Source organism: Rattus norvegicus, chromosome 13, assembly GCF_021556685.1.
Source record: "Rattus norvegicus strain SHRSP/BbbUtx chromosome 13, alternate assembly SHRSP_T2T, whole genome shotgun sequence".
Lineage (NCBI taxonomy): Eukaryota > Metazoa > Chordata > Mammalia > Rodentia > Muridae > Rattus > Rattus norvegicus.
The window spans coordinates 80,729,594-80,989,717 of record NC_141546.1 but is presented as its reverse complement, the minus strand read 5'-3'; the positions used below and the strand labels follow the sequence as shown (position 1 = coordinate 80,989,717).

At 41.9% G+C, this 260,124-nt stretch overlaps 2 protein-coding genes, 1 long non-coding RNA gene and 1 pseudogene across 8 annotated transcripts; 2 read left to right on the top strand and 2 right to left on the bottom strand.

Annotated features, from left to right (window-relative positions):
* Positions 1-1,619: 1,619 nt before the first annotated feature.
* On the top strand, positions 1,620-30,766 carry Styxl2 (serine/threonine/tyrosine interacting like 2). 2 transcript variants are annotated; one of them, NM_001191929.2, is given in 6 exon segments: positions 1,620-1,725; positions 2,315-2,444; positions 17,267-17,361; positions 18,883-19,114; positions 21,275-21,492; positions 27,526-30,766. In NM_001191929.2, coding segments are annotated over 5 exon segments (3,414 nt in total). In that variant the 5' UTR covers positions 1,620-1,725; positions 2,315-2,334; the 3' UTR covers positions 30,285-30,766.
* Positions 30,767-59,457: 28,691 nt separating this feature from the next.
* Positions 59,458-69,616, bottom strand: LOC148001741 (large ribosomal subunit protein eL8-like; annotated as a pseudogene).
* A 46,733-nt stretch (positions 69,617-116,349) lies between these two features.
* On the top strand, positions 116,350-259,057 carry Pou2f1 (POU class 2 homeobox 1). 5 transcript variants are annotated; one of them, XM_087579918.1, is made up of 19 exons: positions 116,350-116,417; positions 185,328-185,393; positions 202,942-203,042; positions 205,354-205,407; positions 207,313-207,432; positions 209,200-209,388; positions 211,376-211,502; positions 215,688-215,782; positions 220,372-220,545; positions 227,581-227,722; positions 228,868-229,013; positions 230,347-230,526; positions 233,510-233,615; positions 244,814-245,159; positions 247,091-247,179; positions 248,251-248,396; positions 248,775-248,917; positions 250,143-250,214; positions 257,569-259,057. In XM_087579918.1, the coding sequence occupies exons 1-17, from the start codon at positions 116,357-116,359 to the stop codon at positions 248,802-248,804; spliced, it is 2,172 nt and encodes a 723-aa protein (XP_087436044.1). In that variant the 5' UTR covers positions 116,350-116,356; the 3' UTR covers positions 248,805-248,917; positions 250,143-250,214; positions 257,569-259,057.
* LOC148001740 (uncharacterized) lies at positions 158,464-166,807 on the bottom strand. Its single transcript, XR_015636135.1, has 3 exons — positions 166,760-166,807; positions 162,784-162,869; positions 158,464-159,215 (listed from the first exon to the last, which is right to left on the bottom strand). It is a non-coding gene; the product is annotated as an uncharacterized LOC148001740 (long non-coding RNA).
* Positions 259,058-260,124: the final 1,067 nt, after the last annotated feature.

The following is a 260,124-nucleotide window of genomic DNA, read 5'->3' as shown; positions in this document are numbered from 1 at the left end:
ACTTATGAAGTTGTTGCTTTCCATTTATCACCCTTTGCTTAGTCACCGCATAGCATTCCCTTACTATGTATGATAATTTTCAGGTTCCAACATTTCTTGATGCCATTGTCAGATTATATTTCTCAAGACAGATCCTCTGATGCGGGGTCTCTAATCTGGCCCTATTGCTGACTCTGTAGACCTTAGGAAATGGAAACATCTATCTACTCCTTACAGATTGTCTGCTAAGGTATGGTAGGATTCATTCTTCCATGTCCCCTCCCTTTTATTCTGGAGTATGTAACCTCTGCTCTGACCGTTCTTGGACATCTCATTACAGCTCATTCTCTCTCCTGCTGCAGAACTGTGTGCTGTGCTCTCTGAGCCCCCCCCCCCCACTATTATACCGGCTCTATTTCATCCAATAACTTTAAAGGCTGGCTCACACATCATTTCCTCCATGAAACCACCCTAGCTTCGCAGCTCAGAACTTGCTCCTTCCCATGATTCAGTGCAGCACTCTGAGCTTCTTCCGGGGCAGGAACTCCACTTCCTCTTATACTTCAGCTATATTTAGTCTCCATCTCATGCCTCCTAATAAACCATGAGCTCATTCATTCATTCAGCCAATCTCTGATGCTACTACTCTGGGCACGGTTCCATCCAGCTAGGAAGACAGGATACTTTGAGCTATGAGTCTGACTAACTTGGTCAGGTACAGTGCCTGGTGCATAGGAGGTAACTAATAAATATTTACAAACGTGGAGACAGATGGAAAGATGTGTGGATTGGGGGGGGGTCACAGTGTGGAGAGGGTGGGAGCCACCGGAAACATGGAGGCAGGTAGATGGAAGGGTACAGGACCTCTCAGGACATCTAGGATGAGAGGGGAAACTGTGGGTAACTGAGGACTGCAGGGACAGTGGCAGAATTGTCATGAGTTCCACCACAGGGCGGCTCATGAGGTCTTCGGAGTTTATCAAGTCTTCCGAATTTTTATGTTACTCCCTAGTTGCCACTGGCCGTTACCCTGAAAGGTAAGGCAGAGATAGGAAGGGGAGGGCAGCTCGCCCACTGTATGGTCCTCAGACATTTCTGTTAAAAATGTCAGGCTTAGGGGTTGGGGATTTAGCTCAGTGGTAGAGCGCTTGCCTAGGAAGCGCAAGGCCCTGAGTTCGGCCCCCAGCTCCGGAAAATAAAAAAGATCCAAAAAAAAAAAAAAAAAAAAAAAAAGTCAGGCTGGTTGAAAGCCATGACTTCTCTTTAATCAAGACATGGTGCTCTCCCCACTCCTGGCTGAGGGCCAGCCTGTTCTGTATAACTGGTATTTTCCTTTCCTAGGCTTCTCCAAGTGACTATGAGGTAAAGTTACGTTTGTTACAAATGTGCTGATTTAAATTATTTTCAGAAAGTGCTTTGAACGGGCAGCTTCCTGCGGGAGGAGATGGCTTCCTCAGGTCCTTCTGTCCACAGCGTGAGCCTATTCTAAACCCACTGCTAGACCTCAGCGGCTGAGAACCAGCCAGAAGGGAAAGGGTTAAGTGAAGCCTGCATTCCTTCCTCCCAAAGAGCGGCCATCCTATGGGGCCAGAGGCTAAATTTAGAGACTGGCTAAGGTTTCTTGTTAACAGCTGTCCCTCAGAGAAGAAGCACACCAGAAAGGAGAAAGCTTGGTCCCTCTCTAACCCGAACTTCTGGTCATTTTCCTGGGGTCCTTGGCCCTTGGTGAGGACACACCAGCCCAAGGTGAGTGTTCATTCCCTCAAGTCTTCTGTGGTGAGCTGGGACTTAGACTCAGGAGGGTGGCAGTCTTCCCTGAATGTCAGGCCACAGCTGGGACTAGCTCTCAGGGACTTCTAGTGCCTTAACAGGCTATGGGTGGCTCCTCAGCCCAAGGCCCTAATTGACACAAAGTCAATAAATATTACCTAAGGGGACCCATTGTCCCTTCCAGTAAGATAAAAGGTGTGTGCATGAGTGTAGTTGGAAGGGTGACTTCAAGTGTCCCTTTCAGTCTGGGGAATCCACCGCCTTTCATAAACCTCCCCACTACAGTTAAAATGGACTTTGCTTTTCCTCTCTGCTTCCCTGTTCATACCCACTAAAGGAGTCAAGATGTCACTTCTTGCAGATTGTGTCACCTCATGGTGTCCTACTAATGACAACTGGGCTCCATCTTAGTGGTTTCCCTATGGGTCCTTTACCCATCTGGATACAAGAATGCTGTACCCTCCCCATTCTCAGTCCACCAAGGTGACACTGGTGACACATCTCCCCTCCCCCCTACAAAACCTATGGAAACCGAGTCCCTAAACAACCTTTTCCTGCCAGGCAGACAGAGGCTGACAGGCTGTCATGGCTACCAGTGGAGACACAGAGGAGGAGCAGGTAGTTCCAAACGAGGAGGATGAAGCCGACGTGAGAGCTGTACAGGCCCACTACCTCCGGAGTCCCTCCCCAAGCCAGTAAGTGGGCCACTTGGGAGTATCATACATGCCAATCATCATGACCCTGGGCGCTCTGTTCTCTGCCATGGTGGACTGAGGTGTGGTGGTGAGGGCTAGTCATTGTCTCCAGAATGTGTGGTGCTGTGAGCTGGTGGGGTGGGGGAGGGGTGACAAGCACCAGGGGAAGACCAAAGGCTTCTGGGAGGTGCTGCCTCTGGCTTGGAAGTGGGAATTTGGCAGGTCCACCTACAGGGTGTGCTCGATTTACCAGGACCAGGGCTGGATGAGAGGTTGAAATGGCAGAAAGTAGAAGAGAGATGAAAAAGGCCCTGGTACTAAAATTATTTTGCATCCAAAATGGAGGTGTTGATTTCCAAGGGGTAGAGACACTCCCTAGAGAAAGTGGCAGGATGCCAATAGGAGAAAAGGAAAAACATTTTCCAGAAGAGTCTTCAGTCCTCTGTGACAAGTCATTTCTGTTCCAATAAGAGAACTGATGATTTAGGATGATGTGGGTTGACAAGTTTGTGTGAAAAAGGCCACTTCCCTTGTGTTCATAGTCAACCAACTGGAGCTCAGCGGGGTCCTACTTCCTTGCAAAGGACGATAGGTCCTGGGTTCCTGGGCCTAGGAGAAGGGGAAGTGAGTTTTTCAATACACAGCAGTCTTGGACACAGTGTGCTCCTCCAAGCAGTTTACCCACACCAACCTTTCTGCCCACACAGAACACTTTCGCTGTCTCAGGCCTGAATGTAGCAGCTCACGGGCTCACCAGGATGATAGGTAGGGAAGTTTCCATCCTCCGAAAGGAAAGGAAGGTGTAGTCGTCCTGTTAAACATGGCTGCTCCAGAACTGAGGAAATCTAGTCTAACCAGGGAACGTCTCTTGAGAGGAGTGCGCTTACCTGCCACTCCCCTTGGCCTCTTGGTCTGCAGAGGCCTTTGTTCATTGTCTCCAACTGCCACACACAGAGTGGAATTTCCCTGAAGGGGTTGTTTCTTGCACATGGAAAATCGGAGCACACACCATCCCAAAGGTTGTAGTTTCTTTGAAAATAGGATCCCTTCAAAAACTCAGTAGACTGGGAACTGTGTATACTGGGCAGCCAGTCCCATGTCAGCCCTTGTCTGTGTCTTTCTTCCTTGTCAACCTAATGATCATTATCTGAATGATGGCCTGAAGCTAGACATTAGGGTAGGAAGTCTAGAACGTCTGTGGTCGGCAGTGAACTCCTGGAAGGTGCTGCAAAAGAACCCAGAACAGTGTACAGCTAACAGGGGAGACCGCAAGTGCCACATGTAATCAGCAAGGCCAGGAGAAGGAAAAAGAAGAAAGAACGGAAAAAATACAGAAAAAGTACAGCAAATAAGCAGGAAAAGTAAAATGTGGCTAAATGGATACATAATTGCATGAAATTTGAATAAATCAAATATTCCAATTAAAAGAGCAAAGTTATCAGGCTCTCTCTTTTAAAAGCCTGCATGCTGTTTGTAACATAAGGATACACAAAAGCTCACAGGAGAAAACTTGCATTTTACTGATCGTTCAGAAATCAGTGACATAAAACGGCAACGAATTATGTTGATAATCAGGCACCTGCAGAGGCACGATGGCGTGAGCTTGCCCTTGCTTAGCAGTGTCTGACGTCTGGGCTGGAAGAGTTAGAAGATTAGGGATGACTTTCACGCTAAAGGAACCCCAACAGCAGGACTGGGTATCAGGAAAAGGTCTCGTGATTGTCAGCTTATATTGTCACTAACTGGGCAGTTGTTCAGAACTTCTAAGATTATCTTTCTGTGCAATTTCTTCATGTGGGCCACGTTAGGGTTTAGCAAAACAGGGCTGCTGAATGCCCGAATTACGTCCCCACCACCACCAAAAAGAATGGAGTGTGCTAGTTTCTTTACACCTAGACTATGTGCTATACTTTGTACACACACACACACACACACACACACACACACACACAGAGAGAGAGAGAGAGAGAGAGAGAGAGAGAGGTTTCAAAGAGAGATAATAAAGACTCAACAATTCAATCAAAAGAGTTTCAAGGTTGCATTAGAAAGAGAAAAATTAGGACAGGAAATATTGCAGGCATCTCTGGGTGGTAAACAGAAGCTGCCAGGAGTGTAGACACAGACAGAGAAGATGCCAGGGGAACCCATTGATATCAGACAAGTCAGAGTTTAGGAAGAGCATGCTAGGGGAAAAAAAGGGGGGGGGGGAGGAAATTTCATAGCTATTGAAGGTTCAATTCACCAGGCAAACATAATCACTTGAAATACCTACGGCCTAACAAGATAGCCTTGAAATACAGAAAGTAAAAACAGAAAATAAAATCCTGGGCTGGAGGGATGGCTCTGCAGTTAAAAGCACTGGATGTTTTCCCAGAGAACCAGGGTTCAATCTCCAACCTCCACAAAACATCTCACGAAGCTCTGTAACCACAGTCCTGGAGGACACACAGCCTCTTCTGGCCTCTGTGAGCACACATAATACACTCATACACACAAAATGAATTCATTAGCTTAAGAAACTGACAAGTGAAAAACTTAAACTTCAAAATCTTATTCAAATGTTTTTAAAACCTGTCTTGTTAGATGATCGAGTGAGATAAATAAATCGCGAAGAATATAGATAATCCAAACAAAATTAACCTAATTAGCATTTATAGAACGTGTGGGCATATAGGATAGTTATTAAATTAAGTCAGTTACTGGGCTACGCATATGTTAACAGATTGTTCTGGCCATAGTTAAACTGTGGTTTTAAAAAAAAGGCAAGAGAATTAAATTAAACCATGATTTACCTCTACATCATGCTCACCAGAATATCTAACATGAAAGTCTCTGGTGACAATGGTAAGGAAGGTGTGAATGAATCAGAGCTCCCCTGCCTTGCTGGTGAGACTGTGAGCTGGCAGGATCAGTCGTCCAGGGCTTTTACACTCTGTCTACTAAAGTTAAATGAATTGGCTCTCCTCCGACACAGCCAGCTTGCGCTTGATACATCCAAACAAAAGTGAGTAAAACGTGCACCAGAAAATATATGCTCAAACAGGACGAGCTGTCCAGCTAACAGTAGGCTGGATGAATGAAGTCAGATGTGTATAAACGATGCCCTGGAGAACATGTGTTTTCTTTACTGCCCCCTGATGTGGTTGGGCTTCTCAGATCACTGGCTGAGGACTGCAAAGAGCAAGTACACACAAAGTAAGGGGAGCCTCTGAGGTGAGGGGGAGGGGCCAGCGCTGCCTCTGTCAGATTAGCCAATCACAGGACAACAGCCCTTGCTAATACTGAAATAATGCCTGTGTGAGACCCTTCGTCCTGAGGCAGCCAGCCCTGCTTCCCACATAAAACTAGAAGGAGCCCAAGATAGAAGATGCATAACCCAAGTAACCGTCAGACATGGTCCACACAGAGACTTCCTCTGGATCTCAGTGATGGCTCCCCAATCCCACTGCTTCTGTTTTGATGCCTCTCTCATGTCTACTACTTACAACTTCCTGCAAGCAGATCCCTTATCAGCAACCTTTCAGAAGTCTTCCAAGAAGGCACACACAGGATGACACCTTGTGGGCTATTTCTTCCTGCCATGCCTCCACAAAGTCTTCAGTGTGAGCTCTTACTGTCTTACACTGTACGCACAGGCAAGCCCACTGCACTGCATGGAATGAAGCTTAAACCAACCCTGAGGAATTCTATCCCTGCGGGGCTATTGTCGTTGTTGTTGTTGTTGTTGTTGTTGTTGTTGGTGGTGGTGGTGGTGGTGGTGGTGGTGGTGATGTGTGTGTGTGTGTGTGTGTGTGTGTGTGTGTGTGTGTGGACTCGAGGCATGATCATGTGTGGGTATAAGTGTGCACCTGTGTGTAAAGGTCAGAGGTCAACCTCAACTGTCATCCCTGAGGCTCCATGGACTTTGATACTGAGACAGGCTCTCTCACTGACTTGAGGTTCACTGACTAGGGCTGGGCTGGCTGCTGTGTGAGATCCAGGGATCCTCCCGGTATGCCTCCAGTACTGGGGTTATGAACACATGCACAATGCCTGGCTTTCTACGTGAGTTCTGGGGATCTAACTTGGCTTCTCACACTTACACAGCAGGCACCTCACTGACTGAAAAGACAACCCCCTGACTAGGAGAAAACATCTGCAGGTTACATATCTGGTAAAGTATTTATGTCTAGAATACAGTGCTTTAAACCCTCAAAACTAATGAATGTATTTTGGCTCTCAAAATTCAACTTAAAAATGGACAAAAGATTTGAAAATGTGCTTCCCCGAACATGATATACATACCATCTGTAAGCACATGAAATTATGCTCAAAACCCCTTAGTCATTGGGTAACCATCGCATGCCTCCAGCAGTATCTGAAATGAAAAACAAAGCAAACAGAAACCCAAAAAACAAAAACAAAGCAAACAGAAACCCAAAAAAACAAAAACAAAGCAAACAGAAACCCAAAAAACAAAAACAAAGCAAACAGAACGTAACTGTCCCAGCTGCCCATGAAGATGCAGCAGCAGAAACTATCTTAGGTGGAAGTGCAGAGTTCATCCCTTTCACACTCTGTCACGTATGCTTGCCTAGCGATACTTCTCTCCCTGTATGGCCCAGACATTCTAGGTATGAACTGAGAAACGATGGCTGAGTCTCACGTAAGGAATTGTACACCGATGGTGGTGGCAGCTTTTCTCTAAGAGCCCAGACGTTAGAAACAGTCCAAGTGTTTACAGTGAAGAGTCACACTGGTGTGCTCATACACAAGAACGCTAGACAGAAATAAGAGGGCGTGAGGCATAAACCCACACAGTCGCCGTTGGGTCTCCAAGCGACCATGCTGAGCGAACGCAGTCAGACAAACTCGAGTGCACGCCCCACGATTCTACTCTTATAAAATTGTAGAAATTTGAACTCACCTCTCTAGTGACAGAGAGCGGGTCAGTGGTTTCCTGAAGAACACAGGGCAGGGAGGGGTAGACGGAGGGCTTGCAAAAGGGAGTGCTAGAGCAATTTGGGAGAGTTGCTAAGACAAACCTTGACGGCGGTCATGGTCTCCCCAATGGAAGTTTATGCCAAACTCATCACACCAAAGTGTGCATTTCAAGTATAAGCAATTTGTACACAAATTCTTTCTCAACAAATTTATTTTAAGTCATGGAGGCAGGGAGGAGCCATTGTAGGAGGCAAGATGGCACCATAGAAAGAACCAAAATGTTGTTGGAAGCAAAACTGAGGCCAACTCTACTCTTAGCTATGAGGATTTGCTATATAAGTCACAATCAGGAATAGCAATGTTTCTTGGTGGCTGAGAATAGACAATGCAGCATATATGAACACACTTGATATTTGAGAAATGGTGGTCTAGTTCATTTTTCTTCCAAAGAAGGATCTCTTTCAGTAATTCACAATGTCAATACATTTTTCTCTAAGGAGACTTGCACACACACACCAGTGAGGGCATCACAAGTCTCTGAGTCTGCTGTAGGCAAATGTTGGGTTCTCAGCAGCAGAGCATTGCTTCTGGCTCTGGGTCCCAATACCGAACATCCTCTCTAAGACCTCAGTTCCTCTGGGTCCCAATACTGAATGAGCCTCCCTGAGACCTCAGTTCCTCTGGGTCTCCATAATGAACGGTCCTCCCTGAGATGAGGTCCCTCTTGCTTTCTTGCTTTAGCTGGTAAGTCTTTTTAAAACCGACGTTAGCAAATAGCTTGCTGACATACTTTTCATTGCTTGTCTGTCAAGATAGAGCCTTGCTATGTACCCCAGAGTGGCCTCCAGCTTGCTGTCCTCCTGCTCCAGACTCACGAATGCTGAGATTACAGGAATGCACCACCACGCCCAACTCAACAAACCCTTAGTTGTTGTATTTGTTTTCTAGGATTCTGAGCAAATCATAGCAACATGTATGGCTAAACACTCATAAATGTGCCGTCTCAGAGCCTGGCAGGCCAGAAGTCTGGCATAAGGGTCACTTTGAGCCTTGTACCCTCTGAGACTTTAGAGCACCCCTCCCTTGTCTCCTCCTAGCTTTGGCTGACTCTGGCCATTCTTGCCTTGTGGTAGCATCATCCAGTCTTCACCTCCTCTTTGTCTCCAAGGACACGTACCATTGGCTTTGAGTATAAACCTAATCTGGACGCTTTTCATCTTAGTCTATTTCATTTACTTAAATCACCATGGTCTTTAATTTTTGTTTCTTTTTTCCGGAGCTGGGGACCGAACCCAGGGCCTTGCGCTCGCTAGGCAAGCGCTCTACCGCTGAGCTAAATCCCCAACCCCGGTCTTTTATTTTTAAGAAATGCATTTTTCAGGCTCAGGAAGATACACCTTTGCAGGAGAAGGCACCATCAATCTACCTTGTACAGCCCTAGATACCACCCTAGCAGACTTTCCTATAAGACAAGGTCAGTGCTTCAGCTCAGGGCCCAAATGACCACTATTAACACAGCAGTTGAAATTGATGTGACGTGTGCTGTCGTCCTGGAAGGAAGTCTTCACTTTTTAAGACTCACCAAATCACTTCCCGCATGATGTAAGAACCTGACAAGGGGAGGTAGACAATAGACAGACACGGAAACCTCCATTTCTTTTTTTTTTTTTTTTTTTTTGGTTCTTTTTTTTCGGAGCTGGGGACCGAACCCAGGGCCTTGCGCTTCCTAGGCAAGCGCTCTGCCACTGAGCTAAATCCCCAGCCCCGAAACCTCCATTTCTAACTGAGGTCAACCTGGGCTTCAAGCACCTTAGATGCAAAGGCCACCACTAAGAACCGTGCTCCCTGGGGAGAAAGCCTGCAGATAAAGTTTATGTCTTCCAGGGAGACAGTTTCCCAGGCTTCACAAGTTAACAGTGAAATGCAAACCCCTGTCCAATGCAGTAGCCCATGAGGGCTCTTCTCCCTCACCTATAATCTCCATTTTACCTTTTAGTGAATGAAGAAAGCGGGGTGCACATGGACCTCTGCCCCCTCTCTCCCCTATCAGTGCTTACCTAGCATTTTCCACAAAGGCCAAATCAAAAAGGGTATCCCCTCCTGAAACCCCACCCCTATGTCATCTGCAAGGGACTAAGGTGATTAGACAAAAGTCAGGGCTCCATTCTGTCACCAGGCTGCCTGGCCATCAGTCTAGTGCACTGGCTTTCAAACTTCGCCGTTAATAATCTACCATAGAACAAACCGTTTATCTCACAACTCAGAGTTTATGCACGATACATATAAATGTTTTAAATTTTCTCAAGCTACCCTTATCCTGGACACTGAATAGTGGTTTCCTCCCTCCCTCCTGCCCTCTTCCCTCTCTCCCTGCCTCCATCCTTCCGTTTTTTTCCATCCTCAGACACAGGGCATAACCCACTGAATTGATTTTACGATGCACAAATGGGCCACAGTCTGCAATTTTGAAAAGCACAGGTTTAAAGAAAGCTGCGCCATCGCCTGGCTCCTGGTTAGGAAGTCCATCAAATCCCCTTTATTGTGCTCTTTCAATTCACCCTCAAGGCTTCTTTAGCTGCTACTTCCCTGATCCTGTGATGAGGTATGTATCGATCCTAGATCCGCTTTTTTCTGCCTGTCCTTCTGGAAGAGCTAGCCTTGCTGCTTTCTAATCAGGGTGTGCGTGTCACCTCGCCCCGTCTCAGGAATCCTGGTGGAGGCACAGATGTGGTCATAAATCAAAACCTCAAGGCTGCCAGCTCACTGACCTTGCAAATATCAACAGGACCACCGTGTTCTCTCTCTCTCTCTCTCTCTCTCTCTCTCTCTCTCTCTCTCTCTCTCTCTCTTTCTCTCTCTCTCTCTTTCTCCCTCCCTCCCTTCCTCCCTCCCTCCCTCCCTCCCGCTCCTTCCTTCTTTTTCTACAGTCCCAATTCTCTGCAGAGTGTAACTTCTTTTCAGTTTTATACACCCCTCATTATTAGACTTCATAAACCGTACCTGTGGCAGAACAATATTAGGTCTGTTAGGTTTATATCTCCTCACGGCAGCAGATTCAGAAAAACATTGGTGTCTACATCCCACACTCCACACTGGATAATACCAAACAGCCTAGAGCAGACATATGGTGGGGCTAGGGAGGAAATCTATGTTTGTTCTCCTTGTTTCCCTATAGTTAAGCTGACAACTCCCCCAAAGTCTAGATCTTCTTGACACCTTCTCATGGTCTCTGACTCAGTAGCCAAGTTCAGTCTTTACTTTCAAGAGCAGGGATAACTGTCAGGCATATCTATTCTTAAATTTTAATTATAAATCTTTCTCCAGAGTCTCAGAGTTTAGGCACACTTAGGACAGAGCCTCAATTTCTGCATTAGTAGTTTGAAACGAACTCTGAAAACTGGCTGTGGTGGCACATGCCTGTAATCCCAGAACTCAGGAGGTGGAAGCAAGACAATTCTGAATTTGAGGCTACCCTAGACTATGCAGAGAGTTCAAGCCAGCCTGAGCTGCACAGTCAGATCATGTGTCAAAATAAAACAACAAAACCAAACAAACAACACAGTTCAGGCTAGACTGAGTTACCTAGTGAGACCAGGTATCACAAAAACAAAACAAAACTAGACAAAAGCACCGATCTTCACGATTTGAAGGAACCATAGTTTAGAGAAAATGATAAAGGCCCCTCAAGAAAGGTGAACCAGACCAAGCTCCCACCAACACCACATGCTGAACTCCTTGTGGGGCTTCTTTTCAAAGCAGACAATTGAGGACACATCTTGTGTTAATTTCAATCGGTGTCAGGTTATAGATGTGAGAAAATCTTTTGGGGTCCACAATGGATGACAACTTATGAAAGATGTTTTCTGGGAGTTCTCTGCACAAAGTGCAGACTGGGTGTCTCAGTTGTTTGGAGAATTTCTTCTTGGGAAGTTTATTGTATATGTAACCCTGAAGGCCTTACACATCCTTTAAGTTTCAGGAACTTCCTGAGACTTGTGAGTTATTTACTTCCTGAGTGGTAAGGAGCCTTCTTCCTTCCTCCAGAAAGGAGTGTTTCAATGTAGAAGAAATTGCTATGCAACATATGACAGCTCAGGACTCCCAAGGAGAATGCCATAAACCAGGGAATGGAAGCTGCCTCAAGACCTAGGCTTATAGTCCAGCAAGGTGGCTAGAGGAACTAGATGAACCACCACCTTGCCTCCAAGAAAGACCAAAACCAAAGAATAAATAGCCGCTATTTTACTGTAATTCTTGGGGGAGGGGAATTCTGGCATTCTTCTACGTAGAATGGAAAAAGACACAGTGACTACAGATAGCTTCATTTTAAAAAATGGACTAAAATGTCTTACAGAAAGTCAGCTGTTGCCCAGTCTAACCCAAATGACCCGAGGATAATCCTTCCCGGTGGGGAAAGAAGAGCTAGCTGTTGATATAAGCCTCAGAGACTGGACAACTTGGCTCCAGGAGGGCAGAGAGCACAGCCGTAACGTAGGTCTTGCATTTGCCTTGCTGTTGGGGCCTCACGTGTAGCAGAGACTGGATCAGAGGCAGATCTTGTTGCTGGTTGTCGTAACTGCCGTGTTCCCTTAAATGCAGTGCCACTGAGGACAAATTCAGTCTGTGAGTCAGCAAGTATCTGCTACACATTTGTTGGGTGCCAAACCAAACATTGCCTGGGTTCTGGAACACAAGACTCAACAGAATACCCATCCACCGTCCCTCCACATGCAGAGCAAGGGCTAGAAGAGGAGACGGATACTTAGGAACACATTTATCTCGTTAGTAAGTCTGAAGTTTCACTCAGTAGAATAGCACAAAGGAAAGGGGTATGATGGAAGTCTAGAAAGGGCTTCCCTGAGAAGAGATGGTTGAACTCACACCCAAAGGAAGAGAAGACTAGGCATCCACACGGCTAATATGGGCTTCTGCCAAGACCCGTGGCAGAAGGAAACTGTGAAGGCTAGAGTTCCAGACAGGAATAGATATGGAGAACCTAGTGCAAGCACCTAGGCTGGAGAGAAGGTCAAGGAGCAGGACGTTAGGGCTGGTGGGGTTCGATCCCTGTGATGGGATACAGATAGGCAGGCAGCCATCCATTGATCAGTTTCTATGTTTGTCAGGCACCACCTACTTACCCATTCACTACTCATCTGTCCCCACGTGCTGGGGACAGGCGTGAGATGGCTGCCCAAGCTGTCACAACGTTGCAGTAAATATTAAAAAATGATGATACACCATCCCACGCTGTCGCCGGCACCATAAAGCCACCTGGCATCTGTGAGCTATTTTCATCTCAATCAGCAAAACGTCCCCACCCTCCTCACTGAGTTCCCAATTTCCATCCCACGTTGCCGCCAGCTACTCTCTGGGCCCTGCAGCGATCTCGCCACCCATCTAGTTCCCAAGGCGGGTTGCTGCCATGCCAGTTCCATACTGAGACTGCCTATCCCACGGCTCTTCAGCCACCTTCTTGGCGACTCCCTGCTGTGAATTCCGTTCACAATCCCAGCATCTGCCTTCCGTGGTTATAGTCACAACTCCCAGTAACCCGTTAAAATCAAAACTCTAGAAGCGTGTAATTTATCAGTCAGATTTATATCAGTAAATTCCACCAAAATGTCCACCTAATAAACCCAGAGCCAATTAATATTGATATAAACTGCCTACTTAGATAAGACAAATTGTCCTGTAATAATCCATCCCTTATAAAATAGCCATATCAACCTGTGGCCATGTAAGGCCACCCGGATCTGGGTCGTCCTTCTCTGCCTCCATCTTGGTTCTTCTTCTTCCCTCCTTCTTTCCCTCCTCCCTTCAAAACTCTGTGCCCGCCTTACTTTTTCACTGCCCAATCACAGGCCTTGCCTTATCTTGTGCCTGCCCTCCCCTGCATATAGACAGCAATCTACACCTACGTCACTAGGTCCTCTATTTTTTCATTGTTTTTACCAAGCAACAAGATTTCTAAAGATGCCTCTAGTTCTCTCATGCAATAGTAATACCCACAACCATTCCCTCCTGCTTCAGATACTTTCCTCTTTGTTGATACAGAATTCTCCATGAAAGAGTTAAGGGGAAAGGTTGGTTTGGGCACACAGTTTCAGAGAGATTACAGTTCACCATGGCAGGGAAGATGGTGACAGGAATGGCTTCATCTTTGGCAGTGACCGCATGTGATAGTGGTCCGTCCCTTGCGGCCAACCAGGAAACAGAGAGAGATAGGTCCAAGCTAGAGGCAGGTATAACCTTCAAGGTCACCTAGTGACTCACCCCTGTCACACATCCCAAAAGTTCCAAAAACAGTACCACCAGCTAAGAGCCAAACATTCAAACACGTGAACCTGTAGGGAACATTTCATATTAAGACTGTAGTATTCTGTCCCTGGTCCTCACAGGACTGTGGCCATTTCATGATGCATTTTGAAATGCACTGGGACAACTTTAAGAGTCCCCACAGTCTTAATAGTTCCAACAGTGTTGACTAGTTCAAAGTCTGTTCAGAAATTCAAAGTCTTAAGTGAAGTCTTAGTTGTAATCTCTATTAAAAACAAACAAACAAACAACAAACACATACCTCTAATATAAAATAGCAAAGGGTAAACATCACTGTTATGAAGGGAAAGAATATACGTAAAGAAAGGAGAACTGTCATCAAAGCAAGTTTGCTCTCACCTCATGTGACACAGTTCCGATGCAGTGGCATCGTTTGTGTTCCAGTGAGTTCAGGCAACCCTGTCGCTATCCTCTGCCCATCTTCAGCATTAGGAGCTCTTTCCTGAGCCGGATCTACTGGGTCCTGCACTTTCCTCGGTAACTGTTAGATGCTCTCGGTATTTCTAACACTCTGGGGTCTCTATTCCAGCTTAGGCATCATCTTCACAGCTTCACGCCAGGCCATGAGGGAGTTTCCTGCAGGAATCTGACCCTGCTGCCCCGGCCGGGCCTCTTGGATTTTCTCTAGAACTTTGGTTATAAGCCTCCGTGACTCTGTAGTTCTGATGTTCAGCATGCTGACCATTTCAACATCATATGGATGAAATCAAGTTCTGGTGTCTGGTCAAGACATAGGTAGCCAGGCTCTCTAGAACCATGGCTACAGTGGACTCTGAATGGCCGAATGCCTGCAATAAGAGGAAATACCTTCCTGTTAAAGGAAGCCTAAAGGGTCACTCTGTTCAGATCTCTCTTGTTACTCTTGCTTAAATGAAATCTAAGTCTCTGAAGTTAGTTTTCTTCACCAAGAATGGTCTCATGGTATCTAGCCTACCATCCATGCTAGTGTGAAGCAAATGCTTTCCCTTCCGTTGTCCCAGCCTCTTAACAGCTACCACCACTTTATTCACAGTATTTGTCTTATCTTTAACTTTTCATTTGCTCACACTTCTCTCTTCATCAAATTGCACGTTTTCAAGTCTTGCTCCCCCAGATATTGGTCTGGATTTTCACTGTAAATCTGGCCAAAGTCAGTTAACAATAACCATGCTGTAGCCTACATGTTCTGCTGTCTCAAAATTACTCTGCCAGATTAATTAGCCCATTGGTTTTGGGCTAATTAACCCATTTTAACTCAAATGTTCAGGACCTGGACAAAAAAAAAATCTAGATTCTTTTCTGGAATGTAGCATGCATGACCTCTAACCCAGTCCCCAACAGTCTCTGTTCCCATGAGCAGAGTTTAGATTGACCTCATTTTGCTCAGCATTCTAGTGTTCTGAGCTCCAACTGCAGTGGCCCATTACAGCACTTCAGAGTTTGTTCTCCTGCAGTGCACATCATAAGCCAGTTGCAAAGGCTTTAATCACAGAAATAATGTCATTTTATTGATATCAATTTTCTTTTTTAAAGACTTTTTATTTATTTTATCTATATTACTGTTCTATCTGCATGTACCCCTGTATGCCAGGGCACCCCATCAGAACTCATTACAGATGGTTGTGAGCCACCATGTGGTTGCTGGGAATTGAACCCAGGACTTCAGAAAGAGCAGCCAGTGCTCTTAACCGCTGAGCCATCTCCCCAGCCCCAACACCAATTTTCTGTATTACTTACTTTTTTCATAAGTGACTGAATAACTGACAGCATGACACAAAAAAGAAAGGTTTTATTTTGGCTTTGGTTTTGAAGAGATAATAATCTATCACATTAGGGAAAGCATTAGCTGCAGGAGTGCCTCTATCCTAGGTCATGGGAACGTACAGAGACAGCATCATAGACTAGAAGACAGAGGGCACTAGACCTAAACCTGAGATACATACAGCCTTCAGGGTACTTTTACCAGGTAGGCTCCATGCTCCAAAAGTTCTGTGACTTTCCAAAACGTCATTATCAACTGGGGGCCAGCTATTCAAACATGGGAGATTTTGGGGAAACACACACACACACACACACACACACACGAAACTGCACTTTCTGTTCATAAGAAGTACTTGAGGCTAAGATAGGAATGCCCCCAATGACCCGTTGGTTGGAAAGCCTCGGGAACTATGGGTTATTAAGTCACAATGTGTTGTCCCTTGGGCATAGGCATAGGTAGGGCTGGCCTTGCTCTGGACAGAGTCACAGGCTATCCTCTTTCTTTTAGGCAGGGATTTTTTCCCTTGCCTAGCTGACCGTGAGCACACGCTCCTTCCAAGAGTATACTCTGGTCCCACGGATACCTACTAGAGAAATTTTCTGGTAAATCATTCCATTCCAGCTTACCTCAAACTTGCTGTATTCAGTGCAGCTAGATTTTCTTCAGCTCAGCTTTACTCGGTTCACATTCATCCCTCTGTGTATGATCTCACAAGTACCTCTGAAGCTGCTTTCCTATGTCCACATCTGTATTAGGCCTGGGAACCCGGCTGGCACTGCCTTCTCGGATGAACTCGTCTCACTGTGGCAACCTAAATGGTCCCGGTGTATTGTGCTGAAGACAAGGCTGGACCTCGAGTGCTACTGCTCTGTTTGCATCTTTATTTGGCCATTTGGAGCATATTCTTCAGCTCCTTGATCACACTTCTTCATTTGTGAAAGAAGAGTAACAGTAACTCTACTCGGTGGGACACTTCTTAGGATTGCATTCCCAGAAGGCACTTGTTCTCCACTAAGTCGTCTGTCCGTGCCACTGTTTCGAGAGGCAAGATGATGGAGGAAACCCAACACTGGAAAATAGAACTCAAGCAGGGTGCAATTCACTGGTGAACTTCACAGGGGTCCTAACGTTTGACCTGTCCTAAGTCTCCACGCTTCTCAGTGCTCCCTTTCATACACCTACTGAATTACTTCTCAGAAATACCTTCCACGTTTACCCACGTTACTTTATTAATCCCTTGGACTCAGCCTCGTTCTTGTTCCTTTGAGCTCAGAATCAGGGCTGGTGACTTGAGCAGTCCTGTGGCATTTCGCTTCACCTCCGTTGTCCACGCATCTCCCTAGGAGCAGGGAGAAAGGTATTGGGGATGAAGGGAACAGTGACAGTCTGTCCAGCCTTCCAATTCCTGAGAACCCTGTAGAGTCATAGTTGGTGACATTCTCAATTGCACTGACTGCAGAAGGGAGAGGAGGGGGGAGTTGAGCATTAGCACGTGGAAGAGAGTGGCACCCTAGGGTCAGCCCTCCAGCCATAGACATCTGCTCTCTCTACAATCCAGACTACCGCAACATTCCATGGCAGCTCAGACTCAGGTGATGTTTCAGACAGGAAAGCCAAGGGGTACCCAAGGGTACCAGTGGGTACCAAACTACAGCGTGCCCACCACCCAGCCTTCCCAGGTTCTCCAAACATAGTGTGGGCTTCCCAGTCCTCTCTCGTTGTTTTGCACACATAGATAAAACCAGAGCGGCTCTCTACCGTCGGAAGGCCTCCATACGCATGCTTCCAGGCTTATCCCCCTTCTTGTATCCTTTTCTCCTAGGTACTCAGTGGTCTCAGACGCAGAAACCGAAAGTATTTTCATGGAGCCCATCCATCTCTCCTCGGCCGTAGCTGCCAAGCAGATCATCAACGAAGGTAACGCAACTAAAATCTCAGTGAGCAGAGGGAGGGCCCGGTGGCCAACAGTGGGCCCGATGGCAGGGGCAGGCTGTCAGTGCTGCCTGTCTGTCACACAGGGGAGAGCAGATATCACAGAGACGGGTGTGCCAAACCCACCTTGATAACATGGGACAAGGTGAAACTCGTCACATATCATATGAATGGTTCTCTAGCCCATGGTCGTGAAGGGAAGCCGCTCACTCTGACCTCAGAGCTGTCCACTTTGATTTTTTGCGAATGGGGTGGGTGTAGAGGGGTTTGTGATAGGAATAAGGAAAACCCAGAGAGTTCTGTTCAAAACGATGTTTACGTTTGGATCTCTATCCATTCTGCTTAAGGATGGTTTTTAATCTGTCTTTAAAAGCTGATAAACTGGGGCCAGGGAAATGTCTCATTTCCCTGTAAGGCTGGTGGCCTGAATTTGATCTTCTGACCTTACTAACTCCCACAAGTTGTCCTTTACCTCCACACGTACACTGTGGTATATGTGCCCACACACACACACACCCAAACTAAATGGTTATATTAAAAATTTAAATCGACAAGGTAGGTCGGAATGAGGAAACTTACGGGAAAGCAGGGTGGATCTTGATAGTATTTTCACTGCAAAGTTTGAGGTAGACCGCATACAAGATTTCATTCATGGCTACTCATGATTGGAAAGTGTACCGGTTTGATTTGGTTTGTTTCCTAGGAAGTTTTGGAGCAGACATCTTTCACAGTTCTACTCTTTCCTGCTCTCCTCTAAGTGATCTGCCTCATCTCTGATGGGGTTAGCCAGAGCAAGGCAACAAGGCTGGTGACAGAGGGCTCAGATAGTTGGAATTTAAGCTCATTTAGAGTTTGACTTTTCTAGCTTTTCTTGTCAGAAAGGCCCTGGGTCCTGGAGTGAGATCACATTTCCCACCCTCCTCAGAGTGAGGCCTCGGGGGCTGCAGAGACAAGAACTGCAGGCAGAGGGGCAAGAACCTGTGTGGGGAAGCAATGAATGAAACACAAGCAAACTTAAGGTCTCTCAGAAGGCAATGCCTCATAAACAACTGATAAAACTTAACGTTTCCCAGAAGTGTGTGCATTCCAGATGTGATGGGGCGGGCTATGCTAGGGAAGAGCACCATTCCTCATTTAGTAGATCCTCATGACCATCTACGTTGTACTGAGACTATAGGATTTGACAGGAATCAGACACACGGGGAATAGTCAAACACCTGGGTCTAAGAAGTTATCGGCCAGCTTTACAGCCAAAGAAGTGAGTGGCAGAAAGCAGTTTGGTCCCCCCTCCCCCACACCCACCTGCAGTGGATCCTGATAACAAGTGTCTAAAGTCAATGCCAAGGTCCTCCTGCGTCCTAATGGAACCCTTCCTGGCAGAGCCTCCCAGCATTCCGTCTGTGCCAGGGTCCTGGTAGCAAGCTGACCAAGAGAGGCTCTCTCAAAGGACAAGAAAAGCTGTTGTATTCCTAACTCTCTGATACAAATGCCACTTGTCCCCTCTAGAACTCAAGCCTCGGGGTCTCAGAACAGACACGGAGTGCCCAGGCATGCTGGAGTCTGCTGAACAGCTGCTGGTGGAAGACCTGTACAACCGTGTCCGGGAGAAGATGGATGACAAAAGCCTGTTCAACACCCCCTGTGTGCTGGACCTGCAGCGGGCACTGATCCAGGACCGGCAAGAGGCCCCTCGGAATGAGGTGGACGAGGTCTGGCCCAACGTCTTCATAGCTGAGAAGTGAGTGTTATCACTGGGGGACATGGCCCTCTGTCCTTCTCCTTGGTTAAATCCCTGAGATGAAACTCCTCTAGCCCATCAAAGGCTCCCCTGCTTCCTGCCATCCAATGGGGCCTGGCCTGACCACTTAGCCAGGCCTGACACTGGAGAGAGTCTTCCTACCCACCTGCACGCAGAGATCCCCAGACAAAGTGAGCACCTTCCTCTTCCCCACAAGTGCCCTCCAGCCCAGCCTTGCCCTTCCGAATGTCTTCCTGACATAAGTGTTGGCCAACCCCATCATTTCTACCACCCCATCACATCTCTAACAACCAGACACGAGAACACCAGGATCTACAGACAGTATCCATGTGCATGTGCATGCAAGTTTAACAATAATGAAAATGAAAATGTACATAATACAGTAAAAGAATAGTGTGTGTATGTGCAGTGTGATGTTGGCTAGGCGCTCTCTCTCTCTCTCTCTCTCTCTCTCTCTCTGTGTGTGTGTGTGTGTGTGTGTGTGTGTGTGTGTGTGTGTGTGTGTGTCACATTAGAAAGAAATGTGATAGAATGTTAATATACTCAAGAGGTGGTTCTGTTCTTTCCTTTGGGTTTCTTTTGGGACATACGGGTCCCCCAGACATTGTTCTTCTAATCACAAAACTTGGTTTTAAGTTAACCAGTGACTGTTGAAGTGAAAACAAAATCCATGCCATTCCATCCCTTCAGGGTCTTCTCGGTGTATAATTGATACCAGTAGGCTATTTTTGAGAAATGAATTTTTGCTGATTCATTGGTTACTTAATGAGACATCTTCCTGATGCAATTACCCTTAGATCCAGAATCGAGAGATGGAGGTTAGGGCCCCGGGGCAGGCAGCTTTGAATATTGGGTCTTATACTCTATCATGAAGTTGATCAGTTGCCCAGAACCTGATTCCCAGATCATCAAGACCTAAGTGACTTCTAACTAGATGTCCAGGTCCAGAAGCATTTATTTCGTGGTCACCAGACATCTCCAGATATCCTTAGCTAAAGGCCTCTGCAGTTCTTAGAGCAAAGCTGTCCTCAGGGGCTTTTCAAATTGAGCTCCACATACAAAAAAAAAAAAAAAAAAGAAAGAGGCCTGAACACTAGACCTTGTTTGGTCTTTTTCTCCTTTCAAGCCTTGGGTAAAAGCTCTTGAATTCATTTTTGTTTTTTTTTGTTTTTTTTTTTTTTTTGGTTCTTTTTTTCGGAGCTGGGGACCGAACCCAGGGCCTTGGGCTTCCTAGGTAAGCGCTCTACCACTGAGCTAAATCCCCAGCCCTTTGAATTCATTTTTATAATCTTCAAACAGATATAAAAGTAGTTGCCCTTTCTACGGCTTCAGTTTATGATAAGGATAAAAGGAAATAATGTGTGTGAGGGGTCTGGAAAAATGTAGCATGTAATGCCAAGCGCAAGACTCATGTATTTATTTATTTATGTAATCATTTATTTGTGTACGCATTTATTTGTTTACTTAGGTACTTATTTATTTGTTTATCTATTATTTGTCTATTTAAATATTTTGTATGCTTGTTTTGTCTACATGTACATCTATATACTGTGTACACGCCTGTGGACAGAGAGGGTGGTCAAAGTGCAAGACTTTATCTGTCTGTCTATCTATCTATCTATCTATCTATCTATCTATCTATCTATCTATCTATCTATTGTTTTAAATATTTTGTCCGTATGTTTTGTCTCCATGTATATCTATACACCATATACACATTTGATGCTAGCAGAGGGTGTTGGATCTCCTGGGACTGGAGTTAGAGAGGGTTATGAGCCACCACATGGCTTGGAATAGAACCTTGGTCCTCTGGAAGAGAAGCCAGTGCTCTTAACCACTGAACTATCTCTCTGGGCCCCTAATTTTACTTTTTATGCCAACTTTATGCTTTGATACATGTACATCTTCAATTGTCTTGTCCTCCTTTTCCCCCTGCCCTTCCCCAACCAATCCCCTATCTTTTTTCTACCTTGCTGTAGCCCAAAGCATTGCTCCCTTGTTTATTACAGGTGTTAACAGTGAGCCCCAGACCACAAGGGGCACAGGACGGAGCACTAGCCCAGCTATGTGCTCCCCTCACACTGGTGATATATCTTTCTAGTTCTGACTCTGGCGACCACGCCCTGCTTCTTGTTCCAGGAGTGTGGCTGTGAACAAGGGGCGACTGAAAAGGCTGGGAATCACCCACATCCTGAACGCTGCCCATGGCACTGGCGTTTACACTGGTCCCGAATTCTACACTGGCCTGGAGATCCAGTACCTGGGGGTGGAAGTGGATGATTTCCCAGAGGTGGACATCTCCCAGCATTTCCGGAAGGCAGCTGAGTTTCTTGATGAAGCCCTGCTGACCTATAGAGGTGAGTGGGTCCTGCAGGTTCCAGGCTGTGAGGAATCTCGCAGTGGGGGAATGTTATAAAAACTTCCTGATTGCCTGGGGGCTGTCTGTCTTCATGTGGTGGCTTTCTGGGAGAAGGGAAAGAGTGGTCATTCATCCTGTGGGCGACTATTAAGGGCCAAACATGTGGCCATGCGGTGAGTCCTGTTCTCCCACTGTCCTGAGGCACAATAGACATTGCACTAGGCAATGAGGGGAGGGGAAATTAAAGAAGGAAGGAGGGAGGTAGGGGAGAGGGAAAGAAGGAAGGAAGAAGGGGAGGAAAGGGAGCCATGGTGCAAGGCAGAAAGTAACTAGAGTGACTCACTGGAGTGGCAGGCTCCCTCCCTGGGGGTACTGGGGAAGACCAGACTATGAACCAGACATGTAAGCTCTGTGGGGAAGAGGAGCTAGACAGGAAAATAGAGACTTACTCTTGGCTAAGGGAATAGCTAGTACAAAACCCCCAAGTTTGATGTGTTCAGGAATCAAAAGACTGGGCTGAATTAGCATAGCACCTGAGGGCCAAGTGTCAGGGACAGTCAGTGGGGGAGCCAGAGTGCCCATGAGGATGACAGGATGCTGAGGTGACTGATGGCCTACAAGTCATTCCTCTGCCTTAGAGAATGGTCAAGTAGGAAGGAGTGAAGCAGGGCCCTGGCTGCTGTGTGAGTCATTGTGGGATTAGACCAGAGTCTGTGGGAGTGCCCAGGGTTCTTTACACTTCTCCATGACAGGTTTGTGCCCCTTCAGGAACCACAGCAGGAAGTGTGCAGGCTTTGCTGTCCAGAGGCCCGTCCTAGAATCCACGAGGAACTAGCTTTGTCCTCAGACTATTCTCCTTGCCCCGGGAAGCGTATCGTCCTTACGTATAACAAATGCTAATGTTGCCTCGAGGGATAAAAACTTAGAAACAAGTTTATGTAACATATTGCCTGCCCCATGACAAATGTTTTAAAAATTACTGCCATCATCATAAGAATAATATTGTTAGTGATTCCAGGAAAGGGCATAGTCTGCCACCACCCATGACCGGGACTGGGAGCTTCTAATGGAAAATAGCCACATGCACAGAATATATGGATGTGTGTAAACTTTATTACACACACATACACAAAGAGGTTGTTTTTCTTTTGATGCTCTTTTAAAAAATCTTTTTGTTTTAGAGCGACGACATCTTACTCTGTAGCCTGGTCTCTATTATAACTCATTGTGTAACTCAGGTTGGCCTTCAACTTGAGGCAATCCTCCTGCCTCAGCCTCTTACATGCCAGGATTACACCCATGAGCTACACACCTGACTTACTTTTTAAAATGCAGGCCTTTTTTTTTTTTTTAATCCATGTGGGATACATGTGTCAATGTCTGTGGCAAGGATTCTTCGCTCCTTTGCAGCCTGCAACCAGGGGCCAGCCTCCTGACAGAAAGGGCTGGAAGCAGGGCGTGGTCTGTGGATGCCATCATAAAGGAGAGCATGAATTCCACAGTAGGCAGGAGGCTTTGGCAGAAGTTAGGTTCGAAGCTAGAGCAGGCCTGTGAAGGAAGGAGATGCTGTGATGGAACAGGAGGTCAACTTATGGAGGACACCCACCCAGGCTCTAGAACTCATGCACCAGTGCAAATTCCCTCAGGTTAGTAGATCTCAGCATTCCTAATGCTACGACCTTTTAGTACAGTTCCCTATGTCATGGTGACCCCCAACCATGAAATCATTTTGTAGCTACTTCATAGCTATAATCTTACTGCTGTTGTGAATCGTAATGTAAACATCTGATATGCAACCCCAAAGGGGTCGAGACACACAGGCTAAACCCCCACCTTGCCGGGGCCTCTCCTCTCCCTGTTCTGGATTGAGCCTTCACCTTCTGCAGTCTCCAGAACGACTGCACTGGCTCCCCCAAAGACCTCCTTCCCTTTACTCTAGGAGGCACTGGTGGAAGGAGCACCAGTTTCCATCACAGTGGTCCCATGATGGGGGGGGGGCACTGTTTCCATTTCACATGGGAAGGGGAGACTTCATGACAGGTCCTGTCCTTCCCCTCTGTGTGATAATAAAATTCTCTTACCTTAAAGAAATGGCAAATGTGTGTAGTTCGAGCACGTGGGAGGATGAAGGGGAGGGGAAGGATTACTGTGACTTCCAAGCCAACCTTAGCTATACGACAAGTATCAGCCCAGGTGCCATTACCTACCAAGATCCTGTCTCAAAAAAATAATAAACACGGTACACACAGTCAGGGGCAGGGGGCATAGATTTTGCGAGCAAGTGTGACACTAGCTCCAAGTCCTCAGGAAACCATACGCTAAAGGGAGCCATGCTACCAAGAAACACAAGAAAGAATTTAAAGACAGGACTCCAGCATGGCCTGAGGAAACACCAGACAATCACGGGGCTCCTGGCTTCTTCCTCCCTCTGTGTCAGATAAGAAGGCTGCTATTCGCTAAGCTGTCATCTGTTTCATCCTGTTTCCAAACCCTGGAGAGTTTATCTGGCAGACTGGTACTCTACCTCGAGTGCTATCAGCAGCAGCCAGTCGAATGGCCTCCGGGTGAGCACTCTTTCCTTGGGGTGTGGAGAGGTATGTCCTGAAGAAAGGGAGACAATTAAGGGTCTAGAGGACACAGTACCAGCACACAACATCAAGGGAAAAAAGCAGCCTGAGGGGTGGTAATGTGTAGGCACAGCCTTGCTCAAGCCCAGCACTGCCTCCAGTAGCACTCTTTAATCTTTGAAACAGGGCCCTTCTCCAGACGGGCCCTCCACCCACCGATCATCCCAGTTGCTAAACAAAGTGATGACTGTGTACGTTGGCCATCTTCCTGGAGCCGTTTTATTGATAGAAAGTTTTCATCCTGTCAGTAGTGGCGGGGACAGAGGCACATTACCCACATCAGCCTGAGGTGCTCCCTTCATCTTTTGGGGACCTCCGCTGAGATCCCACCAGATCCTTGACACAAAAGAATTTCAGGATGAGCCAGTATGAGGCAGGCTTGGTGTTTATTAAAAGACATTTTTAACACATTTCAAAACAGGGATTGATAGAAAGAGAGGAGCTTAAGAAGAAAGCGAGGCACCCCCAGGAGCACGGGCATGGGCTGCTCCGACAGAGTGCCCGTGGGCTCCTTTACAGTAGCCACACACACCGTTCTGGTAGGACTCCAAAGCTATTATCTTTAAAGGGCTGTGAGCTTAAACGAGACCGCAGGGTGGTTCCTGAGGGGCACTGGACATACGATTGCTGTTGATAAGGTAAAGCCCTAGGTCCCTGGGGACGTAGGAAGTTAAGTGTCTCCACTATAAACAAAGCTAACAGGCTCATTTGAGATCCCCAAAAAAATGTCTGGGAGAGGAATGACGCCTGTCCCAGGTCATATACATCCAGGCCTTAATCCTATGTCATTGCTGTTTTAACAAAATGCCCATATATGAAGTGAATGTTATCATTATGTGGGCAATGTTTGCAGCACTGACACATAGTGCTGGAACTCTTTTTTCCCCGCTGGTGAGAGACTTGACACAATCCCATGTCCCCATAAATTTACCCTATCTTCTTGCCTTGCTTTAATAATACAGTTTTTCTTCACTTTGGCGGGTGCCCACTGGAGTTGTACTCAGTGCCTCTTCCCTGGTGCTGCGGATCAAACCCAGGTCCTCCCTAATGCCAGCCAAGCTCTGTCCAGTGAGTGCTCCTTTGCCTGGGCCCTGCACGGAACAGAGAAAAGAGAAAGATCCTGTTCTTGCTTGGATGAAGTGAGTGGAAACCCTCAGGCCCACCCCACTCAGCCTCTCCTTGTCCTTCAGGCTGCTTCCCTGGGGCTCTGCAGAGGAATCCCAGGAGCAAAGAACACAGCGAAGGAAGATTTGCCCCATTCCAGACCTGCATTCTGCTGTACTCTTGTCTAAGCAGCTCTCGGCGCCCTTATGACTGAGAGTAGCAGTACTGTCCTGAAAGTGAGCCAGTCTGTCAAAGGACAAGTGCAGGATCTTGATCCTAACAGCGGGAGGTTGGGAGCTGGCCAGAAGGTTAAGAAAAAGGTCCTTGGTGAGGCCCAGGTGTGGTAGGAGGGGCTGGAATGGGACACAGAGGCCTTTATTATTTTGGCTCCGCTCACTTACCTCCCTCTAGTGGCTGCCCACTCCTGGCAAGAGCAGCCTCACTGGGGCCTGGGTCCTTTCAGGTTTCAGTCTCCGACCTCTGCGACAGAGACGCGCATGGCCTTACCATCGCAAAAATATAATAATACAAGAATCATTCCCCTGCTCATATTATCAGTGGGACTCCTGCCGATTTAGCAAACATCTCCAAAGGCTGTTGGCAAATAGATTGATGGCAGCCAGGAGGAAGGTCTCCAGGGGTCTCGGGCTGCATCTTAAACAGCCATTAGAATGAAGGTACTGACAGAGTGTCTGTCACATTTATGAAAGATGCAAAGCAGAAGGGGAGGCCAGGGGACAACATGCCTGCTGAATGGTACAGCTGAGACTTCCAGAAGCGTCCGTGGGCTGGAAGAACCAACCAACGTAGACCAAAAGTATCTGCAGGGATTTGTGAGGTTATCCTTAAGCTTAAAAACACACCTCAAGAGGAGGGACACGACTTGGCAGCAGGTGGATTTTTTTTTTATTAGAGTTTTATAGATTTCAGTTGGTATAGAAGAATTTAAGATCATCGTTTGATCTGTCGTCCACACTGCAAGCATGCTGTGGTTTAGACGGCTTGAGTGCCCCCTTCCAGGGCTTCCTGACCTGAAAATTATTGGAATTGTTGGTGGAAGAAAGTCATTGTTTTAGATAGTAAGAGGGTGGAAACTTGTCCAACACTAGGGATGCAGCCCTTAGTAGAGGATGAGGTTTGGGTAAGGTCATTAGGGTGGAAGCCTCATGACTTAATCCTGGGAACTTTTTAAGAGGCAGACACACACACACACACACACACACACACACACACACACATGCACGCACACACACACACTTCACATACTTGTTGTCTTTTACCCTCCAACGATATTGTATAGGACTCCACCAGCAGAAAGGCTGTTATTAGATGCAACCTCCAGATGATGCACCTTCAAAATCATAAGCAAAACAAAACAAACAAAAAAACAAAAAACAAAAAAAAACAAAAGACAAAAACAAAAAAACCCTTACTTTCTTCATAAAGTAACCTGCCTCAGGTATTTCATTCTATGAGTAAAAAAACGGTTAGTACAGATGGCACGAGCGAAGGCTAGGTGTCCAGGACAAGTGACGAGGGAACCTACTCTGGGTGAGTTGTCTAAACTGGAAATACCTTGTCCCATCCTGGAAACAATTCCACATTAAAATAAACTAACGAACTAACAGTTCTGTGGTTTGATTTAACGTTTGGAAGAGAGTGACTATAGTCAGGAGGGAAATGCTTAAAAGACTCGGATTAGCTGGAACAAAAAGCAAAACAAAACAAATACAGTCGGCAGTGATGTTTGTAAGGGCCTTTGTACAAAGGGCCTGTTTCATACAAATGTGTTTGTTGTTGATCCCAGAATATCAGCATAGAAGTGCTGGAGGCAGTGGGCTATACTTCACCCTAATATATGTAAGAACTCTCCAAAAAAATTAGATGGGCCCCGGTGGAAGGAGTCTGTGGATCTGTGAGCCAATGAGTTCCCATTGCTGCCAGCATCCTGCAGTGCCTGGATGGCAGATGTGGCTTGCAGGATGCTGTAAAGGGAACGTTTCAGCTTTGTGCTCAGTGGGGTCAGCTCTCTCTCTCTCTCTCTCTCTCTCTCTCTCTCTCTCTCTCTCTCTCTCTCTCTCTTCCTCTTTTTCTCAATCTCCCTCCCTTCCCCTCTCATTCTCTCTCTCTCTCTCTCTGATGTCCCTGGGGCAAGTCCTTGTGTGACTTGAGCATGGATGCATAGAGTCAAAGCAAACGCGGAGGCGCCAAGTTCAACACATCGAGACAGCACGCTAGAAAAAGACCACAAGGAGTCCCAGAAATCATATCATTGTCTCATGTGTTCACTTTGTTTTTAGGGAAAGTCCTGGTCAGCAGTGAGATGGGTATCAGCAGGTCAGCAGTGCTGGTGGTCGCCTACCTGATGATCTTCCACAACATGGCCATCCTGGAAGCCTTGATGACTGTCCGCCGAAAGCGGGCTATCTACCCCAACGACGGCTTCCTCAAACAGCTGCGGGAGCTCAACGAGAAACTGATGGAGGAGAGGGAAGAAGAGGATGATGAAGAGGAGCCTGAGGAGGATGCCGGGAGCACACTGGGTGCTAGAGTAAATTCCTTGATGGTGGAAGAAGAAGATGATGCCACCAGCCACCTGAGTGGCTCCTCCTTGGGGAAGGCCAGCCAGGTCTCCCAGCCAGTCACCCTCATTGATGAAGAGGAGGAAGAGAGGCTGTATGAGGAGTGGAGGAAGGGGCAGGGCTTCCCCAAGGCTGAGGCTTCTCAGGGTAGAAAGGGTAGCTGTTCTGCGTCCTCCGAGCAAGACGGGGACGACTGTGAGGATGGGGCTGTGGAGAGGATAATCCAGGAGTGGCAGAGCCGAAATGAGAGGTACCAAGCCAAAGGGCACAAGCAGTGGAATCGGGAGGAAGACGAGGAGGAAGAGAACTCCTACACCAGCAGAAGGCGCAGACACACCCTAAGCGAGAGCAGCGCCTCTGAGAGCGTGAGCAGCCATGACATCCGGGTCCTGAAGCAGCAACTGAAGAGGACCAGCCAAAGCCGCCACGACAGACACCGCTCTGACTCCGAGTCCACGGAGAGCACCTGGGACATGTGGAACGAGAGGCTGGTGGAGATCGAGAAGGAGGCTGCCCGGAAGTATCGCTCCAAGAGCAAGAGGGAGGAGCTGGATGCCGATTCAGAGGCAGGGAGCAGGGTCCGAGAGGACGATGAGGAGAGTGTATTGTCCGAGGCCAGCTCCTTCTACAACTTCTGCAGTAGGAACAAGGACAAGCTCACTGCCCTGGAAAGGTGGAAGGTTAAGAGAATCCAATTTGGATTTCACAAGAAAGACTCAGAGGTGGTAGACGCGGGCAGTGAGGATGGTACGGAAGAGGCAACAGGAGAGAAGAACCTTTCTGATGTCAACCTGACAGCCTACCAGGCCTGGAAGCTGAAACACCAGAAGAAGGTGGGCAATGAGAACAAGGAGGAGGTGGTTGAGATGAGCAAAGGAGAGGACACAGCCTTAGCTAAGAAGAGACAACGGAGACTAGAGTTACTGGAGAGAAGCAGGCAGACGCTGGAGGAGAGCCGGTCCATGGGAAGCTGGGAGGGAGACAGCTCAACTGCCAGCAGGAGCATCCCCCTGTCTGCATTCTGGTCTGCAGCCCCCTCTGTCAGTGTGGATGGGGACACAGCGTCAGTACTCAGCGCCCAGAGCCAGCATTCTCACCTGTCTCAGCCTGCAAGTAACATGCCCACCACACCCCTGCCTAACCTGCCAGTGGGTCCGGGAGACACCATTTCCATTGCCAGTATCCAGAACTGGATCGCCAGTGTCGTCAATGAAACCCTTGCCCAAAAGCAAAACGAAATGCTCACGTTGTCCCGCGCCCCCTCTGTTGCAAGCATGAGGGCAGCTCCAGCAGCCAGCTGCCTTGGGGATGACCAACTCTCGGTGCTCAGCACCTCCCTGAGTGGCTGCCTACCGCCTCAGAGCCAGGGGAGACCCAGCTCCGACGTGCAATCTGTGCTGTCCTCCACCAGCTCCCTGACCTCCAGGGCTGAAGGCAGTGAGAACAAAGTGAGAGGGACCAGCAAGCCCATCTACAGCCTCTTTGCTGACAACGTGAACCTGAAGGAGCTCGGCCGGAAGGAGAAAGAAATGCAGATGGAGCTGCAGGAGAAGATGTCCGAATATAAAATGGAGAAGCTGGCCTCTGATAACAAGCGTAGCTCTCTCTTCAAGAAGAAGAAGGCCAAGGACGACGAGGACATCAGCGTGGGTGACAGAGACGAGGACACAGACAGTGCCATTGGAAGCTTCCGGTATTCCTCCCGCAGTAATTCCCAGAAGCCTGAGACAGATGCCTCCTCCTCTCTGGCCATCTCCGATCACTTTAGAAATGGCCGCAGCATGGGCAACGAGGTAGGTAGCAATATTAATACATGGCTCAGTGGCCTCAGGATGGAAGAAAAATCTCCTCCTCAAAGTGATTGGTCTGGAAGCTCCAGGGGGAGGTACTCCAGGTCTTCCCTGTTCCGGGAAACAGAGTCTAAATCCTGCAGTTACAAGTTCTCCAAATCTAGGTCACAGGAACAGGACTCCTCCTTCCACGAAACCGATGGCAACACTGTGCGAAACACCTCCCGGTTCTCCTCTTCCACCACCAAGGAGGGCAGAGAGATGCACAAGTTCTCCAGGTCCACATTCAGCGAGACCTCGAGCTCCCGAGAGGAGAGCCCAGAACCCTATTTCTTCCGCCGAACCCCTGAACCGTCCGATGGGGAAGAGTCCCCCGAGCCAAGGCGTCCAAACTGGACCAGGCCCAGGGATTGGGAAGACGTAGAAGAGTCATCTAAATCAGACTTCGCTGAGTTTGGGGCCAAGAGGAAATTCACCCAGAGCTTCATGAGGTCTGAAGAGGAGGGAGAGAAGGAGAGGACAGAAAACCGAGAGGAAGGGAGGTTTGCATCTGGGCGTCAGTCCCAGTATCGGAGAAGCACAAACCGGCAAGAGGAAGAAGAAATGGATGATGAAGCCATCATTGCTGCTTGGAGAAAGCGGCAAGAAGAAACCAGAACCAAACTGCAAAGAAGGAGAGAGGACTGAACTGAGTGAGGCCCACCTTGGAGACATTGGGAAGGGCAAGAAGCCATTCTACTGAACACGGGGCTTGGGGATAGCTTACCGTTACCTGCCAAGGCTTGCGCAGGCGACAGGCTCTTCCAGAAGTGCAAAATGGCAAGTATTCAAGTAGAAAGGGCCTGGACATACAGTAGGGTGGAGAAGAGAGAAGAGCCATCCATGTGAGGCCTAAATTCTGGACCAGCTGACTTAATGTCACCCCAGGCCCTCTAAGCTTTCGTGTTTCCCTTCTGTATTTGGTAGTGTCCGTCACAGAGTGGAGAAGTGAGTCTACAAAGTCACTGAGAAAGACCTTACTTGCAGACTGTGGTTCTCTTTGTTGAGCTTTTGTTATGAGGCCCAGGTGATCTATTCCATAGCAGTTCTGGCCTCTCCCTGCTAATACTCAGCTGTGATGGCTTCTTTCCAATGTTCCAGATCGACATTAAATTGATATGCTGTCAAATGTTTCTTCAGTCTGGTCATTTCTAACTCTGGCTGTTAGAGGAACCTCAGTTGGAATATAGCACATAACACCCATGTGCTATATTCCACGAAAGCCGTGTCTTTAAACAATCATGGCTGTCCCATTACTAAAGAGAATGACAAAAGGTTTAGGATATGATACAGTCGGTCAGGGGCCATTCTAGAAAACCCTTGAGAGAAACAGAAAAAACTAAGGAAGTAGAGGATACATTTGCTCATATGAGGTAGAGAGGGTCCCCTTAGAATGGCACTAAAATAAGCATGGACAAGGGACAGAAAGATGCTCCAGTCACAGTGATAAGGATATGGTTTGTTAATGAGAGCCAGTGGCCATTCTTGCTTTTAATGTACTGAAGAGTCACTTAATCATGCAATGGACAACCTATTTTATCCTTATTTGAACCATGTATGGGTTGGGTTGGTGAGAATTGTTTACCCTCTTTTTCCCAAGGTTCTTGTGTCTCTAAAACACAGCTGAGTTAGTGAAGTTGCAGGACTTGAACTTGTGTCTCCCTGAACTAATGTTGAGCAAAAACATTCAAGGCACATTTCACTCTCTGGTTTTGCTTTGATGAGGAAGCATCTGTAACAGATGCCATCCACGGGCCGTGTCCTTAAAGTTCAGTTTTCTGAAGGGAAACATCATTATATTTGAGCCTTTCCTCGAGGAGCCAAGCAAGGCTCGGAGGAAGCAGCCATCACCAATTCCAACTCCAGAACAAAAGTGGGAAAGAAATGATTAATGAGAGGAAAAAAGAGGAAGCCTCCAATGAGAGCGATGATAAATAATAATCATGTGATCCATTTGTCCAAAGCTGAGCCTCATGGGGCACGGCGCTTACATACCCCTCCTGTGTGTTAGCTTAGCATCATACATCTCAGTAGACACACAAGACAGCTCCAAGGCAGGGAGGAAGGGGAGGGGGGGACCTGAGCAACGAAAGCCCAGAAGGGCACAGAATGCCACCGATGCAGTTGAATAAACTTGCCAGCCTCCACACTCTTGCCCATGGCTTATCTCCCTCCACTGACCACCGGAGAAAGAAGCATGGAGAAAAATGCTCAGTCCCTCACCCATTTGCCTGTCCCCTTTGCCTACCTTCACTCTGTCGGATCCAGGCCCTAATTTCTGAGGTTTAGTGTGTCTATCATACATGAAGACGCTAGTCTAATTTACCCGCTGCAAGAGGGCTGGCACTGTATGTGCTATACATTCTATCCGTGGGAGAGTTCAGTGTTCCTCCTACTTCACTCATACGGAAAGGCATCTGATGTATGCACAATGAGATGGGTATCTACTGTTGAATTCCAAATATCTGAAAGGAGAAATGAGAGCTTCACTGAGTGAGGCCCTTTGCCTTTTCACCAAGAGCCAGATATTTTGCATGCCTCTCTACATCTCGCTCTTTCTTGATCTCTCTCCAAAATATACAAATTGATCTCACATCAAGATAGGCAATGCATTTTGAAATCAAAACTATTCCTGGTCAATCCCAATTCTTATCTTACTAAATGAATGTTAGGCAGACATTTATGGTGTATTGATTTCTAAACTGCCTATCTTTCTCCAGCCCTGAATGTAAGCTGGAGATAAACAGACCAAAGGACAACCCATACACCTTCAGTTGAGCCCTAGATTACAGGGACAGTAATGGCGGACAAGAAGAATAACACAGCTCATTAGAACAGTCCACCAGCAAAAGATCGGTGACCAGCCCCAAGGAAGTGCTTCTGCCTGAAGTGACTCCAGGCATAGCTGCAAGGGTCCTGTACTCAAAATTCTGAGAATTCAGCTTATTCCTGGAGTCCAGAATACATTTTTAGAAATTAAATCAATGAAAATTACTTTTGGTTTATGATGAGCTTGAAGAAATAGCTGTGAAGTAAGGCTCTAACTGAGGCTGATAGGCAGTGACAGTATGTTTTAGTCCCTAAATAAAATTAAGTGGTAGATGTTAGTGGAAGTCGCCACAAGAAGCAGATGGCGAACACGAAGAGATGGCAAACAAGCCAGGAACCAAAAAGTTACTGACTCTTCTGGTGCAGAAACCGTTCTCATAGGCATGGGTGAGGGTTAAGGGAGCTGAAGATAACCAGATACCAGCAACCACAAGAAGCTGACACTACCTCAGGGCTGAGAAACAGAATGAAGAAGCTGGTTCCAATGTCTGGGAGAATTCATAAATATGGATGGGGTACCTGCGGTGACTTGAATAGGAATGGCCCCCATAGACTCACATGTCTGAATGCTTGCTCCATAGGGAGTGGCGCTATTAGGGGGTGTGGCCTTGTTGGAGGAAGTGTGTTGCTGCGGAAGTGGCTCCGAGGTCACATATGTTCAAGTTACACTCAGCGAGACACACAGTCTCTTCTGGCTGCCTGTGGACCAAGATGTAGAACTCTCAGCCCTTTCTCCAGCGCCATGCTGCACACTGCCATGTTTCCTGCCATGATGATAATGGACTGAACCTCTGAAACCATAAGCCAGCCCCAGTTAAATGTTTGCCTATAAGAGTTGCCAGGGTCATGGTGTCTCTTCACTAAGACAGTGCCCTAACAAGATGAATAACTCCTGTTTTAGTTCATGCTAGTAACCTCCAACAGGAAGGTCTAGTTGTCTATGGAGAAGTAAACAGTGAGCCAGGTGTCTTAGGGTTTTACTGCTGTGAACCGACACCATGACCTTATAAGGCAACTCTTATAATCACAACATTTAATTGGGCTGGCTTACAGGTTCAGAGGTTCAGTCCAGTATCATCAAGGTGGGAACATAGTGGCATCCAGGCAGCCCTGGTGCAGGAGGAGCTGAGAGTTCTATATCTTCATCTGAAGGCTGCTAGAAGACTGGCTCCCAGGCAGCTAGGAGTAGGGTCTTAAAGCCCACACCCACTGTGACACACCTACTCCAACAAGGCCACACCTACTCCAACGGGGCCACACTTTCTAATGGTGCCACTCCCTGGGCCAAGCTTATACAATACAAACCATCATGCCAGGACGGACAGGAATGACACACGGAACATGTTAAAGTAGGGGTCCATCTCCATAGAATCTGCGGTTGTAGACTGGCTTCAGTGAAAGCAGCACAGGCACAGAACACATCAGCCCACTGTTAGGAAATAATACTCGGAATAAAATTTTGGCTACACAGACTCAACTTTCAGAGAGAGCAAGGACTTTGTTTTACAGATCGGAGAAGAGATGCTTTGAATCTGTGGCTTTTGTCCGTCCCGAGTAACCCAGACTACATCAAGAGAAAGCTCCTAAGATAAGGGGTAATTGTGCACGGAAAGACTGTTCACAAGAGTAGACCCCTGCACGGGACTTTGAAGTGGCATAGGAGTGGGGGGGTGTGCGGGGGGCGTGGTTTCTTTTTTCTACCCAAGCTGAAGCCCAACAGGTAAAATGAAAACCTGACAGCTGGGACTCTAGAGACAAGGGGTGAGGCCCAGGAACAGCCTGGCAGGAAAAAAAGCCACACCCAAATAGGCAATTCAAAAGGAAAATCTCATAGGGACTATTTACAAAGGTGAAGGCAAGGTGTGGAAGCCACAGGGCACCTGTGCACCCAGGGACAAGGCTGCACCTGTGAGTCAGGAGAGGAAGCTATTTAGAGAGAGAAAGAGCTAGGTGGAGGGACAATTAAAACATCCAGTCTGACAAGACCCTTCCTTACTCTAATCTGCTTTCCGTGTCCTCATGGGTCAGATCCAACCAAAGTCCAGAAGATGGTCCACACAGAGCACCATCGTGGAGCCTGGGCCAGGATGGAGAGAAGAGGGGGTGTGGTTCTGGAAGAACAAACAAGACAGGCAACAGAACAGGGGACCTACATTTGTTAGGGCAAGCTTGACAATGTGTTGTGAAGACCCTGTCTCTAGTATTAAGGAGAGCACCATAATCGAGAATATGAATTGGTCTGGATTCCCTGAAACTTTTAGGTTTGGAAACATTTTTGACCAATGAAAAGTAATATCAAAGTCTTGCCACAGTCAGTCATCAAACATGCTACATAGTATCCTCTGTGAGAAGACTCTTAAACCCGAGTATATGCTTGATCTTAGGATCACCTCTTCTTCCAAGCTGTGACTTCAAGTTTGTTTTAAAGGAATGCCAACTTTGTTTTCCCCGTGGCAAGTTATTCCTCAGCCCCATGTGCTCAGCAGGGTGCCCAGCATCTGCTTCAGAAACCAACTAGAAACACACCACCCTCCACTCTCATGGATTCCCTGTAAAAATCTATGTTTTAAATCATCCCACGGTCCTAAATACCTACCAAATTCAGTATGATGCCATCTAGCCATTTGTTCTTGTGAGGATAACTAACAACACAATTTTATTTTCACAGGTCCCCCACCGGCCAACAGTCACCTTTCAGACATCTCTGACCTTGTGACTTGTGACAACTATGAGCTGGTGTATATAGGGACCAGCTGATGCAGGAGTCAGACCTTCCAACTTTATCACCCATTCAGCCACCCCATAGAATAAGTGGGCACACCCTTTCAGCCAGGAGCAGATCCCCTTGGATTCCTTAATCTATCATTAGATTCCTAAAGGCAAAATCTGAGAGCTAGTAAGATGTCTTAGTTTGTAAAGTCCTCTCCATGCAGGTATGAGGACCCAAGTTCAGGTCTCCAGAGCCCACATGAAAAGGTGGGTGCAGAGACACACACCTCTAAACCCAGTGCTGGGTGTGGATAAGTTGCTTAGGCAACCAGTCTAGTTGAATCAGTGAATTCCAGATTCAGGGGAAGACCCTGCCTCAATCAATCAATCAATCAGTTGATCAATCATCAATCAATCAATAAGGTGAAGAACAATTGAGAAAGACATCTCACATCAACCTATGACCTCCACTGACACAAACATGTACAAGTACAACTGCACCCAAATTGTACACACACATGCATATCACACACAAACACACACACGGGGGAGGGGGGAGGGATTGGGGGAGAAAAAGAGAAAAGAGAAAGAGCCCACACAAGCCTGCCTCAACTATACTGACATCCAAGATAGTAACTGTGCTATGCTGGATGATTTTGTTGGTTTTGTCTACTTGACACAGCCATGATCATCTGAGAAGAGGTAAACAGGCTGATCTGTGGGCAAGACTATGGGGCGTTTTCTTGATTGGTGGTTGGTGTGAGTGGGCCCAGCCCAGTGTGGGCAGCGCCACCTCTGGGTAAGTGGTCTGGGGTTGTACAAGAACGTCAGCTGAACAAGCCCTGGGGTCACGCCAATGGGCAACCATGCCTGTATACGTCCCACTTTGGATCCAACTCAAGCTTTCCTCCCTGCTTGATCTCCCTGGCATTCCTCAGTGATGGGCAGTGATAAGACATGCAGGGCAGTTACCTCCTGTTCTTCCCACGTTGCTTTTGGTCATGGTATTCACCACAGTCATAGAAGGCAAACTAAGAGAGTGGCTTTCTCTAACAATTCTGTTCAGTTTTTCCCAACTTAACATTCTCTGAATGTCACCCTTGCACTGGTGTCTCACCAGGACACTGCGCTATCAAAAGCTACTTGACATAATAGACAACAGAGACAATCTTAAGAAAGAAGTTTTAAGACACTTATGAGAATTTAAAAGAAAATCTGAGTTAAGGAACTATTAGCCATCTGATTCTGAACTTGACATTTTTTAAACACATTAGAAAATGTCAAAATCCTAAAACCTGGAACCTCACAGTCAAGCTTGACACCTCCCTTCACCTCCCTGGGGCCAGATAATACTGCACCACGTACCTGCCCCAACCTCTGCCATCAGCACTCTCTCTGCAAACAAGTCTCTTCTTTCCTAGGGCTTGACACTTATAGCAGCGTGTTAAGCAATTCCAGCCCCATCACCTGTCTTAGGACGAGATAAATCTCCACAAAGCTCACACTTTGGGAACCTTTTATTCCCCTGCTTAAAACCTTCAATGACTCTTTGTTATCTATGGGATAAATGTTAAACCCCTTCCCTTGTCATTTGAGGACCCCCTTGCTGTCCCTCGCCTCCTGGCCACGTGTGAGTAGAGCACTCTGAAGTGCTCACTCTTGGGCTTTTCCTCCGCTTGAGCGCACAGTCCTTCACCGATCACTCTGCCAGCATCCTGCCTCCTCTGGGTTTTATCCAGCAGTGCCTTCCCAGTTCTGTCTTCTGGCCTCCGGGCTACCTGTGTCTCCCCCCCTCGCACAATGCTTGTTTGTACTCATCTCCGATGCTCGTCCCAGTCTATATTTTATTAGAGGAATTCGGTATTTAAAGATGTGCAACCTTCAGGATTACTGTGGTACTATAATTAAATAAGATTCTTTTCATGTGCCCAGACAGCTCATGGCATGCAGTAGACTTCAGTAATTGTACATTGTCTTATATAATTCTATAATAACAATCGGTTATTATTGTATCTGGTATTGTAGGCAGTGTGGCAAAGGAGTTAAGAGCACAGCTTTGTGATCTAACTGAAAAACAGCCAACACTTGTGTTCAGTGTTCACCACATTGCAGGCACTACACTGAGGTTTAGCATGGGTTATCTACATTATCTCCACAATTATCTCCTTGACTCTCCAAATCCTACTCTTTGGGTATTTTGCCTTAGTTTTGAAAAAAATATGCTATGTTAAACATGGTGTAATGGGTGCTGAGAATTCAGTAAAATTAAGACCGGGTGATTTTCACCTCTAGGAGATAGATAACACTTTCATGAAGAGATGTAATAAACACATGGCACTTTAGAACACTCAGGATATTATCGGCTTGTCTATGTGTCCGTCTGACCCACTAGGATGTAAACTCCATCAGGGTAGCTTGGACTCTGGGCTGTCTCTCCTGCAGTTTAACACCGAGCCTGGCCTCAAGAGGGCCAGCACCTGAGAAATGTTTCCAATGGATGAAGATTATAAGTGATTGGAAGGAAATAAACAGGGTTAAATGATGGGTAATGGGAAGGGAAGGTCCCTTTAGATGAGACACTTAGGGATGACACCTAAGAGGGGGTCATTTAAACTGGAACCTGGAAGCTGAGGAGGGGTTAGCTAGACCAAGGGAAGACAGCTCCCCTGAAGAAACCAATGGAAACCTTGAGACTTACAGAGATGAGACGGTGCGTCTTCAGTCTGATGTGCTATGGGAACGCAAAATCCCAACTGAAATCAAGACAACCTGATTGCATGTCGGAGTTCACATGCCTCCAGGATAGGCAGCTTTCAACAAGTGTTTGGGACAAGGCCTGGCACGTGGCAATTGTGCACTGGATGTCATTTGCTGTGTCGCACGCTTTTAAATTAGCCCTGCTTTGAAAACACGGAACGAATCCCTAGCCTTGTAATTCATTATACAACACATTTAGAATCCAAAGAGCCTAACTTTCTCTCTTTAGTTCCAAGATCCCTCCTACCTCAGGAGTAAACATGATGGTTAAGGGGATGGGAGAAATAGCCCCACAGCATGTGAGCATGTCGGGGACATATGAGGACGTCGGGGACACTCAGAGTTGGATGATACTGTCTGTGCTCTCGGATGGAGGTGTCAATAGTTCATTCCACTGCCCGGGAGAAGAGCCTCCTACTTCATCCCTATTGGCTGCCCAATGGAAGACACTGATAGCTTCTCTCTCCAGGCCACAGGGATGGTTTTAACACTCTGCTGGAACCCAGTCTTGACAAGTGGCTGTGCTTTTCAAGGCAGAGCTGGGTTCAGAGTGGGGGAAAATGGAGGGAGGGGGCTAGGAAAGAAGCTTCAGATGCCACCAAAGTAATAATTAGTCCTGGCCCTACCCTGTCCCATGCCAGCTGCAATAAACCTGCTGTGATTTCATTTACAAGGGACTGCTAAGGAGAACCAGACACTCCTCAAGAGAGCACGGAGTACCCTGCAGCTGACAAGAAAGCAGACAGCAGGCGTGACTCACTGCCCTTCGCTGAACACTGAGAAGTCTGCCTTAAGTGGGCTTGGCTTGCACTCCTCAAACGAGAGTCCATTGTCGCCGGGGAGACAGCTTTCTGATCTCAGCCCCTTTGGCCCCAGAGAGGGGCATAGAAAGACATACACACACACACACACACACACACACACACATACACACACACACACACACACACACACACACACACACACACACACACTTCCACAGCTTTTCCTTTGGAAATCCCATTGGGAAGCCGATTGACTAGCATTCAGCTAAGTTCCACTCAGCTTAGAGACTACTAGGAAAATCCACAAAGCACGTTTTTTTTACAGATGGAAGAATCTAGAGGGAGTGTTATGTGTGTCTCCCAAGTTATGTAGTAAAAATTCTCATCTCTAATTTTACAGTAAAAAGAATTCAGAGGGTCTTTATCATATGATTGGGTCGTGGAAATGAGCTTAGTGTCCTTATGAAAGATCTTGCCTGCCTCCTCCACCTTGTGAGGACCTGCTGAGACGATATGTCAGTTCGTAAAACCAGATGCTCCTCACCAAACACTGAATCTGTTCTCCCTTCACCTCAAACATCTCAGCCTCCAGTACCCTGAGCAACATTCTTCTGTCTTTATCAATTACCTAGCCTATGGTATCTTGTCACAGTGGTCTACTTAGACCGACAAAGGGTAAAATAATGTCCTCAGAGCCACACGGTAAGAAAGCAAGGACCAGAGCCTAGGACTTTACAATTAGAGATGTCTAATTTTAAAACCACTTTCTGTACCGTACCATTTTGCCCTTTTAAGGATCTAAGCCTGGGGAGTGGGGGGAGGGGGATTAAAACTGCAATTACAGAGAAATCTAGACTCTAACTGCAGGACTGCTGGCAGCTTGGCCGTTCAAAAGAGACAGTTCCCGAACAAAGCCGGAGCTGGAGTTGGCCTTCGTGCATTTCGCACGTTAGCTGTCTCGCTAATAAATAGTGCACTGCGAAGGATTGTGGGGAAGATGACAAGCCTGTAGTCTCCTGGGACAGTTCTTAAATAGGCGCTTTACTTAAAGGATAGCATGTTCAAAGAGGTTAAGATTTCCACCCGCGTTCTCTTCCTGGCTCCCAGGAGATGCTTTCATTGCAGGGAGTCACAATATTTGTGCGTCTTTCACACAGCTTTCCCCTTTAAAGCTCCGCCGTGCAGGTGTCTCTATAGCTCTCAGTTTATTACACAGACTGCCAGCGGACGGCGGAGGGCTGGAGGAGGGGAGTTTCAGCACGGCTTTCCTGGGCTGAGGCTCCCGGGAAATTGGGTTCTGTTTCCAGATTGATTTCAGGGTGTGCCCATGTGAGTGTGTAAGGACAGACAGAGATATTAGGCAAATCACTCATCCTCACAGGGTCCCTCGGACTGAGAAAATAACTGCCCATTGGATAACAGTGGGGTCAGGACAAATGTGCATTTCGCACAAAGCCAAAATTCAGACAGATAGCTCTAAAATTGGGTCTATTTGATAGATTTGTCTTGATGTTTGTCTATTGCATAGATGAATAGATAGATAGATATGATAGATAGATATGATAGATAGATAGATAGTAGATAGATCAATAGACTGATAGATACATAGAGAGAGATGATTTTGTTCTGAAACAGGGTCTTATGTATCCCAGGCTGGCTTTGAACTCACTTTGACCAAACACAGTGTTACCCACTAGAGAGTTCACGTGCAAAGGAAGGCACTTCACACAGCCTTATGACCTGTCTCTATACACCCACTTTAAAGACGAAGGAGAGTTCACTAAAGTCAAATGACCTGCACAAAGCCACATGCCTAGATTGACGTCACTGACTTTAAAATACATTTCTGCATGAATGTAGAGCAAACACTGTCCCCCCCACCCATTCCCTGTGGTTTCCCAGTTACAAACATGCTACAGGAATGTCATGGGGTCTCGAAGTCCATAGACTTTTTTGTTATACCTAATTTATCGTATCTACTATCTCTAGGCTCTCCAAGTCAAGAACAAGGACTATAAACCAACTTGGGGCATATGCTTTTTAATCGAATGCTCTATGGTATGAATCTATGTCCCCTCACTGGGACATCCCGATCTTGTCTGGGGTATTCTCAGTTCCCTTTTCCTCAAGATGTGTTTGATCTGTGAGCATTTGTTATTTTCTGCTTTTTGTTTTAAGCTTATGTTGTATGGAAAATGATCTATGACGGCCATGTTTTTAGCTTGGAATGAATGAGTTCAGAAAGTATGTAGCAAGCAAAATTAAAGAATCAGTAGCGAAGAGAGGATAGCTAGAAGCAGCAGATAGAGAGCAAAACACCATCAAATCAGGCTCTTTCAACATCCAGAACAAACGCTTGCATAACTGGACTGAGCAAGCAAACACAACATGGATACACAGCAGAAACGACCGGGGAAGCCCTGCCTGCCAAACCTGCCCTACTGGAGTTACTGATGATAGATTATCAGGCAGGTCAGAGGGCTCTCTCCACAGATGAGCTTCCGACTTCTGTTCCTACTGCAGGCATTTTTATGCCATTAGATAGACAATAGTGAACTCTGTTGGAGACGGTTTACTGTATAACTGTTCTCAAAGGCATGTTTTTGTTTTGTTTTGTTTTGTTTTTTTGCAATTTCACATTTTTAATCTACTATTAATTACATTTTGTTACAACCACACCCTAACTAACAGCCACAACTGTTTAGAAATGTAACACTTCTGCAACATAGAATATAGCACATTTAATTTTAGTTTAATGAGGGTTCTAGAAATTATCAGCAAAGTGAAAATGTCTCTTCTTTTAAAATTTCCTTCTATTCCTATCAATAAGAACCAATTAGTAAAAGTAAGTAATTTCTTTATAAACCAGACTCTAAACATATCCTCGATTTACCTTCATGGCTGATTCAAACACACACAATTTAACTAATGTATTCAAAGAAATCAGTTTAAACAAGATTCTAAATTTTTTAAGTGTCAATAGTTTACTTTTTTTAATGTTTTATTATATATTTCTTTACTTACATTTCAAAGGTTATTCCCCTTCCCGGTTTTCTGTCCATAAGCCCCCATTCCCTCCCCTTCCCCATATGGGTATTCCCTCTAGACATCCCCCTTATTGCCCTCCCCCATATTCCCCTGCACTGGGGGGTCCAACCTTGGCAAGACCAAGGGCTTTCCCTTCCACTGGTGCCCCAACAAGGCTATTCTCTGCTACATGTGCAGTTGGAGCCCTGGGTCAGTCCATGTAAGGGCATGTTTTTTAATACCCTTGACTGTTTGCTGTTTTCCTTTCCGTTTGCAGTTACAGAGGACGATCCAAGACAGAGGGTTTTGGAAGACACTTGAAATAAATATGCTTGCGTCTGGGACAAGTGAGCCTTCCTTGCTCCCAGAGATCCCTCGCAAGAAGCACAGGGTAGTTAGCTGGATAGTGTGCATTGTGGTTTGCTGTATCAAATATACTTCCTCGGAATTGTTGGTACATGCCACAAACATTATTAATACTTATTACATGAGAATATTCATGTTAAATGAGAATGACTTTTGTAGGCATTGCGTCTATGAACTTTCTTCATTGCATTGCTGGAACTTGGTGGTTTAGGAAGTTCAGGTGAGATGGAATAAACTCCGAGCCCTGAAGAACATTCTGCAGCTCAGCGAGCTACTCCGCTCAGGGTGCATCGAAGAGAGACCTGCACTTATTTCGGGTGATCACTAAGTCCCTTTTTTAATTCCAGGAGGTTGCATGTGCAGGACATTGGCAGGATCGTGGGCTGCTGCAACCCTTCACTGTCATCTCAGAGTGGAGCTGCTCGCGCAAAACCGGGTCTGAGAGATGCGCTGAGAATAAACGTACCATGGCCGGAGGCGCTCCTGTAAGACATCCATACGGTCTCCAGTCTTTTGAAAAAGACAAAATCAACACTCAAGGAGGAACTGGAATGTCAATTAGAGAGTGTCAAAAGAATAACAAAAATGTGAACGAGGGCAACATGGGCCGTTATACCACTGAAGATAGGTTTATTGATGTAATTATGAACAGACAGAAAAAATACAAAAATGAAGTTGAATTTTAAAACATCTGGAGGGACTCGGTGGATAAACTGCTACCCATTCCTGGAAACTGCATTGAAGTACTGAACTCTGGCATTCCTATGGCAATACCGGAGGTGGAGACAGGAGAATCACCTGGAAGCTCAAAGTCCAGCTAGTCTGAGCAAGCAACAGGGCAGCAGAAATGAAAAGAAGGCCTGGCCCGGCATACACTCCCAAGAGTTGTCATCTAGCCTCCACATATGCACCACATGCCTACACAGTCTCTGTCTCTCTCTCTGTCTCTGTCTCTCTGTCTTTCTGACTCCCTGCCTCTGTCTCTCTCTGTCTCTGTCTCTCTCTGTCTCTCTCTGTCTCTCTCTCTCTCTCTCTCTCTCTCTCTCTCTCTCTCTGATAGAGGAAGGAGCACTCTGTATACAGCTGTGGGAAAACCATCATTCCCTACTGACTACAGACTATCCAGTGTAGTATTTTACGAGGGGACCTCACCCACACTTCTGTAAATAGCCACTCACCTATACTCTTGTAAGTAAACCCAATAAACTTATTGGCGCCATTGAATGGACTTTGATGACATTATACCTAGGTTTATTGTTGAGACTTTAGTGAGGGGAAAAGACCTTGTTTTCCAAGGAAAGAATTCTTTTTTTTTTAAGTTTTTATGAATTTCACACCATGAACCCCAATTCCACTTGCCCCCCACCCTTGCAATCTCTCTCCCTGAACTCCTCTTAGATAACCTCTATTCTAGAGATCCTGTAGTTTTGGATCTTTAGTACCCAGCCTCTTCATGCATACTAACAGTTCATCAATGGGGTAGATGTTGAAGTGGGCCAAGTCAAAGCTCTAAATCTGGGCCTGAGTTAGCTCTTCCAATCTTATGCACTCGGGGCTGGCTCACCAGCAACTCCCGCTACCAGGGCCAGCTCTACCCTGCTACCCAGGAGAGGTACAAGGCCCACTCTCCTGAGTGTTATAGCAGGTAAGATCCTGGGGCCAGATCTCCTGCCTGCCATACATAGATGGCAAGAACAAAGGAGGGGAGAAAGGCATCTCTCCCACACCACTGCCCAGAAGACAAGAGACAGGGCTAGCTCTCCCACACTTATGTCCTTGGGGCCAGCTCACCTGCAACCTCCATATCCAGGACCAGCTCTACTGTTGCCGAGGTGAGATGCAGGGCCTGCTCTCCTGAGTGCTACACAGGTGAGGGTCAGGGCCAGCTCTCCTGAGTGCTACACAGGTGAGGGTCAGGGCCAGCTCTCCTGAGTGCTACACAGATGAGGGTCAGGGCCAGCTCTCCTGAGTGCTACACAGGTGAGGGGCAGGGCCTGCTCTCCTGAGTGCTATACAGGTGAGGGGCAGGGCCTGCTCTCCTGAGTGCTATACAGGTGAGATGCAGGGCCTGCTCTCCTGAGTGCTACACAGGTGAGGGGCAGGGCCAGCTCTCCTGAGTGCTACACAGGTGAGGGGCAGGGCCAGCTCTGATGCCATCTAAGTGAGACGAACCTTCCTGTCCCATGCCACTGTCTGCTGCTCTGGGAGAAATTTAAAACTAAGACCCCAGTGACTTCAATCTCCTCTATCTAATCGTGCCCATGGTAGCTACCCTGGCCACTCAAAATGATGTCCATGCAAAATAATGTAAATGTATTATTTATATTACACTTGAAGTTCATTTGTATTCCTAGCATTTTTACAATGCTTCCTCATGATGTTTTTGTCTGCTTTTGGTATTTAGAATAGTCCTAGCCTTTTAGTGTACAGATGTTCCTTCATTGCCTATTTCCAAAATGTGTTTCTGAAAGATTAGATTGTCTTTTTGGTTTTTTTGGTTGTGTTTTGTTTTGTCGTTGTTGTTTTGTTTGTTTTGGTTTTGATTGATTTCATTTGTTTTTTGAAACAGGGTTTCTCTGTGTAGCCCTGGCTGTCCTGGAATTTACTCTGGAGACCAGACTGACTTGGAACTCAGAGATCTGCCTGCCTCTGCCCCCTGAGTACCGAGAACAAAGACATGCACCACCACACCAGGCTGACAGGTGAGTGTTTATTCTTCTTTAAATATTTAGTCAGATTCAAGAGTGAACAAAAGTGGGATGGTGCACATTTACAGGTTGTTATGACTATTCTTAAGGGATGGATGTGTACAGGATTTTGTGTGTCTAGATGAGCAAACTATATCCTGTCTAGGTGGGCAATTTATATCATTATCAATTGGTTGTAAGTGTATTGTGTGGGTGTATTGTACAATGAATACTTAACATATAAATTTGGTTGTTGGGTTACAGTTTATTGAGCCTTGATATTACCGAGCAGCTGGGACCAGAGTTCCTGGCTGGCCAGGGCTGGCTGGAGTGACTAGCAATGGGATCAGAGAGACCGATGGGACTAGAAGATAGCCAGGCTAACGTGTCACGTGGTGCCTCATGAAGTCAGTCACTGCTGAGATAAACTAAAGTTAGTTCTATATGGTCCCATGGTGCCAGAACTAATGCTTAGGTCCAAGAGTACCAGAGGCTCATCATGGAGTGGTGACTCGTGGGAACTGGTCATGTTCTTTTTTATTATACTGCAACAAATTTCTAGTCATTGTTTCCTCGATCACCCTGACTAAAGATTTGTCATGTTATTGGTGCCAGAGAATCAACCTTTTAATTGATCTTCTTTTTTTGTTTTTTTTTTTTTTATTATTCTGTTGGATATATACATATAACTTTCTTCCTGCCATTTTTGCTTGTTCTTTGCTTGTTACTTTGTTCTTTTTTTCTGATTCTTTTTAAAAGGCTCTTTCGTCTAACAATTTAAAAGTTATTATTAGTTCATGTATGTGTCCGTGTGAGTGCATGCAGCACAGCACATGTGTTGGGGCCAGAGGACAACTCTGTAGACTCTGTGTTCTCCTCCTTCCTCCCTTGGTTCCAGGGCTCAAGATCAGGGCCTCAGGCTTGCTGGGCAAGCGCTTTGCTGAGCCAGCCCAGTGGTCCTTCCTCTGGTGTCTTAAGGTAATAGGCCCTGCTATGTCTCTGAAGTCAGTCTTCCTCCGCAGAAGGCTTTGTACCTACAAATCTCTCAAGCATGACGTGTTCCCCTATACTTTGAGGTGTTAGTTTTCATTCTTTTCTCTCAAGGAAAAATTTCTAATTTTTCTTATCTCCTCGCTAACCCATGGAGTACTTAGGAAACAGAACTTTGCTGTGCTCTGTCCTATTCCCATATCATTCAAATCTCATGGTCAGAGAGCACAGTTGGTAGGGTTTTAATCCTTTTACATTTATTGTGATCATCTTAAAGTCCAGCATGTGGGCTATCAAATGAGATATGCTCTGAGCCATTCGGAAGAAGGGCATCCTGTTTTTCTTGGTGCAGTACTCTGTGGATCGCACTGGGTCACATAAATGTGTATTGTTCAAGTGTTGTACTTACTTAGTGATCTTTTATTCTGTTTAGTATTGAAAGTGAAACATCTGTGATGGTCATCTTGTTAAAATGTCTATCTTAAAGACCTACTGGAGCCAGGCATGGTGGTGCATGCCTTTAGTCCAGCAGGCAGGTCTCTGTGAGTTTGAGGCAAGCCTGGTCTACAGAGTGAATTCCAGGACATTCAGAGCTACACAGAGAGATCCTGACTCAGCCAAAAAGACTTACTTATTTTTCTTTTGTGTGCATGGGTATTTTACCTGTGTGTACTCACTGCATGCAAGCTTGGCACCCTCAGGGGCTGGAAGATGGTGTCCTCTAGGCTTCTGCCAGTTAGATGTAATTTTGACATCGACGTCTTCAGGATGCCAGATGAACTTTTCAGGTGAGCATCCTGAGCTTCACCTGGTTCTGAGGGCAGCCATGATGCCAGCCAGGAGATGCCAGCCACCTCAGAGGCAGCACAGAGAAAAGGGGCAAGGCTCCTCGAGTGTTCATCTTGTTGTTTCTGAAGGTTTGGTGTCAGCAAAGGTGTGAAACATGCTGGCCTCAGACTCGAAATCCTTCTGTCTTGGCTTCCCAAGTGACACATGCAGAGACTACAGGCACATGTTACCACACCCCAACATCTTCCTGTTTTATGAAATTTTTAACTCTTTTTACGTACGTATGCTGTTCAGTGTTATTAAATGCATTTCCGAGTTAATCACTCTTAATTCCCAGGTCACAGTTTTCCTCCTCTAACATTGACTGACCTTCTGTGCCACCTGAACAGCAGCTCACATGGTGGTGAGGGCAGTAGGCCAGGGGTCATGAGCCTGCTTGGCACATGTGAGACCACTTGTTCTGTCCCAGCCCTCGATAAATAAAGAAATCTGACCCCTATAAGTATCTCATATAACTGAAATCATGCAATATTTGCCTTTTCGTGGGTAATTTATCTTGTTGAGAATAATATTCTCTTGGCTCATCCATGTTTTAGCAGACTCGAGCCCCCCTTATTTTTTAAGGCCTGAATGAGTATTCCCCTGTGTGTATATAACACATTTTTACTTCATTTGTGGCTTGAAAAATGGCCTATTCTGGAGAATGTCCCATGCGCAATTGAAACTCCTGTATAAACTACAGTTGGGCAGGGTGAACTGGAAGTGTTGATTTACGGTATTGCCTAGCGCCCCTGTTGACTTATTTATCTTCCCTCTGGTCATTAGTTTTGCATGATATATTTTGGTGGTGAATTCTTATGCGTGAATGCTTATGATTATTATAAAAGTCTGCTGTGTTGGAGCTTCTGTTGGTATAAGGCCTTTGTCTCTGTAAGCTGTTCCATTCTGAAGTCTATTTCGTTTGAATATCAAATGCCTGCTTTATTTATTTATTTAGGACATGGTCTCCCTTTGTAGCCCTGGGTGGCCTAGAACTCACTATGTAGTCAGTTTGGCCTTCTCACAGAGATCATCCGGCCTCTCAAGGTGAAATTTTTCACTTCTTCATTTTGGAAGAAGGACACACACATACTATACCACGCATGTAGAGGTCAGTGGACAACTTATCATGTGGGTCCTGAGAATTAATGCTGGTTTTGACTCCTTGGCGCTGGGACTAAAGGCATGCGCCAGCACCCCTGACCCCACCCCGGCTCTTTATTGGTTACTGGTTGCATGGACTTGTGCATTATTTTCTTTGCTACTTAATTCTTTTACCTTCAATTTACTTTGTTTCTGGAACTAAAATGGCTCTTATAGACAGCAGTATGTAGATAGACCCATTCTACCAAACCCAGTCTTTAAATGAAATATTTCCTGAGTGTTTAAGTAGATTGTTGATGAGGAAGGTCTTCTTCGACTCTGCTATTTGTTTGCCAGCATTTTTGTCTTTTCTTTTGTACTCCGTTGGAGTGTGTGGGTGTGTGTGTGTGTGTGTGTGAGAGAGAGAGAGAGAGAGAGAGAGAGAGAGAGAGAGAGAGAGAGAGAGAGGCAGAGAAAGAGAAAGAGAAAGAGAAAGAGAAAGAGGAAGAGGAAGAGGAAGAGGAAGAGAAAGAGAAAGAGGAAGAGGAAGAGAAAGAGAAAGAGAAAGAGGTGTATGTGAGTGTAAGAGAGAATCGTGTGTGTGGAAGAGAGATATAGAAAGAAAGACAGAGAGGAGAGAGAGGTGTGTGTGTGTGTGTGTGTGTGTGTGTGTGTGTGTGTGTGTGTGTGGTGTGAGCATACCTGCAGGCATGTAGAGGAGGCCACAGGACGATGGATGTCTGGTGTTCTATCATTATCCACCTTATGCCCTCGGGACAGGGTTTCTCCCAGATCCTGGAGCTAGGCTGTTGGCCCTCAAGTGTCACAGAGCTAGTTTTCAAACCACCACCACCCCAACCCTGGTAGCGCTGGGGTAGCAGGCACATATGTGCTCATACTTTTTTTTTTTTCTTTTTTCTTTTTGACATAGGAATGGGGATCTGAACTCTGGTCCTTCTGCTCACACAGCAAGCTTTCTTACCCGTGGTAAAATCTCCCCAGCCCTAATTTTTTTCCTACAGAAGTATAATTCCTCTCTCATTTCCCTCTGTGCCTACTCTATACTTGTTTTCTTTCTAGTTACAAGGATTGCCTTTACCGTCCTCCATCAGTAAGCCTTTGGCCCCGTAATGAAATCCTGACGGGAACCACTTAGACAGAAAAGAGGTGTAGCTAGTTCATAGTTTCAGAGACTCAAAGTCCAGCCACACGATGCCAGGTTAGAAAGTTACCTAGTGCCCCCTTATTTCCACACCATACGTACACATTTCTTGCACAAGAACCCAATAATCCCAAGTTCCCTCAGCTTTGTTTAACTAGGAATGTCTTAATCTCTTCCTCACTATTCAAGAAAAAAATGCTGGATGTTGGGTTGTTTTGTCTCTTCACAACTGGAATATGTTAGCCCGCTGACACTCTCCACTGGAATTTCTAATGAGAACTCTACTGGTAACTGTGGGCTTCACCTCAGCAGATGCCCTTCGGTACGTCTTACAAAAGTTTGCTTCGATTGTGTCTTAACCACAGTGTGGCGTGCTTTGAATTGGTGCTGCTTGTTTGTTGAGCTTAGATGTTTACATTTGCGCTTTTCTTTAAGTTTGGGGGAGTTTACAGTCATGATTTATTTAAATATTCTTCTTTTTCACAGCTTCTGGGGCTCTCACAGTATGTAGGTTTGTCTGCCTAACGTTGTTCATACTTTCTTCTTTCAGTTTCTCTTGAAAGATAAAAGTTTTAAAGTTGCCCCCCTAGACACAAAGTTTAGAGCAGAAAAAGAAAACAGGTTAGGCCCCAGAATTGTATGTTCCAAGAAGCCTCTCCTAGGGCTATAGAATGGATAATTACATTGGCCAGCTCAACAGCTTTCTCCCAGAAACTAGCTGACCATAAATCTTAGAGAACAATCTTGAGAAGCAGGAAACAACTTCTCCTAGGAACTAGCAGACCATGAAGTTAAACAATCTGAGAAGTAAGAGACAGCTTCTCCTAGGAAACAATCTTGGGGGACAGAGTTCTTCCTTGTGATTTTTCACTGTTATTCTATGACGCCATCCCTGCCCCCTCAGGTTGCGGTTTCTCCCTTTAAATACCTCTTCTCCCAGCCTCTCGGGGTCGAACTCCACTGCCCCTGCGTGGGATACGAGTCTCGACCCCAGTGCACTGGTTGCTATCGATAAACCTCATGTGATTACAACAAGGACGGTCTTGTGTGAGTTCTTGGGGGGTTTCGTCATCCCGAGACTTGAGTGAGGGTCTCCCCACTCCGGGGGTCTTTCACTCTAACTTGGTGATGTTCCTCTTCCTATCTTCAAGCATGTTGTTTTTTTGTTTTTTGTTTTTTGTTTTTTTTCATACCTGCTCAAATCTGCCTCTAAATCCCTCTGGTGAAATTTAAATTTTCATTGTTGCATTTTTCATTTACTCCAGAAAACTTTCATTTACTACTCACTTGGAAGGAAGGGAGGACACACTTACCACAGCACATGAGTGGAGGTCAGAGGTCAACTCTCCAGAGTCAATCCTTCCCTTCTACAATGTGGGTTACGTGGAGCAGCAAGTGTCCTTACCCACTAAGCCATCTCCCCTCCCATCCTCTTTTTAAGATGTATCGTGTGTGTGTGTGTGTGTGTGTGTGATGTGTATGCATGCATGCAAGTGTGAGCATGTATATGTCATGGTGCAGGTCAGATGATTACTTCAGTGAGTCAGTTCTCTCCTTCCATCGCAGGATCAAGGGTTTGAACTTAGGTCTCCAGGCTCTTGCTGTCTTGCTGGCTCTGCTTCCATTTTTGTTTGGTTTGTTTCTTTTAAGGTTTTCATCTTTATTGATGTTTCCACTTTTGTTTGTATGCCATTGTGGGAAGCCCTGAGGTCCCTGTCCTCACAGACGAGCACTACAGGAACCAAGAATGCTAAACACACAGGTTGTCTCTTCAAGCGAGAGGCGTATAATGTGATTTCTGCCCAGAAGACTGGGAGCAGACATGGTTAATAGCCTGGTGACCTCTGTGCTATCTGTGTGACTGAGACCACATAGGATCCTCCCCGCAACCCTTATTCTGACCTTGTCAATCTATCAAACCTATCTTTATGAAAGATGTCACAGTCAATCTATCTATAGACCCCATCTGTATGAAAGATGTGACATGCACTTTACGGAGACTTTCAATGTAGTTGTGCCGTAAGTTTTATTGTGCTCATGGGACTGAGTTAATTATTACCAGGAAACTTTTCACCAAATTGTGCTATGCCTAAATATGCCTAAAATAAACCACTTTGGGCCGGGCTCTCAAGTTTGAACCAATAGCAGCAGCTACGGAGTCACACTGAGGCCCGCTGCCTTTTTCCCTCCCTTGGATCCTTCCCCGCTGGTCATGGTGGTTGCAAAGACCCTGCATCTCAATTGCTTGAGTGTCTCCAAGCTCATCGCTTTAAAGTGACCGTCTAACAGGTCGTGTCTGCCATCAGATCTTTTTCAAAAGGGATTGTTTTTTTGTTTACCTTGTGTCAAACTTTCCTTTTTGCATAGTTTCTGGTTTTAGTTGTTGAATATTTGAATCTAATAATGTAACTGTGGAAATCAAATTCTCTCCCTTCCCAGGAATTTTCTATTTTTTTTTTTAAGTATTGTTTGGGAGGTCTGAATATTTAAAGCTCAGTAGGTAAAATGCTTGTCTGCCATGCATGAGGCTCAGTCCTCAGTACCTGCATAAACTGGGTTTGGTGACACAGACCTGTCATTTCAGAACTGAGGAGGTAAAGGTAGGGAAATTAGGATTCGAGGTCCTCCTCAGCTGCATCATGAATTGCCTGCCAATACATCAGATCTCACCACAAAAGAATAAAGTGAAGCACCCTCGTAGGCCATCACTTTAGCAAGGAGCATCCTGCAGTGTAAAACTCAACCTGTGTCTTCTCCGAGCCTGTGTTTTCCCCCTGGTTACCACGCCCACCTCCTACTTTTGCCCAGTCAGTTATTCACGAGTGTCTTAGTCTTTAATCTGACTTTAAAGAGAGTGAGAAGACAAGAAGGAAGGAGTTGGAGCTCTTGGCTTTTCTGAATCTTCTGAAAATCTCCTCCGGCAGGAGTGAGGACTCACAGCGTTGTGGGGGGTTGCGGCAGCCGTGGCTAGAACTTCCTGGGCTCCTGTGAACAGAATCAGCAGTCAGTGATTATGAGCCGAGATCCGTGAGGTGGGAAGGCACCGAGCCTTTTTCCTTACGCAGCCGCCTCGGACCAGGTAGAAACAATTTGCTCCAGGGGCGCATTCAAAGCCGCCTGCCGCCGGGCGGGGACGTGGGGGTTGGTAGCTGCTTCTGTGCTAAGAGCTGAAATTGAGCAAAATTGACTGCAATTTAATGTTCAAGCCTCCCCTTCAATGGACTCCAGACTTTCCAAATAGCTCCGTGGAACAGACTCTTCCAGAATAATTGTTGTCTGGGTGAGGACACAGACTCCTGCTTTGCCAGCTTCCCAGAATTCTCTCCCTACTTCCGGTTATTATGTGTTTTATTGAAAACTATTCCCACTTGACTTATCTATTCACTTCTCTGTTCTGCCTTTACACTACGGCCGTGGGTGATTCTGACACAGGCTGAATGCACAGCCAAAATGCTACCCCTTGGCTCTTTACAGGCTCCTCCTCCTCTTCCTTTGTTTTTATTTTATGTGTATTAGCTCTTGCCTGTGTGTATAAATGTGTAGAATGGGCACCCTGAACTATATACGAATGTGTACCTATGAAATCTAGAAGATGTCAGGCACTGAAGCTATGAGCTGTCGTAAGCCCCTCTGTGAGTGCTGGGAACCAAACCCAGGTCCTCGGCAAGACTAGGAATGCTCCTAACCCCTGAGACATCCCTCCAGCCCCTATTTAGAAAATAACTTTGCCACTAACTGTAGAGAAATGGGGCCTAAATGTTACGATGGTTTATAAGTAGAACACCTGTTTTTCAAAGAAATGTAAGTTAAAGCTATAAAATACAGTGTGTGTGTGTGTGTGTGTGTGTGTGTGCGCATGTGTGTGTACACTTGCCAATACGACAGTATCAAAGAACAAAATGCAAAATGTGTATGCATTTTAAAGATAAATTACCGAATGGTGTTACCTATGACTGCAGTGGGTTGATTTAGCTCTATTTCTTCTATGTTCTTAAATTCTACTCTGGCAAGTTACTGTAGAATTACGGCATATGAAAAAAAAAATCATTTATAGAGTAAACTTTTTTGTGTTTACTATGTAGGTGTATTCATTCATATTCAACTCCTAAGAAGCTGTCTCCAAAAACTTCACCCAAAACATTCTGAGGTTAACTCAGAAGCCGGCAATCGCAGTAACCAAAGGATATTTACTCTGGTGATGGGTTAAAACCATGTGTCGAGGCAGAGGCCCTAATCCTGAAGGGGCATGTTGACGTTCTCCCTACTCGGTCAGGAAAGATGGGGTCCTTATCTTGGGTCATAGTCAAACTGTGGGGACACATATTATGGCCCCCTTGACTGAATAAATAAAGCTTGGAGAAACTTCTCATTTTTCTCTCAGAGGAACACAAGACATGCTCTCCTCCATAGTCCCTGAATTAAAGTATGTAACAAAAAGTAACTAATTAATTAACTAAGAAGGAATGCATTTTACTTTAAATCACAAGGTAAGGTTGGTGAGGTGGCTCAGGCGGTAAAGACACCTGCTACCAAACCCATCAACCTGAGTTCAGTCCCAGGGCAGCACAAACAACACACACACACACACACACACACACACACACACACACACACACACTAAATGATTAAAATATATATATAGTTTTTAAAAAAAGAATCAAAGACAAGTTGTCAGTGGTGGTGCGTACCTGTAATTAGAAAGCTAAGACGTGCTTTTGAGGCCAGTCAGGGCTACATTTTGGAGGGCCTGTCTGAGAAAGGGGGCAGGGAGAAGAAAGGGGAGGAGGACAAGGAGCAAACTGCAGGGACCACAAAGCCCCACTTTAACTTTCACTTTCCTACAGCAAAAACCATGAGGTAAAAGGAAGTTCCACAGCCCTTGATCAGTAACACAACCTTCCCCTCACCAGCCAGCGGGAGGTTTTCCCCAGTGGAAACATTGCAGGGGGAGCTGTGTGAGCTGACATGGCTGCTGTGTGGCGTGATCCCTGTTGATATGTGAGAGGTTGATATTAAGGCTTTATGAGTGTTGATTCAGTCCCACGGGAGAGACTAGACACTCCATTCCAGGAAAGAACACTCCTGGGTGGGACACAGACAGACACCCATCTTTTCTGTAGACCAAATGAAATATCACTTCATAGTCCTGGAGCAGCTAATTTCTGATCCTGTATCTGCTATGAAAATGGCTAGTTATCTACCCAGACTCCAACCATAATAACGGCAGTGATGGGGTTGTTAACTCTCATCCAGAATCCATCCTGTCTCCCTTTTCAGAAACAGGACTCTGATTTGAACAAGAAGGAAATATGCAGCCGGAAATCAAAATTCTCAGCAACTCTTACAGAGGTTGAAAAACACCGCGACTAAATTCTAGCTTGGAATACCTAGGTCTTGGTGGGGAAGCCCTTACCAAATCAGCTCTCCGTCCCCTCCAGCCTTCATGACAGAAGAAGGGATTCAATAAATGAGAAGGCACTGTCTAATTTGTGACCTTATGGTGGCCTTGCGAGTGAGAGCCGAATTATCACTACGATTCTTAGTGAAACAATCTCTTCACAGAACCTGCATTTCTGTGTTTGTCTGTATTCAAATTTCATTTGGGGGGGGGGGACAAAATATGTCCCTAACTTCTAGACATCTGTAGCTAATGCGGAGCGTCATTGGTGTCATTGATAATGCCCCAGGTGACCGGCAATGCACCCCAGAGATGGCGAGTTATACTTACCATGCGTGAAAAATACAACTAGGTTAAAAAAAAAAAAAAGACTGGGAGAAACTTTTAATTGGGCCTACTGTTATGTCAGAGATGGGTAACAACCACAAAGGAAGCTCCAGTCTGACCTGAAGAGACCAAGAAGCTGAAGAGAAAAGAGGCTTGGAAGGTTTTGTGCAATGGCCAATCCCCTACTTCCAGACTCACTGCTACATAACCAGGAAAAGTTCCCGTGCCCCATCTGATCAGCAATAGCTGTAAATGGTTAAGGCCCTCCAGAGTCACTACAGATAAGGTCATCTGGTCCCTAAGGCATGTCATATCAAAATAAAGTCTCCAAGAAGCAGTGCAAGTTGTTCGGAACAGCTGTTGCTGAAACAGGACCTATTCTAGGGTAGAAGTTTTGGGTCAGCAACCATCGTGACCCCAACCACAGTGGTCTTCACAGCTGGGGTGGAGCCTTCTAGGGGACATCGTGAAGTGTTCAAGGCAGCTGCTGCCAGAATGGTGTGCTGGCTGGGAGCCAAAGGAAGAGCTGCTTTAGTGATAAATAACTCCTGCTTAAGAAAGCTGAATGAGAGGGAAAGCTCACACGGCTGTTCGCCAAACAGCCAGGCATACTGCTCCTCAGAGCTTAGACTATTGGGAAGATAACAAGCATTAAGAAATGCGCACAATAAAGTCCCACCATGAAATTAACATTCTTCATAGTATTTAATAGTTCTTAACCCCCAGGGGAAGACTGGGCTGTCTCACTCAGGGAAGCAATAAAGAGAAGAAATCCTGAAAGCCTGATTACCTTTCGGTTAAAAGAAAGTCATAAAGAGAAAGTTCTGTGAAAAGTTTGGTGATGAAAAAAAAATTAATTCGTAAAGGTAGGTAGGCTCCCAGCATGAAGGCATGAAATATTCCAGCATCTTCAACGCTAACCAAACCTGGCACGAGCACTTACCTTCTCCACCTGTACTCACACCCCTGGGAGCTTGAGATTCACTCCTGTCCCTGAGGCTCTGGGTGGTGCAGCCATGGCTGCCTTCTGGGAAGCAGGTTTCCTGAACTCTACTTTTCAAATGCCTGGAGGTCACCCAGGATGGCCCAACCCTGAGTCTTGGCAGCTGCCTTAGTACACATGTCCCATACTGTAAATATTAGTTGTATTTTTATGAAATACAAGGTGAAATCAACACCAAAGTATAAACATAGCTGTAATACCCAAGGCCAAAAGAGATTGAGGAGAACCGTATTGTTTTTAAAATGCAGAAACAATTTGTAGTTATGACCCGTGTTGACAGTTGATGAAAAGCTGGGAGGAATCCCCTTTTAGAATGTTCCGTGGTTCTTATCTATCCTGTCATCATAACAGAAATCAAACAAACACAGAGTTGGGGGAGGAGCTAAAAGGGGAACAAGAGACACCCAGGGCTAATTCATTTGAGTTAGAAGTTTTCCCATGGTAATGTAGTGACCATTTCTCTCTTTAGCCCTCTTCTCTATGCCAGCTGCCCACTGCACCCCTCTCTGTGCCAGCTGCCCACTCTAACCTGCTTTGCTTTTTCCACACATCTCTCTCATTTCTCCTGAACTGAAACTGATCTCTGTGATTTATTTACTCAGGGTAAGATGTCTGTGGCACCAAATACCTGTAGCTTCCTTGAACAGAAGACTCACGGCTAAGCTGCTGTGAATGGTATTCACCTCAGAGGCTCCTGGTCCAATCAACCCCAGAAAAAGCACATTCCTTTAAAGTCCTATTTGATGCTAAGTTAAGGCCCAGAAGTTTGACCCAATCAAATTAATGCCCCAAGCGGGCAGATGGGTAAAGAAAGCAGACTTTGCCTAGGGCACCAGCAACCTGGAAGGAGGAAGTCTGAGTCTCCAGATGCCCTGCTTCTTAAGCTACAGAGAAGTCGGGGATGTTCCCAGAGATCCAGGATCAAGATTGGGAGAGGGACTTCTGCTTTTCCTTGAGGGTAGTTGGAGATCTCCCAAGGACCCGAGGGCCCCTCTTTTTTACTGGTTTTTTACTGTCTTTGTGGTTGCCGTAGCTGGTAAGTGTGACTTGAACCTTGAAGAGAGAGAGGAGGGAGCCTGGGTAAGTCTAGGTCAGGCCAACCTAGTTATAGTTCTGGACAAAACATTTCTCAAATCATTAACATGTCTACATGTGGAGCCAAGCAGAAGCTGCCCGAAAGGTGGAGCCACAATGGAGAGAACATAATGTGAGGCCAGAGAGAATGAGCTTTTCATCTTGTCCCAGCACCTGGGCAACTTCAAACCAAAGTGAAAAGTTATAGTTCCAGGAACAGTGGTCTTTTAAGTCCCCCCAAAATAACCAGGCAACCATTAGCATCAGAATCCCTAGATCCCGGGAATTGTCTACAACAAAGCTAGCGGGAGACTAATAATACATTGCCCAACTGTGTGACCTCCAGAATGAGTGATTTTCAAGCCAACTGAAAGTCAAAGCTAGAGGGTTTAATTGGGTTTTAGTAACACAACCTCTATAATTATTAGCTACTGAGGACCACAGTACTCCATGTTAACTCATCAGCTTGCCAGCCTGACTCTATGGTTCTTCCTGATTTACAATGCAGGCTACAAACTTAAAGCATCTCACCCACAATCGTAGTCTGGAGTTTGCAAGGCTAGGATCCGTGCCCAGGTGATGTACCATTGAGCTGGAATTCAGCCACTATGCTGTGTAACCTTTGCTATGAACTATAAAAGAACTAAAAGAACTATATGAACTAAAAGAAGAGAGCAAAATTTACCTCTGACTATCAGCAGAGCTTAACTGTAATTGTTTTTCAAGTGTTATTTTTAATGATGGTTCTTAAATGCTTTAAACTCCCTTTTAGCCCACCACCCACCAGAGATTGTGGGAAAGAAAGGTTGGGGGTGGGGTGGGGGTAAGTGGACCTGTTTAGAAAGGTTCTTTGGAGCAACTCCCATCTGTGTTGTCTGGAAATTGGCAGTTCAATGCACAGGTCAGCAGTGGCAGCTTGATCCACTCAAAAACATTTCACAAATACACCAGCAGTGCAGTTCAGTAGTCAGCGAGAGAGACCAGGAGGAACGCCAGGAGTTCTCAGCTGTGCCTCTCTCAGAGAAGGGAAGATCAGAGACTCACGAGTGTCACACAGCTAGAAGCAAGCCTAGTTCAGCCCCCATCACTGTCCCTCCAGTCCTTTTTATACTCTCTCCAAACATCGCTCATCCTCCCTGGGTCTTGCCTCAGCCAGGACTCACTCTGCCAATCAGCCTGAGTCCACAGAAGCATCGAGAAACGGCAGCACACCACCAGAAGTTTTTTGGCCCATTTCTCTCTATGGAGTTCCGACAGATGCAGCTCGACTATGCAATGTAAGCCGAACTAATACATGCACGCTGTTAGCAAAGACTTCTTCAGTACATGTCCTTTCACATGCTTGCTTTAGCAGAATGTCCTCTCTCCTGTGTCGGTTTCAGTGAAACGTTCCTTCACATGTTTGCCCAGCCAAATATCGTCCAACAGACTTTCCAAAGAACCCTTAAGTTTCCACTTCAGGTAACTGTTTTTCTTTCTCAGAGCCTTAGTGCAGACTCAGCCTTTCTGTATCAGTAATGTTAGCATTGCAAGAACAGCCCTGTGGGCGTCCACTGGCAGTCTGGAAGATTATGTCTGCACCTCATTGCTTTCCCCAGAGCAGTCGTTGCAGCAGACTTCCTTGACCCCTTATATTAATAAGGCACGTGCAAAAGAGCGCTTTGTCCTTTAAGCACAGTTGCTTGCCAATGTGTGCCTCTCCATTTTTTTTTCTGACTTTGTCTTTTGAACCAGTTTTTAACCTATATTTCAGTTTTATAAATGGGACAAAGTCAGACCAAAAAAAATCCTTTTCCTCAAATGAGGCCTGTACAGAAACTTTGGGGTAGGATCAAATCCCGGAGAAGCAGAAGGCCTCAAAACTGGAGACGGTAACAGCCTAGGCTGAAGGGCAAACTCATCGATTCACCTACAAAGCATTCTACATTAAAAATAGCCCTGACATATCCTTATTGAGAAAACTGGGGTGAGGCAGCTCCTATGAGTCACACCAAAGCAAAGCTGGGGATCGGTCCTCAAAGACCGAGGAAACAATTTCCTACAAGCGACCTGTTACAAGCACCACATGTGCTCACTAGAAAGAAGCAAGGTCTGGGTGAATTGAGGACTTGGCCAGCCGCTCGTGCGACAAACAGTTGTATCTTAGTCAACTGATCAGCTTCGATGCTTCCGGAAGGGTTACTTGCTCTCCTGGGAAGTCGGGAGACAGGGATGCGGACTTTGGGAATGAAAGGACCCTGGGAGCTAAGCACAGCCCATTAGAGGGGTTTCCATTCTCAATTCTGATCTGCACACACACACATCCCCACTGTCAGGACAGATGCCTCGGGCTTGCTCAGCCTGCTGTCAGAGGCAGGTGATCTCATTACCAATTCTTAACTCTGACTCCACACTCACCTGATGCACACGCTTCTGATTATAAATGAACTGGCCTGGTCATTTTCCTTCAGAGAGAGAATTTGGGAGACAAGGGTCATGAGTGCCTGGTCACCTTGGTGGATATAAATCTCGATGTGCATTAATAAGTGGCATTTTGCTTTTACATCGTGTTTTATGCACTTCATATGTGCGGGTCAGTACCACTAAGCCTGATCACATCCAACGACCCCGGGAAGATGAATTTTTCACAGCAGCCGTGAGTAATGGCCAGACATGAGTCTATTCAGAATTCAGCGGTCGTCTTTGCATCTGTACTTCTGTAATCTACACAACTCTAGTTGAGGAAGACTGCACCGATGGATGAACCTCAACTAACAGAGAATAAAATATTTTTTTAATTTCGTAATTATATTTATGTACAGAAAACCTAGTGTACATTTAGCCCAGTTTAGTGGCGAGTTCTTTAGCCTTTGCCTTTTCCAGCTTGGCAATGCGAGCCACAGACTTAGGATCCAGGACGTTGCCTCCCCAGTGGCAGCTGATCTCATCGTATCTGTCATTATAATTGGTCCTAATAGCTTCACCAGCTTAGCCAGAGCACCCTTGTCTTCCGAGTTAACCTGTGTGAAGGCAACAGTGGTGCACGTCTTCCTGTGGACCAGGCGCCCCAGCCTGGCCTTTCCCTTGGTGATGCAGAAGGGCACCCCCATCTTTCGACAAAGGGCAGGCAGGAAAACCGCCAGCTCAATGAGGTCTACATCATGGGCAGTCACCACCAGCTGAGCCTTCTTGTTCTCCACCAAGGTGGTGACTGTATTGACCCCTGCTCAGAGGACAGGCGGTCTCTTAGTTGGGACGTCCCCTTTGCCAGCAGCTTTCTTCTCAGCACGGGCCAGCAGCCTTTGCTTCTTCTCCTGCTTTGTCTCTGGCCTGTACTTGTGGGTGAGCTTAAGCAGCTGAGTCGCTGTTTGTCTGTCCAGGGCCTGGGGGAACTGGTTGATGGCAGGAGGTACTGTGAGCCGCTTATAGAGGATGTCTCTTTGCTGCTGCAGCCTGGTGTAGCGGGGCCATTTGACGAAGCGTGTGAGGTCTCTTTTGGGCTGGATGGCCTGCCCTGGGAAGTAAAGAGGGACACTGCAGCTGAGGCCCTCAGGAAGGTGTCAGTGTCGGTGCATCATCGATCTTAGTGGTTCAAATGTCATCACCAGAGGATAAAATATTTTATTATATATTTATGTAAATGCCCGGATGTGTGTGCTAGTCTGAACATCCAAAGCAACATTGGCATCAGTGTACAGCCAGTCCCAAGGCAGGTCACATAATAGCTATGTGACTGTTAATCTTAACCATCACCTGATTAGGGTGAGAAGAACTTATGAAGTAACTAATCCAGAGAGGATTAGGTAAGAGAAAGGACCTGCCCTGGATATGAACGGTGGCATCCCATCGCCTGGGGGTCTATATATAATAACGGGGAAAGGAAAGAAAACTCTGTTTCTTCCCTATCACGATGCTCCCTCGGCCTCATCCTCCCCGCCAGGATAGACTAGAAATAAACCCCTTCCCTTTTACATTGTTTCCAGTGGGTATTTTGTCAAGGTAACTCAAAAATGACCGACATGAGATGTAAATGCTGTCCCTCTAGGACTAGGCTCTTGCAGGCGCATTTTGTGGGAGCACATTCATTCAACTCATAGCAGCTCCGTGGCTGTCTGCAATCTCCCCCTAATGCCCACAGCCAGGCTGGCACCAACGGTGCTGCCGTTCTCGCCAAAGGCAACTGTCTGCTGCACCTCTCCCCAGTTCTTCAGCTGACCAGAGCTGCAGGGGCTTCTCTAGGCTCTCTGGGTGTTCTGAATTGCCCAGGGCCAGAGCTGCACTTCCCTTGTTATTGCATGCTGCCCAGAGCACAGTAAGGAACAGCTTTCTCTTCTCTCTCCCTCTGTCTCTCCTTCTGCCTCCCCCGGGGCCTCCCCCTCTCCCCCTCCACTCCCTCTTCCCCTCCCTCTCCCAGTCACAGTAATAACTTGGGCCCGCAGTGCTGGCTTCTGTTCCCAAACAATGCTCGCAGCAGTTTGTGGTCCACGACCGCACTACAGCTCTAGGCAAAGGAGTGGCTATGCAGAACCAAATGCAGCTCAAAATCTGAAGCTGAGCACATCCATCCAGAGACGTTGGACGGGCACACCACAGAGGCAATGGCCTTGGTTCCCTCTGCCCTGTCTTGCCTGCTCTGCAAGGAGATAAAGCAATGAAGGATGGTGAGCTTAGTCCACTTTCATGAAAGCAAAAGTTAAGACAGAGCCAAGCCAGCATTATAACAAAGACCGTGCTCACTTAGCTGTCTATAGTCCTATATACAAACCACCCCCAGGTCATGTGTCTTAATAGTGTGGCTTTAGTCACTCTCTGTGAATTGTCCTGCCATTTCCATAAAATCCCAGGAGAACAAAGCCCTTAAGTTGGAAAGGGAAAAGAGAATAGATTCGACTGGAGCAAATTGGCTGCATCCAGCATCCGTTCCCTGCATTGAGGGAAATACCTTCCAGAGACCACTTATCTTTCTGGTACCTTCAGAATAGGTGCTCGATGAGACTTCTGTCTGTGGAGGAATGCCCAAGGAGCCACTTCCAGAAGCAGGGACTTTTTTTTTAAATCATTTTCTTACCACGCCAGGTATCTATGACCAGGCCTCTGTGTGTGTGTGTGTGTGTGTGTGTGTGTGTGTGTGTGTGTGTGTGTGTGTGCTCATTCGAGTGCACACACATGCACACACATTTCTCCCTCTGTGCAGATGATTTCCAAGGCTTCTGGTTAACCCTGTGTTACTCTCTGATAGTTGCTCACTCCAGGCTTGGCCTTATAGCCCCAAAGAATCCCCTGGGTCTTCTCGGTGTTCTCCTGGGAGAGCCTCTTAGCAGCCTGGATCACTCCTTCCCAGCACTCTCTCCAGACAGGACTCACAGAGGACATCGGTGTCCCCCAGGGAGTCTAAATGCTCACGCTGCAGGTTCCTCTAATTTATTTCTGCTTTCTGCCATCCTATTCCTGTGAAGTCTTTCCTTTATTCCACGTGTCTTTCTCTGCCACCCCTCTTGATCTGACCTTCCCTGCAAACCTAGTTAGGAGACGGACTCTTCTATTTATGGTTGACCTTATCCTGTGCCTTCTAAGGTTTGCTAAAGGATTTCCCCCCCACCCTCGACACTGGATTTTGAAATCAATTTTAAAAGAGAACACAATTTCTAAAGCTGTCCTTCCTTGAAGGACACTTTTTATTCCCTCTGAAGAATGTATACTGAGGACTGGTCTCTGGGGGAAAACCATATTTCTGTGCCTCTGTTTTGTTTTATTCTGGGGTTACAAAGGGGATGGGGGGGCTTGATGACACAGCTAATCCAAGGGAGCATCTGCTTTCTTTGACAGAGCCCAACTTATGGTGTAGTGTGGGTTAGGAGGACTGCCCTACAGCAACAGCTTTCTCTACACAAAGCATCACTTTGCTGCAGGCAAAGCCTCTCTATTTTGATGACTACTTTTGTCAGTGTCTAGCATCCTCAGATACGGTAGTACGGTAGTGCTTAATGCTTGATAATTCAAAAGGACACCACACACCACACACACACACACACACACACACACACACACACACACACACACACACGTATTATTGTAAGACAGTTCATTTTATTAGCAATAAAACCTGGGCCTTTTCCTTGAGGAGAGAGAGACAGAGAGAAAAAGAAGCAAGCCTCAGAACAGCTCTCTGTATCTGGGATATGGCGACTTCTTTCCCCCATCCAGTGGAGGACTGAGACCAGACTGGGAGAAGGAAGCCATTAGAGAGGGAACTTCTTCTCTTCTTTTCTGTTCTGTATATGGTTAGATCCCAGCTCTATCAGCAGAGATCCTGAAGTAATGTTGATGTGAACCTAGCCTAGCCTACCCATGGTGCATATAGGCAAGCCTGAGGTAGTGCAATAGCATCCAGGGTCTGACTTCTTAAGTCAGAGGGCCAAATAACTGAATGTGAGCATTGTGGAAAGCTTAGCACCAGTAAGGATTTCTGAATATTTACCGACCAAAAATTCATTCACAGTCACTACATATGACTCTGAGTTATCCCTGGCTATGCTCACCCATGTTGTAGCACACGACTCTGTGCTGTGGTTCTGGACACAAAATATGCAGACATGGCACTGTGTGACTATGAGGCTGCCTGAAGTACATGTGTAAGAATTGCAGTGTTAGGCTGGGCAGTGGTGCACAAGTTTTTAATCTCAGCACTAAGGAGGCAGAGGCAGGTGGATCTCTGTGAGATTGAGGCCAGCCTGGTCTACAAAGTGAGTTGTAGCACAACCCGGGCTACATACAGAGACATAAACCCCGTCTAAAAAAAAAAAATTGCAGCGTTTTTACTGTTTATTTTTCGTTCTCCAGTACCTTCTCCTGGTATGCAAATGTACATGCAGAAAAAAACTTGAATAAATAAATAAACAAACAAACAAACAAATCTTTAAAACAAAAAGCATGAGAGCTACAAAGATGGCCGGGTCAGTGGGAAGGAGCGCTTACTGCTCTTGCCAGGTTCAGTTTGCAGCACTGACAGAGCTGTTCACAACCATCTGTAACTCAAGTTCTAGAGGATTCAAACCCTTATCTAACCACCCCCAGTTCCTGCACGCATCTGGTGGGCTTCCCTACACTCAGACACATACATAGACAAAATAAAAATAAACAACACCCCTCCCCAAGAGTTTAATTACAGTTACTATTTCCCTGTTACAATGTCTCATTATGTGTTAACTGTGTATTATATTTGGATCGGATTGTATTAGAATGTCATATTTTAAAAAAAACTGCTGTTCAAGTTGCTGGCTTGAGTTTCCAAAGAGATCATTGCAAGAATTTGGGCTTAGATTGGAACAGAATCTCCAACAGTTTCTGAGTTGGCCTTAAACACCCGGTTCCTTTTCATAGTATGCATTTATGAGTAGCACCCTCAGCACTGCTAACTTTAAATAAAACAGCAGTCAGCTGAAGCACACTGAAGACGCTCTATGCTACACTGTATCAAACATTCAGCTGCCACTGAATGCTATGCTAATATAAACACATCTAACTCATTGGTATGCAAATTTTCATCTCTAATGATGGTGAAATTCTATAAATCCTTTCAATCAAAATTCTATGATATTTTATCATCATACTAATAAAACTATTATTATCATAGTATTTATGATATATTGTCAATGTCGGATTGTATGTTTATTTTATATACTTGTATCCCTGGGATCACATGGAAATTTCTCAACCAAAGGGAATTGCAAGGGGAAAGACTCTTAAGCAGCCTTGATGTAGCGTATGCTAGAAGGGGGATTGGGAAGGTGACCTTTGCCTCCTGACTGTCCGTTTTGTGGTGGGTCACCACAGTACTAGCAAGGCCTCTAAACAACAGGTGTTCCAAGGTCTCTGGGGTCTCCTAAGCTGTCACACTGGTTTCTTCTCATCTATACCAGAGCTCCGGAATTGAGGCTGTTAGGACACTCAGGTGATTTTCAATCTAGCTACACTGACCATGTTGGAGCATGCCAGATTGGGGGGTGTAAAAGTCTTCCCGTCTCCTCCAAGTACTTTCTGAAAGGCGCAAGGACCTTACATCAGGCCCCACCTCCTAAACTGCGGGATGGGGCAGGGGAGGGCCGGGTGGGGTGGTCCCCAAATCCCTGAGCTTCTGACAGGTGATCTAGAGCATAGGGATGGGGGGTGGGGCGCCACACTGCACATCCTCAGAGAAGAGCCATGTATATTTATCTCACTCTCTGCTTTCCTTTTCTCTCCTCCTCTCCCGAGTTGAGTCAGGACAGAAGTCTACCCTACCCTTCAGAACTCCTAAAACTGCTTGTTTGCAGTAAGGTAAGAGCTGTTTTGGGCCAGCACATAAATCAACACATGGCTTCCTTCATCAAGAACCAAACAAAACCTGCGCCAGCAGAACCCAGCACTGCTCAGTGATAAAGTTGATTTACAACTCCTTATCTCCGCAGTAAACAGGCCTCACGCGGCAGCCCGCTTTGTCCCGACTTCCTATCCATTCCATGGCTTGTGGATAAAGCCTGTGTCCTGCTTCCTTCTGTCTGTGGGCTTTGGGCTTTGGCGTTTGATGTCCAAAGCCAGCTTTTCAAATTTATAAAAGCTTTTTCTCTCTGGCCCTTTGTCTTCCAAGACTATTGTTTCAGCTATGAGCTGGAACAACTCTGTTCAATTCAGTTCCTTTGTTCCAGCCTGGGTCTGTCCTTATCCTAAGAAGAGGTATTATTTTGAAAAAATCATTACTGAGAGACTGGTGGGAAAGATGATAATTCTACCTTTGCCGTGTTTAGCTTTTTAATTGCATTCCCTAGGTCTCTGGTGAGAACCATATTTGTGGTTTAATGTAGAGATTTATTTTACAAATGAGAGTTCATCCCCTCAACAGCATACTCAACCAATAAGTGCCAAATTAGTCCACCGTGTACTAAAAAACCTATAATGGCCAGAACAAATACAATGTTGAGTACACCGTTTACAATAGCAGCAGTGCGGCTGGAGAGGCGGCTCAGTGGTTAAGGAAGATTACTGACAACTCTTCTCGACGACCTGAGCTCAGTTCCTAGCACCCATACTGGGCAGCTCACAACTGCCTGTAACTCCAGTTCTAAGGGATCCAGTGCCCTCTTCTGGCTTTGGCTGGCATCGGTGTCTGTCTGTCTGTCTCTGTCTTTCTCTGTCTCACTGTCTTTCTCTGTTTCTGTTTGTCTCTTTTCTCTCTGTCTCACTGCCTCTTTGTCTCTGTCTCTCTCACACAGTGCACATACATGCATTTTTGCGAAAAAAAAAACACAAAAAACCTGACATAACTTAAAAATAGAAAAAAACAATAGAAATATTCCTTTGTATTTTGTATTTTATAATATTTCTCTCTGTGTGTGTACACGTGCATGTGTGTATACAATTTATGTGTGTATGTATATGTGTCTATATGTATAAGGTTAGGAGACAGTGGGGAGCCCAACTGTATCCATAGAAAAGATCTCTCTCTCTCTCTCTCTCTCTCTCTCTCTCTCTCTGCTTTCCTTTCACTCTCCTCCTGCCATGGGACAAAAGTCTACTAGTCAGAACTCCTACAAGTGCTTGTTTGCAATAAGGTTAGTACTGCTTCCTGGCAGCACACAAATCAACACATGGCTTTCTTCATCAAGAATATCTTGCAACCAAACAAAACTTGCACCAGCAGGTTTTGCGTGTACAGGTTGTGTGGATAGAGGTGGATATGTGTATGTACATACAGTTGTAAGTGTGTGTATGTACAGGTGCATGTGTGTATGCATATATATGCATATGTTTGTGTATGTGTGTGTAGGTTTGTGTGTATACAATGATTATGTGTGTATACGGGTACAAATGTGCGTGTGTGTGCGTGTGTGCGTGTGTGTGTGTGTGTGTGTGTGTGTGTGTGCATGCACGTGTGCGCACATGCATGGATAGGCCAGAAAACAACTTTGGATATGTTTTCTCATCAGACGCTGTGCGCCTGTTTTCTGAGCTTCGATGTTTTTGGGGGACCCAGGACTCCGTCTGTGACTAATAGGCTGACTGGCCAGCAAGCCCCAGGGATCTTCTACCTCCCCTGCCCTGCTCCGCCATTACTAGCACAAGCTACCACTTCTTACATGGACTAGAGATGGGACTTCAGCCCTCAGGCTGGGAAGCAAACCCTTTACAGACTCATCGATCTCTGCAATCACTTGTATAATACTTTTAGAACGGTAATCTTAATTTGGTGTGTGGGAAGGGGTAGCTGCATGTCCCTACCGAGTTATAAATCAAGCACCACACTCATCCTGGTGACATTTGTCTCCACTACTCTTATGGTGCCTCAACTGTTTTCTAAGAATCTTCCCTGCAGTATTTTAATTTTAAAAAGTACAGTGTTTAGGATTGAACCCGGCACCTTATGCATGCTAGTCAAATACTCCTCTACTGAGCTACACCCTCACCTTCTGTCTGCAAAATTTTAACAACCTTAGAAGGCATCAATCCCTTAACTATGGTGCACTTTTATTATCAACAGCACGTGTAAGCCCTCTCCCTTTATCCTGGATCTTCCCTTTATCCTGGCCCCAGGTGGCCCCAGGGCCTCATGTCTAGGAACATGTGTAACCTCCCTCACACCATGTGTGGATAGCTCCAGGTAGAAGGTAACATGCTTCCAGTTTGTACAATGGAACAGTGCTAGTCTGGGGTTCTCTATCTCTTTTTAAAGTTAAATTATTTTTATTACAGTGTGTGTGTGTGTGTGTGTGTGTGTGTGTGTGTGTGTGTGTGTGCACCCATGTATGAGTGAGAGGAAGACTTGCGCACATCAGTTCTCTCCCTCCACCATGGGACCCAAGGACCAATCACACCTAGGTGGCCAGGCTCAGTGCTAAGGGCCTTTAGTCACCGGGATGTCTCACCTGCCTGCTCTATGTCTTAGTTTGCTCATCCAAAGTAATTTTTCAAAAATTATCCCCCTGCTGAAGACTTGTTTCCCATCTTGCAGTATACTGAGGAATCACAGGTCTTTTACGCCAGATGCAAAGAGGGTGAAATTTAAGCAATGGGGTGCCACAGACCCCTGAATCAGATCAGTTACCAGAATTATGGAAGTGTTCTAGCTTTAGTGACATATATTTCATCTACTTAAAATGTACAGTTCAGGACCTGGAGAGGTGACTAAAGAGTTTAGAGCACATACTGTGATGCGCACTCGACTTTAATCCCAGCATTTGGGAGGCAGAGGCAGAGGCAGAGGCAGAGGCAGAGGCAGAGGCAGAGGCAGAGGCAGAGGCAGAGGCAGAGGCAGAGGCAGAGGCAGAGGCAGAGGCAGAGGCAGAGGCAGAGGCAGAGGCAGAGGCAGAGGCAGAGGCAGAGGCAGAGGCAGGTGGATCTCAGTGAGTTCAAGGCCAACCCGGTCAACGGGAAGAATTCCAAGACAGCCAGACCTACGTAATAGACAGATGCTGTCTCAACCAAAACAAGAGAAACAAAGCAACAACAACAACAATAAAAGACAGTGTGTCTTGTTCTTGAGGAAGATATGTGGTTTCCAGAGGCCACATTGAGAGGCTCACACCAGATGCCTCTAACTCCAGCTCCAGGGGATCCAATGTCTTCTGGCCTCCTGGGGACACCTGAACCTGCATGACACACACAGACACAAACGTGTACATATAATAAAAAATAAGTAGATAAATAAATTAAAATGTATCATTCAGTGATTAAAAAAAAATACTCCTAAGGTTGTACAACCATCATCCTCACTGGCTAATTCTAGAACATTTTTATCACCTCAAAAAAAAAAAAAAGTCCTCGTATTCCTTAGTAATCCCCACCCCTAAATCTGGCAACTATTAACCTACTCTCTGTCTCTATGAATTTTCCTATTTTAGACATTCACACAAGTGGACTCACACACTATATTGTAGTTTGTGGCAGCTTCTTTCATTAGCATAATGTGTCCAAGGTTCAGTCCCAGTACAATGTATACCAGTATGTTATTTCTTTTACTGGCCAAATAATATTCCACTTTATGGATATACCATTTTTTGGCATTTACAGCAGCATCACTATACTTAGAAATCGAATTAATTAGGATAAGTTATATCTAAATGAGTTAAGCATTCTACCAAAATGAAGGAAAGAAAGGAGAGAAGACATTTGGGGAAAACAAGAAATTTCTATATCTTTCCATTTTTTCCAGAAAAACAAAACAGAATTCTATGCAAGCCAGAAGTGTTTTGTAAAACCTTTTTCCATTGCACACATATAGAGATACACTTTCTTAAGTCTGGAGAACATGGAACTATGCTACCTTGGTTCAATGTTTCCAGGGGATAAGGGAAACTTAAACAAACTTAAGTAGCCATCTTGAGCCTTAGTCTATCTCTCCCTGCGCCTTGACCTCACCTGCACTCTGCTAGTCAGCCCTTCTGGGTGCTCCTGGTGGTCCATCTGGAGGTCAGTCCAACAGGCAATTATGGGTGAGCTGTGGGAGAGATTAGCAGTTATGCTTAATTACAAGGAAATAAGATTTCTCTGGGGCTGCTGTGAGCGAGGGAAGCAGATACGATCAGTCAAAGTGCTTCAAGAGCCTTGGAAGGCAGCCCCTCTGCAAATATAGGGTTGGCCTTTATTGTCACTGCGGTTAATAAGCCAGATGTTCTCAAAGCATTCCTCCAACCGGTGACAGGGCTTGGAAAATTGCTACCCCTTTATTGGTTGCTGAAACCAAATAAAAATCAAATTAAAGTTTAATTCACCTCATAATTTTCTTCATGGCAGCTCTGGTTGGCAGCCTTGAGGCACAGTCAACCTCCTCCTCCACGGCATCCATCACCCTCAGCTGAAGCCCCCAGAGGCCAGCAGCTCCTTTTACCTCTGCCAGAAGTCCTCTGTGGGTGCAGGCTGCAGCTGCAGAGAGAGTTGTAGCTCTGGCTAAGATGAAAGGACATTGGGAACTGCTTGAAATTGCCAGAAAGTCTTTCCCTCGGCTCCTCTCCTCTGGGGTCTCCATGGTGACCGGGCAGGGGTCCGATAGATATTCTAGTTATGTGACTTGGGCCACTCCTATATCCAGCCTCCCACAGGGTTGACTCCCACATGCAGGGCAGGTTGTAGCTACTTCTGCGATCCAGGCAGTGCCTGTCGTAACAAGGGTTTAATCAGTATTTCTTGCACTTTTGCGAAGATTTTCCTAGTGAGTGAATGAAGAGCAAATCACTTTCTAGGTGTTTCCTTTTAACATAATCTTTTTTCTTTCATTGTCTTCCCTCCTTTTCTCTTCCTTCTTTCCCTTTCCTTGACACAGGGATATCCAAGACGTCTGGGGCACCGCTCCAGCGCTAACATGATTCCACATGTGTTGTGAGTTAGCAGCCTGCTACTGTCTGTGTAAACGCAAGAGCTGGGTTTTGCCGTTCTGAAATGCACCAATGAAAGCCAGCAGCCTCCTCCTTGAAATCAGACGGGGTGCAAAGACAGGAGACCGTGATAGACCCAGGAGGTATCAAACATAGAGGAACCTCTCGGCGGCGGAGCACTGATTCATAAAAAGTCACTGCGGGGACACATGTGACCACCAGGCAGGGGTGCAAACCCTTCTTCACAGCCAGCCCCTGTGCACCCACTCATTTTACAGCCCGTGCCAAGGAAGATGGGACGGAAGGCTGGTGTGAGTGGCTGTAGGCTGGCGGCCGGAGAGGATGATGGGGTGGCTGATTGACACCTTACACTCAGGCAAGAGCTGGGATAGAGACATAAAGTAGAAATGGATCCAGGGAGTGCTCCACAGAGGATGTAACAGAGAGATATGGAAGCAAGGATTAGCTCCCTCTCGGTGTGATAGAGTAAGCACTAGATCCTTGTGAGGGGAGCTGGGGGGGAGGGGGCGACAAGGGGATGAAGGTGATGTAACACAGGAGGCCTTGCCTACCTTCCTTACCAGGCATTTTCCTTACCTTTAAAGACACTGAAGGTTTTAATGCAGGTCGCCATGCTAATCACTGCACTTATGAGTGGGAAACTTTTTTGTTTTTTGCTTGCTTGTTATATTCTTCTGTGGGGATCGTGCCCAAAGGGCTCGGCTCACACCGAGCACTTACTCTACGGTTGGGGCTGCGTCTCAGCCTGCTTTTTCGAATAGGAATTTTTCCTTTAAGGACCTAGTGTCTTCAGCATGGCATATTTCCTGGCATGACATTACAGAAAAAGCACGGAAGCAGTTCTATTGCCCAGAAACACTGTTACCTCACTGTATGAAGTGTAGTGTGCTTCCCGAAGCTGTGTCTAATCTAATCGCCTTCTGTTTCCGCTGTCACGGAAGTGGCGGAGCGAACGAAGCACTCTGGTTTGAATTCGTGAACTAGTTCGTCTTTCTGGCATTCCCGGTGAGTTTTCAGTTTGCTGCTGACAGAGACAGGCGCTTTCTAGAGGCCCTCTGCCTCCCACAGCCCCTGCATCTTTGAGCTGGCAGCAGACACTGACAGGCCCTGATACAGAGAGAGGTTTGCTCCACAGGCGGTCCAGAGCACACGCGTGGGCTCCTGGGATACTGGACACTGCTATTTCGTCCATTCCTTTAACGTCACGGTTTGTTTTGCTTCAGTTTAGCATTTTCTGGACAACCAGGCTTACTCCAAGATTGTGCATAGAAAGACTGGTAGATAAAAATGAAGGGGAGGGGCTCGCTGAGTGAGGGAAAAAGTATGGCTGAGACGGGAGGGGGAGAACATGAAGGAAGTGGAGATGCAGCAGGTTTGGGGACTTTATTTTTCTATCTTGTTTTTAAAATGGGACTCCAGGGCCAGTAAGATGGCTCAGTGGGCAAAGGTGACTGCTACCAAGCCTGAAGACCTGAGTTTGATCCCCGGGGACCCATATAGTGGAAGGAGAGACTTCTGAAAATTGTCCTCTGACCTCCACACATATAAAATACAAACATTGATATAATATTTTTTTAAAGATAAGCTAATAGTAGTACTGCTCTTCTGGAGTTATGAGGATTAGGGTACAGGGCCTTTGCCCACTTCGCCTCCACTAGCAACTGTCTCTCCTTCAGTTCCCCTCCAATGTCATCTCACAACAAGGCTGTCTACCTGTGCAAAAGCCACTGTTTTCCCTTGTTCTCTAATGGTTTAACCTGCTCTGTTTTTTCTTACAGCAATTATTAGAACCCAGCACATCCCACACTTACTGGTTTTGCTGTTTGTTTGTTTGTTTGTTTGTTTGTTGTTTGCCTTCCCTCAAAGGAATATCAACATACCTGGCCCTGGAACTTTCTCTGCTATATCCAAGCATCTTACACAATGCCTGGCACATAGTAAGCTTTTAGTGAATGAATGAATGAATGAATGAATGGATGGATGAATGAATGAATGGGTTCTCCAATGGCACAGGCAGGAATGGGGATAAGAGACATGAGTCTCCCATCCCTTAGGTATCAGACTACTGGACTCCAGAGACTTGAAAAGAGCCCCATGCTGGGAGACGGTAAAGGGTGAAGACCTGTTTAGAGACTTGTCTTCTAGGAAGAGATTTCAGTCCTGGCATCTTCCTGGACCACCTTGCAAGGGAGACTGGAGGAGCTGAGACAATAATGGGCACGCTGGGTAGGGCTACACCTTGACCAGGTGACCAAGCTAACTCATGCCCTATCTCCCTCCTTCATGCCAGGATCTCAGAAGAAGGTCTTGGACTTGGAGCTTCCTGGACTCCTTTATTTGTTGTCTTTCCTGATGTGGCTACATTAAATAAATCTTCTTTTTCTGCCTTCACTATTGCAGACCACTCACTGTCTAAGCCCAGTGGGATGGTTTGCATATGCTTGGCCCAGGGAGTGGCACTATTAGAAGGTGTGGTCTTGCTGGTGTCACTATCTGGGAGTGGGGGTTGGAGTCCTTCCTCCTACCTGCCTGAGGGTGCTCAGGCTGTTCCTGCCTTCCTTCAGGTGAAGATGGAGAACTCAGCTCCTCCTGCACCATGCCTGCCTGGACACTGCCAGGCTCCTGCCTTGATGATGATGGACTGAACCTCTGAACCTGTAAGCCAACCCCAATTAAATGTTGTCCTTTATAAAACTTACATTGGTCATGGTGTCTGTTCACAGCAATAAAACCTTAACTAAGACAGAAATTGGTACCAGGGACTGGGGTATTGCTATGACAGGCCTGACCATGCTTTTGTTTGGAAGAATGTGGATTTTAGGACTTTGGATTTGGAAAACAGTGGAATGTTTTTTTTTTTGTTTTTTTTTTTTTTTTTCCGGAGCTGGGGACTGAACCCAGGGCCTTGCGCTTGCTAGGCAAGTGCTCTACCACTGAGCTAAATCCCCAACCCCTAGTGTAATGTTTTAAATTGGGTTTAATGAGCTATCTTAGTAGGAATGCAGAACTCTTTGTTACTGAGAGTGATTTGAATTTTGCAGTCCTGGCCCAAGAGGTTTCAGAGAATAATTTTGGTATGTGCTGTAAAGACTGCTTTTGTGGTATTTTGGTGAAGAGTGTGGCCACTTTTTGCCCTTGTCTGAAGAGTCAGCCTGAGGCTAAGGTGAAAAAACTCAGATTAATTAACAAAGGAAATCTCAGATACTCCCAGCATAGATTTTGTACACTGGTTAAGTCTCATGAAGAGCATTTTAATGAAAAAAGGGAAGTTGAAAAAGGAAAAATACAAAATATGTGGTTTGAGTATTAAAGGGACACCCAGAAGTATCCTGTGTTCAAGGATATTAAATTGAATTAAGGAAGTAATGACCTTGGGGCAAGATCCCACCCAGCTGAGTTAGCTCCAGGCAATTTAGTACAAACCTTTAAGCCCTGGAGACAAGCATACAGGTCTCTAAATTCAAGGTCAATCTACAAAGCAAGATCCAGGAAAGCCAAGTTTAGGCTGTGAAGGAGTTGAAAAAGAGGAAGCTAGTGATAATGTAATAGAACAAGGAGGCCATGTTCCAGCTCCTGCAAGCAGCAGAACTCAGCAGCTTCGGCCGGCCTTGTGTCTCTGGCTTTATTTTCAAGAGGAGGAGACTCCTGGGACAATTGATGCTGGTTAGCTGGAGCTAAGAAAGAGATTAGCATCACTGAGGTGAAATCTTTGGGAAGTGTTTTTTTTTTTTTTAGAGCTGTGTTCCAGAGATGCCAAGGTTGTACTTTGTGCTGTGGCTGGACTCGGTAATGTGTTAAGAGTCACTTAGGTGGGGGTTGGGGATTTAGCTCAGTGGTAGAGCACTTGCCTAGCAAGCACAAGGCCCTGGGTTCGGTCCCCAGCTCTGAAAAACAGAAAAAAAAAAAAAAAAAAAAAAAGAGTCTCTCAGGTGGTACTGGTTTTGAAGGGATGAAGGGGTCATGAAGGGCAGCTGAGGCTGGGCACTGTGAGAGGCCGTGGGAGGCCATTGGTGAAGGTGCAGCCTCAGTTGCAATTGATGGCCCAGGACTGAAGGGGTCAGGCAAAGGAGTTGAGGGTTGGCACCGTGAAGAGAGCCCAGGAGAGGCTATTGGCGAAGCCTAGATGCAACGGAAGACCCCAGTGTATTGGAAACGCCAGTGCCATGGGATGACCACCCAGAACAACAGCAACAGTGTAGTGGGGATCAAGCTGAAGTTAAACCGCACAGAAGGCAGAGCTGGAGAAGTGAAGCCAGCCCTTTGGAGGATCATGTGTGGACCCCAGACACTGAAACAAGCTGTAACATTGAAGCTGCCTTGGAGAGGAAAGATGTTAAAGATGCCAGAGTCGTGGGCTATCTGCTGAGGAAAGCTGCTCACAGGGAGTGGAACCAGCTCAGGAGAAAGAAGTTTGTTGCAGTCAACAAAGATGAAAAGGAGTTGAAGACCTAAACACTGCTTTGACATCAGACGGGGAGATGGCGGAGTGTGGAGTTTGCCCAGCTGGTTGCCTGTTAAGTGATTGGATGGATCTTGGAAGAGACTTTGAACTTTAGACTTTTAACATTGTTGATACTGCTATAGACTGTGAGGAGTTTGGGAGTTGAACTAAATGTACTCTTCTATTATGCTAAGTTTAGGTATGGCCTCCATAGACTCATGTGTTCAAACAAGCCTGTGGAAGCTTGAGAGTGGAATGTGACGGTTTGCATATGCTTGGCCCAGGGAGTGGCACTATTAGAAGGTGTGGCCTGCCTGAGGGTGCTCAGGCTGTTCCTGCCTTCCTTCAGGTGAAGATGGAGAACTCAGCTCCTCCTGCACCGTGCCTGCCTGGATGCTGCCAGGCCCCTGCCTTGATGATAATGGACTGAACCTCTGAACCTGTAAGCCAGACCCAATTAAATGTTGTCCTTTATAAAACTTACATTGGTCATGGTGTCTGTTCACAGCATAAGACCCTAACTAAGACACCCAGCTTGTTGGTTATCAGGTCTGCCACAAACACTCTCACCCCTAACCGCTGAGCCATTCCACCAGCCCAGGAAATAGATTCTTTTTTTTTTTTTTTCCCAAGAGTACACTGTCACTGTCTTCAGACACACCAGAAGAGGGCATCAGATCCCATTACAGATGGTTGTGAGCCACCATATGGTTGCTGGGAATTGAACTCAGGACCTCTGGAAGAGCAGTCACTGCTCTTAATTGTTGACCCAGCCCAGGAGGAATGCATTCTTTTTTTTTTTTTCCTTTTTTTTTTTTGGAAGCTGGGGACCGAACCCAGGGCCTTGTGCTTGCTAGGCAAGTGCTCTACCACTGAGCTAAATACCCAACCCCGAGGAATACATTCTTAAGAGCTGGCAACACAGAAAGAGTAATGGATGATAAAGAAGCGCTTTTTCCTTTTTCCTTTACAAAATTTTACCTGTCTCCCTGCTTATTTTCAAATAGCAAAGTAACACATGACAAGCAAGTTCTCGTGTCTATCTATAAACGCCGGACAAAACAGTATCAGAAGGAGCGCGTGGACTGGATTGGACTGTGGGTTTCCTTGCAAAAGGAGAGAAATTCCTCACAGGCAGACAGGTCAAACGCCTCGGGTGTAGGAGCCACATACGATGACGATGATGGAGTGAGTGGCCATGGAAAATTTTTCCGAGCCCTGTTCACTGACAAAACTACTCTGGACAAATTTGTAGGGAAACTGGCAAGTGTCCCTGTTAGTTCTAATCACCAGGGCTGCAGTGCATTTTGGCTGTCAGAGTCTCATATCCAGCCCCAGCTTTCCTGAAGCCCGGCGCATTCCATCCTGCTTAGCCCAAGGTCCTGGGCCCCTTTCTCAGCAGGGCCTCCCTCCCTCCCACCAGACTCCTCTTGCCCCTTCTGCTAGAGCAGCAGCAGCAGCAGCGGTGGCGGCGGCCGCGGTGGCGGGGCATCTTGCGGTCTGTCTTTAATTGGCTGCAAGGTAGAAGGTGGGGGGCTGGGGAAGAGAAAGGTTATATAGTGTCCAAGTCTGTGCAGTTTGGGGACCATTAGGAAGGCTGCTCTCTGGGAAGCTTCCAGAAAGTGCAGATTGGGGATTTAGAAGTGGGGCTTTAATAACTGCCCTCCCAACCCCCTGAAAGAAAGAGGGAGGGGGAGCTCACAGGCTTCTCTCTCTCTGAAGGCTGGATTTGGCGACGACTAATACAATTACCCCTTTGGAATTTAGCTTAGGAGATGAAAGAAATAGACCATAGGTAACAGTTAAAACTCCCACCCCTCCTCCCCACCCTCTCCTGCTCAAAAGTCAGAAAGGGAAAGGGGGGAAGGGGAAGGAGGGGAGAAAGGGAAGGAGAAATGGAAAGATTACCTATGCTGCCAGTGGGCAGTCCTCTGATGTGATGTGACCAGAGAGCACGGTGGGTTTGAGTTTTGATCACTTAGATTTATTTGATTGCCTATGAGATGTACGGTGGATGGCAAGCATTTGGTTCTAGAGGAAAACAAAGTCAGAGAGTGGTGGGAAGAGAGGTCCCTGCCCATGGCTTGCCCAGGCCTAACAAGACTACTAAGAGAAGCCACCAAAATCTGCCCAACTAAGTGGCCCGTCCCTGGTGTGTCATGGTCTAGACTGAGCTGTACCTCCCAGGTTGTTATTTATGAAGGACCTAGCTCTTACTGAAGCATACGAGCTATTAGGAGGCTTGGCCTGGTAGAAAGTAGGTCGGTTATGGGGACCCTAAGGGCTTTTGCCAGCTTTATACCCACCACCTCAGGTCAAGATTAGGCCAAGTACCAGCTTCCCACCTCGGGTCAAGGTTAGGCCAAGTTCCATTCTCCAACCACAGTTCTCAGAAGGAGCAGGGACATTCTTGAAGATCAGCAGAATGTACTGACATAGCCACCTGACCCTCTTGTCCCAGATAGAGTTCCAATGCATGTCATATGCTTGCTAGCCAGTAGATTCAAAGGTCAATATGCTTAGCCAGTAAATTCAAACTGTAACCTTGCTGATGCAACCTGTACCCTTATAAAGTATAAAAGCTGCTTGTTATAGCCATTCGGGGGTCGTCTTCTAGTCACCTACCACGAGGGGTTGATCGAAGGTCGACCCTGACACGCTGGAAAATAAACCTCTTGCGTTTGCATCAAACCCCATTCTCATGTTTCACTTGGGAGGTCTCCCAGTAGTTAAGACTCACTTTGAGCCTTATGGTTAGACCATGTTGTACTTCCCGTGTTAGACCATGCTGTACTTCCCGTGTTAGACCATGCTGTACTTCCCGTGTTAGACCATGCTGTACTTCCCATGTTAGACCATGTTGTACTTCCCGTGTTAGACCATGCTGTACTTCCCGTGTTAGACCATGCTGTACTTCCCAGGCTGCATCTTCCCAATGCCATTGGCCATGCTCTTCATTAGAAGGCCAAGAGCACGGAATTTCATTCAGGCCCGTTCATCAATTCATTCTGCTCCCCCCCATCCTTCCCCACCTGATGTTTACTTGTTTCTATGGGTAAAATGTCAGTGACCTCACACCTTCATCCCTAAGAATGGCAGAACCTGGAAGTGTCTGCTCCTCAGACTGTATGGGAGGACTAAATAGATAGTTCAGTGGACACCAAGTCCATGCAATAGTCCTTGTTCCACAGCAAGACTTCATGCCACTAGAAGCTAATTGACCCTGAGCTTGTTACCTTTATCAGCAGTATTGTCCCGCTCCACTCAACCTCACACAGTCAACTTAAGATACAGCACAGTGCAGCCCTGATTAATCAGTAGTAGGGTGTTCCCTCCTCTGTGCCGTCACTACCCTCTGGGTTTAATACCCCTCACGCCCACCCCATAACTGTAGGCTTGTGGGATAGAAATGTGAATTAGCAGAGGGTGTACCTAGTACCTAGCTTGTCCAAGACCCCTGCTCCATTCCCTGGCGCAACAAAACAAAACAAAGGCAACTGCGGGCTGGTGAGTCAGCCATCAAGCCACCAACTGCTTCCTGCCTGTAGGATGCTGCTTTGTTTCCTACCATCTTCTCAGCATAAAACACTGGTCCAAGTACACACAAACAGAATGCCCACGGTTGAATGTTTCAATGAGTGAATTAATGAAAAGTGTCACTGAAACAGCATCTCTATCTTGCTTCTTCTAAATAAAGTACAATTTATAATTTGTCTTAAAACATTATTACATGTACTCTCTCCTCTCTCTCTCTCTCTCTCTCTCTCTCTCTCTGTGTGTGTGTGTGTGTGTGTGTGTGTGTGTGAGAGAGAGAGAGAGAGAGAGAGAGAGAGAGAGAGAGAGAGAAAGGGCTTACATTCTCAGACCATGAGCAAGCTGCATCATGGATATAGAGGTGGGATCTCTCCGTCTCTCCTTCTAGCTTGTGTGGGCCCCGGAGATCAAAGCTTGTCTGGTGAGGTGGCAAACCCTTCTACCCACTGAGCTCTCTAGCTGGCACCTATATCATTTTCTTAATGACAGCATCCTTAATGTGGCCCTCCCAGAAAAAAATCTTTATTTTTAATCTATATTATTAATACTTCACATTTTTAAAGTTTCTTTCAGGATCTTTTAGATTAATAGGTAATAACTGAAAGTACTGTTGAGCTTCCCTATGCCCGCCCAATTTCCCCTGTAATTGACGTTTTACATTTGCCACAATGAATGATCTAGTTCTAATACATTTTTATTAATAGAAGTCCACACTCTCTTTGGGTTTCCTGATTCCCCCACATAGCCTTTTCTGCTGAAAGACCCCCGGAACGGGCAGACCCTCACTCAAGTCTCGGGATGATTCGACCCTCCCAAGAACTCACATGAGACCGTCCTTGTTGTAATAAACATGAGGTTTATTGATAGGAACCAGTGCACTGGGGTTGAGACTCATATCCCACGCAGGGGCAGTGGAGTCCGACCCCGAGAGGCTGGGAGAAAGGGTTTTTAAAGAGAGAAATCACAACCCGAGGGGGCAGGGATGGCATCATTGGAAAGTGTCAAGAATACCAGTGAAATATCACAAGGAGAAGCTCTCTGTTTCTCAAGATTGTTCTCTAAGGGCCTTATCTTAAGTCCTTTTTTTTTAGTTCCAGGGAAAGCAGGCTCAAGAAATGTGACCTTTTACTTACAGGTAGAGGGCAGGGTCTGGAATTTGAGGTATTTAGGGCTTTTTTAAACTTCTGACTTCTTAGCTGCATTTTTTATTCTTTCACTGCCCCAGATCCCTGTCCCAGAATGCTGCGTTCAGTTGTTGCATTCCCTTGGCTCCTCTTGGTTGTGGTGGCGTCTGGGGTTTCTAAGATCTGAAAAAGACCCAATTTTGGGGGTGGGGGGTCAGGCCAGTCTCCTCCGTGACCCTACTCAGCTGTCTTTTCCCTGGAAGGGGCTCTCGGATGCAGAGTCCGTGCCCTGAAATTCTCTGAGTTGTCTGCCCTGAATGCCTCCTGAAGGTTGAGTATGAGCCAGCAGGTAAAGAGTTCATAATAAGTCTTATTTGATAGTCTAGACCTCAGCAAATGTCCTTTTGATGTAAGTTTGAGGTTATTAGAACTTGGTAAAATGAAATAATTGAGGGACCCAGGAAAGACAGCTCTAGTGCACTATACAAATTCTATACTCCTGAGCAGAGTTCAGTATAAACCGTCTATTTGGGTGTCTATAACAAAATACCCTAGGCTGGACACTTTCCTTCCACAGTTCTAAAGAATGTGAGGTCCAAGAAGAGAGTGCTGGTAGATCTGGGGTCTGTCGAGGGCTCTCTTTCTTTCTAGCTTGCAGACAGTTGCCTTCCCCCTGTGTCTTCACATGGTAGAAAGCAGAGAGGAGCCCTCTTAGATCTCTTCCTAGAAGGGCACTCATCCTTTTCCTGAAGGTTCTGCTCTCAGGCTCTAAGAACTTCTCAGAGACCTCATGAAACCATCGCACTGGAAGTTAGGACTTCAACACGTAAACTGATAGAGCCACTAATGTCTGTAACAGTCTACCTTTGCTTCCTTACCCCAAATTCATATTTCTTTATGTAGAAAATACACTTTTATACCATTACAGTGATTTCAATATCACCTCTCTAGCCCTGTGTCTCATCTAAATATCACTTAAATCAGGCATATGGGTAATATTTGTGATGCAATTCATTCTGAGACAAAATTCTTCTCTAACTGTGAACATGTGAAATCAAAGAAGTTGGTGCTTCTCAAGCAGTGGTTGGATGGGCTGGCAATAGACTTCAGCATTCTGAAGGGGACAACCCTGAATATATATATATATATATATATATATATATATATATTTTTTTTTTTTTTTTAAAAGCTGACTAGTCCTAAGCAAGTCAGACTTGCCTGGCAAATCCTATGAAAATTTGTCTTGTTTTGGTTTGATTTTCAAGACAGGGTTTCTCTGTCCAGCCTTGGCTGTCCTGGAACTCACTCTGTAGACCAGGCTGGCCTCGAACTCAGAGATCCACCTGCCTCTGTCTCCTGAGTGCTGGGCGCTGGGATTTGTGTGCCACCAAAGCCCAACAGAGCCTGTGAAATGCAAATCCTATGAAGAGTTAAGGCTCTAGAAGCCTCCTCTTCTGCTGGCTTATCTGCTTTCCCAGCCCAGACGCAGCTCCTGGCTCTCAGACCTGAGCTGTCCCATGATGTTTTGCAGGCTCCTGCTCTGTAGAGACTAGAGTGGGGATAGCCTTCCTTCCCTTGCCTTTAAATAACAGCGCATTCATGGCCTTCCTTTGTTCCATTCCATTTGCTGTTTCCTGTGGTGCCTGCTGGAAGTTCTGTTGCTGTAACCCCACCTCGCTCCTGACTTCTGTTGAGGTGCAAATGTTTCACATTTATGCCAGTCTTTCCAGGAAATGGCTAGTCTGGCTACCCCACTGTTCTCAGTACTTTGCCATTTTTTTTGTGTGTGTGCTATAGACAGGCTGAGAATTGTTCCACATCTCATCTTCTGATTCCTTTTGCTTAACAATTCTGTGCTCAGGTCATTTGTTTGTCCCTGAGTTTTACCATAAATACCGAGAAAGAACCAAGCTCTACTCCAACCCTACACTTAGCCATCTGCTCAGCTAAACACCCACCTGCTTCCTTTGCAATTTCTACCTTCCACCACACACCAGAATGTGAGCAAAATCCAGCCAAGTTCTTGGCCACCTTATGACAGGGATGCCCTGTCTTCCACTGTCCAATAACATGCATCATTCCTTGGAGACGTCTGAATGGGGACAAGACTCTACCACATGGGCTTTTGGAGGCTACGCTTTATAGACAAATCAGAACAGTTATAGAATGGTCTGGATGAGGAGGAACAAGAACCTAAACCTCCCAGGGGCAAAGGGAGAGAAGGGCAGATCAGAGATGGCCTGGGGAGTTCCTGAGGCCTGGTCACTGATAGGGTGCGAGGGCGTCTAAGTGATGTATTAAAGCTTTGTGTGTAAAAATGATCGTCATCCAAATACACTAATGGTTCATAATTCCTCTAGCTGGAGAAACAAGGACAGAGGTGCAGCCATAAACTAGGCATTCCATAAAAGTGGGAGTGGAAGCCATTCTACTATCTACTGAGACCCAGCAGCAGTTGGCCATTGGTCTTGTCTTCCATTGCTCTGTATAGCTGGCTACTTGGGACTTCTCCTCTCACAGCTTGTTCCCCCTCGTGACATATGTGACTTTGCATCTCCATGCCATGATTCCTGTGTATGCCTTAACTTCCACTCCTTCCTTTCTACAAAGTGTCATTCTGAATCTGTACTTTGGCTTCTGAAAGGGGAGTCTCAACCATTTAGCTTATGATCCATTGTCAGGCAACATTATCAGTGGGTCCACTGTTGTCTGGTTCAGTTATAGACAAGGAAGCTGAAGGGCCAGTTATCTGCTCAGAATCCCCAAGACCCAAGTTCTCAACATCAAGGAGATTTATTTGACCCAGGGGGACAGATGTCAGAGAATAAAAGACAAAGACAGAATATAGAAGAAGAGGGAGAAAAGGAAGGGAACGAGAGATAGGGGTATTTATTGTCCTGGAGGATTGTCCAAAGGATTGTCTCTGAAGAGAAAAGAGACAGATGTGACTCCTAGGAAAATGGTAGTTTATAAAGGCATAGGGGAAACCATGTGTTAGGAGGAGGTGTTTAATTTTAACTGGCCATGGTAATTAGATGAGCCAAAGAGGGCTTTTGATTGTTGGACTTCAGTACTTTGATAGCAGGACCTTGGTAGTCAGCCTCAGAAGGAGGACATGGATACATAAGGCACTAAACCTTGGGGGCCAGCTTTAGGAATGTAATCTAATGGTTTTTAGCAGGGCAGAGGGAATGGGGAGAAGGGCAAGGCCTGTCAGAGCCATGCTTGCTATGCTAGGGCTGGCTAGAGTCACTTTGGAGGCAAAGTCATCTGTTCATGCTAGTTAGCAGAAATGCTTTCAGGAAGGGCTGTGGGCCTGATAGGTATTTTTGAAATTAAGCCTAAGTGGAAATTTTCTAAGAACACTACAGTCCTGTGAGGTTAATACTGATTATCAACTTAATAGGATCTAGAATGACATAGGAGACAACCTTGGGGTACACTCTTAAGGGATTATCTAGATTAGGCTAATCCTTAGGCGGGAAGAGTGGACCCTAAAAGTCCTAAAAAGGTACTTTTTAGGCACATACCTTGGTCTTAAAACCAATCCTAAAAGGACAAAGGAACCTTGGGTGCTAAACTGAACATAGAAAAAGCTAACTGGGTGGGAGCAACCATCACTCTGCTTCCATGGCAGACACCACTGCCCAGAGGTCTGGCCACCAGGAGTTCCCCATTATGCTGTGCTGTGAGCCCTCTTTCCTTAAGTGTTTTGTTTTGTTTGTTTTCATAGCCTCAGGAAAAGTAAATAAGATAAAACCTTTCTAGCCTGGGCTACTCTAAGAGAGGTGTCAATGAAAGGAAATGATTAGCCAAGGATGAGAAGCTAAATGGATGAGTTTAAGGCACAGGGAAATGGATGATATAGGAGGACCGACTCAGGGGAAACTGAGATTCATGTCTGGAATTCAAACGGTGTCAGCTATGGGTAGGAAAATGTACAAGAAGAGTTTCAGAATGGCCATGGTACCTCTGGGAATGAGAGGGTATGGATTGAATTGGTCTGATTCCTTGTCTTTTTCCACAGAGGGACAGAAAATTCTTCCTCAAATTGGCCAAGGATTCATCATATCAGCAGGTAATGGCTTGCATTTCTCTATATATACTCTCACAGCAACACTTCCTACCCTCTAAGGCACAGGACCCTGTCTGGTAGTGTTCACTGATCTGTCTGAGACAAACATTGTGGTGATACTCATGGACACAGTTCCCCGTTGAGCCCTCAATGATAAACTGACAACACAGGTAGTATTCTAGGGTATTGTCCTGAGAGATTATGTAAGCAACGAATCCTAAGATTAAAAACAAAACAAAACAAAACAAAGCACTACAAGTTTTCAAATGAGCTTGGATTCTTTTTCTTTTCCCTTCTTCCAGCTGGTCCCTCTACTGAGTATATAATTAGCAGTAAAGTCAATATGATTCCCACCCCACCCCCCAGTTAATCCATAAGCTGTTTGGCAGCATATTGTATGCCTGTTAGCAGTCCTTGAGCGATGCCCACTCATGGTTTGGAAGGCACCTTCATTTCCTTACAGCAGTTCAGGAATAATGACTGTTGGTAGCCAAGTATGTCTCTGTTTTAAGAGCAGACCCAATCAGTACAAACCATCCATTCTCATTACATAACGTAAGAATCCATTCTCAGAGCTCGCTGAATAGTCTTATAAGCTGTGCTGGCTAGTCTTATGTCGACCGACACAAGCTAGAGTCATCTGAAGGGTGGGAACCTCAATTGAGAACACGCCTCCATGAGATCCAACTGTAAGCCATTTTCTTAACTAGTGATTGATGAGTAAGGACACAGTCTATTATGGGTGGTACCATTCCTGGATTGGTGGTCCCAAGTTCTAAAGTAAGAAGGGTGGGTGAGCCACAATGAGTAAGCAGTATCCTTTTGTGGCCTCTGCATCATCTCCCGCCTCCAGGTTCTTACCCTGTTTGAGTTCCTATCCTAAGTTCCTTCAGTGATGCACTAGGATAAGGAAATATAATCCAAATAAACCTTATCTCCTCAACTTGCTTTAGTCATGGTGTGTCGTCACAGCAACAGGGGGATAGGACTGGGTGCTCACCACAGGATCGCACAATCTCTAGGGTTTTTTTTCCCTGTACCTAGATCCTTCACATATATCAGATCTCTCTGCTACCTCTAGCAATCCCCTACCAATGTGTCTTTCAGAAAAAAACAAAGGCAGTCTGAATGTAACTTCGAATATGGGTACTCAGTGATGGTATCCACTGAACACAAACTGGCTCTTGCCACATCCTGTGTAGCTTGGTCCTAGAAACCTGATTAGGATGAACAGGGAATGAGGAAAGGACAGACAGACAGATGGATGGACAGACAGACAGACACACACACACAGAGACAGAGAGACAGAGAGAGCTAGGATTGGGTATACTGTGCTCACTCTGGTGGAACAATATCAATTATGCAATAACAATTCACAAACTTCAGCAATTTTTTTATCTACAGCTCAGAGGGAGGGTTTATACAATATCCAAAAGAGGTCTCTATAGGTGAGAAGTCTCAGAGTGCAGTCATCCAGGAGGAGGAAGCTATGTTTGCTAGTTTTTGCACACACTGCCAACATCCCTATTCAAACCAGAAGGCTTCGCCATTTCCCTGTGTCTAAGGCATTGGTCCCTGACATGGCTGTGCAGGACTTCATCTTCTCTTCATACAATCTCTCAAGGCTTCCTTAGCTCTCCACGTACTCATAACTTCCCCATATGGGTCTACGACTGTGTTAGCTACCCATTGCCAGATGACAGATCAATCCCATATTATCCCCCAGTTCCTGCAGGTTCTGAATTCAGACTGTATCGCTCTGGTTCAAGGTCTCTCATGAGACTGAGTTGAGGCTGCATCATCCAAAGGCTCCCTCTCTGGCTGGAGGGTCACCTCCCAATGTGGCTCAGTCACAGGACTTCTAGTTGGCGTCAGCCATTGTCTGGGCCATTAGCGGCTCTCCATGTATGTCTCTGTGTAAGGTTGATTTAAAGTCCTCACAGTGACTAGATGGCTCTCCCAGATCCCTAGAACATAAAGACAAACCAGAAGCTTTTAATTATATTGTCTAAAATCATACAGTATCGTTTAAGTTAGGTCATGCTGGCAAATCAATATGGAAGAAGACTGCCTAAAAGCATAACCTCCAGAAACTAAGGGTCTGCAGGGGCCACTTGGTTACTTCATTCATACTTCTTGGCCAAGGTAAGACTTGTGGCCAAGCCCATTTGATTAGTAATGTACCAACGTTCTGTGGGGAAAAAAAACCCCTGAAATTATTAGTTGGTGAGTGGCTTATATGCTAAGTCTTCCTAACTTTAACCCACACCTAACTTAGGGAGCCATCTTGTTTCTATTAATTCTCTGGTCTCTGCCTGTAGCATGGCCTAATCTTGCTCAATTTACCCAAGTGGGCTTAGAGACCACTGCCACGACTGCCATAGACATGAGAAACTAGAGTTCTCAATAGACTGAAGAAGGCTAAAGGCCACTGTTGTGGAAACCCTTAGGTCTCCAGTGAGCCACACCTTTCAGGAAGGCTGTAGGACACAGATAGCAGAACCTCGAGCTGCAGTCCAAGAAGCTAGAAATAGACTCAAGTCAGGCTTTATTGCCCTTGGTCAGGATCCTAGAGTCCAGGGCAGGAAAAAGCAGGGAAAAAAAACAAAAACAAAAACAAAAGGTGGACTCAGAAAGATGTAAGATTCCAAAGCCATAGGTCCTGGAACTTCAGTCAGGATGGCCAAGGACCACCCCACAAGGGACCTCAGTTCTGAATGAGATCCCTGTCTCCTAAGTATATTTTCTTTGATTTCACCTATTAGATCTCTCTGATTCACGTCCAGCACAGCCCAAGCATACGGAATAAAGCTAAGATAGTGGCTGCTACCATTGCAGATGGATCCAAGTTCCATCTGCCATGAGTAGCTAGTAAATGCTAATTAATTGTGAGCCATCGCCATTAACTTTAATATGCAGTTGCTCAACTCTGACAAGAATCCAGGACGAGTTTGAGGTTCCATCAACAATTGACCCAGCTAACTTCACCATGAAAGGAATCCGGGAAAGAGAAAGAAGGCTTACCTTTTGTTCTTTTGACACTGTGGAGAGGAAGGGTCGGTTGCCCCTCCTCTTGACTCAGGAAAAGCTTATTTTCTTGAATCAACAGATGCTATACTGGTTCAGAGGTGGCTTCTAGGGCTACTGGCAATTTCTGCTTTGGTCTTCTGGAGCCCTAAACTGTCGCAAGAGAAGGCTGATTACCCTGCTGGAGGGACCACATGGAGAGCCTCTGAGGAGAAAGAGCTCAGCTTAACCCACTTCCCCCATCATCATTTCTAAGCTGCCAGGATAGTGGCTAAACTACTTTGGATTCTCCCAGCAGTGCAGTGAGCATCTGAATTCTACTACTGACCTTCCTCAAGTGTGGCATAAACCCAGGGAGGAGTCTCGGAAGGCCTGGCCTACAGAAAATAAAGGTGAAAGAAAACTCTGACTTAAAAGAAATAGGAGAGAGGAGTAAATTCATCTATCATCGATGTGGTGGTTTTTAAGGCACATAATTTTCTGGCACTTAGCACTTTTTATACTTTGCGTGACCACCAGTTCTAATTCTCAAACTTAAAAAGAAATCAGCCCAAAAGGAAGCACCACACACATCCAATGGCCATTCCTTAACCCCTTCTCCACCAATTTGCTTTATCTGTATAAATTTACCTAACCTGGAGATTTCACACAAATTGACCCTCTTGTGAGTTCTCTTATTTAACATAATTTTTTTGAACTCTGTCCATGTAGTAGCATGTATCAGTCAGTTCAGTGGCTGTGATTTGAGTTTCTAACTTTCCCGGGGGTGGGGTGGGGTGGGGGGGTGGGGGGGGAGGTTGTGTTTTGTTTTGTTTTGTTTCGTTTTGTTTTTAGGTAGCAGTGGCTTCCCCAGAACACTTACTTTGAGCCCTTAAGCTATGGATTTGTTTGCCAAGTTTTTCTGACTGGAAGCCACCGAGCTGGGCTCCTCTGGGAGCCCCTTCCGCATGAGTGCTCCGGTCCTGTATTTTCACATGACTTTCTCCTTTCAAAATTAACACAAAGAATCCAGGAAGCATATGAAGGTGGGAGGTGGTCTTGCCTGTCTATGAAGTACTTGCTTCAAAGAAATAGCCAGCTCTAACCCCTAGTGCCCCCTGCTTAGCTAAGCAACAGCCCACAGATTCCAGGTGTGCACATTCGAAAACACAGTGCTTATTTATGCATTGAAAATCACATTAACGTCTCAAGCCTTTCAGGAGGCACTTGGAATGTTTTAAATGAGAGGCCTGTAATTACAAAGTGTCTGTATTATTAAATAGCCTCTGAGGGTCCACCCACTAATCCGGCCACCTCTGTCACTTCACAAAGAGGCCGCATGGAAACTGGGAAGCAGTTTGTTCATTACTTCGCAACAAAGAAACTCAGAGAAGTCATGTGTAGGCTGAATGAACTTCACCAATTGGTTCTGGGTCTCCTCTACCCAACCCACTCCTGAAATTCAAGAAAAATAAAAGGGGCATGGTGGAAACTTTGGGGTGTAGGGTAATCCAGTTTGGAAGTTGGGGCATACCTGAGATCCCTGTGAAACAGCCAAGCAGCCTACCGTGGCTCAAGTGAAGTCCATCATTGATGGCAGTGTCCCACAGTGCTTTCCGCAAGTTCTCAATGCTAGGCTATCTACACCAGCTTTGGAGAGCTTCTCATATGCTCTTTGGATTCCACTCAGGGAGAGCCTGGTTGTCTGGGTTTAGGACTATCCGGAGTGTATATATTTACTCCAAAGCTTCTACCAGTGGATTCCAGTGAGCAGCCCTGTTGAGTAGTTACTGATTAGATGAATGTGGATTCAATTCAATAAATCAAAACCACATGCTAGCATCATCCAAGGCGACTGACAGACACCACACTCACAATACACAGAGGATGGGATAATAGTTTCCTGAGATCTCAGTGATAGTCTGTCCTTCGAGGAGGAAGACAGTGTGTGTATGTAGCTGAAGTGGAAGCAGAGAGATGGTTCATTGTAAGGACACAAGGTTATCTTGTGGTACCCAAGGTTATACCCAAGGTCCAAAGGCAACAGACAAGAAGGAAAAAAATCACATCAGAACCAAGTGTCTGTGTCACCTGTGTCTGTTTGTCAGCCTCAACTGTACCGCCCAGCTCTCTGTCCTTACCTCCCCACACAGCTCTCTGTCCTTGTTTCCAAAACAGTCGGGCCAGAGCAGGTCTTGCAGGCTTGTGCTTTGCAGTGGATCATGCCTGTGTTGCTTTGGACATTATTTTTCCCTTATCCAATTTCCCCCCTCCTCTCTCTCTGTGTGTGTGTGTGTGTGTGTGTGTGTGTGTGTGTGTGTGTGTGTGTGTGTGTATGTGTGTGTATGTGTGTGTGCGTGTGTGCGCGCATGCACATGTATGACAGAGAATGATCCCAGAGTCTTTTTTTTAATTTTGATATGTAATTTCTTTTATTTATATGAGTACACCGTTGCTGTCTTCAGACACACCAGAAGAAGGCATCAGATCCCATTACAGATGGTTGTGAGCCACCATATGGTTGCTGGCAATTGAACTCAGGACCTCTGGAAGAGCAGTCAGTGCTCTTAACCACTGAGCCATCTCTCCAGCCCGATCCCAGAGTCTTTGTGTGCAATGTAAATGTTTTACCTCTGAGCTATAGATATGCTTAGTTCCCCAAAGAAAATGCTTCAGTGTAAATTGTGAGATTTCGTCTACAAACACCAAGTCTGATCTACAAACATTTGATAATAACTTGGCAAGCTGGACTCACATGTGATGACCACTGGCTGGAGCTGAATAAAGCTGTCACTTTGCAGGGAACATGGCTGCGCTGCTCTCCAGGGTCTGTGTTAGCTGGGGCTTCTCCTCTGGTTTGTTTGAATAGATGCTACAGGATAAGTTCCACAAGAGCAGGGGGCTTTCACTGAATTGACTCTCTCGTCTGCTGGAGGCTCGTGGTTCTCTGCTGGGAGTGGCCCTGGGTCTCCTGGAAAGCCTTGTACATTTTCCCAGCCACATCTTAAACCTTCTGAAGTACACTTTCCAGAAGGAGGGCCAAGGGGCTCTGCACTCTTGGAAAAGCATCTTTGAAGACTTTTAAGTGTAATTGTAACTGTTTTGGTTTTTTAATTTTTTTATTGATATTATTTGTTTACACTTCAAATGTCATCTTCCCCCTTCCCAGTCTCCCCTCCCTGAACCCCTTCACCCTATCCCCCATTATTGTTTTAATCTAAGATCTTTCCTAAACTTCTCTGATATAACTAATGGAGCAGAAAGAAGGAGATGGGTTGAGAGAAAAGGATAAACCAAAAAAAAAAAAAAAAAAAGAAAAAAAAAAGAAAGAAAGAAGAAAGAGAAAAAGAGAGAGAGAGAAAAAGAAACCCGAATTCTGAATGTACAGCTTAGCACTGTTTGTATCTATTATCGTATGGGCTGAGTTCAGGGTGAGATGGATTTAAACCTTATTGGCATTAATTTCTGTTATTTTCTCTTTGAAACATCAGCTACTTTATATATTTGCTTGTGAGCCTAGCCTTTAACGGCTGAGCCATCTCTCCAGCCCATCAGCTACTTTATAACTTGCAAAATATTCGCTTTCACATGAATATTTGATACAATTTCCTAAGAATGTCTAATTATTCAACAAGATTATGTAATTACTTTTCTCTTGAAACATGGTCATATGAACAGAAAATGCTCAGTAAATATGAAAAGTTAGGCTAGTATCCAATTAGCCTGGATGGCTTTGTGCTGGTTTGAACGCGAGCTCCACTCTCCCCGGGGCCGGGCAGTACCGCACACACTGTAGAATCTGCCTCGGTCATAGAATTCTTTACCTTTCTCTTTCTTCTTTGCTGTGCCTTCTCTTCTGTTCTCCGTCTTCACCCTGGTCGTTTACTTCCCTACACTCTTTTCCATCCTCTTTACCCAGGAGCGTTCCCTGGCTGTTTCCGGATCATCTCTGCAGTCCCTCCACCTGCAGTCTGCATGAAGAGGTAGGTTTCTCTTCCACTCTCCCCAGCTGCTCACTATGCACTGCACACTGCATTACACGCATCTGCTCATTCCTGTCTTGCAACTCCAGACTACGCAAGGATTTGTTTACATCACTTAGCAAAACCTAAACAGAGGCACACTGAGTTTACATAACTTTACTGTAGCCACGAAAGCATTGATGAACAAAGAGAGTGATTTAATCTAAATTTAGGTGACTTCAAACAAGCTCCGACTGCTACCACTGGCTAAGACTGGGTAGCTCCACCTGGTGTTAGCCTCTGCCTGAAGCAACACATGAGGTGAAAGGCACCAGAAAACAGAGGTAATGGTTAATATTCAGTCACACTAACTGGGCTTAAAACCAACAGAAACACACCTCGGGTGCGTCTAAAGGTGTTTCTACAAAGATTTCACTGAGTGGGAAGACCCAGCCTAGATGTGAGTGGCACATTCTCACAGGCTGGGGTCTGAGGCTGAGTGAAAAGGAGAAGTAAGCAGAACTAATACTCACCTCTCACTGCTTCCTGACTGCAGATGCAGACAGTGACACCTTTCACCTCACAAGCCTCTGTCAGGTGATGCCTTCTGTCCTTAAACTGCTTCTGTCGGGTGTTTTGTAGTAACGACAAGAAAAGCAACTAATGTGTTGGGTGTTGAGTAACAGGTTGACGATTCTGGAAAGACGAGAACTAAAACTGATGCGCTCTCCCATAATTCTACCTTAACGGGGCCTCCAGGCCATGGTTGGTGAGAGGAACTGAAGCAAGCACGCTGGTCTTCTGGAGTTAAAGTGAGAGAGAAGAGTCTGGCGACATCCCAGCAAATGGCTCTTAGAATGAAGTCTGGGAGAAGAGAGAGGTGTACAGAAAGAGGATCTTAGGGGTCTGTAGAGAGAAAATTGATCTGAATGCTAAACGTAGCAAGTGAACCACATCAGAGGCTCAGAGAGAAATGAGAGAAGAGCCTCTTAGCTGGGTATCCACCCAGACTGTGTAATTGACAGGGCAAATTTCTAGGGTACTTGGGAAGGTCTTGCCTGAGTCCTGACAGATATTTAATCTTGGATTAACACGGAAGCAAGAACCCAAAGAACCAAACTATTTCCAAAATAACTTGAAGACACCAAATTACCTGTCACCCAGTGACATGCTCCATGATTCACGATGTCTGTCACCAAGCCAAGATTACTGGGTAAAGAACGATATAAAGCCTCCAGGTGTGGTGACCCCATGTGGGATCACAGGTGTGAAGTTATCCTAGACTTCTTAGCAAGACCCTGTCCCAACAAGCAAACAAAATAAAACATGACTCAGATCAAGGAGAATTATTAACCCATTGAAGTAAACTGGCTCAAGCCAGACCTGCATAGACGTTAACATGAGCAGGGAGGTTATAGAAGCATGGGATTGGAGCTCAGTAATGTTAAGGTTTTCATTTCATCCTCAAAAATGTCTGTCTCTGACCGATATCGCCGTCCTCACTGACAGAAAGGAAACCTGAGTGTTAGAGTGGTGGTGTGGCTTCGCTAGGTTTCCAGAGGGACGACCTACACACAGGGGCTAGAATCAGTTCCTGGCATTTACCTAGGTTAAAGTTCTCCAAGTGCCTAGGTACTGTAGCAAGCAGGAAGTCAGGGAAAGGCAACCGTTAGCACAAGTTACTCTCGTCAGTCTGGCGAGAAAACAACAGCAACCAAAACCAAGTGCAAAGACAAAGAGAACATCTAGCTTAAAATAACTATTTGGATTACTCAGAGGACAGAATAAGGATCAGTTGTTTTAACCCATTAAGAAACCCATTACTGAATGAATATACCTGAAGGAATCTATACAATGATTAATTTTCAATTATTTGGAATGTGCTTGAGGGGTGTCAGATGACCAAGTAAAAATACAGGACTTCTATCTCGTTCCTGTTGACCCTCTGGGAAATTGCTAGATGGGATACATTTGGATTAATTCTTGTTACCTTATCCTTTCACCAAAATTACCTTTAAAAAACAAAAACAAATTCCCACATCTAGCTAGCATGTGGCTCACTAAAGCCATAGGATTTTTCTTCTGTGTCATGTCTTCTTTCTTTTTATCTATTTACTTATTTTGTGTGGATGGGTGTTATGTGTGTATGAAGGTATGCGTACATTGTGTGCCTGGCCCACGGAGGCCAGAAGGCGGCATTGGATTCCCTGGAACTGGACTTACAGATGGTTGCCATGTGAGCGCTGGGATCTGCCTGTCTGGGTTACAGATGCACGAGTGGTGGGCACTGAACCCAGGTCCCTATACTTGTGCAGTAGAAACTTTACCCAGTGAGCCATCTCCCCAGCCCAATAGATATATTTTTGAATTTTAAAAAATAGAGTACTATTGAGCATATACACTTTATTTTCAGATGCACAACACATTATTTAGTGACTGTAAAATAGAGAGTGAATATCTTTTTTAAATTTTTCAGTGGGGAGAGAGGCAAAATTATCACTGTTGGATAGAAGAGAAAATCATTGCTATGGTGCGGTGGTCAGTTTTTAGCTTAAGCCATTAGACTTAATATAGTCAACTTTTATAGAAAAATAAAGGGGTTGGGGATTTAGCTCAGTGGTAGAGCACTTGCCTAGCAAGCGCAAGGCCCTGGGTTCGGTCCCCAGCTCTGAAAAAAAGAAAAAGAGAAAAAAAAAGAAAGAAAAAGAAAGCACTTACCAACACACAATGCTTGAAATGGGTTGTTAAAGATTCTATCTAAATGGCAGAGTGAAGTTGAGGGGCCTTTAATATTATCACATGAAACCCTTATTATGTAATAAGCGTGTTTAGTCACAGTCCCATGCCTGCTTTCCAGGCACGTCTAGGAACGTCTTGTGTGGGGGTTGGAGAGGCACACGCGTGCATGTAGGCCCCTTGTTCACAAGCCAGATCATCCAAACATCCCCTTCGCTCACAGACTTTTTCACTTTCTTCTTTTGTTTTCCAAAGATGCCTTCTTCCAAGCACTGTGCTGATGTGGTGTTACTGCATACAGTCCATTTAAATTACCAGTGACTTTGGGCTTGTACAGCAGAAAAGTCTTTGCCAAGGGGCTTGTTGCCTACTCCCAGTCTAGGGAAAACTAAATGTTAGCCAAACTTCCAAAAATCTCTGTGGCATCTGAGATTAGAGCCAACCTAGCTAATGGATCTACCTGATTGCTGCCAGCTCCTGATCATGTTAAAACCATGTGCTCTCCTCACACCATCACTGTCAATACCACGGAGAGGTCATTTTTTTCCTTCTTAAAAACACACAGAAGTGAATGTCAAGGTCTCACAATCACGTTTGTATGTCTCTAACGGCCATTTCCCAACAAACCGAGCTTGCGTCCTATTTATCTCGGTCCTGCCAACAGGTAGGTTCATCTTAGTTCCAAGACAACTCGTAGCATTGCTGTATGGTGTGCAAGAGGGGCAAACTTGGCTCAAGCTCCTCTTCTAAAGACATCTTAGCTAAGAGATACGGTGCTGGGGAGAGCAGGGGGTGGGGGGAAGCTGATGTGTCTCTGAGATGAGGGGCTGTAGAAATGGCCAGGGAAGGGGAGGGATGTGGTGAACAATTTGGCTGTTCGCTCTTGAGTTATTTTGTAGCCAGAGGTGCATTAGGAGGCATTTTTAGGAAGCTTTTACAACCAGGGAAAGAAAGATTCATTGCCCTTTTACAGTGTGAACAAGCACTTGCCAGAGCTTGGGTCTGCCTTCTCCTTTCAATCATATTGGGAGAACAGAGTTGAAAGGCTTTCATGGTCTCCAAAACGCTCCCGGAAAGTAAGCCTCTACCCATCCTGCTAAACTGAAAGCCTCCTTCTCAGGTGCAGAGATGTGGCTCATTTCCCTAAGAGCACCCCCACCCCCATAGCCCACTTTCTGGGCTCAGCAAAAGGTCACTTCCAGCTTGGCATGTTTTACAGAGCCCCCAACTTTGACCACAACAGCACACAGCGTATGTTTGGCAGATGAGTAAGGGAAGATCCCACTGTGGTTCAAATGCAGCTGTCTCCTCTACAGCTCATGCTGAAATAGAATTGCTGTTGGGATTGTACTGGAAACTGTGGCCGCTGACAGATGTTGAAATCATAAGAGGGATTAGTGATTTCTCTCAGTGCTGGGTTCAAGAACAGGTTGTTGCTGGGTGGCTGTGCACACGCCTTTAATTCCCTCACTCAGGAGGCAGAAGCAGGCAGATTTCTATCTGTTCAGGGCCAACCTGGGCTACATGATGAGTTCTAGGACAGCCAGGGCTGTGTAGAGAGACCCTGTCTCCAAATATAACAACAACAGCAACAGAAAGAACGACAAAAGAACAGGTTGTTATGAAGCCAGCCCAACCCATGCTTTCTCTCTTCCGCACATTCCTGTTCATCTTTCTCATTTTCACCATGGCTGAAACAGTGCGAGGCTCCAATCAACACCAAACTCCAGCCTCCAGGACAATGGGCAAAAGGAACCTCTCTTCTTCATAAATGTCCCAGTCTAAGGAATGTGATTATAATAGCAGATCAGATTAAGACAAATGCCTCTGGAGATATCTTTGAATGTTTAGAAGTGATCAGTCCGACAAATACTGAGAAAACAGTTACCATTCTTCCCAGATGTCAAGACAATAACATGCAAAAGATGGTTTTTACACAGCTTTAAACAAACAAAGCTCTGTCTGATCAGAATATTTCTTCCTGAGACCTAGAGAAATATTTTAAGCCTGAAGGATAATTCAGAGCCTTCTGGACTACTGGATCTCTAGGCTAATGCTTCTGCCTTAGACATTGGCTCTGCTTCTCTCACAGAACGCTCCTATTTTCTTTAAAAAGTAAGGACACAGAGGGCCGTGCTTCTGCCCAGAGCATGATCTTGATCTTCTGATGTATCTAGTAGACTCCTATTTAACCCTCGAGGCCCAAAGCCAGATGCCACCTCTTCGGGAAGCCCCCATATTCCACATTAAAATCAACAGCTGCTCCCTTTGATTGGAACATATTTTGGTTGTTATAGGTGAACCGGTGAGTAGCACTTTATTTCATAAGATTCGTGAAAGCAAGGGTCATGACATATTTTCAACTAATGTAGGAACAGAGGTAGCTTAAGTACTCGTTGGCTTGAGCTGAAGGATAATAAGGAAACTTCCTCTTCTTTTTTTTACTTATGAATTTAACTACATGGAATCTCGTAATTATACAGAGTAGCTTCATATTTGCTTATACATTTAACAAATAGGTTTTATTAAAATGTTAAGATCACATGAAATCGGGGGATCTTAGAGCGTCCTGAACACATAGCCATATGGCTTCGAAGCTGTGAAATACCAGCAGCTTGCATTTATCTAATTTGACAAAGTGAGGTGCTTATTGGCATCCGAGAGAAATGTCAAACAAAAGCATGGCAGGAGGGGTTGTCTAAATTAATTTCCGTTGCCAAAGGGAAGGGATTTACTTCCAAGTGATTTGTTCTAGTGTAGAGCTGGTCTCGTGTCCCGTAGTAATTGCTTTAATACCTTTGGGTGCGATCAGGCTCCCTTTCACATAGGTGCTGAATGACTGACTCTAGAGATACTGTATGTATAAAAAAAAGTTTACTCAAGGACTTGATAATTAAAAAATTAGAGTTTCCTAAAGTTTATACTAGGATTGTAGAAGAAGGAAAAGGAGAGTTAGAACAGAATGCTTTAGGCTTGACAATGCAGCTCCATTGGCAAAGTGCAAGCAGGGAGCCCTGGGTTTCGATCTCAGCACCGCGGAACGGCAGGTGTGGTGGCACACGTCTATAACCCAGCACTTGGGAGCAGGGAGGTTAGGGATCAAAAATTGAAGGCCACTCTCTGCTACCTAGTGAATCTGTGAGGCCTACCTGGAGTAAATAAGACCGTGTCTCAACAAAACAGAACAGAATCAAAACCAGAATGCATTAAAAGTAGTAAAATGATTGGGGCTGAAGAAATGTGGGGGCCGAAAGGAAACTAAATCTTTTTGAGATGGAGAAATTTCAGAATACTTCATCGGTTTGTTTGTTTACTCAAACTCACAGAAGCTCACTAAAATACTGCATGCTGTATTACGGCACACGGTGGGACGGCCCTTGAATGGCTGTCCCAGCAACTTACAAAATTAACTTTCCTAGGTCTGGAGAGACGGTTCAATAGTTAAAAGCATTGGCTGTAGCACCAGAGGACCCAGGTCTGATTCCCAGCGCTCACATGGCAGCTCTGTAACTCCATGACTGTCTGTAACTCCATTTCCTGTGGCTCTGGGGCTTGTGAAAGAGAGAAGTGTGTGTACAGGAAGGAAATCAGCACCAGGGCTGTGTGCGAGGGGCTGAACGCAGCATAGACTGCAAGATCGGCGTGTACGCTCACATTGGAGAGATGGGAAGGAAGACCTTACAAAGGCTGTGAGTGGGACAGTCTTTGACCTTGGGGAGCAAGGGGAAGAAGGCTAAGCACAGTGTGGAGGGAGCGAGGTGGAGGGGATGGGTACAGTGCTGGAAAGTGATTGCCTGGGGTTGCTACAACACAGAGCAGAGGTCGTCTGCCCCTGTTATAGCACACACATCCCAATTATTGGAGACTTGCATCCACAGAGCTTTATTTCTCCCTTTGTCGCACGCCATCCTCAGTGTGTTGTGGCTGTACTTTAAACACCTTCTTCACTTGAGATCCAGGGGCACCCACAACCTGTTGTATCCCGGTGAGGGGGCGCAGAGCGTGCAGAACAATGGCAAACCCATGAGAGCTGTTCTTCACCTTTAAGCAGTTACGGCATATGTCACTTCTGATAATACATTTGGCCACAGCCTGTCACATGCTAACTCTTGTGTCAATAGCTTGGGAAAACAGAATCCTACCATGGGGATAATTCAGTGACTAATAAAGGACAGATAATACAACTCCAACAGTTTTTGAATATGTTCCTCTTCTGCTTAAAAAATATTTTGGGATGCAGTAGGCGTGAGAACAGGATGCCTTTGAATATTAGCTGCAAAACTCTGTGGCTGATATAAAGTTCCTCGCGTACATAAAACACACCCCCCCCCAAAAAAAGTTTTTAAAAGAAAAACACGACTAGGAAACAGGGCTTCACATATTGTCTCCAAGGAGCATGCAGCCAAGCTGGGCAGAGGCTGACAGCGGAGGAGGAAAGGGTTAGATCCTTCTCTTTGCTCCTGTCTTTATTTACAGCAGAGGACAGAACACTTTGTCACCTAGGAAACAACCAACAAAGGCAGTGTGTAAAGCTGTAAGAATCCCGGTCTGTTCTCTCTGAGGTGACTCGGGCTAAGTAGTGGGGTGGAGTGCCCTGCCACTCAACTGCCCTGAGTGCTGGGTATTGTGCAGTCAGGCAGGTGACTCCAGCTGGAAGAAAAAGATGTTTGGCCTTTGATGGCCACAGCTGACTGAATAATATGTTCCTTCTTGCCTTTTTGTATTCAAAGATAACACTACCAACTGAGAAGAGTGTGGCCACAGGGTCAAACCTCTGACCTACACTGGTGACAGTACAGTCTCTCCACTACCTAGTTATTCTTCACAGTTTATAAAACAGTGAATGATTTTGTAGCCGTTACTCTGAACAAGCTCTAAGAACCAGATAGATTTTGCTGTCATTCTCAAAGGTCGTTTTATGTCACTGCGTCTAACTATTAATTACTAATCTTGTCTTACATTTTAATACCGATTTGCAGATAGACTGTACTAATACAAACTTTCCAAATGCCCTATGTGTGTCACTAAACTGGAGGTGATAATTATTTCTGTGCTATCTTGAAAGCTTGATGTCTCATATCATGATTGATTGAAACAGGCTCTCACATGTAGCCTTGGTTGGCCTGGAACTCACTTCCTAGACCAGGCTGTCCTTGAACTCACAGAGATCCACTAATCTCTGCCTTCTAAGCACTGGGATTAATGCCTGGTTTATGTCACGGTTAATATCATACTGGCATTATCCAAAATGCTCTTGGCCTTTGAAGTAGAGGATTTAAAAATCATTTTTTGTTTTTTTATTATGCATTATGTATATGTGCCTGCATTAGTTTATGTGCAGTGTGTGTATGCAGCTGATGGTAAGGGCCAGAAGGCACTAGATCCCCTGAAACTCGAGTCACAGACAGTTGTGAACTGGCCGACGTGCATTCTGGGAATCAAATTGTCAATCTTTGCATGAGCAGTAACTGCTCTTAATGACTGAACTATCTCTCCGGCCTTTGAAATAGTGTTGAGCTTAGATATTTCCAGAAATTACTAGCAGCCAAGGAACGTAACAACTCAGCCAAGAATAGTTCAGCGTGTCTTTATCTCATCCGTGTAATATATATTCTCCATAGCACTCCCATGTCTGGACCCTTTTTCACATGCCTCTTCATAGCTGCAGTAAATTTTATTTCTATTGTGTCGTATAAAACATCCAGGTTTGCTGTACACTATTGAGCTCGGAACTTTATAACCTAGTGTCTTTGAATGCTAAACCAGAGTATTAATATCTCCGTATATGGTGCAGTTTTACTGCAATGACTAGATTGAAGGAAATCAGAGTTTTGGTCTCAGTTTGCCCATTTATGTGATCATACACAAGGTACTTATTTATTCATAGGCCCGACTCATGGTTGGATCCTGGAATATACCACAGAATTCTTACCAGAACGGCATTCTCAACAGCCACATCCAGTCACAGACTTAATGCTAAAGCTAAACCCTATGTAAGAGTATTTATCTAATCATATAAAACATGTGCACAAGTGAATTGCAAGGTGTTTGCCAGTTTATGCATTTGAAGTGTTATTGTCGCTTCTGGGATTACTCTACTTAGACGGTAACAGAAAATTTGTACAGATGAGGTGGGGTACTGATATATGTATCTTGCCAACACCACCCACAATCATTATTCTAACAGCATTGTGTGTGTTTTAAGAAGCACACACTGCAAACTTTTCCGAGATCCAATGTAAGTACTACCTTGGGCAGTCTAAAGAGTTCTGTAGCGAGGCGTACAGACATGGATGTGAAATTTGGCTTTTAACCTGTGAATCTCGGTTGGTCACAAAACCTTTGTGAGCTTCAGTTTCTTCATCTATGAAGTCAGCCCTTGAGGAATTTAAACATAAAGTCAAGAGCACGGATTCATATGCTGGTCTGCATAGATGTTGGTTGTGGAGGTTAAAAGATAGTTTAAGACAAGCATTTGAGGACTTTTGATTCATTCTCTACTTAATCAAATGACTGGTAAACATTCCTTAAGAGTCAGGAAATAGTTTCAGTGGAGTACTTTTTCAGCCCCAGAGATGAGTGTCTTCACTTACTTAGACCATCATCTTGAAGAGGAGGAGGAGGAAATAATCACTGGAGTCCAAGGCCTCCCTATGCGAGAGTCACTGTCTTTATCATATATGAGATAGAATTTCTTTTCATTTAAAACCATTAGAAAACTTCAAGGGACCAATAACTAACTCAACAGTTGATCCTATATGAATGACATTTAATAAGTAAAAAGGCCACGACTCAAAATAATATACTTCTACTTTGTGCTAACATCTGAAGTTCTGCCATGTACACGCATTATCTAATCATGTAGATGAGATTTCTGTGAACTCCTCTGGGAATGTATATGTAACACAGAATGTATATGTATACAGAATGACCTGTATCAGGGTCCTACACACCTCCAATGAGCGATTTCTTTCTTTTTTTTTAATCTTTATTAACTTGAGTATTTCTTATTTACATTTCGATTGTTATTCCCTTTCCCGGTTTCCAGGCCAACATCCCCCTAACCCCTCCCCTCCCCTTCTATATGGGTGTTCCCCTCCCCATCCTCCCCAATGAGCGATTTCTAATGCCTAATGCCTAATGACTAATGACTAAATGCTTCTATTTCTACCCCCAAAGATGAGATTTTTAAAAATCTGTAACTTTAGCAAATTTCTTCTTCCCTATCACCATTTCTCACTTTATCTTTTTCATGTATTCAAATTTATTTTCTTTACAGACAGTTCTCAGGTTACAGTAATGGCTCAACTTAACATTTTAACTATATTAGTCAACAGCAATATACATTCAGCAGAAGCCATACTTCAAATGTCAAACTTTCCCCTACTAATGATATACGTCTCTCTTGATGTTGGACAGTGGTAGTGAACCACTCCCAGTGAGCCACACAGACTCTCTGTGCCTTAGTCTCGGCCATGGTGTCAGTGCTAGGCCATCTTGATCGTGATCAATGGCGGTATAGCCAACTTAGGAACCCATCCAACATTCTAACAGGCGGCCCAGAAGAACCAAAATGGAGACAATACTTAGCAACAAGCTCTGTCTTAGTTAGGGTTTCCACTGCTGTGAAGAGACACCATGACCAAGGCAACTCTTTAAAGGACAACATTTAATTGGGGCTGGCTTAGTTCATTATCATCATTGTGGGAAACATGGTAGTGTCCAGCCAGGCATGGCACTGGAGGAGCTGAGAGTTCTACATCTTGTTCCAAAGGCAAACAGGAGATTGTCTCCCACATGACTAGGAGGGTCTCAAAGCCCAAGCCCACAGTGACACACCTAGTCCAACAAGGCCACACCTCCTAATAGTGCCACTCCCTGGGCCAAGCATTTTCAAACCACTGCAAGCTCACTGACTCGTTCCTTATGGGGCCCTATCCCACCCATCAAGGTCTTAAAGGAACCTGTCTCAGGACTAGAGCGCATAAACCAACTAGAGCCTCTGGGGAATGTATCTGCCAACTGTAGTCTTCACCATAGCCAACATCACTCACTTGACTTGGATCCAACTCTCTCAATTGTGATCCCAGAGGCAATCCTGTAAGCCCAGAAGTCTAACAAAAATAAACCTTTAACTTTCTGAAAACAGTAATTACAGAGCAAAAGAGGGGCTGTTCCTTCAAATGTGCAGTGCAGGCACCAGTGCAGAGCTACCCGGAGAACGAGGCAACAAACACCAGACACTTAGAGAAAGTTCCAGCACTCTGATTACTGATCCCAAAGAAATGGCAATGCACAAACTGTCTGAAAGAGAATTTAAAATAATGATCTTGGAGATGCTAGACAACTAAATGAAATAGGAAAACAAAGAAAGAACAAAATGGGAAACTTAATAAAGAGTTGTTTAATAAATATAAAAAGAAGCAGACATCCTAACACTGAAGGATCTACTAGAACTAGGAAACCCATCAAGGAATTTCAGTAGCAAACTCAACTGTGCTGGAAAACAATTAGTAAATGAAAGATAAAATATTTGAAACAAGAAACTAGAAGAATAAAAAGGAAATAAATTGAAGGGTGACAAAAACTTAAAGAACTATGTATAGTATATTACTAAATGTATAAATATGAGGAACTATCCAAAGCAGACAGAGGCAAAGGGGTCAGAAGCTCTGGGGGGGGGGGTACACTGTAGTTAACTGTGGAAAGGCTCAGGCAAAGAGAGACTCTTGAAAGCAGGAAGATAGGAACTTATCACATATAGTTTATCTGTGTATATCTCAACAGAAATTTAGCAATCCAGGAAGGGGTAAAATAATAAATTCAACATTTTAAAAGGAGAACAAACAAAACGAAACATGACAAGACAAAAACCAAGAATACTATGCCCACTAAAGCTGTCCTTTAGAAACTGAAAGGTTAAGATATTCTAAAGACAAACACATTCTGAGGGTCTTCATTGTTTTGGTCTTACAAGAGAAGCAAAATGAATTCTTTGAAAAGAAACAGAAGTACAGTAAGCAACAATATGAAAATGTGATAAATTGCATGGTTGAATTCAGAAAACTCTTAATGTCATAAAGGTAACAGTAAATGACTTTTAACACTAGCATAAGAGCTAAAAGGGACAAGTGAACTAAACACAGGTTAGGATATAAGCAATTACTTAACATGTACACAATAAAAACAAATACGAAGTATGAGTTTCTAGCATAAAATTTAAGATCACAAAATAAGACCTGATTCAAGGCACCACCATGGGTGAATTAGAGTCTATACCACTGCGTAGATTTCTCTCTTCTTACTGTTTGCTCAACTTTTCCTTCCTTCCCCTCCCCTCCCTTCCTTCCCCTCTCTTCCCTCCCCTCCCCTCCCCTCCACTCCCTTCCCTTCCTCTCTCTGCCTTTCCCTTTTCTTCCCTTCCCTTCCTTTCTCTTGTTTTACTTTCTTGAATTAGGGTCTCCCCGTGTAGCTCTGGCTGTCCACTCAACAGACCTACCCTCCTTTCTTCCCTCCCTCTCTCCCTCCCTCTCTTTCTTTCTTCCTTCATTTTCAGTTTTTTGAGACAGAATCTTTGTAGATCAAGCTGGCCCCAGAGTCACAAATCAAAGAAGACTGCAATAATGCCAAATGTATTTTCTGATTATAATGGAAAGGAAGCTAGAAATACACTTGATCTGGTAGTTTCTTTAAAAGAAAACTCACTGTCAAACAACAACAATAAAAATCGTAAGTCATGGCCACTGATGGTTGTTAAGACAGAAGACACACAGAAATGTTCCTGAAGCTACTGAGTACATGAAAGAACACTTGAGGCTCTGCCCCACACAGATTTAATGCAACTAGCTTCATGGAGAAGATTTTGGGGAATTCCAGACATCAACGTAAGTAAATTAGAGTCTATACCATAGAACAAAGTTCTCCACTCTCTTGCTGTTCAGTCAACAGACCTACTCTCCTTTCTTCCCTCCCTCTCTTTCTTCCTTCATTTTCAGTTTTTTGAGACAGAATCTCTGTAGCTTTGGCTGTCTTTAAACTCACTATGCAGTTAAGGCTGGCCTCAAACTCTCTGCGAATGCCCCTGCCTCTGCCTCCTGAGTTCTAGGATTAAAGGCATATGCCACCATGCCTGGCCAGACGGTCCCTTTCTACCATCATGTCCATACTGGACTTCTACAGGGAACTCACTCTTTTGCACTATTTTAGGAGATGGGAGAGCTGCTGCTGCAATTCTGGTTTTCAACATCCTCTGAACCCTTCCTATTCTAATATCAACTAAAACCAAGCAACGTGGCAAGGAGACATCAGTTCCTGTCTTTCTGTGGGCTTTGATCTTTGTGTTAAAGCATAAGGTTTCAAATAGAGTTGCCAAATTCAAAAAGGCAGAAACTTGTATAAGTAAAATGTATTTTTAACTCTCTCCCTGAGGCACAATTTTGCACAATTCCAGAGGCATCATTAATATAGGTGACGATGTGGATTTTGCCTCAGAGTTACATAACCCATAGCCCTTTGTAAACATCTCTAAGACTTTTGGCTGATTTCATACAAAGGTCCAGTTTCCAACTCGGAGCTCTGCTTTTAAATGTCCCTTGCCCCCTTTCCGGTTCCGTTCTACTTTCCATCCCAGAAATAAAACCAAAGGCATTGCTTAGGAGGGGGTGGGCAAGGGAAGGGAAACAGCAAAATAGCTCAAGTAAATAGCTTAATGTCATACTTCAAGGAGTTACAAAATGTCTAAGACCAAAATCAGTAAAAGTAACAAAAATAATAAAGATCAGAATGGAAAGAAATGAAACAGAGGCTAGAAAGAAACCAGAAGTGGGACTAGGAGTTGCTTCTTCGAGTAGATTACAAAATAAGACAAACTCTCAGCCAGACTAAGGTCTGTTCTGTTCCCTAGCCCACTGAGATGTAACGAGCAGTCACCTTATGGTCCTGCTGTCACAGGGCCATACTGCCATGTCTCCGTTGTGTCCATTCAAAGTGGTAGCCAGAATAAATCCTTCCTCAGAGATGAGGAGCAAAGGAGAGAAATGGAGAGAAAGAGAATATCCAATACAATCTCAAAAGAAGTGATTACAACCGATACCACAGAAATACAAGAATCATAAGAGACCACTACAAACATCTGTATGCCAAAAAAAAAAAAAAAAAAGCAAACCTAAAAGAAGTTGATAAATTCCTAGGAACATAGAGACCAACCAGACTGAATCAAAGACAAAAACCATATACTTCTCAGTTATGCAGAAAAAAAAAAAAACATTTGACAAAATTCAACATTCTTTCATGACTAAAAGCTCTCAACAAATTATGCATAGGAGAAATGTAACTTAATATAATAAAGTTCGTATATAAAAACTCTACATTTGCTTTATATATTGTATGATGAAAGGTCAAAGGGTTTTTCCTTTAAGATCAGGAACCAGATACATATGCCACACATGAATTACATCTATGTGCATAAGTTTTAGCCAGGGTAATCCAATGCCTCTGATCTCTGAAAACACCTGAACTTACATGAACATACATAGACACACACACGTAATTAAAAATAATAAAATTAGGGCTGGCAAGATGGTTCAGTGGGTATAGGCAATGGGTATAGGTAATGGTCTAAGTTCAGCTACCGGAATCCACATGATGGAAGGAGAGAACTCACTCCCAAAAGTTATCCTCTGACCTCAACAAGTGCCCTGACACCTACACACACACACACACACACACACACACACACACACACACACACACAAATTAATTAGTAAGTGAAAATATCTTAAATTAAAATAATAAATGTGAAATAAACATACAGAATGGCTCTTGTTCCTCAGTCTGACCTGAAGGGGCATAGGAGTTAATTAAAAAAAACAACAACAACAAGTTTTCTTCAAGTACTTGAAAACTTGAGGCATGAACAGTGATCTTTTATCCAGGAGACAGTTTTCAACACAGTGGTAGACGCCCTCTTCTCCTTTGGCTAGTCAGCATGGTAAGATTTCAAGGCCACCTGAAGCTGTTCGCTATGACTCGGGGTTTGTGGATGAGAGTCCTAGGAGGAACCTCTGATTGTCAGAAACAATAGGTGCCGCTCTACAGGGGAACACAAATGGCAATTTAGAGCGGGCACTGCTGTGGTGGATGCTGTATAGCAACATGGATAGGTGTTGTGAGTAGAAACTTTTCAATTGATGATGGTTTGACCTCGTTTGTATCCAGAGCCCATCTGGGTCTTGAAACATCTGGGTTGATACCAACCCAGGTTATGTAGTTTGTTTGAAGAAGAAAAAGGACTCAGTTCTAACATATAATACTCTTACTTGTTTTACAATATAGGACAATTGATATTCTACCTAAGTCAATTTCTTAAGTCATTTAAGTTTTAAAATATTAAATCGATATTTATTACTTTTTTAAAATAGAGGTATGTGTTGGGGAAGTGTGAATTTAATTGTTCCCTTTTCTCCAAGTTACCATGAGCATTGATCGAGTCTTGTAACTGAGTTGTAAGTGTCCCTGCCCTGCTGAGTCTACAGGCTGCTTTCTCTAGGATACATAGCCCCCAGAATGGGCGGTTTCTGCGATCTTCTCATTCTGACAGCTTCTCTCTTCCATTGTTACCAGGCTGCCAATAGATGTGTTTGGCTCTTCAGGGAGGCAGTCTCTGGGAGTACATTTACCTTCATCATACTTTTAATTTGATAATTTATCTACTTTGGATTTAGAGACCCCGTGGCTTACTAAAATTCTGGCTAATAGAAGTGAAACAAACAAATTTTAAAACTGGGGCTTTAACTTTTGAAGGAAAGTTGGAGATGTTTGCATGAGGATGCAGCAGAAGTCTTTAAGAGTTGTCTATCCAGAAGTATTTTAAATTAACGTTTGATCTTGGCTGTTTCCCCAAACTGGCTAGGGGACTTCCAGAGAAGCTGTTTTTAGTATTCACATAGTTGGGATGCTGGAGAGAGGGGTTAAAGATGATCTTAGGCCCTGCATCTCACCCCCATCAACATTATCCTATTCATTTTTATGGAAATTGTAGTTAATATTCTGAATTAATTAGATTGTACAATCAATTTCAAAAGCATAATGCAGTACTGCATAAAATTTAATAATGCATAAAACTTGTTATGGAAATTTAAAGTTTTAGGGCCTAGATGGATTTCAAACATGAATTTTGTATGAAGAAATGAAACAAAATAGTTTTGTTAGAGTAATTTGCTTTATTACAAAGGAAAACATCCACAGCATCACTTAAATACTACATCATTCATCACATGCAGTATTTCCCAGCAACCTAATTTAAGGTGGACTCCAGACTCAATAAATATCAGAGGGGTATGTGACTGCCCCCCTCTTCCCCCATCACCTACTTTCCTTTGGGAGATCAGCAGGCTTAGTAAAACCAGATTCCTAAAATAAGCATTATCATCTACCGAGAAGACTGGAAATCATAAGTGATGTGAGCAACTTCCCTTGATTATGACAGGAAGCCTGCATATGTAATCTTTGTAGCGAATAAACATCTTCAATTTCTAGTATTATATCATCCAATTCCAGGAAAACATTATCATAATATGAAATAGATGAGAAAGTAAATAGCAATCAGACTATCTGGCAATGAGAAATACTAGTTTCTCTCTCCTGTGAGGAGGCAAAGAAGGTGGGGCAGCCTCTTAAGTGAGAAAAGCTGATGTCAGTGGTCCTGCATTCAAATTGATTTTAGGCAAGTTACTAAATTTCTCTGAGCCTTAGTCCCTCTGATCATCATGCTTTTGACAGTCCAAGGATGGTATAAGACTTAAGTGAGGAAAAAGTACTTCTCTACCCTGTATCCCTATACGTAGGAGCAGTAACTCTGCACTTAGTTTGCAGTTCCTCACGCCAGTCACAACGCCTCCCCACCCACCCTGCTCCATCACCCTCCTCTTATTCCTTTGAGGCGGCATCGCTCCCTCAATCTCAGGTGCTTGTTTTCTCAGCGCGGTTGGATTCCAGCAAGATCTTCCTGTTTCTGTCTGCCTTCCTCTGGGGCTAGGGTGACTGTGATGGCTGGGTTTGGTATGTGCCAGCTGGAATACAAACTGGTCCTCAACAGTATGGAGTAAGTACTCTTCATCACTGCTTTTCTAATGCCCACAGCCCATCCATCTGCTTTTTTGACTTTGTAATTCTTCTTACTGACCAAGTTACTCCTGACACATGATCCTCCTGCCTCAGCCTCCAGGTACTACCATCAGCCTGGTACTAGGGTTCCCCTTTTATATATCTTGGTGTTTGTGCTTTTGTTGAGACAGGATCTTATGTAGCTCAGGCTGGCATTGAACTTGCTATGTAGCCAACTGGCTGGCCCTGAACTCTTTATCCTCCTTCCTCTATGTCTCGAAGTCTGGAACTACAGGCATTGGACATCATGTTGCATGTACGACTTGAGGGCTTTGCAGCCGCTCAACCAGAATCATACTTGTTTCCAAGATCTCACTTACCTTTACTCCCTGGCTCTGAACTATTGCCCACCACGACTGGCATCTGCTCCAAGCCTTCTATCTGCATGTACTTCATGGTATGAACTTAATCCACACTATGAATGCTCAGCTGACTAGAACTATATTGAAGGAAGGACAGTTTTTTTCTCTAGATGTGAAATATGTGGACCTATGAAATAGAAGAACAAAAGCCCCAGAGACATCTGCTAGTTTTCGCCTATTACTACTTGTGTGTCTCTTCCATCACCAGCTCTTGCCCTGTCTATTCATTGGGTCTATGATATTTCTGGTGAAACTGTAGAGGCCTCAGAGGATCTTACAGAGGTATTAGACAATGTGATCTCCACTGCACAGTGGAGGACCCAGAAGCACAGAGTGTTCCTTTGCTTTGCATGAGGCTAAATTGTCAGTGAAGAACATGGGATAACCTCAGGTCTGGTTGATGTCAGCATTCACAGCTAACTGTTCCAGTAACTGAGTCTTCCTCAAGTCTAATCAGTTACCATGGCATCCACAATGTATACCCTACCTGAAGCACTGCTGATGTTTTTGGCGAGGGCTGTTGATCTTTCTCTTACAGCACTGTAGTTCAACTTGCCAGAATGGGGTGAAATTCTCTTTCCATGTTAAACTCTCTAAGGGAAGATCATGGTTTATATAGGTTGCCAACTTGACAAGATCTAGAATCATCAAGCAAAAGAGTCTCTGTGCATGGCTATGTGGGGGTGTGTAGAGTAGGTTAGCCTCTGGATATGCCTTTAATGGATTTTCTTGATTGGTAAGAAAGCACACACTAACTGTGGGCAGCACCTTTTCATGGGCAGGGTTCTAGACTGAAGAGAAGGAGAAAGGAAAAGAAACCGCAACATTCACCCGTCTCTGCTTCCTGACTGTGGACCAGTGTGACCAGTTGCCTTGAGTTCATATGACTTTTGTGCAGGTGGATTGCACCCATAGCTGTGGACTAACATAAACCCTTTCTCCCTGAAGTTGCTCTTGTCAAGGTATTAGTGGTTTAGCCTTTAATTTGTATTACTCTTCTATCTCATCTCTTTCTGACAGTCTCATTTCTGAACTAGATTTAAAAAATCAATTATTTCAGTTTGTATGTATGGGGAGGGGTTGTCTGCATGTATATCTGTGCACCTGAGTGCTTAGTGCCAGAGGAAGTTGGAAGACAGTGTCAGAGTCCCTGGAAACAGAGTTATAGCTGTGAGACACCATGTAAGTGGTAGGAGTCAAACATGGGTCGTCCAAAAGAGCAGGCAGTTCTTGTAACAGTTAAGGCATCTCTCCAGTTCCTGAACAGCTTTCTTATTGGGAAAATAACTGAGGCATTGCCTACTGTACAGTTAAAGTATAGAAGCAATTTTAAAAACCAGAAAAACCTGGGTCAGCAAGATGGGATCAGCAGGTAAAGGTGCAAATATACAACCTGGGTTCAATTTTTGGGATACACATAAAGGTGGAAGGAGAGAACCAAGTTCACAGAGTTGCCTTGTTACCTCCACATATGCACACGCACATGTATTAAGTTTATACACAATACTAATAAGAAAGGAAATAGTCAAGTCATTTTAAATTTAAATATGGCTTAATTTTATACATCTAAATTTAATGTCTAATGATATATATTTAATATAGTAATACAAGTATAGTTACTGAAATATGTAGTTTTATTCATAGTACACGCATTTATTTTGACCTCTCTCAATATCACTCTTCTGTTACTTATTAGTTGCACAGTTGTCTTCCTTCAACCTCTCAACCTGTAATTAAATAGTAGAATGCTGGTTAGGGATTGCTGTAATATCAGAACAACACAGGAAGTAGTTGCATTTACTTCCTGGTAGCAAGGTTATGTCTTTATCTTTCTACTTGATTAAATTCTCAACTTCTTACAAAGTTATAGCCACAGTCAGCAGTTACCCAACAATTTTACTTTATTTACGAAGATATGTGGCAGTATAAAATAATTCAGGTATGGGGCTGGGGATTTAGCTCAGTGGTAGAGCGCTTGCCTAGGAAGCACAAGGCCCTGGGTTCGGTCCCCAGCTCCGAAAAAAGAACCACAAAAAAAAAATAATAATTCAGGTATACATGAGTTGCTCATTTTGAGATTGAGATAGGGTATAAATACCCATGTCTAACCAAGACAGGACTGGTTGAATAAACCGTGGTTCATGCATGTAGTGAAATATGCAGAGATATGAAAAAGAATGACCAAAAGCCTCATGTCCTGAGAGGGAGCAATTGCCCATAGGTTTTGGTGTAGAAGGCCAGGTAGAGATGGTATACAATCTTTTCATCTATGAAAGGGGGGGAAAATAAGAAAAGATATATTCTTATTTTGCAAAAAGAAGGTTGCAAGAAGAGATACTGGGTGATATGCAACAAACGTATAAAACATAGCTTCCGAAAAAAGAATGGTGGTGCATTGCTTTCATTGCTGTACACAGAAACAGACATAGGCCAATCTCTGGGAGTGCAAGGCCAGCTTGGAATACATAGAGAAACCCTAGCTCAAAAAAGCAAAACAAACAAAAAAACCCTTTACATCACAAGACACTGTAGCTCAGGTTTTCATATTTATATGAGTTGGAGCTACTAAAATAAACACATAGAGAGATACTACCTACATTTTAAAAAAGTGTATGCTGGTGGAAAGGGATGTTTCAAGCCTCAAGTCTACAGTTGTACTTTCTCTTCCTGACATCACCTGTTTGTGTGAGCTAGACAACAGTTCTCAGGAATAAAACCTCATCTTCAACAAAGATTCTAGAAAGTGGATTGACTGATTAGAACTTTGTGAGTACAGAGATTAGAAACACACAGCCAAACTAGCTTGGGTTATCACAGCTTTTTAAGAGTCCACTGCCATGCTCCATATGAACTAACACCCTGGGACTAATACAGGAAACCTTTTGTAATCATGAACAGACCACTGGAATCCATTTACCTCAGATCAGAATGTCACATCTGAGACACGTAGATTTCTCCACTTCTCTGTAACCTGCCTACCTGATAGTTCTACCAATTTACCTGAAAATTCCTTATGACTATGACTTTTCTTTGTTCTTGTAACTGTAAAAATTTCACAGAACTGTTTTTACTTTGGAAGCAAGCTGAATCCATGTTTAGGGGCCATGACCACTCGTATTTGGCTCAAGAATAAACTTACTTCTATTTCTTTCATTGAGGGTGTTATGATCTGTACTGACTCACCTGTATGCTGATCTCTCTGGGCTTTCTTTTGTGCCTTCCTCCTGATTCATGGAGATCACTGTTTCCAGCCTACCCCCAATTTTCTTTTTTCTTTTTTTAAGGGGTTGGTCTTTTTTTTTTAAACATTTATTTATTTATTATGTATATATACATCATATAGCTTTCTGCCTGCGTGTATGCGCCTGCAGGCCAGAAGAGGGCACCAGACGTGATTATAGATGGTTGTAAGCCACCATGTGGTTGCTGGGAATTGAACTCAGGACCTCTGGAAGAGCAGTCAATGCTCTTAACCACTGAGCCATCTCTCCAGCCCATGCCCCCACTTTTCTATGTTCACTTAGCACTGCTATGTATTTGGAGCAGAGGAAACATTTATAGGTGTGAACCTACTGTGTGAAAGGAAATCTTTTCTCTAATACTGAAAAGCCCTTAAAAATTTCTTCCGTCTTTAAAAACAGTCAGAACTAATAAGCATTTCTTACTGGATAAAACATGAAAAATGGCCCCAACACTTGGGAGGCAGAAGCAGGCAGATCTCATGAGTTTGAGGCCAGCCTGGTCTACATAGTGAGTTCCAGGACAACTAGAGCTACATAAAGAAACCCTGTCTCAAAAAACCAAAACCAACCAACAAACAAAACAAAACACCCACTAAAATGGCAGCTCTAAATTTTAACTCTCAATACAAAATGTGATATTTCACGATATTTTAAATGTCATAGATTGTCAGATACCATTAAAATGTTGCCAACTGACTAACAAAATACATTTTAAAATCAAGCCCCTTCTGAGATTCATTTTGATTTCAAAAATACTGATATGTGGAAAATGTATATTTAGAACACATAAAATTCAGACAATTATAATTATGTTGCCTCAGAAGATTAAAAGGTTGAATTAAATGTGCACTAATACCACGATATTCCAAAAATCCAGAGAAATGTTCTGTTTACAGCAGTGTCGGATACAGGTTTCCAATGCTGCGTGTGATACTCGCTCTGTACGTGTATTGGGCAGTTACTATAATATAGATGGAATGTGCAAGAAAATATGTTTTAAAAATGTTCAGCATAGGTTATGCTCACATTTCACAGTTCCTACTCTAGTGAAAGAAATATGTGCAACATCTTTGATAATAAAAAAGACCAAGGTGTGGATTTAGGAGTCGGCTTCAGAAGGTAACAACTGAAATTATGGGGATAGATAATGACATCAAACAGGATTGCAACGTAAAGAGCGAGAGATAAAGGCATGTCCTCGGAGAGTACCTATATTAGATGGGAAGAAGAGGAGGATCCAGTGAGGAAAATCAAGATGTGGTTAGAGAGATAAAAAGAGAAATTGGAGAGCAATTTGTCATTGAGGCCAGAGGCAGGGATAGATTTTACGGAGAATGGAGTGATCAACATTGTCAAATTGCTGAGAGATGGGCCGAGATGAGGACTGAAGATGTCATCAGATTTGGCAGTTAGGAGGTCATCAGTGACTTCCAATAAAGGAGTTCCAGGAAAATGACTGGAGCAGATTCAGATTGTAGTGAGTTGATGAGTAAATGCAGGGAGAGTTTATCTCAAAAAAAAAAAAGTTTCTGAGGAAGGATAGGAAGAGGCAGGGAAAATGGAGGAAGGGCAAAAAGGAGGAAGACAGGTTGGGGAGGCAGGTGAAAGCCAAAGTGCAGAGCAGGTCTGAGGACACGAAGAAGCCGTGGAGGAGAGGATATGTGACCCGGCAGTCCTTTCTTCAATTCTTATCCACTTCACTGAGTGATGTTAGGAGGGCTACTTAACCTCTGCCTTTCAATGTTCAAAAAAAAATCCTCAGAAAACAGGCACCTCAAAAACACCACTACAGTAAATAGGATGCATTTCTGAGAGGTTTTCTTACGATTGTAATGTAGGCTGATGACATAAGTCCAAAGAGCAGTTCTAGGAAAGAATCTTACAAGGGGACAAAATGATGAATTTCAAGTTCATGGCTTTCTGACAGTTTGGCTTTTAAGAGTATCCAAAGGTGAAATAGCAAATGGATTTCATGTTGCATGCCAATGCTGATGAGATGCCAATGGCTGCCTGAAGCACTGGTTGGAAAGAATTGTGTTTGAGCAGGAGTCTAATCTCAGTTTAAGAAAGGGGTTATGGATTAAAGTTGGCCAGAGGCTTGGAAAAGATAGTAGCAAGAGCAGTATTGTACATTTGTTGACCCTGAACTAGAGGGGAAAATAGCTATGTCTCTATCAGACAGATCTCCATAAATGTTATCGAGTTTTTGATGAGTACTGAATTGTAAAGATCTCAGTGCACATTCTTCGAGAAGTAGAAATGGTCTACGTTGTACATTAAGGATAAAACATAAATTCTATCAGTCAGCTACAGGCAGTATAGGCTTGCCATCCTTTTATGAATGTTAAGACATCTGACTTAGACATACTCAGACTTAACAGAAGGCCTTTTCACGTTGAATAAGGAGATCCACTGAAATAAATGTTCAAGGCAGGATTAGGGTTTTTCTTGGAATAACTTCTGCATACACTGTAAACATGGCAAACGGGAGATGATGATTCCAATGATTCATAGCTAATGGCCATAATCACTTTATCTTGAAACCTCCACCGCATCTTCAAGCATGTAACAGCCTGGCAGAGTCTTTCCAGGCAGCAAATCCCATACATATATATGAAGTAGTATTACCACGTCTTCAAATATATCTTATTTGTGCTCCAATATAGGTAAAGCAGAGCCATCCTGGTAAAGAGGAGGTAGAGGTCTTGCTCTTTAAAAATCTGACCTTAAGCTAACCCTGAGGTGTCCCATAACACAGTTTGCAAACCTCTGCCATAAGATAGTTACTAAATGCACCTACAGAACATTAAGCAAGTTACTCTGCTCTGTTACAATGTTAATCTTTATGAACAGATGAAATACTTATAAAAGTGATTATTTTAACTTAGTCACTCAAACCTATCATTAAAATGTATTTCCCAAAGTCTTCACTCCTCAGTCCTTAACAAGCAAGTGTGGCTGCATGGAGAATTAAGGTTTACTTAAGGAACACAGTGCCATTCTTTGTCCCACGATCTCTTCTGCCTGAAGAGGCAAAAATCTAGTCTGCTTATTCCTAATGATATATTGTATCATGAAAATAATGGCCTCTCATGGACCAAGAATGATGAAGGAATTTTGATTCTCATACCTGTACTTTAGGAAGAAGCAAGGAAGGAAAAAGTATATATTTCCTTCATTTAAGAAAGGCCTCAAAATTCCAATTTAGTTACATGACCATACCTAATCACTAATCAAAACATTGTTAATACACTTCTCTCCTCCACACTTAATTATATAGACCGTAAAGACATGGCCTGATCCACAGCAGATGGCATAGAAGAATGGTTAAGAAGGTCCCTTGCCTATGTTTGAATTCAGTTGCATCATTTAAGGGTAGCATGACACTGGACATTCTTTATTATTCAATTCCTGAATCTCGGAAAACTGAGGTAATAGAGTTCATACCTTCCAAGGTCCACATAGATTAAAGAAAAAGTTGATACTTCTAAGTTTGCTAGACTCAAAATACTATGTTAGACATTTCCTTATATTAGCAACTAGTCAAGATCATGATAGAATGATTGAATGATTTCATCAGTTTTTTAAAAAGTTATATAATTTTATTTGCCTTTTAAAAATCCAATAATCATTTATGAGCATCTACTAAAGCCAAACACTGGGCTAAACACGGGGGACACGGATGGAACATAAATACTGCCATCGTGGGAAAGTCTGATACAGACTAACTTAAACTTTTTCTGCCCTCACAGAATTGCTCTTCTTTAAACTAATTCTCCCCACACCAACTTCCTTCTATGGAAATGAAACAATGCAGAATGAATGGCACATCAAGCTTCAATGACTTGAAGCAAGGTCGTGTTCATTTACTTTTTGAACCTAAGAGCAAACTAAGACTAAATAGGAAGGAAATAGGTAAGTGGTGATGACTTCAAATTTGTGCCTGCCAGGAATAGTGTTATTTACTTAACTTTAAATTATATTCCAAGACTTCCCCTATAGTATTATAATTTGTGCCATATTTCCAAATGTTAATTGTAACATGGTTAAAATGTGCATTTCCTTTATTGTGTTGGTTTGTGTATTTTGAAATAATTATAGGGTGGTCCAATTATTTGGTTTAAGCAGTCATGTGCACAGCCCAAGGCTTAATTACCACAAATAAATCAATCTCACTTCAAATCACTGGCTGTAACTGACAAACAACTTTATCTGTACTTATACGGTATACTGAATTCAGCAAGCAACCTCAAACTCACAATTAAAACTTTTAACTATTAAAATAACTGCTTTCCGGTAGTGATCTGTTTATTTAGTTTTTTTTTTTTTTTTTTTGTGGTGGAGAACCTGCAGTTTTACCCATTTGAAAATTTGGTAGTACTCAGGGCCAGCCTAGAACCAATTTATTCTTTTTTACTTTGCTCACCACAAAATATTTTTGTTTGTATCCCGAAAAAAAAATCTTTAGGAAATTCTTGGGACTTGTTAAGAATTAGTAAAAAAGATTTGGGTCTTCAACCAGGATTTTTTTTTTTAAAGCAGTAAAGGAGCAATCTGGGCAATGTTTTTGGCTAATTACTTAGGAAGATGTTCACGAGGCACATCCTCCCCACCCCTCAAACCCTATCGAATTTAATGAGCGACAGGGCAAAGAGAATTCGTGGCCGTTGGCGCTACTGCCAACTTCCACAATTTTAATCAGGTCAGTTTACAACTTAGGCTTTAAAAGGTGCTCCAGAAGCAAAGAAAGAGGAGTCCCAGCGCAGATGGGGTCTGTTTGTTTCGCCCGAGGTGGGCGCGTGAAAGGGCGACTGGGACAAGCCGCTCCCAGTGGCTTCGCAGGGCACGCGCGACAAGTGGAGCAGACGCTACACCCGGCTAATTAGAGCCGCCAGGACACGCCCCCGCGCGCGCGCGCCCGCCTCGAATCTGCGGCGTGGGTCGAGTAGCGGGGCGGGGATTAGTTCGGATTCAAATTTAAAGCGCGACGTCCGCGCGTGGCCCAGCAGGTGCCTCGAGCCCGTTGCCCGCCGAGGGCGTTTCCGCCCCCACCTGCACACAGGGCCGGAAATTACCTCGGAGGGGAGCGGCCCCTCCTTTGTCGCAGTCAACTGCGCGGAAAGCCTTTTAAAGTGCGGAGCGCCGGGGCGCGGCCGTGGAGCGCTCGCTAATTTCTCATGCGCGTCCTCTCTGTGAACCCCCGTGCACGTTGCCCTTTTACAATACCACCGTGGAAATCCGGAACTTATCCGGGAGGGGAATAACACGGAAGACGAGAAGACTATCAGAAGATGTAAACAAGCACTTGACACACTACTCTTTGGGGTGAAGCTGCGCTCCTGGAAAGGGCGAAGAGAGGCGCATGCGCTCTCCGCCTCGCAGGCGCGTGGAGGAAACTGCGCGTGCGCAAAGTGGCGCGGACGGGGAGAGGAGGAAAAAAGGAAGAGATGATTGGCAGGTTGGGGGGCACTTTAGCTGCCTGAGGGAGGCGGGGGGGGGCGTCCCTGCAGCCTGGACGCGCGTGCGCAACGCGCGCGCAGGGGGGTGGAGCTCTTCCAAGGGGGCCGGCAGAAAGCAGTGCCGGCCTCGTGCGCCCCCTGGCGCGCGCCTAGGGAGAGGAAGGAACGGGAGGATGCAAAGAGGGAGGAGGCGATTAGGGCGGGAGGGGGAGGGGAGCGGGAGCGAGGGAGGGTTTATCGACCGGGCGATTTTGGTTAAAATATTCAAAATGGCGGACGGAGGAGCAGCGAGTCAAGATGAGAGTTCAGCCGCGGCGGCAGCAGCAGCAGGTAATCATTACAGCATTTTACATATTCATATTCATACTCAACCCCGGCTCTCGCTGCCCCCCCGCGACTTAGCATAATTTATTAGTACTCAGGATTATTATAATTAACGGCGAGGAGATGGGGGGCCGGGAAACACAGCCCCCTCTGGGCGCCGAGCGGAGGGGGAAAAGGAGCTCGGAGCGGCCGGGCGGAGGGGGAAGAAGACCCGGGGCAAAGGGGGCTGTGAGCCACCGCGCTCCTCCTGCCCCCGGCCCACCCCGTCGCCGCGCCGGCCCGCCCGCCCGCCGGCACCGGCCCTCCTCCACCGGCCGCCGCCGCCTCCTCGCACGGTGTCCGAATCCGAGCGGGTCCGCGGCGGGCGGCAGGCGTCGGGGCCGGGGCAACGGGAGAGGACAATAAAGACATTTTACATATTCATAGCTGTTGGGCTGGCGGGGCGCGGCGGGGTGCGGGCGGGAGACCTGGACGGGCGGGGGGGGGGCGTGGAGGGGCCAGAGGTGGCGGAGAGCACAATGCCGGTGGGCGGCGGGGCCCAAGCGGACCCCGGCTGCTGGACACCCGCGCGGCGCCCCCAGGATTGGGAGCCGGCGCGGGCTCGGGCTGGGGGACGCTGCTAGCCGCGGGACGCACCCGGGGGTGGCGCCCTGCCCCCGGCCATGCGGGGGGTCCTCGTGGGGCCGAGCCCGGGGGTCACGGCCCGGGCCCCTCAGCCGCGCCCTGCTCGTGCCCGGGGCAGCGGCCTGACCCCAGTCTGTGTCTGTGGTTAGGGGCAGCGCGGCGTGGGCCCTGTGAGGTGGCCTGCGGGTTGTGAGCCCGCTCTGGGGTCCCCCGGACTCTTAGGAGGCTGGGCTGGGTGGGAGGAACCCTCGGGGAAGTTCCCTTCCGTGGAAATGGCTTCGGTCGTCCGTGTTTCCCGGGCCCGCATCCAGAGGTCCGCGCTGCCGTGGGTCGCGGGACAGTTGGGTTGAAGGTGCTCGCGGGGTCTGGTGGCTCCTTCGCGCACATCCCCACCCCCACGCGCGGGTGGCCCTGGGGGCCCTCTCGCTCCTAGGCGGGGAGCTCTCAGAGGCCACCCGAGAACTGGACCGTAAAGGATTGCCCTCCTGCCCTCAAAAGGCTGGCCTGACAAGTTGATCATATTCTAGATTTCTTCTGTCCTGCGGGGATCGGGGGTGGTGGCTAGCCACGGAGATCCCCCTCCCTGACTGTGTGTAGTGGTGCTTTCTAGCTGCGTGCTGGGTCTTCTCTACTTGCTTCTCATTTGAATAATGTCTAATTCAGGGAGGTTTATATTCTTGAAATGGCCGCCTGGCTTTCCCCGCCTCTCATGTTTAGTAATTCAGACCTTTAATAACAGCCACTCACAGCCCAACGCCGTGTTTATATTTTACATTCGCCCCATGTGCTTTTGTGGTTCGATATAATTTTTTTTCTTCTCCTCCTTGGCAATCCACAGGGCTCTGAGATCAAACCCAGTCTGTGCTGGGAAGACACGGAGAGAAGTAGGCCTGGACTGCCCCAGTAGTTGCTTAGGCCTTGTTCTCTGCTGCTTGATTTATTTACTAATAACCAAAATGACTCCCCCACCAACTGCCACTCGAGTCCCCTCCTCCGCAGGCAAAACACATCCTCTTGGGGACCTTCCAGCATAAAAACAGCTCCGAGCTAAGCATCAGCTCTGAGGTTGACTTGTTTTCTCCTAAAAGGAGAAATCGTACAGTTTATAGTTTGTGAACCTTATTCCCAATTTACAGAGGCTTCTGTGAGCTACTAGTTTAGTACAAATAGAGGACTTTGTGGTGGGAATAGTCCCTCTCTTCCTGAGTTAAACTCGATCAGGCTATGTAAAGCTTTGTAGTATTTGTAAAACGGGTAGACTTTCCTTCCAGGAGCGATGGAGTAGCTAGGTATTTTAGAAAGTCCGGTTGACAACACTTGGATACTTTCTCACTCAGCGGGGCTGCTTTTCCAGTTTCTGCACCAACTTGAAGGGAGGCCGGCATTCTTGTTATTACTGACATAGACCTGCCTGTTTTAATTGCAGCAGTAAGGAAAACAGAAATGGGGTTGTTTTCTTTGGTCATGGTTAAATGATTGAAAATAGAAGATAAACAGAGGCATTGGTCCACCCTGATCTTGGAACTTGCATAGCTTGCTGGCCCCTTGCTTTAAGTGTCAGAATTGATTTTGTTTTATCTAGGCTTAGGACAATTGGCTTATGAAAACCAATTCACTTTTACTGTTTAGAGAAAACAATAATTTTGATTTCTGGTCTCTCCTGTAAGAGTTTTGTTTTTAAAAGGTAAAAAGATGTTGCTTTCTAGGGGAGGTGTTTGAGGAATCATGTTAATGTCTTAAGCCTTTGCAATCACAGTAAACCAGTGTAGTGAATATATGAAAACATTAGACTTCACCTAATTTGTAACAAAATTTTAGATCTAAAGGAGTAAATGCAGACTAATTTAAAAAAAAGAAAAACTACTCACAATTTTTTTCCCTTTCACATCCTGTAGGTAGGGCCTGAATGCTGTAGGGGGTAAAGGTTTCATGAGAATGCTCAGGTAAATAACCAATTCAGAGCACTGAAGCATGAGGTTGGATGGGCAAAAAGCAGTAATATGATTTCATGCCTTAAGTAGCGTATGTTTTTGCACCCAGTTCCCAAGATGTGGTCAGACTGATGATGTCATTGGACAGAGGACAAGGTGCAGTTAATGTGATTTATTGTCTTGAGGTGAAGTATAGCCATGGAACCTTCTCATAGGGAAACCATTTATCTCTGGACAATTTCCTTTATAGCTGCAGTTTAACCACTGCTGGGGCTCTAGGTATTTTATCCAAAAGGATAAAATGCACATTGCATTTTACAAAGCTCACTGTTAACAGTTTTTGTCATACAGAAAAAAATGGGTATTGTGAGCTGGCCTTTTATTTCAGTTGACTGTCCTTGCCATAGTAAAAACTCATTTCCCATGGGGAGTGTGGGTTTAAAGTGGTGATACTTGTGCTACGTATACCTGCTTATTTTTTGTGGGGTTTGTTGTTATTGCTGTTTATAATCTTTCTCTTGTGAGAAACTACTTCTTAGTCACAGTATGGCCCAGGCTTCTGGAGTGACCATTCTCTCTGGAGCCTATTTTAATGACGAAAACCAAGTTGAAGAAAATGAGAGCACTATATTTTTTTAATGTTAAAATTATAGTATTTTAAATAAGGTAAAACACTTATGGGAGAGCTCGTGCTTTGAAGTAGCTTTTAAAGAATCTAGGATTCTTTCTGGATTTGTCTATACATGTTAGTACATTTACCGTGTGAATGGTGTTTTAAAAAATCTCCTTTCAAAGTAGTGGTTTCCAAACGTAGTTTTTGACATTAATTTTTCTAAGCATTTCTTCTGTTCCTTAATGGGCATCTTAAAGTGGTGGTTAAGGTTTGGGAAATGTGACTGGGAAGGACACTTGACGCTTGGAGCTGATGTGTTAGGCAAGCTTAGTTAGTTTAGGTGAGTCTGGAGCCTATCAGCCTCCAGCCAGCCAGGCTCCTACTGCAGTTGTCAGACAACTTCCCAGTACTCAATTCTAGAAAATCTGCTGCTACTTTCTTGATTTGCCCCACCCATTAATTATAATGGAACTTTTGAATTAAGGTCTTTGACATTCATGACAGCTGACCAAATGTTTTTCATTTCTGAAGGATTTATGTTTCCAAGTCTTTACTGTAAATGTAACTTTTAACCTCCCTCCCTTTCCCTTTTTGTGGGGGGAAAATTGCTACTAGTCAACGAATAGACAATTGTAATGCTGTAATGCTTTTTTTATATTTTAAATCTATTATTCTCTGCATCAATAGGCACTAAATAGCCAAAGAAAGAAAATTGTTTCAGTGGTGCCCTACATCGAATAACTGTTAGTATGTTAGTCACTTGATCAGTAGACTTCGGAGTCAGTTTAGGGCTCAGAATGCAAATCTGTATTTACCAGGTCACCAAAGATATGTAATAGAGCCCTGAATATCACCAGCAAGTGCTTTAAAATGACAGAACCGAGACTATTTTCTTAAATGTTTTTCATTTAAAAATGAAATATTTGAATTGTTTCTTGAATCTGTGTTGCTTGATTTTAAAGAGTGTAGAAGTGTGGGATTAAATTAAGACTTTCCCTTGTACTGAGAGGACTATACAGTCTGTGTAGTGCCAATTGCCTTCTTCTTCCTCCTCTTCTCCCTCCCCCCTCCTCCTTTTCTCCCTCTTCTTATTTTTAATGTTGGAAACCATTGTCATTACATGTTTTTCCCAATGGAAATGATTTCATTTGGAACATTCAAGTGCTTTTCGCTAGAGAGCGGACTAGAACAGATAGCACATACCTACTTCTGGTGCTGAATGTCTGGACAGATATCTCATTTGTCATGGAAACCCAACATTAGGCATTAGAGTGAAAGTTGGGACTTGGCTCAATGATATAACTCTCTGTGTCAATTTCTGTGTTCTTCCTGAACTAATCTCTGCCCCCTTGGTGGTTTTGTTTTTATTTTTGATATTGGGGTTTGTTATATTGTCCAGGCTGGGTTAAACTCTCTATTTACTTGCTTTAGCCTTCTGTGAGCTAAACTTCACCCCCCTTTTGTAAGAAAACTCTGTGGTCAGGATTTTAAATAATTGTTTCCCACCATACCATTTAAATAGCTCTTTTTGAGTGGTTAAAAAGAGGTAATAATTACAGTTCATACAGAATAGCAATTTCTTTATGCATCTTTCAGAAAGTACATTATTGATATCTTCATTTTGTGAATGAGGACAATTGAGCAGATTTTTAAATAAATGCAGTTTTTTTTAACACTTAACATATTTCTGTCTTAAACTGACAGTACATTAGCATGGGTGCTTTTTTATCTTTCATGTGATAGAGCTCTTTGTATAAACTCTTGCAGTAGTGAAGACGTGACCATGAGAATGGCACAGGTGGGCCCTTGTACTGATCCATTTACAGTGGATTTAGAATTTGAAGATGAGAATGGCTTTGAGTTTCAGAACCTTGACTTGAGGAAACGTGTTGCATGCTGTGCATGCTGTTTGCAAAGCTTCATGTGTCTTTACTATTAGTGCTTACGTAATTGAGCACTGATAGGTTGTCTCATATACTTAGTGACTGCCACAGATTATCTCTTTTTTAATAATTTCATTCTTCTAAGCATTCGTTCTTGGGTAAATTTTACAAAGCTAGTAATTGAGCAAAGGGAGATTCAAAAGTTGTCTAGATTTAAAAGATTCTCCTTTGAAATGTGTCTAGAAAACCGAATATTTACTTAGGAAGGATATAGTGTATTAATTTTTTAAGAAATAACCAAATTAAGCTCTGTGAATGCTTGTAGTAGTTTTATTTAGATGATAATATTGAAAAAATAAGTATAATTTAATTTGCCACATGACTTATTTAAAAATTGTTTGTAACTTTAATGGTTTTTAACATTGGAATCAGAAATAGTGAAATTAATTCAGCACAGTAATAAATTTAGATTTTTTTTTCTTTCCTGGTGAACTTTGTTTGCACTAGAAAGTATTGACAGGTATGTCTGAGCAGTAAACCTTATTTTGTGCATGTTATGATACTCGGGTTTATTAACATGTTACCGTAAGCAGTGCAGTGCTTATGGTAGCTTAAGGGAATGTCCTTTCAAAGAGACTAATCTACATGTGTACTTGGTTTTGTACATTTTAATGGTTCGGCTAATGAAAAAAATGCTTTTTTGCTAATTTATACTATAGCAAAGTATTACAACGAATCTTTAAACATAATTAACATTTCTTAGCTTATAAAAATACATCTATTGTATACCTCATTTAACTCTATTCTTCCTTGTGCGCAACAAAGGAGGTATAAGAATGTTATAGAAGGGTTGATATTGCTTACTTAAGCAGGGCAAATCTAAAACAATGTATATAATTATATATTAAAATGTGCAACATAATGAAGATCAGGAAAGAAATCAGGGTGTGTTCAAGTTCGAATTAATCAGAACATCCTAGAATGTTCTAGCCGGAAGGTAATTTAGCTGTAATCTATGCCAAACCTTTTGCTTCCCTGTGAGAAAATACTCCTCAGGTCTTAGTGACTTGTTTACCAGTCACTCAGATGTTGACTAGCAGGGGCTATAGATGCTTCAACCACTAAGATGTTTGATCCCTAATTCCAGCACTGGGTGGGTTTGGGATAGCGTGGGGACGTGGGGACGGGGCTGTTCCTGAAACCTGCTGCAGGAAATGAGTGAGCTCCAGGACAATAGAGATCTTGTCTCAGAAAACAAAGAGAGCCACTTCCAAAGACAGTTCATGTTAATCTCAGGCCTCCACACACATGCATATGCAACACCACACACATGAACATGTGTAAGTGTGTAAGAGCATAGCTTTCTGACTTTCTTTTTCTTTTGGTGCTGGAGATCTGAGCAGGCCCACTACATGATAACTTTGTTTTACTACTGAGCTGTGTCCTCCTGCCCTCAACTTTGGGCATTGTTGCCTTCTACTCCACCTCATTTGACTCATTGCTGTCACACAGAGGAGGCTTCATGTAGATGAAACTTTTCTTTTTTTTATCCCTGAAGACAAGGTCTCTCTCCCTGTATAACCTTTGATTGTCTAGGATTCACAGTGAAGCCCAGGCTAGTCTTGAATCCTCCTGCCTCATCTTTCTTAGTGTTGGCATTTTGGAATCTGTGAGAGAATTTAGAGCAGTGATTCTCAACCTATGGTTGAGACCCCTTGAGGGTCAAACAACCCTTTCATGGGGGCCACCTAAGACCATGAGAAAACAAAGAAATTACAATTTACAACAGTAGGAAAATTACAGCCATAAACTAGCAACAAAAATAGTTTATGGTTGGGGTTGCTACAACATGAGGAATTGTATGAAGCATTAGGAATGGTGAGAACCACTGCTTTAGGAGAAGTGAAAGGCAAGGAGCTAAGGCCATTGAGAGGAGCTTGTTGTAGTCGGTGGGGCGGTTTCGGTGAGTAATCAAGAGGCATTTGTCCTCTACTGGGAAGCTGGTAGAGGACTGACTAAGGACTGGCTATAATTAACTTTATGGTGTACAGGTGATTTGAAATAGGGGGAAATTTGAGTCATAGAAACAAGAATACAGAAATTGAGGTGTTTGATTTAATTGCTATAAGTGCAATCTAGATGCTTACATAGGCAGGTAAAGCAGTTACCTGCTTTCCAAGGCTTTCAGTCTAACAGTGTAATGGCACAAAATAAACACGTTGATGATGAGAAGTCCAATTGCATGACACAAAATAGAAATCTTTAGAAAAGATTCTGGCCCTGTCTTTAAGTTAGGAACTTTTTTTTTTTTTTTTTCGGAGCTGGGGACCGAACCCTGGGCCTTGCGCTTCCTAGGTAAGCGCTCTACCACTGAGCCAAATCCCCAGCCCCTAAGTTAGGAACTTTTACTTCTGACCAGTGAGTTAGCTTTTAGTCTTGTAGACATAGAATTGTCTAATTGGCTTAGCTTTCTTTCCAAATCATAGTGCTCACAATGACTTAGTAACCTGAAGGGAAGCAAGTGCATGGCAGTTATGGCTCACAAGTTACATTTATGTCCTTGTGTAGGTTTTGTGTTTCTTTTATTGCTTCCATCTTTAAAGTCTTGTTTTGTGTTTTATGTGGGATATTTCCTTTTAAGAAAGGCAAGTATAAATAAAGTGATCATACTTATGACATAATGATAATGTCTTTTTTTATAGTGTCTTAATTTTTATAGCAGCACCCTCATTTTCATTAATTCAGTTAGCCTTACTGACAAGTATTATTATGTCCGTTTTATAGTCGGGTAAAATAAAGGCCGAATAAAGTGACTTTCCCAAGGTCCATGTGTTTTAATAAGCACTGAGTATTGTGGAGAGCAGGAAGGTGTAAAGCCAGGGTGGAGCTCTATCAGTGGGTGCTTCAAGTCCCTGTGAATACTTTACTTTGGTTCAGAAGTTTTAATTTTGTTTGCTAAGCAGCAAGGAGTCAGTTTTTAGTTGTTTTGGATAGTGCCCTTATTTTAAAATGTTTTGCAACCAGAATCAAAGGGTGAATTATCAAGATTTTGAACTTGGCTTATCTGAAGGAGATTAGAATCGTGAACAGACTAAGGAAGTTGAGAGAGGAAAAATGAGGGAAGAATTCAGTTACAAATATATTTTTGTATGTTTTGTGTGCCTGCATGAGTATGTATGTGACTGTGCCTGCAGCTCATCGGAGGCCAGGCAAGAGTGTTACACATGGATCCCTGCAACTGGAGTTGCAGACATTTGTGAATGTCAGGTACACTGCAGGAAACAGAACCTGGGTCCTTTGCAAGAGCAGTAAGTGCTCTTAAACTGTTGTCGTTTTCCTAAGAATTAAAATTTCAAACATACTTGACATCTTTTTGGGCAGATCTTATTTAGGTTCCTTTTGAAAATTGAAAAAAATGTGAATTACACGGATGATAAATATGAATGTGAAGGGTGGTGTCTGCACAAGCTGTGTGTATGAGAATTCAGCATTGACATCTCATTTTGACTTTGCCACTGACATTTGTGGTTATTTCTGTCAACAATAAGATAGTGATAATGACAGTGTTAGCGGAATTCTGTGGGGAGGAACAAATTGATAGCAGAGGCATCTTTAAAGTCGCATAATAGTTTTCTTAGAGTTTTATTACTTGTGCTGCTGGAGAGGAGGAGCTGCGTGAGCAGCTGATGGCTTCTGTGGGGACCCTTACTGAAGGTTGTGCTTTCCTGTGTGCAGCCAGCCAGTCCCCTGAGAAAGAGGTGTGCCCTTTTAGTACTCTGACAACCTTTGCAGTGGGAGTGCTGCATGCTGTCTTTTAGTGCTACCTCTACCTAGAACACTGTCTTTTACCACTTACTGATCGAACTTCCAACAAGAACACAATGGAGTATTTTTTTAAATGAAGTTTTGATTTTGGAAAAGAATGGCTGTATTTTATCTTGAGACTTTCCTGGTTCCCTCTCCTGATCTCTACCCCAATCCTGGTATTTCGGTTGTTCTGAGAGCCTGTCCAGACCTGTCTGTGCCTGGGAATGCTGTGGAATGTGGAGTATAGACAAAGAAAGGTTCTCCTAGTTGAGATGCCCGTGTTCCATATCATGGCCTAGCTGTGTAATTGTGAATTTTAGGTTGTTATTTAATGGACTTAAAAAACATTTTGCATATTTTAAAGTATTAAAATATTCATATTTTAAAACATGCATTTTTGCATGTTTTAAATTTTTAAATTTTTGCATATTTTAAGAGGAGCTTTGTACTTTCTAGTTTATTATTTTATTTTATTATTATTATTTTTTTTTTGGTTCTTTTTTTTTCGGAGCTGGGGATCGAACCCAGAGCCTTGCGCTTCCTAGGCAAGCGCTCTACCACTGAACTAAATCCCCAACCCCTTATTTTTATTTTTTGTGATGCTGGGGATCAAGCACAGTGTTACTGAAGTACTGTACCACTGAGCTACATTCCCACCCCACATCTTACGCTTTTAAAAGCCTCTGGTATTTGTATTTAAACCTCAGCAGTGGGACTGTGCCGTTTCTCCTGCTGTCCACTCTGAGCAGGCAGGCAGGGCATTTGTCCTTTTCTTTCTGCTCTCGTTATGGCCCTAGTCCTTCAGCAAGACTTTTAAGTCTTTAGGGATGGAGTCTAAAAACATTCCCTTTTGTTTATATAGAGGGTCTGTCACCTGCTTATCTTTAGGGGCCTGTCTATTCATAGCTTGTCACCATAAATAACTTCTTTTTTGTCTGAGCTCCTGTCCTACTTTCAAATCCGAATATAGTACTTAATTTGTTCATTTAGCTAATTGAGTGCTTCACTGTAGACAGTCTTATTTTTTTCACTAATTGATTATATAAGTAAATCTTGTCTTATAAGAACTGAAACTCAGAGCTGTCTGGATTGAAGAAATGTGTGTTGCTACTGTTGCACGTGTGGTTTTTTATTTGGGGGGGATTATTTTGTTTTTGATTTTCTATTTAAAGACTCGTGTCTAAAAAAATCCTTGAAAGCAGGAATGGTTAGCAAATAGTACTTGATTGATTTAGTGGTTTCTAATTTTTGCTTGATATGAGCAGGCCTAGCCCTCACCTGAGATTCTAACCCAGTTGAGGTCTGAAAACCCCTATTTTATAAAACTTTACAGTGGGGTTGGGGATTTAGCTCAGTGGTAGAGCGCTTGCCTAGGAAGCGCAAGGCCCTGGGTTCGGTCCCCAGCTCCGAAAAAAAAGAACCAAAAAAAAAAAAAAAAAAAAAAAACACTTTACAGTGACTTGATAGCTTCAAATGATTACTTGTTGCATTTCAAGATTACTTATTGCTTTGAGTGTCTCAAGTGATGGTTCTCAATTACTACACCGGAGAGAATGGTTGGAGGTGTGGCTCATCCTACTAGACTGGAAGTTAACAGGCATAAGTTTAGCATGAGTTGTGGTATTCAGAATGAGCATGGACAGGGATATAATTGACAAACCTTTCCTCCATTCTATTCCATAAATACAGGGGTACTTTCACCCCTTCCTTGAACTAGAGATAATGTTAGTACAAATATCACCTCAACCCTCAGAGCTCATGGTGTTGGGGAATTCGTAAGTAACACTGTTCATCGTAGATCATTGATAGAGTTTGTGGGTTCCTGGTACCATGGAAATATAAGGTAGATGCCTTAGTTTGGAAGAACAGGTTAAAAAGGGCTTTCTGAGAAAGTAGTGTTTATGGTAAGACATAAGAATGAGTAGGAAGTGATCAGTTCAAGGATTGTGAGTAGGTGGTTGAAAATTGGTAGAAGGGATTGAAAATATTCTAAGCAAAAAGAATAATACATACATGTGGCTGAAAATTGCATTTTCAATATTTTCATGATCTTTATATATTTTAGTCAACACTGACCCTGAAGTCAGGTTTTGTGACAATTTCTATACATTTTGACAAAAATGCATTGATTTCTCTAGCAATGATTGTATCTATAGTTTTTGTTACTTGGTATACCAAATGCAAGCACAAATTCACATTAGTCACAAAAACCCTGTTGGGGAATGAAATGCCACCCCTGAACTTCACATGATAAACTAGGCTAATGAGGAGGAGTGGTGTGTCCCTGTCTTGGGTCTATTTCATGGTGTCAGTAAGTTAGTAGGAGCATAGTATTCCCTTGGGCATTGACTTCTGCTTCAAACTAGTTGACTGAGGAGTCAGCAAGAATTGGGGACTTTCTGAGTTTCTGCCTGTAAAAGGTCTGTATTTAACAATTTCATTTAGTTCCCAGACCCAGATCCCAAGGTAGGAAAAAGTCAATTGTGTATTTTTATTTTTATTTTTGAGGATAGGGTCTTGACATATTACTGCCCTGAAGACAACTTTTATCTTTGTGTCTTTATCTCTTTATCTTTGACATGGACACTTACCAAATGCGGTACTAACATAACTTTCAGAACTTTCCAGATGATGACTATAAGATACTTAGTTGGAAGGGATTACTATGCAAATTGTTGGCACTAATAACCCACGAATCTTGAGCATTTTTTAATTCTGTAAGAGCTAAATATAGTAAACTGGTTATGATGGCTCAGTCATAATTCTCATGAAGCTGAGAGTTCAAGGCCAGTCTGGTCTGTGTAGTGAGAACTCACTTCAAATTTAGACAAATAAGCAAACAAGTAAATAAAACCAGCCAGGTATTAACTGATCATTTTCATTGGGGTCGTGCCATGTGTGTCTTGCGATCTGGCTGGTGAGAAAGAAAATTGGGACTTTATGGTTATATTACTTTAACATTTTGAAACATTTTAATATTTTTTTATACGGGTTGTAGTAGAAAATTGATATAGGGCAAATCCTGCTAAGAAAAAAACTTTACATTTCTTCTCCCTTACCAAACTGCTACTAAACCAGGGGTGTCGCTTTCACCTGAGGTGCTAGGACCCTTGGTTATTGTTTGTGGTGAGTAATCAACTATTTAATGACATTGCTCCCAGTTGTGTACACCCTACTTACTGACATTCTGCATTGCCTTGCTGCTTGGTATGCTGTTTAATCTCTGAAGACTTTCCAGATAGTTCACAGTATTTGATTGTATTGAACAGTTTACTAGTCTCTTTTACTTTATTTGTTTTAATGTATATTGGGTCTTACCCCCATTGTTGTGGTAAAAATTTCATGTATAGTGTTTTGTATTTTAGGACAAATTTGGTGGGGACAGTAACACCGAGTCCTTGCCTGGTATGCAGCAGGGCCCTGGGTTTAATTCCCATACCACAGAGTAACAACAATACAATTCTTAAGATAACTTGAAGACACAATTATAACAAACAAAGATCAGATGATTTTTATTTGCAGTTTCAGATTTGGGAAACATTCTTTAGGATGGAGTCAGTCTTCCAATGAGCTGAGCAGAGAAGCCTGATGTTGTAGGCAGAAAAGGTGGTCTACAGAGTTACTCATTTCCTTTTCCATTGGCTTAGCTAAACTATAGTTCTTCACATTGGTTGACATTATCTTCTGTTTTATGGGGAAAACTGCCTTTTTGTAAGTTGAGTTTGAGTTGAGTTTGACTCTTGGAATAAACAACTTCATTCTGATTTGGTCTGATTCTCAGGGACTGTCTATGGCCTTCCATAAACTGTGTCTAATAGAATCATACAAAGTTAAAGATGTTAGTGTCTGGACATTGAGGATGATACCAAATCATATTCATTCTTCCAAGACTCCTTCCCTCCCACCCTCCCTCCCTTCTTCCCTCTCTTTCTTCCATTCTTTCTTTTTACTTTTTAAGATCATATCTCTCTATGTAGTTCTGGCCATCCTGGAACTAGCTTTGTAGACCAGGATGGCCTCAAACTTAGAGATCTCCTGATTCTGCCCCTGCCTCTAGAGTTAAGGTATTAAAGGGCAGCACTACGGTGACTGGCTGGCCATCTTATTTGTAGTATTTATCAGTGTCAGTTTCTCCATTCTCTCTAGTATAGTTGATTTTTTTCTTGGTTGGTTGATGAATATCTGATGGTTTTGATTTTTGTGGTTTTGCTCTAAGTTGTGCGTAACAAATTTTTATTTTTCTGTATATTTTCAAATGTAAAAAAAGATTTATTTTTATTATATTACAGCAATTTTAACCTTTTCAGAGTACTTGTAGTTTCATTGAAAAGTTTTTAATTTATTTTCTCTGTGTGTGTGTGTGTGTGTGTGTGTGTGTGTGTGTGTGTGTGTGTGTGTGTGTGTGTGTAGACCCACCCTGGGCATGTAGGAACCCTTGAAACCAGAAGAAAGTGTTGGCTCTCCTGGAACTGGTATTACAAGCAATTGTAAACTGCTGATATGGCTGTTGGGAACTGAACCTGGGTCCTCTGAAAGAGCATCAAGTACTTCTAATTACTGAGCTATGTTTTGAGCTTTGAGACTTCCTGAAAAATTATGACCTGAAATACTACTTCTCCATGAAGGAACTACGGTATTCCTATACTTTGAAGAAGCAACCTAGGTTTGAGAATTGAACTGAAGTCATAGCACTCCTGGTCAAATGATCTCTCTGTAAGTCGTGTTCCAGCCCTTTGTTTAGAGGGCTGGTTGCAGTGTCTGAGTGAGAATGGGTCATTTGTGGTGCTGTGGTCCTGGAGAACCATATCTTCACAAAGAAAATGTTTCTTTCAATAGAACTGGAGAGAGTATACATTTGTACTCTGTCTAAAAAAATTTATGCAAAGATTTGGGCGGAAGGGACGAAGGAGGAATGGAAAGATGATGCAGTTTTGATAATTTAGTCCTGCTCACAGACTACCTAGAACTGACAGGCTTATTCTAAAGTCTTTTCCATACTGACTAAAGTGGAGCCAAACCTCCTAGTAAGCTTAGGGTTTTTGGAACATAGGAACCATTATTTTAAGTAGGAGGAAGATGTTCAGTTTATGGGTATTGGTGGCTCTTCAGTGAGTGATGTGTGTAAACTATAGTTGACATACGACAGTAACAGCCAAGGGAAGTCCTGAGGTGGTGAGGAAAGATGATAATTATGTTGAATGAGAGGGTCAGTATGGAAGGACTTATTCTTGCATGTCGTACATATGAGATGCCTATCTAGACTGCTGCTGGGTTGGTTAGAGAGGTCAGTAGACAGATCATCTCATGAAGAGGTTTATTTCCCTAATGTTTGTTGGTGGAGCAGCTCAGATTGAAACAGGTCACACTAACAGTCTTGTTTCCTGGCCTTTGGCCATCTTATCAGGTAGCTTTTGTGTTTTCCTCTTCTATCCTCTGTATGTTCTTTTTACCCTTTTGAGTGAAACCTGTGGAGTAGTGGGTGTATGAAAGGATTGTATAACATTTACCATGCAGTGAGCCTCACTGAGTTACTCTGTCATTTTGTACTACTGGACAACTAATTTTTTGTTGTGTTAGTTTTGTTGTTGTTGTTTTTGTTGTTGTTGTTGTCTGAAACAGGGTCTCATTATGTACCTCTGGCTGTCCTCGAAATGGCTCTGTAGACCAGGAATGACTGGAACTCACAGAGATTCACCTGCTCCTGCTTCCCAATTGCTGGGATTAAAGGTGTGCACCACCACCACCTGGCTAAGCCAACCTAATGTCCATGAATAAATTATCTGGCTTATTCTCTACTCTTCTTCTCCTGTCCTTAGCTGTTCTCCCCCCCCCCCTTCTTTAATTAGATGGGAGTTAGTTAGTTTGGGGTCTTTTATCTTTAAATGATGTGTTCTGAAATCTCTCTGCTGACTCTTCACATACCCCCCCATCCCTAAGTTAAAAAAAATTATGTGTTCATTTTGTCTTTCTCCTACAAAATTAAGGTTGTTTCTAGAGGTTCATAATCAGTGTAGCAAGAAAGGCAAACTACAAACACAAATGAAAATACCTATTATCAGACTTAACCTTTACTAATAATAGGGCATAGATACTTTTATAGACTTCATAGCGGATGGTGTAGAAATGAAAATATAATCAATTTATGTCCATAAACATTGAAACAGTTCACAAAGAACACAATTCCTGGTACTAAGCTAAGAAGAAATGCCATAAATAAGACCCCATATGACCACTTAAGTGGGGGCTTTGACAAGTGGTGTTACAATGGATGCAGTAACAGTAATGAGTTTTATACAGGCAGACCAGAGCACCTTTTAGAAAGGCAGCTTTGTGATAGGCAGATTGGGTGAGAAATTCTAGAAGCAGTCTGACTTAAAGGAAGAAAAGGTTGTTTAGTAATTAGGATGGAGATGGTACATGCCCTTTAGACATCTTCCACAAATATTTCTTGTATTCATAGGAAGTGCAGCACTACTGGCATAGTAAGGGTCATCAAGGAGTACTACCAGAGTAAATACTGAATTTGAAATTGATTATTGGTGCTTCTCATTGAAGCTAGAAAGTTAGATGATTTTATCGGACGGTCAGGTGGCCTTTCAAGGCACGACTGTATTGGCAGGCTCGTTGGCAGGCCTGATTCTCGGAAACTCATTTTTGGTCAGCATAGCTGCAGTAAATGGACTCTTGCTAACAGTATACTTGATAGAAAGGAACACTGCCTGTTTGTGTTAACCTTACCTGTTATGAGAAAGATAACTGTGAAGTCCATTAGAATGCTTAGCCATTACACAATCCATTATTTTGCTTTAGGCACAAAAGCCTAATGATAACCAGAGGAGCTCCTTAGTGACTCTTTAAAGTTGACTGACTGTCAGAGTTGGCTAGAGCACAGTGCTAGGTAGGTACATGCTGAAAATTGTCCTTTTGGCTTCTCTTTCTTATTCTCAATGAAATCAAACTCCCCCCTAAAAATATTCCATTTGTCACTGATGGGAAAAAGAGTTGTGGTTAAGAAATCTACATAAAATATTTTAAGTTAAGGATAAGGTTATTAGTTATTTGCATTATTTTGGGCCACATAAGATGGCCAAAGGCAGTACTACCAGAAAACAAAACTGTTAATGTGACCTGTTTCAAAGTGAGCTGCTTCACCAACAAATATTAGGGAAATAAACCTACTCATTTTGTTTTTTATGCTATCAAAGTGCCATTAACTCTCAGTTATAATAAATATAAACCTTATCTTGTATGCTTTTTGTTGTTTTATTCCAGTAAAGGCGCATATGTAAATGTGCTGGCCATTTAGGCAACAATTCAAGCGTAATTTTAGCCCATGCTGTAGGTACAAATACATAATGAACTATTGTGATGGCTTAATGGTTAAATTTTGGCTTTGTAGTCAAATCTGATACTCTCACTCCCACCCTCTCTTTTATTCATTCTAGCAGGTGCTGGGAATGTTAGAAGCAAAATTCGTAGCCCCCTGAATAACAATGTCCTTTGAAAAATGATCACTTTAATGCAGCCATGAAAACGTCTTATCATTAAATTAGAGTTTAGGAGCCTGGAATAATTGAAATTGGCATTAGGTAGAAGGACCAGGTGGTTGGGACAGTTGGCTTATTTGGAGGGGGAAATTATGTCCATTTCACACACTGCACACAAATTACTTGTGAAGGGATTAAAATTTAAATGCTCAAGCAGTAACAACAGAGTTGACTACAAGAGCAGGAATGAGTTATTTTTTTTATGGATCAAAAAGACTTCTGATATGACAACACCCCACAGACCATAAAAGGAAAAAAATTTAACTATGTACAGTATTTAAGGTTCTGTCAGATTCTACAGATAAAATTAACATAATAAATAAGTGGTAGAAAATATTGGCTTATATAAAAGATTAAAGATTAATTTATGTTAATATACTTTTTAACATTGATATTAAATTATTAAATCCCCAGTAGAAGATTTTTAGTGTGTAGTGGTTTGAATATGCTTGGCCTATGGGAAGTGGCACTCTTAGGAGGTATGGCCTTGTTGGAGAAGTGCATCACTGTGGGGATGGGCCTTGAAGCTTTGCCCAGTGTTGAAGAGACCCTCGTAGCTGCCTGGAAGACAGTCCTCTCTGGGCTGCTTTCAGATCAAGATGTAGAGCTTTCTGCTCCTCCTCCAATACCAAGTCACCTTCATGAAGCCATGTTCCCACCATGGTAATGGACTGAACCTCTGAAACTGTAAGCAGAGGTCCTGTAAATGTTATAGTTTATAAAAATTGCCTTGGTCTCTTCACAGCAATAAAGCCCTAACTAAGCCAGTATATAAAATAGGCATTTCACTCAGGATGATAACTGTGAACATCAGAACTTCTGTCAAGATCCTCTGTAATGAAGACAAAAACCCTTTAGGATATAAAGAAAAGGATGAAGGGCCAGTGATGTGCGTGTTCATCTGGTAAAGCAAGGAGGCACTTTTTTTTTTTTTAAAGATTTATTTATTTATTATATATAAGTACACTGTAGCTGTCCTCAGATAACACCAGAAGAGGGCATCAGATCTCTTTACCGATGGTTGTGAGCCACCATGTGGTTGCTGGGAATTGAACTCAGGACCTCTGGAAGAGCAGTCAGGGCTCTTAACCGCTGAGCCATCTCTCCAGCCCAAGGAGGCACTTTTTGCTCAAGCCTTAATTCTGTTACATGGAAGATGAAAACTGACTCTACAATGTTTCCTGTCATCTCCACACGTGTGTCACAGCATATGCATACCTCTACTGTTTATATGCACACAGTAATAAAATTTATTTTTAAAAAAGGGATGAAAGTGAGACATGGCTATTTTGGTGAAATAGTGGACAAATTAAAATATTAAGGGAAAGAATAGTGTTGGAAGACATACTGGGTGTAATTCAGAGGTAATGGTGTGTCTTACGCTTGTGACTTTATTAAATGATAATCATTTTAAATCACAAAATAGTTTCAGAGGGATTTGCCATTCCTGATTGAATACGCAGGAAACAAGTAAGGGATGTAAGCTGTCTCAGCTGTGGAGAGCCGCATTTCTTCCTCGCTGTTCCTAGGTAGCTGTAAGCGTGCGGTCACTGTAAGCGTGCCGTCACTGTAAGCGTGAGGTCACTGTAAGCGTGCCGTCACTGTAAGCGTGCCGTCACTGTAAGCGTGCCGTCACTGTTAGCGTGAGGTCACTGTAAGCGTGCCGTCACTGTATGCGTGAGGTCACTGTAAGCGTGCCGTCATTGTAAGCGTGAGGTCACTGTAAGCGTGCCGTCACTGTAAGCGTGAGGTCACTGTAAGCGTGCCGTCACTGTTAGCGTGAGGTCACTGTATGCGTGAGGTCACTGTATGCGTGCCGTCACTGTAAGCGTGAGGTCACTGTAAGCGTGAGGTCACTGTAAGCGTGAGGTCACTGTAAGCGTGCGGTCACTGTAAGCGTGCCGTCACTGTAAGCGTGAGGTCACTGTAAGCGTGCCGTCACTGTAAGCGTGCAGTCACTGTAAGCGTGCGGTCACTGTAAGCGTGCCGTCACTGTAAGCGTGAGGTCACTGTAAGCGTGCCGTCACTGTAAGCGTGCGGTCACTGTAAGCGTGAGGTCACTGTAAGCGTGCGGTCACTGTAAGCGTGAGGTCACTGTAAGCGTGAGGTCACTGTGTGCCTGTACAAGAACTTCTTAAAAAGCAAACTTCCTTCACGGTTTGGTACTTAGTGTTTGCTTTGTTTGTAAATATCTTTAATACACTCTTGCCATGCCCTACTGTTTGTCTTTTGCATGCTTTATTGCCCACTAGAGTTCTTCACCATATTTTTATAGAGATTTGTGTAACTTAGGTCTTTTGCTTTGGATACTCCTGGATCTGTTATGAAATCGTTCCAGAAAGTTTTTACCTAGGACATAGCAGTTAGCCTGACTCTTGTTTCACTATTTATCTCTCACTGGATGATGTCAAGAACTAACCTAACAAAACATTTGTTAGAATTGTTTGTGTTATTGCACACAACTCCAGATTGTCTGGTGTGGGAGTAGTTGAAATAACTTAAGTATTTTGCTTTAAAAGGAAGGAATCAGAAATGTTAATTCTAGTTACTGCTGGTTTGTATGTGATGTCAGTAAAAAGTCACATAAGCAGATTAAGTAGTTATGCTATGGAAAAGAATTTGAAGGCAACCTCTGCTGTAGTAAGTTGACAACGGGATTTTTACTTGGTTGAAATATTAATTGATGTACAACTTTAGTTGGTAATTATTAGCTGAATGAATCTGTATAATAGAAAATCATGTTATCTAATGGTTTTTTACCCTGTGTATTTTAGTTGTTTAATAATAGTAGCCATATTCCTATATGCTCAAAAGTTTCTTTGTTTTAAAAACATAACAATTAAAACATTAATGTTAGCACCATATTTAAGGTTATATGTAATTTCTATTTCGTGCAAACTAGACTCTTCCCCCCTCTATCTTTTAAAGACAGGGTATTACTATGTAAGTCTGACTGACTTAGAACTCTGTATGGAGACCAGGCTGGCCTTAAACTCACAGAGATCCATTTGCTTCTGTCCCCCAAAGTGCTGGGATTAAAGGTATATACCACCGTGCCTGGCTTAATTTTCTGAAGTTCTTCAGCCCTCTGAAAGTATTTCTGGAGGTGATAAGCAAACTGTTCATTTTATGTCTAATTTTGCATAGTGGCTAGCTCATGTCATAATGGGTACATAGTTAATAATTTTTTTCTCCAGGGAGTTTCAAGATTGACTGCCTTCATTATGACATGCCTCATGTGTTTGGGTCATACCCACTACAAACATGTTAAGCTAGTAGATACTATCTCAGCAGTCGTAACACAATGGTTTTTTGTTCTGGCGTGCATATCTCTGCATAGCTGATGGTTAGAATCACCTGCTCAGAGCATGTTTGCGCATGTTCTTAATAATATTGCCAGTTTCCTTCTCTTTCTTTCTCTGAGAGTCCTAAGTATAGAGCACTTCAGAGAGCTTAAAATCCTCTCTGAATAGGGTTGGAACAGTGTAAGAATCTGCACTTTCTGGAATCAAGAATGAATTTTCCATTAAAGGATAGACATAAAAAGAAGACAGTTCTTTGTGGTGAGGAATTTGGGCATGGTTTTGTTGCGTCCTCTATGTTAAGCCTTTAAAAGTCTGCAGCTGTAGTCTTATCTGAAGGTTTATCTGGGAGGGGTCTGCTGCTGAGCTTGTGCACGTGGTCGTTGATTTAGTTCTTACTGGCTGTTGGACTTAAGACCTCAGTTTCTTATCTAGTACTTGGTTGGTCAGAGACTGCCCTCACTTCCTTTCTTTGTGGCTTCTACAGCTTTCTTCTTTAGAGTAGTCCTTGGCGGAGCCAAATAGAATGCTAGCAAGGAAAGAACTTTAAAAAGATTGAAACTATTGCCTTGTAACTGAATCAAGGTAGGTTAGGAAGACTCAACTCCTTGTAAGGACATGTTTCCCTCTGAAGAGATATTTGGGTGAGGACTAAGTACTGGATGAACATTTTCTAAAATAAGACTATTAATTTTATGGTTAGTCTTCATAGTGAGCACTCCTTAATGTACATATATTTTTGATGACAGAAATTGTTAAGCACGGGTATTTCAGCTACTTGATGATTGACAGTTGTCAGAACGTTCTCCCATACTGACCTGCTTGTGGTCTTTGTCTCTGTTAGAGGAGGCTGAGCCCAAAATACAAAGAGCCAGTAACTCAGCCCTAGCCAAGGCATAGTCAGTAGCAGAGACCAGTGCAGGAGAGAGACCGTAGAAAGCTGGAGCTGTAGAACATAAAGAGCTGAGATTTAAAAAGGTAAAGGACAGCAGAGAGTTGAGGTTGGAAAAGATGCAAGCTCTGCCTAACTGCTGGGAGAATCCCAGAACACTAAGAGCTCTGGCTTCTTAAGAGCTAAGGGTCCTAAACACTTGAAGCGCAGAAGTGTAACGCTAGCCCTTCAGTTCTAGGCCACAGGAACTTAAAAGTGCAGAGATGTCACACTGAGAGCAGACAGTCTGGACACCAAGGCTCACGAGTTACTAACATTAAACAAAAGTTACCTTGCTTGTGCACTCTTTTCATCTAACAAAAAATCCTCACTTGATCATTAACATAATTTCCCAAGTAGTATATTCCCTTCTGCCATGTTATTAGAAGCAATTTACTCTATCCATTCCACATTCGAGGGCAAGCAATAATACTAGGAGTCAGTCATCAGTGGAGGCCATCTTAGAAACCCACCCAATATCTTTCAGTAATTTTTAAGATCCTAAAAAAGTCCTGAAACCCCCAAATTAGTTCTTTTCAGGCTGAAGAGCTAGCTGGTCGGTTAGGAGAACTTGCTACTCCTGCAGAGGGTCTCAGTTCAGTTCCCAGCACTTACATGGCTGCTCACAACCATCTAACTCTAGTAACAGTTGCTCTACTAGCTTCTCTGACTTCCCAGGGTACCAGGTACACATGGGGTACACATGTATGCAAAACTATTCATGCTTACACAAAAATAATAAATAGGTCTAAAAAAATTTTTAGGGGCTGGAGAGATGACTCAGGGGTTAAGAGCACTGACTGCTCTTCCAGAGGTCCTGAGTTCAATTCCCAGCAACCACATGGTGGCTTACAACCATCTGTAATTGGATCTTCTGATGTGCCTGAAGATAGCAACAGTGTACTCACATAACTAAAAATAAATAAATCTTAAAAAAATTTTTTTAATTGTTCTCTAGGGTTTGTTTTGGGGCCCTGGAAACCTCCATATGGTCTCATGTGAGGATGACATGAGAGTCTCCCCTTTATAGACTTGATTTTCTCAAAGGAAAGATCTTAATATTACTGTGACATCTTCTATGTAGTAGCACAAGTGTAAAGGAAGAGTGATGAGGGTTAACAAAGCAAACGTCTCTGAGGCTTACTTATAGTTGTTATGAGATCATAAAGCATAGTTCTGTTACAGTCTTCAAAGTGCCATGTCATTCACGAAAAAGAGAATGTATTGGTGTGATACGTGGCTGCTGAGAGATAGACTACTGTTCAGTGGTGAGTTACGTTACTTTTCCTGATTGCTTAGCTTCTTGTCCACCGTTTGAAATGATTCCAGAGGCCATGTAATATACTTCGCAGAAGAAAAGAAATATTCTGAGTTTAATTGTCTCCTTCAGTGATCTTAGTCCTTTGTTTATTTTTTGAGATGGGGCCTCATGCTGTAGTCTAGCAGTACTCCCTCAACTTGCCAAAATCCTCCTGCTTCCCCAGTGCTGGGATCACAGATGTTAGCCACCACTTCTGGCTCCAGTTATGATTTGTTCAGTATAAAATGTCTTCATCTGTAAATTAGAATTGTGGATTACATAATGAGGAAGGCTCTGCATGCCTTCTTGGGACATTCTGGTTTATCGCTTGTTTGTTTTTGATAGCTTGGCTTCAAATGGGAAGAAAATAAATGACTAAAACTGTGATAATGGTGACTGAAGGCAAATGTTGGGAACAGTGACATGACTTGTGTAGACCACAGAGCTAGGGATTGGAGGAGCTGGACATTAAACTCAGGTTGTCTGGTTTCAGAGTTTGGACTTTTACTGTGCAAGAAGCTAACTCCTGGTTATGCTGGAGATAAGTATTCAGAAAAGTTCTGAATTTTATTTGTGTTACTAAAACTTGGACGATTTGAAGCCATTGAGCGTTTTCCTTCTACCTCTAGGATTTTCTATATTTTTCTACCATTTTCTCACCTCTACCCTTTCTTTTGTTATCAGCATTTTTAAGCTTCTGACACTCAAGCTTCTCCTTTGTGTTCCTTCTAGATAACAGCTTTCTCCCATCCCATCTGTAGACTTCTTTGAAATACTGTAAATTCTAAATTTCCTTCTATTTACCTGTAATTCATCTCCTCAAACCTATTGAAATCAAGGTTTTAAAGACACATATTGAGGAAACGTAGCAGGTGCTGTTGGCCTATGCCTTCTTTTTTTATTTTTCTAATGGCTCCTGGGAGACAAATGTGAAGAAAGAACAGTGAAGAAGAAACAGAAGATTTCAGGATCATGGGCACATAAGCAGTTCAACAAGGTGTAATTAAAAGGGAAGCGAAGTCAGGAGTAAATTGGTGGTCTGTGCGAGGATGGATGAATTTGCAAAGGGGTCTGTAAAGGAAGGGAGGTGTGAAGGGCTAGGAATCTGGGGTTGCAGTTGAAGAGTTTAAAGTTTTAAAGAAGGACCAGGTGAAGACAAGGTTTAAGATCTGGCTGTTAGTGTGATGGATTTAAAACAAAAGATAGCCATAGAGTTGAAGATGATGACCCACCTAGAGTAACAGTGGCCTTCTGTGTGCAGTACTCTGAAGAGCCATACAGCATAATCTGCAAGACACATTTTAGAATCAGATGAGGAGATAATCATTTGATTAGCAGGGGATATGTTAATTTTGCAATTGACATTTGCGAACTGCTGGCAAGTAGCACCACGTGTGCTGAGGTTCTCTTGTGTGTCCTGTAAGGATGCTGTTGAGCACTGTACTTTATGTTAGCAGTGGTTTGACCTTTTCTGTCATTCTGAGCATTTTGGTTTTGGCCAACAAAGAAGAGGAAAGGGTATAAGGGGAAGAACAAATGAATAGATACTTGTCTAAGGATGTTAAAGCTATGCTGGTGGTTTGGTGGGGAAATGTCTGCCATGGATCACTCTGTAACAATGCTGTAATTGTGATGTAAGATATTGCTTGTCTTTTTGTTTGTTTGATTTTTGCAGTTTTATCACGTATAGTTGAGGTATAGGTACTTCTCAGGATTTAGATTGTGAGGTTTAAGTTTTGGGTAAAAGTGGAAAATAATGTGTAGTAGCACTTTTATTCTTGGTGTCACTGCAAGAACATGAAAGGGAAAAGACAATCTTATTTTCAGAAACTGGGTGTATTGTTAACATTCCCCTAGGGGATGCTGAGTTGGAGCTGAAGTGCACAAATAACCACGGAAACTTAAGGTGGATGGATGCTCAGGGACGTACACTCAAGAGATGCACTCGTTAGGGTCTCCATTGCTGTGGAGAGACACCATGACCAAGGCAGTTCTTAGAAAGGACAGAGTTTAATGGGGGCTGGCTTACAGGGTCAGAGGTTTGCTATTAGTCATTATCATCATGGTAGGAAGCATGGCGGCATGAGGGCAGTCATGGTGCCAGAGAAGGAGCGGGGAGAGTTCTAAATCTGGACCTGCAGGCATCAGGAAGAGTGAGACACTGGGCCTGGCCTGAGCATCTGAAACCTCAGAGTCTACCCCCAATGATACACTTCCTCCAACAAGGTCACACCTTCTGATAATGCCATTTCCTGGTGACCACGCATTCAAATCTGTGAGCCTATGGGGACCATTCTTATTCAAACCACCACAAGAGACTAGCTTTCCAAAGTACTCTACAAATTCTCATTCATATTGAAGGTGTTCGTGCAAGAATCATTAAATAAATTTTGTAGAGGAGTCTAAGACCTTAATTCTAACTTTGTTCATTTTTTTTTCTCTACTGGAAAAGAGAACCAGCACTGTATTAAATTCTATTCTTGATCACTTGAGAATATAAATGAAATTAATATGTTCTGATTAATTATGGTTAAGTTCTAGCCCTTATTCTATTTGGTTTTCTGTACAAATTCTTAAGTAAAGAATGTCCATAACTGAACCGCAAGATAAACAAGATAGTTCTGATTGCTAGAAAAGATTTTTAAAAGTTACTAAAATTGTAACTGAATTTGATATTTCTTATAACAAATTAATATGGATAACTAATGCCTGTTCTTTGAGCCAGGTCTTGCCATGTAGCTCAGGCTATTCTTGGATTTCCTGTGTAGCCCAGGTAGGCCTGGAACTTGAGATATTCATTCATGCCTTAGCCTCTGAGTACTAGGATTATAGGTATCACCAACATGCCCAGCTAATTTGTTACCTGATCTCATAATATGACACTTGCTAAAAAATTTATTTCTCCAAGGTGATACTTCTGTTATTTCTATTGCAAAGACTACAGTGACTGGCATTTTGCCAGGTTCTTTTCATTAACTGATTTATGTTTATGTTTAACTCCAGTTTATTACAGTGTATATTTTAAAGTAAGTTGGCCCATAGAAAATTTAATGATGAATTTGCTAATGGGATGATTCTGAAACAGGGAGACTTGATTTTCAAGAAACAAGAGAATAAGAGTTTCTATATATAGTTCTTATATTTAATGGGTTGAATTGTTTTCTCATCAGAAACTTTCAGCCTCTAAATTCTGTAATGACTTATTAAATAGCTCTTGTAGAATAAGTAAAAAGACCTTATAGCTTAACCTTATTCTTCTGGATGATTTAATAGAAACTCCCTTAAATCCAGAGATAAATAGGAAACAGGTTTCCTAATTTAGGGAATTGGAAGTAAAACTACAGGGAAGAGGTCGTAGCAGATAGGATGCTCTATGAACATGGAGAGTGAAATTAGATTTGAACTTCAGAAAGATAACGGGCACCAACAGAATAATAGAGCATGCATTGTGGTGATACGAAACTGCAGGCAGGAAGGCTGCTGGAAGATTTATAAGAATAAACCATGTGTCTTAGAGTTTCTATTGCTGCAACAACCGCCATGACCAAAAAGCAAGTTGGGGAGGAAAGGGTTTATTTAGTGGCTTAAACTTTCAGATCAGAGTCCATCACTGGAGGAAGTTAGGACAGGAACTTGAGCTTGGATGAATCTAGAGGCTGGAAAGGCCATTAAAGAGTGCTACTTACTGGCTTGCTCCTAATGGCTTCTTGCTCGGCCTGCTTATAGAACCCAGGACCACGAGCCTAGGGATGGCACCACCCACAGTGGGCTGGTTCCTCCCTCACTGATCACTAATTGAGAAAATGCCTTACAGCTGACTGTCAAGTTGACGCACAAAACCAGCCAGTACACCATGTGAGAATGATAGAGTCAGGGTAGAGCACTTACCCAGCATGCTGTAAGTCTGGGTTTGCTTGCCAAGGCTGGGGGTTGGGAGTGATAAGGCCCAGATTAAGAGAGTTCTAGTTGGAGAGTGGGAAAGGGGGATTAGGGGAAGAAGGTAGATGAATATCAAGGGATTGATTAGTTTTTAGGAAGAAGAATATCAGTGTTTTTGCTTCAAAGAATTTCTAAAAATTGCACCAAACCGAGTGGGCGGCGCAGCTCAGATAGGTTCAGGTTTGGCTGAAGATACTTGGTTGGTTCCGATTGGATTTGCGATGTAGATAAAGCCATCACTGTCCTTGCCAGAGGATGGAATGGTCTTTATTTTACTTATACTGCTGAGATGTGGTTATCTGCTCACCATAGGAAATAGGAAAAAGTGAGAATAAAGAAGAAAGAGAAGGAGCATACGATCTGGTCCTGGCAGGATTTCTTGAGCATTTAAACTGTATTATGCTTTACATAAGCCACGAGTTTCCTAGTTTGTTTTGTTTTATTTGTATTGGGTTTTTCAGTACTTAAAAATTGATTAGTACTACAGCTGAAAATAAATACAATAAAGTTGTTAAAACTAGAGAACAAATGGTGGAAATAATTTTAGCTGAATCAAAAGTAGCCTTGAGTTCCAAGTTAAGAATGAGGGTTAGTGACATGCATTAATGCACCTGAGACCGGCATTCAGCTCTTACACTTAGCTCAGTGTTTGTACTGTGTAGTATCATTCATCTCAACTGAAAAGTTAAGACATGGTAGTCTTTGGATGAATTGTGTTATTGGGTTTTTTGTTTTTGTTTTTTTTACTGTTTTATTGGGTTCTTATACTTGTAACTCCTTTCCAACCCTATTCCACCCTTATCCTTTCCGTCTCCCCAATACTAGGTAGGAGAGAAAGAAGGAGGATCAAGGGGACGAAGACCTCTTTCGACTGCTTGCTGTTCGTTAGGGGTGTTGAATTTCTTGGGGCCAGTCCATTCTTCCACATCAGGGTCTCACCACAATGACAACCAGGAGCAGCCGCAGGCACAAGGCCTTCTAGGAGCTCTCACATTTTTTTTTTTTTTTTTTTTTTTTGTTTTTTTTTTCGGAGCTGGGGACCGAACCCAGGGCCTTGCGCTTGCTAGGTAAGCGCTCTACCACTGGAGCTCTCACATTTTTTTTCCCCTCTCCAGAGTCCCCAGAATTAAAAACTGTCTGCAACTGGCAAATATCATGCCCCTTCTAGAGCATGAGACAATCACAGTCAGCTGCTGTGGACAAACTGAAGCAGCCACATATCCCACACCTGGGATTAAAACAGAAACATATTCATGCAACATAACTGGGTGGTTTTTTGTTTTTGTTTTTGTTTTTTTTTTAAGAAAACAAAATTCTCACTGCAGAACTGGGTATGGAGAGGGAAAGTGTGTGCACAGGAGCATGAGCGTGCATAGCCACACATGACTTTTTTCCTGCGAAGATGCTGCGCCAATAGCTAGTGATATATTAGATCCGGGTACACTGCTCATAGCGACACAAATCTTTGAGACACTTGTAATTTTGGTTGCTTTAGGGAGAAAGATACTTACAAAGCAGTAAAATATTGCCTGCATGTGGCAGTCCCTTTTCACTCTCTGGATGTGCTTGTGAAAAATGTCTCCCAGAACCTTTAATTTTGTTCCTAAATTTATAACAGAGCAATTTCTTGATGCTCAGGGTGCTTTTGGTGATAAGATTGTTATTAAGTTGGGTAGGTGAGTTGTAGACCATGTCCTGCAGGGAATCATTTATTGTTTTCTGTGAGGATAGGTAGTACCGAGGAATCATGTCTCATTTTGGACATCAAATAGTCTCTTGCTTGAAAATCTGACATTGACACTATTTTTTTTTTTAACTGAAAAACCAGTGCTCATTTAAGCATAAGCAAGATAATTTAAAAACAACTTCTTTTTAAAGCATTAGCTCTATTTTTGCTATGTAAAAAATAAAAAGAAGATGATAAAAACATATACCGGTGTCCAAATGTCAGGAGCTGTGTGCAGTTCTTTCCTTTTAGAAGAGTCTCTGTCTTTTTGAGTGCTAACATTGATTTCTAGTTGAAACTGGTAGAAATAGACCAGGTACGTGTGTGTGTACACACACACACACACACACACACACACACACACACACACACACACACACAGAGTAGCTTCAGATCTAAAGGAAATTGCTGAGAGGGGAAATAAAAGCCTGTGTTAAAACACTGAAACCAAAAGAACATTGGAAAAAATGGGAAATAGATTGATTGCTCTGTAGGAAATAGTGTCTATTTAGACAAGACTGTACCTGGTGATAGCATTTAATAACACTGATTGATATACCAGACTATGTGCTTAACTGTGTGTTTAATAAGTATGGCAGGATGCACATGTTTTGAAACTATTTTATAGGAGAAGAATTTCGAGGTTTAAGTTGAACAACTTGTCAAAGGTTCTGAAGCTAAGCTCTAGATATGACAGTTGAGGTTTGAGCATAGGAAAGCTGATTCATGTCCCTGAGTTTAACTCTTACTCTGCAGTTATTGAAGGAGCTGTGCTCTTACCTCCAGATGTGATTTCAAAATGCCCATTTTCTGTTATTTCTTTCCTGCTTTTGGTATTTTTGAGATAGAGTTTCTCTGTGTAGTCCTGGCTTTCCTGGAACTCAGTCTGTAGACCAGGATGAATTCACAGAGATTTCTGCCTCCTCGTGCTGGCATCAGAGGTGTGCATCACTACTCCTGGATTTCTCTTCTGTCTTAGAGTTAATATTTCAGTCATTTGGGAGAAGTGATTTAAGGGTTTAAAAAAAATGAAGAAATTTCTTGTCATATTTCTGACTTTGTATTTGCCACACTTATTTTTGGGAGACTTTTTCATAACTGGCCATGCAGAATTCCGTTCTCTGTTTTCTTCACAGCCAGTACTTATTATAAAAAAGCAAACTAACAAATAAATAAATAAATACTTAAAAGAATGTAATTTTTTTAACCTTCTCCTCACCAATAGCATCCAGTATCTGTCTAGACAACTCTTAAAGGCCAGGTGTGTCATCCTGTACACACATCAGGCACTGGCTTTTCTCTAATGGGATAACTAGTAAATATTTTGGATTCTTTAAGCTGAGAAGCAAAATGAATATTATGTACATGCTTATATAACAAGAGTGTGATTTAAGCCTTGACTAGAAATTTTTTTTGAACAGGTAATCTTTTTAGGACCCCATATTAGTGACTTTATGATCAGATACTTTGCAGATATTCTGCAGACTTATTCTTAGAGTAAGCAGTTCTGTGGATAGGTGAAGACCTGAGTTTGGAGCCCTAGAATCAGCACAGGACTGGAGGGACTTGGCATCCCAGTCCTCCTTCAGTGAAATGGGAGTGGAGACAGGAGAATCCCAGGGAACTCAAGGACTAGAGACCTGGTCTCAAACAAGGTTGAACACAAGGGCCAACACTCAAGGTTGTCTTTTAACATCCACTCATGCGTATCCACATCTATACAGGAACATGGCATGCATACATATACATACACATTAAAAAACAAACCAAAAAAAATGCTGGAGAGATAGCTCAGCAGTTAAGAATACTTCCTGCTTTTGCATGAGATCTGGGTTCAGATCTGTGCACATAGAGGTGGCCTGTAGCCATCCCTGATCCATGGGATTCTCTACCCTTTCCTCAACCCCATTTCCTGCATATACATTCATATAGGCAGGCAAAAATATTATACATAAACAAACAAATCTGAACAACAACAGAACCCAAACTAGTCTTAGCTTGTGTGCTGTATAAAAACAGGCATAAAGGAGTTGGGGAATTAGCTCAGTGGTAGAGCGCTTGCCTAGCAAGCGCAAGGCCCTGGGTTCCGTCCCCAGCTCCGAAAAAAAAAAAAAAAAAAGAAAAGAAAAAGAAAAAAGGAAAAACAGGCATATGCCAGGGCTTCATTAAAGATGATAGTTTGCTAGTCCTATCTTTGTCACTTTCTCCTTGGTTCATAGGGACAGTGGCTCCCAGCCACAGTAAGCAGCTGGAGGTGCTCTGAATTATAGTAACTGCCAGTCTTTGTTCTAGGCACTGAGACAAAAACGAAACAATATGAACCACTGCTTTCATCAACTGGTGTTAGTACCAAGAAGGGGGAAAGCATAGGAAAGAATATATATATTCCTGTATTATTTCCTAGGCAGTGTTTGTTAACTAAATTAATCCCCTTAATTAAGAAATAATAATAGTAAGTAGGAGTTTTTGGTTGTATACTTTGTGACAGATTAATATATTTTAATGTGTTATTCATTTGGCTTTTTAAAATAGTACAGAATAAATTAAATTGTCCTTTTAGATTTATGTTAAATGATGCCCAGAGGACATTTTCTTAGTTAGAATATGGACGTAGGTTGCTGGGCTCTACAGCCTTGACTATAAAATTATGGTGCTATATTGCTTCTTGTTTAGTAGTTTCTTGATTTTATATTTGTTGATGAGTGTGTATGTATGTTGGTGATACTGGTTATAAAGCCCAAAGCCTTTTCTATGCCAAGTAAATGCTGAATCATTGAGTTACATCCTCAGCCTTGGGATGATTTTTGAACATATTTTTAATTATCTCTGTTCTCTTTTAACATAATAGCTGTAGTATAGACACTTAATAAATCCTTTGTTCTTTTGCTGTGGCCCAATGAGGAAAACACTTTTCTTTTTAGATTTATTTATTTATTGTATATACAGTGCTCTGCCTGCATGTATGTTTACAAGCCAGAAGAGGGCATCAGATTGCATCATATAGATGGTTGTGAGCCACCATGTAGTTGCTGGGAATTGAACTCAGGACCTCTGGAAGAGCAGTCAGTGCTCTTAGCTTCTGAACCATCTCTCTAGCCTGAAAGATAAATTTTGTATGTAAAATATTTTACTGTTTGATTCAAGAGTTATTCAGGTACATACTTTGCTTTAATTGTGAGACACAAAAGATAAATCAGAAACAATTATTGCCCCCAAAGGAAATAGTTTCTGGGAGCAGTTTATAAATTATAAATATTGCTCTTTGCTTTAATTTTGCTTTGTCGTGCATTAGGAGTGATCATATGCACTCAAGGGGGGCGGGGAGCGGGGGTAGTAGTACATCAAGATGGAGCTAGGATTGTCTATTCTGGGTGACAAGCTGGAGCAAGAATGCAGAAGATAGGGTGTTGACAGGTGGATTACGAATCTGGAGAGTGAGACTGCACTTCCACAAGGGAGAGCCAGGGAAGCAAGTTCTAACAAAGCAGAAAACACCAGCTATGTTTGGAGTAAAGTCTGACTAGACTCTAGTAAAGAGAGCTGGAGAGGTGGCTCAGTGGTTAAGAGCACTGACTGCTCTTCCAGAGGTCCTGAGTTCAATTCCCAGCAACCACATGGTGGCTCACAACCATCTGTAATGGGATCTGATGCCCTCTTCTGGTGTGTCTGAAGACAGTTACAGTGTACTTGTATATAATAAATAAATAAATCCTTTTAAAAAGTTTAAAAAAAAAAAAAAGAATCTAGTGAAGAACCAGGGAGTAGGTTCCGGCCAGTTTGTGGAGGATCTTAGGTATCAGATGAAGGTAGACAGTGGGGACCACTGCAGTTGCTTCGAGTGGAATTATCAGTAGCATTGTTAGTAATGAATGATGAGGAAGTGATTGTTCAGTGTTGTATCTTTTATTTTCTGTAAAACTAAAATGTAAACCTAACTTAGCTGTCTAATAACAGTAAGAGCTTTCTTAATGAACATGGAAGATGAACATGCTTATAATCTCATGCTGCACCTTTGGTTTTTCAAGACAGGGTTTCTCTGTAGGCTAGACTGGCCTGGAACTCAAGAGATCTGTCTGCCTCTGTCTCTGCATGTAGAGAGATTATCTTGCACATTCTATGGATGTCTTACTTGTCAATTAAAAAGCCTTTGGCCTATATGGTAGGCAGGAAATAGGGGCGGGACATCGGGAGGAGAAAGAATTCTAGGAGAGGAGGGGGTGGGAAGAGGAGCCTGAAAAGATGGGAGGAGGACACATGGTATGGTGACCAGCCACATGGCAAAATGTAGGTTAAAATAAATGGGTTCTCTTTAATCATGGTGTAATCAGAGTAGAGCCTAGCTAGATGGCCAAGGTATTTGTAAATAGAATTTGAGTCTAAGTCTTATTTCTGGGAGCGTGGGGCTGAGAGGCAAAAGCAAGCCTAACTTCAACATCTGCCTCTGCGTGCACTACTGCCTGCCTAATATTGTACCGATTTTTAAAACTGATTAAATTCACCTTTGTTGACTTTTGTTTTAAAGTTCTGTATTCAGGTTCTTTTGCAGATAGATTAATTTTACAAGAACATATTTCTGATACTACTAAAAAAGCCTTTGGGGGCTTTTTTTTTTTTTTTTTTTTTTTTTTTTTTTTTTTTTTGGTGTGGCTGCAAATGATTTTTTTCTTTTTTTTTTTAATTCCCCTATCCAAGCTGCAGATTTCATAGCCCAGTAATATAGGCCCCTTCTCATTCACCTCTTCTACACCTACTCCGTACAGACTGTTCTTTAGATTCCTCTTGACGTCACATTCTTTGCGGATGACGTGACCTTCACAGAGAAGGCGCAGTGCATATTGAGGTGCTGAGAACTAGGCTACTGGATTATATTTGGCAGAGCCGAGATGAGAGGGACTTAAACCTGCTGTGTGCCAGGTATTGTGGCAGATCATGGAGACCAGGGAGCAAGTGACACATAAGTGGTCTCTGCTCTTTGTAGACTTAGTCTGCAGAACAGTGTTTAATCATCAGTAATAATTAAACTACTGCCATAATTGCAAACTGGGCGAGGCCTGTCGGGGAAATACTCTGTGTACATTGAGAAAGTCTGATGAGGAAAGGAGGTGAAGCTGATTTAGAAAGGCATGGGGGAAGGGTCTTTTGAAAGGAAGTGAATTTAAAATGAGAGCATGAAGACAAGGTAGAATGAAAGTCATTCAGGGCTGACACTATCTTGTTTCAAGAACCCTATATGGGAAAGAATTTGTAGTATTATGTAATCTGTTACTTAAGCATAAAGCCTTGTCTGTTCCTGTTCTATCTCCCAAATAATTGACACAAAGACCTGTTAAGTTTATTAACAATCTATAAGCCTAGGCTTGGCAGGGTCTGAGCTAGTCTAACCCTCTAAGACTATTAATACCAGATAAATGCCCATTTACTGGCCCTGGCTTACTCTGATCCATTTGTGCCCTGGTGTGTCCTGATGTATTGAGACCTCCTGGTCTTTCCATGTGGTCTTTCTCTCCCTGCGGCCCCTAGTTGGGATTGGAAGTTAGCCTTCCTATTTCCTCTGCCCTTGGCTGATCAACTCTTTATTGACCAAATCAGAAGATGAAAAAGAATGTTTACAAAACACTAAGACAGGTGCTGCTTCACAAAAATATTAATACCCAAAGAGCAGTACTCTACTCTCTGCTAGTATAGGAATCAACATTGGAACAATACAAGGATAATCTTTACGCAGTGCACAAAAGCATCACTCCAACAGTATTAGATGACCTGAAAGGTCAGTGTTCCTTGAACAAACTTTGATCACTTATGACTCAAGATAAACCTAGAAGATTATAGTGTAGCCATTTAAATCACATTATAAATTGAAGATGATATAACTAGGTTGATAGAGTACTTTCCTAACAATCATGAAGTCCTGGATTCAGTCCCCAGCACCTGGACACAGGATTTGCTGGTACAGTCAGGAGAACCTGAATTTATGAGTGCTTGAGGTCAGCCTGGGATATATAAAGTTCATCTTGGGAAAACGTGGCAATGGAAGGCTTTTTAAGTGATACCTTCCAACTCCTATTTAAGCATATTGATAAGACACAAGATCCATCTCTTCATTACCACTGTCCCTTCCATACGTCTAAATCTCATGAGTTAACTGTTTTCTGCTTTCACTGTTGCAGCAAATTGACATAAGTTACCACGTTTTCCTTCAGATCTTCCATTTGGAGGAAAGTAGAAAGTATGCTTCCACTCTGGGAAACCAAGGCTGCTTTTATCCAGCCTTGCTCTTTTAGTCCAGACTCTTCGCTTCCTAACTCTCTTCACATCTTTACATGGCTGGCCATTGCACTTAACCATTCTTGCTCACCCTTTCCTCCTCCCTCTCTCCCTCCCTTCCTCCATCCTGCTTTCCCTCTCTTCCTCCCTTCCTTTCTTCTATTCCTCTCTTCCTCCCCTCAGCTCCCTCCCTTCCGGCCCCTCCCCTCTATCAAAATACTTAGTGCCTTGTGACCTAGCATGTTTATGCTAAAGTTTCACCAGAAGGAAGGGAGGAGGGAGGTGCACACACATGTGTGGTGCATTGGGTTATTTTTCTTATTTGAGGCATGAACGCAAGTAGCACAGATAAGGCTTGAATTAATTCTGGTTCTCTGGTCTTCACTTCCCAATTGCTCAGATTATGGTCATGTACAACCCCACCTAGTTAGATAAATAATTTTGTTGAGAGTTTTGTTACTAGTGTATTCTTGGTATGTAGAAAACTGCTGTTCAGGCAGTCAGTGGATCATAGCTGAGTGAATGCATGGAGTAAAACCTGAGGGAACATGTAAAAGACAGTCTCTGGATAGGTTTTGGTAGTTGAGGCAGGAGTTAGGAAAGATGTGGAGAAGCAGTGGATTTAAGTCAGCATTTGGAAGTAAAATTAATAGAATAGTTGACAGTAATAAAATAATTTTGTTTGTATGTCTGTTGTCTCCCAAGCTCAGTGTTTTTTTTTTTTTGTTTTGTTTTGTTTTGTTTTGTTTTTTTGTTTTTTTTCCGGAGCTGGGGACCGAACCCAGGGCTTTGTGCTTGCTAGGCAAGCGCTCTACCACTGAGCCAAATCCCCACCCCCACCCCCTTTTTTTTTTTTTTACATTTCTTAACTTTTTTTTTTTTTCGGAGGAGCTGGGGACAGAACCCAGGGCCTTGCGCTTCCTAGGCAAGCGCTCTACCACTGAGCTAAATCCCCAACCCCCGCTCAGTGTTTTCTTAAACTACCACATTAGTAATTAGATGAGAGACCTTGTTCAGTGTAGTGAAGTCTACAGTGAGAATTTAGTAAGTATTCAGCTGCTGAAGATATTTTTATAAGGTTTGGTTTTTTTGTTTTGTTTGGTTGTTTTTGTTTGGTTGGTTAATTTTTGTCATGGGGAAGATTGTGTTCACAGGCTTATGCATGTCAGGGAGTGCTTTGGCTGACTGAGACATGTTCCCAGCCTTGATGTATACTGCTTTGTTTTGCATTTTTGGAGACATGGTCTTAAGCTGTGTGCCAGAAACCTCTGTGTAGTTACAGGCTGGCCTCCGACTTGGCAGTAATCCCCTAACCTCTCAGCCTCTTGAATGTTAGGTTATAGCATGAGCTCCCATGCTGCCTTCCTTGTGTACTTTAAAAATAGGACTTTGATGGCTGTCAGGCTGGGTCTGTGGTTAAGAGTGCTTGCTGACAAACCTGAGGACCTGAGTTCAATTCCTTCCACCTGATGGAAAGAGAAAACTTACCTGCTGTAAGTTGTCATCTGACTTCCCTACATGCAAAGGACACACACACACACACACACACACACACACACACACACACACTGAATAAATAAAACATGTTTACATTTGTAATAGAGTTTGTGAGATAGTTTGTTGAAATACCCTGTGATATGGTTCTTATCTAGGCACAAATTTTGTTCTTCCTGTTCTGCCAAGGGAGAGTCCATGATCAGAGACCCCTTCTTTTGTAAATACCATACAGTGGACAGGTCAGTCCACTTTTCTTACCCCAGGAGAATTGCCTGGTTCAGAAACTCTGTAGTGCTGCATGTGAGAATTAGTGATGCTACACCCACATCCGTGAACCCTAAAATGACTTTATATCCATTCAAGGAGTGATTAGATGTGGTTGTGGGTTTTTTCCTTTGGATTTTGAAAATTAAAATTACACCATTTTCCCCCCTCAGACTCTTCCCTTTTGTGCTCTTTCAATTTCGTGGCCTTTCTCCTTAATGTTGTTTCATGTGTTTTAAACAATTTTTAGGCGATAACTGACCCACTTCCATGTATGCACATAAATCTAACTGAAAGATATTCTTTCAAAATAGGACGGAAAGGGTATGCTGCAGCATTTTAATTTTGCCTGTTATTACAGTTGCCTTTAAGATAATGCAGTTGTAAGTCTACTCACTGGTAATAGGAGTTGATTGTGGCTTCTGAATACACTGTGCAGTGTAGTGTGATTGAGTATTAATTAACTAAGTATCAACTATAAATTTTTATAAAGCTGTAATTGACTTTAAAGTAGTTTAAAAGTACTACTATTACAAAATCTCAGCAAAATTGGGAGTAAGCTTGTGATCTTAATTAGAAGGAAAATAGGTGTAGACATTCTCATGTAATTTACCAGATGTCAAATTTTAAAGGATTGTATAGTATCAGGAAGACAAAATGATAGTATTAGAAGTTACTTTAGCACACCTTTGGGAAACAGTGTGATCCATTAAATTGTTAAATGTTTGAACTGTTGAACTGAAATACTTCATCACTAGCCATTTGTTTACAGAAGCAGTTGAAGCTGTCAGGGAGAGATACAGACAGTGCTACTTCTGAAAGCTCTGGTTTTTAAGTGGAGGTAGAAGTAATTCAGTAGAGTTGTTTTAACACCCCAGGAATGAGAACTATGTGTATAATGATTTTTTTAAAAAAGGAAATGTAAAATATATTGGGTAGCAGAGGAAATGAAGTTGTAAGAAGAAGAAAATCACAAAATGTGTGTACATGTATGGCATAAGATACACATCTACATATCTAAGCCACACATGACAGGAAAACCTGGGAAAGTAAATACTAAATCTTACAGGATAGGACAATTTCTTGTGTTTTAGACTTGTTTGGTTGTTTTATGCTGAGTGTCTTTCAAAAACCGTAACCAAAAATCTTTTTAAAGCCAGACATTGTTACCTTATCACTCTATAGCTATCTTTTTCCTTCTTAAAAAATTATTTTTAATTAAGTGTATGTGTGTGGTTTCATGCCTGCGAGTGCAAGTGTCAGCAGAGGCCAGGGGCATTGGGTCTCTTTCTTGGTGGCTCTTGTTGGTTCTAGGTGTTTTTGAGTTCTTCATGCTGGAAATGGAATTTGGGTCCTCGGCTAAGCCACCTCTTTGGCCTCATGCAACTTTTTTTATTGTTTAAGTTGACTTTTGTCAGCATTTTGTAGTATAAACCAGAGTTATTTATATTTTTTAATTAGCCAGTGATCCTTAGGACTTCTTATTTCTTGCTCAGTTGTTTTATTATGAAAATCATTGTTTTTTAAGCTTCGAATGCACATTTCTTCCTGTAGGTGGTGCTCGTGGTTTTGTGGTGTCCTTTAGTGCTATTTACCTCTCAGCATTTTCTAAGCTGGGAAATCATTGACTCCCCAATGCTGTTAGTAGTAGAATGCTTATCTTTTATATAACTATTGAAAAATCAGCATTTTCTTACTATTATTAAAGAAATATTTGTAGCAGAAAAAATCTGTATTACATTTTTAGTGTAGAATTCATTTTGCATTTTACTTGTCTACTTAACTACTTCGTGCAGTATCTGGACATTTTGATTTTAATTTTGAATTTTACTGGTCAATTCCTCAAAATTCCCCAAATTCACCAAATCTAGCAGTAGAACTAAATTATCACAATGAATTCTTTTTTAAGTCCTCCCTTTCCTTCTCTTTGTGTGTGACTCTCTCTCTCCTCTCCCCTTTTTTCTCTCATCTGTCAAGTTCAAGAGCAGCTCAGATGCCATGAATTAAGTGAAGCACAAAAGGGAGAAAGGAGACCCTTTTGAAGAACAAAGGCCTCCCATTAGGCTGCCATGTTCTTTTCTGACCAAAAGTGCACCCTACATGGTTTCTATTGTTGTCCACATGCCCTGCACATAAGGTAAATATAGTAGATCCTCATTACCTCACGTTTGCCTCCCCTTCCTCCTATGCCACACACAACCAGGGGAGCTTTAGGTTTTTGCTATCTTTAGGCATTCTTAATACAGTTGCTTTATATCCTTTTAAAAACGACAGGGGCAGAAGTGGAAGTGAAGAACAGGCACACCAAGTAAAACCCCACAAGAAGGGAAAATTAGCTGTTAGATAAGCTGCAACCCAAGATCCAGGGCAGGTGGAAGGAACCAAAGACTTATGGTATTATTCTGCTCTGTGCTAGTTAGTACCCTGGCTTTTAAAGGTTTAACTTTGGTTTATATGCACTGTGAATTAGTTACTCTTCTTTATCCATGCGGCAGAGCAGGCCCTGGGACACATTTAGTTGCTGAGTGCAGTCTTTAAATGGGAACGTGTTGGTAATCTGCATGTTTGCTCTGTGCTGTCATATACATGACTCATCCATCGCATATTACTCTGTCTTCATTGGGAATGAACTGAGTTATTGATAGCTTTGTTATTCTGTGCCTTCATTGGGAATGAACTGGGTTATCGATAGGTTTGTTATTCTGTGCCTTCATTGGGAATGAACTGGGTTATCGATAGGTTTATTATTCTCTGCCTTCATTGGGAATGAACTGGGTTATCGATAGGTTTGTTATTCTCTGCCTTCATTGGGAATGAACTGGGTTATCGATAGGTTTGTTATTCTGTGTTTTCATTGGAATTGAACTGAGGACTGGGAAAAAGGGCTTTAAGTGGTAAATAGAGTAAACTGTACAGAAATTGGTTATTTTATTTTTTTGAGGAGGGGTTTATGTAGCTCACATTGGCTTAGAACTCACAGTGTAGCTGAGGATGACCTGAATACCTGATGTCCCACCTTCACTTCCTAGTTGCTAAGGATATACCTGTGTGCAGCCATACCTGGCCAGAAGTTGCTGAAAGTTCATGTTGTATACATTTGAGATTAATCTGATTATTGTACAGTTATTTTAATGTTGCTGAAAATGCCTGTGGTATTTACAGAGGAGTGTGTGGTTCTTGATATTTGCTCACAGTTAACTATAGAGAAAAGACAGTCAGGTTACCAAGCGTGTGGAAGTAGCTAAAGGCCTCCTTAGTGCAGACATGGAGTCCTGATGACTGGAGGTTTGGGTATTGGTTTTATTTTTATTCTTTGAAAGAAATTCGACAGTTGTGTGGTATTGTTAGGGAGTAGATAGATGGAAAGAATGCCAGGAGGAGATTGGATGTCTTTTACTGTAACTTTAAAATAAAAAATATTTATTGTAATGCAGAATAGAGTACGAGTTGACATTTCAGCAGCATATGCCTTTTTTTTGTAATACTGAAGTAAATTGTGACAACATTTGCAAGCTATTTTGAACTCACTGTGAATTATGGGGTTGCCCTTTTGGGATTATAGATATGATTTAGTGACGTTAAATAGAACATTAAATAAACCTTTTCTAGGAATAGTGACATTTTGAAATTTTCATGAGATGAAATTGATGTTCTGGCTTCTCTTTCTTCTTGACATTCATATTAAAAACACCTAACATTTAACTTTTTTTATCCTAAAAGTTTTTCATTAATATTAAAATTTGGCCTAATGTGATTGTAATTAATTGTGTGTATATGTGGGGGGGGGGTTGAAAAAAATTGACCTTGTTTAGATGCTTTTTAGGAATCCTGAATAGTTTCATGATTTGAGGGTACAGTAGTCAGCAAGAATCCTTCAAATTATATACTTGGCAGCAAAATAAAAGGCAAAAAGCTTCTTGCTTTGTATTGTGTAGGAAATTACCATTTCTGTTGGCTGTATTAGATGTTCTAAAGATGTAGCCAGGACTCTTAGGCAAGTAAAAGATTTTGTCTTGCTTTTGCCTCTGGTCACATAATAGAATGTTTTTCCTCTTTTGTTTTTTCGGGGTGGCATTTGTCATCAGAAGAAATCACTGACAGACACACCCAGGTCACTAAACTTCAGTGCATTCACTGATACTGTTCTAGTGGATTCACTGGTAACAGCTTTGATACAGGTGCATTGAAACATTTGCCATTGAGAGATGGAAAATGAGTTCTCGTTCTTTTATTGCATGTTCTGTCTCCTGCCATCGCATTTCAAGAACAGTTTTGTTCCTAGCATACAGCCTGTCACTAACTCCCTGCTGTTTCTCTTTGCTAATCAGAATGTCCCCTGCACATCCATACAGTTCACACATGGAGGATCACTGCTATGAATTAAATGCGACTCCAGGCCTCCAAGGTTGTAGTTATAATTTTATAAGGTAGTATTGATTTTTTAGCATTTTGTATATTATGCTATAAATGAAATTGAACTTACATTGTTTTAAATGTTTGTCATTTTAGAATCATAGTTTTAAATTTAAAGACATGCTAAGTCTTTAAAACATTTTGTACCATTGTTCAGTTATAACCATAGTATGCAGAATTAGAAAAAAATCAAGTAAACAGTAACTTTTAAAATCTATAAGACTACCTAGGGAAGTGGTGATAGAAGCAATTTCAAGCTGTGAGCCAACTTTCTTTTTGAGCTTTTTTGAAGCTACTTGAACAGTTGCTGGGGTGATTTTAAACATTACATGTTTTTGGAACTAAAATCTTCCTTCTCTAGCTGCCATGGCCTCACAGTGGTCTCATTGTATAGAATTAAATGATGGTTAAAAGAGAAAGGGAACAATAAGATTGGTCAAACCTATATTTATTAAAAGATTGAGCATGAAAAGATTTGAACCTTATAGTAATTCAAGGAAGTAGGATTCACAAAGAGTTGATGCTTCCTCCCCTACCCCTCCAATCCCCCACTCCCACCCCACCCACACACACAGGCTCGGATAGAGTTTGATTTAAAAACATGCAAGCTCTGCCCTGGGGAGAGATGGAATGAAAGGAAGACTTCAGAAAGTTTTCTTGGAAGACTTAGAATGGGGAATGGAAAGTAGGAATTAGTGAACTATCAAGAGAGAAACAACTTTTATTTCCACACACACTGATGAAAACATGAGGGCAGACAGTGATTCTTAGGCAGTCTGACATCCTCCTGTTGTCCTTGTGTCTCACATGCTCCTTGTGACTCGCTGTCTCGCACACTCTTCCTCCCATGCCGTCTGTATTTACTTGGCCACTTCACACAAATTTAAGGATTATTCTATATGGACCTTTCCTGCATGTGTAAACTATTCTGCGTGTTGCGGTTTCCAGGAGAAGTGTCCTGTGGGCTCAGGTACTTGGACACTTAGTCCCCGTCGGTGCTAGTTGGGAGTTGGTAGTCTTGCTGAAGCGATTGACCACTAGTCTGGGAAGTACAGTGAACATGTACTCAGAACTTGGCTTCTTTGACCCCCTGGACCACTCTCTTTCTTGAAACCACCCTCAGTGGAAGCTGAACTCACACCTGTTTCCTCTCATCTACCTGGCAACTCTCCTACTTTGTCTCTTTCGTTTCCTTAGATGTTGGATTCCATATCTTTCCTTCTACAGCCTAATGTATTCATGCCTGTGGTCTCATTACTGTTTGCCGGTGGTCTCTGGCATTTTCTTGTGTTCTGTATTTCAGTAAGGAATATGAAATGATTCATACCAAAGGAAAAGGCATGCTTCCCTTTCCTTTCCAAATCCATATCCTGTTTTGTCCTAGCATACTTGATCATTGTCTCCCTCATGGGACGCAGCAGGCACACTGGTCACCCTCCAGTAGGTGTCTGTCCTGAAGCAACAGTGGCGTGTGTCACGAAAGACAGATTTAATCACTCTTCGAATTATAGCTTGGGTAATTTGGGTGATATATCCCATTCTACTTCCTTAGCCTCACTCTTGCTCATGTAAGCTTCTGAGGCCTCTGTCCAGATTCTTACAGATATCCTGCTCTGACCCCCACCTCTCTTTCCTAGGCAGTTGTCATTTTACTATTTGCATCTAACACAGACGGTTTCTGTACAAAGGTTGCGTAGTGCAGTGATTCCACAGATGGGGAAGGCACTCTAGAGGTCAGAATTAGAGAGGAGAGGTCTGGCTAGAAGGAAACAGTGGGAGGCAGAGTGGGTATGTCTGTAGCAGTCCTCTGACGGATAACAGTGTTTGACACTCTAGAGACGTTCTTGCTTTTCTAGATGAAATCTTACGTTACTTACACTGGCCTCTAACTCCTGGGCTAAGTTGATCCTTAGTCCTCCTGTCTCAGCTTCTAGTTAGGAATACTGGTGCCTGGCTTTGGAGGCGTTTGTTTTGGTTTGTTTGTTTCTTTTTCTTTTTCTTTTTTTTTAATGACTATAGTCAGAGAAAAGAAGGTCACTGATAGCTTCTAGTAGCTTGAAACTCGACGTCTACAGTACAAAGCAGAATGCCCCTCCCCTGCCGCCGAATATGCTCAAAAATTTCAGTAATGCTAAGCTTAAGAAATGGTGGTCACATAGAAACATGCATCTATATTATTACCATCTTATTCACTCTTCAATAAACAGAGACATGAGGACAGATTTAACTCAAGCATGTTTAGCTCAGTGAGGTACATGTAAATGTGTCCCCAAAACAGAAGTTCTACCTGCTCAGCAGGGTCTTTCACCATGCAAATTAAATGCTAAATGTGAAGCCAGCTTTGCTATAACCTCCCAGCTGCATATTTTCTCTCCCTCCTGGGGATAAAAAAGAAAATGTAAAAAAAAAAAAAAACACATTTGTTTACAGTAGACATTACAATAAAATTGTTTTTACTATGACAGGAAATCTTCACACATTTTCAAAAGTCACTTTACATCCGAATGCTGCCCCCTCCCAGTGCACCCCTCACACAGTCCCCCCCTCTATCCCCCTTCCTCTTCTCTTCTGAGAGGGTGGAGGCTCCCTTGCCTGTCCCTCCACCCTGGCCTGTGAAGTCTCTGCAGGGCTAGGCACATCCTCTCCCACTGAGTCAGACGAATCAGCCCAGTTAGGGGACGTGCTGTGCAGACAGGTTGCAGCCTTAGGGACAGCCCGGCTCCAGTTGTCAGGGACCCATGTGAAGACTGAGCTGTGGATCTGCTACATATGTGTGGGGACAAGTTCAGTTGTTAATTGTAGCCTTGTAAATGTCTGTATATCATGCTAGGTAACTGATTAACAAAATAAAATGATAGATTTAAGAAAGAAAGCTTTCTTTAACTTTATTGAAGAATGATAAACCCAAAGACTTAAGGCATGGTCTTTGCAGTGGAGACTTAAGAGAACTGTGATATGTTTGGTTCCACTGCTAGGTATTGCTGAGCAATTTACTCAACTCTTCTTTATTTTCATATGTAAATGGAATAATAAAAGAACTTACATGATTGTTCTTGTGAAAAGAAACTAGTTAATGTCTGTCAGACACTTAGAATAGTGCCTATCATAAGCTTTATCTTGTATATATCTCGTTCATCAGACAACACAGGTGGAATCAAATGTCTGTTTTTCTTACTCCCTCAGTGGAGTAAGAAACAGTGGAGAACTGTTTAAAGGCAGGAACTGAATCGTTTTCTGCTTAAATTTTACTAAAATGTATGTATTCAACGTTACAAGTCATTGACATTTTAGTTAAGTTCACACTGTGGCCAATTTTTATAAAACCCTTGAGCTAGGGATGGGCTTTTATTTTTCTTGTGACAGGATTTTGTAGTGTGGCCAAGGCCTGAATCTCACTATGTTGACTAGGATGGCCTCAAACTCTCAAGTGTTGGAACCAGCTTTAGTTTTTGTATTTTTAATATGAAAAAAAATGGGAAGGAAAGGTGAGTGACAGGTTATAGGTCCACAAGGCCTGATGTAGTTGCTGTGTACAGTTACTTCTCAGAACATGCTAGTGACTGGGAATGTTTATGCTACTGTAGTATGGTAGTTTGCCAGTCAATATTAGAGTGAAAGATAGCAGTTGAGAACTGGAGTTAGAAAGAATGTTTGTGGATAGCACTGAGTAGAGAAGGAAGTCCATGATTGTGACCACTGGTGATTACTTACAAGGAAAAAACCAAACCAAAACAAAACAAAGGGCAGTAGCATTGTAGAAGTAGCAAAATCAGAGACATCCAAAAACGACTTCCTCATTTGGAAATGGGGTTAGGACTGTTTTAGGACCCTGTATCTTTCTGCTGTGTTTAAAAAGTTAGACTCAAGAGGGATATTGAGATTCATAGTTGCTAGTTTTTATAGTTTGCAAGGACAAAAAAATTTTAAGTATTGATGCATGTTTTCAAGATTAATTTTTAAAAATGTTTTAAAATTGTGTGTGTGTGTGTGTGTGTGTGTGTGTGTGTGTGTGTGTGTGTGTGTTTGAATGAATGTGAGTATATATGTGGGTGTACTATGGCTCAGCAGTGGGGTCAGAGGACAGCCTCTGACCTTGTTTACTACTTTGTATTGCAGACCAACTGGCCCACAGCTTCTGGGGATACTGCTGTCTCTGCTTTGCCACAAAGCACTGCCTTCTATCTTTCTTTAGGAGTATTGAAATTACAGACCCACAAAACCACATGTCAGCTTTGCAGAGGTTCTGAGATTTGAACCAGGGCTTCATGCTTGTTTGGCAAGCACACTACCCATTGAACCATCTTTCTAGTTCAGTGTTCTATATTTAAGATCAGCACATGAAAAATAATTCTTTAACTTTAATTTTATGAGTATGGGCATTTCACATGCACATATGTATGTGTATTACATGTATGCCTGGGGGCAGTGAAAGCCAGAAGAGAGTGTCAGTTAGATCCCTAGGAACTGGAGATTCATACAGTTGTGAGTTACCATGGAGGTGCTAGGAATTCAACCCAGGTCCTCTGGAAGAGCAGCTCGTGCTCTTAACCATTGAGCCACCTCTTTGGTCCCCTAGTGTTCTGTAATTAGAGATCTATTTACTTATTTTTTTTCTTTTTGTACTTTTGTGTATGTGAATGTGTGCTCACATTTATACAGGTACACAAAGGAGTTTGCAAAGGCCAAAAGGAGGTTAGGTTCCTCAGAGCTAGAGTAACAGGCATTTGCAGAACACTGGGCTTGTTCTGCTGATGCTGGGATCTGAACTTTGGTCCTCAAGATTGAGCAGCAAGTGCTCTTAACCACTGAGTCATCTCTCCAGCCCTGTTCTATATTTTTGTGAAGTGGTTCTCCATGCTTTATGTTTTGAAGGAGATTTAATAAACATTAAAAAAACCCACAAAAGTGGCTAATTGTATTTATTTTTTATAATAAACAGTAAATGCTTTTAACCATCTTCATACATGCTGTGGAGATAGTAAAGTCTTAGCTACTGCAAATTCAAACCAAATTCTACATATTTATTACTATCCACCCTCCAACTATCCTATTTTTTATTTAGGGTGCTAGGATAATTGCCTTAATAACTGATTTCAAGTTTCTACTTGTTTTAAACTGTATGCATCTCTAAGCTAATATTTGAATTTGTGATAAATATTGATAGTTTCTATAGTAATTGAAAGTTGGCTGAATGTTTATCATCTGAAGTGATCTCTGGAGTGTTTAAAGCAATTCTTTTATTTTGTAGATTGGTTCTTTACTTAAAAATGATGAAAATTGGTAGTGGTTACAGGAGAAATGGCTCAGTGCTCTGACTTCCACCCCTTTCCTTCTAGATAGACCCTTCTGCATCTCCTGTAGGTGCTGTGCGTCTCTCCACCTTCCGGGGATAGAGGAGGAAATTCTGTTCATGTAGAACACACCTTGTGAAAATTGCATGTCAATAATAACAGGGTTATCTAAAGGAGCTTGTTAGAAAAGAAAGAAAAAAGAAAAGAAAAATAGAGAATATTGTGCTATTTTAGTTCTGTAAGGTAAGGCTTTCTTTCTTCACCGTACATTCTTAGTATATGCAGTGGTTGATCTTCCATTTTAGTATGATTATTAGCTGGTGTTTGTTTTGTTTTACTTTCGGTTGGTGCCTTTCACAATAAGTGCAAGTTGTTGCATAGTATTTAATCCACTGAACAAATAAATAAATTGTTGCATTTTGCAGAAAAGATTTTTGTGTGTGTTGTAGGGATAGTTATTATCTATCTTATTCAGTGCATTCTCACACGTTTTTCTCTATTCAGATGTGGCAATTAAGCCATTCTAAATAATCTGGCAGCTATGATGTTGGTATAAGAAGTAGTGGCTTTAAGTTAAAGATGGTGTATCTTTATTCTGCCACTAATGTATAACATCTTTATTATAATAATATGCCAGAATATCCTTTTCTCATCTATAAAACAATGAATGACTTCTATATAGGGTTTTGTTAGTATTAAAAAGGTAATATTTAAGCTTGTCCAGCATTGTGTCTGGTACACCTGATGTTCAGTAAATATTTATCATATTATATTTGGTTGTGAGCCTAGCCTTTAACGGCTGAGCCATCTCTCCAGCCCAATGTTTATCATATTAAAAACCAGACCACAGTGTACTTTAGCTGCCTCCCTACTTCTGGGATTAAAGGCATGAGCCACCACTTCTCAGCTTTAGGGTGAGCTTAATAAAACTCTAAAGTCACGGAAACTTAGAATAAGAGGAGGCTATCACAATCTAAGCCTCACTCCCCTTAGAAGGGTTGTTTTATTCTCCAGTGCCTTGGCAGGCGTTTAGACCTCACCTGCTGTTGAGGGTTTTCTTTGGGCACTCATTGTGATGGGTTTTCAGCGACCTTCTGAGTTGAATAAGGAGGTTCAGGCTAGGCTCCTGTAAGAAATGGCAATGGAGATAGGTCGTGAAGGACGAGATAGAACGTGAACATTTACAGAGTTTTTAATACCAGGAACCAGGTGGGACAAGGAGGAGGAGCAGGGCTGTCTCAGGAAGACAGGAATATGGATACTCCATGAGGCTGGGTGAGGACGGTACAGAAGTGACGAAGTGCAAGTTTCTTGCAGTGTGACTTTCTATAGCCATCAGATGAATTATTAAAAATGTAACTGTGATATGATCAAATTTGCATCAGGAATTATAGCAGAACAATCAGCAATAGAAAGAAGCTTCTTTTCCCATGAACTTCAGATTGTTTTAAGTATGTAATTTAGTATTTAAATCAACTTAAAAATACTTTAAAAGTGGATTGGAACATGGGCACAGAACAAGTTGCAAAAATGCTAGGCAGATTTGGCAGAGTAATTTCTAAACAGGAAAAAGTGGTCCTGAAATTTATATTTCAAAGGCATTTCATAAAGGAATTTTGAAGAAACTAATAGTAGATCTTGGTTAATTAATCAAGTACTAGTATTATAGATTTAGATATGAAGAGAAAGTAAGAGATACAGAGAACAGAATGAGATTTAAAATGCAGTTGGTGTTCTAGAGAAGACTTCCCAATTAATTATTTCTAGTGCACACCCTCTGAGAACCATCCACAGGTATGGAGAGGCACTCACTAGGAACAGTGGGAACCTCAGGACACTTATAAAGGGGCAACCTTAATTTTATACAGCTAGACTTTTTATAAAGACGAACGATTTACATAGGTAAACTGAGTCGTTTATAACCATATCCTTTAATAAAGGGGCTTCTAGGAAACATTTTTAAGATAGAAGGAAGTTGAACTCAGAAGGAAAGACTGAAGTACAAGAAGGGTGAACAAAAAGATGGAAATATGAATGACTATTTGTAAATTCCATACAACTTATTTTAACAGCAGCTATCAGCTTGTTCAAAATCTTGTGCTTCCATAGTCAACCATCGCAGACAGTAGCATAAGAATTTTTCAAAAGAAGCTGTAATCTTAGTCCTCTCTCAAGATTATTTTCATCTTACAAATGTCTCTGATAATGATTTGAAATGAATGAATGTCTTTTTTAGAAATATATTTATTTGCAGGCTGCTGAGCAAATTTTAAGTTAGAATAAGAAAATTTCAAATGAATCTAATGGAACTCCATTAACTGACCTTGCTCTGTAATGATCAGTCTTAACTGTCAGTGTTTTTACCGCTTGCATTTGGAATTTACTAGTGAGAATACTTAGCTTTCATACACACAGCTTTTCACAATTTAAATACTTATCTTCCCTAACTCAGAGGTTGTAAGGTCCTGTCCTGGTTTTTATTTTATATTTGGCTCTGTAATGTATGGAGAACTCAACCCCACATTAAAACGCTTGGTCTCAGATATTTGATTGACTGTAGGATGTCATACAGATGATATGGCTTATTCTTACTTATTTACACAGTAGTAACACTGTATTGTAAAATCAGTAATTGTTAACTTAAGTTGAACTAAAGCAAGATTTTTATGTAAGACAAAAGACAATACCAAAGAATCTTGGTGCGAGATATATACATATATATCCCCAAGCCATGTTAGAGAATTTAAACATAATAATTTCTTTAGAATAAACCATATTATATTGATTCGCTAATTATTTATATAGGTTTTCTACACAGTGAGTTCTCTTTTTTTCCACAATGAATTCTTTGAAAATGTATGAAAACATTGTTTCTTGTTGAAACATGAGTATGCATATATTCTTTCTGTGGAATTTTTAATCCTGGTTTCTATTTTGAGAGTAAAGCTGTAGAAATCTCTGCCATGGTTTTTGTGGATTATGAAAATAATCGAGAAGCTGTAATTATAATAGACGGGTTCTCTTAATGTCTCGTTGAGTCTTTTCCTCGGTGTCACCATAGTTAGTAAAATGTGATTGCACTGTAGAGGGCTTTTCTCTCTAAGGGAGACCAGTGATCCCTTTAAGGGTCATTGTGAATTTTTTGTTGTAATTGCAGAATGAGTGAGTTTGAATATGAAGGAAGAAGAGCCTAAATAGGAGAGATGTTCTGGGGCTGCCCTTCTCTACGAAAGGTAATTCAGAAAGCATCTGTTGTAGCTGTTTTTACCATCTTTATTTTGCTTAAAAGCAAACATAGTAGGCAGTTTTCCTTAGTTGTTGGGCAATGACGTCAGTTTGACTAGATTTATGATACTGAAAGCTTATTGGTAGGAACTCAGTAAGGGCAGCATTTTTAAGTTTATCCAACTTTTTTTTCTTTTTGAATTCACGCAAAATGACACAAACGGAGGCCAAATAGATGGTTAGCATTATTTCTAAGCAATCTAGCCTTTCATTGGAAAAATCTTGCAGTAATTATCCATTTCCTTTTAACTGTATTTCCTTTTACATGGTAAGAAGTCTTTAAGCTTAAACCAAAATTGTTCTTCCTTGTCTAAGTTTTCTCTATTTGGAATCTTTCTTGTAGATCTCTATTAAACCAAACTTTTGGATCATAGTGGATTTGTCTTTAGTCTTTGTTCTTTTGAGAATTTCTTTGTATCAAGGTTACAGAACTGATTGCGTAGGATTTCACTCATTTTGTTAAATGGATTTGATTGATAAGGTAAAAAGTATTTGGCCAGACACTGGAAGACAACCAAATATAGTAAGAAAACGAACAGTTTAGCTAAAAATATTTTTATCAAAAAATAGAAATTTATAAACTTTTCACATGTTTATTAAGAAAAAAATAGAAATATTCTACCAACAAGTAGATATGAAAATGTGGTATATATACATAGAATTCTACTCAGTTGTAAAGCAAAATGAAATTGCATAAAAGGGGTTAGATCTGAAAAGTATATTAAATGAAGTAACCCAGACTTAGACAAAAATTATATATTCTCTCTCATATGAAGTTCCTAACTTTAAATGTTTGTATGTATAGAAAAAAAAGGAATGTAAGAGCGGGCATAAGCCATGAAACTAGATAGAAGGCTGCCTCAGGTAGGCTTTACTGCTGTGAGCAGACACCATGACCAAGGCAAGTCTTAGAAGGACAACATTTAATTGGGGCTGGCTTACAGGTTCAGAGGGTCGGCCCATTATCATCAGGCCAGGAGCATGGCAGCGTCCAGGCAGGCATAGTACAGGAGGAGCTGAGAGTTCTACATCTTCATCTGGAGGCTGCTAGGAAAATACTGACTTCCAGGACAAGGATATTAATACTAAAGCCCACACCCACAGTGACACATCTACTCCAACAAGGCCACACTTCCTAATAATGCCACTCCCTGGGCCAAGCATGTTCAAACCATCACAGAGGCAACAAGGTGGGAAGACATGCTGAGCAAAGGGGTTGGAAAAAAGACAAATGACAGGAAAGCAAGTGGGAAGGAGGCTCCTGGAGGCGGAGCGGACAGAAGAGGAGGAGATGAAAGAGAAGAGGCAGGGAAGAGAAAGAACACAGTTTGTTGGGAAACATATCATAATGAAACCTGATAATTTATAGGCTAGTAAATCTTTTTCAAAAGACAGAAATATAAGCCTATGGAGACAGCATATCAAGTGAAGACTGTTGATACACAATTGTTGTTGTAAAAATACAAAAATAAAAATGTATTGTGGTCTTTTTACCCGCTACGTCCTCACCACAGTGCCCCAGATATCTGCTAGATATCTGGGCGGAAACACATCCCAGCCGCACACTTTCCTACACTCAAACCCTCACATAAAAGAACACACAACACAATAATCTTAGATCCAATTGGTAAGAAATAATTGCCCACTTAAACATATAAAGCCCAGTACCATCCATCCCTTAGGAACATTGATAACAACCTGTAAATACACAGAGCAGAATCTTAACATCACCTGCCATGGCTTCTCTCCCTCTCCTCCGCCCTGTCTCCTCCTCTCTCCCCTAGTCTCCTCCTCTTCCTTCAAACTTCTCTCCTGCCTATCCTTCCTTCTCCTCCAATGACAGGCCTCCTTCTATCCTGTACCTGCCTCACCTGTGACATCATCCTACACACAGTCAAGACTGAAATGGCTCAGTAGCGAGGCTGTTAGACTGAAGAGTATTCTGAGTTCATTTCTTATTGATTCTTTATTGCTGCCTTTGATAACAGAGGGTTATCATTCATTCATTCATTCATTCATTCATTCTTTCACAGCTCTTTTCCCAGACGAGTTGAGTAAATGCTGACCGTACATGAAGAGTAGAAACCAGAGTTAAATTGATTCCTTAGGAAAAACATTCCTCGAATAAGGTACACCCGTGGTGCAACTGTCCCAGTTTTAGAAAACAACATGGCAAGCAAAAGAAAGGAGACAAGTGTGTATTTCTTTTTTCTTTCTCTTGTCCGACTTGTATGTTAAGTCACCTATCTGAAGCTCAGCATGTGTAGCTCTGGAAAGCACTTACCTAGTGCCGTATGAGACCTTCGGTTCCATCCTCAGTGGCATCCTCCCTCAAACAAAAAGTATGCATGCAGATATGACCTAAGTAAATTTCATCATATTACTTAAAAACAGATCCTAGATAATTCTGGTAATAGAGAAATACTTCCTTTGAATGTCTTTGTCTTTCTAATATGTTTTTCCTCATAAATTGTGACCAATCTTTAGATTTACTTAATGTAGTTAATTGTCGTGCTGGAGTTGAATGCAAGGCTAGTGCATAATAGGCAAGTACCCTATTATTGAGCATACATACATCTTTAGTCCCCCAAATTTTTAAAATACATTTTATGATTTAGTACTGAAAGTATTTAGCAATTTATTTTTTAATGATGGATGAGCTTCACAAAATTACTTGGTATCTTAATTAGGGTTACTCTTGGTGTAATGAAACACCATGATCAAAAGCAACTTGGGGCTTACTCTTCCACATCATAGTCCATCACTGAAGGAAGACAGGGCAGGAACTCAAACAGGGTAGGAGCTGATGCAGAAGGGGTGCTGCTTAGTGGCTCACTCATCGTGGTTTTCCCAGTCATTTTTATAGAACCCAGGAATGAGACCACCCCCAGTGGGTCAGGCCTTCTTTCATCAATCATTAATTAAGAAAATAACCTTCAGACGGATGCTATGGAGGCATTTTCTTAACCGAGGTTCCCTCCTTTCAGATGATTCTAAACATGTGTCAAGTTGACCTAAAACTAGCCAGCACGGCTTGGTTGAGTCCAACAGTTTTAACATCTGATGTGTTTGAGCTCCCTGCATACTGTTTTAGTATTTTTGTGATAGCTTTCATGCTGCTAGCCTAGCTGTTCTTGAAGTGCTGCCCATTAGAAATATGTAAAAAAAAAAAATTGCAGTGCATCAAGACAGTATTTAGTAAGTTAGATACTAAAGAAATGCATACTTTTATGTTTTTAAAGAATTCAGTAGTGAAGGATGTTAAAGGTTGAGGCTCAAACTTTATACTCATCCTCATATAGGAAAATTTATTTTTATGAAAGGATAAATGATTGTGTTTTCTGTCCTGTGTGTGAAGACCTAGATGGTTGGAAATGAATTATGAATGATAGTGAGTGAAGTAACCTGTGTTCAAGACTCTTTCCTTGAATAATGTAGACTCTGGTTATCCATTGATAATTTTGCAGGAATAAGAAATAGGCATGCCCAACTTGATACTCTGCATATTCTTTAGACAAGGAGGATACTAGCTGGCAGACCTTCCAGAAGGCTAGCGAGTCCTTCACATTTATTCTATTACTGTCACTCAGATTCCGATGAGCAGACTAAATCCCTGCGTTCAGTTCACTTATCTGTCTCTGAAGTTTGACGCTGTAAATCAGTGATGTTCACACTTCACTGTGTGTCAGAATCTTCTAGAGAATTTATTTCAGAACATATTTCTGGAAACTTCACCTTTAGAGTCTCTGATTTAGTAGATCTGATGATCTACTAGAATTTATATTGCTAAGTTCCCAGATGCTGTTGGCTCAGCTACTCTCTTTGACTACAAACATTTTAATAAGGCCAAAGAACAGACATGGCACATTAATTTAAGGAAATAAGGCACACTATTTAACTCAAAACTTTAAAAAACAGTCTTTCTGGATGCTGTTTATTACATTAAGGAAGCCCCTTCCCATAAATATTGAATTAATTTTTTTTCTTTTTTCAACTTCTTTAGTCAAAACATTTTTTTCTAAATTTGATAATTGGCTTCTTCTGAATTAATAGACACACTAACCCCTGTTGTTGGACTGGAAGTCACTTTTGGATTAGTAGAAATTAATACTTTATTTTACTTGAAATTTCAAGCAAAGATAGATTTAAAAAAACAATTTTGTATTGATTCTTTACTAAGATACCACAATTGCTTGAACAATTAAAACTTTTATAAACAGTCTGAGGTCAGTACAACCCCTGGCTTGCCATTACCACTGTGTCTGTTGCTATGGAAACTCACCAGGGACTAGCAGTGTTAAGGTTGTAAGGACCACACCTGGCTTATTTGCATCCAATTTAAGTTGAAAAATTTCTAAAAGAATGAAAGGTCTCTCCTGTGCCAGTGGACAGCCACAAAGAACTTGTCAGTTTGTGGCCTTCAGTGTGAATGAGTTTTTCTCTTCCTGGAGGCTTTTAGTGAATGTGTTGAAGCTCATGTTTGTTCTGTGTGTCCACTTGTGTCAATGTTTTGCTACCCTTTTTGTTAAAGTGCTTTATTATTTTGTTTAGGTTTTATCGTTGGTTTATACCTTCTTGAAATTTAAAGTATGTTCCATTTTCATGAAGAACTGAAAGTAGAACGAATCATAAATTTTCCAAAAAGAAGAATCAAATTTCTCATTTGTACTCTATAGTAACATTTTAGTGAGTTCTTGGAGTTATACAGGCTTACATAAGTTGATCTCTCTCTTTCAGCATTAAACAACACACACCAACACCAAATCCTCTCTCACACACCATTCTCACCAAATGACTGAAATCCCAATTAAGTTTTGGACTTAAAAAAGCTAGAAAACTACTTATTTTTATGAGTTTCCAGCCACATTTAAGACATCTTATACCTGACTAGGAGAACACTACAGTAGAAAACATTTCTAAAGAGAATGATAATTAAATCCAGTCTTCATGATTCAAGCTTGAGACTCTTATCTCATGAAAAATAATAAATATTAAGACTTAATTGCTCAGCTTAGTGTAACCCGAACTCTTTAGTTTCATCAGTTTCCATAACTGTTAGTGCCTTGGCCTTCTCCTGGTTTATTCATGGTTTATATAATGGGAGCATTGCCTAGCTATAGAGTTTTATAAGAAATACATATACCTATATAACTGTCAGATATATTCTAGACAGATAGGCAGCTAAAGTAGTCATATTCTTATTGCTGTAACAAAATACCTGATAGAAGCAACTGTAGCAGAGAAAGTTGTGTTTTAGTTCACAGTTCAAGAATCGCGTGATGATGATGAGCAGTGAACTAGCTCTAACTATGGCAAGAGTGTGTGAGGTCATACATCACACTGTATCCAAAGTCAGAGGGCAGCGAGAGGGGAACTGCTACCTGCTAAGTTTGCTTTCTTCTTTTTTTCCTTCCTATTCAGTCCATGATCCCAGTCCATGAGATAATGCCACCCACATTCAAGGTGGATCTTCTCTCAGTTAAACTAGTCTGAAAGCACCTTCACAGATATGCTCAGAGGTACATGTGTTTCCTAAGTAACTGTAAGTCCAGTCAAGTTGATAATAAAAAATAGCTATCATGTAGTAGCATACTTAATGAGATGCATGTCAGTAATTTTGACTGAACATTCTAAGCTACAAAATAAATAGTTTAACTAATTACATATTTGACTTTTATTTAAACCTCTTTAAAATAAAAATGTGTTTATGTGTCTGTAGTGTATAAGTGCATGTTTGTGTATGTACGCTCATATTCATGCCTATGGAGGCCAGAGGATGATGTTGGTGTCTTCTTCTTCCTCAATCACTTTCCACTAGTTTTTTGAAATAATGTCTTACCAATTTGTTAGACTGGCTTATTCACCTGTCTTCACCCACCCAAGTCACAAACGGAGCTACCATTTTTGTTTGCTTTTGCTTTTTTATGCAGGCACTGGCAATCTAAATTCAGGCCTCACATTTTTGATCGTGTGCACCACTAAATTGGACTTATTCAGAATTCATGAACTAGGAATATAAACTTCAAATTATGTGGATGAGAAAACGAAGTTTGGTTATGTAAACGTATGGTTAAACTAATTACAAAAGAGCTATTTGATATTAAAATATATGACAAGTGAAAGTCAGTGCCTGTGCTAATTCCGTTGCTGTTTGAGGCTCTTGGTGCTCTCTGCTGATCAAGATTCTTGAGACTTGAAGACACTATAATAGTCACCCTGCAGTGCAGAATTACCACACTATGTGTGCCAAGTACTGACCTTTTCCCATTTTCTCAATACAAAATGTGATCTTGTATTTTTTAAAGACTATTTTAAAATTACTAAAAACCTGTATTGACCTATTTGTGTCATTTCTTAAACAGTTTGATGCTTAAAATTTGAGAAAGGTGAATGCTAAAATTGAAAATGAGGTTTTGGGTTTGGTTAGGAGAATGCACCTAACCAAAGAAAATCTTTAGGCAATTTTTATCCAGCTTCATGGTACAACACCTTAAAATATATGCTCCAAGGATTTTCTCTTTAATTGCATGTTCTTCAGTAAGGTCAGATTGTAAACTTTGTTTTGCTAAGGAGGAAATGGGCATAAGAGAAATGCTTACCTAAAAGAGCTAGATATGCCCTGGTGACTAGTCTAGAGCTCCCTATTATATGTGACTTTATCCCCTTAAAGTGTTAGTTATTTTACACAGCTTACTCAGTTTTGCCTTTTTCTCTTTTTGTATTCTTAGACTGGAAAAGTAAGAAGAGCTTTCCTGCCCTTTTAATTACCAAACTACTCTCAATTTTCAGTGAAACAATTCAAAGAAAGAATGCAGTCTTTCTATACCTGGTAAATATTTTCTGCTAAGTAAAACTATTTATTTAGTAGCCACTGATAAACCCAGGTGTTATGGTGATTACCTTTTATTTTATGGATTGTCTATTAAAATGACTTATCAAATACATAATTTTTCATTTTAGTTCTGAAGTCTGTTTAAGATTTATTGATGTTTTGGAATGATGCTTGGGGTGCCTGTGACCTAGCAAGCAATAGAAATAGAGTCAAGTTAGCTTTAGGATTTAGTATGTCATTTGTGTTTTATTTTCATAAAACAGTAGCAGTAATCTTTGATGGTAATTTAGTAGAAGTACTTTGTGACTAATCGTTTTATAAAATCTAATGAGTAAAATATTATTTAACATTCATTTAAACAATGATCTAAGATTAGAGAAAACAAGTAACTTGTTTAAAGAGATTCAGCTAGGTAGCAGAGAGCTTAAACAGACTCGATCAGAATCTTTTTGGGGGGGCGGGGGGTTTATGATTTTTTTTACCCTTTTCAATTTCTTTAAATATGAAGTAATATGTCGAGTATTTAGGAATAGAGAAGACACTAGTTTCATGTCGTAAAATACTTTACCTGTGCTAACAATACTGTTGGCAGCTCTTTGCTGGCTGGTATATATATTACCTACAAACTTGATAGTATTATTGTGCCTGTTTCTACTATACATCAAAAGTGTAAGATTAGAGGAAATAGGGGGGAAAAGAGAGCATATATAAATTATTTGGTCCTTTTTACAAGTTACAGTTTTCTTCAGTGTTTGGTAACTCTAAATATTTGTGGATTGTTGCAATACTCTGAAATGTATCTTCCTGGGAATTGTCATAGAGTGCACACATGGACAGAGAGATATATCTTTGCCTTTGTTTATAGTTTAAATCTTCTGGAGAACATATTGTTTCAGTATTAAAACATGAAGAAAAGCAATCTTAAGACGTTTTACCATGTACAACACACATACCTTCTGGCTTATGATTAAAATCTCGTTAGAAGACAAATATCCATAAGTATCCACTTTTATTCTTTTCATGCATTAGGAGAAGGATTTCGACAGTAGCATTTATTGAATGTTTATCAAGAGATTATAATACCAAAATTATTTTTATAAGTCCTGGTTATTTTAAAATAACATTCTCACTTTAGGAACACCCTTGGATACACTCTCCCTTTCTTACACGGGCAGGCTTAAGTTTACAAGCCATATGAATTCCTAAGGATGCCACAACAGAACAGCACAGCTGCAGTAGGGACTTACTGCCTCTTAGCTCTAGGGCATTGGCTCTCAACCGTCTTGACTAGGACTCTTTAGTACAGTTCTTCATGTTGTGGTGACCCCCTGCCCCCAACCATAACATTATTTTTGTTGCTACTTCATAACTAATTTTGCTACTGTTATGGATTATAATATTAATATTTTTTTAGAGCTAGAAGCTTGCCAAAGGGGTCATGACCCACAGGTTGAGAACTACTGCTCCAGAGCCGTTAGTCCAACATAAGGTACTAGCAGGGTTGGTTTCTTCTGAGGGCTGTGAGAAAGAATCTGTCCGTGTCTCTTACCTCCCTTCTGTGTTGTCTTTGTTCAGATTTCCCCTTATTATTAGAAACACTAATGACTTCATCTTATTTGGTTGGTTTTAGTACAGTACTAAGTTCATCCTGAACCACGTCTCCAACCAAATCATTTCATGTTAACATCATTTTTAAAAGCCCTATTTCTAAAGTTAGGTCCTGTTCACTGGCAGAAATAGGATCATTCCATAGCAGATAGTGTTTCATTCAGCATTTTCTCCCCGACCTACCTATGGTCCTCATTTCAAATAGTTGTATTTAAGGCATTGCTTTATACGTCTCCCTGTGTTCCATGGTAGAGTATAGAGGAAACCCAAAAACTTACTATAGTAGCTCTAACTTTAAAACTGCCACAGAACTTGATAAATTTTCCTTTGTATCTTTCTGTGGAATGCTACGTCTCCTCTTGAACTGACTTAACTTGTTCCATGATGGACCCTGAAGAAGTGCCACAGAGGGAAAAGCTTCCCGACTTAGGGAGCCCCAGGCATTCCTCCTGGCACGCAGCTAACCCTCCGTTACAGCTTGGAATGATGGGTGATGGTGAGCCGCACACTGTGTCCAGTTCCTTCTCCTGCTGTTCAACCGCTTCTTCTTTGCAGTCTGATTCTTATCCGGAAGACTGATGGTTTTATTACACTTGTCAGGGATCTTTTGTTGTCCTCATCATTGATCTTGTTTGGAAGATTCTCATCTTCAACTCTTTTTTTTGTTTGTTTGTTTGTTTGTTTTGTATTTGTTTTTGGTTTTGTTTTGTTTTTTTCCGGAGCTGGGGACCGAACCCAGGGCCTTGCGCGTGCTAGGCAAGCACTCTACCGCTGAGCTAAATCCCCAACCCTCATCTTCAACTTTTGCTGTCATATTGAAAGCATAGAATTCCAGTGAGTTCTTTGGTAATAATGTATCTCTCTGCTTTTCTTCAAGCTTGTACTCCCACGTTTCCTGGACCATTCATGCATTATCTCTCTTACTCAATAGGCCCTGGTGATTGTTGATGGTGATCTTGTTCTCCTTTGCGCTCTTGTCTACATTAGAAACATTGGGGGTGCTGGTGGCATCAATGTCAAAAGTGACTTCAGTCTGAGAAATATCAGAGGGTACAGAAGGTAGGCCTCTGAGTTCAAATTTTTCCATGTAGGTTGTTGTTGGTCATGGTTCTTTTACACTTCATATGTCATAATGAGCATACCTGCAGGTTGTAAGTAAGAGCAGGTAGTAAATGAAGATCTGTGTCTAGTTGATAGAAATGATAATATTATGCTTGATGTGGACAGTCATGACTCCACCAGCAGTTTCAGTACCGAGGAGAAGAGGAGTGACATCCAAGAAGAGCAAATCCCGAGCGTTGTCTCCAGATGGAGTTGTCTCAGACAGCTCCTGGACAGCTGCACTGTAAACAACAGCTTCATCGGGGCTAGTGCCCAGATCAGGTCTTTTCCATTGAAGAAGTCTCATAGAACCTTCTGAATCCTGGGGTTCTGCTAGAACCAACCACCCAGACTGTATCATGGATCTGTGACTTGTCTAGTTTGGCGTTTCAAAGGGGCTTTTCTACAGAGTCCAGAGGGCCACAGTCCAGAGGGCCACAGAAATAGGTCAGCATTCAATTTGAGCAAATTCTTCAAATTGAGCAAAGGTAATGGTAAGGGTAATAGAGTTAATGAAGTCAGTTCCTCAAAGAGAGAATCAGTCTCATTCCCAGCTTAGGTCCTGGAGAAGAGGGTACATGCCTGTTTGCCAGCAGTACATAGACTTCTCTTGTTTTCACTGATGTTCTTGTGTTGCATTTATTTTTCTATTTGAGACAGAGTCACACTCTCTAGATAAGGCTGGCCTTGAATTCACTATGTATGTAGCTAAGGAAGGCCTTGAACTCTTGCCTTCTGAGTGGCAGGATTATACCTATGTCCATCATACCTGGCTTGGGTGATACTGCCGCTCAAACTCAGGCCTTCCTGCATGTTAGGCAAGCACTCCACCAACTGAGCCACGCCTTAGCCGTGTTTGCATTTAAATAGAGCAATAAAATGGTTGACCGACTAGTTGTCTGTGTTTTCTACCCGTGTGGGTGCTTCTAGCTGTAAATTAGACCTCAAAAAGTGAGGACTGACACATCAAAAATAATCACCTCCTAAATAAAAAAATCAGCATATTTCTTTCAAATCCAACTTTCCTATCTAAGCCATAAGCAGTAGCAGTAGTAGTTGGTTAGTTGTTAATTCTAAGTACATTGAGCCCAGCATCTACATCTTTTGTTGCCCACCTCTGAGAGTCATTAAAGTAAGCTGGCACTGTGAGCATAGCATTGCTAACAGTCTTTCCAACATAGACTTCTCCAGTTTGCTTCATCTTTGTCAGAACCATAGAGCACACCTCCCCTTTGTATTTATTCTACTTGGACATTAGACCTGTTTGTATCATTCACTACCATGAGGGACCAGTGCTTCTAATAGCATTATTAAACCTATGCCCTATCACACATTTGGGGTGGTTTTTGTTTGATTGATTTGGTTTGATTAGGGTTTGTTTGTTTGTTTGTTTGTTTTTGCTTGTTTGTTTTAAAGAAAAAAAACTGTGTTGTTAGGGTTCTTCACAATCTGATTCGTCAAAGCATCCTAGATTTATCACTGTGTCAGTGATCCAGTTACCATGGTCAGTGGCAGTTCCACTTTCCCTCACTTGCAGTCACCTATACAGGAGTAGGCAATGCTAAGGTCAGTGCCAAATGCAGGTCTCTTAGATGCTTGCTTGCACGTTGGTCTGGCTGGGCTGACAAGGCCACACAATCCTGAAAATGCTGATGTATTCAATGAGTCCGTTTCATAAACAGGACAGTTTGAGATAGCACATTATAGTGCCAATAAATGGTATTTTTTAAATAATGTGACAGTGCATCTAAAATAAAAATGTATGAGTTTCTAACATGTAGTAGACTCTGGGGTCATAATGTTATGTTTTTAGTAAGTCTTTCTTCAGACAATAAATGATGGCACAAACGTGAAAAGCTGAGACTCATACTTAAATTTGAGCTTTGATTAATAAAATTCAGAGGGTCCAATGTGGACTTCCCTTCCACAAGATACTCAGATGCCCATCAGAGTGCTGTGTAAATGATTGTAAGTACTCACTCTTTCATAACTCTAGACTTCTATTAATCTTTATGTTCCTATGATTAGGCATTTTTGAGAGTTTAGAAAAGCAAAGCTACACTGGCATAAAATCCACCAGCGTATGACTGTACTCATGAAGTCTTATTAATAGTAGATATATTTCATTCATTATTCTTGCTTCAGTGTATGGGATTTTGCCTGCACATATGTGTGTACACCTTGCTTTGCAGAGGACAGTGTTGGGTCTCCAGAGTTGGAGTTATGGATGGCTGTGAACCATTCAGCGTGATTTCTGGGAATTGAGCCTGGGTTCTCTGGAAGAGCAGCCAGGGCTCTTATCTACTGAGCCATCTCTCCAACCCCTCACTCTTTGTCATTTTTATTTAGGTTGTCTAAATTATGTAAAATTTGGTGAAGAATCTAAGTTTGCATCTCATTTTTACTCTTCCTAGTGCAGGTCTTTATGTTAGGGAAGCATTCCGCCATTGGGCTGCAACCCCAGAGTTTTTCTTGAAGTTTAAAAACATTTCAACTAGTTTATTTGATGCCCTAGATTCTTTTTAGATGGTAGTGACATGAAAAAACTATTGTCTGATGTCATATGTCTTCGTTGCTGTTCCAAGTGCCTAAAAAAGACAGCGACAGAGGAAGGGAGAGAAGGGAGGAAGGAGAGAATATTAAACTTATACTTATTTTTATGTCTATGTTTTAAGATTTATTTTTATGCGTATGAGTGGGTCTGCCTGCATTATACATGTGCACTATGTGCATGTCTGGTACCTATGAAAGCCAGAAAAGGGCATTGGATCCCCAGGAACTGGAGCTCTAGGTGGTTGTAAGCTGCTGTGTGAGTGCTGAGAACTGAACCTGGGTCTTATGCAAGATGACCAGTTCTTAACTATTGAGCCATCTCTCTAGACTCTAATTCTTAAATAGTATTTTATAGTTTACTTTGCTTTGTTCCTTTGTTTACAGGATTTAAATTCTCTTTTCAACACCGATAAACCTAACTCAGTTTATTAGCTATAACCTTCCTTATATAACCAGTTTTCTGATACCTACCTTGTTCTTGGGCTGAATTATGAAAGGCAGACAGAGAGATAGAGATCATTATTTTTATGACAAGTGTTAAACTGATCAGATTGGTTTTACCTTTGTTTCATTTGATTCCTCTACTGTTTTTAATTTGAAAAAAGAAGTAGGTTTCTTGTTGGTAGAAGCTCTCTGCTATTGATAGTTTCCCTAGAACACAAACAGTTGGCCATAAATGAATTGGTCAGGAAGAATACAGCATAACCTTAGTTCACTCACACCAGACAGAGGTTGTTTAAAATATAAATTATAATTTGGTTATTTTTCCTTTTAATTTCTTTTCTGATAACACTTAAACTAGACTAAAACTTTGCTCTTAGGCATAAAGTTACTTTGTGATCATGCTGAACATAAATTTTAAATTATGAAAGTTCTTTTAGGGAAAAAAAAAGAAACTGAGTATTGTACTAATTTCCTTTCTATTTCTGAATGTGGTGCTCTGACTTGGGAGGAGGGTGGGTATAGCACATCTCTGGCAAGGCAGGCATGATGTCAGGAATTTGCAGTTGCCCAGCAGTCAGGATGCAGAGCAAGAACAAGACATAGGGTTGACTGTAAAACCTTGAAGCCTCCCGCAGTGACACTTCTAGCCATGCTCCACCATCCCAAATGTTTCATAGCCTTTCCAAATAGTGCTACCAGCTGGAGTCCAAGTATTCAAACACATAATCTTAGGAGATACCTTTCACATTCAAACTCCAAAACACCACACCTCCTAATCCTTCCCAAACTGTTTCACTAAATGGGGATTAAATGCTCAAACATAAAGCTCATTCTCATTAAAACCACCACAGGCATAATTTTGAAATGTATAATTTGAATGTTACCCTTTTCAGCTCCATGTTATGCTATCATATAATAAATACTATTTTCTGTCCTTTCCATACATCTGTTCACCCATCTCGTATCTGAAGTATTTATTGGTCTTCTCTGTAAGACTATTTATAGTCCACTGATCAAATCCTAACCTAGGTGTTAAAAGAGATATGATTGAATTAACTCATTCATGCTGATCTTACAAAATTTTTTAGGTGTTCTTTTTGATCTAGTTTTAAACTTAGGAGTTCTTTGTTGATATTTCAGAGGACCAAATAGTAAGCACATTTAACTCTGAATGAATATAAGAGAAGGACGTTGCCTCTCATTCTTTGCTACTATTTATAGAAGTCTGAACATTCTTAAGACTGTTTAAACCTGTTGTTTAAAGTGTTTATTTCAAGAATGCCCGAAAGGGCTGCTTTTTTATTGCCCTTTCCACTGTAGCCCAGTTACCTACCTAGGTAAGATTTGTAGTAGAAAGGAATAAGGTCCACCTTGGCAAGCTCTGACCTTCCTTCCCTACTGAGGCAACTTGGGACTATCTTGGCCTAAGGCAAATGATACTTACACTGCATAGGTACAGCCAGCAATGATTGCTTATCTGTAGCTCCAGTTCTTACTTGCTTGAATAGAAAACACCAAATTAGCAAAGAAAAAGGTTATCTTAGAGATGTTATTGTATAGAGGATTTTTTTAAAGGCAAATTACAGAGGTATTCTATAAGGGAAAACAATTTTTATGAATGCAGAAGTGGAGGGAATGAACCATTTTATTAATAACAAGTATATTCTAGTCAAATAAGTACTTCACATAAGTATGTCATGTGAAATGGCAGGAGTAGGTTTAGGTCCATTTCATCATTGCTTCTAATCTTTTCCTACCAAGTAGATCTTGTCTAATCTAACACATGTACTTTAATATCCATTTGGAATTAGCATCCTATACCATATTCTTGCTTATTTTAATACAAAGGGTATTATTATAAAATTGATATTTTTAAAGATGTGCTGTTTATCTGATGACTCTATGTTCTTCTGGCATCTGTGGTCTCTTATTCCTGTTTCTGCACCAGGTCAGATCCATGTGCCTGAGAAATTTTTAGGCAACCATACATTTATAAATGCATAAAACAGGTGTGCAAGTCAACTATTGACTAATAATAAATAATAATGTTACTTTAGAATATTTTCTTGGTATATATATTTTACCATGTTAAATTTAAAGACTAATATAAATTTGCACACTAATAAGATGGACCTGCTTGTTTATTTTGCATAAACTTCTTAGCTAAATATTTGATGCTGCAAAGTATAGTGCCTTTTTAACAACTTTAAGGATTGATTGATATTTTTATTTTTCCAGTCACCAGTGTTGAGAATACCACTTCTCACTTTTACATCATGGAAAATGGCAGGAGTAAGTTTAGGCCCATTTTAGCCATTATTGGAAATAATGTCCTAATGCCAAACTAAGATTCATTTAATAATTTTTTTAATGAAACTCAGATCATCAAGTCACACAGCCATTCTTAAAAATCAAACATTTCTTAATGTCCAGAGACATAGGTTTGTTTTTTTTTAATGTGTATGTGTGTGTGCTTACATACATTTATGTACACCATGTGTGTACAGGTGCCCAAGAAGACCAGAAGACCAAAAGGGCATTTGATCTGGAACTAGATTTGTGGATAATTATGAGCCACATGATGTAAGTTCTTGGAACGGAACCTGGCACCTTCGTAGGAGCAGCATGTGCTGTTAACTGCCTAGCCCTCTCCTTAGCCCTAAAGAGGCTGTAGTTTGATTCTTATGTGCTGATAATGATGGGAAAACACCAAGTCCTGTATGTGTTTGTAAGAGCAGAAACCTTTGTCAGTACAGTCGTCATACTGTACTTTATAACACAGTAATGTTGAATCTGAACTAAGGGGCCTGAAGCGGTGTTGGCTGGCACTGTGTGGCGGCATGTGCAGCACATAGGTTCATACTGTATGTCTAGAACCAAGGCTGCAGTGAAGGTGTATGGTATAACACTAGACAAATACTGACTGTAACATCCTGTTTATTACACGTATATGTATTACACACATCTTTTTTTCATAACATTTTAAAAATCAGACATTAGCTTGAAGGTAAATACAAGTAAAAACAGGTTATTACTGAGAGGTGCCCTACTTCCAACTACTGTATTACTTATATGCACTTAATCTTAAATATGATGTCTTTGCTACCAAGTATCAGTCTCCTTCCTCAGTACTCAAGCCATTTTAGTTTCTGCTTTAGTCTCTTTCCTTCCTCTCTTTCTCACCTTCTCTCCTTCCTCCCCACCCCTTTAGTTCCCTGAAAGTGGAGCTCAGCCTTAAGGTGTGCAGGTCTTGCAAGAACTTGGATCTTGATGTCAGTAAAATCTGGTTTGAAATCCTACCCTGAATTATTAATATGCCATTGAGTAGAAAGTGCTTTAGTTTTCTGTACTTTCGTTTCTTTATTCCTAATAACTTAATAATGTTTGTATTAACTTCCTGAGTTCTTTATAATAATATCTGAAATATTACAACTTAATTTTAAACTTTAATAAACATGTGCTTAATAAGACAATATGTAGAGAACTTCTTTCTCACACATGCAGAGGTCCATTAAGTGGTATCGCTTGACAATACTTATTCTGCAGCTACCTGGCCCATTTAGGGATGATTCATATTCTAAGTAACAAGCTCTCTCCTCTTGAGTTTGATGGGAGTATGTTGCATAATAGGCAACTGTCAGCTAATCATCTCTGTTAATTTGGTAGTATAAATGAATATCTGCTCTCAAAGATGCTTTTGTCCACTCTCCCCTGCTTCTGCGTTTATGCGGTTGTCCTGTTTTAAGTAGGACTTTCTCCTGACAGTGTGTGTTAATAACTGGAAAATTCCCTATCAGTAGACTAGCGCCATCTTGACAAGCCTGCTCTGCTCCTACCTTGCTAATTGTTTCCTTGCGATTATTTGGATTGTGTAGAAAGCCTTTTGCAAATCCTCTTATTACTGAAGTCATTGTTGCCAGCAGGAATAAGATTAAAGGTGCTTAAGTCTGTGGAGTTGTTTCTAATTTGTTCATGTCATTTCAGTGGCATTTTAACAGAACTCTGCCTCCTGTCCCTTCCTTCTCCCCTGGTACTATCTCAAGTTAGGTCCAAGATGCCTAGCCATTGGAAGAAATCTCATTTTATCCTCCTAATTATTATGCTGGCACTCAGGAGATAATTTTTCCCTTCATGCACTGCCAATTAATATGCAAATGTGCTGATAAATATTTATGTATTCATTTAAATTATGCAGGGAGTGCTTTCAGTGTATTCTGTAAATGAATTGTTCCTGGACTTCAAAGTGCTGGCTGCTGTGCTAACGAGGAGAGATTTGCATAAGGCCCTAATCACACGCATACTGATTAAGCTTCATTATGGAAACTGCCAGCTGCAATCTTTGTTTCTATTTTATTACAAAAAGGGGAACTTTTCATGCTTCAGTTGCCTTGACAATGTCAGTCCTAGCTGGTAGAAGAGACTAAAACTCCTCTGAGCAACTGAAGTTTCCTTATTCAGTTGAAGATTGCTATGGTGTAACTGAAGTTGTAGTTTGCTTCTCTTGTTAATCCACTTTCCACTCCTCCCACCCTTGTTCTCTTAAGAACACAGTACAGATTTGTTAGAAATAGTAGTATTTTCCCCACCCCAAACGCTACCTGTTCCTTCTTGCTTTGGACTGTCTGCACCTCCTGAAGATTTTACAGCCATGCTGGACTGCAGTGACTGTGTTCTAGGTGGGTACCAACACAGTTCTTTTCTTACAGCGTTAATATGGAAATAGCATGTGTGGGATTGACTATGCATAAATGCTCAATCACATATGCAACCAACATGGGGGAGGGGAGAGCTTGAACAGAGAAGGAGGGAAGTATTTGCAAGGCAAGAGCCTGCTTGAGTTTGCTGTAGGTCCCGCCTTAGGACTAGCTCTTCTGCTTCAGTGTGTATTTTCAGCAAGTAATGTATTTGAATTTGCCTTGCATGGAGGAAATTTTTGCTTTTTGGAAATTTTTATAGGAAGGAGTATGTAGTTTAAAAGACATTTTAAATCAGAAACAATATATACTGTATCAAAATAATAGATACATACTAATAAAATAGTTTGCCTATCCAATAAGAATACCTCATACAGAACCAAAAATGCTAAATGAAAAATTAAGGTAGTGTCATAGTACAGAATTAAAATCATAACTACTACTATAGTGAGAAATTACGGTGGCTACTGGGCTGTTGATCAGTTTCCAGATTTTATAAGTTACTGGCCATTTTCACAATTTGTCACTTTGATTTCTTAAATTCAGCTTTATCTTAGGAAATTGCAGTTTTGAGTATTTTTGAAAGCCTGTTGATAGTAAGTTTCCTACAAAATAGGGAGCCTTTTGGAAAGGTAGAGGTTCTGCTTGAGAAAGTGAAGCATTTTGGGTGACTTAAGATGGTTTGAAGGGCTTTGGTTTAGATAGATGATGGCGAACGTGGCCATATTTTGTGAGGACTTTCCTCTGCTTACATGAAGAATGACTAACGCCTTTTTAGGAAAGTCATCTGATATAAACTACAAGAATTGTATCCATCGTAAGCTTACAACTTTAGCAAACGATTCTGTTTCCTGTGTGTTGTTTTCCATTCTGCAAATTAAAGCAGTAAATGAAAAAGTAAGTTGATAACATCTAAAATATCTGAATTCTTATACAGAAAACGTGGCTAAACTCAGTAATACTTGTCCATCAGAGTGAAAACGACTGTCTCGAGGATGTACTTAATACAAACAACAAACTGGTGTTAGTTAGAAATTGAATCCAATAGTAATTTATAGACTGCAAATTAGACTCGGTCAGCCAAGTGACACAGGCTTCTGTTTTTTTATTACTAATAAACAAAAGTATCAGTAAATAATTTACTTGTATTTTTTTCTTTTAACTTACCAAGTTTGAAATTCAAGAAATGAAAGGAAAATGTCTTTTTGAACTGTTTACCATTTACTTTAAAATATCAGAAATTATATAACTACTTGAGTTAACACTGTCATCGAAACAGACTTTCCATCATTATATAAGAATTTTATCTATTCATATTTTATTTATTTATAAGAAAAGTATTCTGTTTGTGTTTGAAGTTATTTTGTAAACTGGCTTTGAAGGTCTTGACAGTTCAATAAAGGGCCTTAGAAAGGTCATATAAAATACCTGTGGCATGATTTTCAAATTTATAGTGTAGAATTAGGCATTGAATTGTGCAAGGCTGACTAATGATTTGTTCAGACTTAGACTTTTTGGTTACTGGGTGTCTGTATGTGAGGAAATTGTTTATACATGTTCACTGATATTTTTTTTTACTTTAAAATAAATTTTTTTAAAGAAAACATTGAGCATGTGATATGTTTGAGTTTTGTGATATATGCTAACTTTTGTAAGATTTTGGTTAAGTCATACAGAAAGCTTATTTTTACTAAGTTGCACACCTGGTTCTTTCAGACCTTTGTGCTTTCGGATGGTATTTAAGTTTTTCTGGACAGTGAGGAAGGAAGTTGTAGAACAACCTCATCTATGACCTCAAACATACATGAACTAAGACCCATAAGACATGTATCAGTTACAAAAATTTACTATATTAGAGAAGATAATTGTTCAGTGTCTAGAAAACAAACTGCCCAGTTTCTAGGTTATAAATATGAAAGGTTTCTGATATTTTCTCTCATTTCTTATACATGTGGGTAGTGCAGCTATGGGCAGTACAATTGGGACTTACAACAATTGTCTTTCTTCTTAATTAAACATTTTCTGCAGATGGTTTGATTTATCCTCTTACAGTAACTTAGTTAATGGTCCTTAACAAGGGAGACAAGGTGGAACTTACTTGGTAATAAGCTTGTTTTATGACAAGCATTAAGTCTGTAGTAAAGGCAGAGCCAAACGTCTATTTTGTCTGTTCTGTTGACCCTTAGGAAGAAGTGGTAGGGCACAGTCGTTCTTGTCTCCTTTCCTACATTTTTCTGGAATTGCTAATAGTGGTTGATAAAATTTTATTATGGAAACGACAATTTAATGCAGTAGAAAGAAATAACTAAGTTAACTGGTTCCTTTGTCAGTGGGTGTGACTCTTTTAGAACTATAGAGATTCCTGTTGTGTCTTCTGGTGCGTTAGCTTGTTTGCAATGAGGCGTGTGTTTGGCACAACACCATATTGGCTCTAGTTCTGCTAAGGAAGTCAAATATATGTGTTCAGACAAGTTTCTTTTCATCTGTTAGATTATTATTAACTGTGAATTTGTTTTAGTTGTAGTTAACTAATAGCTTTGCTTTTAGAAAAAGAATCATCTTGGGGTTGGGGGTTTAGCTCAGTGGTAGAGCGCTTGCCTAGCAAGCACAAGGCCCTGGGTTCGGTCCCCAGCTCCGAAAAAAAGGAAAAAAAAAAAAAAAAAAAAGAAAAAGAAAAAAAGAATCATCTTGAACAGTTCTTACTTTCTGAGATATTTCCAACTTCCCAGTTTATTTTTAAAATATATTACATATGCTTCTTGTAAGGAATTGATTTTTAGCACGTCAGACTGTAATATAATCTTTTTCACCTCAAATTTTTCTCAGAAGAATCTTAAATTTTATTAGATAAATTATTTATGAGTTCCTTTATGAATTAGGAACTCCCGAATATTTATCGGGTAACCTTGTACTCAGTTTGTAGTATTGTAGCCTGCCATGTACTGTGCATGGGCTTCTTGAAATAAACCACTGTAGCATTAGTTAACCCATGCCTTGGCCATAGTTTTGCCTCCTTTTCTTCATCTTCACCCCTAGTTTTTTAAACACCTTCTTTGTCTTATTGCAGACTCAAGAATGAACAATCCGTCAGAAACCAATAAGTCATCTATGGAGAGTGGAGATGCCAGCACAGGTAAGAAAGCGCTCTCTTCTCCACCTCTTACATTTGCTCATACAGCTGAAATGAGAGCGCTCACTTAACTTGGATACATATACACATAATACAGAGAGATTTGTGTATCTGCTTGTGAAGTACTATTTAGTACTTCTAGGGACTGGAGTTATATTTAACATTACCTAACTCCTCTGAGGAGTGCTTCATTTATCAGATTCTATTCATCAGAGAAACTACAGGTAGTTATGGGAATGGTCCTTTGGGACACATAGTCCTAGGTCTGGATTATGGATTTATCACTTACTAATAACTGTGTGACTTTAGGCAATTTTCTCAGTCTTTTTGAAAAAAAGGCTTAATTTATTCGGTAGGTATATTTCATGGGTCATCATGAGTATTGAGTGAGAATATATATGTGAAGCATTAAAGTGTCCTGTGTGCCACAAGCTGTCACTAGGTTTCTTGGTTATAGGTTTAATCAGAATAGGAGATGTAGTCTACCCTGCGTTTGACAGAGATTATGCTGAAGTCTCCATTGTATAAGAAGTTATAAACTTGTCTAATACATCCTTTTGTTTCATTTTAATAAAATGTATGCTTAACCCAAACCTTTTATCAAGAGAAAAATGAAGTATCATATAAATTTAAAAAATGAAACTCTTTGACAGAAGGGTAAATCTATAAATATATATAGTCAGCCCATTCTTGTAAGTCAGTCAGTTCATAGGACATTTGACAATTTAACTGTCATCTGACAGATAATGATACAAAAATTTCCCCAGTTTCTGGTGGAGGCAAAAATTAAAACTAATTCCCTAATAAAAAATTAAGGGAATTGCGGGCAAGGAGTTATAAAAACACCATTGTCTACAAGGTAAACTAGGTTTTTTACTTACAGAATGGTTTTACTCTATCATTTCAAAATATGTCTTATCTGTGGGAGGTAACAAGAACAGTCTCTCTTGAAATTTTGTTTTCCACTACTCCTAATCATAGAAAGGAGAAGATTGGGTTGACTGAGTAGAAGAAGTCCTGTGTCTGTACCTGTCTCATTGTAAACTGTTCTGTATTTGGAAAAACACAGAAGTACCTTTTACAAATAGGTACTTCTTCATGGGAGACGGAGGCGTTCATGCTCAGCTAGGCATAGCCAGTCTGTCCCTGCTTGTCTTGACGAGGCCATGAGGCCAGCCACAGCCACCATGGCATCTCTGCCACCCGTCTGGGCCCCTTTATCTCATCACTGACTTATGGCCTTGCTGAAGGAGTGGCACTTGTTTGCAGAGAGTAACTAGGCAGTCAGACCTATGACGAGGTGAGGGAAGCATGGGTAGGTAGCCTTCCCACATCTAAAGAGTAGAGAGTACCTAACACATTTCTCTAAAGGAAAAGAAATAAACTCAATGATTATAGAATGTTGAAAATATGCATGATGTCAGACCCCTTGAAAATCAGTATTTACTTTAACACCACAATTTCTCTACCATTTATTGAGTGCCTACAATATTTAATTTCAACCTTTGTTATGTTTTTAAAAAAATATTTAGTGCTGTGCATAGTACCCTTTTTCATTTAAATTCATATATGACAGTTAAATATTATTTCAAAGACTAGGGAATTAAAGTATAAAAGGAGAGAGGGAGTAAAGGCAGGTCACCATTTGTGCTATGATGATAAAGAATAGCTTATTTAGATCATGTTATGCTTATTTCAGTTGTCATTTTAAAATACAGTGAACTATAGAGTGTTTGCTCTTTTTCATTTGTTTAGTAATTTAATTCTGATTTTTTTTTTTGTAGTCCGTGAAAAAGTCCAAATTTTAAAGAAAGGAAGGAACCTTGGATATTATATAAAACCAAAGTCTAAAACTTTACAGGTTCAGAAGACTGTTGTGTTGATCACTGTTTCCTAAAATGGCCACAGCTACAAGTTTGCTTTATGAGATTTCAAGGGCAGTGAGAGGTGTGAGGGTCAGGTAGAACTTACCGTGCATTTTGGACAATCTTTATATGTTCACAGGAAATCTGTGATTTGGGTTTGTTCAGGTTTACCTGTCTTCTTTGTAAACTGTTATAGATGGTCTTACTAGATTTGGTGTAAACAGATGAGTCTCACAGTCTTCAGAGGCTTAGCAATCCACCAAGATCAAGACATTAGCAAAACTGGTTCTGGATAGTTTATGGTGAGTTATCCAAGATCAAGCATAAAAAAGCAACATAATGTTATTAAATGGCCTGCCTGCCTTCCTTCTTTTTTTTCTTTGTAAATTATTTTTTAAGTGGAGTACAGTGGTACATGCTTTACACTCAGCGCTTGGGAGGAGTTGCAAAGAAATAAATACAACACACCAAAATTAACCAGATTCAAAAGACTATACAACTCAAGGAACTTCTATACAGTTAAATTATCCATTCAGAACAGAAGCTATTAAGCTTCCTTCACATTGAATTTTATGCTTTAGTATCTAATATATTTTTATGCAGAATCTACTAAAAACAAAACAAAAAAAAAAAAATCCATGTCACAGTCAAGTTTTCAGTAGCCATTCATCTATTGACAGACCTGATTCCAACTTGTTGCTCTAGTGACTAAAGCAGCAAGGGGTGTGACTGTCTCTATACTAGATTGTGGAATTCTGGTATGGGTCCAGGACTGAAATAGTGGGATCATATAGTACTTCTATTTTTAATTGTTTGAGAAATTTCCAAGCTGATTTCCACAATGACTACTAATTTGCATCTCCTCCAACAGTGAGGTGACCACATCCTCTCCCACATTTGTCAGACTTATTGATGACAGCCATTCTCACTAGGGTGAGGTCTTAGCTCAGAGTAGTTTAAATTCTCATTTCCCTGATGGCTAGGATGTTAAAAAGAGTTATTGGCTATTTTTGTTTCTTTTTTCTTTTTTAAGGTGACTATTCAGTTTATCTGCCCATTTGCTGATTGGCAGTTTTCTTTCCTTGATATTTGACTTCGGCAGCTCTTTGTAATTCTGAACATTAGCCCTCTGTCTAAAGTGTGATGTAAAGATTTCTGCCATTCTGTATGTAGGCTGTTTGCTCTGTTGATTATTTCTTTTAACAATTTTTAAATACACTAATAGGTCAGATAAAATGAACCACCATTGAGGAAGAAAATGCACAAATTAAAACAAGTGGGTTGAGAGGGACCAGAGTTTGAATTTCAAGAAACCCACATGAATGTTGGATGGATGTAGTGACCTGCCTGTAATTCCAGCCTTGAAAGGCAGTAGTGGAGCGTTCTCTAAGCAAGCTGGTTAGCAAGGCTACCAATATCTTTTAGCATTGAATCTGATTGAGAGATTTTGCCTCAGTGAACATGGAGGAAGAGCGATCAAGTATGATTCCCAACATCAACCTCATGTACAATCCACCATGCGCATGAAGAAACATGCACATGCACCACACACATGAGAAGTTAGAGACAAGGAAAAGGAAGGGTGGCAGCAAGGGAAGCACATGGGATAGAAGCAGACAAAAAGGAGGGTGAGCTTTGCGAGTGAAGTTGGGAAGAAGACAGGAAAGCTGCATTGGTCTCCAGTGCTGCAGGTGCCTACTGCACCCAGAGGGAATACAGCAGTGCAGGAAATAGTGATTCTGATGCCAAATTCATCTTATAGAAAAATAGATAAAAGATAAGCAGCAAACATTGAGACTACTCATTAAGAAGCATGTGGTTCATAAGAATTGAGTATACGGAAAATTTTATTTCCAGTTGAAAAGAAAGTGTTACGAAAGACATTAGAGGAGGTAGTGCTGCCCACTGAAGAATGGGTTGAATTTAAGCATAATGATGGTTAGCATTTTACCTTCAGTATGAAGAAGCAGTAAAAGCTAAGATAAAGTGAAAGAAAGTTGTGCTAAGTACCTCTGACTCCTTTATTTAAAAAAAGTTACAGTGTGTTGTATGATTTCCAGATCTTCTGCATTTAGTCATTCTCAAATTTACAGAATTGCATTCTTTAGAGACTTTAACTCGGCTGTTATTACTACATTGGCTTACTAGAATATTTAAGACAGTTGGGTGTTTGTTCATTCGATTTGTAGCCAGTTAACTCTCTTTTTAATTGGTTGGAATTGATCCTCTATCTTGCTGCATGTGTGTTGCATGCACACGAGTGTGCAGGTAGGATTCTCATACATGTGCATGTAAAGGTCAGAGCAGGATATCAAGTCTCTTCCTCTGTTGCTTTCCCCCTTGTTACAATGAGAAACGTTTCTCACTGAACTTATTGTTTTGGCCAGGTTGGCTGTCCAGCAAACTCTCCTATCTCCTGCCCCTACCTTCAGTGCTAGGGTTTTAAGCACACATACGGCTTGGGCCTCACACTTGTAGAACAATTGCTTTTAACCAACAGAGTCATCTCTCCAGCTCTGTATCCTGTCTTTTTTTCACTAATAATTTTTATTCAGATGTGTTCTCCTATTACAGTAGCAAAATCTTTTTAGTAAATGATGAAAAAGCAAAAGTGGTTTAGTTGTGTAAGCTAGTGTACATTTATTAAATATCACCCCAAAAGTTTTGTTAAGTCCTGATAGCCAATCATTTCTTCATTCTGTACTATTTATTAGTGATGTAGCTAGTGGCTGTGTGACTCTATCCCTAGGGAGATAAGAAAAAGGATCTACTCATCCAGATAGGGAGCCAACAACAGACCAAAACAAAGATAACACCAAGTCTCACTTGGTGAGCCAGTAAGTTTGAGGGTAGTTACAGGAATGCAGGCAAAGGGAAACTTGCAGAAGCATAAATGACTCAAAGACGGTGTATCACTAAAGCCCATTCCAGTGTGAGTGAGACTCCTGAAAACTGGAAGCATAGAGTTTACTATAACAGTTTGTAGGCAGCTGGACATGTTGGAGACTATCTCTTTGAGGTAGTTTGTCTGAGTGTCTCTTGGTGGTCTTCACTGCTTATATAAGCTTGGGAAGGGAAGAGTCAAGCTCATCTGGGTCAGTTTCATGGACTTATTGATGCTTCTGGGATATTTACTATCTGAGTCCTAACATGCTTTCCTACTGACTGAAATGTGTGAGCTCAGCGGAAACTGCTATGCAATGCAGGTATTTAAAAATTGTATTCACAAAAGATGATGAGACATCATTTTCTCTAACATCAAGAAGATGATCCCAAAAGACCAGGACATTAGTGGGTAGAGTTGCTGTTCTTTAATAATTTGAGAACTCGATGCCTTCAGCCTGAGTCTTATTGGAAACATCCCCAGATGAAATTCTCAGCAAACCAAACCAGTGCCATTACAGATTTCAGATTCTGGACTATCTTCCCTTTGAGTTTAGTGGGAGCTATTTCTAGTATTCTTTTTTATTTTGTCATTATTAATATTAGCATAATGTTATTGTATATTTTACTATGTAGATCACATTCTTCATTGGCAAAAGTTACTTTTATAAGCCCTAATATAGAAACATCAACACTATTCTTTATTGGTGTGCTTTCATAGTAATGCTTTAAATAGTAGGAAATTCTATGGCAGTGATTCTCAACTTTTAGGTCACCACCCCTTTGACAAATCTGTCTCTAAAAATATTTACATTATGAATTATAACAGGAAATTAAAGTTATATGATAGCAACAAAAATAATTTTATGGTTGAGGTCACCACAACACGCGGAACTGTATTAAAGGGTTGCATTATTAGGACGGTTGAGAACCACTGGTTATGGGTTATTGAAAGTGGTTGAAGAGCTTCCAAAGAGCCTTGAGAGCAGAGTTCAGCACAGGTAACTGTTCTTTTGGTCTAAAAGCAGGTGTCGACTACCTGTGAGAGAAAGAATCCTTCTTCTAGAGCTTAATTGATAGGTGTCACTCGAAACATACTTTTTCTAAGAGTTTCTAACCACTGTATACTGAGAAATTTGCTGTGCTTCTTTCTGTCCATGTGCAGCTGTAGCAAGAAGCAGAGAAGTGATAATTGCGGAGCTTTGAAGATGGCGGCACTGATGTAGTGCACACCTTTAACAAAGCACTAGAGAGGAAGATGCAGACAGAACCCTGATTTTGAGGCCAGCCAGAGCTGCAGAGAGATCCTGTCTTTAATTAATTAATTAATGGGCTGAATTGTGATTATACTTATTTAATAAATGAATGAGAAGGAAACTCATCCTATTGACAAGATAATTAAACAAACAGAATTTTAAAAGTAGTGTCCATTTTATTCATTACTAATTAACATGTAGAACACTAATGAAATTTGTAGGCATAAATTATCAGAGATTGATAATTATCAGAGATTGTCTGTAACTTTATCCTTCTCTAAGGACAGCTTAGCTTCATGCATTTTTTTTCACAGTTTTTTCCAATAAGAATAAAAGAATATTTTATATATATATATAAAAGAAATTTCCAGCCATGTTACACTTTACATCTTGCTTGAAGCAAAAATCTAGACTCCACTGCTCTTTCAATTAAATCCATTATATAGCGCCCTGGCCTAGAGCATTGGTAGTAGAAACGGGAAGTCAAATTTAATGAGCCATTGCTGGGGGAGGGGCAGTGTGAGGAGTTTGTGAGGAGTAAAATAAGAAAGAAGGAAAGAGTGTACTCACATGAACACTTGTAATGGTGTGGGGCTGGGGGCGTGATGGGGTTCTTTGAGCAGGGACTACCCAGAAGAGGAGTATAATGTATAAAGAAATAGTTTTGCTCTAAAAATGATTCATTCACAGTATCTTGTAGTATTTGAAGGGGAAGGTACAAGAATTTAAAGAGGCAGTAACTCTTCATCCAGAGAAGGGTGTGCTGGTCATGGAGGGCCCTGAGCAAGGAGATTGTAGGAGAAAGAGACTGGAATAAGCTGAAAGAAGGACCAATCACAGAGCCCTCTTCCACCATTGAAAAGGTTGACAGATGGATAGGAACCCATACCACTGCCAGCATGGTGTCCAATAGCTGCAACTGAGTTAAATTTACATTACATTAAATTAAGAAATCAGTTTCTTGTCACCCTGACATGCTTGGTAAGTTCATTTAGTTCATTTAGTCATGGATAGTGATGGTTACTGGGTTACCACAAAGTCGTGCTTCTGGTTTCTTTTGGTTGACAGATTTTAAATTTCTTCCCTGATTTCTTCAATGACCTGCTGCACACTCAAAAAACAGGACATTGTTCATAAGTAGATGTCATGGCTCATGGCTGTAATTCCGACCCTTCAGAAGTAAAGGCTAGAGGGAATTCGAGGTCATCCTCAACTATGTAGCAACAAGAGATCTTGTCTCAAAGGCAGTTTATTTTTTCAGTACTTACAGTTTCCATAGTTTTTCTTGCTGTTAGTTCTTTTATTTCAGTTTTATCAGGTAAGACATAAGAAATTAGTTTACCTTTTTATTTGTTAAGGCTTCCTTTTTTTCTCTTTTTTTTTTCTTATTATTTTCTTTTTTTCCCCACTGCCCCCCCCACCCCCTCCCCACCAGACCTCCCACTCCTGGAGGCCTCCAGTCTCTTAAGGGTTAGGTGTATCTTCTCTCACTAAACCCAGACCCAGGAGTCCTCTGCTGTATGTGTGTTGGGGGCTTCATATCAGCTGGTATATGCTGCCTGGTTGGTGGCCCAGTGTCTGAGAGATATTGGGGGTCCAGGTTAGTTGAGACTGCTGGTCCTCCTTCAGGGTTGCTCTCCTTAACTTTCTCCAGCTTTTCCCCAATTCAACCGAAGGGGTCAGCAGCTTCTGTCCATTGGTTGGGTATAAATATCTGCATCTGACTCTTTCAGCTGCTTGTTGGGTCTTTTGGAGGGCATGATAGGCCCCTATTTGTGAGCTCCCCATAGCCTCAGTAATGGTGTCAGACCTTGGGGCTCCCCTTAAGCTAGATCCCAATTTGGGCCTATCACTGGACCTCCTTTTCCTCAGTATCTTCTCCATTTTTGTCCCTGCAATTCTTTCAGACAAGAACAATTATAGGTCAGAGTTTTTGACTGTGGGATGGCAACCCCATCCCTCATTTGATGCCCTGTCTTTCTGCTGGAGGTGGGCTCTACAAGTTCCCTCTCCCCACTGTAGGGCATTTCATCTCAGTTTCTTCCCTTTGAGTCCTGAGAGTCTCCCACCTCCGAGGTCTCTGCTACATACTAGAGGGTCCCTCTGCCTCCTACCTCCTGAGGTTGCCTGTTTCCATTCTTTCTGCTGGCCCTCATGGCTTCAGTCCTGTTCCCCCCGCACCCAATACCTGATCATGTTCCCCTCTTTCCCATCCAGGTCCCTCCTTCCCTCCCCCCTCCTGTGGTTGCTTTCTTCTCCCTCCCAAGCGGGATTGAGGCGTCTTCAGTTGGGCTCTACAGCTCATTAAGCTTTTTGAGTTCTGTGGACTGTATTTGGAGGGAGGGCAGGGGTGCTAATATCCACTTACTAGTGAGTACTTATCATGCATGTCCTTTTGGGTCTGAGTTACCTCACTCAGGATGATATTTTCTAGTCCATCTATTTGCCTGCAAAACTACAGATGTTCTGGTTCTTAATAGCTGAGTAGTATTCCATTATGTAAGGAACTGCATTTTCTGTAGCCATTCTTCTGTCGTGGCACATCCGGATTGTTTCCAGCTTCTGGGTATTATAAGCAAGACCCCTATGAGCACAGTAGAACATGTGCCCCTGGGGCCTGATGGAGCATCTCAGGTGACAACAGATGCTGGTGAGACTATGGAGAAAAAGGAACACTCCTCCATTACTGGTGAGATTGCAGACTCCTCCATTACTGGTAGGGTACAACCACTCTGGAAATCAATCTGTACATTCCTCAGAAAATTGGAAGGCTTACTTTTTGATCTAAGGCTACTGTTGGGAGGAATATTTTATATATATTTGCTAAACCCATTTGATTTATGATGTAGTTTAAGTCTAAAGTTTGACTTTTTCGATTGGATAAGTTAAAGATGAGGATTGAATATTAAAGTAACCGAGATTTATTTTGTCAGGGCCAATCAGCCCTTTTATACCCATTAGTGTTTATTTGATAAATTTGATTATGCTCTATGCATGTGTGTTTATAATTGTTGTATTTTCTTGGTGGAATGTTCCTTTAGCTAGCATGTAATGGCCCTTTTCTGTAATTGTGGTTTGAAGTCCGCTTTACCAGCTGTCAGAACAGCTCTACCAAGCTTTTTTTTTTTTTAATTTACCTGACTAGTTGACTTCCATCATATAACTCTCAATCTGTATCTAAGTGTACCAGTAAGTATGTTTCTTGGCAACAAGTTAGTCTGGTCTAGTTTTGTGATCCAGTCAGCCAATCAGTTGCTGAGTTGAGACCATTTACATGTAGGCTGATCCATGTTTACTAATTTAATCGGTTGTTTTCCTAGCTGGTTGGACTGTTGGTCCGTTTCTTTCTTCCACACTAGTCGGGTTTTCTGGATTATTGTGCATCTTCCTTCCTTCTCTGTACAGCATCCCTGTAAGTATCTTCTACAGTGCCGGCTTGGTTGACATAACTGCCTTAGCTTATGCTTAAACTAAAATGCTCTCACACTTCCGCCGTCTCTTAACACACAGACTGCTCTGCGGGACAGTCTCAGTTGCAGTTCGTTGACTCTGAGTAGTTGTGCCTTCCATTCTACCCTGGGTTTTAAGTTGCTGACTAGATGCCAGATATTATTCTGATGTCTTTGACTTTATAGCATTTTCATTTTCATACTTAATTTTTAAATACTGTTTGTCGGCTTTGTATTTTAGACATTTGACTGTAAAAGTTGTGGGGGTCTATTTCTTTATTTCTGTTTCAGGTTCTCAATGTCTCTTACATTTGAGTGCCTATTTCTCTTGATTTGAGAAATTTTCTGCTATAATTTTATAGATGAGACTCTCTGCCTTTAACTTTTAATCTCATCAGTTCCTCCTTCTAAGTTTGGTTTCTTACTAGTTGCCCAGGGTTGTTGGTTATTGGATTATTGTGTGGGGTCTGTCTGTCCATCAGTCTGTTGTGTCCCCCTCCCCCAGCCCCTGTCTTGAACATGCATATGCCACATTGGTGTTTAAATGTAGTTTTCTTCAGTCTCGTCTTCCACTCCTAGTCTTCTTTTACTTGGTTGAGTCTACTGGTAATATTGGTTCGTTGAGGGTTTTTTTTCCTCTTTTTTCTCAGTCTTGATGTTTTTTAGCTGAAACGTTTCCCATGCTGCTGACTTTCTCCAGTGTTTTGTTGAGGTTTTATGTTGCCAACTCTCTGGAAATTGGACTTGATTGTGTCTTACTTAAAGTCACTGACCAATCTAACTAGTGAGCATTGGAAATTGTGCTTATTTCACTATCTTTGAAGTCAGTCATTGAGTTAGTTGAGGTTTTTTTTTTTTTTTTTTTTTTTTTTTTTTTTTTTTAGGGGAGTAATATTGCCCTGCTTTTTTTCTAGTTTTTGTGTTTCTGGGTTGTGATTTGCAGGTTTTATTACGACAGTCTGACTGCACAACCTGCTCTTAAGGAATGAATCCCCAATATCATTTGGTGAGGAGTAAACAAACTTGTAATAGCAACATCATTAGATTATAAGAGACAGAAATACTCTTCTCAGTTAAGCCCAGCAGCCTGTTACCCATGTATTAAGCATTATTCAGGATAACTGTGGGAATATGAGTGATTAAGGTAAGGAAAGGAATGAAAGTCGAGTAAAGGGGAAAAAGAATTGAAGAAGAATGTTGCGGGCAGGGAAGATCAGAAAAGATCAAATGAGAAATGAACAACAAAAATCCCAAAAATTAAAAATGCTACTGAAAGTATAGTAAAGAGATGAAAATGGAAACATGGGACAAAGGAAGAAAGGAATTAAGTAAAAGAAAAATGATTAGCCAGCAGTGAAATAAACCATACAAAGGCTATTAGAAGAGTGTGCAAAATAAAATAAAACATTTAGAATACGAGGACATAAAAATACTGGTAAGAGCGTAATACATACGTGGTGGTTCTAGGTCCTCTAAAATTGACTGATTATGTGTAGAGGGAGTGGGTCAGGTGGTTTGTCCTGTGTGGCTTATGGCTGGAAAGTACCTGCTAGAGTTCCCTTCTTTCATACCAGTGCCTCCGTAGGGTCCATACTTAGCTTTGTAATCTGTGAACTGGGCGAGTTGTACCACCTTCTAGAAACTTTGCAGTTCATAATCCCAATTGGTTTGGTGGTGTGGGAAGCCAACAGTGGTGGAACTGTCTCTATACTTTGAAAACCTAGGTAGTAATCACTTGCTTGAAGCATGCAGTTGTGGATATCAAGTAAACCTCTAGAGCTGTAAAGTTTTGGGGCTCTACAGTAATGAATGGCAGCTGAGTGGCCCCAGAAATCGGATCCCCTTGTGGACCTGAGGCTCAGAGCTGTGCTAAGTTATATAAAGTACCGCAGGTGGTAGAGGTCATCATTTCTTTCCCATGCACTGTACTGTCTGAGCTGAGCCTCCTTCCTCTGTATCTTCTGGCTTGTTAGTGTTGCTTCTGTCCACAAATGTCCCCTAAAGATTATGTCTGGCCTTGGGGATTGTGGCAGATTACGTCTTTGCCCCAGTGTCAGGCATCTGGTTTATTCTTTAAAGAAGCCATGCGTTTCCCCTCCCCTTTCAAGGGATGAGCATTCAATGATGCTTAAGATACAGGAGAATAGCTGAATAATTCTCTTGTCAGTGTGTTACATTTAGCTCTCATTACATTAGGTATATTGAATACCTAGATGGGCTCCAATTTCACATTAAAAAAAGAGATCTCATACCTGCAAGTTAGGTTAAATTTCCAATTTTAAAACTATGTTTTTGTTACTGGAAGCAAAGAGGTAAGGTATGTGTAATATACATAGTCTCAATCCTCATGTTCCTAGAGTTTCTAACAGAATAAGGATAGGAACAGGCAGCTATACTACATCTGTAGTACCTCTCAGACCTGAGACTAAAATGGCTATCTTGGTCTTAATAGATTTTTTTTTCAGAGCTCATGTCTTCAGAACAAGTCATTTTTGTTCTATTGAAAGTGGAGTATTTTTGCAAACATTTTTACAGTTAAAAAGAAAAGTGCAGGGGCTAAAGAGATGGCTCGGTGGTTAAGAGCACTGATTGCTCTTCCAAAGGTCCTGAGTTCAATTCCCAGCAACCACATGGTGGCTCACAACCATCTATAATGGGATCCGATGCCTTCTTCTGGTGTGTCTGAAGACAGCTACAGTGAATTCATATACATGAAATACATAAATCTTTAAAATAAATTTTCATTCTGAAGTAGTTTGTGATTTGTGTGACTGTGATATTGCATCTGACACAGTAACAAATGCATTTTTATATATGTAGAAAAATAATCTTGGGCTCCTAACATTGGGAGGAAAAAACAAAACTGAGTTGAATTAGAGGCTAAGTTTAATTTCTCAAAGGACTGATCTATTGGAAACTACTGATGTTATCTGGAAAGTGATGATTTTGTGCTAAGACAAAACAGGTTTAAATGTAGTTAGAAATTGGAAACAATTATTTATAGTTAGTCAGGCCTTTAGGTTAATCCCAAGGAAAGTAAGTCCCAGTGTTTAGTGAATAGTAACTGACTTTCAGGGCTGGAGAAGATGGCAGCATTTCCCATCTGTTCCTGGTTAACAGTATCATCACTTTACAGTTCTCTCTGGCATGGCTTTCCCTTCTCCATCACCCATGTTTATGACATGCTGATGTTCCTAGTCACACAGTTTTAGGTAATGTTCACAGGCTACAGATTTTCATTTTGGTGGAGAAATGGCAGCAAGAGCATTGTCTGCCTCCTATAAATAATGGTAAGTGGGCAGAATGAGTCTCCTTTCAGAAACTAGATTTAAAGAAGCCATTGAGCAGGAGGGGAAAAGTGAAAGGAACCCATCTCAGGCAAACTGACACTGAACAAAAATTTGAGTGATCTCTGAATAATAATACTCATGGTAAAGAATATGAGAATACTGAATAATGTTCCCTGTTTAGAGACGTTTTGCCAAAGTTTGTCATTATTAAATTAGTAATATTTCTCATATAAAATTTGATTCTTTCTTTAAAATTTTGTTTTGATTTAAAAGAAATAGTGAATGAGGGCTGGAGAAATGACTCGGTAATTAAGAGTACATACAGCTCTTCCAAAGGACCTGAGTTCGGTTCCCAACACTCAAATAACAGTTCACAACTATCTGTAGTTTAGTTTTAGGAGATCCAGCTTCCTCTTCTGACCCTCATGGGTACTACATGCACATAGTACCAGATATGCATGCAGGTCAAGCACTCATACACATAAAATTAAAAATAAATAAATCTTTAAGTAGTTAGTGTAACTGGGATAATCTCTAAGACAGAATCCAACCCCCCCCCCATTTCTCATGCCTATGTGTCCCTGTGACCCCAGTGTGCTCCAGTTACTGGTCAGTCACTTAGGTAGTATTTTGCAAATAAGCACTGATTTGGATTTCTTGGTAATAGGATATAAGAGCAGTTGGGAGAAATGTGAGGGCAGTTGGTAGAAAAAAAATTCAAAATCTCAGTCTGAGCTTAGTTACTATGCAGTTGTACAGTGGAAATATTTCTGTGTATTTTTCTCACATTTATAAAGCAAGATCAGTTTTTTTTAATGGCCCCTTTCAATTTTACTTTTATCTAATATGTTGCATAAATAAAATCATCCTTATGTAGCCTGGGGGTCTCTTTCTCCAAGCATAGCAGATTGGAGATTCAACAGTATTGTGTGCTTGCTGGTTCAGTTTTATTTCTTGTGCTGCCCACCAAATGTCAGAGAAGTATGTCATGTAGTTCTGTAGTCAAGAGGAGGTATAGACTTACTGCTTCTGTCTGCTGAGAAGGGGAGGAAATCGAGGCAGAAGAGAGAAACAGAACTTCATGCGAGATGAGAATTCCGATTGATAAACCTGACAATAATTCAGATCTTTCTTAGCTGGGCCTGTGCCATGTAACTGGTGCTGCCCTTGAGCTCATCCCAGTCTTCATTCTGTAGCCCCAAATATTTCCTCTTTTCCTGCTGTTTTTGTGTGAAGGTAACCGTGTTTATGAATGAAACTTGCTTGTATTTCTTTTTCTTTTTTTATACTTATCTTTGTCAGGTTATGCTATCAAGGTTATGCTGACTTTAGTGAATGAGATAGGACGTGTTTTGTGCTTTGTTCTGTTCTCTGGGGAAAATATATAAATTTGAATTAATCGTTCATTGAAATTTTGGAAGTATTTCTTGGTAAAGTTATCTGGGAATTGCATTCTCTTTGGGAGAGATTTTTTTTTAATCTACTAATCAGATTTCTTTAAATGTTATAAGACTCTTGTATTTTCTATTTCTTCTTGAGTCAGTCTTGATAAATGCTGTTTTCTAGAGTTTTCCCAATTTCATTAAATATTGGTCTTTTACTACTGTCTTCTATTTTCTTCAGATTAATTTCTCAATGATTTGATATTTTCCTATAGAATTGGACAGATAAAACTACCCTATTCTTTCCTTAGCACTTGGGGATACTAGGACCAAGAGTTCCCAACCCACTTGCTTTCTAATTGCCTGTTTGTCTTTAACCTGTTTTTCTCTGTATGCATTATTTTTCTGTATGCATTATGGATACAAGATTCCAAAGAAGCCTGATAGTGCTAGTCTGCAGAATCTTTGACTCTAGCCTGTCATTTCTTGATGTACTCTAGACTACTTTGGTCTTTTTTCAGGATCTTTAGACCTTCATGTGTCTAATATTAATCATTTTACATGATTCATTGGCCAAGAGCCTAGTGAATAAACTCTTCCTGGTTCCTTTTTCCAGTGTTCCAATTCTTCCAAGCATGTAAACCCAAGTATTACTTGGTTTTTGCCTCTGAACATCACTGTCTCCTCATAACAGCTCATGTCAGATTCAGTTGGGTTGTTTGTGTCAGACCATCTTTCTTTGTTAGTCTAGTTTAGCAAGAATCGTTTGTCTTTAATGTCTTATTTCTGCTCTCATCTCACAATGTCACAGAAATCTTATTAAAAGAAATTATCTTACTTTGTAGCTTACATTTCTATATATATCAGTGATTATTTTAGTACCTGTGTACATTGGAACTGTCTTCTCTTCTTGTACCTAATGGTCAGTCAGTCACTCAGTTAATTGGTACAAAAAAAGGCAAGTGAAGGCTCAGAAAAGCCAAGTTTATTATGCTAACAGGTTCTGGAGATAGACATACGTGACACTCCTGGGAAAAGCACATAGTTAGAAGTCAAAAAACAAAAACAAAAAACAAAAAAACCAGGAAACAACCCTAATAGTCAAAAGAACAAGAAGGGAGGGAAAAGCTTAGACCACAGAGTACTCAGGAGAGGTGGTCTTTCCCCAGCCAGGAGGGCTTTTGAGATGCCAATATATCATATTTTTATGGATTCAAATATTTACAGTACATCTACTATCCTTTATCCCATCTTCTCAAAAGACAAAGTCATAGCAATTGAACAGTATTAAGTGCTAATAGTATTAACAGTAGTCTCCTGTACGCGGGATGCTGGAAATCAGTTCTCATGTTATTTTAGTGCCTTTTAATTTTTAAGGAGCTTTGGTACCATTTTATATGGGAACTGAACGTAGAATCAATGTGTAGGATTTGGATGGACTCAAGAAAGTTGGATATGTAATGGTGAACATTGGGATTGTTTTAGAAGTAGTGAAGCTGGTTCTGATAGCACACATTTGTGATCTCAGCACTTGGGAAATTAAGGAAGAAAAGTCAGGAGTTTGAGGCCAGTCTGTGCTCTTTGTGAGACCCTATTGGAGGTGGGTGGGAGATATATACAGGAATTTCTACTTTTATATTGAGGAAGTCATTACACGTAATAAAACTTTTTTATATAAAGGGTGATTTAACTATCAGACTGCCTCTCATTAAAGTGTCTCCAACAGTAGTAAAATATCAGTAGAATACTTAACTAAGTAGGACACGAGTAGAAGACAGCCTGAGACCTTCTCTTGGGATAGTATATACCATCCTTTCCAACAGTAAAATTGGTCTCTTCTTTTTTTTTTTTTTTTTTTTTTTCTTTTTTCTTTTTTTTCGGAGCTGGGGACTGAACCCAGGGCCTTGCGCTTGCTAGGCAAGCGCTCTTCCACTGAGCTAAATCCCCAACCCCAAATTGGTCTCTTCTTAAAAGCCACCATAAATGCCATGCCAGTTTAAACCTGGTTGCTCCAATTACTGTATCTCATACTGTGATCAGTAACTTCTTTCTCTCCCCAGCCTCACTGCTACCAAGGTTTCTTTGTGTAGCTTTGGCAGTACTGGAACTCACTCTGTAAACCAGGCTGGTCCTTGAACTCACAGAGATCCTCCAAAGCACTGGGATTAAAGGTGTGGGCCACAGCTGCCCAGCTCAGAAACTCTTATGGGGGTCAACATTTTATGGTGGACCTGCTTTTTAAGCATTGTTCAACATGTGTAACATTGTAACATTGTTTAGCAAGTGTAACATACTTGTTCTACCTTTTGAAGAGAAATCAGTTGTCTTAGTTACTTCTCTGTTACCATGCTAAGACACCATGGCCAAGACAACTTGCTGGAGAAAGTTTATCAAGGTCTTACAGTTTCAGAATATGATTCGTGACCATCATGATGGGAATGTGGTAGCAGCCAGACAGGCATGATGCTGGAGCAGTAGCTGAGAGCTCACATCTTGAAACAATAACCACAACCATAAAGCTGAAGGGAAGACTAGCATGGGACTTTGAAACTTCAAACCTACCTCTAGTTCCCTCTAGTAACATGACTCCTCCAACAAGGTCATACTTCCTAAAATAGTTTTCACCTTCCCAACTAGGGACCAAGTATTCAAATACGTAAGCCTGTGGGGGCCATTCTCATCCAAACTAGCACTCTATTGTATTTCCTCTATTTTTTTAGTTAATTTTTTTCTTTATTCTAGAGAATTTTATGCATGTGTTTTATAAATTATCATCATAGCCACTCCCTATTTTCCTCCTTCAACTCCTCTCATATCCCCTTCCCATGACTTCTTTTGGTTGTTGGTGTGTGTGTTGGGGGAGTGGGGGTGATGTTGTTTTGATAACCCACTAAGTACAATTAGTGTTGCCCATATGTAGATGGGTTTGGGGCACAGGAAACCTACTAGTAGGAGTCAACTCCTGTGGCTCCTTGTTAGAGGGATGGAGCCTCTGTAATGCTAGAACTTTGACTGGCTTGATCTTGTGGAACTTAACAGGTCCCTACTGGTCCAAGTTCATGACTGTTTCACATCCAGAGAACAACCTTTCCTTTCCTAGCATCTCTCCCCATTTTTCACCCCCCCACCTCCCCAGCTGAGGACCGAACCCAGGGCCTTATGCTTGCTAGGCAAGCGCTCTACCACTGAGCTAAATCCCCAACCCCCCATCTTCCACCTCTTACATTCTCTGTCTCCCGTGCTACAGAGCTGCTGACTCCCATCCCATCGTGTCTAATGTCCATTTCTCCAAATCTCTTCACCTCTTCGAAGATACCTAGAAAAGTGATTGTTCAAGACAAGTTCCTAGTGATGCTGGTAACTGTAGTTGAGTGCTTTGCTTATTTGGATTTGCTTTATTTAATGGTTACTTTGCTTGCTTTCCAGGCACACAGACCAATGGCCTGGACTTTGAGAAGCAGCCCGTGCCTGTCGGAGGGGCCATCTCCACAGCCCAGGCCCAGGCTTTCCTTGGGCATCTTCACCAGGTACATTGCTCACCAGCCATCTGAGAATGCTTGTTGTAAGCAAGGAAGCATGGCATGCTAGGGAGGCTATTTCAGATCGCGTGTAATTCTGTTGAGTGGTTCGAGTAGAATTAATAGATTTTGTGTAGCTAGCTATTGATTCTATAACTGTGTGAACTAAAGAGCTCTTCGTTGCATGGCACATATATACCATATACCGGGTCGCTTCTTTACATGAACATGCGCTTGAGTCTGTGATAGGTTACTGATGCTGGTAAGACCAGTTACTGCTACCAGGAAACCATTGTCATTTAGGTGGCTACTCAGAACCTTGCTTGACTCTTATCCTCTTAATTTCAGATTTTAAGAAACTGGTTTTAGGGCTGGGGATTTAGCTCAGTGGTAGAGTGCTTACCTAGGAAGTGCAAGGCCCTGGGTTCGGTCCCCAGCTCCAAAAAAAAAAAGAAGAAAAAAAAAAAAAAAAAGAAACTGGTTTTCAATTACTACCCTGATACCACATGACTTCCCCACAGTCTAAAAGAGAGCATGAGTTCTGTCCATTTAAGTTTCCTCTCTTTTACAGAAATGTCAGTAGACTACTAAACCAATTTTTTTAAAACAAATATTTTGCTCTACTGGAAAATAAGTGAAATTCTAGGAAACTGTCCTCAAATTTGTTTTTAAGTGAGGTCAAGTTAGAATGCTTCATAACGTTTCATCGGTGTCCAGCTAGTTGCCTGGATCCTTATACAGAAGCTTCCCTGTTCTCTCCTATTTATTCTCACGTCCACCATTCTGCCCTGACAATTTTGGAATTTGAGTTTCTTTAAAAACACAAATATTGTAAGAAGGTAGTGTTGTCTTAATCCCAGATAAGGGGTGTGGGGCTGCTTCGGACTCTGTAGCAGCTGCCTCTGATTTGCCTTATGCTATAGCAGAGGTTGTGGTTTTGCCAGCTGCAGAGTTGTATCCACTGTGGGGTGTTTGGAATCTGGAAAGTGTTCAGGGGTGTATGTAAGTGTTAGCACCCCTTTAGGGGGTTAGGTGGTTGTTCAGGGGATGGGTGTGCTTTGTTAATAGTCCTGCTCAAAGAAGAAACAAAAGGAAAGAAGTCAGATTCAGGATCTCTCTCTCTCTCTCTCTCTCTCTCTCTCTCTCTCTCTCTCTCTTTCTCTCTCTCCCCCCCCCATCCTCCCTCCCTCCCTTCTCTCTTATTTTGTGATGGGGGTAAAACCATGAGAGTAGGCAAAGGGTGAGAAAATGAACCCACAAAGCAACAAAGACCAGCGACACACCATTTTGTAATCTTCCATTTATTCTAGTCTAGTTTATAGTCTTCTTAGTCTTTCTTTACTTTCAAGACATTATTAACCTTTGAGGGGCTGCAAGATAGTAGAAGGAGAAAACAAACTCCCTCAATAAATAAATAAATAAACAAACAAACAAATATTTAATTTAAAAAAAAAACAGTTTTTAAGACTACAAACCAAACATTCAAGAAGGTTACACAATTTGGTTTTGTCTGCTTTCTTGGCGGGATTAGATTAATTTAGACTCAGGTTAGCCACTCTTGATAGGATTACAGCATAAGAAACATACTCCTCTTCACAGTGCTTACAGCAGAATGCAAATCTCCCACAGTGACATTGTATGTCAGATAGCTCTCCTTGTGAACTTAACCTTTTTACCCTTCATAATTCTCAGTGTCTGTGGAGAGAGAGTGGAGCACATATAAATTCTTATTCTCATTTTGTCCTTATTTAGATCGTGACTCTTTTCTAAATCAGGTTTATATTATGACTGCCAAATGATAGTTTTCTAATTGCATATCTGTCCTTACTTTAATATGACCATGATTTGAATTTTTAAAAATATGAATATTGAATATTGAGACAGATTTTTTTTTCCATAGGATAAATTATTTCTCTTAACTAATTCTTTTGTTCATAACGATAGGTACAATGCATGGGGACAGTTTGTTTTTAGATTCTCTAAAGCAATTTGGGAGATATAAGTTATGTTTGTAGGCCCTAAGCAACTGATGACTGCCAACAGAGTTTAAAGTGAGGAGCACCCACCCAGAGCAAATGGCATGCTTGATGGCACAGTCAGTAATGGTGCTAGTTCAGAAGACATCTCTGCAGGTGTCAGTGGAGTGAGGGGAACTGTGAGTTCATATGTAAAGTTTTAACCCCGTAAAATATATCTTTGAATGTTCAATTCTAACTCGGTGTTAAATCTTAGTATCTGAAGTATTTCTTGATGACACCCTCTAGTGATAAATGAGAATATTTTAGATTATTGTGTCCATTGTTGGTTACGTTCCTCTTAGGTCCAGCTCGCTGGGACAAGTTTACAGGCTGCTGCTCAATCTTTAAATGTACAGGTAAGTTGGAATATGAGCAAATGGATTATTTTTCCATAATTCCCTGTAATGAGCACATAATTTAGAATAGGAACTACTTGGGATTGTTACTGTTTACTAATTTTATTGTTTTTATTTTTTTTTATTGCTGAATCCAGATGGTAATAGTTGTTATTAATGAAAATCAGTTTAATCTGCTCCTGTGTGTGAGCCAAAGGTGGGCAGGTGAAGAAATCCACTCTCAGAGTTTAGAATGAAGTTCGGAAACACATACTAAACACAAAACAAAATAGCTTTTCAAGTATTATTCTACTTATCCCAGAAACACTGGATAGAGAATCAGGGAGCTGGAGTTTTAAAGTCCCAATAACCTTTGGAGCCCAGCTTTGTATAAAGACACTGACAACATTGTAAGCGATCGTCTCTGCTCTGAACAGAAGTAAAATTAAAGGGCACTAGAGTCATTGCCAGTGGGTAAGAGCAGCCTATATTGCTCTTACAGAGGACTCCAGTTTAGTTCCCACATCAGGGAACTCTGCACAACTCCATAATGTTTCCATCAGCCTTTCCTTGTAGTGTTTGGGAAACTAATAGTCAAGAAAGATTGGTCTCAGTAATGCTAATGACTAAAGATTTGGGGTTGAATATTCTCTGAAATCTTGTGGAATATGGACCCAGTAACACATGGAAACAAGGAGAGAAAAAGAGATAATGTGGCCTTCCTTTCTGAGAGAGAGGAGGTAGAAAATTGCCTTGGTTGCCATGGTAAACTTAACATCCCTTAGAGAGATGTTGGCAAACAGGCTCTATCTCCAGTGCAGAATGTTTACAGTCCTGCACTGTAATTATCTTTCAGTGACTGGCAGAATTAATCAGAGCTTTTATGTTAATTAGCTTTGCTGTAGTCCCCCACACAGGTGATGGAAAATATGCAAATCTATGCAGAATTTTAATACTCTGCATAACCACTTTCAATTTCCATAAAAAATTTTCTCTCGGGCCCTTGAAGACTTATATTTCTTGACTGTATTGTTTTCTATTGTTTTGTTATTATTTTGTTTGTTTGCTTATTTTTTTTGAGAAAGGGTTTCCCTATTTAACCCTGGCTGTCCTGGAACACAAGGGCTCCGTAGATCAGGCTGGTCTTGGACTCGGAGATTAGCCTACCTCTGCCTCTCAAGTGCTGGGATTAAAGGAATGCACCACCACTGTGATTGTGTTATTTTCTTTCAAGCTTGTACACTACTTGGTGGAAAATATTGCATTTAGAGTTCTTTATTTAAAATGGTTAAAAGTTTCAAAGTTCTGTGGGTCAAGTAATTGAATTGTAAGATGATATATGATTAAGTTTGAGGCTTGCCACAAAGTATATTCAAAGTGTTAGTTTGAAAGGCCTAATAATAGAAATGAATTGAAAATGCATTTTTTCTTTTTCTTAAAAAAAAATTACTTATTTTATGTATATGAGTACACTGTTGCTGTCTTCAGACACACCAGAAGAGGGCATCAAATCCCATTACAGATGGTTGTGAGCCACCATGTGGTTGCTGGGATTTGAACTCAGGACCTCTGGAAGAGCAGTCAGTGCACTTAACTGCTAAGCCATCTCTCCAGCCCAGCATTCTTTAAAATTGCCTGAACTGGGGATTTGAGGTTATGAAAGGTTTTGTTAATTTGTGAAAGACTAATTTCATTTTTCTTTTAAAAATTTATAATTGCAACTTTTCTGAGATTAGAGTAAAAATTTAAAGTGCTTCAGTATTATAACAAAAAAGCATAGGAGAAAGAAAGGAAAAAGACAAAACCCCAAAACTCAAAATGGAATAACACATATTTAAATACTTTTTAAATTAGAGTTAGAAGTATATTTCTTTTAATCATCTATTTGAGATATTTTATTTCATTTCCTATCCAACCCCACTTCAGTCTAAATCTAGTGAAGAGTCCGGAGATTCGCAGCAGTCAAGCCAGCCTTCCCAGCAGCCTTCAGTGCAGTCAGCCATTCCCCAGACTCAGCTAATGCTGGCCGGGGGACAGATAACTGGGGTAAGTTTTCCTGGAGAATATTGTAATGAGCTTACTGTGTCTATATGGCCACTGGTTGCATCTCATTAAAACTGTTGGCTGCAGCCGGCACAGGCATGCACTGCTGTACTTAAGAAACTTCTGGATGTGGAATGTCCTCTGAAGAGGAGTTACTTTGGTCACTCTTTACAAGATGCCTTTTTGTCACAGCTGCATACATTCAAAATAAAGTAACTTTTAACCCACATTAAAAATAGTGTTGCTTCATTGTGCCAGGCAGTTGTTAATCATAACCATGGTAAAATTAGAGTTGTTATGGCTGGACAATTAAAGAGTACGTTAATAAAGATAAAGTGACTTTGTATTATCCTAAAATAAACTGGGGTCTCATATCCCGTCTGTGTAATTACTAATTACTCAAGGACTAGTTACTTTATCTCCCTATACTTCAGTTTTCCTTCCTCTAAGTATTACTACTGCTCTGAAGTACCATTGTGATTTATGTAAAGCTCTTAGAACAGCGCTTGGCATGTAGCTTAGTGAGTGGTAGTTACTTGTAACAAATTGTCTGCTGTGACTGTTAAGCGTTTACGTGTTTAGCGATTTCTGTTCTAAGCTACTATTTGGGATGATTTTTCAGTGTTGAAAGCGTATATGTTCTCTTTCGTGAGGAGAAAGAAATTGAGGGGAATGTAATGAGTAAGCTCCTTAACCATGTCAGGGGAATGATAAGAAACTAAACAATTCATATTACATCAACCTTCAGAACTTTTTATAATTAATTCCACCTAGTGTGACTGCACATTTATTTGCACTACTCCATCACTAGATATTATTAATAAATGTACTTATTTAAAAATACAAATATACATACATGTATTTTGAAGAGTATTGAATTTTTGCATGGTTGTGCTCTGGCTCGTGTGTTTCTAATGAAATTGATGTTTAAATTAGACCCTGTTGGTTTAGAAGGCAGGCTGTGCTGCTCAATGGTTTTTCGTGGGATTAGATATAATATGATCCTTTCCTGTTTGATCAGAACACGTCCCCAAAAGAAAGGCCCAGCACATTTTCTACTTTGATGTAAGCATATTTGAAATGATGTGCTATGGACATTTAAGTCTATTCTAAATGCACTTCTTGCTTTATTGTTAGAGTTTGTGTTTTGGTGACTAGTGTCCAAGATAGTAATAGGCACTTGGAACTCCAGGTTCTTGTGCTTTGAAGACTATTAAATTTGGGCGTTTAGTTTCATTTGCATTTAAGAGGGTGGCTCTTACCACCTGTTTTTTAGAGGTAATAAGTTGGGAAGAAAATGTAAACTTGCAAACTGATGCTTTTCAAAGGCAGAAGATTGGGTGAGGGAAGGTCCTGGAGGAAGATTTGTAAAGGAAACAAGTGTGGCTCATGTTTTTTAGTCACATCTTAAGACATCATGGAAATGGTGAGATACGGTGGAGAGGCTCACAATCAAGACCAGCTGGGCCTTATCAGTTCTCTTGCCGCCCCTAGCCAGCACCCTTCTGCTTCTCGTTCATCTGACTAATCACTTGCTATTGGGTCTTTGCATATCCTGTCAGCAGCCATCCTTTGTTTTCTTGTGCACAGGTTTTAATTTTCTTGCCTAAATGATTGTTCAAGTCTGAAGTGATGCTGTGGTAGAACAAGTAGTTTGTTCATTGGTGGACAGTTTAGTTGCATACCAGCCACGCAGTAGTAAGGACCTAGTACCACTTGAGTTACCTATTTGAGAACATTCAGTCTCTTCCTTATTTGTTCTTCCTCTAGCTCACACTGACACCAGCCCAGCAACAGCTTTTACTACAGCAGGCCCAGGCCCAGGCCCAGCTCCTGGCTGCTGCAGTGCAGCAACACTCCGCCAGCCAACAGCACAGTGCTGCTGGGGCCACCATCTCAGCCTCCGCTGCCACACCCATGACGCAGATCCCCCTGTCTCAGCCCATACAGATTGCACAGGTGAGGGAGGCGCAAGGTCACAAGGTCAGCAAACAACTAATAAAATGGGAAATTTTACTGCATACTGTTACTGGTTGCTTTATGGGTCTTTAAACACCCAAGGAACTCTGATTCAAGGAGACATTGTTCCTTCTTTCCTGTTCGCTTATTTGAGTTGATATTATAAATATATAGCTGAGTATTTGAATAACTGAATGTTCATATTAAATGAAATTCTTGAGTAAGAAGCTGGCATATTTCTGAGGCAAGGGATTACAGTATTTATCTTAATTAGCTAATTATAGCAGGCAAGAATTCTTTCACGCTCTCTACAGTTAAGTGTTGCCCCTTGTGGAAAAGATAGCAAGTCATCTTTCTGCCGTGGAGTGACTAGGACCATGGAGAACTGCATTAAAATATTACAGGGTTGGGGTTGGGGATTTGGCTCAGTGGTAGAGTGTTTGCCTAGCAAGCGCAAGACCCTGGGTTCGGTCCCCAGCTCCAAAAAAAAACTGAACAGTTCTCTTATATTCCCAGAGGAGGTGGGAAGTGCTTAAGTTGTAACAAGAGTTTGACTAGATACTTAAAATAGAATCAGACTGATTCTATTACTTTGTGGCCATCTGTATCAAGATAGTGTTTTGATTTGGCCCATTTTCTTCATCAAATAAATTGATTAGTCAGTGCCTAAACTCTGAGGCCTTATCTGAGATTAATATAGATAAGATCATTTATATGAAGGCCCTGAAAATCTAAAATACTAGAGCCAATATAAAGCCATATTGTTTTGTTATATTTGACTTTTATGTGAATTTTTTAAATAACTTAACATTGATTTCTAAATTGAATTTGATAAGCTGGTGTCAAATTTCAGGAATTAAATCTTAATTTATTGATGGAAATTTGGGTACCACTCAATTTTTACTTTAGAAAAAAATGGGTCAAATATACAAAACCCTCTTTCTCACTTAATTTTTAATGTCCATTTAGTCTCTGTTTAGATCAGAGCTAAAGGAACAGAACTTAAAGAATGAATGAATATTAATTTATTAGCATTTATTAGAGTAGCTTACAAGCTATGGTCCAGCTACTCCAGTGATAGCTGTCTCTCAGTTAATGCAGCTAGATATCTTAGCTGATTTATTCTATCTTGGACTCTTTAAAGAAGTAGTTTCTTTTACCAGTAGAGGAATGCCTCAGCAACAGGATAGATGACTATGACAAGACGAAGAGAGAGCACAGAGACAAGAAGCAAAAGGGCCTTTTTTGGGGGGGGGTGTCTTTTATGCGGGCCACCACCAGAAGGGAGAGCCCAGATTTAGCATGGGTCTTCCTGCCTCAAAGGAGCCAGTCCAGATCGCTCAGGGGCAGGCACATTACCATCAGGGGTAGCAGGTGGAAGTAGAGGATTGACTTTAGAGTTGTCTTCTGATTTCCACATGTATGTGTGGCTTAAATAAACCTTATCACACACCAATAACAAACTAAATTTTTGAATCGAAAATCCCTCTTAGAACATTTATTCTGTATTTATTTATTCTGAAATAATTTTAAGTAACTACTGAAAATTGGGCTTAACATAATCATGATGTTATATATATACATATATATATATACACACATACATATATATATCATAATCTCAAAAATAAAACTTCTTGCAGAGGCCCTAATGTTTTTCAGTTTTGTTTTTGATGTTCGCTTGTTTGTGTGTGCGAGTCAGAGCAGTTCTCAGGAGTCGGTTCTCCCCTCCCACCATGGCTGTAAGGTCAGACTCAGACCCTCGGTCTGTCACAGCAAGTGCTGCTACTTACTGAGCCGTCTCTGGCCTGAGGATCTCTCACACTGACATAGTCTTGGAAGGCACACTGTTGGGACATGAAAAACAGCTAAGTGTTGTCTCATTGTTGTTTAATATGACATAGGTCATTACCTAGGAACCTTACGACTAATCCAACTTTTCACTTCAGGGTCTCTCTCTAATCTGTGTTTGCTTCTGAGCTTTTAGGATCTTCAACAATTGCAACAGCTTCAGCAGCAAAATCTCAACTTGCAACAGTTCGTGTTGGTGCACCCAACCACCAACTTGCAACCAGCACAGTTTATCATCTCTCAGACCCCCCAGGGCCAGCAGGGTAAGCCTCCCTAACTCCTCAGTGGTGCCACAGAGCTGTGTGCACTTTAACAGTATCCGTTTAATCTATGCTTTTACTCAGTGTGGTTTCAAACTACCAGTATTCATGAGAACTATAGCAGTGCCTTAAATCAGGAAATGGCTTACATAGACTAAGAAGAGTCCTGAAAGATCAGTAAAGGCTAGCTTACCGAAGGAAATTTTCAGGACTTCAGCCTGAAATCATGCAACCTCATCATTCCCAAGGCTCACCTCAGTTTATTTGCAAGTCACTGGATAAATGAGAAAGGTTGTTTTCTGAATCCCTTCCTAAAGTTTTAGTTAGGTCTTTGTGGAACTGCATTTGAATGTCTAATATCTTCCAAAGTTTTCTGTAGGATATTCAAAAACAAAAAAGTAAAGTAGAAACATGACATTAGCCATTTGTATTAAGAAAGCTTATTTACACTGAAACTCGGGGAGGTTAGGATAGTCAAGAATGGATTTAGTAATACTCATAACAGAGTTTTGCTTTCCTTTATTTTTTTTTCAAAGCCTAAGGATATTATTGTCTTTTACTTTTTTTTTAATAGTTGAGCCTTTATAAGACAGTTACAAGAAATGGCTATTCTAATTTTTTTGTGTATGTTTGTATATTCTTCATTTCTTCCTTTCCAGCCTTTTGCAGGATTGGGAAAATAGCACAGAATGGAAAAGAATATTGGTTGGCTTAGAACCTGTAATCCTAGCCAAGCCACCCAAGTTTTCTGAGTTTCACATCTCCTCTTTACCCTTGCATAAGCATGCAGACCCAGTGTCAGCTCCTTAGCACCAGTAGGTAGGCACCCCGGCCTGGAAGGACTCCAGAAGCTCTGTAGGAGAAGCGAGCTGGACAGCTAATCTAGCCACACTGGGGCTAGCTTTGATTTCAAGTCAGAGGCTCTGCTTCCGTATATAAGGTGGAAAGAGATTGAAGAGACTCTGACCTAAAATTCTGGTCTCTGAAAACATGTACATGCCTACCCATGTACACGTGCATACAACATCACATGCACATACACACACCGAAAAAAAAAAAGGTAACCCAGAACCTGTTTGTACCACAGCTACTGAGCTGTAATCTTAGTAACCTAGGACCCATATTTCATCTAATAAGATTAACCAGCAATATGAAGGATCAGAGCCCTGAAAAGACTTTGTTTCCAGTAGAGTCACTGTGGTTAATCTCCACTGTGAGATTAGCCTCCACTTGGGCAAGCACTTCTGCTTTTTTTTGAGGGAGGAAATGCTGTTAACCTAAGACTTTGAAAGTATTGTAGTTTGTAATATTACAACATTGCTGTGATTATAGAACTATTTAAGAAATATATTCTCCAAGAATTGATTATTCTTGGGAAAATTCTTACCGGTATATTCTGAATCATGTTTCATAGGAACTTGTATTTTGCCTTTTCTTGGTTCTCATGGACGTTCTAGGCTTCTCCTCACCCTTTCAACTGGCCTTAATGGCAGAGAGGGAGAGGTAGGGTGACCTAAAGTTTGAACTTGTTCATAGACTATGCTACTATGAACAAAATTAATCATTCAATGTTATAATTTCTGATTAAATATGTGTTTAATATTTTGTTACCAGAGAAACAAAAATGAAAACTTTCCCCCTAAACTTTAAAGAAATACTCAATGTTTAATATGTCTGCACTTTTACTTTCTTCTGTTGTTTTTTTTTTTTTTTATAATAGTCAGGATTTTTTTATTCTTTTCTAAACAGTTTTAGTAAATTAATTCTTAATTGCTGGCATAAAGTATATTTTTTTCACTAGCCAATATTTTATGTTCAAACCCATAAAATCTATAATTATACTTAATTTGCTCAGAACTTTGTTGAATATTTGCCAAGTATCTTGATATTACTCTGATTATTGGAGTTTATTATTTTCAGCAGGATGAAATCCCCTGCTTTTATTAGAACTCTAGCAGCAGTAGTAGTCATAAATAAGGGACTGGGATAACAACTTACCCAAGGAAGAGGGAGATTGGACTGGCCTGGCAAAAGTTTAACTTGAGGAGGCTAGGGCGTGTGGTCTGGGAAAGCCTGCCTTCCGAGTGGCCTTGACTGGGGACTGACTAGTGAGGTGGAGGCCGGTGACCGGGAGTAGAGTTGGGTTATTGGCCTGGTAGGCAATGGAGAGTACAGAGAATGTGAGAGGAGGATGAGCCTGCCCTAAACTAAAAACGGGCAGGCAGTGTAGCTAGAGATCTCTGAAAGAACAAAAGTTGTAAGAAATGAGGGTAGGAGCGCACAGTTGGAGAGGCGGCTTCTTGCCATTAAGCATGGAGCCCTGCATTTGGGTCTGTATAGCTCATGTACATAAACCGTGTATGGAGCTGCGTGTGCTGACTCCACCTGTACTTCCCACAGCAGACTATTTGGCTATTCTAGCCTGTAGGAGCTTGGGGTTCAGCTGAGAGATCCTTCTTCAGTAATAAGAAAGACCGTGCACACATGCTTTTGAGGAAGAACAAGAACAAGCTATACAGGAAGGACCAGAGAGCCTAGGACTAAACACTGTTCTGTTTAAATTGTAATGAAAGACCACTGAAGTATCTGTTTGGTTTGGTTTGGTTTGGTTTGGTTTGGTTTGGTTTGGTTTGGTTTGGTTTGATTCGGTGACAATGTCTGATTATAGTGCACAAGTGAATTTTAAACTTCTACCTCAGCTTCCCATATGCTGAGACTGCAAGTGTATACCACCAACCCTGGCTCATTTTTATTAAATATCAAAGATGTCACCTTAACTACTTTATAAGCATGAACTTTGGAGAGGTTAGAGACTTGGCTCAGTAGTTAACAGCACAGCTACTCTTTACAGAGGAACCAGGCTCAACTTGCAGCACTCACATGGCAGCTATAACTCCAGTCCCAGGGAAGCCAAAGCTTTCATCTGCACATATAGTTTTACCATATTTGCTTTAAATACAAACAAAAGGAAGGGTTATTGTTATATTTAGGATCTACATTGTCAAATAAACACCTATGTTAATTTCTTAAATTTATCCAGTGTTTACTTACAAACAAATGACAAAATCTGACAGGTTTAATTTTTTTATTAATGTTTTATGTATTCCAGTGTTTACTGTATTCAAGTTTAGTGGGTAAGAAAATCAGAAAGATAAGCTAGGCCCGTCTCTTGTTTCCATCTCTACTCCTATCTTGTCACAAGTTCATATGCAGTGTTTCAACAACATGATTATATTTTAAACTAAGTACGTAAATTAAGTTCTTCAGTGCAAATACATTCTGGGTTGCCCCTGTATTTATAGCATTGCAAAAAAAACCCCAAACTAGACAACAACAAAACCCTATAGAATTCAGTAATCAACTGAGTCCATAATACAAATGCTTCCAGAGGTTCACGACAGAGCAGTCTCACTATGTTGTCCAGCCTGGCTTCTAACTTTGGGGCTTGAGTAGCCCTCACGCCTCAGCCTTCAGAGTAGCTAGGACTGTGTGCATATATCTTTACTTCCATTTTACTTACCAAGAACTTTTACACTATTCTTGGCCAGTGCGGATAGTTGCTTTTACATTTCAACTTTTTCAGTGAAGAGTCGTGTCCTAAGAACTTGAAAATATCATCTCCCTCTCAGAGGATTGCCTGCTTCTGTCAGAAACAGATTCTCTTGTTCCAAGGTTCATTAAAGCAGCAGTTCTCAATCTGTGGGTCGTTGCCCCTCTAGGGATCAAACCATCCTTTCCAAGGTTCACACATCAGAAATCCTGCATATCAGATATTTACATTATGACTCATAACAGAAGCAAAATTACAATTATGAGGTAGCAACAAAATAAATTTATGGTTGGGGTCACAGCACGGGAAGGTTGAGAAGCACTGTCTTAGAGAACTTTAATGAATTCTGGGTTAAGAAGTTGAATTCATCTTTAAATTTCCAGATGCTTTCATTTAAAGTAGTTCCTCTCCTTAGGAAATAGAGCCTTTCAGAGAGCGTATGCAGATCATACTAAAGACATAAGAGCTTTGACTTAATGTTCTGGATTCTCAGGCCATGTTGTACTTAACACAATTAACAATACTGAATTTTAGGGTAAGAAACTAGACATTCTGAAGACAAACAAAACTACTAGGAAATTAGCTGGAAACTTAATTTATATTCTTTTTTAACCCCCTGAAATGTTTGATTTTCACAGGTCTCCTGCAAGCGCAAAATCTTTTAACGCAACTACCTCAGCAAAGCCAAGCCAACCTCCTACAGCCACAGCCAAGCATCACCCTCACGTCCCAGGTCAGTTTTCTTACTTTCTTGTTTTACTAATTTAAAATTAAAACAAAAATACCCCCAGCAATAACAAATTTCAGTGTTCAGAAACCAACCAAAAACTCTGTGTTGGGCTTATTATCTTGATAACACAGTATTACCAAATTGATGGAAACTGAATTTTTTCATGATTTTTTTTAAGTTCATAAAAAATAGCCATGTTAGTACATGGGGATGAGATAAAGCTGTCTGATGCTGCTAGACAGGAACACTGAGATGGAAGTCCTAGGGAACCAGTTAAAACCTGTCTTCCATCCTTTGGCTTGCTAAAACAGTGCAGGAGCTGGATTTCTGTGTTATCTCAATACTTATATGTGGTTGTGTCATTTCCTTTAGAAGACATACCAGTCTAAACCATGCAGAAAGCATAGTTCTTGGGCATCTGGAATTTTAAACTGCATATTTGTGTTCTTATCTAGTGATAATTGTGACTATGAGCATCAGTTTGCCGCTCTGGTTTTCAGTCTGGTCACCCTTACTGGCTGACCTTGAATCCTCCCTTGCTTCGACTCTTTCTAAATAAAAGTTGGGGGGCTGGGGATTTAGCTCAGTGGTAGAGCGCTTGCCTAGGAAGAGCAAGGCCCTGAGTTCGGTCCCCAGCTCCAAAAAAAAGAACCAAAAAAAAAAAAAAAGTTGGGGATGGAGAAATGAATTGCTTAGTGGGTCTTGCCAAGCAAACAACGGGACCAGAATTCCCATCCTGAGAACCTGTTCAAATGCATGCTGGGTAGACGTGGCAGCTCATCTGTAGGTTTAATTAGGGGTCTCCTAAGCAAGCTGGCTGTTGACCCATCTAGCCTATTGGTAAGCTCTGGGAAGAGAGTGACCAAGGAAGGTAGACTCCCTACATCAACCTCTGCCTTCTTCATGCACATGTACATAAGTGTGTATGTAGACACAATCATGAAAAGAAAATGTAGGAATTAAAACTTAATATATTACCACATTTCAGAGGCTGAAAAGACAGAAGCTCTATTTTGATTGACAGCTTTAGTAACTAGTTACTTGCTCTTTGACACTGAGCCCTCCTTCTAGTCACCTAAACATCAAAAAAAAAAAAAAAATGCATATGCCATTGGGTAAGACAGGAATTTCTTAAACAGGACACAAGGAGCCTTAACTGTCAAAGAAACAATGAATTTCAGGAAAATTAAAGGCTTGTCTTAAGAAAATAGGAAGAAAAACCACAGTTAAGGAGAAAACAGTCTTTTTTAGAAAATGCTAAATGATTTTTGTTTTAAGATTTCTTTTTAATTGATGTGAGGGAAGGGAATATTTGTGTAGGTACTCTGGGAAGCCAGAACGTATTGAATCCTTAAGAACTGGAGTCACAGGCTGTGGGGAGCTGCTGGGAGCTGAATTCCAGTCCTGCCAAGAGCAGTGTACACTCAGTCACTGAGCCATCGCTCCAGCCCATGGTAAAAGAGTTTTAACTCAAGTAAAGAGCACATCCAGCTCAACAGTAAGACCCCAGACGTAAGCCAGCGAGAGGCAGGGAAGATCTGCCAGTACCCAGTAAGCAAAGGCAAACGTGCTCACACAGTTGGTTATGAGCAGTGTCAGTGTGCATGCATGAGAGTGGGTATTAGGAAGGGTTTGAGACAAGGGTTGAGAGCATAAAGCAACTAGAATTCTCAGAGATGACTAGAGTTCTCATAGATGACTAGAGTTCTCAGAGATTACTAGAGTTCTCATAGATGACTAGAGTTCTCAGAGATTACTAGAGTTCTCATAGATTACTAGAGTTCTCATAGATTACTAGTAGTTCTGCAAAAAGGTACTAACACTTTGTAAATTAGTTTGACACTCACTTAGAAATTAAATATAACTGCACCATATAACTCGGTAGTTTTGCTCTTTAAAAGGAAAGCACAAAGATCAACAAATGCTTATAATAGATTAATAATTACCCCCAAACTATCAGATAGTAAGTTACATAAACTTCTGTCTAGCCATGTGACAGACTTATTCCACAGTAAGAAGAAGTGTACTTCTATGAGTTTCAAAAGCCTTACACTCAGTGACAGATGCTGGGCTTAAAAGATTGAGTATTGAATTATTTCAGTTTACATAACATTCCAGAAAGGACAGAACTATCGGCATAGACAACCTGTTAGTACTTGATGGGAAGTAAGGAATGAGGATGAGGATAATGATGACAACAGCATGGGGGGGTGGGGGGGTAGCAAAAGGTTCAGAAGAAATTTAGGGAAGATTAGTAAAGATAGTCTATATCTTGTGTTAGTTACACAATTGTATACATTTGCAAAAGCATCAAACTATACTGCAGTTTTAAATGTAAGTTTTTTATATGCTAAATGCAAAATAAATAACTAAAATTGGTGTTTTGACTTATATCCCAGAGGCCTCTTTCTGGCCTACGTGCTATGCACATGTAGCAGACTTCATCCTGACTCCTGCTCATTAAATGCTATACCACCGTCCTACATCTGTCCCAGCTCGGCCAGGTATTTTAGAGTAATAGAGCTGCAGTCTAAAGGTGCCCAACCTATTTTTAGTCCATTATTATTTGACCAAGAGTCTACCTGATGCTGAAGATGAAGTAACAGGTTGATAGTTGAAACTGACCTCCATGTCTCAGCCGTGGTCACTGTGGTAAGTATTCAGCAGCACAGGACTCTAATGTAGTTGACACCCTGTGTAGCCTCCAAAAACTGAGGTTGAAATTGCTCAGTGTCAGGACGCCATCGAGACGTGTTTTATCGTCTCTATTGAAGCAGGATGGCAGAGGAATTTGCCCCACTTATTATGTCACGCCTATTCTGTGGTTTTCTGGGTCAGTTAGATCCCTTGGTGTGAGCCTTATTAATGAGATCAAGGTCAGTTAATATAAGGTATATCTAAATTACAAGAAGAAAATCCTGGTTCATAATCTGTGACCCGGACTGCTGTTCATAGAAGGGTTCAACTGAGGAATGAGGATGAACACCCAGAAGGCCCTGTGAGTGCTTGTGAGTACTACAGTGTAGCCTGGTGTTGGAATAATAAGAAAATTTAGTATTCTCTTTCAAAGAAAGGAAACTGGAGAGTTGGCTTCTTGCTGCCTCGTAAAGGACCTGGGTTTGTTTTCTAATATAATTTGTCTCTAACTCTGGTTCCAGGAGACCCAGTACCCTTTTCTGGACTCTGCTGGCACTGCACACACATGGTGCACAGATACGCCTTTTATGGGCATACATGAACTAAAACTTTAAACAAGAAAGGAGAGTCCTGGGCTCAGTCTTCACATAAGGAATAGAATGGTGTGGTATCTAAAAAAAGTTTCAAAATGAACTTTAAATAGATTTAAATTTAAAATGTAGATAATAAGGAATCATATTATCAGGAAGAACTTTTCTCTTTTTACCAGAAGGGATTTCATCACTAAAAAATAACTAAGATATTCTTTCTCAAAGATATAATAGAAATGAGAGGAAATTTCTTAAAAATTATAGTTTAAAGTTTATACATACTGAAAAATGTTTAAAAACTGGGTGAAAGAATTATTTATACGATATGATAAGAAAATAGTCTATATACCATGATATTTGGAGAAATGGCCTAAAGATAAGGATGAGAATAAAGATTAATGTATAGTCATGATCTGAATCTGATACAAGGAAATACAGGCAGTAAGTGACACATGGGAAGGCTCGTGCTCTGAGTAATGCAGAAGTATTACGTCAGCTTGATGCACCATTTACTCCCTGGTGAGCCAAGTCTTCTCAGGAGCTGTGCCTCATACAGTAGTGTCTGTCAGACACATAGCGTGATTTATCAATGCTAGAAAAAGACTTTGTGAATTTATCTTAAAGAACTTTTTGCTGTTGTTGGTGGTACCTGCTTACTCTTAAGTAGTATGAAAGTTAAGGCAGTGGGATTACACACTGAATGAAAAGCTGATCTGGGCTACAGAGTAAGAACTTCTCTTTTAAGAAAAGGGCAATAGGGGCTGGGGATTTAGCTCAGTGGTAGAGCGCTTACCTAGGAAGGGCAAGGCCCTGGGTTCGGTCCCCAGCTCCGAAAAAAAGAACCAAAAAAAAAGAAAGAAAGAAAAGGGCAATGGAGGGAGTAGGGAAAGGGTATTTCTTTGTCTTGGTTTTCTTGAGACAGTTTTCTTTTAAATGCATTTATTTATCATACAGTGAATTTTTATTATACTCTTCATCCTCCTCCCAAACCCCTTCCCCAAATCCTGTTCTCAAACACAGCCAACTTGTCATCTCTCCCACCTAGCCTCATGCCCTTTTCCTCCCTTTTTTTTTTTTTTAAATATTAAAAATCTCATGGAGCCCAACTTGTATTGGCTGATCCAGGGGACCTGCCCTGGAATGTGGCCAGCATACCAGGTGTCACCTCACTGAAGAAAGCTGATTTTCCCTTTCCTGGCATCAAATGCCTGTAACTCCTCAGCTAGGGCTGGGACCTTATGCCCACCTTCTCTCCTCCTGCTAGAGTTTTGTCTGGTTTGAGTTCATGTGAGTCTGTTTTCTTAAGATACCAGCATGTTACAATTATAAACTAAAGTGTCTGCTTTCCTGTTCTTTCTTCAACAGCCTACCACCCCAACTCGCACAATAGCAGCAACCCCAATTCAGACACTTCCACAGAGCCAGACAACACCAAAGCGAATTGATACTCCCAGCTTGGAGGAGCCCAGTGACCTTGAGGAGCTTGAGCAATTTGCCAAGACTTTTAAACAAAGACGAATCAAACTTGGATTCACTCAGGTAGGATGAAGTCACCTGTCCTGGTTCACTGTCTGTTGCTTTGATAAAACACTGACCAAAAGCAACTTGTGAAGAAAACGGCTTTATTCAGCTCACAGGTTCTAGCCTGTTGGTGAGGGAGTCAGAGAAGGAACTTGGCGGAAGGCACTGAAGTATGGAAGAATTCTGCTTTCTGGCATGTTCTAATATTGTTAACAGCAGTTAAAAAATACTCTATAGATATACCCACAGGTCATTCTCAATGGTAACAACTCAATTAAGATTCTCTCTTTCTATGCCTGTCAACAAGTTTAGCAGTCACAGTGCTCTCTTACATACCCTTTCTTGGCTAGCTATGGATACTTTGTAAGAAACAGAAAGTTTCTCGGTCATATTGTCTTTAGTTTTAGCTATAGTCGATTTTCTTATAGTCATTTAGCACTTAGAATTTTGAAATATTGTGTGTTCAGTTATATTATGCTCATACATTTACTCTTGACATAATATTAGGTTAAAAACTTCCAAACAGTGTCACAAAACAGGCCTCTGAAAGTATATTAGTAAGACATGTGTTTTAGTAGGTGGTGTTGGTCATGTGACGGATCTAAGTGTTCGCCGTTAAAGAACCTGTGGTGGTAGAGCTGACTGCTGCAGATGTAAAGTGGAGAAAATGCAGATTCCAGAGTCTGTCAAAGACTTACGTAATGCTAGTTTGAAGGAAAGTGTGTTCCCCTCCTTTCTCTCAACCTACTGAGATTAGTCAAGTAAGAATTTATTAAAGATTTCTTAAATAAATTAATCAAAATCAAAAATCTTTTAATGTCAGCTACCAGAGGACTTGAAAAATGAAATGAGTGTGCTTAGTGGTTTAAGCAAGCATTTGGGTACGCAACATGTTTTTTTCTAAGCTCTGGCTCTGGCTATACTCCCTGATTAGCCTGTCAAAAATAATGCTTTGAAAGCAGGAAAGGAATTAACTTATATTTATGTAAAATGGCAAAAAGATCATTAGCTGAAAGAGAAAAAAACTAAAGTATGGATTGAGTTGTGTATTTATAGAATCAGGGGAGAAAAACCTGATGTTTTCTTTCTAGAAAAGCACTCCCGCTTTGTAGATCAAAGTCAAAGCCACATCACTGTCTGCTGCGTTCTAGATGTCATTAGGGACTTAGATTTCTTTTTTTTTTTTCCCCCGGAGCTGAGGACCGAACTCAGGGCCTTGCACTTGCTAGGCAAGCGCTCTGCCACTGAGCTAAATCCCCACCCCTTAGATTTCTTTTATTCCTTATATTTGAGGATTTATTTTTTGTTCAAAGAAACTCCATACTAGGAATTTATGATAGATACAATTGTGGATGAATTGCAGTTACATTTCTGAGAAGTTTCAGATATAAAGAAACAAGCCTGATAATCTGAGCTTGATCCTCCAGAACTTACATGGTACATCCACACACAGATGCATCTACATATGCACAAGCCAACACATACATGCAAAATAAATTAATGTAAAAATTTTAATTACAGTCCAGAAATATTTTAGTAATTTTGAAACATTTAAATAATTGTTTTAAACATAAAAATAGAGATAAACTAGATTGATAGAGGTAAGTTAATAGATTAAAGAGAAAGTTTAGTTAGCACATTTAACAGTGCTAGGCTTTGGCTATTACCACATTACGCTTTGGAGTTCTCTGTAAATGGCTGCATAAATGCTAAGTCAAAGGTGTTAGGCTTTTTTTTTTGTTGTTGTTGTTCTTTTTTTCGGAGCTGGGGACCGAACCCAGGGCCTTGCGCTTCCTAGGTAAGCGCTCTACCACTGAGCTAAATCCCCAGCCCCGGTGTTAGGCTTTTCAAAGTCTACCTTTTAACCAAACATTGGTTCCCTTTCCCTTTCTTTGGCATTTGATCCAAAATATTACCAGTGTGGGTAATCACTTCTACTCACCCCCCTCTTCCTCCTCTCCTCCCTTTTTCTCCTCTCCCCACTTCTCACCTCCCCTCTTCCCACCTCCCTCACACACATCACACCTATATGCCAGCATCTCATTCTGTTTTATGATTTATTCTGTTTTGTTCTTGGCATGTTCTTTAAATGGCCAAATGGATCTGGAATGGTTTGTAAATCTTGCCTATATGGATCAGAGTACTTACGACTGGTACAGGATGGGAAAAGATCAGAGTACTTAATACTCTACGGGATGGGAAAATGGGCTATCAACCTTTGTTTTTAATTTATATACCTTATTATAGTTATTCAACAGTAACTGTGTATTCAGTTTATTCATGTTTGTACACATGCACAGTCAAAGTATTCAAGTTACTTCTTGAGATAAATTACTATTCTTTGATTAAATGCATTTTAAAATGTTTTAAACACTTATTTTTTTAATTATGTGTTTATTTTTTATAAGCAATAGATAAGTAGTGGATGCCATTACATTTTAGAAAGCATATCAAAATATATAACATTTTTCATATGCAAGTACATATATTATTTCCAGGGCCAATCTTTGCTCCTTCATTCCTTTTGTTTATTTTAGAAAGGTCAAAAGAATATAATATAGTTTATATTATGTATATTGAGACCAACTGTTTGAAACTGCTGACTTATGTGAAAAACACAGGAGTTATAAGAGTACTAAACCAAGATGTACCAAGTTAATGAAAACTAGCAGATTAAGTGAGAGACCTGGCATAGTTACTTTTCAGTTGCTCTGAAGGGACACCATAACTAAGGCAAATTACAGAAAAAAAAAAGTTTGTTGGGTCTTGCAGTTTCACAGGATGAGTCCATGTTAGAATTTTACTGCTGTGAAGAGACCATGACCAAGGCAACTCTTGTAAAGGCAACCATTTAACTGGGGTTGGCTTAAAGTGTCAGGTTCAGTCCATTAGCATCATGGTGAGAACCATGGCAGCATGCAGGCAGACATCTATATCTTGATCCAAATCTACATCTTGATCCAAAGGCAGCCACTAGAGGGTCTATGTCTTTCTACACTGGGTGGAACTTGAGCATTGGACCTCAAAGCCCACCCCCAGAGTAACAAACTTCATCCAACAAAGACTAAGCCACTTCTCATGGACTAAGCATATTCAAACCACCACAACCGTCATGGTAGAGAGCATGGTGGCAGGCAGGCAGGCATGCTGCTGAGGCAGTGGCTGAGAGGTCACATCTTGAGACAACAACTGCGAGAGAGAGACCTAACAGGGCCTTTAAAACCGCAGAGTGCACCCTACTGGCACACCTCCTCCATCAAAGCTAGACCTCCTAATACTTCTCCAAAGCACCACAACTAAATATTCAAATACATGAACCTGTGGGAACCATTCTCATTCAAACCCCCACATTCCACTCCCTGGCCCCATAGGCTTGTAGCCATAGCATAATGCAAAATACATTTGGTCTAACTTCAAAAGTCCCCATACTCTTTCCATCTCAAGTTGTTCCAAAGTCTCTTTTGAGACCCAAGGCAACCTCTTAATTGTAACTACCTCTAATACCAAAAAACAAATTACATTCTTCCGATATACAATGGCACAAAATATATGTTAGCATTCCAAAAGAGAAGAATAGGACATGGGGAGGAGCTGAAAGATCAAACCCAACAGGGTGGTCTTGTAGCTCTAATGTTGAAAGGGCTGTTTTAATGTGAAATGGCTCTCCACGTCTTCCCACTCCTTCTCTCCCTCTTACACTGGTTCTACTCCCAGCTTCAGCTCTCCTTGGCAGATATCCCAGGGCTCTGACATTTCCAATATTTTGGAGTCTCCAATGTATTCCAGATGTCACTCTCACAGCTTCAAACACAGTGGTCTCAAAGGCCTCCGTGCGGGAACTCCCCTGTCACATGCCTGTCCTCAATGATTTTGTTTTTGTTTTGTTTTAATTTACTTCAGAAGAAGATTCCAGAACCCTTTTTCCCTGCATAATTTTTTGACTCTAAAGCAAAAGCCACATGGCCAATACTACCAAGTTCTTCTGCCTGCTTGAGCTTGAACCAACCGTTCCTTAAATACATGTGCATAAGCTTTGATTTGGTGTCACTCTTTAGCAGCAGTGATTCCTTAGACTTTTTATTTTTCTTCACAAGTAGCAGATTAGCTGGGTGGGTCTCATTGGAGTCACTCTCCCTCACTCCATTTTTCCTTATCTATTTCATCACAAACCTTGGCTCCAGCATTAAATTTCCCAGTGATCTTTGTCTCCGAAAACTACGTTTTTTATTTTTTTCTGCCTTGATACTTCCTGTTCATTGTAGACCTGTATGAAAATGATCACTAATAACCATGTGAACAAGTAAATATTAGGCTGTCTTGAAATCATCTCTGCCTATGAAATTTCTTCAACTTAAAGCCAGGCAGATTGTTAGAATAAGGCCAAAAAGCAGTCATATTATTTGCCAAAATATCACAAGAATCATCTCAGGCCCAGTTGTTAATATTTTTCCCATGTTGTTCTCACCACTCTTGTCTTTCAAGCTCCTTTACAGCATTCAGCCCCTTCCTTAGTTCACAGTCCCAGTGTCTTCCTATGACACTAAATACCAGCATTTGCCAGGCCTAGCACAGAAGTAGCCCACTTCCTGGTACCAACTTCTTTATTATGTACTTTTCTGTTTCTGTGAAGAGACCATGACTGAATTTTATTGGAGTGTACAGTTTCAGAGTATTAGTCCATTACTGTCATGGTGGGGAACATGTCAGCAGACAGGCATGGTGGTGGACTAGTAGCTAAGAGCTCACATTCTGAGACATAACCATGAAGCAGAGAGAATTAGCTGGGAACAACATGGTCACTTGTGAAATTTTTTTAATGAATTATGCAATTCCAATGTCAGAAAATGTTTATTGCCATTTAATGTTATATATCCCCCCCCCCCAAAAAAGTTTCACTTGGCTCCAGATTTCTAGAATCTAAACAAATAAAATGACAAAGACATGAATATATGTGGTTGCAAAGCCTGAGTTGAGTCCCTGATATGTAGGAGGCAGTGTGTGAAGATTCAGTCGTTGAGTAGAGTAGCAGTGGTAAAAATATAAAGGTGAAGGTTAATGCACTACCCACGGCTTTAGTACATGTGTATAAAACACAATAATCCACTTCGTCCTCACTACAGAGATCATTCATTTACTTTTCTGCAACTTCAGTGTAAGTGAGTGGCAACTAATGAGAAGCAGAGTAGCTACATCTCTTGGGGTTTACTATTTAGAATATTTCCTTTTATTTTGTAGTTCCACATTTGTTTTATCTTAAACTTCTTAGTGAGAGTTGTTCGTAGTTGGCATCTTGACACATGCTTAGAATCTCAACACTTGAGAAGCCAGGGGTTCATAGTTCAAGACCAGACACAACTACATAACAAATTTGAGACCATTCTGGACTACATGGCACCCTCTATTCAACTAGTAATCACCATAATAATAAGTTAAAATGCGCAAAACCGTGCTTATACATACTTTTAAATACATCCTTTCCTTGACTCCACATATAGTAAACAATGTAATCTCAAAAAGATGGACCTGTGGGATTAAAATACTCAGATAATCCTGACTCAGTATTGTGTCCCTAAAGCAGGGCAGAGTAGGCACAAACTTATAAGAGTGCTGGCACTTGAGAAATAGGGACAGGAAGATCACAAATTCAAAGCCAGTCTGGGCTACATAGTGAGTCCTAGTCTCAACAGATTGGAGCTGGAAAAATGACTCAATAGTTAAGAGCACTTGTTCTTCAGAGGATCTGAGTTCAGTTCCCAGGTTCCTTGTGATGACTCAAAGTGATTTGTAACTCTGTTTCCAAAGGATGTAATGCCCTCTTCTGTGGACATTGTACACATGTGTTATATATACATACATATAGGCAAAACATTCTTACACATAAAATAAATAAAAATCTAAAAGTAATTAGTTAATTAAAAATAGCATTGCCAGGTTTGTTGAGAATTGATTCTCACAGTAGATAGAGTTAGCTTTGTGGTATTTTGAAGGAGAAATGCTATACTTTTCTGTCCTGCCACTAATGTAGTTGAAGTGGGTATGTGAATCATTTAAACTCCATGAGTTCCTCCTGTTAACTATTAAGATAGATCTTTTCAAACTAGAACAAGAGCGGTCTAGTGGGAAGAAAAGCACTGTGTACATTTCAAAGGTGATAGGCTCATGGAGAAAGGCATCTTTTGTAATATATTCAGAGGATCATTGTTCTGTTTCAATAAGGTTACCAAGTTTCCACTGCCCATGAAGGTTTTACTAAATGGGTCAAACCTCTCTACTGTGAATTTCTACCTCTATAATGGCTACAAACGTGCTCCTTTAGAATACCTGGTTTTATGATCAACTTTGAAATCTAAACTAAGGGTGAAAATAGATTTTTTTTTTCACAGCTTCCAGAAATACTTATGAGAAAAACTATAAAGAATGAGGGGTCATTTCTAAATTTTAAAGTAATTTATGTGAAGTTTGGTTGGTTCAGAAATTCCTGGTTTAGAGACACTTGCCACTAAGCCTGATGATTCGAGGCTCAATCCCCAGGACTGATATCTACCACAGATAGAAGGAGATAACCAACTCCTTCAAGTTGTCCTCTGACCTCTGCATAGGCACCATGGCCTTCTCGGGTTCTCAGACACATTAAATAAATAAAAATGCAATAATGAGAATAAATTGCTGGGCTTTCTAAACATCTAATTCCTCTAGGTGATGCAGGTAGATGTAAAGGGTACTGAAACCATGTTGCTTGTATTACTGGAAGGGCATTAGTTTATCAGCACTATCTTTGAAGACTTAGAAGTTTTGGTATGATTGTTATAATTACATAAGGTAGAGACCCAAAGTAGTAGAGGGACTAATGAAGGCTTCCATGTCAAGGCTCTGCTGAACTCTCCCTACAGTCCTGGGCTCTACCTGGAGGTGAAGTTGGTGGGAAAATAGAATGATGGCCAGTTATCTGTCTAGAGCAGCAGTTATTGGAGTAGCATTTCAAAATAGACATTGGAAACATTAATAACATGAATCTCTTTTCCTGCTTCCCCTTTCCTGTTGTGTATTATTCAGGGTGATGTTGGGCTTGCTATGGGGAAATTATATGGAAATGACTTCAGCCAAACCACCATCTCTCGCTTTGAAGCCTTGAACCTCAGCTTTAAGAACATGTGCAAGTTAAAGCCCCTTTTAGAGAAGTGGCTAAATGACGCGGGTAAGTGGGCGTAGTAAGAAATCTCTGCACTGTCCATGGGGTGTCCTAGTTGGATGAGTCTGCAAACTGGGGTCTGACTGTATTGGTGATACTACAGAATGTTGGATTCACTAATCCTATGAAAATCTTTATAAATTATGATTATGTAGATCAGATATGTCTTAATATTCCAGTAATTATAGTATAAATAACCAGCAATAATTGCAGCCTAGAAATTTTTTTTTGACCCAGGTTTAAGGATGAACATAGATTCTTTTTTTTTTTTTTTTTTTTTTTTTTTAGGATTAAGGACTAGAAGGCCTGTGTGTATAGAAAATCTTGAAGATCAGACAAATTATTCTTTACTTGAGTAGATTGCCATAGAATTTGTTCCTGGTAATATATCTGCTTTTGTTAAAAAAAAAAATGGCCACTTATTTCATACAGAAGTTGGGCTTCTGCTCTTGAATTTTTTATTTTGAGACATCCTTTTAGAAACTTTGAATTTTGAGCCACAAAATCATAGACTTAAGGAGCTAAAAGGAACCACATAGATGCCTAACCATGTAGTTTCCTTTGTACATAGAAACAAAAATTAGACCTTTGGAGTGAACTTAAGACACACCCATACCCCTAGCATTTGATTCAGGAGCTGGGGGTAAAGTTTAACCATCTGTTATCTTTTTTGAAGTCACAGGCAAGAATGACTGATCTGTCCCATCTTAGCTTTCAGACAGTAGAAAGAAATCCATTGTAACATTCCAGGCTTGTTCAGTGCTTAGAAAAGAGTTTCAAAGTGCCCTCTCTCAACTATTGTGCTGAGAGAAGCCTCAGTCATCTCCAAATTAAACATTAAATAATCCAATGAATTTTAAGAAATATTGTTCCTTTTTATTTTTAGTTTATACACAAGCAAATGAACTGAACTGAGGGAAGTGTAAGTGGAGGAATAGAGCCTTTGTATTCTCAGAAACAAACCAAAAAGGAGTGGTGACAAAGCTAACCATCCTGGGTAAAGGTTGCGGTAAAGACAGTGGACAGTCAGCGGTAGTGAGCAGTGCTTCCATTGAGTGCTAAATATTTTACAGCTTTATTGTTCTCATATATTCCGCATGTGAGTCCTTAGGCTCAGCTTTTGTGTATGTGTGTGTTTCTCGTTTTTATAGAGAACCTCTCATCTGATTCTACAGCATCTAGCCCAAGTGCTTTGAATTCTCCAGGGTTGGGGGCTGAGGGCTTGAATCGTAGGAGGAAAAAACGCACCAGCATAGAGACCAACATCCGTGTGGCCTTAGAAAAGAGTTTCATGGAGGTCGGTGTTACTTTCCGTGTGTACTATACTGTTAGGGACTGTAGACATTAAAACATAACCTTGTCTTCCTCCACCCTGATGGGCATTTTAATAGGGAGAAAGTAGGGTACTGGATAATGACACACTTTAGTACTGTAGGACTCAAAAGACAGTGGTCCTAATCATGTGAGCACTTGGTAGGGAGCACAGGAACTAATCCTGCAGACTGGAAAAGATGGGAGAGGAGTACCTCACACAGAGCTATCTCCTGAGCATAGGCCTCCAGAGCAAACCGTGCCTGTTCAGAGGAAACACTGGCGGTTTGGTTGGCTGAATATCCTATTATGGAGTTCAAGTTAATAAAACAGGTATTTGCCTTTTTAGAAAATGGACTTTCTACAAAAAAATTCTGACTTCTAATTCAGAAAGATCTGTGTTTACTTAAGGAAACATTGAGTCGAGTCTTACTTGGCTTTGCCTCGTATCACGTCACGTGATTTCAAGATGACATTTCTGCTTCAGAAGCAGGCATAGTGTGATGTCCGAGTGCATAAGGTTATATTACTCTGTTAACTTTAAGATTAATAGACTTTAGCCATGATAGCATGAGACATTCTAATCCCAGTGCCTGGGAAGCAAAGGTAGGTGGAGCTCTGTAAGTTTGAGGCCAATCTGGTCTACAAACAGAATTCCAGGACAGCCAGAGCTACACACTAAGACCCTACACCCAACCCCCACTCACCCCCCAAAAAGAAATTTAATAGACCTTTACAGTAAGAGTCACTTGTTTTAGTAGGTGGAATAAATATTAAAACACTTGTGTAGAAGTTGTTGCTAACATAGCTTACTGTAGTCATAAGGATTCTACCATCCTTTTCTAGCTGGCTTCTTCCTATGAGTACACTAGTTCAAAAAGTCATGTAGTCGGAAGTACTCAGGACGGAGAGGCAGGCAGATCTCTGTAATTTGAGGTCATCCTGCTCTACATAAGACTGAGGTTTGATTACTAAAACCCCACATAGTGGCTCAGAGCCATCTGTAATTCCAGGTCCAGGAGATTGAACACTGTCTTCTGGCCCATGGGGTCATGGTACATACATGCAGGCAAAACACTCATACACATAATAAATCATGAAGGAGGGAGGGAGGGGGGAGAGAGAGAGAGTGTGAGTGAGTGTGTGTGTGTGTGTGTGTGTGTGTGTGTGTGTGTGTGTGTGTGTGTGTGTGTTAGTTCCAGGACTAGGATATAATTTAAATGTAGAGTGCTTGTCCCTGGATTCAATCTCCAGCATGGCAAATATATAAAATGAAACTTTTTTAATTATAAAAGATTGGCTTTTTTCCCCCCTCTTAGAATCAAAAGCCTACCTCGGAAGATATCACCTTGATTGCTGAACAGCTCAATATGGAGAAGGAGGTGATTCGTGTTTGGTTTTGTAACCGCCGCCAGAAGGAGAAAAGAATCAACCCGCCAAGCAGTGGTGGGACCAGCAGCTCACCAATCAAAGCAATTTTCCCCAGCCCAACCTCACTGGTAAGAGTGGATGTGGAAGAGATACACTCTTCAAGGGCTCATTTTTAGTCTTACAAATGTCCTAGAAGTAAATTCAATAACAGTTGTCTTAGTTACTGTTCTATTGCTGTGATAAAGTACCATGAATGACCACAGCTACTTATAAAAGAAAGCATTTCATTTCAGCTTATGAATTCAGAGGGTGGTGGAGCATAGGAACAGCACAGAGCTCACACTTTGATCCTCAAGTAATAGGCAAGAATTAGGGAGATGGAATGAGCTTCTAAATTCTCAAAGCCCACCCCCAGTGACACACCTCCTCCAAGGCCACACCTACTAATCCTTCCCAACAGTTCCGTCAACTGGGGACCAAGAATTTAAACATACAAACCTATGCGAGTATCCTGATTTATAGTGAAGGAATAGTGTGTGTGTGTGTGTGTGTGTGTGTGTGTGTGTGTGTGTGTGTGTGTGTGTGTGTGTGTGCGTGTGCGCACGCACACGCATGCGTGTATGTGAGAGAGAGTGTGTGATACATGTTAAATAAATTTATAAAGATTGAAGTCCTTTCTGGTTTTTTACATTTTCATCTGTAGCTAATAAGGTTCTACTGCAGCTATATTGGTAGATTTGTTCCTGAAAAAATGTGTTCTTTTATTACCATCCAGTCCTAATGCCCATCTCAGTAAACTCACATGACTAAGTGACAGTGAATTCCCAGGATGAGTAGCCAGTCTCATATCAGCCTTCATACAGCATCGTATTCAGTCACCTCTGCCATTTGCATTAAGACATCATTCCTAGATAGAAGAAGCATGCTATGGTCATGGACTCCCTGACTTGACTTTTCTTCCTTTTAGGATAATTATAGATCACTGCCATGATGCCAGACAGGCTTCAAAAGAAGGCCAATTGTTGAGTTTGCATTTATGTTCCTTTTGTTCTCGTTACTCTGCTTCTGTTTCATTTTAATGCTATTCCATGCTACAACCTCTTTCCTTTCCCACTTAGTTCTTTGAGAAAGGTTTTCTCTATGTGTCCTTGGCTGATCTGAAACTCACTATGTATACCCAACTAGTCTGGACCTCACGGGAGTCTGTATGGCCTCTGCTTCCCAAGTGCTAGAATTAGAGGCATGTGGCACCACACCTGGCTCCACAAAGGTTGTTTGGTTTTTTTTAATAATTAATTTTATTTCATCCTGCATGTATGTCTGTGAAGGTGTCAGAACCCTTGATACTAGAACTACAAACAATTATGAGCTGCCATGTGGGTGCTGAGAATTCAGCTGAGGTCCTTTGGTTAAGAATATCCAGTGCTCTTAACCACTGAGCCATCTCTCTAGCCCCTTCACAAAAGTTTTTAAAACTAAGATCAGGTCAGCATTATTTATTACGTGAAAGTTATGGGTTATTAAATGGAAGTGTTTCGATCATAAAATTGGTGTTGTAACAGAAATCATAGTTGTTAGATAACAGTTTTGTGTGGGCGATTATTTTGTTTTTCAGACTTAGCTATCATAGAAAGAGGGCAGTGTCTTATAAAACTAAAATATTTATTATAATATTTCAAATGAAGTGCAAGATTGTTTTTAAAATCTGCTTCACTAACACTTCGAAATGGTGGGGCGCACACACCCTTAATTTTTTATTAGTTCTTTGAGAACTTCAATATATTTTATTTCCCCCTTCCTGAACTACTGCATCTCCAAACACACACACACACACACACACACACACACACACACACACACACACACACACCCCTTGTGCTCTTTTTATTTTTTTTTTTACCCATCAAGTTCAGGTTGTGCCGCACATACACTCTTTCATGTATGTCCATCCATGAAGGTGTGACTGACTTACCAATGGCCACAACTTAAAACTGACTCACCTACTCCCAACAGGTATCATTTGCCAGGGTTGGAGTTCATGCCACCTCCCTACTTCATGCTGGGATTCTGACTGGCTGGAGCATATGTAGGTCTTGTGCATACTGTCATAATCACTATGAGTTCGTATGTGCAGTGCCCTTCTGGGTCAGGAAAACAGTTCATCCACCTTCCCTAGCTCTTAAAACCATTCCTCCCCCTCTTCTGCAATGATTCCTGAACCTTAGGAAGAATGGGTGTGATACAGCTTCCCTTTCAGGGCTGAGCATTCCTTAGTCCCCTATTCTCTGTACCATAACCAGTTGTGAGCCTATGTTAATCTCCTCTTCAAAAAAGAGCTTCTCTGATGAAAGCTGAAAGATGCACTAATCTACAACCATAAATCTTTAGAAGTAGTTTAATACTATGTCCCTTTAGCAGAGTGATGTTGTGTTCTGGCCTTGGGTCCCTGGTCCCAGTAATGCACTCACTTTTAATCTCAGGTCTCTCCTCAGGAAAGAAGAAGCAGGTGGATATTTGTATTGTAGGCCAACCTGATTAAAACTGAATTCTAGACCAACCCTAGCTACATAGTAGTGTTGTCTTTTTGTTGGTTGGTTTGGTTTTGTTTTTCAAAACATTTCTCTATGTAGTCCTGGCTATCCTGGAACTTGCTCTGTAGACCAGGCTGGCCTTGAGTTCAGAGATCTTTTTGCCTTTGCCTCCCAAGTGTCAAGATTAAAGACTTGCACTGCTACACCTAGCCATAAGAATGTCAGTCAACCAGCTGGTGGTAGCACACAGCGTTAATGTCACCAGCACTTGGGAGGTAGAAGCAGGCACATCTCTGAATTCAAGTGTAGCCGGGGCTACACAGAGAAACCCTGTTTCAAAAAACCAATAAATGGATGGATGGGTGAGTGGGTAGGTGGATGAATGGGTGGATTCTTCCACAAAATCAAAAATAAAAACAATATAAGCACTAATACTATCAGATAGTTCTCTTGTTTAGGTGATGTTGACAATATTATCTCTAGCTGATTTAGAGTCTGTCTGACTAAACATTATTTAAATTTAAGAACTATTCAAGTTCTGATTATGCTGCATGCATTTTTTTTTCTTGTTTCACTCTAGGTGGCAACCACTCCAAGCCTTGTGACAAGCAGTACAGCAACTACCCTCACAGTCAACCCTGTGCTCCCCTTAACCAGTGCTGCCATGACTAATCTTTCTCTTACAGGTAAGCAGCAACCAACTTAGAGACTAGTAAGCACAATGCCAGTCAGGTTTCTGCAAAGACCTGCTAAGTCATGAAGGTACTACCTAAGATATGAGTTGTTTGTGGGGTGTTTATTATATGACCATGGGTCTAAGGAGATTGCTCTATGAACATAATCATAAAGACTAGAGTTCACATACAAAGTACACATTTATACCCAAGGGCCAATCCATAGCCCCAGTGTTAGGGAAGCAGGGAAAGAGGCTCCTTAGAACAAACTGATAGCCAAGCCAGCTATCCAGTGTCTGTCTGTCTGTCTGTCAGTCAGTCAGTCAGTCAGTCAGTCTATACCTGGCCTTGAGCTGGGCATGGTAGTGTTCACTTTTTTTTTTTTTCATCTTTATTAACTTGAGTATTTCTTATTTACATTTCGATTGTTATTCCCTTTCCCGGTTTCCATGCCAACATCCCCCTACCCCCCCCCCTTCTCTATGGTTGTTCCCCTCCCCATCCTACCCCCATTACCGCCCTCCCGGTAGTGTTCACTTTTAATTTTTTTAAGACTGAGTCCTGGCTGACCTCCTAAGTGGACCACTCACTATGCAGACCAGCCTGGCTTTGAACACAGATCCCATCTTCTTCTAGGATTTAAGTGCTAAGATTAAAGGTGTGTACCACAACACCCAAACCCATCTTTTAAAAAAAAAAAAGGGTATAAAAATTTTTTAAATCTTCTATTGGTCTGTCTCCTATACTGTTTCCAACCTTTTAAAATTGGTCCTTGGGGTTGGAGAGATGGCTCAGTGGTTAAGAGCACTGGGTGCTCTTCTAGAGGTCCTACGTTTAATTCCCAGAAACCACATGGTGGCTCACAATCATCTATAAGGGGCTCTGATGCCCTCTTCTGCCCTGCAGTTGTAATAAATACATTAAATAAAGGTTTTTGGGTTGTTTTTTTTTTAAACTTGATTTAGGTGACTTTTTCTTCATAAAACCTTAACAGTGATGGCTTTACACTCAGAGAAACATACAGATTCATCATTTATATTGAGTACTGTTACACTAGACCACTGCTGCCCTGCCCAACACATGGGCGAGCTCCATCCATGGCCTTGTAGGTGTTGTCACTGTAGTGCTCAGTTCTTAGTCTGATAGTCAGCTCTTGGTGTGACACTGATAAGCTGCTCCAGCTTGTATGACAGTTCTTCTTGGAAATATTCTTTACCTTCTCCAGAAAGTTAAGGGTGTCATAACTTACTCATATTATAAACCTATTTTTATAAATTGTCTTTCCCAATAGCCTTTGTACTTCTAAAGAGCTCAATACTATATTCTTTCTGATGCCCAGCTTATTGCCTGATACACTCATTATAAAACTAATAGATAAGAGCCAGACATGGCTCATACTTCATCCCAGCACTGAGAACCAGACGTGTTGGGATCACTGTAAGTTCCAAGCCAGCCTGGTCTACAAAGTAGCAAGGACTATTACACAGAGAAACACTGTCTCAAAGAAGGAAAGAAAAAGTAAGTCTTTTCTTTTGGCCTCCTCTGGAAGAAATTTCCCTAAGCATTTAAACTGGTTCAGCATTGTCATCAAATATGTTGTGTTTTGTGATACACAAGACATAAGCTGTGCTTATTATATACTAGCGAGCTGTTAGACTGCTTTATGATATTTCCTGTTGAATCTAACTAACTTTACATGGAATTGGAGACATTCTTGGTTTTTTAAATTCATATGTTAAATTTATAGCATCAGTTCTGTGATCCTACCATGCTATAAAAGTTCAGTAGCTGGCTTCCTAGTGTTTCTAAGCAATTGGAACACGTCAGGTTTTAAGCAATCTAAACAGCACTTTGTGACTCTTGACTGTTAGGCCACATAGAGAATGTCCCCCATAAAATAAGCATGCACACAGTTTTCAGAAGTTGAAAGAATTTTATAAAATATAATCTCCAGCAGCACCTGCACCCCCCTACCCCTCACCCCCAGGCTACTTGTGGCTGCTGTAGGAGCCTTAAATTCCAGGTTACAAACTTTTTTGGGTCTAGTGAGGTGGTTCAGTCAAAAATGTGAGAACCTGTGTTTAATCCCCAGAACTCAAAGCTCAGCTGTAGAGGCAGTAGCACTCTCTTGTCATCCCAGCACTGGAGAGTGAAGAGAGAGAAGAGGGTCCCTTAAGTTCCAGCTAGGCTAGACAGATCCGTAAGCTCCAGGTTCAGTGAGACTTTGTCTCAGAAACAAGACACCCAGAATCAGCCTCTGGTCTCCAAGCATAAATGTATGTGCCCCCCATATGTACATGAACATAGACTTTTTAGTGTATAGTATTCAGTACTTCTGCTTATTAGGCTGTGATCGATCAGCATTATGTTGAACACCAATAATATAAAGTTCCTGCCTTCTTACTACCGTGCATCCAAAAATTTAAAGCTGAACTTTGTTTTCCCAGTAAATTGTAAATCATTGAATCAGACCTAAGGATACCCATGTTTTGCAGAAAAATCCCTAGTGCAAATAGTGCAAACCAGGCTTATTGGCACAGACCCAGTCCCCCAGCTGCTCAGTTAGTAAAGATGGGGCTTTGCTCTATTTCGTGTCACTATTTTTAGGGAGACATGAACAAACATCTACTTACCCCAAGTAGTGAACCAGTGACAGACCAGTCTGTGTCTGTAAGGTGGTATCTGGTGCTATCCCACCAAAGTCCAACTTGGTGAACCAATGAGTTTCACTGGTCCTTCTTATAGGAATATGGGTGGTGAGAGGTTACTTATAGGAGCAGAAATTACTCAAAGACAACTGCATCACCCAAAGCCCACCCCAGCATGGGTGACAGCTCATAAAAGATGGGAACCTGCACTGTAGTAGACAGCCTGTAGAGAAGCTGACAAGGCAGTTTCCTTAGCAGACAGCTCAGCTGCTCCACTGTGTGCCTCTTGGCTAGTTGTTACTTAGAGTTTATATATGATTGCTGTGGGAGAGCCCTAATGTATCTGCTCAGTTTCGGGGACTTCTGGAATCCTTTCAGTTATTTACTTCCTGAGTTTAAACTTTTTTTTTTTTTTTTTTTTTGGTTCTATTTTTCAGAGCTGGGGACCGAACCCAGGGCCTTGCGCTTCCTAGGCAAGCGCTCTACCACTGAGCTAAATCCCCAACCCGAGTTTAAACTCTTAAGGTGTCTTAATGAGCTTCTCTCCTAAATGCAAGCTTATCTCAGAGGAAATTGCTACACAGTACACCCACACTTTACCAAAGCAAAAATTGTGTTTGCTTGTTACTCACACTTGAATCTTAGTCTGCTAATAGATTTCTTTCTTCTCTTTGAGTAGTTGATAACATTAGCTTAACTCGTATGCAAGGTCTAGTAGAGGGGTTGGTAGGCCCACTCCTAAGTAGTGTATAAACAGTCCTATAACCTCTCTGTTCTCTGTTCTCCTACTCCTATCTTGGTGTGTGGCAACTCTTGAGTTTGGACTTTTCTTGGGGCTGAGGGATTAATTCTCCTTTGCTAACTGGGCTATCATTGGTTTCTCTCTTACCCTATTTTGTCCTCTTTCCTATCTCTGCAAATCCATTTAAATCTCATACCTGATGTTTGCCCCTGGAAATCTATTATTTTTCTATGTGTCTATCCTGCCATTAAATAAATATATTTTCTCCATCTGCTATCTTATAATAAAACACTTGATGATTGACATGTTTATCTTCCTTTTCTCATGTGCTTGGCAAACATTTCTAGAGGGGCTTAGAAATGCACTCCTCCAGAACAACACAGTACTCTTAAAGGCCTTGGGGCCATGCTCAACCACAAGTGTTCTGTCTCTCTCCGACTTTGCTAAAATGTTTCATAATGATGAAAGTATTTCTCAGGAAGATAGTAGCAGTTTGAATTAGTTATCTAACAATGGAGGCTCAAGATACAGGTAGGAAAAATGAACAAAAAAAGAGAAATAGTTCAACAATAGTAAGACACAGTACTCCACTTTTGAATAATATTGTCAAAGATACACAAGCATTGAACAGTATCAACCAACTTGACCTGGCTTGAAAAACAATCTTTTCAAGTATACCTGGGATATCTATCCTTTAAGAAACTGATTCGGTAAATTAAAGGTTAAATCATATAGTGTATGTGTGTTATTTTAACTTATTTTTATTTTATGTTCATTGCTGTTTTGCCCACATATGGTTGTGTGAGGGACTTGGATCCCTTGGAACTGGAGTCAGAGACAGTTGTGAGCTGCCATGTGGGTGCTAGAAATTGAACCCAAGTCCTCTAGAAGAGCAGCCAGTGCTCTTAACCACTGAGCCATCCCTCCAGCCTACTGTTTGTCTTGTTTTGTTTTATTTTTAAAGACAGGGTCTTACTATATAACCCTGATGACTTGGACTCACTATGAAGATCCCACTGGTCTTAAACTTACAGAAATCTCTGCCTCTGCCTCTGCCTCTGCCTCTGCCTCTGCCTCTGCCTCTGCCTCTGCCTCTGCCTCTGCCCCTGCCCCTGCCCCTGCCCCTGCCCCTGCCCCTGCCCCTGCCCCTGCCCCTGCCCCTGCCCCTGCCCCTGCCTCTGCCTCTGCCTCTGCGTGCTGGGATTAAAGGCATGTGCCATCATGCCTTACTGTATTGTTTTTATAGAAAACAACAACAGAAAAAAACTTGAATCTTTTAATATTTGAAAATTAACATGTGTCCAAGATCCATTGAATTTAAAGGATTAAAGTCATACAAAATATGTCTTTTTAGAAATCAACAACAGATATTTAGGGATCCTCAAATATTTGGAAGTTAAATCAGAAGTTTATGCTAAAGAAGAAGCCAAGAAACTAAGAAAAATTTTAAAATTAAAAAAATGGAAATGAAGCATCTCTGAAGGCAGTGCCGATGGCTGTAGTGTACAGCAGTCTGTTTGCGATTCGTGAGCCGATAGCACTGGTGTAGTAGCATAGGTTTGGGCTACTTTTAATGCAAGTTTGTGTGTGAGCATGTATTTCCAGTACTTTGGGATATTAGAACCACTGTGTAATATGACAAACTGGAGCACTAGGAACAGCATCACTCTACACGCAGTGTAGATAAAATGAACACTAGCTTAGAAACCAACAGATGGTCAGACTGCTTACAAATAGAAAATCTACATAGACTAAAAGCAGCTGAGCAATTATTAATTAAAAGATTCACAAATAAAAGCCCAGTGATTTTAATAGTGTTCTGTGGGGTTGTTTTGTTTGTTTGGTTGGTTGGTTTTGGTTTTTTGTTTCATGTAATTAGATATTTTTCAAAAATATAAAATTACAGAAAAAAGCGACTTTTTTGAACAAGGCAAGCAGTGCTAGATAAATACATTGGGGGTAAAAAAGGCTCATAGCCCTTTTGAAAAATATGTATTTGAACTCTCAGCTAAGTCTTAGCAAATCAGGCTGCAAGTTGTTGACCACTTGCCTAGCATATATAAGTCAAAACTGACAACATATATAAAAGATTGTTCATTTTGATTGGGAGATTTATCCCAAGAATATAAGTGGATTTAATATCTGAATACCAATTAACATACCGTACAATAAAAATAGAAATTGAGGCAAGACCTGAGTAGCTGAATACAATGTATCTGACAAATCCAGATTCATGATCAAAAGCTCCTTGACCTGAAGCAGGTGCAGCAGCTAGCATGCTTAGTGGCCACACTGGCCACCTCCCAGCTGTTTGGGAGGCATTTGTATGCTGGTGCACATGCTTGTGGAGGCCAGAAGTCACCCTTCAGATGTCCTTCCTCAGGACAGCTGGATGCCTTGTACTTTGAGACAGGGTCTTTATGGGGACCTGGTGCTCACCAGTTTGTATAAACCAGCTGGCCAGCAAGCCTCAAAGTTTTGTATCCACCTCCACACACTAGCATTAGAAGCCCACACCACCATACCTGGCTTTTTTGTGCTTTCTAGGGATGAAACTTGGGTGTTTGTGCTTTATTGCCATAAGTACTTTACTGTTTTCTTTCCAACCTGAAATTGAATTCCAAAAGGCAATCTTATATTCCAGCATTCTTAAAATGACACTTATCTGTCTCTAGCTTATTTTATTTTTGGTTCAACAGTCATAATTATAACACGTAACACATAAACTGATAGCTTATTCTAAAGTAAATATGAAAGAGATGTATTTAAAAGTCTGTGGAAAGGCCTTGAGAAGAATGAACCTAGAGGATCTCTATAGCCAAGTTTCAAAGCTGATTGTAAAGACACAGGTGATGAAGACACAATTCAGCCCTTCATAAAACAGATTACATGAGGCAAAGCTGTCAGTCCAGTGGGGGAGGGGCTTTGATTTGTTCTCTATCAATTTTTGACAAATGACTGTCAAGATTCACAAAGACCATTTTAGGTTATAGTGTCGCGCAAAGAAAAAACCTAACTAAAATGAATCAATGCCTAAATTTATTCATAGAACTTCTAGAAAATGGCAGGAGACAGGCTTCATGTTTCTGTACTGCAAAGGGTTTAACACCCAAATTATAGGCTTTTAAAAAGAAAAGATCAGGGCTGGAGACGGCTCAGCTGTGGAAAGCACTTGTTCTTGCGGGGAACTTAAGTTCCGTCCTCAGTACCTGTGGTGGGTGCTTCCAACGCACCTGTAACTCCACCTCTACGGAATCCAGGGTCTTCTTCCGGCCCCTGTGGAAAGCACTCACGCGCACACACATTTCTTCTTTTAATTTTAAAGATGAGAAGTTGGATTTTTATCAAAAGTGAAGTCTTCTATGCTATAGAAGACATCTTGAGGAAATTAGAAACAAAAGGCAAAGACTAGAAGCAAGTGTTTGTAATAGTATGTGTTTTCTAAAGAACTTACATTTGGAGCATACAGAAACTCTCAAAGCTCAATAGTAAAACTATAGCCCAGAACGTTTAAGGAGAGCGCTACTGAAGAAGGTACACAAGTGAGAAACTACACAGGGAGAGTGCTCAGCGCTATTGCTTGTTAGGGAAATTCAAAACATACTCGATGGGATGTGTGCAGCCGAAGGTGGATGAGGAGTGAGGACCACAAAAACTGCTGCTCTTGCTGCATGGTTCGTGGGGATGTAAGTGCTACAGCCACTGTGCATTGTCTTTTGTAAGTTAAAAACATTAATATATCATCCAATGAAGCAATTTCCTCAAGAAAAATTAAAACAGTCACACCCTAATTCTCACATGTGTGTGTCTAGTTATAACAGCCCCCGTCTGGAAACAAGCCATAGCTCACACAGCGTATCTGCACCATTAGGTAGAATTCATCTTGGAAAGCAAAGTGCTGGCTCCTGTTTCAGTGTGGCACAACCCTGAAAGTAACAGCTAAGATACACAGAGTTGCATGTTTTACAGTTCTTCCTATGTGCAATGTCTAGAAAAAAAAGCAAATGAATGGAGACAGTAGGCTTAGGAAATGACTACATGCGGGCATGAGGATCTTTTCTTTGTGGTGCAAGTGCTCCAGTCTGATAGTGTGCTAGTTAAAGAACTTTGAAAACTGATAAAAGTTATTAAACTTTACACTTAAATCATATTTCACTAAGCTGTTCTTTTAAAACTAGAAAAGGGAAGGAAACAAGTGGAAGTGCTAGGTACCTTACATGTTCTTGAATCTAACGTACATCACTGTGGTGGGTGGTAGCATCTTCCTAAGGATGCTGGGGCTCTGAGAGCCTGCACTCTCCCGTAGGGTGCTGAGGTGAGGACATTGCCAAGGGTTCAGATCATAGAGGAAGTCTATGAACCAGAACATAACTCCATGGCTCCAAGGATCTGTTTAAAGATGATGTTGATGTTTCATATCACTGTGGTCACATGATACTCGGATTGGAGGTGCCTAGAAAATGGATAGTATATTACAACCAGAGAAAAGCAGCGAGGGTTTTTTTTTTTTTAAACTCATCCCTTTCTAGCCTAGATTAAACCCAGTGATTTGGCTGGGATTTTCTTAGCCTACAAGACTTAACAAATTGCTGGTTTGTTTAATTTATGCAATGAGGAGGAAAGTATAATAATCAATTTAAGCATTTTTACTTCAAGATTTGAGGTTTCATAAAAATGGACAGTTTTAGTTTCAGAACTAGGTAAAATTAGGTTTGGTGAAATGAAAAATTGGTCAAGAGATTGAAAGTACTTTGAAATTTTGCCTGTGGACGAGAACTGGGAAAGCACATTTATCCTCTGTAGATCAAAGGCTAGATCTTAGCAGAGGATGCAGCTGGGGAGAGCTTAGGGGTCCACCAGGCAGTGTGACCTCCACAGTAGGGACACAGTGCAGCACTTGGGCTGGTACCATTAGAGCTGAAGAAATACTGAGGTGTGGGTAGGCTTTTTTTTCCCAATTGATAAGATATAATTGCCCACCTAAACACACAAAACCCTGTACACATCCATCCCTTAAAAATACCCATAACAACCTGTAAATGTAAATCTTAACATCAGCCTCCATGTTCTCTCCTCAGCTTCTCCCATGGGTAGGCTTAATAGCCACACGGGTATCATTTTATTTAGAGGCAGCTGTAGCATATAAAAAGTATCTTAGTTTTGTTTTTGAGGACAAAAGGGGGGGGGTGAATTGTTTTTTATAATATTTCTTAATTAACAATAAAAAGGAGGTAAGCAAGTTTACCTCATTCAGAGACCGCAAGCCACTTGGCTACCATTGTAAAGGCACAGGAAGCAGGTGCTGCTCTTTGCAAATGGTGTCAGTTCCTCCCAGAAGCTTAGAAGGAAAACTGGGCAGCAGAAAGGAAAAGAAGGTTGCCCCACCCCCACCCCTTCTCGGAGCCTGTTGACCATCAGCCCTCAAGGACAAAGGAAGCAAGCAGGGTTTGGATAGCCCTGAGTCTGACAGAAGAACTTCAGAAGACCCTGCAGCTAGACAGGTCTATCCAGTATATAAGGGATTTTTTTTTAGGGGTACAGATGGAAAGGGCTAATTGGTCATAGCATCAAACAGGCAGCAAGGGCTGATTGGTTATAATATAACACCTGATTATCAAGCTGACAGGAAGCCAGAGCAGGCCTTGTAGAGAGAGCTCTCTACAAGGTCATTTTTCAGACAAGGCCACCAGCCACCTGTGTTCAGGCACACTCACCTCACAGTCAGGCAGAGACAGGGAAGCTCCTCTGAGAAAGGAAGTCCTCCATTTAGAAAGCCATCCAGTACTGGTGAACTGCAACCTTAATAGCAGGGTTCTCCATGTTAGTGCAGCAAAGGAACTTAAATGTGTGTGCTTAGGCTCTTACAGGGGAAGGATCTTCTGTATCACAGTGTTTTCTTACAGAAGATTATTCTGCCTGTTTCACTCTCACAGGTTTGAGATACTTCTTTTGCTTGGGCTGTTTATTTTACATACATGGAAAATGTTGTGTATGTCATAGCATTTCTGTATAGAAAGTTTTAAAGGTTGTATTGTATATGTGTTTGTCCTTTTTGAGTTCTTACTAGTGAGAATACCACATGAGTTTTGTTTTCTATTTATGTATGGTTAATTATATCCTAGGACATGCTGAGTTTCACTAAGTTAAATTCTGGCTACCTCTGTTTTGTTTTGGTGGGGGGTTTTTTGTTTTTATTTTTGTTTTGTAAGGTAGCATTGTCTTAGATGGGGTTTCTATTGCTGTTATAAAACACCGTAACCAAAAACAACTTGGGGAGGAAACGGTTTCTTTGAGCTTCCAGTCCATCACTGAGGGCAGTCATGGCAGGGACTCGGGATGGGCACTCATGCAGAACTACGGGAGAGCACTGCTTTCCAGCCTGTTTCCCATGGCTTTTCTCAGCCTGCTTTTTATCCCATCCAGAACCACCTGCCTATGGGTGGCTGCACCCTCAGCAAATGGGGCCTTCCCACATGACTCATTAATTAAGAAAATGTTCCACAGACTTATTAACCCACAGGTTCATGAGGTAAGGGCATTTCCCAATTGAGGTTTCTTCTTCCAGATGACTGTTACTTGGTATCAGTTTGACTAAAAAAGATAGAGGAGGAAAAGGTAAAGAATAGCAGGACAAGCATATGCTGACAGCTGGAACTGGAGGGCCTGCCCTATTTGTTTTACTTTGGTAGATACTTTACTGGGTCAGGATTGGACACATTCCTTTAAGATACTCTTGCCTCTAGACTCTAGCTTGCCAACTTCCACACATTTTAAATCTATAGTATACACTATGGTGTTCACTAAACACATGTGACTTTTGAACATTTGAAACATGGCTATTTCAAGTTAAGGTGTGCTGTGGTTATAGTGGGTGTGCCACAAATCTACTAAGGAATGATAAGGACTACTAAAATGATTTCAATTTTGCCATTTTTAGTAATTGCTTTTGTTTTAGGCAGGGTCTCACTTTGTAGATCTGACTGGCTTCTAACTCTCTATATAGACCAGGTTGTCCTCAAACTCATAGAGATCTGTCTCTGCCTCTCAAGTGCTAGGATTAAAGGTGTGTACCACCATGCCTGACTTGGATAGCTTTTTTAAAAGATTTATTTGTTTGAAGGTTTTCTTGGTCTTGTTTTTAATGTATATGAGTGTTTTCCCTACATGTATATCTGTGCACCACCTGTGTGTCTGATGTCTGTTGAGGCCAGAAAAGGGCATCAGATCCTCTGGAACTAGAGTTCCAGATGGTTGTGAGCTTCTCTCTGCAAGAGCAGCCAGTGCTCTTAACCACTGAGCCATCTCTCCAGCCCCTCATTTGTTCTTTTTTTTTTTAAGATTTATTTATTTATTGTATATAAGTACACTGTAGCTGTTCAGACACACCAGAAGAGGGCATCAGATCCCATTACAGATGGTTGTGAGCCACCATGTGGTTGCTGGGAATTGAACTCAGGACCTCCGGAAGAATGGTCAGTGCTCTTAACCACTGAACCATCTCTCCAGCCCCATTTGTTCTTTTTTTAATAGAAAATTGAGACTGGTGGTGGGGACAGGGATGACACAGTATTACTTCTTTCAGAGTCGTGTGGTTACTCTTCTCTTAAAGTAGGACTCATAGCTTTGGCTTTAAATTTTTTTATCACTAATTTCTGTTAAAATGCTAAACTAGTTCTATAAAAAAGAATGCATTAAGGATTAATGGGTAGTAAGTTAACCATTCCCTTGAATTTTTTTTTTTTTTAAAGATACTGATGGAAGTGACTAGTTTTCCAAACCCACTTACAGGAGGCCATTTTCTAACTCAGTTCTCTTTTCAGGCACTACAGACTCCACGTCCAACAACACGGCCACCGTGATTTCCACAGCACCCCCTGCTTCCTCAGCAGTCACATCTCCCTCCTTGAGTCCCTCTCCTTCTGCCTCAGCCTCCACCTCTGAGGCCTCTAGTGCCAGCGAGACCAGCACAACACAGACCACCTCCACACCTCTCCCCTCCCCTCTTGGAGCCAGCCAGGTGATGGTGACAGCCTCTGGCTTACAGACTGCAGCCGCCGCTGCTCTCCAAGGAGCTGCACAGTTGCCAGCAAATGCCAGTCTTGCTGCTATGGCTGCTGCTGCAGGACTCAATCCAGGCCTGATGGCACCCTCACAGTTTGCTGCTGGGTAAGGGGCGGTCCTGTTCCGTTTGCATCCAAAACAGAACTAGGAACTCATTTCTATGACTCCCAGGGAAGACCTTTTGTCACTCTCTTAGGAGAAAAGCATATCTGAGATGGGCAGCTTTGACTAGATTAGAGGTTTGCACTGAAGTTTCTAAGTAGCTGAACTGTCATTTCCACATGATGACACAGAACTGAGATAGAGCCAGGAAGAAAGCCCAGAATTCTTCATTATTAAGCTTTCTTCATTCAAGTATAGAATATCTACTTTCTAATTCTCAAGAACAAGTAACACTTGGAATAAGTGATTCTGATTTTATATATTTTTCATAGTTTTTCTCAGATAATTTCATACATGTATGCAATGTATTTTGATCATATCCACCCTCCACCCCTCCCAAACTGCCCTAAACTCACCCCCACCCACACAGACTTCATGTGCCCTGTTTCTTTCTTTTTTTTTTCTTTCTTTAAGTAGCCAGTCTTAATCAGTGTTGCCTGTAAGTATGAGTTAGAGCCATCCACTGGGACATGAGTAACCAACCATTGAGACCCCCAAAGAAAAGCTGTGCTCCCTCATCCAGCAGCCCTAGGCTGTTCTGCCTCCGACTCCTCTCCACGCTGACTGATCCCATCTGGCTTCTCTCTGCTTGGCCCCAAACTAACCCTAGCAATCTGTTCTCATCTTCTGGCTCCTCGTTCTCTGACTTGTTCTGTCTTCACTTGTGTCTAGCTTGTTCTCTCTCTGCACCCTGTCTCTGTACAAGTGTCCCAGTAAAACTGCCTCCTTTCTCTCTTTCTCTCCCCATCCCACCCCATGCTGCTCTCTAAAGTAGCCTCTCAAGTAGTTGGGTATATTCTATTGTGTCAGATCTTTCTCTGATTCATCACTTTGTCTGCCACTTTCAAACATAGGTGCTTCCTTCTACAAACTAACCTTATCCTCGTTGTTTGGAATTAAAGGTGTGTGCTAAGGCCTGAGCCACACCACAACTAGAGAAAGGTTTTTCAGTAATTAGCATAATCTGGGGGTTCAGAGTGTGATCAAATATCCTGCAGCAACTCGAGTGCCAGGGTGTGGCACCAAGATTTTTATTTAATAGTCTGTATCTTCTAGGAACAACATTGTCTACCCATGTAGGGTACCTCTGTTCAAACTCCTTATTTTTTATATGTTTTTAATTAGCTTACACATGGGTCTCCATAAGGCTTTTTCATATATTATTAGCTTTGTTGACCTGCCTTCCTTCTCCGCTTCCGTCCCTCACTGCTCTCTCTGCTCAAACCTTTCACTCGCCCTGGTTTTTCCTCCTGTTGTCACACCAATGCATTCTACTATGCCCTACCCCACTGGGACCTGTTGTCGCCCTCTCCAGGACCCTTTCATGCTTTTTGATGAAAGAACAGATACTCCAAGTTAGACACATTAAAGACTCAAAGCTAGGAGTCGTATATGAAAGAGACTTGGCAGCCTTTGTAAGTCTGGGCCCAGGTTAGTCACTTAGGCTAATGTTCTCTACATCTATCCACTGTGTATTTGTACCAGCTTCATTATCCATTCATCAGTCTATGCTAATTTCATTTTCCTAGCTATTCTGAATAGAACAGCAATGAATGTTGTATGGTGATTTTATGTTTTTATTGTCAATATAAGGATTATCCTTTCAAGTTTTTTCCTTTTAGAAAAAAATAAATGAAGTAATTCAAAGAAAAGTCAGTGACTAAAGTTTCATATTTTATGCAGAGCATTTGTACAAGTAATCAGCAGCAAGCAGTAACTGGGAAGCACTAACTAAACCATATGAAAGTTACCGAAAATTACAAGGATTCTCAGACGTGTCCCCAGATGAGGGTCTCTGTTTCGTCAGCTTGGGTGTGTGTCAGATTGATGGTCTGTGTATGTGGCAGTATAGTGACCCCTCTTTTCACTTACAGAGGTGCCTTACTCAGTCTCAATCCGGGGACCCTGGGTGGGGCTCTCAGCCCGGCCCTGATGAGCAACAGTACACTGGCAACCATTCAAGGTGAGCAGCAGTTTGTCCTACTTGGTACGCCTGAGGGGTGGGAGTGGGCTCTCCAGAGAGAAGGGTGAGGTGGAGAGCCGGATGCTGATTAAACTGTTCTTGGGGGTCAAGAAGATAGTCCTGTAAAAAAGTTTTGTAGAAGAATGTACAGGCTAATTTGTGAGAACAACAAATAAATACTTTGGTATATCCCAAGAATTCTTTTTTTTTTTTTTTTTTTTTTTTTTTTTTTTTTTTTTTTTTTTTTTTTGGTTCTTTTTTTCGGAGCTGGGGACCGAACCCAGGGCCTTGCGCTTGCTAGGCAAGTGCTCTACCACTGAGCTAAATCCCCAACCCCTGTCCCAAGAATTCTAAACTTATTATGTGAATAGTTGGAGGTAGATTTTTTTCCTCCCGATGTTAACCTATCTCAAGGCAAGCTTCTTCAAGTAAAACTATCTCAAGGCAAGCTTCTTCAAGTAAAACTACCTCAAGGCAAGCTTCTTCAAGTAAAATTGCCCAGTTCCATCCCCACCGAGAGTCAAGGGTCTGCCCCTAGAAGTAAAAAAGCAAATTTTTAAAATCATACTCTTTTCTTTACTTAATGATAAATAAATGTTCTCTTGACTAAAGGTTTCTCAAAGATAGCTTTCATTTTATATGAAATTTATTCCTGAATTTTTCAAATAATGGCAGTGAAGTTGATAAAAGCTAAATACATTTTTAATACTTCAATCACTAATAAGTAGTCTTGAATGGAGGCAGTTTTAAGTCAATTCCATTGAAAAGATAAAATTATTAGATTTAGCAAATACTTGTAAGTAAATGAAACTTAAAAAATAGAGACATGACTGACTGGCACCTAACCTAGCTCTCATGACTCCTCCCTATTGATTTGTCGAACTCATGCCCATTAAATTGACTTTTCAACTCTAAACAAGCTGGTGTCGGTACAGCATCACAGTGGAGGGAAGAGTCAGGAACAGTCACACTCTGCTACTGAGTCGAAGTTAGCTGATGTTGTCAGCTGTGGTGTCTGGCTTCTCCAGGATGAAGTTTAATGTTCTTCTGTTTTGGACTCTTTATCTATAGCTCTTGCTTCTAGTGGCTCTCTTCCAATAACATCTCTGGATGCAACTGGGAACCTGGTATTCGCCAATGCAGGAGGAGCCCCCAACATCGTGACTGCCCCTCTGTTCCTGAACCCTCAGAACCTCTCTCTGCTCACCAGCAACCCAGTAAGCTTGGTTTCTGCCGCTGCAGCCTCCACAGGGAACTCCGCACCTACAGCCAGCCTTCATGCCTCCTCCACCTCAACTGAGTCCATCCAGAACTCTCTGTTCACAGTGGCCTCTGCCAGCGGGGCTGCCTCCACCACCACAGCTGCCTCCAAGGCACAGTGAGCTGGACGCAGAGCTGGGGCTTTCCTCACTGCAGGGTGATAGGCTGGCTATCAGCTGGCTAAAACATGACGCCTGTCATTGGCTTCCTCCCACCATGTTGTGAGGATGAGGAAGACATGGAGAGAAGAAAAAAATTACACATAACAACAAAAAAAAAGAATGGAGACAGGACAACGTTTGCCTAATTTTATAATAAAAACAATGTCTTTTCAGGATTGCTTCATGGATTGGAGAACTTTCTAACCAAAAATTTTAAAGAAAAAAAAAAAAAACAGAAACAAAATATCAAAAACAGACAGACAAAAATAAGTGAAAGGACTACTTATCATTTCCAGCAGTCATGGTGACAAGCTAAGGTGGGTTACCAGTTCCAGGGGAGGAAAGGGTTTTTTTTCTTTTTGGGTTTTTTTTTTTTTTTTTTTTTTTTTTGTTATTGTTGTTATGTTTTGTTTTGGTTTTTTTTCTTTAAAAAAAATCATTTTTATAGGCCTGTTGTACAGGCCATGAAGTCATAACAAGGTGTTTATAATCGTGTCAATTGTGTTGGGGTTCCTTTCTTAACTGGTACAATTTAGGCAGGCCTGTATTACTGTATCTCTGTTATTGTTTATATATATATGTATATGAATATATACATATATGTATATTGAACATGTTTATCTCTCGCTCCTGGATCCTATTTCAGTGAGCTCCACACTGTGGGGAGGGAGGGTTTGGGATAAAGGGAGACTTACGTTCTTAACTTTTGGGAATGTTCTTGCTGGTTTCCTTATCCTTACAGAGGTGCTAGAAAATGATTTTCTTTTGCCACTTATGCAAGAGGCTTGGTGCAGAAGCTGAAGGCAGTGTGTGCAAACACTCCTGCTTCACACACGCCCCTCCCCCATCAGGTGGTGCCTTTGGAGCACTTCTGTGTAGGAAGGAGTTCCTGCTGCACTGTAGCTCTCACTCACCCCCAAATCAATGAGCAGCCCTGAGGCCCAGACCCTGTGGTGCAACAGTGACGCTGCTTCCACTGTCCACGGGGACAGCTGTGCCTGTCGCAGGGCAGGGTTTGGTTCCAAAGAGCAAAGACTACTGCAGACACCTGACTTGGTGGCTCTCCAATTTCTTATCTCTTTAAAAAAAGAAATGCTCCTACTGTTAGTGTTTGTTTGTTTGCTTGCTTGTTTTTTCATTTTATGAAAATTTTTCATCCAAACTTCCTTTTATTTTCTTAGTCAGAATCAAATTGTCATACTGAAATTGGACAACAGTTCTCTTTCTTGTTTTCTAAGGCAATTCTATTGGACTGTTTTCTACTAATGAGGTATCCCAGAGAGGTCCTCTAGAGAGTCACAGACTTCCTGTCCACCGAGTGGGTCACAAGTTTCTCCAAGCCGGAGATTTTCCTCAGCTCTCTGACTGACAGGCCTTTCCCTGGCTGGGCAGGGATCTGTGAAACCTCAGAGAGATGCTAAGCAGGACCTACACAGCCGCCTGCGTCTCCTGGTTTCTTAGGCCCCTGCTAGGTAGATCTGATGACGACATACGTCTCCTATTTTATGTAAAAAAGTGATTTGCTCCTGTAATTGTTTTCAGGGTGTTTCTAGACTACATAAATGAGCCCATTGAAAAGGAAGAGCTTGTGAAAATGGATGAAGATGGATGAGGGTAATTTAGAGTTTAAATTCCCCATTTGCCAATGTCCTCTTGTTATACTATCTCTACCACAGTTTTCCCAAATGACTGGATCACTGCAGTGAAGCTCTCAGTTGCCCTCACTGCAGTGAAAGGGTCCCATCTGGTGTCTGAGGGCACTCGCTTCAGTCCTGGTGGTCTGCACTTTGAGCTGGGAGTGGTTCTCCTTCTGATACTTTGCTTACGCCACAGGAAACTTGGATTCTGTGCAGTTGTCTGCAGAGAGAAATTCAGAGAGGCAGGGACAGACACAAATGTGTACCTTCTATTGTTATTTTTCTGTTGGGAGAAGGTCATGTTAAAGGTCAGAAACATTTTTTTTTTTTTTTGGTTCCTTTTGGTTATTTCCCAGAGTCTTTAATTTTCACCCCTGAATAATTTCTTTTACTGTAAACTTTTCCTAAAATCCCTCCAAAAATCAGTGAGCTGCAAGCAGGGAAGCTAACAGATGCTCATCCACCTGTTTTGTATGGTGTGGGGGTTTTGTTTGTTTTGTTTTGTTTTTTAAACTAAGCTTGAACCAAAGTCAATTTTTAGCAAGCTGCTGTACTGATGGACTAGTTGTGATGTGCAGTTCAAACACATTGAGGAGATAGATGCTACTGACAATTTCTTACTCATTTTTCTTGATTAATTTTATGTGAAAGTTGCTGCTTGTTTTTAATCTTTTATGTTGGTAAATTGTAATATCCTCTGGGCAGACATTACCTTGATTTTAGCTACTAGTTTGTTTAAGTCAGTGTGTAAATAGCATGGCGTGTCAGTTACTGCTTCTCCCCTCCCCACCCACCTTTTCTCTCGTTAATTTAATGTTTTGTCTTGACTTAACACTCTAACCTTAGTCTGTGTGCATGGTTTTATGCTTGTCAATACTGTTTCTGCCCCTAGCAGAGAGTCCCTCCCTTGGGAGTCAGGAGGTTAGGAGGGAGAATTCAGGGAGAGAAATGCTGATTACCCACCTGACAGATTAGAAGTTATAGCACTAATCTCCAGAATTGCTACCAAAGGAAGTAGATCCCAAGGGGCTCTGGCCCAGGGGTTAAGGAGGACAGAGAAAGACTGTTTATTTCATCCAATGTGATTAAAAGAGTCTTTTTCCCAAATAAGAGTCCCCTACAGACTTTGATTTTAAAAATGATAGTACATTTTAAGTTCTAGCCCAGTGGTCCGTCAGTCCCTTCTCTGTCTGTGGTCTCTAGTGGGTTTGAGAAGGGATTGCTGCCTTTTCATGTAGTTCATTTTTGAGGATAGACTTTAAAACCAGCATAAATACTGTATTGAGAAGAAGGATCTTTAGATAAAGATAACTTTAATTTTTCCCTACCCTTTTTCATGTGTTTAAAATTAAGTTGTGAAATGAAAGGTACTTTATACATATGTACATGAAACACTACTAAACTCTCTGGGGGTGTTCAGGCTACAATAGCTTCCATCACCACTCTAAATGTTCTGTTAATGCTACTATATTAAACCCTTGGCTAGTTTTTACTTGATACCATCTTGGTTTTTTTTTTTTTTTTTTTTTTTTTAATGATTTCAAATGCTCTTTGAGCTGACAACTATCTTCTAAGCTAAAGTACTCAGACTTAAAACATTCAGCTGCCTTTTTCTGAGAGAGTATAGATACTAAAGGGGTCATCTGACTAAAAGAAACATGCAGTCGAGAGTTTCTGCGTTTCCTGAATAAACGCCAGGAAGGTTGTTATAACCTGTTACTTCATTCTTCCTTTCTTCCCCCTGATATTTATGCTTACTTTATTTCATCCCTAAATTTAGTTAACACAGAGTAAGCCAAAGACAAATTTTAAATACATTTTTAGGGACACTATATTTGCCTGTGATAATGGGCCCTCCCTGGAGAGTAGTGAATGTAACTGTTTAATCCTGTTTAAGCAATGCAGTTTGGCATAAACTTTATTTATTTCCTGTGTAAATCTGAATGACAACAGAAAAATCTATAAGGCTTCTCACAAGAGCAGTATTGCTGTTCTAGGAATAGTAAAGTGCTCTGTTACCTTGAATGTCTCTGAAGCCCTATAGGCAGCTCCATAAAATGAGGAAACATTCTTCCTGTCCATTTACTTGCTGGTGTCTGTTGTCAGGAAGGTCAGCACCATCCTGTTTATGTAACTTGTGACTCCAAAATGGAACCAAAGGAATCCGGCTTTCATCTTGCGTAGGACCAGCCTGCTTATATTTCATGAGCTTTATTAGACATTTTTTAAAGGGACAATATCAATCAATTGAAAGGGTTTGGGTGTGATCATCTTGCCAGTATGTTCTGTGTTGTTATTCATTTGTTTTAGGGAAAAGCACAATTATACCTCTCTAATATTATTGTGTCTATTATCTATCCTTCGATTATTAGAAAGATAGGGAAATAATCTCTTCACTATCCAGAAGCACAGGTTTTTGCTTGACAATATTTCACTTCAGCTCAGTCATTAACATTTAACTTGCTGGAAATGCCAGGTACATTTGTAAATATAGGGATGTTATGGAAGGAAAAAATACTTTAGTTCCTAGTCTGACGTTCTTCATAAGCCATGTCATCCTCACAAATCTTTCTTGACCAAGAGAGAATAGGTCGTTGAAGTAGGAAGGCAAACAGACATCTATTTCCTGTTCTTCCTCAAGAGAGGAGCAGTGCTGCCCGCCCTGGTGTGCAGAAGGCAGTTTCCTGCTGGCAGCCTGGGCTGGCCCAGCCCTGAGGAACTCGCAGACCAGCCTATGACCTGAGCACTTGGTAATGCAGAAGGAAGGGCCTCGGCAGCTCAGTAAGAGAGCCTGAACAGAAACCCTATGTTGGCTTCTGAAGTTGAGGAACATGAAGTGTACTTACTCCTCAGACTCTATTAGAGCTGTATACATTTAAGATTACCAATGCTAATGTAAGAAAAATACTTAAAGACCTGAAACCCATAATTGTCCAAGTGGGCAGAAATTGATGTAATTATTTATACCTGTATGAGTTCACTTTCATTTGTGGGTGTGAACAGCATTTACCATGTCATATTGTTCATCTAAAGAGACCCGTGACCATTTTGAAGTCATTTTCAGATACTTGTGAAAATAAGGCTTTCTTAATATTTTTGATTTTTGAGGAAGAAAAGAAATTCTTTGCCATTCTTCTGAGAGTAAGACACTGTCCCACAGGTTTGCATGGATGACACCACAATGTACACACAAGCATCAATAGAAAAGGTGGAGATGGGTTACTTTGATTATTAAAGGTTGGTGGGCCACTCCCTGCTTCATCCTCTCTTCCTCTCTGGAGAGTAAGTGTGAGGTTCTACCAGGGTGGGCAGGGAGCATCTTCCTCAGAAATCATCCAGTCCGTACCCAGTATGTGCTATGATTTGTGAACTAGGGTTTCTTCTGACCATCATTCTACTCATGACCAGTAAACCGATCCGTAGTCTGACTCCTCTGCTCTTGGCCTCTGCTAGAACCAGTGAGCTGGAGTATGTCACACGTGTCGATATGCTCAGTGACCTGGATCTCTCTGCCTCTTTTCCTCCCTCTTTGTTTTGAATGGTGGAACCTTAATCTGTGAGATAATGCTCGTGCGTAACAGCTTCTGGCACCTTCATAAAATACCTCAGCGTAGCTTAGCATTGTTACAGAACTGGTTTTAGACTGAAAAACCAAATAAGTATAAGAAAAAAATCTCTATAAATAGTGGAAATAATTCTAGCTGTAGTGTTTAGTTGAACTAATGTTTATTATGGTTGATAAACATGATTGATGCTGTATGCATTTGGGATCCTGTTTATAGAGTTAGGGAGGGTTGGGTTGGGAGAAAGGAGAAATTGATTATGTTAGAAGGAAAATATTGCTTGTGTGTATTTGTTTTTCTTTGTATCTGTCTTGCCAAAGGAAACTTGATATTCCCTGTGAATGGGTTGGGGGTTTGAGGCCTCTATATGATCTGATATGCAGCACAGTATGCAGAAACAACCGTGCAGGTGATATATGGGGTGTCCAGTAGGTTCAGGGTGCCCAGGGTTGGGGGCAGGTTTACAGCCTTCCTGTCTGTGGTTTCCATGCCTTCACCCCAGACCTGCCAGACTCTCCTGATTGGTGATCCCTTACCCCTGCACATAGCTAAAGCTTAGGCAGAGGAAGGGTGCGCACATGTCCCGGTGTGCAGAGGAAGAGAGAGATGGGCATGGACCCGAGGGATGGAGAGGAAAATGACAGTGAGATGAGTCCTCTTTTGTCATGGTAGTGAATGCTGTGCTGGTAGTAGCCCAACATTTTTAAAACTTTATTTCCTTTTCTTATACCAAGGATAATTTTGTCTAGACCAAAACACAGACGAGGAATCCAAGCCAAGAAGTCGAAAGCTAACCACACACTTGGCGCCTGTAATGAGGTGGGGCATTTAAGGATTGGGTGATGATTTAAGGATTGTGGGAAATGTGAACGAGAAATTATATTGGGTTAGGAAAAAATTTAAGACCTTTCTGTCCTTGTTCTGGGGTAGACTTTCTTGGCTTCCTGAGTTCTAATATAAACTATATCTCAAGAACTAATTTTTTTAACATGTCCCTTCTCACAGAACTTGAGTGGGATTTGATTTTGATACCAAAGACACTGCTGTACATTGCTTATCCTTAAGTTTTCCAGACTCAAAGGCGATAGAGCAAAGCGCTGAGGTTGGGGAAAGCTTCGTCTCGTCTCTGTTCTTCCCTTTGTCCTCACACCTTCCTCACCTTTTGAAAGATGTCTGTTTGGTTACTCTGGCTTTGGGAAGAGATTGATTTTGTTCTTCCCTGCTGCTCTGTGAAGATTGGTAAAATTGCTCAGCAAAATATTGATATTCTTGCTAAGAAAGAATTGTGGGAGTGCAAAAAAAAAATAGTAGTAGAACTTTTATTTACCTTTATCTAATTCATCCAAATAAAACTAGCCCTCCCAACCTGTTAGAGTAACAGTCAGGAGTTAGTGATGAAGAGCAGACCGCAGCCAAATGATGTTCTCTTGCTCTCCTATAGAGCTGTCTTGCTCCACGGTGTCTTTAGGATGTGGCTGCTGGCACGTTAAGAAGTTCATTGGTTGGCATACTTTTGGTTAACACAGACAGGGAGAGAGAGAGGGAAGACCAGCAAATGTGATCAGGTTGCTGAACTTCACGGAAGCTTTACTTGCTATCATTCTGACATTATGTGGAGTAGTGTTAGTGCTGTGTGGCTTTACAGAGTGGTAGGTAGGTTCGTGTGGTGATAGGGATATTGACAGTAAGAGCACTGAAACAAATGCTGTGGAGGAATGGTGTGCATCACGAACACCATTTCAGCTGTGAGAGTGACGCTCCCGAGTGGAGAGAGGGAACGAAACCATTTAGGACCCGTCTGCATCCCTGAGTCTGCCCACACTGCACAGGTCTCCACCACCCTTACCATGTGCTGGCTCAAATCCAGAACTCCGTCAGGAAGAGCAGAAAGCCAGACTGATTGGCTGGGGAGGGAGGACCTGGGGTCTCCTGCAGTTTCCCGTGTCTTCTTCACTTGCCCTTCACTGCAACAGCCACAGCCCCACGGCAGCAACCTCACGCTTCCTCCCTACATTGATAGTGGTATTGAGCTCTGTCGCTGCATCCCAAGGTCTGCAGGTAGCTCAGGACAGTGCAGTTCCAACAGGGAGGCATCTGCATGGGAGCTCATGTGATCTCATTGGAGAAAAGTGGACAGAGTCAATGCCCATCTCCCCCCCCCCCCCCCCCCGAGAGTGTTCGGGGTCTGAGAATGACAGGAGGAAACATAGGAGTGAAGTGAACTAGTTAGTGCTACCCTGGTTAGGTTTAAAGTTGCAAACAGTGGGAGTGGGGGTAGTGTGTTCAAGGTTCTGTGACCATACTGCATTGACTATAAATGGTAAATGGTGAGAGAAAGACTTCTTCCCACTCCTTACCTCTGCTTCTGTGGGAATGTGTGTGTTACTCAGTCCACAGGAGGGCTCCCTGAAGGAAGCATTCCTAGAGTGGCCCTCAGCTATTGCTCTCATATGTGGTAGTGAAGGCTAGGTGTGAGTAAGAGTGGGGTTTCTGCCCACCGCCTATTCAGGAGCTGTTGTGTACCTCATTTCTAACTCTGACTGAGTATCTTGCTTTAACTTCCTCTCAACCCTACAGAGTTGCCAAGTCTGCCCTCCCTCTTCTCAGCAACATAAACTCTGGCCTATAGCATCATAAGACCTGTCACCTGGGGTGGGACTGCCCCTCCCTCAGCCCATCCCCAAGCCTCTGAATGTCTCTGCTTTTAAGCTACTACAGACTGAGGGCAAATTGCAATCTCCTGTTTGTTTTTGTTGCTAGGGATCCTCACAGGTCTTTTACCATGTTCCCCACCACCTTACCTTCCAGGACGGCCAGCTCCCCTCTCCCATCTGCCCCATATTTCTAACTGCTGGCTATCCATCAGCTTCTGACTCGCCGTTCCCCCCTGAGGCCATGGGATTCTGCTCATTGCCAGGACTTGGTAGAAAGGACACCAAAGGTTCATTTACACTGACTTAAGCTACACATTTCACTTGTTTCCTGTGTGACATGACCAAAAAATTTCCAAATATTTAAGTTTATTATTAATATTGTAATAATAATTATTATTTGACAATCTTATATCCGACGGGCTTTCTGGAAGCTGCTTCTCCAGCCCTTTCAACATTTTCTTTGAATGTAGTTCTTAACTTGCAGTTCCCAACCCCAAAGTTGGGGGAAGAAAAAGCTTAGCCAAGTCAGGTCATTATACTGCTGCTATAAGCCAGGGGAGGGTGGTTTCTTTGTTTTGTTTTTCCATTTCCAGCCAAAACCAAAGATTTCTTAATGATTGTATAAACTCAAAACAAACAAAAAAACCAAAGAAAAGGGAAGTCTTCAGCCTCAATCCAGTCTGTGGCATCCTGGCACTTGGAGGCATGCCCAAGGGTAGGTGTCGACACCTCTGGCCAGCTCAGAAGGGCAGCAAGTCTTTTCTAAGTTGAGGGATTCATTCAGATGCACGCTCGGGAGCTTTGACCCTTGCTGACTGACTTGTAAGCAGAGCATGCATCAAGGAAATGGGAACATCAGATTTTTCAAAACAAAAGCCAAAATCCCATCACCACCACAGACTTTATGACAGCAGCCAGGGTCACCACCAGAGCACCAGAGCTTAGCGCAGGGCCTTAGAGCTGGGCACTGCTACGGTGTGGCCATGGACTCCACAGAGTGGGGAAGCTGAAGATGCTGGCACAGGATTGGCTACTCTGCTGGGTGCTTTCACCTTTGGGGCGGGGTCTCAACCCAAGGGCCCTTCTGAGCCTTCTTTCTCTTTTCTGTTACCAGAACTGCTTGGAAGTGGCTGTCCTGTTTGTGAGGAAACATGCAGAACAATGATCAGATTTGTCTTTATCTTGTTTCTAGTTTTGTTTCCTTTTGCAGCACCACTGTGCGACTATGCATTGTATTTCGTAACCTTTGTGCTAGGTAGATGCCTGTGACTTTTTATCCGGGGCGGGTGGGTTGGGGGTTGCAAATGAAGGAAATTTTTACATGGATCTTTTTAATCTCAGTTGATTGGGGAGGGGGGTTTGGTTCTAGGGTCATACAAGCTCTATCCCAAAGCAAAATCCAAATGTTAATAATACTAGCCTGATGCAGATACCAAAGACAATTTCTTTCCTGCAGAACCTTAGACTTGTGTATTAAGTACGATTACCCAGCACTTGCATTAGTCTAACCTCAGTAATTCCAAAGCTTAGATGTATATTTTGGTATATTTCCAGGATATTAAAAAAAAATGTCGTTTAACTTCTTGTTTGTTTCAGTGTAATGCTCTTAAAGTCATAGCATGAAATAATTGCGCTGTCCTATTCTTGGTAGTTTGAAATAATAGTATTTTTGTATGTTTTGGGTGTGTCTATGTATTAACATAACAGTTTTCACTGCCTAGGTGTAATAAAAACGAAAGGTTCTGAGTGTACATACTGTTTGGCAACAGTCTCCACCAGTGCCCATGGAGTGTGGAGTCACTGAGGACTGCCCAGCGGGGGGCTGGTTTTAAAGAGACGCTGATTGTGTTTTTTTTTTTAAGATGTTTGTTTCTGTCTTTAAATATCTTAACTTCCCCACTTGTTTTTTTCCTTTTTTTTTTAATTAATATTAATTCAGGGGTGTTTTTCCACTGTTGTCAAGGGAGGAACACAAGGAAACGGGCACCTTGGCCTCCCAAAATATGTTATTTTATGTACTTTAAAATGTGAGTTTTTGAGTTCTTGTGTGTGGAAACTTACAAGATGATGTACATGATTCTTTCCAGAGTTGCCCAGCAGCTTTAACGAGGCAGTGGCAATTCCTGAGTAGTTAGTTGGGTGTCCTCTACATTTCTCCTTCAGACGACTCTGCAGTCTGGGTGGCTATTGTGTAGCCTCTCTCCCCAGAGTGTCCGTAGCCATTTCTCCTTCAGTGGGGATGTTTTATAAGATTCAGCTGATAACTCAGAGCACTGGCCCTCGTTATCTGTTTTTCTTGATTTGGAAAACCTGAAACCCAAACAGTTGTACTTGCTGGGATCAGCTCATAGCTCCAGAGGCCCAGGAAGCGGTGGCTGTGAGCGGTGCTGTCTCTTTAAAAGTGCCCTTGATGTGATTCCCCTCCTGGGCTGCCAGAGGGGATAGGGCTTGGGAAAGATTGTGTGGGTGCCAGTGAATCAGAATGAAATGGTGGGTTTTATGTAGATGCATTTGTCTGCTGTAATTTTTATATATATTAAACTTACTGTAACTGTACAGTTCTGATTTCTGTTGTAAAACATTAAACCATTTTCCAAGTGTTTTCACATTGTCTTTGTCTCTGTGAGGTTGCTGCCTTGGTGTTCTGGTGCTTTACATAAGCATTGCACAGACATTTACACAGGCCCTCCAAAACACTTCTCCCACGGGTCTTTCTATGAATCATGGAGTCCTAAGCACCTTAGTCTTAGATCTCCCCTGGCTTCCTTAGTGAGCTGTGGCCACTGTGTTTCCCTTCTCCAGACATCAGTTGGGTTTAGTGGAACCCTGAGTTGAGTAGTAGTCGGCTCCTTCAGAGCTGACTGCTTTGTATGATCAAACACGAAGGCCCTTGACTGATCCTGTAGGGAACTCCTCAGAGCTGACTCACTGTGTGTAACTGCTGACTGGGGTTGAACTTGGCTCTCCAGGCTCAGTTGTTTGTCTGCCGGGCTCAGGAGCCTCTGGCATTTCTTAGCAGGCCCTGAACCAGGAGTGGTGGAAGAGGATCCTCTGAAGGTGGCACGTCCCAGACGGGCCCTTGGTCCTGCTGTGTGCATAACTAAGTTCCTGCCTTCTAGACAGTTTAACACCTGGTGCTTCATAGCTCTCTGATGTCATAAGGAAAGTAGAGTCCTAGAATGTTCCACAGAGATGTCTTGAGCTTTTGGAGAGCTTTGGGAAGTGCCTCTGCAAGCATGTGCTAACGAGAGCCCATCTCAAGAAGACAGAGTGTGAAGCCAAAAGACATGTGGGCCCTCTCTTCTGCTTATACGGCAGTCACATTAAATCCTTCCTTTCCCTTCTAGTACCTGTGTCTTACATGTAAGTCTATAGAGTTACTTTTTAGGTAATGTCAAAGTTTAACATCCTCTCTGGTAAAGACACCTTCTTGCATAAGAATGACTCTAGTAAGCAAACGCTGTGCCGTCCCTCTAAAGAGACTGGTCTCCCAGCCTCCTTTTAGAAAGTAGCAATATTCTAGCTGCTTCCAGGGCCCCATAGGAAGCAGAGCTCCCCTCAGGATTGGTGATCAGCCTCTGCCCTGGCTCTCTATTGGTTCCAAAGACCAGGAACTAAACCTGGGTCATCTGCAAGAGCAATGTGTGCTCAACCTCTGAGCCATCTCTCC

Coding starts and splice junctions, on each gene's coding strand:
- Pou2f1 (XM_087579916.1), top strand. CDS start 116,357: ATGGCGGACGGAGGAGCAGCGAGTCAAGATGAGAGTTCAGCCGCGGCG. Junction 233,616..244,813: donor GACTAATCTTTCTCTTACAG/GTAAGCAGCAAC, acceptor TTCTCTTTTCAG/GCACTACAGACTCCACGTCC. Junction 245,160..247,090: donor CCCTCACAGTTTGCTGCTGG/GTAAGGGGCGGT, acceptor TTTCACTTACAG/AGGTGCCTTACTCAGTCTCA.